The sequence below is a fragment of the Battus philenor genome, unplaced genomic scaffold, assembly GCF_028537555.1.
Source record: "Battus philenor isolate CCGP_79_NKW_IND1 unplaced genomic scaffold, ilBatPhil1.0.hap1 SCAF_24, whole genome shotgun sequence".
In the NCBI taxonomy this organism is placed as follows: Eukaryota; Metazoa; Arthropoda; class Insecta; order Lepidoptera; family Papilionidae; genus Battus; species Battus philenor.
The window spans coordinates 10,628,432-10,916,789 of NW_027181687.1; the positions used below are offsets into that span (position 1 = coordinate 10,628,432).

Here is a 288,358-nt window from a genome sequence, read left to right on the forward strand (position 1 = left end):
AATCAATTAAAATTATGTAAAAAATTATAATTTAAATAAACACCCTAGACTAAAGAGCAACAAAGAGCGGGGCGAAAGATGAATATGGGAATCAATTAAAATTATGTAAAAAATGATTATTTAAATAAACACCCTAGACTAAAGAGCAACAAAGAGCAGAGCGAAAGATGAATATGGGAATCAATTAAAATTATGTAAAAAATTATAATGATCTAGACCGATAGATGTTCAAAAATATGTGTGTAAAGTTCTATATTATACTAATAAAGTGCATACACTGCTTTTATTAAAGATGTCTGTAGAATGTACTCTACTGCATTATACCCCACTGTACTGCACTGTTCTGTATTGTAGAATATTATAATGTATTGGACAACAAGAAAAAAATTGCCATGTAGCTAGTTTATTTTAAAATCTAAATTTCGTTGTTTCTGTCGATATATTTTACAGAAAAACCGATTGATTTTTACCGCTCCGCCATTGATTTTGTATACTAGATGGTACAAGGTTGTTGATAAAGAAGGTTATATTGTTGATTAGAAATAAAAACACGGTAAATATGTAATCGTGTCATTTTAACTTAAGAAAGCGACATTACTTTTCGTTCCTCCTTATATAACATCTAGTTATCAGATTAATAATAACCATAAATACATTACAATACTATTTTTAACACTATGAACTTTGTTAAAGAAATAATTAAACTTATTTTTTGATTTTTTACTTTCAATATTAGAGAATATTCGACCATCATCACCTTTAACTTCATGAATATATAAAATATAATATCACTTATAAATAACAAGTAAAGTAAATTATAATAATTTGAAGTATTCCTAATCGGAAGATATTAAATAATTTTATAAATGTTTAATATATTCGTGATTCTATGCGGTTTTTTTTTTTAGCTGTTTACCTAAACTTAAATGTATAATATACCTAAACTTAAACTAAATAAATCTTATTATAGCATTCAACAGTTTTTAGTTGATCTAAATGTATGAAATTTGGTTTATTGACTCATTTACATTCTTAATATTATAACGTATACATTAAAAGATGCTAAATTTCATTTGAAAGAGCAACTGTTGAGTTTCTAGCCGGAGAAGAGTCTCAACAGATCAATGTTCTAAGGCGATGGTAGATTATTATTTATAATGTTACTAGTTTGACTGCTATGCGGCGCAAAACGCTGTATTAGTTTGTCCCGAAAACTGCGAAGCAGCGCTATTTCGCTGCAAGTTACAATGTGACTGTTGCTTTAGATTTGCGATTACAGCCAATGCTACACCCATAAAATAATTTATTTTTATCTCATCACTGCATGATACCATCTTAATTAAAAATTGTACGAAAATAATTATGAAAATTAATTAATATTTTTCTAAATGAGAGTTTAATTTGAAAACATGTAGCCATAATATTTTCTGAAGTTTTTGTGCATTCTAGCAAGAATTGATTAGCTCTCAGACGGTCAAAATAATCGACGATTTAAAAGCGCATATAAATGTCTACTTTAATAAAGATAGTTCGAATTGAAAAACAAAAAAATCAGTATGAAAAGCTTGTAAGAATGCAATTTTTATTTCAAAACATTCAAACTTAAATATTTTTAAGTAAAACATTCTAGGGTTCCTGCAATTACGGGTCACGCGAGGGTACATTTTTGACAGCGCCTGCTTTTGTATTTGGAACGTGATAACGACACACTCAAATTCCGTACAATTGTAGTTGAACGTGTTTAAGAGCACCTACTTGCACCCGCAAACGGTTTCGCGACGCCGTTCTTGGGATATCGTAAATTTTACTTATAATTCCATATTCAAATGTTTTTTTTCTATACATCGATGTTTACGATCGGCCATGTTTAAAATTTAAAATGATTAATTATATTATTCATGTCAATAGGGCTTTGAAACGTGGTCTCACAGAAACGAACTGTAATAGACTGTGATACTTGAATATGAATAAAAAAGTAAAGTAAACACTACAATAAATAAAGAAAATAAATAAAGTAGTACCAAAAACAGTGCAATAAACATATACAGTATAACAGTGTGTAAAACAGTGCAAGACAAATTTTGTGTCTTTTAACACACATGAACAATAAATGTAATGTTGCAAAAAAAAATTAATATGTGATATAAATAAAATTGTAAGGAAACCTAGAATGTATTGGTTGAGGAGGGATGTATGGCTAATGGATTGAAAGAGAAAGACTGGGAAAATTGTAGAACGAAAGAAACAATACGACAGATAATATGATACATGAAAGAGAAGAATGATAATAATAAAAAATTATATGAATAAATTATTAGAAATAAAAAGTCCCTGTCCCGCACGAGATAGGGGAACGAGAGGTCTCCAATAGCGGGGACCATTTAAAAAAAATAGACTGTCATATTTTGAATGTATAATAAGAATATAATATAATTAAGACTATTAAGAAAAAAAAACGTAAAATTTAAAATAAATGCATTATTTATAAGAAATTAAAAAGATAAAAATAAAGTAACACAAAAAATGTAATACATGTAAACTTAGGTGAAGGAAGATAACGAAAGTGAAGTGACGTATAAACGGAACAAGGAATAAAAAGGAATGAAAGAATATGTAAGGAATAAAAGATGAAAGAATAATTCAAAAGAAGATGTAAGAAAGACGAGGATATAAATAATTTATTTCTGTGAATAAATTATTATTTTTATAATATTGACTGTGTACCCAAGACAGGGAAAGTACGAAAGGCCCCAAATAGGAAGCAAGGCTATGTTTATAAGTTATCTATAAAATTAAACTAGGACTAAGGAGGTCTGTATATGTATTAAATTAATTTTTCAGAACTCTCCTTAAGAAAAGGCTGGCGTTACAGCTCTGTGAACATTAACTTATACCGTTTTTCATATTAACAAAAATATATTAAATATTAAAAAAAACTAAATTCTCTTTCTTCTTGCGAGGAAATACTTAAAATAAAAAAATTATAATATTTTCGTAGTCTGGTTATTTAAAACCAGTACTGCAAAATCCTCTGGTGTTCACCTAAACAAACTAAGTGCTAGATGGTGTTCTAACTGATGAAATAATCAATGAAAGGAGATTCCGAGGGAATTACCCTGCTTAGTCATTGTAAGGAGATTTTGGATAAATGCACTTAGCGCTCTTAAATCTTTCATCATCATTATTTCAGTTGTAGGCCAATATTGTTGGACATAGGTCTCTCACAGATTTCAGAATATGACCTTAACAAGGTCGTATGTCCACTTTTTTTTACGTCCCCCCCTCCCCCTTTTGGGACCTCTCGATCTTGGGAGGGTTTTTTATTCGCTTTTTTCGTCACAATTCCAGTCATAAATTCTATCTGTCTACTTTATTGTTGGATGTACTATTATGTGCTTCCCGATACGTGATATCCACTAGAGTGAAACCAATCTATTATATTTTATATTATAATATTTATAAACAACATAAACAAACAAAACATTTTATAAATAATTTAAATGTTTTGATATTATAAGATAGTATGATGTAAGTGAATAGGTACTATCAGTGTATGTGTTGAGATCCACTATCATGGACCCCCAATTTCATTTCGTTGACACTCAAATTTTTTTTCGCTGACGTAGACCCCTCGCAGGTTGTCATAGACCCCTTAGGGGTCGATATAGATCACTTTGAGAATCACTGCACTAGAGAATCTTAGGGACTCAGTTTGGAGAAAGAGGTACCATTATTATACAAAGCCTAACTTATAACTTCTGTAGCGTCTCCAAAATTTGCAACCACTTCAGTTAAACGTATTCGTTAGCGTCTAAATTGTATCGTTAGAAGATTTGGGACGAAAATCTGTCTTGTGTCAAGTTCGGGGAGGCCGTACGTGGGGCTACGTGCTCAAGGGGCAAAGTCGATGTGACGAGACTTAAACATGTTTTATCAATATGTAAACTTTATTATGGCGACGTAATCACTTCAGAATAAAATAATAACTTCTTTATATTTATGTAATAATACATGTACGCTACAAATATATAAAATCTTTTTGGTGATGATCTTTTTTTTTAATTATTGGCACTGGCACAACACACAAACTCATGTCACCTTTTTCTCTTACTCATCTTATTCATACTCAGTCGAAATAGTCAAATTCATCATTATTTAATAAAATCAGGCGTTATTTTGCGGAAGTCCATCCTAAGTAAGAAAAGGACCAATATTTAGCCACTTCCGTACATACAGCGGCAGTCTCTGTGTTTGGCACTAATCGGTGTAACATAACTCCTTAGGATGCCCCGTGGAGGGGTGAAACACGTGTTGAGTGATTTATCGGTGGCAGTTGTGTGATTCGCATTGTTTGCCGCGTGCGCATTTATCAGAAGGCTGACGGGCGGTGCACTTTGTTGCACGACTAACACTGCATGTGCGGAAGTGGCTAAATATTGGTCCTTTTCTTACTTAATATTTACCTTTTTTGTAAACAGAAATAAGATGTAAAATTTATTAATTTATTATTGTCTTTTAAAAAAAGCACAACACACTACGTAATTGAAACCGAACTCTTAAAATTAGCAAAAGTGAAAATAAAACTGTATTCAAATTGCGTTGATTTTTAGTTAGAAAGGGAATACCCGAGTTCTCATGGCATGACGCAATTAGAAACAAAACTGTTGCTGTTGTCTTTTAAAAAAAAAAAGAAAATTTAAAAAAAAATTAAAGACTCGAACCTAAAACATCACAACGTCGAAAATCTTACGACGCACAGTAAAAATTAGTACTAATTAAGCAGCGACGCAACTTCGAAAAAAACGCAAAGCAAGGTATTTGTGTAATTAATACACAAAGTGTTAATAATATCAGATTGCATCCAGGGTATCGAATCAGCGACTTACCATCGCAAGTCTCTAGAAGACTAGGACTCTAGACTCTAGATTGGGTCAAAGCACTTATTTTTGTGATATTTGGACGCAGTGCGGTATTATGGTGAAGAGAGGATGTTGCTGCCCATCCTCTGGAAACTTGTTTGTGATGTCACGCTTATACAAAGTTATATCTTTCATTCTTCGCTGCGTTCACAATACTCCCTCGCTCTGTCTCCCTGCACCCTCGGACCCACAAACACACACACATACACTTATTTAATTTATATTCATTTTAAATTACATTGTTCACAATCTTGATAACTATCTTACAGTTAATATATATTTAATTAATATCTTACTAAAAACTTATCTAACAAAATAATTTTTTTTCCACCAAAAAAAAAAAGTATTTCTGAACATATACTATGTAAGCTAGTATATTTCTAGTTCACCATTTCAAAGCTTTTACACATATAGCCAATTACTCTGTATAAGGCTTTTTTTTTCGAATTGTGTCTGCGATTTTATCCGCGTGGAATTAACAAAAAAATGCTACACATTTTTTTTTAAGATTAAGCATTTTTCTAAAGTTACTCCTTATTACATCAGTTACCTGCCAGTATAAGCGTCGTCAAAATCGGTTCATCCATTTCAAAGATCAGCCGAAACACAGACAAAATGAAAAAAAATATGTTTTATTGTATCTATTGTGTATATCAGGGGTGGACAAACTGTGGCTCGCGAGCCATATTCGACTCTTTGGACGATTATTTTTGACTTATTTCAATATTTCAATTTATATAACATATGTCAGCTCCTGGGAAATCGAAACAAATTACTGGTGTGAATAAATATTATTATTATTCCATCATAAAACTATCGAAAAAAAACGAAAAGAAACACAGATCATAATTAACTAACCGGCATCTCAAGTATTATTAGGAGTGCTGTCATATACGTGTGCCATTATATCTAACTTCAATACACATATTTTGTACTTTTGTCATATAGTTTCAGTACATATAATTTTTGTAAAAAAAAAATATTCGTTTGCGTGTTTTTAATGCGTATTAAATTGCGAAAAATATCGAATTTCGAACAATGGCTCGAACTATAAAGTAGCTTGGCAACCCCTGATATATATATTCATATGTATGTAGTAAAAAGCCGTTAATTTAATATTACGAACAGAAATTCCAATTTTATTTATTTGTATTTACATTATGCTGTAAAATTAATGTTGTACCTCTTGCCATAATAATTGCAGTAACGCTTTGTTATTTTGCATAAAAATTAAATGTTCACATTTATAATAATATAACCATAAAGAGATAGATAAGCGTTTTTTTATTTTGAATTCTACGTTTCCGACATTTCTTTAATAGTAAGAGAATATTTTCTTGTACTATCACATTGAAAATTCAGATTCACAAATTTAAAATTAAACTTTTAGAATTCAAAATTCCTTTGATTCCTATTCCTATTTTAAAACTGTTCAGAGTAAATGTGTAAAAGATGTGTGTGTGTGTGTGTGTGTGTGTATATATAAATATTAATGGAATGTCACTGGTACTATTTTACCGACCGGATTGAGAGGCCGCCGAACTAAGATCTCTTCGGTGGACGCTCCGTGGAGTGACTAAGGTCAAGGGCTCCCAGTAGGGAAACCTCGGCTTAGCCGGTTGCTATTGCCTGGCTAATATCACTACTATCACTTCAGAAAGCGTTAGCGCTGGGAGAAGTGGCATAAGAAACTCTAATAACGCTTCAATCTAGTATGATCGGAGGTTGACTTCCTTTGTAAGATTGTTTATAGGTGTAAAAACTTTATATGGGTGAATGTGTTGCTCATATACTGTCTCTGTAGACTTTGTACTTTCAGAAGTTATTAGTATGTATGGTCTGTTTCATTCCAATATAAAACAATCAATTAATGTTATATAATTCAAAGTAATTATTTTATACAAGATAATTGCGAATAGGTGTAAAAGTTATAAAAGCTTTTTGCTGAAAAATGCGCTATACATTCATGCCTTTAGAACTTTAACCGAACTTTTTACATATGTGTATATATATATATAAATAAATTTAAATGAAATTTAAAAAATATTGAAAGTTATAATGTAATCATATAGAAAATAATTCTCTATGGTATTGTAAAATTATCACGCAAGATGTCATCTAAGTCGTCGGGGATTTCCCCTGACAATTTCCCGTTGGAACGCATTCGCAGTTTAATCTAGATGCACTTCAGATATGCAGTTTCGAGCGATACAATTTGTGATAAGGGTACAGAATTGCATAACATATAAGCGAATACCGATATACACGGTTCCGGAAATATTATCCGGTTCAGATCTGAGTTTAGGTGACCGGACATATCCGATCTTTATCTTATAAACGTCATATACGATAGAAACTATTTCAATTTCACTACCAGAGGCATCAGCAAAAAGCTACTAAAACGACTTTAATAACATATATGTTAAAAGAACATGGCTATATCTTATACACCATGTCATAAATTATATTTCTTGATGATTTAATAAATCAAATTATACTTTTAATTATAATGTGTATATATGTAAAAATATATATACAATAAGGTCGTTCGAATTCAGTTTTTTAGCACCATTGATTTCAACGTTGATTCTCAGCGAAGTTTCCGCCCTGCGGTATAGTACTGAGATATTATCTTATATAATTGATACTTTGTGTATTAATTATATGGGATTTCCACTGCTCACATACATGTTTCTACAGGCTAGGTTAAACCTTGAGTAGGTAGGAGTAGGTTTATGAAGAAATTCACATTCTTTTCAATGTCATGAAGCCATCGTTTCAGCCTATAGACACAGACTACAAAGAATAGGCTTCCCCCATAGATATCAATGGATATACTACAATCGCTATCCTTGGCAGGCGGGTTTGCCATTGCACTGTGGTATCATGTTACGCAGAGAAAGCTGCTATACTTCTGGAAAATTCTTTATAAACATCTGTAATCCTTTATAATAAATGCATAGAATTACACAAGTTTTTATCCTTCGAATCGAATCGAAGTTTCTGTCCTTAACACTGAGCTACCATTGCTTTATATACCTAACATTAATAAAACAGAACATCTATCTACAAAAACTTATTATTTTTGTGATTACATTAGATTAAATCTATGTATATCTGTAACAAGTATATTAAATAAATGAAATTTATATATCTATAATTTTCATTTAACACGTGACAGTGTTAAGGAACAGTAAAAAATAAAAATATAGCAGACTTAAGTGTGAATATTCAGGAATATTACATATAAAGATGTGTAGTTTATTTGAAATCCAGTCATGTATAAAAAATTCAACGTATTGCTTATTAAGATTTATATATCCTTGCGTGTCAAGGGAGATTAGTTACCTTCCACGGAACTGCTAAGTATATGTTATGAAATATGTTTTTCAACTTGTTTTATTACTTTTATCTATTTATCCATTATATATTATGACATATTGTATTGATAGTAGTGAATTTGAAGAAGATATTTTCTAAAATTATTATTGTATATTATTGTTTCAAATGTTTTAGTACAATTTTTATTTTGCTTAAAATACATACCTATGGTAATAAGTGTTTATGTAATGATAAAACAGAATAAAAATATAATTTATTTAAATAGGCTGCTACAAGCACTTTCGAATCGGCAATCAACATAAAATGTTGGCATTGTTGTGCCTACAGGAAGATTAATATCTTTTCTACCTGCGCGGAAGGCAGTTCTGCTGAGAGCCGACGAGAAAATCAACAATTGCTCTTTACAAATATAGTTTTATAAAGAGCGCGCGACAATAATTAGCTTACTGAGAGTAACACACACAGTATAGTATTCTTATAAAAAAAATATACATTTTTCAAAAACATTTTTTTAATATAGGTTTTTAATCTTTTCAGTGGATGTTGGTTGTGGAATTTTGTTATACATTTGTATAAATTATGCCATAAACAATTTATCTAGTTTTTGAAGACGCAACAAGGAGTAAACAACTTATTTTTAAAGCTTATGATAACACAGTCATGTCTTATATTAACACTGTTTTCTATAAATTTGGATGTTTTTGTGGACAATCAAAACAATATTATAGATATACTGTGACGCAATCGTAAGAAAATAAGGTTTATTAAAAATTTCTCGGAAAGAATCACGATCTCTCATGCAATAAGTATCCCGCACTGCTCTTATACACACATATACATACATATATATACACGTATATATATATATATATATATATATATATATATATATATATATATTCAAATTATATTATTAACACTTCTTTGTACACCATATACAATAAAAAAAGAAAAAAAAATTAAGAATTCATCAGGTACAAGAGGTGGTCTTATCGCTACAAGAGATTTCTACCAGACAACCTTTGGATGGAGATAAGAGTCATGAAGAAGAAGGCAGTGTACGGTTTAGGGGGTCTATATATATGTATATATAAATAAATATATTTATCTAGATATACATTCACACATAAATTATTTTATGTTAAATATATTAATATTATATTATTTATTAACACTTTTTTATACACCATGCACAATAAATAGAGGGAAAAAAATGAACAATTCATAAGGTAGAAGAGGCGGTCTTTGGATGGAGATGAGAGACATGAAGAATAGGGGAGTTTAGGGGGTATATATATATATATATATACCCCCTAAATATATATATATATATATATATATATATATATACCCCTTAAATATATATATATATATATATATATATATATATATATATACTCTTTAAGATCGATGGCAGAGACGCGGCGTGGTTAGGCCTCTTACCAGGAGTAGTAGTAGAGAAGCCTTTACCAGCTGATATGATATGATGTAGCCTTCTTCAGTCCCTGCATTATAAAAAAAATATAAATATAAAACGTATAAAAAGTAACATATAACATACACAGCACAACAATAACAACGTAACATATAAAAAGCCTGTTAAACGGATTTCCAGTAAAAACTAAGTTATTTTACATTTACAATAAGTAGTAGGTAAACTAACATAGAATGCGTGCGTTGTTTCCCATCGTAAAGCGCAGCACGTCCGACCGGAATCTTTGTAATTGTTTGCTAGATCTCTCAGCTGAAATTCTGAACGAAACCTTAAGATTTATGGTGGAGCAACGCAGACATATGAGCTTACATAATCGTAAAGATAATTGGATTTTATTAAACCACCAACTCGTCTTATGGTGGAAGATGAAACATCTAGACTCGGTAGGTACTTTACTCTGACCCTGAAGGTACTTGGATAATAATTCTTTGGAAATAATGAAGCCAGAAACGCTTGGAATACCTCCAGGGAAACTGTACAGTGTAAGGTTGGTAGTGAGCAGTCTTTCTACTCGTCTTATAGAGAAACATAATTTGTATGCTTATATAACTTATATTTCAGCCATATGACTTCCACTAGATGTCCAGTGGAAGTCATATGGCTGATATAATGAAGGCCTATGTAGGCCTCCCCCATAAATTATTTTAGACAGTAAAATCGGTATAAGCCGGCTGGGATTACATGTACAGGTTGAATGTAAGAATTTATAACATAATTCACAGACGTTACATATGTGTATCGCTGTTTTAGCCTATGGATCCCACTGCAAGGCTTCCCTTCAAAAATATCCATGGGGGATGTACCATAATAGCGAAGTCTATTGCTGAAACGGTGACGACGAAGCTAATTCGACCCTTTAAGGCTTTTCACCTATAGCCTGTAATAATTTATTTGAAAATAAATCTAGGCACCATTTTAATACAATTATTAAAAAATAGGCTGTATTCTTCTAGTTTTCGTCTTAAAAAGTTAAATAAATCACTTATAATCAAGGTTTACGTATGTATAATATTTTTCATAATTTCAGATCTACAACTGGAGAGATTTGAAAACTGTAGTAAAATATTATTATTAAAAAAGTATATTGTTCTATTTAAAAATACAATACTCATATTAATATGGAATTAAATGTTGTTAATGCTTACTCAGGAAGCTAATTATTGTCAAGGACTCTTTATAAAACTATAATATTTTTGTAAATAATAATTGTTGAGTTATTACCGGTTTTCTGAACTGCCTTCCGAGCTAGTGGTAGCTTTTTGTAGGGTGATATTTTATGTTGATTGCCGATTCGAATAAAGAATATTTTTATATAAGACATTTCTTTTCTTAGTTAAAATCTATAATTATATCTATACTATTAAATAAATTATATTATAGAATTCAAGAGTACTTGGTTGATCAAAATGTGTGGAACCTGGTTTGATGATTTATTTACTTTTATATCGTAATTTACACAATAAGATTTTTTAAATTATTTTTAGAAAGAGAAAATGTTGAGTATTCGGCCGAGTGAAATGATAATTAAAAAACCGTATGTAAATGTTTACTCGAATAATGGTATTTTGTATATGTAAGGGATAAAATTTACCACCAATTCTATTTTAAGGAGCAGTAAAATTATTTTTTGTGAAGATGGGTTATTTTGTTTTTTAAGCTGTGAAGTATATGGAGGAGGCTTTTGTATACTAGTGGATGTGTTGTGGCTAAAATGGTGACGATAAAACCCATAATCATGTAAGAAAGTTACGTAAGAGAGTATAAATAAATAAGTACTTTCAGTAGCGTACCTGAGGAACTCTGTTTTATCTCGTTAAAATCGTCTGTGACGTGTGTTTGTATCCTGAGACCTGTTTCTCATTGCTTCGTCGCAAGGCATAAGATGTTGGCGTTAAAATAATTAAATATTACGAACCATATCACTAATTTAATCATTTAATGCATAATGCTACCACAAGACTGTGCAGATGTAACTTAGCTGTAGAGGATTGAGACTCGCGATCGCGGATTCGATTCCCGGGATGAAATCCTATATAAATACGTCGCAGAAATCATGCCTCAACACTTTTATATATAGTTTTCGACAAAATATTAAACATAAATGTACAAATTTAAATAAAAACATAGAACTTGTAATAGTATGCATGAATTAAATAAAAGTAATTTTAAATTGAGGCGTTGTAGTCGAAGGTGGCGGATTCGATTCCCGGCGATACAATCTTATATAATTCAGACTGTGCATTATTATAAAGTATATCCGCTGCTCACTGCACTAAGTTTTTGGGACGATAGACGGCAGTGTCCTCTGTGTAACACACACATATATATATGTATATATATATATATATATATATATATATATATATATATATATATATATAATACCACACAGCAATCGCCAATCAGTCTGTCAAACATATGACTTGTAATGGATGTCTACAGGCTGTAACCACGAATTGGTAGACGTGGCGTCGCTGGATGGAAGTAGTGAAAGATAAGTCGTCGTGGCGATCTTTGGCAGTGGTCCATGCGATCCAGTGGATGTCCATCGGCTAAAACTAGGAAGTATCAGAGTGAGCTCACAAACGAATACGTATATGTATGTGTAGGAGAGTTGTAGAAAAGGGGGAAGTAATGAACTTAAAATATGATGTATAAAATAAGTATAGTATGAGACTAATTCTTCAATTATGTCATAATTAGTTAGATAGCCAAAGTTTTCATATTAATTCTTGATTACGTAGCTTTGCATGAATTCCTGGCGCGACTGGATCCATCGCATTGTTGAGAAAGGTATGGTGCTACCATAAACGGGGCCTGCGTAGTCACAGGTGTTTAGGTTGAGGGCTCTAAACTCCCACTAGCTTCAGTTACTCTGCGCCGGACGATGGATCAAAGTGGTCTCGAACCATCGTGATAGCATCACGAGGGTTTTTGCGGTAGCGTGAACCACGCATACCCCGGGAAGGGCTATCTAAAATAGCACAGCGCGAAGGAGGATCGCGTGACGATCACTGACCGGTGGGGATGGTACCACGGTCACCGGGGAGGGGAGGGCGGTTAGTGGGTTGGATTCCCACCTAACCCTGTGCCCCCCAGAGGAGGCCGGGTATTTTGAACATCTAGAAAATTTCCACGCCGAAACCAAAAAAGATAAAGTGCTCGTATATCTGCTGCAGTGAATGTCTATCGACTGATATTATAGTGATGGAGTTAAAAGAAAGTATATATAAAAAAGGTAGTGTTAAAAAGGTCTTAGCTTGGACCACATACCTGTCCACATCTACAGAGCTGGCCGGGTCTGGCAGAGAGCGTATCGGATTACCTGTGGAGTCTCCGTTTGCAAATCCGTACCTCCGGTAACTCGAAGCTTAATGCATTTACTGTGCTTTCAATACTCAAGGATTTTATTGCAATCAGATATGCCGAGTACAACCGTGTTCCAATGCAGGATACACGTAATTAATTAATGTACCAACTTATTTTGCATTTTTAATTTACTTTAAGAGAAAAGTAAAAGAAAATGCAGGCATACAGAATATACTGCCAAGATGGTTTAATGCAAACATATAATGTTCCCAGATGGGGCAGAGGGCGTTCATATTGCGTCCCCATCCTGACTGGTCTTGTACCAGCGTTTTATCCCGGACCACGTCTTTTCTTGTTTCAGATATTATTATTTGTGTTCTTATTTTTTTTATTCTTCACAAATTCTCCCATTCCTTTAGTTTTTTCCACTTTTTTTAGTATACAAAATCAATACTGGAGAGATAAAAATCAATCGGTTTTTCTGTAAAATGTGTCGTCAGAAACGACATTAATTTCCGGTCCTCCTAATACTAGTGGCGATTTGAATTCGTGTTCAAAAAACTTTGTCCGAGGCTTACAGAGAGCGTCTGTCAGCTAAAAAGAAGATGATTTCTTCATGTCATAGTGCGAAAAAAATTACTAATATATAGCTACTTTCGCTATGTAGCAGTAGTCGTGCAATAAAGTTACACCGTTACACGGTGTAACCGTTGAGGGGTGAAACACGTGTTGAGTGAATTAACGGTGGTAGTTGTGTAATTCGCATTTTTTGCCGCACGCGCATTTATGCGGGCTGGCGGGCGGTGCACTTCATTGCACAACTACTGCTACATAGCGGAATTAGCTATATATTAGTCTTTTCTTACTTAGGATGGACTTCCGCAAAACGCTTGAATCTATTAGAAAAAAAAAATTACGAAATAATTATTACAAACCTATTTTCTATAGCGTCCGCTATTGGGGGTCTCTTGTACTTCTATCTTTGGGAAGGACAGGGTAGTTTTATTTCATTTAATAATTTCACATTACTTTTATTTGCGCGCTCTTCTTACATTTTTCTTATAATCTTTCGTACTTCATCTTTCTTTTCACGTTTCTTCCGCTTTTCTCTTTCATTCGATATCATTCATTCCTCACCACATTCCTCTGTTTTGCATTTCTTTATTTTATCTTAAACATTTTTTTTCTATATACATTTTATTTTTATTTTGCTTTTTTTACTACTTATTCTTATTTTTAACGTTTATTTCTAAAGTTCGAGGAATATTGGTCTCTTTTCGTCCTCCTTTATTAGCGAGGCCATTAACTCCTCGCAGATATTCGTGCCTAACCGACGGTCGTAGTCGACCTCGAGTCCCCGGAATGAGGGACAGTGGGCTACCAGGTGGACCACGGTCTGGTCCACGCCTGTACTTACTATTTAAAGCAAATAAGCTTATGCCATTAACAGACACTAAGTCTAGGCGAGTAATCTTAGGTACAGTTTTTTTCCAAAAGAAAAAAAATTGCCGGAAAAAGCTTATTATGATAATAATCCTTCGCAATTATGTCGCCAAGCATCAAAATAGTTCTACCAATATATACGTTTATTCACATTGTCGCCTTGTTTAAATATTTACTTAAATACAAACGTGAGACAACTACAAAATTTATTAAGTTTTTTTTAGCAAAAAGTCGTGTAGTGTTCAAACAATTTATTGTAATAAAAACATTACCTCGTTTTTTACCTTTTAACGTACACTATGCAGATCTCGGAGACTGAACGTAAGTAAATCTACCTTAATAGCTGCCTAATACTGTATTAGAGCAAGTAATGAAGACACGATCCAATGCTCCTTATTATCCAATTCAAATTGATGACCTGGAATCTACACTGCTTTGTAGTACTCCAATTTAGCTCTTTAAATTAGACATATTATATAGAGTTTTTGGAAATATATAAAGGCTTTAAAGGGGTTAACGTACAGCTATTTTTCTACCTTCTATATATATATATATATATATATATATATATACATATATATATATATATATATATATATCTTTATATATATTTATACATATATTTGTACACCATACACAATAAATAAAAGAAAAAATTAACAATTTATATGGTACAAGAGGCGGTCTTATCGCTAGAGGCGATCTCTACCAGACAACCTTTGGATGGAGATGAGAGACATGAAGAAGAGGGCAGTTTAGGGGAATAAGGAAAGGGATATATATATATATATATATATATATATTTATATATATAACAGACACCATTCAACTAATCAATGGTTCAGAAATAATAACGCCATAACATTAAAGAAAGAAAAACCGTTTTTTTTATTTCAAATAACTGTATATTAAAATTAATTATTGTTTATTATCTGTCACTGTAGATTTTGTACTGCAGGAAGTTCTTCTTGTCTTTAGCCGTTGCCCACATTCAGCGACTTCCTGTGATCTCAACTATGTGTTCGGTCCCCCTAGTGGGCTGCTTACCCACGCCTCGTGGAGCTTGTGGTCGCCATTACAGAAACTTTCGGCTTCAACGACCATCAGTTGTACGAATGATATGCCTCATCCACTGTCACTTTAGAAATTATAAATTGATTAATGTTACACATTTTAGATACCACTTTATTGGGTGATTTTAAAATGAGAATCTTTTATTAAGGGTGTGTATTAATAAAGATCGAATATCATAAATATGTGCTTTTATGAATGCATATTATTAAACAAATGAAGGAATACGTTTTTTTTTAAATAAGTCCTTATAAAAAGGTAGCCCGTTAGTGAAAGCTATTTAAGCTTTTGCCGTCATTTGTTTTTGAACATTTTGCTTTAATTCAGGAAATATTCTAGAAGAATCAAGAAAGTTTAGATATGTAACGTTATATCTACATTAGTATATTGGTGAAAGATAAATTGTTGTAGTTGGTATATGGTTGTGACGTTGACAATACTCCTTCTATCCTTAACACGTTCACTGCGGCTTGAGGTCGATTCAGCCTCATGGTAGACTTTGCACTGGTGCGGCGCGTAAAACTCGTGTTTTCTCTCTAGTGCGGCGGCTGTTTACACTCAACCGTATGAGGTATGACAAAAACAAATACAGCTTTCTTTATGTCTGCGAGGCATTGACTCAATATTGTAAAAAAAAAGATTGAAACATGAGGCAGAAAAGGCCTCAACCGCACTACTGGGAAGTTCAGCTTGAGGCTGATTCGACCTCAGCCGCACCAGCTGAAAGTTCTTCAAAATTGGGCCCGCAGTGAACGTGTTAACTGGTCCCGTTGTTTGAGGATACTGAGGTACATGTGCTATTAAATATTCCAACCAGAACCTTCCTGTGACACATATGTCTCTCTTGCCGCCTTGAGTTCAATCGACACGTTCATATAACTAGAGAGCTTGTTACTTTAATTTGCGATTAATTTTTAATTAGTGTTAAATTTCCATTAAAGTCCAAAGCATAGGTTCGAGGACATACTTCTTTGTTTTTATTACAGTTTATTTTGATTTTATTTTGTCTATGTCTGATAAAGTGTATATTTATAATGCTGAGATATACTTTATTGGAATGTGTTGTACAGTTTCTTCTTGCTTTTTACCCACAACTATAATAAACTGCAAAGCAGAGTGAAGCCATCAATAAAATAGATTAAATAAATAAATAGACAATAAGTTAAGGTACATAAGAGTTCTGTTAAAAGTTCCAATGTTGGATAAATAAATTATATAATTTTATATTCATTTTTTAACTGCTCACTACTATATTTGTACTTTACATTTTTTAATTGTTTTATGTAAAATTAAATTATTTTTTCTCCCCAAATCCCATTAATAGAGATTGCGATCAGTAATCACTAGACATATAAATATAAATTAAATAACTGGGTTCCTTCCAGATAAATGAATATGTGTAAATCTGTGTTAAACTTTACTAGAATATGTTGGTGTGGAATTTCTTCCTATTTCTTCTACGCTGAACTTCTAAAATAGATTAAAAAGTTATAATAAGTTTGTTTTTCAATATTGAATAAACAAATTTAATCTATATTTTTAGCTAATCTTTGGGTTTTACGGCACTTTCGACCACTTGCTCAGCACTGGACTAAGGAATGCGGGAAGTACCTTGCCGGAGCAGAAACGGACTGGCTATATTTCTCACACAACACTCAGTTGTCTTGCTCTGGATTAAATGACATATTTGATGCCTCTCATTTAGATATCCAACGTCATAGATGATGTGTCTTGAGATGTATTAAAAAATTACAAGGTGACAAATCTGGACTTCATGGTGGCGACTCCATGTTATCCTTTTTCGATAAGACTTTTCTTCGGAACTTTTTCCGTAGAACCTGAATACTGGTATTAGACGTGTAACGCCATGGAGTTGTTTTTAGCTTTTAAAATTTTAGTTACAAGAAGTTATTTCAAAATAAATATAAAGTTTATTATGAGACACTATCTCAATATTGATTCAAATGGTAAACAGATACTGAAGAGCAGTTATCGGATTTACGGGATAGGCCTTCAAGTTCGAACTGAAAATTTGGCTTTTTTATCTTCACAGAAAGAGCTCCGCTATCTGATTGGATCGCACTCGACCGCCGGCGAAGTATCGAAGGCACTGCCGCATAGATAACGAACTGCACCTACGAAATATGAAAAATTCTTGTTCAATTCGCAATTCGTAGTTGCATCGAACCATTTGTTCGCGACATTACGTTTAGAAAAGAGCTTAGTTTCACAACTTTTACGAGTGAACCTAGTCGTTGGATTTTCGTCAGGTTTTTGCATATGTTTTATTATTTATTTCAGCGCACATCATTAAATTTACAACAAGACTATAAAAAAACATTTTAGAAAATCTTAAAACTAGTGCACCGATTAATAACAGATGTGCCCAACATCTATACTTTTTATTATTGAGGATTTTCGCACTCCCCTATCTGATTTATGGAACAGAATATTAAAATTTCCTTTTAAAATAATTCTTTTCACATACTTTTTTATTTCTTTACTCTTCTTTTGTTCTATAATTCTCTAGCATTCCTCTACATACTAATTTACATTCATGCATCGCCTCACTTACTTTACCTCGTTCCACAAATGTCACAGGATCAGGTAATTATCATATTTTTTGCTTTTAGCTTTATGTTTATGCTGTACTATTTGACATTCTTATTTCTTATACTTATTTAAAACAGGTTATCATATTTTATCACAAATACGATTTAAAATTTATTGAAATTACTTTTATTTTTTTTGATTATCTCCTATTTATTTAATTTCTTACCTGACCTGTTTTATTTATCGATTTTGTTTTTCTCAATTGTTTCCTATTATATATATAACTATTGCCATGCAGCATTTGAGGACCGCCAGCCTGTGTGATGCTGTCTTTAAACATCTACACTTATGGAAGGTGCTTATATTAAAATATAAATATGAATCACAAGGTTTGGGTGTTTCTCTGAGTAACTTCACAGGATAAAACTCAAACAGAGTTTCTCGTGCATCTTTAACCCGGAGATCACCAGACCGTGGTGCATATTATCGCCGGTTGTCCCATTTTTCGAGGGCTCTGACCCCGAGGTCGACATTGAAAAAAGGAGGAGGTACATAACCAAAGACAAAAATTAAATTCTACTGTGATATTAAATAAAACCTAATGTGATATTTTATGACCGAAAGAGAATCAAAAAAGGTGATAAAGAAAAATATACTAGTATTTTTCTTTATCACCTTTTTTGATGCCAGAGGAATGTGAGATACTCCAATATCTCGCTTTGCGTCGTTTCGTTTTGCGTTTTTTTTCGAAGTTGCGTCGCTGCTCAATTATTACTAATTTTCACTGTGCGTCGTTAGATTTTCTAGGTTGCTTTGTTTTCTTTTTTTTCCTAAAATATGGCAACACTTTTGTTTCTGATTGCGCCATGCCATCAAAACTCGGGGATTTCTAACTAAAAATCAACGCAATTTGAATACAGTTTTATTTTCACTTTGTTTTGCTAATTTTAGAGTTCAGATTCAATTACGTATTGCGTTGTAATATAGTGTGTTGTGCTTTTTTTAAAAGAGAATAATATATTTATTCAAATTTTTACGTGTTGTTTCTTGTTACAAAAAAGGTAAATATTATTCCAATTTATTTATTGGCAGAGTTACATTATTTTTGTTATTTAAATGCTTATTTTGTTCAATTTTCTTTTTAAAAAGTGGTTTGCTATTGAAAATCTTAATTCACTTTGCTTAGTTTCAATTTGCGTCGTGTTTTTTTGGAACGTAACCACGCTGCAAAGTGAGGTATTGGTGTACTGTGAAGGAAAATAGAGGAATATGTTACTGTGATTGTGACGGAAAAAAGGAAAGTAAATGAAAGAAAAAGAAAATGTAAATAGAAGTGTAGAATTATAAAAATTATTAAAACCATGTCCATCCAGGATAGATAAAGAGATGGACGAGAGGTCTCTAATAACAGGGGACATTAAAAGAAATTGGAAAGAGAATAGAAGGAAGCATGAACGCCAAACATTCCTACGGCTCTGCAGAAAAGTGGCGTAGTATAAACAATAACAACACTGGACTAGGATGGAGTAAGCAAAAATGGGATAATGAGACGGTTAAGACTCCGAGGAAATATAAAGTAAGATAAGAAGCCTTTAAATGCCAAACAAATCGTAAGCAAAAGAAACTTGAAAGCTAAAATGTAAGTTAAAAATATGAATGTAAAAATTAAAATATAATTATGAAAAACTCATATTTTTTTAAAAAATGTAAATAGTTTAAACTAATTAGTCAAAAACTGTGATAACTAATAAAAAACTGTGATCTGAGAAAGTATATTTTGTGAAATATGAAAGGATGGTACGTAAGAAAATGTAAAAGAAGGAAGTAGAATTTGGAATAAAAATAATAAATATGAAAATGTAATTTACCCGAATCTAATGTCCCTCCTCCAAACGTGGCAGAGGGAATGAGAGGTCGAACCGAAATGTTTTCGAAATCGGCCTTTCGCAATCAGCGAGGTCGATCCTAACTCATCCTAACCATTATCCTAATATCAGTATCCTGAGTAGGATACTGATCCTACCTAAGTAAGAAAAGGTCCAATATTTAGCCACTTCCGCACATGCAGTGGCAGCCGTGCAACAAAGTGCACCGCCCGCCAGCCCGCTGATAAATACGTATGCGGCAAACAATACGAATTACACAACTGCCACCGTTAAATCACTCAACACGTGTTTCACCCCTCCACGGGGCATCTTCAGGAGTTATGTTACACCGATTAGTGCCAAACACAGAGTCCTAACCTATGATCCTAGCTAAGGTTGCCTAGTGGTCCACGCTGCTCTAAGTCGCTAACTAACTTTCAAAACACTACACACTAACTCGTGAAGGATTACTATCTTTGTGCGAATAGCATAGTGCAAACTGGAGTAGGCCTGTCTGTTTGTCTCCTTCCCGTAAAAGGTTTTATAGTCCCCAGGGCTAACAGCAACATCTTTCAAGTACAATACTAATCACCCATTCAAAGCTTTTACACATTTAAAAAATCACCCTGTATAATATATTAATTTCTAATAAAACTTTTCTATTAAATCTATGATAAATACGGGGGGGTTCTCTGAATACCTTCACAGGCCTAAGCTCAAGGAGGAGCCTTTGTGCTTCTGTGAACTGGGCGTGGACCAGACCTTGGTCTACCTGGTAGCCCTGCAGCTGTCCCGCATTCGGAGAACTCCGAGTCGACTCCTAATGTCGGTTAGGCGCGAAGATCTGCGAGGATACTATAGCCTCGCTAATAAACGCCGAAGAGAAGAGACCAACATTCCCTGAATTTTGAAGGGAATCTCGGCAAAAGTAATAAATAGACAATCAAAAGATGAAATGTAAAAATAAATGTAAAAGGTTAAATAGGAAATAAGGTAAAATAAAAAGAAATCTAAAATTGTGGAACGAGGTGAGGAATGAAAGGAAGAAAGGTAGAAGAAATGTCGAAAGAGAGGAAAAGTACGAAATAAAAGTTTTATATGACAAAAAAATTAAAAGAAAATATAAGCCCCCATCCCAAAAATAAAACAGGGATACGAGAGATCACTAATATCAGTGGCCATCAAAAAAAAACTGCAGTACGCCTGTCTGTCTGTCTCTTTTCCGAGGAAGCTGTAATAGCAACATCTTTCAAGTACAATACTAATCACCCTTAAAGGTTTTACACCAGTGAATCACCCTGTATAATATATAAATTTCTAATAAAATGTTACGATTAAACCTATGATATACAATATGGTAGTATAACAGTTCTTAACACGAAATTTCCTTCTTGTTTTTTACCCCTGTATATTCAATGTAGCAAATCGAGTTCCACTTAATACGGGCAATTCGTGTTATTTCATTTGTTCGTGAACTATAGCATTATTCGACGATGAAATACCTTTCATAATCGATACTCCGAAAGTTATAACTTTTTTAATCAAACATAAGTGAGGGAATACGGTTTGCTTGTAATTGAATTATATTGCGTGTAAAAGAAACTAGGTCGGATGGTTTTTAAATTTAATTTTGACTACCAATTATTAATGACAATATAAATTTTCTTTTTTAATTATGATGACCATATTTTATTATTATTGTAGATCATTACACAGACATTAATTACTTCTAAACCTTTTTTATGTTAGCTTTATATCTTATAAACTTATTTCTTATATATGTTAAACTATTTCTACTTTCTTATTTAGACCAGGGGTTCTAACGAGTGGAAATTTAAAAGATGCAATACATTCCCTATATGTATTGTTAAATGTATGTCTCTGTGTTTGGCACTAATCGGTGTAACATAACTCCTGAAGATGTCTCGTGGAGGGGTGAAACACATGTTGAGTGATTTGACGGTGGCAGTTTTGTAGTTCGCATTGTTTGTCGCATACGCATTTATCAGCGGGCTGGCGGGCGGTACACTTTGTTGCACGACTACCACTGCATGTGCGGAAGTGGCTAAATATTGGTCCTTTTCTTACTTAGGTAGGTTAGGTAACGCCTGATTCCATTAAATGTTAAATGTATCGACTCCAGTTTTTCAAATCTTATAAGCGTTGTTATAGCATTTTGTAAACTGCTTATGCTTTCATATAAATTTATGTATAATTATTTCAGATCTAACTCGTGCATTTATATATCTCAGTTATTTATTAGTTTAATAATTATATTTCTGTTGAAAATATTCTGGAGCCATGAGATACATGTTCAATTAAGTTTAATTCAGTTTAAACCATTCTCTAGATATGTAAATTAATCATTAAATGTTTCATATACTTGAATCCGTATTTAAATTATTTTATCTTAATTTTTAATATGTCACTTTTGTCACGACGAAACGAGTCTTCGTTTGGTTTTTTTTCTCTTTTTGTATTTTCATATTCCTTCTGTACTAACACCTTTCAAAAACTTCTAGAAACTGAACTGATAACATATAGCTAAGTACCACAACCCCTGTTCATAAAGGGCGGCCGCCCGCCCCTAAACCGCCAACCGTTGGGGGAACCAAGTTTGGATCCAGATCCATTCTTGCCTCTCCTACGGTCCACGCTGCCATCCTAAGCCGCATACACAACATCAACACTACACAGCTCTACTCGGGTCAGCTCTGTCTGTCCAGCTTCTGTTTTATTTTTGAGTTCTCGGACCCATCCGCTCTTCAAACCAAGCAAGTAGCTAAGCACCGTGTTTATTGTACTATATATAGTGTTGTTAGTTAGTTTCGGATCCGCGAGCCCTGAGTCAGATGAAGCTGTAAAAGCCAAAACGACTAACAGCGCCCATCAACTTTCGAATATAGCCAATTTCCTCTTTGATTTTAGAAGATCCGGTCAAGAAACTCGTTGGTTACAATCTTAATAAGTTTAAAACTTCTTTACGTTATAAATAGTCTCTTTGTTACATAAAAGTAACTATGATACTGATCCTAGTCATATTTTTCTTCTATATAATATTAAGTACACGACCAAGGAACTTCGCAAGTGTTAAAACAATTGGGTGTAACTTATAGTAAGGTTATCTAACTTATTTTTAACACTAACTGCAGATATTTCTAGATTATAGTTCTCTTTTAAGGACTTTCGTAGCGGAAATGTATTCTATTCAAATTCACTAAAATCCACAGAGATTGTTTGATCTCGTCTAGAACGAGGATGAGATTCTTGAAATATTAATGGACTGTTCTTTATTTAAAATTATATGATATTTTAATCATCCCGCTTACTTTGTTATTCTGATTTTGATACTTGATGCTTTAATTCTAAGATTTTATTGAATGGTTAGTCCATTAAATACTTGTTTAGAAGTACCACTCAGTTTAGTATAAAACCAGCAATTTGTACTTTTATTTTGTTTGTACCTATATCATATAATTTATATGTCTTTAAGCATCTTCATAAGTTTTTAATATTAGATAGACCGGTAAGTAATGTCGCTTTCTTGAGTTAAATTCACACGATGACATTTTTAACGAGTTTTTATTTCTAATTAACAATATATTCACCTTCGTTATCAACAACCTTTTGCGATCTAGTGTACAAATTTTTAATGCTAGAGTGGGAAAAGTCAATCGGTTTTTCTGTGTCGTCAAAAACAACATTACTTTCCGGTCCATCTAATATAACATTGATAATTTATATAGTTATCTTTTTCTCACTCTTTCTCTTTCTGTTGAAATCGTCGCAGATAGCCTTGCGGGTTGTTACAGTTTCGAAATGAGTTCGTGGAAAGAGTGGTTCGCGAACTATAAAAATGAAAAACCAGTTCGGCAGAGAGTTAATTATATTATTGTTTTTGTAATATGACATATGTAGTTATTGGCAAAATATAAAAAAATAATAATTGCTTTTATGACGTTTCGTTTTCTGGCCAGCGAGCCATTGATATTAGAGATGTGTATGTTCCTAATTATTGAAATCTTGTATATTTATTAATTACGCAGTCATATGGATTGATGTCAGATATTCTTTTGGGATTTATGATACGGATACACAGGTCTCCTTAAAATGTTTTTCATCACCTTTTTGTTAATGAAGATGATGTATAATTCACATAATGCCACCTTTATTGAATCTCAAAATAAATCTATAGTAATAATAAAACACATAATTCAGTAACTTACTCGTATATTTTTTGAAAATACTCGATACATTTTTTTACAGATTGGACTTAATAATAGGATTCTTAAAATTAAAAAAAAAAATGTTACATTTCGAACAATACTGACCGCTGTTACAATATAGGATTATGACAATACAGACTTTTTTAAAATTGGAATAACATTGTTTAAATCATTCGAACAAAATATCAGAACAATCGACTACGTTGAAAGACATATAATTGTTCTACAAACATGATTGGTTATAAATGTAAAGGCTGTAATTAGGTCAATATGTACCTTATTTATGGTTTCAAAAAATCGTTTTTTAAAATTCGAATTATTACATATTTATATTAATTATTGTTTATTATCTGTCCTCAAAGATTTTTATTGATACACATTTGTCTGTCACATTCCAAATAGAAAAGGAACGTAATATTTCAAAATGATCACGTTATATCGTTTAAGTCTATGATCAATCATCCTTTATATGACTACATATTAGTGAAATCACTTGAGAAGTCAGTACTAAGCCGAAAAACTTTTGTTACCAGTACATTAACAATAGCTATATATAAATATATATATACAGCTGTATGAAAAGCTACCTTATTGGCAGGTACGGCTTCTTTTCGATTTTTAGACTATGGGCCTGATTAACAGGAATAAAAGTCTCATGAATATTTTTGAAATTCATACACAGACGAGGCAAGAATTTCATTGCTGATGCTTTCTGATTACTTTGGAGCTTCAGCAAAATTACCATTATCGATGTTATATAGACTGCATTCTAGATATCGGAGTTACATCAATTACTTCTTTTAATTCCTTTCTTAGATCGGACAAGACGAAAGGATTCATGATATCCATACCATTGAAATCTTTTCAACCAGCACTAAGTGTTATAATTCTACTTTTGTAGTGCGAATAGCCAAGATATGGAACAACGTACCGGCTTCGTTATTTCAATCTAAGTATAACTTGGGTGTATTTAAGTTCAAGAGTGAATAGGTTTCTTCTAGGCAAGCAGTGTTGACATCGGCATCGCTTAACATCAGGCGATAGGTCAAATGATTTGTCTATAGTCGATAAATGAAGTTTTTTAACAATGGATCGCTTGTTATTATTAAAGTCAAAATTAAAATGATTTTTTTTATGTTTAAGTTGAGTATAATTTTATATATCATTAATATGCTTATAGACGAAATTCCTCCACCACTACTAGAGAATGACGGAGTAGAGATGTAGTCACTCAGTTTGACCTCATTGAAAACCTCAAAGTCACTCAATGAAGGATATGGTCTGTATGTGCGAGTTCGAGAAAAGGGATGGATCCGTTGACAAAGAAAGTAAACAAGTTCGAATATTAAACGGGTATAATCGAGCCCACATCCTATACAAAGGTCCTTTACCGAGGGTCCTAGAGAATAGTCACTTCATGAAAATTTAGAGATTAACTGTTAAAGTGATACTTTGAATAGATTTATTTATGGTTTTCAGCACTTCGTATCCTTCAAGGTGATAATGTGACCAAAATATATTTCTTTACTGTTAAATATGACAACCATTACATATAGTTTATTATTGTGGCGCGTTAAAATACATTTTCGAATTAAAATAGTTTTAGTTGGATCATTTGACGGCAGATAAAAAAATATGGATAACTAGCTGTCCAACGCACGTTTGGTGAACTTATTGAACTTCCTTCACCCTCTTACAGATGGGATTTCGTATAATCCGTTCTTAGATGGTATCTAGTACACAAATAAAATATTTCAATCAAATTTGAATCCTCTAAGCCTTAAGGTCCTGGAGATATTATGATGAGTCATCAGTCACAGTTATATATGTGGAAATCTTTTATATAGTATGTAGATATTGATTATGTCTAACATCGTAGTCAGTTCCAAATAAAACAAATCATTTTATGTATATTATAAATATAAGTTATATATGTGGCTTATTTTTTAAAAAACGATCATAGATGGTAAAAAAAGGTTTTATTTAAAAAGTTACTTTAAAGGAATTATGTGTTTTTTTTAATTGGACATTACATTTCAAAATTATTTAAAGAAAAAGAATATAAACGAATTTTTGTTCCAAATACATTTTATTTTTTACTTTAAATTTGACGGAAGCAATTATACTTATTACTGGCCAAACATTTATTCTTCATTTCTTTAACAGAAATAAAAAAAAAAATTGTTTATAAGATTTTAAGTATGGATTTCAAATAATACTCATACTATTTAACGTCAAAGGTTTTTATAGGTCATGTCTAAGCAAATTATGTATGTTTTCTGTTAAAATATGTTGTCAAAAAATTACGAATACATATAAAATATACATAAATAGCATAGTTATTAACACGGTATTAATTGGAAATATTAATGTTTTAACTTATTTGACGCCATTTTTTAACTGTCAAAACTACGTGCAATGTTTACATTATTTTATTTTTAATTTGCTAAAGGCAAAGACAATGGTATGGATGAAGAATATTAAAAAGTTGCTGAATACGGTTTATTTAAGATATCTTGATTATACATCGTATTTTATTCATAAATTATTTATTATATTTTTTTTATTTTTAAAATAAGCATAGATCTATTATTTTAATCATTATAACAGTATATTATTAATTATATTTAAATGCGTAATTATTACATTGCACAAAAATTAATTTTAATGCTTTGGAATAATTGATTTAATGTTTATATATACACTGGTAAATTTCACTAACAATTGACAACAAATTAACTAGGTTTCTTAAATGCAATTGATTTTTATAAAATAGTTTTTGTGTGACCGATTCTGCAATCGGTTTACTTCCAATCATTCCATGAATGGATTTAAATGTATCATACATTTATTTACATTCATTTTTCAGCGATTAATGCTTATAATGAAATGTATTTATATTATTTAGTATACATAATATTACTTTTAATATAAACTATAGTTTACTGTCTCCGAACAATCAGTATGGTGCTGTTCGTTCATATTCTCGCTTCTAATTTGATATCTAATTCAACTCCCCAATATTTGTTAGTGTTACTACTATAATCATTCTCTATACATTGAATGTGATATCTAGATTTTTTGTGCAATTTTTTTTAAAAGATTTTACATTATATGATATCTCGTTAAGCGTACATATGGTGCGTCGCATATTTCATTTAATACTACATCATTATATATGTATAATATACAAAACAATTAACTAATTTCACCAAAAAACTTTCGATTATTTTTACATGGAATGAATTTTCATATATTTATTTCATAGGTCCATGAATTAAGTGCTTTTACACGACTAGAGCTAATTATTTGTGCTCACATCGATTATTTATATATCTATTATAGACTCATACATTTACATACATACCATACACGTCTCATACATTTGATATCTTTTTAAATTGATTAGCACTTTTGAGAGCAAAATAAAAATTGGCGAAATAATGGAACATATATGTTTAATTTACAGTATAAATGTTAATTTGATTTAATATTTCATTTTTAAATTGCAAACAGGCGCGTATTTATAATGATTTTTCAATAATAATGTATGTGTGATATACCCAAGCACAACAATTCGAATAACTATTCTCTACACTTTGAACAATTCCATAGAGTTTATTATTCCATTTTATTCACGTCCATGTTACAGTTTCTCACACTGTTATATAAACACGTGAAATTTTTACCACAAGTTGCACATTTTCAAATAATCCATTGCATAGTTTTGGCACGGCACTGTTAAATTTCATTTATTTTCATTATGAGCAGTTTGTAACAGTTCGAAAAACGTCACGCAACTCTGAATTTTTTTTATCTGTGTCATATAAATATCATTTGTCATTTCCAAATATTACATCTTCAACATTAATGACATGTCTTAATGAATATATGTATTAATATTAGATATTACGTCGTTTCAATTGTCACAAGTTTTGCAACATTGTTCTTTGTATCTTTTTAATGCACACATATTCATCGCGCGTACGTTTTCGCAGAATCTCGAAGTGTCCTTACAGACTCCATCTAGAAAGAAAATTTTAATATTGTTAATAGAATTATAATATATATGACATTAAATTCTGAAATATGAGATACTTATAATTGGTTTCTTAACCCTTAGTAGTTTTTTTTTTCATAGGTTGGCTGTACGAATTTTACTGTTGTATAATATTCTTTCCAACGAAATTAAAGAAAAATCTATTTTTCCCTTCATCTAGACCAGGGCTTCTTAAACTTTTGTCATTCACGACCCCATTCATGATTGCGAGTTTCTTGTCGACCCCATACAAATATAAAAGAAAAATAAATGAACATTTTTTGATGATTTATTTATTAGGTAACAATATACATATACGAAAGAAAATATTTAGTTTTAGAATTCGTTTTGAAACATACAAAAATCTAAAATTAAAAATTGCACAAAAAATTATAAAATTGTATTTATATTAGTTTAAAACATTCAACAAATGCGCGTATTTAGACGCTGCAAGTCCACTGTATTCCGCCAAATCTCGTAATAATTATAAAATGGTATTTTTAAATATTTAACATTAAAATCTCTCGACCCCAGAATTTTGCCACGCGATCCATAGTTTGAGAAGCCCTGATCTAGACCCTCAAGCAAACACAGTAATATTAAAAAAAATCACTTTCGTAAATCAGGCTATTAAGGGTTAATAAATGAAAATTTTTAAAAATGAAAGTCATGATTAATGGAATAATAAACACGTCAGCAACCTATTGCTACATGATCATTATGGCTAAATCTACAAGAAAGGTTTATATTCAGCAGTGGTCACCTTACATCTGAAATGACTATGTCCAGATGTTATAAGCATATAAGTGAGGGTCATATATTGTCTACACGATACAATTTTCCTATATACAATTAATATTACAACAAAAATTATAATTTATAATAAATCTATTATTACGTCTGTTAAAACACTATCTAATATTGTACGAATATTAACCCACCATACACTTTTACTTACCAGAAGTCATACACACGACTGTACAATGAGAGCCTACAGATCTATGCTATAATATGTTTTTTTTTTTTTTATAATTACCATTTAGATTACAAGCAATGAGGTCACAAGTTCTGGAAACATTAGGCCGTCGCATGCCCTCGCAAGCAGCCGCAGCGCTTCGTTCTCGTTTACGCCTCGCCTTCCCAGCTGTGGGACCGGCAACTCGCCACACGCATCGCAACAGTCTGTGTTGTCTCCCAGTGCTGCCACAAGCTCCTATACACTACGAACATATTTTTAATTTAGATTTATTAAATTAGTTAAATAAGTAATCAATGACTCAATTATTCGGGTCTCTTTAGAGCAGTGATTCCCAAAGTGGTCTATATCGACCCCTAGGGGTCTATGACAACCTGCAAGGGGTCTACGTCAGCGAAAAAAAATTGGGGGTCCATGAAATGAAAATGGGGGTCCACAGACTGTACATAATTAGCCGAGGAGATTTAAGATTAACCCTTACGAAATTGACGCCAAATGTTGATAATATATTATTAAAGCATCAGGTTCATCCTTCTCACTAAAAATATTGACTTATTGCTTATGTTATTTTATTTATAGTTTATTTTATGTTTATTTAATGTTACGTATATTTTTATAACAGATACAAAATTTTAATTTGAGTAGTTTTAATTTCAATTCAATTAATAAATGTATAAATTAATATGTTTTTTTATTTTAAGTTTTTAACACTAAACTCCACTACAGTTAGAAATTTACAGGAAATCAATATCAGGTAAGTAGGGGGTCTACACAACACGGAAAAACATGGCAAGGGGTCTACGACACAAAAAAGTTTGAGGAACTCTGGTTTAGAGAAACGAGTCATAGAGGTTATACTTATATATACTTTAAGGTTCTATACCAGATAGAACCAGAAATGAGAAGGTTCGAAAGTTAGTAACAGAACCCAAAGAATGAGAAAGTTCGAGTGGCAGTGAAAAGGCCACATAACACACAGAATAGATGGTTATTAAAGCCTTAAGTTTCTGGAGTTGAGACCATAGACCGACAAATACAGAGGTCCCAACGATAAGATGAATAGATGACTTTGTGAAGGTCGTTGAAATAAAAAAAAAAGTTGAACATAAGCTTCTTACAAACGGTCCTTTCAGAAATCTTTATGGGAGACGTATGTCTAGCACTAGACTTCTCAATGAAATCGATCCTACATGTAGTAATGATACATTATTATTGTACATCCAGACAATGTTTTATAAATGTAAAACAGAAAAGAAGTACATATACAGAAGTAAAGTTAGATGTCTTATCGGATTACACAATTTTATTTCAACAAGCTTTGCGTGGATTTAAATTTAGAATTTAAAAGAGGCGTGTCTCTACTCTTGTCTTGAGGCTCCCGCGGTCATCTGACCCTCTTACCAGCCCAATACCTTCCACTTGGAGTGAACACCACGGATAGGTAAACACAGCGTAAGATGTCTCCACAAGGTGCACAAAGGAACTTGTTAGTCTGTCCTGTACCAAATACAATAGGAGGAAAGAGACGCCTGCAATATCTAGTCATCACAATAAGTCGTCTAAAGAGGCTGAAGGGAGGGCGCTTCCAAACGGTTCTATTAGAAATCTATAGGAGAGGTTTAACTCCAAAAATGGAGGGTAAGACGTGTGTCAAATAGTTCTAATTTTTACTCTGTGTTTGGCACTAATCGGTGTAACATAACTCCTGAAGATGCCCCGTGGAGGTGTGAAACACGTGTTGAGTAATTTGACGGTGGCGGTTGTGTGATTCGCATTGTTTGCCGCATACGCATTTATCAGCGGGCTGACGGGCGGTGCACTTTGTTGCACGACTACCACTGCATGTGCGGAAGTGGCTAAATATCGGTCCTTTTCTTGCTTAATTCTAATTTAGGCAGTTATGTTACTAAAAATTCTTTATTAAAAATTTAATCTTAATAATCACATTTGCTTAAATAGAAGGTCCGCCCAGTTATAACGATATTGAAATGATTTTCAAAGAAACAAAAATATCCGGCCAGGGCCGCGCGTAACAATGATGGCAGCGTAACAAAAAAAAAAAAGAAAAGAAATTCTTTCCTTCAATAATCCTTCCATTTCCTTTTCCGCGAACAACATTTCGGAGTAGTCAAACAAAGAGGCTTTTTGTTTTAAGTAAATATTTCCTCCATGACTTGACAATGTACAATACAAGCGGACGAATAAACACTACGCTTTTTTATATATTATTTTAGCGAATGTTTTGTTTAAACCGTGCTTCGCAGTTGTATTAAATGTAAACAATAGTTAAAGTGGGTTATGTATTTTAAAAAGTCGAATTATGAACAAAGAGAATTCTCTCTAAATGAAATAATTTATGTAAATTAAACCACATTACTATTGCATGGGTATTTGAACATCTTCAAGAATAATACCATGAAGTGTTCCTGGTACCTGCATTTGCGGGTCTAAATTACGCGAGTGGTAGGCGGCAAGCTAAGAGCGCGTTGCTTAACACCTTTTTTACGGTAACAAAGTTCCAGGACTCCCTAAGAAGCCTCGGTTCAGGACATCGAATTGGGAGGTCGCTGCCCTCTTAGTCCAGTAGATGTTCCATGGAGTGATACTCAAGGCTATCTGCGAGGGGACCTAGACTTGGTTAGTGGCTATCATCTGTCTTGCATTACTGCCACTTAGAAAAGCGTCAGCGCTGGATGAAGTAGCGGAAGACTCCAGCAAGGCTCTAGTAGATCGTGGCATCCCCTGTACTATGCAATCTGACATCAACTCCTAGGAGGTCGCTTGGTTTTCGAATGTGTGTGAAATATTTTGTATGATGTCTGTCTTAATATTATCGCGTCGTCCGGAGAGTGTATGTATATTATTTCATTTTAGCTAATATATAAAGCATGGATGCACAGATCGCGGCCCGCCGGTCGAATAATGGTGGCCCGCCGACAGCAAAAATAACACTCTCACACATTCGAAAAATATTGAATACTATTTTTTTTTTTTCAATTTTAATAAATTATTATCAATTCTTTATTGTCTTTAATTACCTATGCTTCTGGCGGCCGGCCCGCCATCAGTTCATAATTTGCCCGAGTGGCCCCTAGTCTTAATAAGTCTATGCAACCATAATTTAAAGTAACCAAAATGATTACTATATGTTTCGAATTGTTGCATCGGTCGGGACTTGCGAATATCTTTATACAGGTAGACATTGACATGCGCATTTGAATTGTTGATTATCTTAAACTAGTAAGCTGCCATCGGGTGGGAACTCTGTTCTGTTGAGAAGAGCATGTCAGAAACTCAACAGTTTCTCTTTTAAATGATTTTTAACTATTCCGTAATATGTACATAATGATGTAAATCATGTAAATGAGTGAACAAACCTAATGCTATAATAAAATTTGTTTAATATTATAATTTTAGATTTGAAGCTAAGAAACGGGAGGTCTAAGATATCTTGTGGAATTTTAATAGTCATTAAAATGTATCGCAAAGCAACCATTCGAATATCATATTTAAAAACATCTCTAACTTTTAAGTTATAAATAGGTCGTGCAGCTATTTCTGTAAATTAAATATAGAATTAATATCCGCGGCACTGCCTCATAAATACTGTAAGAGAGAATGTTGTGAAAATAAATAAAATATACGAGTCGAGCCGTAATAATGTCCCTTAATTATGTTACTTTTTTAATTGGAAGGACTGTCGGGCTGAGTTTACTTGTGTTGAGGGATGAAGGTTCCATTGAAGGTTCTTATCCAAATAGAGCCTTTGAGACAATCAGCTCTAACACTTAATTGTTAGTAAGAAAGCCACCCAAAGCACTAGGTTTTCTTAGAATTTTAGACTAAAATTTTAAATTTCGAATCAATTAAGGACACGAGATAACTTTGACAGTTCATTTTGTGATTACTCCTCTTAGGTTTTATGTGGAGGAAGCTTATGCCATATGGTGGTGATATGGAGACCGGTCTTTCCCGACCTGGAACCCACGCACACAAGAGAGCAATTCTATTGTTAAGAGGGGACATAATTTCATAATGTGAGATTCTTCCTAGGGCCGGTATGTCTTGAGGTAATAACAACACGAAGTCCGAAGTAGAAGTGTGTATTACATTTCTGTGGAATTCCCCTTTTCGATGCACCACTGACGATAACATAATGTTGTTACAATAATACCGATGTAAATAAAGAATTATATTTCTGTCGAATTCCCCTTTTTGATGCGCCGCTGACGATGACGTAATTTTGCTGCGATAATATCGATGTAAATAAAGAATTATATTTCTGTGAATTTCCCCTTTTCGATGCGCCGCTAACGATGACGTAATTTTGCTGCGATAATACCGATGTAAATAAGAAATTACCTTTCTGTGAAATTCCCCTTTTCGATGCGCCGATGAGCTAATGTTGCCCGTACAGGACTCTAGACGAGTTTAACCTTTTCGCTTTAATATAAAAATGATGTATGGCAAAGAATTGAAACTAACCTTACTCCAAGGACCGACTGACCAGGTCGGTTTACAAGGCGCGTCACGTTTGGTTTTCTCCGGTTGGACACTATACGAGCACGATGAATCTGCTAGCACTGTTCCATTTTCGCTTACGCATTCTACTCTACGACGAACTACAGCTGTTGAAAAGGATTTAGAAAAGGATCATATATTTATTTATTCATATTATAAAAGTAAACAGGTAACATAGATTTATATACCTTCATAATTATGTATTTAGTATGATGATTTATTAGTATGATAGATCCTTCAATGGGGGTCCCAAACTTGGACACGAAATGAGAAGGTTTGGGTTTAAGTTTGACCTTACGCGGCAAAGAAATAAACCAAGAAATATAAAGAAATGGGAGTAGCCTGTACCTTGCAGTGGGCGTTGATGGTCTGATGATGATAATGAATAATTAAATAAATTAATCTTACCAGCTCCGCTTGCTAAACACCTCGGAGCAGACCAGGCGGTGGTGTGCCAAGTGGCGCAATCAGCTGAAGAGCATTCACGTAGTACAAGCGGCGGAGTCATACCCATCTCCAAACATTTCTCCGCTTCTACAGTCTTCGTTATATTCTCTCTCTTGTGCTGTTTAAAATACGATTTAATAGTTATATTTGTCTATTCAAGCCTATGTAACTTTGCTACCGCTGATAATAATAGCAGAATCTGATCACGTGTTACGCCTTTATTTTAATTATCATAAGAGAGAGCATCATTATGTAATAGTTGGTGTTGTGTTAAATAAGTTAGTTAACCTTATTCTATCCGCAGGCTTCAATTCACGCCCGAGCATAATAACTGTTGCGGCCCGCGGACATTACTTCACGCCCGAGTGACTTGTCTTTAATATTACTCTTTTTTAATTATATATAATAAAGCCTATATTTCTTAAAAAGATTCGTAAAATTTCTATTTTTTTTGAATCTATTTTTATCAGTAGTTTGTTTCGAGGTATTCTCCCCAGAGTAAGGACTACTACTTAAGTAGGGCACTACCTCCTTGGGCGAATATATGACCTACTTCAATTATATTTAATTACCTGACATACTGCCCCTCTGACTTGGTGACCTTTTTGTCCGCAAGGAGCGCTGCAAGTCGACCATTCCGTAGTCATCCATGTGTATTCTTTGACGTCGCTAGGAACTATACTGTTTTTTTAAAAAAAGAGTGAGACCGCTTAAAACACGATAATATTATTTAATGAAATCAAGCTTTACCTCGCGGAAGTCCATCCTAACTAAGATAAGGACCAATATTTAGCCACTTCCGCACATGCAGTGGTAGTCGTGCAATAAAGTGCACTGCCCGCCAGCCCGCTGATAAATGCGCGTGCGGCAAACAATGCGAATCACATAACCGCCACCGCCAAATTATTCAACACGTGTTCACCCCTCCACGGGGCATCTTCAGGAGTTATGTTACACCGATTAGTGCCAAACACAGAGTCTCTAACAATAACATGAATAACATACTACAAAATATTGGTCCTTTTCTTACTCAATAATATTACTTGGCAAACAAACCTTATATAACACTGTGATCAATAATAAAGTTGAATTTTTTTATAAAATGTAAATTCTTTATTTATTTTTCCGAATCAATTTCATCCCCTTCAAAGTAATTCTCGTGCGATAAAGCGCACTTTTGCCAATGCTTTTTCTATTTATCGAAACAGTCGAAATAGTCTTTTTCAAATTGGCTTCAACTCGGTTTTTATCTCCTCAATGGTGTCAAAAGGCGTACACGCATTGGCTTTTTGAGTTCGCTGAATATACAGAAGTCGCATGGAGCCATATCATGCGGAAACGGTAGAAGCGAAACGATTTCAGTCGCATTTCCGAATTATTATTTTTCCAAAAAAATTGAGTGATTGCCAATCTAGAGATAGAGAGTTCACGCGTATGAGACACAAATACCTTTTTTTGGGCTAAGCTTACTGATATTTCAAATTTTGGCAAATAGACGCTTGGAAAATGTTATAGACGGCCCCTATCAACCTAGGAAAAAATATCTATCTAATGCTCAGCAGTTCCTAATGAAAATTTCACCTTCACAGATATATCTAGTGTAAATTTAGACACGGGATATACTACCACTATATTTAATGGAATCAGGCGTTATATTGCGGAAGTCCATCCTAAGTAAGAAAAGGACCAATATTTAGCCACTTCCGCACATGCAGTGGTAGTCGCGCCAATTCAGACTCTTTGTTTGGCACTAATCGGTGTAACATAATTCCTGACGATGCTCCGTGGAGGGGTAAAACACGTGTTGAGTGATTTAACGGTGGTAGTTATGTAATTCGCATTGTTTGCCGCATGTGAATTTATCAGCGGGCTGGCGGGCGGTGCATTTTGTTGCACGACTACTGTCTATATCAGTGTTTCCCAACGTCGGGCCTCGTTTTTACCCCCTATGTAACATATGTATTTAATTTTAAATACATATGTTATATAGGGGGGTGTATAAATTTTAGAAATGCATGATGGAGTACGTCACATAAAAGGTTGAAAAATGGACCATAGTAATAAAAATGGTACATACATTTTAGTTGTGGTTTCAGCCAATTCATAAACATGTTCTTTCAAAGATTCAACTTTCGGATCATCTATAGTATTCTTGTTATCCTCATCAACAATAATGATGTCGGAGTCATCATCCTCCGGGAAAACCATTTGCTTGCCGCGAAGATTCAGGACTTGAGCTTTTGTTGGTGATAAATGGTTTTGGTACATCACAATAGGATCGACCATCCTTTGTCCACGAGAGTTGCCAAGTGTCTGAAAATTCCAAAACATCTGAACATATCAATTATAATGATTCAATGTCACTTATTCAAAGAGACAATACACAGCCTGTCCCATAAATCAACGTCAAGAAGAAATCGTGTGACAGATAGATAATGAGAAAACCCAAAAACAATTTCATACAAAAAGTTAAATGATTTTTAACATTACCTTCACAATCATTATTCAATTTTTACGGTTAAATATTCTAAAAGATGGACAAAAATATATACAGCAATAACCTGGATAAAAAAAGATACTTTTTGTCAAACCATGTAATCTTAAATTCAGCCGTTTATTTTGAAAGAGGCATAAGTAACTTTAAAAAAAATCGAGTTAATGGCAACACTAAATACAATTGAATGGTACCTTTTCATTTTTTAAAGATATCTCGACTTAAAACATAGTGACTTATGCCACTTTCAAAATAAACGGCTAAGTTATCGCTACATTCAAATTTAATCGGCGATTTAAAACTGAATTGATTTTGAAATAAATTTTCAAGAGTTTGAAACAACACATTCGGTTAGCGCTTGACGTTGATTTACGGGAAACCCTTTTTGTTTAAATAAACGAAACGTTTGTAAATGAATCGTAAATAAAGAGACTACATAAAAGTTAACAATAACTACAAATTAAAAAATTAATAAATTATTATTTTATCTTCTAGGGTTAGACACTATGTCCCATTACACGTTGGTTTGACGTTGATTTATGGGAAACTTTTGTAAGTAAAAACAAAAAACATTTGTAAATGTAAAGTAAATAAAAGAGACTATAATAAAGTAACAAAAATTCAAATTTTTAATAATTTTTTTAGGTTAGACACTGTATGGCCCTTCACACGAAATTGTCTTGGCGTTGATTAATGGGACATCTTTAAAAGTACAACACATTATATAAAAGGAAAATAAATAATATTAATATAATTAAAAATATTTAGTTGAAGAATATCTAGAAGAAAAAAAATATTTCACACCGTACAATCACTGAGAGAAGTGGATTTGAGGCTACAGAGTTCACCAATTAGGACATGCCATGAACCAAACTAGTATTAGTGTGAAATCCAGGTCCCAGTAGTGGCATGCTCTGTTCGTGGAACATCTCACCTGGATTTGCATAAATACGTAATGAAGACATGGCAACAGTCTGGATGCACTGCTTGATTTTGGCGGAAGCATCCTAGAAGAGACTGCGCTCTCCTTTGTTGATAAAATCCAATGCAGCGTGTAATTAAAGTGTTACATTTATAAAAATGATATACATACACTTAATACAGTCCTATATTAAATCTATGGGGGGAGGAATAGGACCTTGTTCAGCAGACTCGATGATGACCAGAATTATATGGGATTTAATTTTCTTAATTAAATAAAATATCACTAGCTGTCTCCCGCTCACTTCGTGGCCCGCACCGCTTTTTGTAGGTCTAATTATACAATTTTTTTATATATATTTTAAATTAATATTAAATTACATAAAAATCCAAACAAACATATATCTTTAATAGATATAGTTTGAGAATATGTTTCTTTAATAAACACTCCATTAAACCGCGTCCCAGGTATTTTGTAAAATCCGTTAATAACTAATTACTAATCAAAAGGAAAATTCCTTTACTAAATATAGAAATTAAATGAAGAACTAACTTTGATATGGATCCCAACATTTGTTAAATATATAATAAACAAAGAATACTCTTGGATTAACAGTCGTATATATGACGAACGACAAGTTGAAGTAGCAGTGGAAGGAGACAGGTAACACGTGCAGAATTATGACCTCCAGGGCCCTAAGGTCACCACGACACCACGAAGCAGAAGCAAAGCTGACGTCTACCCACCAGGCCGACCCCTTACAAATCGACCGTGCTAAGGACCCTGGATTCATACCGCTTCCAATCGATTCTTTTAAACTTATACGAAGAAGGCTATGTCTAGCAGTGGTCGGCTTATGGCTGAAATACTGATGATGAAGAGACGAAGATGTATATAAGTCAACCTATTAAAATTTGGTTAATGATACATTTTTTTTTGGTTAGACACCTATTTTGAGTCGATGGACGAGGTCACATTCGATGGACCTCATAGGCAGGCTCAAGGTCACAAGCAAAGGACAGTTTAGCTGCGAGATCGAATCCGACATGAGTCTTCGTCGGTGATCTTGGTTCTTCTGCGGATCTGAAAAGAACCATGATCACCGACGTAGCTCGAAGAATTGCTCGTCTGAAGTGGCAATGGGCGGAGCACATCGCTTTTGCAACTAATAGCCGTAGGGGCATAAGGTTTTCGAGTGGCAACCATGAGTTAGTAGACGTGTGATGGGTTGGATCCCCCACTAGGTAGACCGACGACTTGGTTAAAGTTGCGGAAAGTCTTTGGATGGAGCGCAAGATTAACCATCGTGGCGATTTTGGGGAGGCCTGATGACTGGCCTGGATGACTTGCAGAGGGCGTCCATCGGCTGAAAAGAAGAAGACGAGGTGCTACCCCCCACTACGGTGACAAATGATATAGTCAAAGTTACGGAAAGTTCTTGGATGCGTGCGCACGACCAATCATCTTAGCTATGTTTGGAGGAGGCCTATGCCTTGCAGTGGGCGTCCATCGGCTAAAGAGAAGAAGACGAGGTCCTACCCCCCATAAGGGTGACGGATGACATAGTCAAGGTTACGGAAAGTCCTCGGATGCATGCGCAAGACCAGTCATCTTGGCTATATTTGGGGGAGGCCTATGACTTGCAGTGAGCGTCCATCAGCTGGAGAAAAGAAGACGAGGTGCTACCCCCCACTAGGGTGACGGATGATATAGTGAAGGTTACAGAAAGGTCTTGGATTCGTGCGAAAGATCGATCATCTTGGCTATATTTGGGGGAGGCCTATGACTTGCAATAGACATCTGTAGATATGGTAATAATGATGAAATACCTACTTAGGTGAACGCATTATTGTTAAAAAATAATTATTGAGGTATGAATATAGGTACACTGCTTGTTATAAATAATAAAACATCGAATGCGCAAAGGTAGAGATTTGTCTTGATTCTACGAATCTGTGTTGAATTGGAAATATGATGTGAACATTGAGATAAGGTTTTATGCAAATGTTTTTAAAATATTGCTACGACATACATTTGTAGAATTTTTATTTCTTAAATATTTAATGGATTCAGGCGTTACATTGCGGAAGTCCATCCTAAATAAGAAAGGACCAATATCTAGCCACCTCCGCACATGCAGTGGTTGTCGGGCATGAAAGTGCACCGCCCGCCAGCCCGCTCGTAAATGCGTATGCGACAGACAATGCCAACTACACAACCGCCACCGTAAATTCACTCAACACGTGTTTCACCCCTCCACGGGGCATCTTCAGGAGTTGTTACACAGATTAGTGCTAAACACCGAGTCTCGGTGTGTGCGGAGGTGGCTAGATATTGGTCCTTTCTTAATTTTTATTTCTTGTTAGTGAACAAAACACGTGACGTGCTTGTTAAAATATTTTTAATTGCTTAATTTCACAGAAAAGATATTCCAATATGTTGAACTTATTTCTCTAGGGAAAATGATGGCCATATTAATTACAAGGATGAATTATTTTAGCCATAAATATTTTAAAGGAGTGGATGGATATATAGCTCATTTGTCATTGAAAAGATTTTACATTTATTTCCAATCGTCCTGTATAAAGTGATCACTAAAATAAGTTGCATTAATTAATGTTTTCTATTGGAATTTTACTGGCCATTAACTATGGGAATGATAATTTATTTAAAAATAAAGGCATTCGAATTTTGAAAACAAATCTAATTTTTTTTATTAAATTGTTATTATTTTTTTTATTATTTCTGCAACTATTGATTTTTGATAGGATACACAATATGTTAACTGACAGCAAATGAGCTAGATATTCACCCCTTTAAGAATTTTACAAATATAATCAATCACCCGTAAACAGTTCGAACTGAAATGTATTGTAGGAAACATAGGAAATATTCCTTTCAAAGCCTTGTATATATAAATAAGCAATTACCCTGTATGAGATATTTATAAAAAATCGTTAACAGTTTAGAAAAGACTAGAATAATGAATCATTTTATCCTTATTCAAATCACTTCGAACTTTCAGTTGACTGCGTTTATGCATGAAGTTCCTTTAAGCCATAATGATTAGCTATCTAAAGTAATTTGACTAAGTTCTGCAGTAAAACTGGTTCAATAAACTTTATGGCACACTTTACTGCGGCAATGAAATAATATTTCGAATCGCCTTATTATCGCTAGACAATCGTAACATGGCACGGTTTCACGAAAACGAAAAATGCCACGAATTAATATTTCTATTTTGAAATTCAACCAATTACAAAAGTATTTCACTCATGAAATAACATTACGATTAGTGATCGAATATTCGAATGCGTCTTTGTTTCAAATTCAAGTGTTAAGTTAATATGGAAAGCGCTTTTTGTACCGGAAAATTCATGGATTTCAGAATGAATACATTTCGAAACTCTGATGCTAAGAACTGTATATATATTTATTTACAATGAGGTGTTGGGTAATTATGGAATCCATTTTTACATCGAAAAACTACAACTACTTTTAATTAACCTCGAACTCTGATGTATAAAATTGAAAGTATATTTAGTTAAGTTTATGTGTTGGCTATTACGGAATACACTTTTTTACTTGAAAAATTCCGAAATGGTTAAATCTAGAATTATGATGTGCATAGAATTGAATGTAAATATGTTTACGTATAAAACAATTTTTTTGCACATTGCACGACTACTGCTGCATAGCGGAAGTAGCTATATATTAGTCCCTTTCTTACTTAGGATGGACTTCTGCAAGGTAACGCCTGAATATATTAGAATCTCTGTTTCTTTCCATCTACACATTTAGCTCCAGAAATACGAGTATTGCATCATCGCATAAGTTATATTGCTCCAAAATTATATTTAATCAAGTTAACCAATAGAAACCCATTATAAGGCCTCCTCCAAAAGTCACCACCGTGATCTATCCTGCGCTGCCTGTATCTCGAGACCTTCTACGACTTTGACCATGTCGGCCTATATAGTGGAAGGCCAACTCACGCTGCGTCTACAGGCTTGTAGCATCCACTAGAGAACCTTTCGGCCTCAACCGCCATACTGCCATTTCAGACGACTATTTCTTCGAGCTTCATTGACTTCGGTTAATCTACGACCATAGTCCACTCTATTGCTCTCTGATTTAATTCATAAGAATAATACATATACGAATATTTTTTAAAATGTTTAAATAAAACGTTCTTGCATACAAGTTCTGCTTTCAACTTAAAACGCTTAAAGTATCACATCATTAAAAGTTACTCGTGGACATAAGTTTCGTCTATTCCTTCGTCTATTATCAATACTAGTTGTCGAGTTAGTATTTGCTTTAAAAAAAAATTCTCGTCTTTAGTATTGCAAGTTGAAAAATTGAGAAAAGATAAAATTTCTGTCTATAACTTTGGAAAGGTGATATAGCAATCTTAATGGTGGTTATATATATTAGTTAATAAGACGAGTAAAACGCTTTTATGGTGATGTTATAATATAACTAGCTGTACCCGCAAACGTTGTTTTGCAAAAAAAAAAATAGGGTTTTAATTAACAAAAAAAATAAGGGTTGATCGTAGAGGGGTGAAAATTTATGGTTGTATGTATTCTTGTATGCTGTATCATAAAAAATAAAAAAAAATTTTTAAGTGTGAACAACCTTTATCACTTAGGGGTATAGAAAATAGATAGTAGCCGATTATCAGACCTACTGAATACGCATATTAAATTTGGTAAAAATCAGTCAAGCCGTTTCAGAGGAGTTCAAGTTCGAACACCGTGACACGAGAATTTTATATAATATATTAGATAATATTAATTATCTAAAATTTGTAATACAGGGTGATTGGTTAAAGTGTCGGTTACGCAAAAGCCTTAAGTTGGTGCATGATATCCACAAATTAATGGTTTCAGATATTAAAGATAACGTAATGTTAATATAGAAAACCATTTTTCAATTCGAATTTTTAAATATTCAAGCGATTTCTATCTTAATTCTTTTAAAGCATTTTGTTTATATGAGCTACACATTCACCAATATTAAGTTTTTACACCTATAAACAATCTTACAGAGGAAGTCCTCCGATAATACTAGATTGAATGGTTGCTAGAGTTTCTTTTGCCACTTCTTCCAGGGGTGCCGCTTTCCGAAGTGGCAGCAGTATATATCACACTGTCCGTAGAATATAATCTTATTTAATATTCTTTATTGTACACGCTAGGATAAAAAATTTCATAGTAATATATAAAAAATTACAATGGGCGGTCTGTGCATACGAGGCAATCAATTACAATCTTAAAAGATTCCTCGAAACTGTATTACAATGGAGGTGTGTTGCCATTTTTCAAATAAATAACATGATATTTTTAGTTGAATATTTTAACCACAGATTTAAGTATAATTATTTGTATAGTAATAAATAGTTAACAGATAAAAATAGTTTATTAAACATTGGATCTTTTAAAAGAACTCTTATTGCTCTTCAACTTATTATCTATTTATTTTTATAATCTATTTTATCTTTGTCTCTACTCTGCTTCGCAAGGTATTATAGTTGTGAGAAGAAGCAGGAAGAAACTTCACAACAGCACATATTTTTATAAAGTTTAACACATATTTATACATATATACTTCATCAGATACAGCCTAAATTAAATCAAAATAATCAGACGACATCACTGCTAAGGATTCTTGTCATTTAAATATTCGTTTATTGAATAATAAGCCAATAATTTTGTTAATGGTAATCAAATAATTTATTGTGACACTTTATTTTTGATTATTATATATTTTAATGATATAAATTAAATGATAAATCATAAAATACGTATTAAATTCATACATTAAAATCATATATATCATATACAAAATGATTCTGAAATTAAATAAGTTTTAAAAATCGAAATGCGTTTGACAGTTGTACTTTTTTTTTACACGGACATAATGGCGGGAAGTCTAATTAATCTTTTTTTTAAATGTCATATTATTATTAGGTTATGATGGTCCAATAAGAATAAAAAAAAAACTTTTTTTCAAGGATTGCGATCTTTTGACTAAAGTTTATGACAGCCAATAGTAACATTTTAAATTTAAGAAAATATTTTGGCATAATTTTGTATGGTCTATGGCCGACCTTACAATTGAATTTAGAATAAAAAATGATTTATTACTGCCAATAACGAATATAAATACTCTTATACAGTTTATTTCATAATTAGAATTTATTATCCTAGAAGGTTTGCATTATAAAAAAATCTTTTTTTTTTCTTACCTCGTTTTCGTCGTAGATGTCTCTGGCTTGAGAATTGAAGCTAGGTGCTTTCGTTGAGGTTGTACCCGTGCTGCCGTACAACGCATCTCTCACTTTATCTATTTTACCTTTAAAAATACAACATTTCATTAATTCTAAAAGAGCACACAACTTATATAACAATACATTTATATTTAGTGCTAATTTGTTATTTTTTTGCTATTGAAGACATCTCGTTCCACCCCTATTTTGTTGTGAACAGGGATTTACTTTCTTTAATAAATTTTTCACTTCCTTTTTGTTATTTACACACTCTTCTTCCATTCTTGACAATCTTTATCATTCTGTTCATTATTCCATAATTCAGTCAATTTTTCTCTTCCGCTCTAATATCCTTTCGTTCATCCTCAATTACTGCAGTTTAGTTTATTTATATAATTTATATATATCACAGCTATTTTAGTTGATTTTAAATTCTATGCCTATATATCAGTTCTCTTATTTCTATTATTTTATGTATTAGTAGTTATATATTTAATTTATTTTTATTATAATTAGTTCTAATACACATCTTTGTATTGCACTGTTTATTTTATCATTTGTTATCTATTTATTACAGTTTTGGCTACTGTTCTGTAGAAGTTGAGGAAGGTTTGACTGCCTTCTTTATCTATCAAAATGGAAGCGATAGTAGCGCCCTCCATGCTTTTTTCTACCCGGCATTAGGTTTCGAAGCGAAATTTAGTGCTAATTAGGAGATCTACGGATGAACCAAAGTCACGAATATAGCTCGAAGAATTGCTTGTCTGAAATGGCAGCGGAAGGGGTATATTGCTCGTGCGTCGAACAGCTGTTGGGGCTGAAAGGTTGACCAATAGTGGTTAGTCCCATCACCAGGTAGACCGACGGTGGTCATTGTGTTCAGCTTTGAGAGAGACCTATGACATACAGTAGCACTCTATCGGCTGTCATAAATGAATGAAATGTGGCGTGCATATCGCGCGCCACTCAAACACCAAGCTCTTACCCACGTGACTGTCAACGCCACAGTAGACGCAACGAAAATCTGCATCGCGCTGTTGAGAGTCTCCGCGCTCATTATAAGGGCTAGCGGAGGTGCGGTCAACGCAGGAAGAAGCAACTGAAGATCAAGAAGCAACCGACGAACAAGAAGCGATCGACGAACAAGATACAACCGACGAACTACCGAAGCACAAGAAGCTACCGAAGAACAAGAAGCTACCGTACTACGACCACTCCTACAGAATAAATAAACTGATTGTATTTTAACCAATGTGATACAGTTATGGGAAAACGTATTACAATTAAATTGAACAAAATAATACACATAATTGGAAATACATTACTACTACTACTACTCCGCTGGCTCAGTGACCCAAAGTGGGTCTTGGCCTCCGAAGTGAGACACTTCCACTTTCCTCTATCTTGCGCCATCGTCTGCCATTGGCTGACATTCAATTCGCGCAAGTCTGCCTCAACGCGATCGATCCAGCGATACCTGGATCTACCCACTGGTCTTCGACTCTTCGGTTTTTCCAGGTACGCTACCTTCACGCTCCGATCCGATCCCATTGACTCCAAGTGACCAAGCCAGCGGATTCGTTGAGCTTTATATTCGCCAATGATATTTGGCTTTGCTACTAAAGTCTCAATTGGAAATACATTAACAAGACATTTTACTGTTAATAATTAAAGTTATTTATGGTGTAATTGACATCAGGTGTTAAATTATAATTGTGAATAAACTTACGTAAAAAATGTAATAAAAAATAGTATGTCAAAGAAAAACACGGGTCAATAATATTACCTCTCTGCCTGTTCTTATGCTGCTTCTTCTGATCGCCTGGACGCTGTTCGTGAGACTGATCATCTGCCCTTCCACCAACCATGGCCCTGTATCTGCTATCCGCCCTGTTATAACGTTAATAATATATTAATGCTATAAATAGCAATAGCAATTAATACAACGGTACACATGGTTAAAAAATATAAATTAACTAGCTGATCCCGCAAACGTTGTTTTACAAAAAAAAATGATATTTTAATTTACAAATAAAAAATAAGGGTTGATCGTAGAAGGGTGAAAATTTATGGTTGTATGTATTCTTGTATGCTGTATCATAAAAAAATAAAAACAAAAAATTTCGTTAAAAAAATAAAAAAAATTTTTTAAGTGTGAACAACCTTTATCACTTAGGGGTATAAAAAATAGATAGTAGCCGATTCTCAGACCTACTGAATACGCATATTAAATTTGGTAAAAATCAGTCAAGCGGTTTCAGAGGAGTTCAAGTTCGAACACTGTGACACGAGAATTTTATATTTTGTATTAGATATTTGTAAACATTACTAATCCAACGAGTGAAAATATTATATCAATATATAGCTTGTTTTCAGCTAATGGACGCCCATAGCAGGCATACCCACGCCGCGTCAACCGTGTGGTATATGTGGTACCACTTCAAACTAGAAACTGTTTGTACTGGATAGTAGCTATATGATCTTTCTAATAGAAAATATTTTAAAAATATAGTCGATTCCAGAAAGATTCTGTAATATACAGACCTAAGCATATGTCTATGAAAAGGTTTCATGTATGTGTTTCCGATTCGTTATATCCTAACATCTCTGTTCAAAATCTAGAAGAAAAGCCTTTGCCTAACTTCAGGCTACAGTTCATCATCATCAACAAAGCCTTCCCTATCTACTTCTAACAGTATCAGTTGGAATACGTATTCTGCGTCCTGAAAAAGGTCTTTTATCCACCTTATGGTTGAACTTCATACACCATTAGGATTTTTTAGGTCTTCTAAGATGTTTATTAATAATCTGGGCATATTAAAAACAATAAAATTTCAAAGAATATATATAATAAGTGCATAATTTACTTTAAGCGCAATGAATAAATAGTTATTAATTTGTAATATTTAATCTGTGTATATTTCAAAATGACGGTGTGAAGCACAATTATTTTTATGCGTCGTTTTTTTACTGTTATCATTTTTATTTGATTTTTGTATAATTTTTGCAATCTACGAGTTTTAATAAATCTTGTCAAATTTTTTCTTTAATTTTCTAGCTAATAATGGCGAAGATTGGAAGAGTTATCTTTTTTTTCTTCTCTAAAAAAATGCCAACAACAAAGTTGAAATACAAACAAGAATAAAAATATTATACTATATAAGTAAAAACTTAACTTTTATGGGTAGGTATGCTAAGAATAGATTTTTTTTATAACAATATTCAGATTTTCGTCTCTTCTGAAAACTTAAATTTTTGGACTTATCTTTTTATTCCAAGAATTCAATCATAAGTAACAATTACATTAATAAAAGCATCATCGAAAATTTCCTTTTTGGACATGTTCACTTTATTCGGTGGGTGCGGCGATATTTGAATGTATCTTATATCAATGTGTTGTATTTTCAGAAGTACCCAGGCCTTAGGCCTCAGGCCTGTTCGAAATATGAAATATGTTTCATTATTCTTGTAAGGTTGTATGAATACCTGTCAGAGAGTGGAGAAGAAGGATCGTCCAGAGGCTTGTGCCTCTCAATCTCTTCGCTTGACGGGAATTCCCCGGGCCGGGGCTTGACTACCAGCGTCAAGTTGGCGCTAGATCGACCCGCAACGCAAGTGTATACGCCGTGATCGCGGAGCGACAGCGATGTGATACGCAGAGCTCCCTGTATATACCAATATTTTTTTAAAATTATATGCTACATATACAGGATGATTGATTATAGGAATGAAAGATTTGAATGGATGAATTAGTTTTTTATCAGCAAAGAGCTCTTTCACCTATCTATAATCACCATGTAAAATACAATCGCTCTGAAATATGTTAAAATGCGATAGGCTAATAATGACTTCTGGCTGTACAAAATCTGGAGAGACTAATAGTAAAAATCAATAAATTTGTTCGTATTTTAAAAACGCGTATATATTACTATATAATTATTTCGTCATTTATTTTTGAAACCATTGTTTTTTTTTTTAATAAGCTGTATTACCTGAGAGAAAATCTACATTCACCTCTTTATAGACTTTTACAGTACTAGGTATGCAATTAATAAATAAAAAGCCCTTTATTTCCTGTAAGTTTCGTATAATCTATGCATGCTCAAGTTAGTTTTATACAATGCTATATATATATATATATATATATATATATCTTACTTAACTAAACTATTTGTATGTACACGTAGAGAAATATATATATTTAACTTTAACTATATGTATAATTAAAATAGCCTTTAATATAAAGACTAAATATAAGTAGTTACCTTCTTCGAAATCTTGTGTTTCTTTGATTTCGTAATAATTTGATGATCCTTCGCCCATTGGATTTTCGTTCTATTGTATCCTTTGACTGGACATTTGATCTTTACTTGTGTTCCGTAGAAAATTGTCGCAGAACCTCCAACTTTAACAGTCACCTGTGTTGAAGTGTAAACGTGATTATTTGTAAGGTATTTGGTATGATCTCACAGATTAGTAGTAGCTCAGCGGTAAGGACTGAGATTTGCGTCATAAGTCGCCGATTCGATTTCTGAAAACAATCTTATATAAGTCACACTTTGTGCTTTTATTATATAGGATTTCGCTTCTTATAAAAAGATTTCCAGAGGAAAGTCAGCAACGTCCTTTAGCTACCATACCACACTGGATTTGCCTGCCAAGTGTGGTGGTCATGGTATATCTCCTCATAGATATCTTTGATGGAAGCTTATATCTTACAGTAAGCGTCTACAGGCTGAAACTACTGAAACGATGAATGTAACTTGCGGACAAAGGTCATCGACATAACTCGAAGAACTGCTCATGTGAAGTTCCAGTGGGCGGTGAACATCGCTCATGCTGATGGCTGTTGGCCCAAAATGTACTCTAGTGGCGTGCCTTGCATGTGCATCTATGGGCTGAAACTACACGGCACCCTTATACAGGATGTGTGACCTCCACAATTCATGTATTAGTGATATTGATATATTCTCGTGCTCTCTCGTATCTTTTTAAAGATAATTTCGTTCGAAATTATTGAGTACACACAATACAATTTAAACATCATTGAAACGTGACGGCTTGCTGTTACTCGTAATTATTGCGGTGTGAAATGTAGAATGCGCTGGATCTTTGATCCCTGTTTAGTAATGTTTTTATTTGTTTTGTCATTGTTTGACTTTAAACCTTAAGAGTAAGAGTCCTTACTCTTACGAACGATTCTAGGCTTTTAGTCAGCTGAAAATATTATCATAATTTCAACCGGAAGAGAGAAGAGGAGAATATTAAAAACAATATTTTTCTTTTTCTATACAAATCACAGAGTGAGTTAAAAATATGGATGAAATAGCTGTCAAAATTTTGACGATAGTCAAAACAAAAAATTTATGGAGTATTTAAGTCCATAGACATCCACTGCAAGGTATAAGTTTCCCTTAAAGATATCTATAGAGGGATATACCATAATCGCCACGCTTGGCTGGCGGGTTGGCGATCGCAGTGTGGTATTATGGTACGCAGAGGACGCTGCTACTCATCCTCTGGAATTTAATTTTTGAGCAGAGGCAATCTTATACAATTAATGCCCAAAGTTTTAATTTTTTAATATTGTATCCCGGGAATCGAACCCTCTACCACTCTACCGTTGGGTTAGAAAACTTACTTATTTATCTATTTTATTTTATATTTATTTAATATTCTTTATTGTACACGTTAGGATACATTTAATTAGTTTCACAATAATATACAAAAAAGTACAATGGGCGGTCTTATCACACAAGGCAATCTCTTACAGACAACCATAGTATGGAAAAGGTAAAAGTACTAATAATGGGTAGTTTACGTGTACATGAAACACATTACAAACAAAGGAACATAATTATAGATAGACATACATACTTAAACATACATATATAACATCTATATTTATAATAAATAAAGTATAATACATATTATAAATATAATACAAAAATAATTATAAACATCTAGCTGATTTCGATTGCACTTGCCTCAGAAAAAAACAGAGGAAGAAAAAGAAATTAATTAACAGATAGATAATCATAGGTCTAGTAAATAGTTTTTAATCATTTTCTTGAAAATAGGTAGTGATTTAGCACGTCTTATATTCAGCGGTAAATCATTCCACAATCGAACGGCCTGCGTGGTGAAAGATTTGACCATAAACGAGGAATAATGTACTGGAGTAATCATTGAGATATTAAATCAATAAACAATGTGAATATTCTAGAAAATATTTTACTAATTATAAAAGTCAATCAGCTTCATCAGTACGATACCCTTTACGATAGTTATATTGATCATACATATTTATTTTCGATATCTATTCGTTTACAAATATGGAGTAATTTGTGTAAATTAGTTAATAAATAAAAAAAATTATTGTAATATTAGACACATACCTTTTTCTTCTTCGGATCATGTTGTATATAAGACGAATTAGCAAGTGATATTTCTGGAGAAGAAGTATCTAAGAGACAGGGTCTGCTATTGCAGGATTTGGTGGTTGCAGGCCGGGGATTGTTGCAGAGGGAGGAAGGCCTCTCCACCACATGGGACTGGGCCATGATCTGCTTACACTCCACCTGCATTAATGAGTCAAGATTATCAAGCATGGAATGGATAGTTATATTAAAAGCTTTGACATATTAAGACATTATTTATATTTTTCGCGTAGCCTAGGACATTGATGAGTAAACTGGATAATATTACAAATTAATATCCGTATAAAACTAAAAGAATTCTATTGGTATATATCCCAAGAGGTAGACAGAGGTTCTTGTTTTGGTCTTCGGAAGTAGCTGAATGTTGTCCTCCTACTGGTCTTTCAAACTTTTGGGGGAGGCCAGTGTTTAGCGTGGGGATGTCGCTGAAATCATGATAATGATACATTCCTTCAGTTGCATGAAATATATATATATATTTCATGCAACTATATATAAATATATATAAAAATAGATGCATATATATATATATATATATATATATATATATGTATTATTCTGAATATTCAAAGGTGAACAGTGTCATCGTACATAAGAAGCATTTCATCAAATTTCTCCAGTTTGTATTGAAGACACAGCCTTCAGATTATTTAAGGCAGTGATTCCCAAAGTGGTCTATACCGACCCCTAGGGGTCTATGATAACCTGCAAGGGGTCTACATCAGCGAAAAAAAAATTTGGGGGTCTATGAAATGAAGTCGGGGGTCCACGATAGTGGATCTCAACACATACACTGATAGTACCTATTTACTTACATCATACTATCTTATAATATCAAAACATTTACATTATTTATATTTTATAAAAGTACCTATGAAGTAAAAAAATTGTTTATTTAATGTTACGTATATTTTACATAACTGATACAAAATTTTATTTTGAGTAGTTTTAATTTAAATTCAATCAATAAATGTATAAATTAAGTTTTTAACACTAAACTTCACTACAGTTAGAAATTTACAGGAAATCAATATCAGGTAAGTAGGGGGTCTACCCAACAAGGAAAAATATGGCAAGGGGTCTACGACACAAAAAAGTTTGAGGAACTCTGCTTTAAGGCATCGGTGGCAGTGAAACTAGCAAGGCTATGTTGTACGACGTTAAAAGCCTATTAGATTTCAGAGTTAAATTTTTATGGAATATAGTGAAGTATTTAAAATAAATAAAAGTAAACAAAAAATAATATCTATTGAATGAAGTTAAAACATAATTGTATTACGTTTCCATATTTAATCTAAATGTTTATAGACTGTATTTATCGTAAAGTGTATTTCTCTCTTAATTTTGATGCTTTGTTTTTAATACCTTTCTTTCTTATCTTTCAGGTTATAACTTTGTATTATAAGAGTTTGTTTGGTGTTCTACTTTCAATTATTTGTTTATCAATAGCATAGTAACACTTATTTCAAATTAATTTCGGTTCGCTGGTCCTTTTGCAAATTTCTGAGGGAGATCTATACCCAGCAGTTGAAATCTTATGGTTCAAATTATAAAAATCATCACCATGGGTTATATCAGTTTCAGGTTCGATTCTTGAAGTTCACACGTACCTGTACTTGTAACAAACACTGAATTTAAATAATTTTTTTTTATTTTTAAAAGCTTGATCATCGATTACCAATAAGAAACTACGAAACCTTTTTTTTTATCAAAGTACCTCTCTTTGCTTCATTCCTCCACCGCAGGTCTTGGAACACTTGGACCACTCCCCGGTGTGCCATCTCACGGGGCAATCCAGCACGTTGCAGTACTGACGATCCGGTGGTGGTGGCTGCGGGCACATGCTGTTTGGAACCACCACTGTGTTCGTACCACCACGAGTCACCTGCACAAGGATTTTAATCACCAAAGAGTAATCATTTATATACAATACAGTATGTTTGATAAGAATTATTTTTTTTTCTATTTAAATGCGACAGGGCAGTATCCTCTGGTAGTCTAAAACTTGTACGGACACATGTCCTTGCTGTATAAAGGTTCTTATAGAAAAAAAATAAAATTACACTGAAATTTAGAAAATTTCAGAGGAGATATCGATTTAAAAACTGTGCATTTTTTAGTTCATTTCGATCACTATTTATATATCTCATGATGAACTTATTTAATTCTTCACATTAATAAGTAAAATGATCACTGTGAAATATGTTAAACTAGCTATGCCTGCGACGGCGTCCGCATGGAATTTGACAAAAAATTATTTAGTTTTTTAAATCGTTTAAGAATTTTTCTTAAGTAGCCTAAGTTACTTTTTATTACATCAGCTACATGCCAGTATAAGTCAGGTCAAAATCGGTCCAGCCGTTTCAGAGATTAGCCGGATATACAGACAGACAGACAAAAATTAAAAAAAAAATTAATTTTGATATGTTTACCGTATATGTATGCGTGAAGTAAAAAGAGGATATTTTAATATTACAAACACACACTGAAATTTTATTTATCTTTAAAGATTTGTGCTTTTTCTTTTAAAATGCAATAAACCCATAAATTATATGGTGTAAATTATATATACATTTCTGTAAGTTTGCGTATTTTAAAATAGAGTTATTCATTTTATCTATTTCTTTTTCTATTTATGTCAACAAACAACCTTATCATAGTGATGACTGTCACAGAATGCCTAATTAAATCTATCATTACGTAACAATTTTCGAAAATTAGATTTCTACATAAAAAGAAATATTTATAAATACTCGCAAGAAAACAATTGTCATATTTGCTAAATTGGGAAGAAAGAATCTTTTGATTTAAATAGTAAGGTTAAATAAAGACTTGTACTATAAACAACTACATACCTCGTGAATACACGTCACTTCTCGAGTTTGTATTCCAATGCCGCACGACTTGGTGCATTGAGAGAACTCCGTGTAGTTCCACCTGTAAATAAATTCAATGTATTACATTTTTGCACTGAAAAGTATTGGAGTCGTTTCTTTAGTGGGTTTTTAGTTATGTAATTTCGTTTAATCTTCGAAATATGTTTAGTACTGTTTCAAAAGAGCCCGTTATAATAATATTTTTAATATTTATATTGATATTTTTACACCGTCTGTTTCACAGAATGATTTATGTGGAGGAATCATTTTAAATTGATGTATTTTGTAAATAAAACTTATATAATACTGTGATCAGAAAGTAAGATAAATTTGTTAATAAAATAAAAAAAATATTTATTTTTCCAAAACAATTTTATTCTCGTCCGATGATAAAACGCACTTTTTCGAAGGCTATTTCCAGTCCTCGTAACAGTCGAAGTAGTATTTCCCCGGTAAAGCCTTCAAGACCTTTGATTCATTTTTTATTTCCCCAATCGTGACAAAACGGAGTCCCCGCATTAGATTTTTAAGTTTGATGAATAGCCATAAGCCGCACGAACGATATGAGAGTTTTCGATACTTTTTTTCCAAAAACACTGAACGATTTTGACACCAACTTGACGCATTTGAGACGTAAAACATCCTTCAAAATAGTTTTGTCTAAGCTGAATGATATTCCCACTTTTTAAAAAACTTACGCTTAGTAAATGTTATAGGCAGTGCTAACGACCTAGGAAAAATAATACCTGCTTTCCTTATACCTGAGTGTTTTAAATTACAGTAGTATATATATACCAGCTCTTAAGTAGTTTATTTTTTAATGTATCGTGCCGAAAAGAAACTTGCGGTTTTATATTTTGTTGTTATTATTATAGAACAGGTTTTTTATAATACCAAAATGAAATCTGAGGCTTTAAGCGTAGAACGAAAGTAACTGATAAAGTTCATCGGATTTATAAGTAGAAGTTGCAGTGGGCAGATTACATGGCAACAGATGCGCTGGAGCCTTAATGTCGCCTTATGGGGGCCCTTGCGTATAGTTACTTCACGGTTTAACAAAGCGATAAAAGCTCAGCAGCTTTCCAATCCGGTAAAATAGAAGTCACTCGAAAGCTCTCGAGCTTTGTTAACTTAAAAAAGTCTTAGGATAGCACGCAAAAAGGCAGGCAAAAATTTGCAATTTCCATTTGGGCAGCAATGGAAGACCGGTCAAAAGATAGAGAAAGAGGCTAGTTGGAGGGGGCCTATATCAGCCGACCGTTTTGCAGTTTCCAACAAACTTATCAAGGTCATATGTACTTTGGACTACACATAAAAAAGGTTTATAGCTCAGGGGCTATCTGTTCTGTTATATAACCTAACCACTACCACTTCTACTTGCAAAACCATTGGACTATGTCTATGGACTACGGACTATTACTTTCAATCTTGCAGGCTAGATACGAGAGTTCGGCTCAGGGTCGACATACCATAGGACTCCTTTCGGAACTCACCGACATAAACAAACTGCGAAAACTCATCAAGACATCTTTCCATCTCACACAACTACTAAGCGGGCACGGGTACTGCAAGCAGTACCTGCACCGTTTTAAAATAATCGATAATGAGACTTGCCCATGTGACGACTCCACAGTACAGACTTTTGATCACTTACTCAGACACTGCTCCCCATTCGAATCCAAAAGACGTAACCACGTCACCTTTTGTGAAAACCTTAATATACCTTCGTTCAGCTTACCGGACCTTCTCTAGTTGGCCCGACACATTGTCTTAAATCTCAAGTCATTTAACGGTCTGTAGCGCTTGGGCAGCGACTTGAAATAAAATAATGTAGCAACTAATATGTAATTGAGTATCCCAAATTGTATTGTTAAAATGTATCAATTTTAGCTATATGTACCCATAAGAGATAATTGCGTAAGAAAAATTGTAAAAAATTATAAAACGATGTCGTGCCTCGCAGCTGGGAGAAGAAAGATCCGTATCAAGTGGCGGCAACCCTCTCCCATCTGTCTGCGTTATATAAATTAGAATTAATAAAAAAAATACATTCAATCTTCTAGTAGTCGAGCTATTTTTAAATTTTTATTTCAAAAGTCACATATGTATAAAAAAACCGTGGTTATGCGGCGTGGGCACGTGTCCCACTAGGTGGGCCAATGACAATGTTTAGTTAAGTAACACTTGATATGGGCCTCGCAAGACTGGCTTCAATGCGATCTAAAAGAGGCTTGTGCATCGCATTAAACCTCTATCGTCCGATATGAATGAATGAAATATAACAAACCTGGGCGGGCAAGGATGGTCGTTGCAGGTTCGTACGCGGTTTTCAGGCTTTGTGAGAGGATCGCACATGTACGGGGACGCATTTTTTCCGTCCTCGTCTCTCACGCACTGGATTATCAGCTCCTAACGAAATGAATACACAGTTGAATAAAGAACGATCGATTGGAATATTCCAGAAGGTTATCTCTAATATTATAGTTATATTCAAGGATTTTTTAGTTAGTCAAAATGTGTAAAACTTAGTTTTTTGACTCAATTATATGGTTGATATTATAATGTATACATAACATAGAAAATCATTAAAAAGAACAACTGTTTTTGGACGAATCTTTTCAACAGATCAGCATTCCGAGCCGGTGGTAGCTTACTACATATATATATATATATATATATATATATATATATATACAGTAATATAAGTATGCAATCTTACCTGAACGCCGCTTAAACAGGATGCGCTGCAACTTGTGTATCCTTTTTCCTTCCAAGAATACGACTTTCCAGGTGATCCAGGTGCCACTCGTATGTTACTCGATGTTCCAAATACCAAAGATCTGGTAAAGGATATAAAACGATAATTGAATATTTTTATTAGACTCTGTGTTTGGCACTAATCGGCGTAACATTACTCCAGAGGATGCCCCGTGGAGGGGTGAAACACGTGTAGAGTAGATTAACAGTGGTAGTTGTGTTTCGCATTGTTTACCGCATGCGTATTTATCAGCGGGCTGGCGGGCGGTGCACTTTATTGCACGACTACTGCTACATAGCGGTAGTAGCTATATATTAGTCCTTTTCTTACTATGAATATGTGATAAGCCTTGCGAAGGATGTTTAAAAGGAGTGCAGACGATCTTGTTAAAGTCAATCGAAAATGCGGAATATGAATCTTTTACAGTCTGTTCTATTGGAAATATATAAGGGAAGCCTATGTTTAGCAAAGGAAGTCTTATTACATCTAATAGTGATTTGACGGCATTTGAAATTTATTGGTTTTATCTTAACCAAATGGTTTGCTATCGACAACAGAGAACAACAGATGACATAAACTCACCTTTTGAAAAGTTAATTAGGTTGCAAAGTTTATTTTTTATTATTATTTGGACCTATATTACACAGACATTAGCGTCCGTGCTTTTGTTTTACATTTACGTTTAATATTTCCGATTTTTTTTGCTCACGTTTTTGTATGTCAGTTTTTACTAAATTAAGTTATTCTGGTCTCTTCTTAAAGTATTTCCTAACTTAAAATTTAACTAAACAATTGCTCTAACAATGTTTAGTTAATATATCGGTTCGTGCGAACACTTCCTCATCCTTACTCCATATTGGTATCAGGTTGTGCGCCAGTGTCTGTGCGGTAATAACCGAAGAGAAAAAAATCATGAATCGCTGTTTTTTCATTATTTTAGCGTAACTTTTCGAAAATTAATTAATATTTGTAGTAATTTGAGTGAAGGTAATTATTTTGCATAAAATAAGTAGAAAAAAATAGTTTTTATTGAGTTCCCTTGCTTGTGCCGATTTGTGTATAGATAACAAATGTACGCAGTAATATCTTAAACATAATTATATGAAGTAACATTGCATAGTTGACACTTCCGTTTACGCGTCTGATAACGTTTATCTTTATTTGTCACACGTATATCTTTATATCAGACATTTCAATGGAATCATAAAATCATAAAATGTCTTTAGAAGTGAACATTAGTGAACCAGACGAATTTAACTGTGTCGAACTTCATAGTTGCATTGAGAATGTAGCTCGTATGTATGAAATAAAAGATTTTACATATCACGTTGAATTAGCATGTGGTAAATGTGAGAATTTTATCGCAAATGTGTTTAGAGTGACAATTGTTGATACTAATGACAGTGATAAAAAAACGAGTGTGATTGTTAAAACTCTTGTGAATACTACAAGACAAGAATTATTTCACGAACTTCACAAAAGAGAAGTGAAGGCTTATGTTGAAGTTATTTCGAAATATCAGACTCTACAAACTAAACTGGGCGACGATAAAGTCATTTTACCTAACTGTATCCTAACAGATGCCACAAAAGGTAAAGAAGTAATAATATTAGATGATCTTGTATCAGTTGGTTATGAATGTGACAATAAATTGAATAAACTAATAAATTTAGATCAGAAGCAAGTTTGTACAATATTAGCAGAACTTGCGAAATTTCATGCTCTATCAATAGTCTTTGAATACGATGATCCAGAAAATTTCAAGAACCTCAAAAATGAATTCAATGATCTTATTTTTCAAGAATCATTTCTTAATAAAAGCAAACTTAGAGATTATTTCAATGACTCATTGGAAAACTCGATAAATTTAATAACTGATGTAGAAACGAAGAGTAAACTGGACTGTGTAAAAGTAAAACTAATAGATATTCTAAGAATATTTACTTCTCCTAGAAAATTTAATGTACTTTGCCATGGAGATTGTTGGGTAAACAATTTGCTTTTCAAACAAAATGTAAGTATTAATTACGATCTAATTTAAAAATATAAAAGCTTATCAAATCAATTTGCAATTTATTATTATTTATTCATAACTAAATTTAGACCACGAATCGCTTCATGCAGCGTGGGTAGGTCCCTCACTAGTTGAACCAATGACGTAATTAAAGTTACAAAGGAGTAGCTGGATACGGGCAGTGCAAGACTGGCCATCGTGGCGATCTTTATAATGATGTGACGGTGAAAATGATAAACTGAACAAATTTCTGCATTCGTCATCACTTTTATTTCAGACCAAAGACGTCCACAGCTGGATATGTTTTACCCTATAGTCATAGTTTGTTGGTGACTATATTGGAAATCTTTTTGATGAATATGGTCAAGGTGGTCTGTCCACAGGTAATCTGTAGCGCTTGCCGGTTTATGGTCCTCACTTCAGAACCTTATCGGCATTATGCTGCTTATTATATGTATCATAAGTTCTACCAATAAAAAAATACATAAATATATTTAATGAACAGTATGTAGTAAATGATATCTAGTGTTATATGCGAACAAAAACATTTGTATGTCTGTGTTTAGAAATTAATTTTATACTTTCCTTTTTTCAGGAAAACAAAACTGATATCTGTTTATTGGATTTTCAAGCAATGCGTTACTGCAACCCAGCTACAGACATTGTTTACTTTTTATATCTCTCAACAGATTCAAAATTCCGATCTCTATATATGCAAACATTTTTATCGGCATACTTCGATAGTTTTAGTTCGTTCCTAAAATTAAATGATATAGACACGAGTACTGTTTACCCACAAGAAACGTTAGAAGCAGACGTGAAAGATATGTTACCTTACGGTTTTCTAATGGCACTGGTCGAATTAAGAATAGTTACAACGACTGATATTGATAAAGATACATCAAATGAAGTCGATTTGGAAATTGATAGTAATGTAGAAAATAAATACGATGATGAAATGTTGAAAGTACGTGTGAATGATGTTGTACAGGAAGCAAAAGTCAATGGAACGATAGATGCAATTTTTGATTTATTAAAAACTGTGAAATAAGTAAATAGTTTTATTGACACAGACTTTAAAATTAATCAACATGCAACAAATTTAAATTATCAATAATATTTAAAATAGTTATACATTTAATTCAAGTCATTGATGAATTATTTCATGAGAAAATCATAGATATGTTTAGCCATCGCTTTTTATTGAGATATTCCAATTTAAATAGTTAACAGATGGCCGCTGGGTTCTTGGGGTTTTGGAGATCACAAACCGTCAAACGCAGAGTACGAAGGATGTCCATCCACAAGATGAACAGACGTCATAGATAAGATCGTTGGAAGACCCTGAATATAGAACGGTTCCAACCGGAAATTTTTTGGATAACTAGGAATCGGAACCATATGGGAGAGGCACACGTGGACATCTTGTAGCTAAAATGATGATGATAGTTAACAGATTTTTTTACAGCTAATAGTTTTTTTATGATATGGCGCCTGTTTTTAGGATCTCCCTTTCTTTCTAGCATATGTGAGACAGAGACGCTACATTTTCGAGAAAATATTTTTTTCAGTTAATATTTTTTTTCTTATTTTCTTACTATTCTTCACAAATTCCTTCGTGTACTCCTTTCATTATTCACAATATCTGTCTTTCTATTGCTTTCATATCAACCACCTTTCATCACCTTCGTTCCATCATTTCTGCTCTTAGATCACAGTTTAAATTGTACGTAAATTTTGATATCACAATATTGATTCATTTTTAATTACTAGTTTTTGATAAACAAAAGTTTTAAACTAAAACAAATAGTAGTAGACTTACCTATCACCACCGCCATACGAAGGTATACTAGAGTCTCCAAAAGATGTTCCATATGCCATGGAACACGGCTCCATAACACATCTTTCCGTCTCTTCGGTTGGTTTAGGACCCATACATTTACTATCTGGCAGTTTAGCAATGGTTCTGCTGAATTCTAAAAAAATCTTGCAATGTACTTCCTTCTTTCTCCAACCTTCACCACATGTAGTGCTGCACGGACCCCAGTCATCATCCTTGATGTAACTACAAATAATAACCATGCTGTATTTACTACAATTAAAACACCTATTGACTGGAAATAAAAAAATCTATTTAAAAAAAAACAATTTCATAATTGGAATGTGTACATTAATTGGTAACGATATAAAATAATATGTAGAAAAGTTTCTATTTCAATATCATAGCACGAGACTAATCATTTCTATGGAAGATTCACACATGATTTCGTAACACATGCGGGGTGCTCGGGATGTATTTGTCGATCTATTAAAGATACCTCATCAGTTCTGGCTGGTTTATGTAGAAGTATATGCACCAGTGTGTCTGTATGTTCGTCAATTATATAGTTGAAGACGTAACCTGTTTGATGGCTTTCACAATAACTTCTACAAAACACCATCGTGAATTTAACTTTCGAAAGAAATGTTGCCATGTCTCTGTCCGTGCCAGAAATGTCCAATACTGTATCGGAAAAGTGTAACGAAGCAAAGAATATAGTTAAAAATAAACACAAGATGTGCAGACAGTGATAAATAGAGTGCAAGGAAATATACTGTGCAGTGCATAGAGTAGAAATAAGATAAGTTTGTATACTGTAAAGTTGTAGAAAGCAATGATCTATGACAGGCAAATGATATCGAAGTTTGTGGTATAGGTATATAGTGCTGATATATGTATTTAAAATGTTAAACTGTGTGATTTTTAATATATCAAAAATTCTATTTCGTGGATCATCTATTTTCTAGACATATTTGTAAATTTTATGCTCTGTATATATTTAATACTCGTTGTATAAATTCAAAAGGTGTGTTAATAAGATATCATAGACATACCTTTTGAATTATTAAAAAATTGAAATCTAATAAATCTATTATTAAATAAATATATGGATAATTGGATGTCGGAGTAGTGTTGGATGGAAGGGTAAAGACGTTATTAAATGTGTGATGTTATTCTGAATTCAAAAGTGAAACCTTTAGAACTTGCAGTATTAGGTACAATACCTTACATATAACCAGCCACACGCAAAGAATATTTTGTAATTGCTGAAAGAAACAACAACAAAATATTCTGAGCTCTTTTCAAATAAGTAAGGTTAGTATATATTAAATAGATTGACTTCACTTTAATTATTGTGGAAGGCGGTATCGAAAATCCATGCAGATAACTAATCAAAAAAACAATAAAATCTTTTATATCCTTTTAAAAATTATAGACAAAATTTATACAAAATTTTTCATTTAAAAATTTATTTGTATTTTCTTTGTGACAGTTAATATCTTCCGTAAATATAATATAAATCAATGCATTAAAACGGAAAGTTAAGATTTATTTAATACTTACGTAGCTTCGATAGGCACATCGGGCTCGCCTATTAATCTTTCGGCTTTCGCTTGGGGCGGCGGATACGGTTGGATGAGGGGTTGAGTGTGATACACGACTCCGGGGAGTAAATCTTCTATGTCATCCTAAAACATTAGATTGATTTTTTTTTCACTTATTCTTAAACAATTTTTAATTCAAAATTTCTTGTTCGATTATTTTAATATAAAACCTCATTGAATTAAATCAGTCAACTTACTAGATCGTAAATATCTGATATCATGTGTAATCTCATACTGTATCTAAATGTTAACAAAATGACTAATATATAGCTACTTCCGCTATGCAGCAGTAGTCGTGCAATAAAGTGCACCGCCCGCCAGCCCTATGTGGCTCACTCGGTGTTTGTTACTGGTCGGTCTAACATCTCCTGAGGATGCCCCGTGGAAGGGTTAAACACGTGTAGAGTAGATTAACGGTGGTAGTTGTTTAATGGAATCAGGCGTTACCTCGCGGAAGTCCATCCTAAGTAAGAAAAGGCCCAATATTTAGCCACTTTCGCACATGCAGTGGTAGTCGTGCAATAAATGCGTATGCGGCAAACAATGCGAATCACACAACCGCCACCGCCTAACCACTCAACACGTTTTTCACCCATCCACGGGGCATCTCCAGGAGTTATGTTACACCGATTAGAGCCAAACACAGAGTGGTATCCGGTGGTAGTTGTTTCACATTGTTTACCGCACGCGCATTTATCAGCGGGCTGGCGGGCGTTGCACTTTATTGCACGACTACTGCTGCATAGCGGAAGTAGCTATATATTTGTCCCTTTCTTAGTTAGGATGGACTTCCGCAAGGTAACGTCTGAATCTATTAGGTATCTAAATGTTGTCTTTATACTGTACTGATATAAGTACTAATTGTTAAAAATAATACATACGAAGTGATTATTTGTTAGAACAAAGTCCAATGGATTCTTTAAATGTCTTCGTCTTTCTGTTCGTAACAAATTATAGCTAAGACATAAATTCAATCTGATCAGTCTTAGTTAAGATGACTCCTAAGTGATCTTTTCAAAAAATATTTTTTTTTATTGTAGCACTATGTGGTTTTTATTTTCAAGATCCCTTTCTGTCCTCCGATCATTACACACAAAAATACAACGTAAGTATACAAAGCTCTATTGTTTTTAATAATCTCATTTTAAATTTATTTAGTATTGATAAATTATACTTTATTGTATTATAAATAGAACCATTATATTCATATTAATAAAAATATATTTTAACTTATCTAATTTATATATAATCTTTCATATAAAGTTTATTTTTTTATTGTTATGTAATAAAGTAAAAAAATACATAGAAACATATAACTAATTAATAGCAATAATAAATAAAGTATATAAAATATATATTAAGTAAAGGTAAAAGGAAGGTTGGTAGGAGAAAGAAGTCGTGGCTTCGTAACATTAGAGAGTGGACCGGAATCGCCAGCGCTGCTGAGCTATTACGCAGAACCAAAAATAAGGAAGAGAGCAGGAAGCTGATAGCCAACCTCCACTAGTTGGAGAGGCACTTCAAGAAGAAGAATAAAATATACAAAGGATTTTCTATACATCAACATAAACCTTTTTATTTTAATAAGAATATTTTATTCACGCCCTTTTTCCATTCCATAGATAATTAAGAAAAAATAATTTGCTTTACTACTCACATCCGACTCGTCAGCTTCTCTATATGCTGGACAGTTAATCCCAGTAGAACAGGGTCTGGAGATGTCAGGGCGTGTAGCTGGATCGCATCCACCTCCAGCCGGAGTACACTCAACACCACGAACCTGGACACCTTCGCCGCACGATACTGAACACTGTAATGTTTTATATAATTAAGTCTGATGGAAGAGACCAAGGTCAAGTAAACGATTTAGTCTAGCAGATTCGCAGGTCGAAGTGGCAGGTTACATAGCCGTTTTACTCTTGAGGTCTGCGTTATTGGCCAGCTGGTGGCATCTTTGGGGTGGAGGGAGTCAGACCTTGAGACTATCACGAAGGCGGGCCACGATTGTCACAGCGTACGAATGTTCCGACCTTTTGGCCGCGTACGCTGTCGCTCCTAAATTCAGCAACTCTGCCTGGTATACAGTGCAAAAGTTGTCTAACTAGATCTACCTACAGTAAAGCCTTGCGGCGCCTTGCGTGAAGAAGAAGGCCGTACCTACCTTTTATTGAATTCGACTGCCGTCGGTGAAAATGGCCATATCGGCAACTGCAGTGCCAATACTAAATATAGCGTATGCTGTATGTGATGGTCTTGAATAAAGACGATGGGCTGGCAAAGACAGAAATCATTGACGGAGTATAGTTCAGCATTGGACGTCACAAGACCAAAAATAAGAGACTATATTGACGGTAGAGTAATAAAAATAATTGAGGAAGGCCAGCGGATTTCCAAGTAGAAATGGAGAATGGACAGATCATATACCGTGTAGAACAGAGGTTCAGAGCCTGAAGGCTTTCGAATAGAGATCTTATTAAGGTCTCCATTTTGGATGAAACCTCTTGGGAATCTGTAGGGGAGTCCTATATTCAGCACTGGATGTTTTACTGCTGAAATTATAATGATGATGAATAGAAATTGCTATATTGAAATACAAGGTACTATCATTGTTAGGTATACTTTATTATACATAACGCTGTAGAACAAAACAGGGTTAGTACAAAAAGAAACTGGCTTATGAACTTCTTTTTCTCTTACTGCAATTAGAAAATAGTACCCTTACTACTGTGTAATTTAAAATAAAAAATCTCCCAAGTATTCCAGCAGTTTTGTGTTTTAATGTTTGATTTTGAATAGAACAATGTAAGAATAAACATAGGTCACGTATTCAATTCCGGGGACATGATTTTATATAAATTAAACTTTGTGCATTAATTATGTATGATATATATGATATGTACTGCCCATAAACAAGTTTCCAGATGATGGGTAGTAGCGTCCTCTGTGTACCATAATACCACACTGCGATCGCCAATTCGCCTGCCAATAGTGGCGATTATGGTAAATCCCCCATAGATATTTATTTGTCTATGGGCTCAAATGATGACGACGTCGTTTTTGACCGTCACTTTAAAAACGCTTTTGCAAAGTATATTAGCGAAAAAAAATGATTTTTTTTCCAAAAATAATGGTTTTAACTTTAATTATAAAATAAAAATAAAGTGTGTTATATAAAAATAGGTCATAATTATCGCCATCTAGTGAAAACGACTAGCAACAAACTGAGTGTCGTTTTGTAATTTTGTTAAAGAGAAGGCAATGATATATTAGTTTTTAATAAATAAAATGACCATATTTAAAAAGAAACAATATTTTTTTATAACATTATTTGAAATAAATATTATTTGTTATCTTTTTAATAATGTAAAGTGTATATAGCTCTCCCCCAACCACGTAGCCTGTATTCGTACCTACCAATGCTTTTAGCACCGTCGCTAGAATTTTAAAGAAAGTATTCCATGAATAGAAGTGTAAGAATTGCATTCACTACCGCGAATCGGAATAATGAAATTGCTACAAATTTAACCTACTGTGTAAATTGCTTCTCCTGTAGTACATTATTGTTTCTTGATAATAGATACTAATTAATAGAAATTATTGCGTCTCAGGCTGTACTCCAGAGAGGCTTTCATATTTAATATGTTTTACTGTAGCGTTCTACTTCTCCTACTCTACTCTACTTATCTACCCACGCCCCGTCTACTGCCATAGGCTTCACAAGCGATGTACCGTCGATAAATAAACTTCTTTATTAACAATAAATACAAACAAATTCATTTATACATCCACTAACTATTAAAACTGGTTTACAGTCAAACTAAACTTAACTAATACAAACTAACTATATATGTTACGAAGTCCTGTGTCTCAGAGAAAGTGCATATGGACACGGTACCCGGGTCTCTGCTTTCATATTGGCGTATCCTGGGCGCTGATGGGAGAGATCGCCATCTGGTTATTTCTGTCTCTCTTAAGACACGAGATACGGGCTGGGGTTCGGCCTATGCACGCTGGGTAAAACCACTTAAGGTACAGGGCGCGAGGGCGGTTCTTTGCTTATGCTTAGCGCAGTGCCGGCCAGTAACAAAGATATCAATTGCAATAATGGTATTATGGGAGTAGGTCAAGGAGCCATGTAAATGGTAATCCTGGGGGATTTCCCTTCGAGATTGAATTGAAATTGAGATTTGTAGGCGAACGGAAGCAACTGACATAGTCTACCAAATTAGCAAGTTGAAGTAGAAGTTGGTAGGTCACATAGCGCAAATAACTTATAGTCGCTATGGCATGAAGCTTCAGGAGTGGAGACCACGGATCGACACGCGCAGAAGATTTATAAGAGAAGCATTTGACCTCTATCACGCCTGATCTTAAGCGATAACGAGGCTTAAGATGGTACATGCTTACCCAGAAGAAACTCATTCACTCTTGTGTTATAAGTATATTTTATATTTTTCAGAAAACAATGATGCCAGTTGGTTGTTCCGCTCCTTGGCTGTTGACTATAAAAGTATTAGCAAAACGCTTAGTGCGGGTGGAAGGAATTACAGCCGTGTACGGATGTCTTGAATAAAGTAAATGGGAGAATTATTCGGTGTAAATCCGACGCACAAAACACACCAAAAACACCAACACATCTGTCGCGTTAATGAACCATTGCTTCCTATACCTACAGCGCAGAATCGTAGCATCTCAGCCATTACTCACACAGCGAGCAATGGACACCTATGATTGGTTATTCTCTATGACAGGTCGAATAACTGTTCAACATCTCCATTCCGCCTGTGACTGAGTGCCGAAACACACTGGATATTTCGCAAATACAAATTCATAGGTACAGTTGTTTTCCGCGAAAAATTAGAGACAGTAAGTGTTAAAAATTATTAAAATCAACAACCGAAATACGTTAAAAATTGCATTCAAAAGTTTAGCTTTTACAGAGTTAGAAAACAATGTTAAGCGCCTGCAAAACTTTGTTGGGCAAAAATGCAAGTAGATGTTTTGTTAACATAAAAACCATAGGCGCTTTCATACGTTTACTAGCAAAGAGGCATTCATTTAAACAACTTCGCTTGCTTGTTAAGTATCATGCAATCTTCTCAAATGGAATAGTATTCATGAGAAATTGCTGGTAGCATTCGCGTGACTAAGCTAGTTATAGTTATTCAAAAGCTATTTTTGTTAACAATTCTTCTTATGTCATCTGTTACTAAACTAATGATAAATATCACATATCATGATATACACACCTATATACGAGTATACTTCGTAGCAGAGGCGGCTCTAGCTTGTGTAATGCCCGTGTGCAATGAAACCTTGGCGCCCCCTCTTGGTTGGCCCCCGGCTATAACTATTAACTTTGCAACAAGAAAGTTTTTTTTCATATTTCAACAAGCTATTTTTTAATTAAATGTAGCTTACAGTGTGGTATTAGTTACCGCCTTTCTTCTTATGACGGCAAGTAACACTCATTTTTTTAATGCCTGTAGCACATCTCTGTTGTGAAACTAAGCGGCGAACCGCGATAGATTCCAAGACGATGCTCTTAGCTGCCTCGGGGAGCCGTGTGCATTGCACACCCTGCACTATGGGTTAAGCCGCCTCAGTTTCGTAGGCTTGTTTAGGAAGGTGCGCGTAGCAGAAGTTCAAATCAATCAAAGGTTTGTTGGACCTAGCGCCATGTATCGGCAGCTATGCGCGTTCCGCGTTTAACTTCACTTCTCTTACTTTTCCTATGTATCGCCATTGTTTCAAACGTCCCATTGGACTTACTTGAGTCGGGCAGTGTGTGCTCTCATTACACTTCGATTGTTAATTCTTTTTTTTTTAATAAATGTATTGTCAAAGTTCAAATAACACCAATTTTTTCAAACGATACGAGTACCTGGCTGTTCTACCAGCTACACGGTGTACTCCTTGACCATTTCTCTAAGCCAGTGATTCCTAAAGTGGTCTATATCGACCCCTAGGGGTCTATGACAACCTGAAAGGAGTCTACGTCGAAAAAAATTTGGGAGTCTATGAAATGACAATGGTGAAAAATGAAGGTCCACGATAGTGGATCTCAACACATACACTGATAGTACCTATTTACTTACATCATACTATCTTATAATATCAAAACATTAACATTATTTATAAAAGTACCTATGAATTAAAAAAAATATTATATATGTTTATTAAATTGTGTAAGTTGTAGGATGTTGGTATTCGCTTTGTGGTTTGTTACGTATATTATACATAACAGATACAAAATTTTACTTTGAGTAGTTTTAATTTTAAATTCAATTAATAAATGTATAAATTAACATGTGTTTTTACATTAAGTTTTTAACACAAAACTTCAATACAGTTAGAAATTTACAGGAAGTCAATATCAGGTAAGTAGGGAGTCTACCCAACACGGCAAAACATGGCAAGGGGTCTACGACACAAAAAAGTTTGGGGAACTCTGCTCTAAGCGATAAATGTACGCTCGTGTAATTTCATTTCGGATATAGAACATCTCTATAAACTTAGTTTTGTTTAACTAAACAATGATTAAAGATACATAAATAAACGACTACATACGTATATTGAAGCAAAGCTACCATTATTGTTTCGCTATTATAGTTCTGCAAATAAAAGTTTTACGAGCTTCGAGTAAATTTATATCATTTTTCAGTGTCGCTAGCTGCAGAGGTTACGGTACCTCCTAGTACAGGGGCATCATAAACCCGACTACCTATAGATATTGAAGTATTACCATAATATTTACCGCGTTCTTTTATTCAGGGTATATAAGGTCGTATAAAATTTTATAACCGAACTGAATATATTGTATTGTCAACATTGTTTAGTTGTGTGCGATAAAGATATTTCGGAGTGGATGAAGCAAGTAAAATAAAATAGATAGAGACACATTATTTAATAAATATTGCCACATAGATACTAAAAAACCGTAGAGTCGATTAGATCAGCGGACTTTTAACTGGAAGTGGCAGTGGACAGCTAATTTAACGCGTAGAAAAGATGTCTTTGGGATCTTATGATTCTGGAGTATAATGATAACCTTTTTTAGGTCCTTTTAAAAAGGGTGGAAGGCGACGCCCAAGGCCCAAGTCTAGTGGACGCTATATGTCTGAAATAGTAACCTACCGGACTGGACATCTCGTATCCAAGAGGGATTTTACACACCTAAAGATCATAAGCGAGTTTGTGTATATAAGCTCAAAGATCAGCGATACAAAGCTGTGGATAGAAAATAGCTGATGGAAGTAACTTGCACTTAGTGTCTTTCAACCTAGAAATTTATTTGCTGATGAGTAAGTGAAGAAGAAAGTAGGTGAATAAATTATTGAATGAATTTTGGTGATGTGAAATTAATAAGATAAAATCAAACTTACCCCTGACCAGGTGCCAGCTAGCCACGTGGGACAGTCGTGCTCGTTGCAAGGTTGAGAGGATCTGGGTGCTGGAGATATGCAGCCCGGCTCTGAACTTGAACCTGTTTCACCAACGTAAAAATTTTAATAATCACACTAATACTTAATGTCGGGGCCCTGATAATTATACTAGAGGAGTTTCTCTATAGGTGTAGTGCGAAGAAAGAAAGAAACACAGTAGACAGTAAAGAAAGGAAGAGGAGTGTGATAAGAAACTGAAAAAATATTTAAAATATTAACGTTTATGTCTTCAATATGATAAGGGTTACGGGAGTTCTCAAAAACGGGGCCAAAAAAAACGAGAGCGGTTTACAATTACACCGGACACTGTTGCAAATTGACTTTGATTTATGGGACACTTTATAAATATATTTTTGAAGCAGATATATATCCATCCAAAATACTTACAACTACTCAGAGTTCAATAAAAAGAGTATTTTATACAGTATAATAATTCTATACAAGGTGCATCACCTAAAACGTAAAACTTTGTACGTAAATACTAACATTTGACCGGTGATTTTTAAAATTCAACTAAATATAAAATTTTATCCACAAACTTGTAGCCAAGGCGGGGCTTTAAGTATTTTATCTTCCGACACTCACTTCACGGTTTTGATTTTATCATAAAATCGAGTTCAAAAGCACGAAGCCGGTGGCGCATGTAAAATATGTTAGGAAATTGAGTAGTGAAGATATTTATCAAAATTTACTGCACATATTTGTTAGCCAAATTAAGAGAAGAATAGATACTTACTAGAGTAAAAATAACAAGATTTTACTTATTTTTTTACGAACATGTTAGGAACGAGAAGGAAAACTGCTTGATTTTCCTACCTCGCAATAATACTACTAGTATGATATTATTTTATAAATTAGTATTAGTCATCATTATTCCACAGCTGAGCATAATTCTCGAAAGTGTTCATCATCCAGCGACTACTGAAAGCTTTAGTAAAGTTGTATGTCCACCTTATGAGTGGACGGACTATCCTACTTTGATCTTGGTGATCCGTGGTCTTTTCAAAAACCAAAGGCTCTGGAGTTTCCCAACTTATTATACCATGCTCCACCATATCCTTTGTAAAATTCTTATTACTCCTCCCCCCAGGTTACTCCTATTTCAAATTAATTCTAATAGAATGCTGTGAAACACTTCAAAAACTAAGATGGACCCAACTGTGAAGGGTCAAAAGTGAACAACTGCGTTGTTTAGCGAGATATAAAAACGTCTGGGATTTCCCGCGAATCTTGCAGTTTGTAGCAGGTAAGTTTACTTGACCACTCCAACACACCATGCCAACCTAGTAATTACGTATCGTAATTATTTGACATTTTGTTGTATTCGTTTCATTTGGCACCATAATCTAACTGCTTTTAAATGGTCTAGAGCGAGAGGTGAACACTCGAACTTAATCAAATTATCCTCCTGTGGGACGCGATTCCCACGTTAGGGAACACGGCTCTGGCTGTTACTGGATAAACAAATTTATGTATTTTTAGTACATAATGTAATTAATAATATCTATAAAGGTCTTTCATTTTTGAATAAGAGTGTACTCTGTAGACACAAGGGATTGAACCTGCAACCTTTCTTTTCTTTAGAACCATTACAATCTTGATGGAATATCTGAAATTATTAATGGTGAACGCTTACCTATATTCATTATATATCTCTCTATATTCTTATTGCACAGATGTTTGCTTCTTTTAACCCCATTCATTCATGACATGAACAACCAAGTGTTATAGTGCACTAAACCTTCACTGTAATGCATGAAGCTCTTCATTGTTATCTGTATATTTATTTATTGTAGATGAATTTCGGTAGCAGGTGACTGTGTAAAATGAAGAGGTGAGGGGTTTTTTTCACTTTTTATTTTTACTATTACTTATTGAGGAATCTTAAAAACTAGATACATAATAATAGCTGACTTACACAACAAGGGGTCATCATGTGTATCCGTCTTTAGCACGATTTAGAGTTTATGAACAGACGTATACATATATATACACATACACTTATATATATGTGAAAATAAATATATAAATGTGTATATATAGTGTGACGTTTTTATTTATTTATTATTGTTTTATATTGATAATATGTATTATACCATATTTATTATAAATATATAAGTTTATATACATATGTATGCATTTTTAAGTATGTATGTCTATGTATGTTTACGTTCGTTTGCTTGTAAATATGTATTTTTTGTACACATAACCTACCCATTATTAGTACTTTTACCCTTTCCATACTATGGTTGTCTGTTAGAGATTGCCTTGTGTGATAAGACCGCCTATTGTACTTTTTTGTATATTATCGTGAAACTTATTAAATGTATCCTAACGTGTCCAATAAAGAATATTAAATAAATTAAATAAATATATATTTTTTGACAGAAGATTGACCATACCTGGTTCGTAAGTGTCAGTTCTGGTCACGTTCGCTGATCTGGCACACAGAACTCTTCTGGTACGAACACCACCACCGCAGGTTACGCTGCAAGACGACCACTCACCAACATACCACCTGCGGAACACCATTTGTTAATTATAAAATTTTACTTATTAAAAATTACTTAATTAATACACGAAGTTTTAGCCCCATGAGCTGGTCCAAACCAAGTTCGATAACAGAGTACCTGAAGCTATACCGTCGAAGACTGGCACAACTAAAGTAATATAGTGCAGATGTAACCAACTGTGATTTAAAAGAATGTGGCGAATAAAGAGAGGTGATGGTTGAATAACTGTGAATTAAAGAAACTAAAAGTTAGTTAAAAAAGGATTATGAAAAATTATTTATATTATATGCCTCTGTCCCAACAAAGAGCGGCCTCCGAGAAAGGCAGCCACTATAAAAATGTAGTGCGCAGGTTCTAGTTCAATGTTTAATGGAATCAGGCGTTATTTTGCGGAAGTCCATCCTAAGTCAGAAAAAGACCAATATTTAGCCACTTCCGCACATGCAGTCGTAGTCGTGCAACAAAGTGCACCGCCCCCCAGTCCGCTGATAAATGCGAATTACACAACTACCACCGTTAAATTACTCAACACGTGTTTCATTCCTCCACGGGGCATCCTCAGGAGTTATTTTACACCGATTAGTGCCAAATTCTCTAGTTCAATGGTCCACGGGGCGAGTGAGATTCTCCCAGATCCTACTTGACTCGGTGTTTGGCACTAATTGTAACGTTGCAAGTTAACGACCCATAAATCTTAGTTAAAATTTTAACCAAAAAAATATAATCACGAGAAACGTCTCATAAATCGCAATACAGCAAAAAATTGTTCAACCCTTAGCGGGTAACGGTACGTCTCAAGTGGCGTGGGGTCGTGGGAGCATGCTATTGGTTCAACGGATCTTTGTTTTTATAACAAAAATTCCAATGCGCCCGCGCACCAGCACACAGAGTTTACACCAGTGCTCGGGGGAAGGATCCAGGCCTCGGTCGCGTTCACTAGCTAGGTGTCGTCTCACGCACCGACGCACACTCTTTGTGTCGGTTGCGTTCACCAGCTATGTGTCTTCACACGCGCCGGGGCCAATTAGAATTTACGTTATAAATTCACGCCTTAGTCCTCATTCTCTGGGCATCATTTAGTTCACGCCACAACCTTTACATCGTCTCGCACCCCAAAGGGGTGCAAAGTTTGGGGTGCAAAGTTTACACTGCGACTTTTATGCTGCTACCTTTATACTGCAAGTTTTAGACTGCAAGTTTTACACTGTTGAAATTATATCACCGTGCACCGGAACCGACACATACTGCAATCTACCGGCGCTTCCTGCTCTCGACTTGCAGCCGCCTGACCAGTCCTGGGAGATCGTGCGGCTGGCTACCACCACCATCAGGGGAGTACCGAGCTGCGATGTAAAATTAGACCAGGTCTTCTGCCCACTGCCCTTAGTTAATTAAATACATATATATTTTTCTCTGTGTGCTTTTTTGTCGCCAACTCCAGCCACTACCCATCTTAAATATAAATATATATATTTTTCTTTTACTTAAAACGGCACATAATTAGTGTAACATTACTCCTGAGGATGCACCGTAGAGGAGTGATAGACGTGTTCAGTGTTTTAACGGTGGTAGTTGTGTAATTCGCTTGTTTGCCGCATGCGCATTTATCAGCGGGCTGTCGGGCGGTGCACTTTATGCACGACTACTGCTGCATAGCGAAAGTGGCTATATATTAGTCCTTTTCTTATTTTTTGTAATGGTTTTCGTATGTGTGTGTTTATGTTGTAGAGATGGTTAGGAAATAAAATAAAATATTGAAAATAGTCAATAAATTATGTCCATCTGTTTTAATAACCACTTGACTTCAGCGCGACAACAAAATTAATTACGTGTTTAATAATTAATTGTATTCAATAAAATATACATGAAATGTTTTCGATTAACACAATAAACGATGACAAAATTTTAATTAGTTTACTAACAAATACTGCGGAGATCATAAACAGAACTCTTGAAAAGACTATAATAAAACATTAATGACTTGTTTAACTTACCAATGTTGGGAAATGATATGTCCACTGCAGGGGTGTCAAATTTCAAATATAATTTGGACAAAATAAACAATGGTTTACTTTAGGTGGACCCCAAAAAAATGTTGTGACATACTTGACACCACTTCTCTGTTGCTATCTTTCGTACTTTTATGTTCGAGTTTGACACCCCTGTTCTACAGCATTAATAAAAGATAGTATTATTTATTACTTTACTAGCTGTGCCCCGTTACTTCGTCCGCGTGAAATTTAACAAAATAAATATTAAGTTTATCTTTTTTTTGGTTTTCATTTTGATAATCTTAGCCGGATATGAATTTCACAATTTACATAAATTCTTATATCACCCACAACTGAAAACGTCACCATTCGTTCGCCGTTTTCAGTTCTAATCAGCATGAACTGTCACGGCAATGTCTGAAATTTATTGGAATGACAGTAGCGCCAACTGTCGAAAATTGGTCATACCAACTTAATTTTTGTGATCTTTGCTAAAGATTATCACATGATCAAAAGTTTACGTTCCTACAAAGTATATATAGACAAACATTCATTTTTATATGTATAGAGTAGATTGTTTATCTTATAAACAATTTTTTAATTTTCTTAAATGCATGGCTTTTTATTTATACTTTAAATATATATATTATCTTGCAGATAAGTACACTACAAAGTTGAGAAAAATATAATAATACATGTATATAATATTTTTAGACTTATTTAAAAATATTATGTTTCAGATATACAAAACTATACATATACTGTACACTATGTTATTTAAAGTGGTATGTTGCAGTTCTTCATTCGTTATACTGCTGGCCTCGACGACAGCACTACTTCTTATTTTAAATCATCGCAGAGCGTTCGAATTTCAATTTTAACGCTGATTTGAATTCGGACACCATCAGTGATTTATGATTATGTTCTTCGTCTACACTTAGTGGGTCTTCACACGTGTTTACCGTGTCCTGGTCGTCACCTGAGAACCTGTCGGCCATAACGACCATCGATTTCATTAGCGGCGTGCCCCGTCTATTGCCACTACACAAGCAATTATTTTATTTACATCTGTGACTTTCTTCTCTGGTTCTCCTAATTTATGATTCCATCTCTTACCAAAGCTCTAAACATATCTCTTTCTAATTCTGTCTGAGTAACCATAAGCATCATCGGCAATACACTGATCAAATACCTTAGTCTTCAGGCATCGTGTGATTTTGAAGTTTCGCGAACGCCGCCCAATAACAAGGGATTTGGTGAGTAATTTCCTTCTAGAAGATGGTGTTATCAATCTGAACGAGTTTCCTCAGGTATATTTAATCATTTACGACTTCGAACATAGCACCTTCGACATCTTGAGTAAGCTCGACATGAAATTTAACGTCAATTTTGTTTTGAAACTTATTTAGAAAATAAAATGATCAATTTGTCAACGTTATATTCATAAGAAAGGCCATTAAGTTTTGTCAGTACGAATTCTATCAAAGCGTGTACCGAATAGATTTATTTTCGTCATCTATCTGCGAGCAAATTTAAGCATACTAATTAACCAGCAAAAGTTTAATTGAATTTGTTTACGAATGAAATTAATTGAAAAACAGATTAATAGCATGCCGGAGTTATTAATGTATTTATTAATAATACAAGGTATTGAAGGTCGATTTTATCTGTGGGCCTGTTCACTGTATGGCATAGTCCTCCCAGAAAGATTTCTATGAGAGAATATACCATAATCACCACGTTTGGCAGGCTGTTTGGCGTTCGCTGTATGTGGTTTATAAATCACAGAGCGAGTTAAAAATACAGACGAAATGGCTGTAGAAATTTGACGACAATTAAAACAAAAAAAACGTATGTCACGTAGTCTTTGTTTTAAGCCTCTCTCAAAGATAACTATAGGGGGATTTAGGATAATCGCCACGGTTGGTGATCTCACTGTGGTATTATGGTTCCTAGATGGCGCAACTGTACATCATCTGGAAACTTGTTTGGTAGTAGCGACAATTATATGTATATAATGCATAAAGTGTGAGTTATACATGAGATTGTTTCCGAAAATCGAACTCGTAACCTATGATCGCAAGCCTTAGTCCATACCGCTGAGCTACGTCAGCATGGCCCACATTCAACGACTTCTATCTACTACGGTGTTTCCCAACGTCGGGCCCACGTTCCACAGAGGGGCAATTTAATTATTATCCAAAGAAAACTGTGATAAAAAAATAGAATATGTAAATAATATAATAAATTAAAAAAATGTACTTAGCCCCCTAAGAGTAATAAGATGATGGAAGAAAGGCGATGAAAGTAAGAAGGAATGAAAGAACAAAATGAAAGATATTGTGATGGAAATAAGAATAAAAGAAATTGAGAAGTATGACAGTGAGTGAAGAATAAAGATGAAAAATCTGAAAAACTTATTTGTAAACAAAGCCCCTGATCCCAACTAATTAGGGGTACGAGAGGCCTCCAATAGCGAGGGCCATAAAAAATAGTTTAACTATTACGAGAGGCAAATCAAAAGTGAAATCGATATGAGTTTAACCTTTCCGCTTTAATATAAAATTATGTATGTTACATAAGGTGGCGTAAGAATTTTAAAAAAGCTAAGGTGTGTGAAAAAAAAGGTTGGAAAATATTTCTCGACTACCACTCTGCTCTTAAATATGTTACATTTATTTTTTTTCTATTGAAGACGACAGGTCAATTACTTCTTACTAAAGCTTTTTGTTCACTATTGACCTATACATTCACTCCTTTATAGATTTTACATCTATAACCAGTTGCTGGAATACAGAATCTTGTGCCTATTGCGTGAGATGTTTTTAGTTAACTGTTGGATATTTGGGTTTTTAATATTGCGCTGTGAAAAGATATTAGTTTAAGAACAGTACTAGTGCTAGAAGCAGTGATCGAATATATACCAGAGTGAATGATTTTCTTTGCCGTCATCATTATAGTAGCTGATGAACGTCCAACACAAGTTTAGGCTACCTCCCAAAGATGATAGGGGTGATCGGTATTGCGCTACCCGTGCTCAATAATTACCCGCGATCTTGACTTTGAAAATGTAAATGTAAAATTTCGGAAAGTGTGGCGAATGATAAAAGATTTATCATAAATGCAATGTAAAAGATATGCCACAAGAATGAAAGATAATGTGAAGAAGGAAAGAGTAATAAAAGTAATTGTGACAGAAATAAAAGTAATGAAAAAAATATTGGAAGATCATTAAAAACCATTAAAAAATTCACACTGCGTCTAGCGATTTATAATCAAGAACCTTTCGGCAACCAAAAAGTGATTCTTCAAGCTACATTGGTAACTTTTTCTTTTACAGATTGATAAATAATCTTACTTGAATGGACATGGGTGGGTATTGCATCTGATGACAGCTGCTGTTGGCTTGCTGGAGCCGTCGCAAAGCTGTTCCGGAGCGTCTGATCCAGTGAGTCGATCTCTGCATACAGCTAGCGACATCTTGTAGCCTGAAAAGCAAACTTTTTTTAGACATGCAAAGTCTTATACACTTATTCCCCGATCTACACGGTAGATACGTTCCTGAGAAAAACGTGTAAATCGAAAATAAAATTTTTTGAAAAGTTTTCTGTAGATAAAACTTTAATTTTATGTGAAGAAATACAGACACAGTATGTGTGTAGCAAGTCAGCACATAAGCTCGGGATTCCCCGTGAAATGTGTACACAGCACATGTGTTCAATCACAGTAGCATTTAGTAGAGTGCGTTAAAAACAAAAAAAAACTTTTTAGGAAAACCGTGTAAAAGCGAAAACGTGTAAAACAAGTACCGTGTAAATCGGGGGATAGGTATATTTAACATTTATTTATTGTCTTATATAAAAAACTCACAGCTATACGTAATTATGTATAAACAACATAATAGTGTATTTAAATTAAGTGAAATTTACAAGTCTTGAAGTATAGCATTATGAAAGGTTATAAATGGAAATTAAATTTATACATGTTGCCGAAATAATGTAGTATTAATACTGATCAATAATATACATATATATGTCCCGTTGCTTACAGAAAAAATTAAAGATGTATATTAACAAAATAGTATAAAGAATACGAAATTACCGTTCTAGAACGTTCTAGAATTTTTAATTAAAGTTTTGCGGAAAATTTCACTTGATATTTTTGCTGTGGAATAACAATTGCATTAGTGTACTTAACTTAAGTTAAGTGTAAAGTTAAGATTACATTTAGATAGTATGAACCAAGTATAGTATGTAAAAATCTAAAAACGTAGTGAAAAAATTTCCTTATACACTCCCTTTTGTTTTACAGGTCAAATTAACGTCATATAAAATTTTAAAACCGACTGAAGTCTTTTATATACAATATTATTTATTCACTTATAAATAAATAAATATTTTTGCATTAGAAAGACTTCATCGTGAGTCAAAGGATGAGAGCGTTCGTGTCACCAATAATTTGATTAGATTGTCTAAACCAGAGTTCCCCAAACTTTTTTGTGTCGTAGACCCCTTGCCATGTTTTTCCGTGTTTGGTAGACCCTCTACTTACCTGATATTGATTTCCTGTAAATTTCTAACTGTAGTGAAGTTTAGTTAAACTTAAAGTAAAAACACATGTTAATTTAATAATCCTACAACTTGCATAATTTTATAAACATATACAATATTTTTTTTAATTCATAGGTAATTTTATAAATAATGTAAATGTTTTGATATTATAAAATAGTATGATGTAAGTAAATAGGTACTATCAGTATATGTGTTGAGATCCACTATCGTGGAACCCCATATTCATTTCATGGACCCCCAAATTTTTTTTTGCTGACGTAGACCCTAGCAGGTTATCATAGCTCCCTAGGGGTCGATATAGACCACTTTGGGAATCACTGGTCTAAACTCTTATAAAACACAAGATACTAAATTAAGAAATAAAGTATACATTAAAGAGAGAAAGATATATATAGACCTAATTCTGTTCTGCATGGCTTTCTAGAAATGAACACATTATGCAACATTATGACACTTGTCACCTTTATATACAGGTGATTGATTATGGTTGTAAAAACTTTGACTTTTTTATTTAGCTATTTTTTTCGCCAACGTTTTATGAACCCACTTATTCACCTCTACTTTTGGGATACAGCTTTATTATACAGGATTTAATAAGTTTTTATTTTAAATGTTTATTTTATTTTTCTCTTTTATTCTTATACAACTTAACATATTGTTTTACGCCTCATTTTTTATTCATAATATCTCTCATTCTTGTCATTCCTTTAAAGCTAAGTTTACCATCCCTCACCTTCACTCTATAGGTATCAAAGTTTGGTTTCTAAATTTTTAACCACAGTACATTTATTTTTTTATTTCACTACGGACATACTAATGTATATGTGTATTTTTATTTATTTTTATTCTCCTGTTATAACATTTATTTATCTTTTTTAATTTTTTGTTTTGTTCACTTTAACAAAGATTGTAGGAGCGACATTACATCATTGTCAGCGGCTAATCGAAAAGAGGAATTTCACAGAAATAAATACGGGCAAAATTCGAATATGCATACTTCTACTTCGGATTCCGTGTTGTACGTATTACGCACGCACGTTGTACGCACCTCAAGACGTAATGACCCTAGAAAAAATCCCACAAGGTCATCTAAACACATATTTTTTAAATTTTAATAGGAATTAGAAATGGCGATTTAATATTTAATTAAACATTATAATATTGTTAAAGTCCTGATAATTAATCAGGTTGACATTGGCCAGGTGATAAATTTTAAAATGGAAATTAATCGACTTTAAAAATTTCCTATTGCCAATTTGTATTCCTTCTCTTTGATCGACAAGGGTTTGGCTTACCCTTATCAGTCGCCGATAATTTGACATCTAATTAACGATTGCTGTTCTCCGAGTTACGACAGAGTGATGGCGGTCGGTGATCTTTCAAAGGCTTCCTTTACTTTGCAGCCTATTTCTGACGCACAGTCGAATAGATACGAGGTAATACGTGATCAAACTCTTCCATTTAAACTTTAATTGTGTTTCATTTAAACTTCTTTTTGTTTTTTTTTTTTTTAAATGATTCTAACTAATACACATTAAAATTAATTATTATTATTTGTGCCTGCAGATTTTTTACTGCAACAAGTTATTGGCATATCAAAATATAGTTCCAGAGTGATCGTATTCAGAGGACTTTGACTCGGTTCCAAATGCCGGTTGGGCACAAAAATAAGCAAGAAAAGCGTCGCCTCAATAATGGAAAACGACAATAATAAGCCAAAGTTTCTCAAATTCTGAGAAAGGATAGTGAAATATGTAATAAAAATAAATAAATAAAACAAAACAGGTCAACAGAAATTAAATGTTAATAAAATAAAAACTAAGAATTGATCTGCGATAAATTGTGAAGATAATCAAATCATAATAATGTCAAATAGCATAAATGAATATAAACTAAGCAAGAAAATATGAAAATTATGTTTTAATAGAGAAACGAGGCGAAGAAAATGAAGCAACGAACGAACGTTAATTAGTATGGAAAAGAAAGATAGATAAAATTGTATTATGAAACAAAAGGAAAGATAGATTATAGATGAAAATGATAAGAAATGTAAAATAATGAATAAAGATAAAAAACGACCCTGTACCACAAACTAGATAGGGGTGTCCAATAGTGGGGACCACATAAAAGAAATTAGTGTATTGAAATACTGCACCGATATTGTTAATAACTAATAGCTAATATTCAGGATTCAGGCGTTACTTCGCGGAAGTCCATCCTAAGTAAGAAAAGGACTAATATATAGCTACTTCCGCTATGTAGCAGTAGTCGTGCAATAAAGTGCACCGCCCGCCAGCCCGCTGATAAATGCGCACTAATAGGTTTAATATACTATACTAATAGCAATTACTAATAGGTTTATTGAAAGTGTTTATTACAATTTATTAGCAATACTACAGACGCCATGATGAAGGATAGACAGAAATGAATGAAAAAGCACAGAGTAAAAAACCAACTGTCAATTAGGGATGTGAAAAATGAATAGTGTTGTTCGTCATCTTTTTGCTGACAAATCATCAAAACGTTACCTTCTTTAAAACTGTTACACCAATAACGAATCAACAACGGTTTTTTCACGAGATTTTGTTCATAAACCAAAAGCTGATTGTATCGAACTTGAAAACTATTTTAGGTCAATTAAATGTTTTGTAAGATGTTAGCGTTTTATATGTTTAAATTAAAATCTTAACAAAATCAATATAAACACAAGAAATGTCACATAAATTGTATTGCAGTAAAAATATTTGAACACTTGGTTCGACTCGGTACATCTCAAGTGTCGTGGAAGCGTGCTACCGGTTCATCAGACCTCTGTTTTTATAACAAACATTCCAATGCGCCCGCGCACCAGCCACAGGAGCTGAGGAGGTTGAGAGGACCCTGGCCTCGATCTCGTTCATTAGCTAGGTCAGTATCACGCACCGACGCACTCGCTTTCGGCTTCTTCCTTACCTTCATCGCAAGCCATCTCGGAGTTTACTGTCAGCGAAGCAAATTTGCACATATATTCATATATGTATGTTAAAACTGTGTCATCACACAGGTGCAAGTTTTATAATTAAAACAACCTTCGGTCATTGAGGTTGTACCTATTCGTACCTCGCAACGGCATGAACACACCCTGTCTAATACCGGCGCTTCCTGCTTCGACGTGTTGCCGTCTGTCCAGTCCTGGGAAATCTTACTGCTGCTTACCATTACTATCAGGAGAGTACCGAACTGCGGTGTAAAATCAGACCAGGCCTTCTATCTATTACCCATTATGAAGAAATATATTTTTCTTTAGCCACTACCCTTTTCATTTTTAAACATGTTTTTCTAACGGTACAGTTAATAGTTTACTAAATTATTGATGTACAGGTAATATAAAATCTCATCACACATGTCCAAAGTACGCTTTCAGCATCACAAATGTTGCGGTTACTTTATATTTTCGGCCGTAAGCTGTGATGCCCGCCTCCTCATATAACCCAGCCATTTGCGAGATTGCCCTCGTCGAATATACAATTCCGTACTAACATTGTGTTATAAATGCTTATGAACCTTAATACAACTGCATAAAGTTTACAATTTCATGCATTTATAAACAGTTGACTGTACCTCGGTGACCTCGGTGAAGTTAATTATAGTAACTTGTCTAACTGGAAGAATTTTATAAATACAAAAGTCGGTTAGATTTTGTAACTCAAATTCTGGTAAAAGACACTTCTCGCTACTAGGCAATTACAGAGATATGGTAACGAAAAGACTTTACCAATAATTTACTTTAGTTTTCACCTTTTCCTTTCATCTCCTGGACGATCTATCACATTATTTTGTAGACATTTCATCATCAATTTAATCGTAAGACGTCCACTATTGGACGCAGCCCTCCCCCTTAGATTTACAATAGGACCAGCTAGAAGCTGCGTGCTGGAAGGTCATAACAAAGTTACTTGTCCACTTTGTAGTGGCCACCTATTTTAGATGCTACATAGATAAGACCATTGCCATTACATTTGGCCGATTCTCGAGGTTATTTCTGTTATTTTCTTTCGTCTACAGATTTCCTTATTCCTGGCTTCAAGACCTGGACTAGAACTTAAATAATGCGCTCTTTGACAATAGGCAAATACCCAGTATTATGAACATCTCCTAGGTCTTTGTATTTAATATTTAATGGAATCAGGCGTTACCTTGCGGAACTCCACCCTAAGTAAGAAAAGGACCAATGTTTATTTTGCCTGCATGTGCTTAAGTGGCTAAATATTGATCTTTTTCTTACTTTGTATTTAAGAAACCGGCAAAAACTCTTTTATTTCCGTAATTCTTTAAAACAAATATGAAGATGTAATATAGGGATGGCTAAACTATTGTTCGCGAGTCGTATGCGGCTCTTTGAAAGATTTTTTTGGCTCCGATTTATTGACGACTTATTTCAATATTTAAATTTATATTACCTATGTCAGCTACTGGGAAATCGAAACAAATTGCTGGTGTTAGTAATAATTATTATTATTCCATCATAAAATTAGCGAAATACAAACATCGATCATAATTAACTAACCGGCATCTTAAGTATTATTAGGAGTGCTGTCATATACGTGTGCCATTATATCTAACTTCAATACACACATTTTGTACTTTTGTCAAATAATTTCAATAAATATCAATTTTTGTAAAAAAAATATTCGTTTGTGCGTTTTAAAATTTTAAATTTCGAACAATGGATCGAACTATCAAGGAGCTTGGTCACCCCTGCTATAGTAGTTTATGAAAAATACTTCTTTAACACATATAGCATTTTCTAGAAAAATCTAGAAGTATTCTAGTTAGCACCACCAATATCTATTTTAGGCTTTCCATCGTTTTATTTGTGAACATTTTTTACTACATTTCATAGAACTTCAAATAAGATTATCAACTTTTATAATGATATGTTTCGTACGCAATGACACGCTATTTCAATATTTATTAATAAAGTAATTAAACGGTTTTATTTAGTTCGACCCGTACGGAATTTGTTTATTTGGGTCAAAATTAGAAATTGAAAATTAAGCATTTTGGCACAAATTTGGTACACACATTTAATTTAGATGACAATACAATATAATAAAATCAATAACATTATAAATCTAAGATGGCCGCCGATACAAAATGGCGGATTACATATTTTTCCTTAACCCCCTCAATATGGGTATTAAATGAAAGGGCTATACTAGTAAAACACGATGATTATGTCAAAATTTAAAATTCAAGATGGACGCCGTTCCTATATGGCGGACTAGTTACATATTTTTCCACAACCACCACAATATGGGTATCAAAAAACCGTTTAACTTAAAAGTTTTTTAAATGTATTTATTAATAGAGTAATTCTATATATTCCAAAAATATTTCCCGTGACTATTATTGAAAGTTTCTTTCGATTATTATTATTCCTTTTCTTAATTAGTACACCAAAAGCGAAGCAATGAATATAGTTTTTTTGTTGGTATAAATAATAAAAACAATGAGTAGTCCAACCTCAATCTGAACTGGACTTGATTTAGATTAAATTTCTCCTCGCACTGGTGTCCTCGTTGCTAGCGGTCGTGATTGTTTGATATTAACAAATGTTTATCCTTATAACGCTGCACCAGCTGTTACTACCTTTGGCATTTTATAGCGCAGCATGAAGATTGGTGTCCTGACTAACTGATCTATAAGCTCTTGGACGTTTGCCCTTGACTATTTAAATTACTATCATCTGTTCAAGGTTTTAGCTGCCTTTCCAAGCTCTATTTTATTTTCTCTGTATTTATTTGCTTATTTTTTCTTCTACTTTATTGCATTAAAAGTGGAGCGCCTCTCAGTAGGAGATACCTCATCCTTCACCATCTATCAAACACATATATCTATATTCGCTTGTGTGTAATATATACACACACACAAACTCACACATATGTATATTGCGAATATAATAACAAATGCTTTTAAAAGTTTATATCTGTCGATTGACATAAATATATATATATATATATATATATATATATATATATATATATATACTACTTTTAAATTAAATTTTATTGACGATTGACAGTTTGGAGTTTTTTGACTGTATGATCGAAAAATTCAAGTACTACATCATCATTGAAAACATAGGACGCCCACAGCTGGGCATAGGCTTCATTGGTTGAAAGGGACCTGAATCCAGCGTTATTAAACGATGTGAATAAAGTTGTCTGTCCACTTTGTGGGAAGATGTCTTGCGCTGGGATTGCCAGTATGTGGTCTCCACTTTAGAAGCTAAAGACCCTAATGGTGATTTATTCGGAACTATGTACGAAGATATACATAAAAGTTACTGTATAATTCACGAAGCCTTCTATGGGCTTATGTTAGATAAAGCTATAGAAGTTTTAATTCCAATAGTATTTTATTCATCAGGAAAAATAGAAGAGTTACAAAATAAATCCAGATAAAAAAATAATACCAATGGAGGACTGAAATATTTATCAGAAAGGGAGATCGAATCTTAACGCCGATGGTCCAGCCGTGATCAGTTGATTGGTTCAATAAATTACGCAACGAACACTCACAATAACAATGCGTCCGAAAAATGGAAGGTATTAGCAAAATGAAAGCTCGGGATATAATGAACTCATTTCACTGAAACAGATGTTGAGAATTACACCGTACCGAAGTTATTATAACTACACGGAAATAAAACTTGATTGTAGCAATAAATTAGGTGTAATGTATTTCTTTTTTTTATATCGTTGCGAAAAATGGTTTTGCATGTAAAGAAATTATACTTAAAATTAATGTAAAAGTTTAGGTGATAACATTTGTTCTAATGTGATGACATGAGGTTGTAAATGTAATGATTGGGCGTGGTTACCTTTTTTAAGGTCGTCGAAAGAGTCTAGAGATAGGTCCCACACACCACCACTCTACTCTACTCACCACACCACAACATCCTTTCTTAGGTGGCGGACGCTTGCGGACCTAACCGCGATCAGCGTGGGCAAACCAAGGTTGGATCCGGATCCATCTTTGTCTTGCCTGTGGTCCACGCTGCCGTCCCAAGCCGCACACATAACATCAACACTACACAGCTCTACTCGGGTAGAGCGCTTTACTACGTACGAACAACTTCGTGTAACTAGAATGGGTCTGTCCTGCTTTTGTTTTATTTTTAAGTTCACGAACCCTTCCGCTCCGTGAACTCTCCGATGAAGCTGTAACAGCCCCCGGGCTAACAGCATCAACTTCAACAAGACTAAGAAGAAAGGTCGTTTCTAATAGGTCCTATAGAAAATCTGGTGTAGTCCATCTATGGTAATTTATCAAAAAAATATTTAGTTTATTTTTTTTGGTGTGAGAACTTTTCTAAGAGGAATGTCGCATAAGTTACTTCTTATTATATTAGCTACCCGCTAGTATTAGTCCCGTGAAAATCGATCCAGATATTAGCCCGAACATATAGACAGACAAAAATCAAAAATATATATATATATAATGATAATGAATCAAATTAAAAATAATTTCTAGTTTCTTTTTAAAAGGGGTTTTAAGGACTATTTTCGCATTTGTTGGTGTAGAAAATAACAACGAATGTATTGAAACAAATATTCAAGTCGGGGAAAAAAATATTACATAAAACCTTCACGAACGCCCGCTCCTTGCGTTCAAGATACTGGTTATTGAACTTTGTGTAATATAAATCATTTTTTCTTTTTTTTTTTCCTTTTCACTCGGCGACGTCACGATAATGAGCGATTAGTTCTGCGGAGGCAAGTCTATTTGAATATATAAATATGTATAAACCTTTAAGTTTATTTAAGCGAGGTTTTATGAAAAATTATGCTTCATAAGTAGGACACTTTAGATGAATTTTCAGAGTTTTTTTTTTGTTTCAAAATGAATACTGTTTGAGCTGAAAACGAAACTTGGAAGAAATGGGACATCGAGCAAGTACATCGGGTTGGCTGGTAAGAAAAACATTGACTTATAGAAAAAAAAATCTGAAATGAATTCTAAAATTCACTGCTTTTTAGACCTCAGTATAAGTGATGTATAAAACCCATAAACAAATTACATACTTTTTTAATAACAAAATATCCATAAACTTATTTAACTATGTTACATTATTTCTTTTAACAAAAAACTTCAATATTCTTCGAGCTACGCCCACCTTTATCGGTTTTACTTGGTTATTCTTCTCATTATTTATTCGATTTTGCAAAAAGGCTCCATTGTTCTCTGGATGACCTTGAGGTATTGAATAGCCCATCGTAAACACCCGTCAAACCGTTATTTAATTTAGTTCTAAATTTAAAATTAAAAATATGTTATTCTTATTATTCTTTTCAGCCGATGGACGTCTAGTATAAAGCATAGCCTAGCCTCCCCCAAAGATTGCAGCGATTTCCCCCGTCGTAAGTCCCACTAGTGGGGGGCTTAACCACCTTTCGATTTCAAGATGACTTGTTACACCAGCGATGTCCCTCGTCTTTGCCACTATAAACTAACAATTCTTAGAGATACGCCGGTGGTCTTGGTTCTATTGTGGATCTCATTTCTGGTTCGACCTCGCAGAGAAACTTCGACCATAGCCATCTCCATTACTATCTTGGTGTTCTTAAAATATATTATTAAATATATCTTATTATAGCAATCAAGAATTTTTAAGTTCATCGAAATATGTATAACTTAATTTGTTGACTCAGCAAGTTTTATATTGTATGTATTATATATGCTTAATACGTTGTTAAATTTTGTTTAAAAAGAGCAACTGTTAAGTTTTACTCTTATCAGCAGATCATCATCAAATAATTTATGATTCAAAATGCGTATGCTTTCTCGACTTAAAATATATTGAATTGTAATTAGATTTCATAAAAGGTTATATTGTTTAGCGGTTATCAAAAGTCGTGTTGGTTAATATAGTCCTGCAATAGATGGGCTATGTCATTACACTACATGAAAATGAAAATGTTCCAGCCACCCCAGTTCGGTGTTCCGTCGCCCGCGAGCTATTCATTGTATATTCAGTTTGATCGCGGCCACAAATAACCCTACAGACACTCGGGTCCGCTCGTTCGTGCCGTTTGGATGTTTTAATTGTTTATAAGGCGCCGGAGAGGCTGTGATAAACAACGGCGCGTCAAGTCGTCTGTTACAGGGTCGAAGTACAACGGTTGGTGCTTTATTATTTTTTGAAAGCAATACATTTCTTACAATGACTAATTGTTCATTTAATTTCGTCCTTAATGTATTATTTGAACGAGTTTATGGATGACGTAAATTAATTGTTTTGTATTTTTTTACTTGATGTAATTTTAATTATTATCGAAATTATTTCTGGTGGAAGATGTCCACTATTGGACCAAATATATTCATTAGAGCTGACTATCTTAACAAGGACTATCTACCCTTGTGGGCAAATGTTGCGTATCGACTCCGCTTAATGTAGACAACGGATTGTGGCGACCATCTGTTTAGAACTATATGTATACTGCCTTTCAACTTGCTTCAATCAGCTACGTTTTAAATTAGTTTTTTTCATCTACGGATCTCCACATTACAGATGTTTATAATGATTTTCTATAATCTATAAAGTCGGTCATTCAATATTGCAATAATTATTACAATCTGTGACTCAAAAAATCCACTTGTACACGTTCTGTCCAAATGTATTTGAAATCATTTTTTAATTTGCATATAAGCGCCTTATTCACGGACTTCCTCTATTTTAAACAATGCAATAAAACATAATCATAGTTTTGCATTATAATAAATTAATTTAACTTTATATAATCACGCAGGTTTTAAACGTGTTTTACAATAAAATCCAATGTTATAAATAAGTAATTTGTTGTAATATCGGATTGTAACTTTCAATACTTAAGTTGATTAACTATTTTTTTTAAGGTTCTATTGGATACTGTCTTCTGTTTAATGAAACCCGGATAATGTTATACTTAGGTTACATAGATTCAAAATAAAATCGAACAGCCCCATATTTCGAATAGTGTATTTTCCATATTAAGTGGGGGAAATAATCCGACAGTTTACATGTATATCATCATCGTCATGATTTTATCTGTAAGACTCCCACTGCTGGGCATAGGCCTCCCATAAAGACTTCTAAAAGGGCTAGTTATAAGTTGCATATATCCAGATATTTACACTGAGATTACAGATCGACAAGGGTAGCATACCATCCATGGACAGATGATCTTGTTAAAGTCCAAGGTGATAGGTAGATGATGATGAAAATAATTTTGATCATTTTCTGACAAGTTACATAATACAGAGACAGTCATGATAATCTTATTACCGTTTAGATGTATAATATAATAAATAAAAATATGAAACATCTGTTCGTAGACAAAATTCGCCGAATTTTGTTCTCAGATATAGTGTAAGCATTTGGGAATACACGAAGCCCGTGAAAATGTATAAGTAATTTCTTAAATATGACAATATGATAGATTAATAATATAATTAAACATAAATGAGGTATTATTTTTATGGTTTCTTTTGGTTTTCATATATATATTTTATTTACCATATTTTCACAAAAATCGCGATATATTATCAGCATTCATATGGAACGTAATTTGAGATATTATAGCAATAGCGTATCTACGAAAGATGTTTAAGATGTTTAACGTGAGAATTATATTTTTAATTATTAATCTAGTAAATATATTTTATTCTACTTTACTTTATTGGAGATAAACAGAAATAAAATACATTGCAAACATAGAAATATAAAATTAGTTACAATTGTTACATTTAATGAATTAAAGTCAAACAATAATAAAATAAAACAAAAATATTACTAAACAAGGATCAATAATCTAGCGCGTTCTGCAGAATAGACAGTAATAATTACGAGTCACAAGCCGTCATATTCCAATGAGGCTTAAATTGTATTGTGTATACCCAATAATTTCGAATTAAATTGTCTTTTAAAAGATACACGAGAGCACGAGAATAAATCGATATCCCTAATAAATGAATTGTTGAGGTATTTGCAGTGTTTAATATGATACAATTGGAACTGTGATGTCTCAATATGTCTCAAAACTGTTTTGTGGTCATTTGTGGTCTTCGGCTATGTCTTATATTTACATTTTGATCTATTGTAAAAATGGCGTCCATTTTATCCGTATTTCTGTAACTAGAGTGAGGTAAATCTTTATCATAAAAATTCCCGAACTAAAAACAATGGAACAAACATTCCGATTCTTTTTCTGACGCTGTACTAGGTCTATAAAAATCATAATTTTATTTCAAATAAATAATAAAATGCATTAAATTCACTCGATGTAATATAAATGAAAACAAATGAAATATGGAACGAAAAGAAATTTTATTAACTTATATTCGTATATTTTTAAATGTCATCTTTCTAATTTGAAAACCAGCCAGATGCAAATACACCAAAGAGATTTTATAACAAGTTTAAATTTACAATACGCTTAATAACTTTTGTTTCTTGACCTAATAATAAGCGCAGATGATTTTTATATATATTGTGTAATAAAAAAAGACATTTAGACATTCCGATACGGATATCATCGTGTAAGGCGTAAGGTTTTCACGTTGATTTATAACGCCGAGTGGTAGGCTCGGAGATAAATCGGAGGGTCACATTTAATTAACAAATACTAACGACGCCTACAATGTTATTAGCTTTGCGATTCACACCTTTGGCTTAGTGGTTAAGAATTCACACACGTATATACCACGTTCGATTCCTGGCACCTTCTTTTTAAATGTACAATCGACATACACATCTACCTTGAAACAATATAGACATTGTACTGCCTCTTTATTTATTTCCTATTTACTATATTAAATGAGTAAACTCTATCTCTTATGATAATTGTATATGGATCCTAATTTTAATGCTATAATTATGCGTGCTATTAGTTTAATAAATAGCATTTAGCGTGATGTAGTTATTTTAGTTTTTTTCGCTTGTTTATATCTAATTAATTTACTTCTAATTAATTTTTCCTTTATATATTAGCTTTATATCTTATATTCTATTATCTTATCTATTTTCATTATACAATTTCTGCTTTCTTTCTTACATTATTCAAATTTAATCAGTGGCTGCTGGGAAACCTATATATATTTGTATATATTTGTATATATATGTGTGTATATATATATATATATATATATATATATATATATATATATATATATATATATACATGAACGTCTATGGGCTGAAAGAAGATAACGCGCCACGTACTGGAAAGATCTAACATGATACTCGGTAATAAAGTAGTATGGCTTTTGACAAAGCCCGTGTTTAGTAAATTTCTTGAATTTACTATGATATAAATTTACCGCGTTGCTTGGTAGATTCACATACATTGAACTACAAATTAGTGAGACACTTTATGTATCCTAATAGCTGGTACAGCAATCTTATTTTTATTCTTTAAATTATATTGAGATAAATATTTATCTCGAATTTTTATAGAAAATATTACAAAGAACGAAATATTATGGAAAAAGAGTATATATTTAAATAACTTAAACTTTTAAATTTATATTTCATGTTGTAAGACATTGTGCTCATTCACTGCTACAGTTAGTGCTACGCAAATCGCTACGGATAGTGCTACGAACAAGCCATTTCAATATTTCTTTGGAGATAATAATTGGACAAAGGTTACTATCTTATTATGTTAAAATTATTATAAAAATGTATAAAGAGATACATAAAGTTAACACAAAACATCTTCTTGAGTAGCGTTTTAAACTTTAAAAACTATTTTCAATTGTCACAAAAGTTTGTATTGCTCGTTTCGGCCAAAAATAATACAATAATATACAAAGTGTTATTTACATCTTAAAGGTAGCTCTAGAATTGTCTTATCAGCTATATAGCATCGCTTAAAAGCTATTCATATGTCCGTATACATGTGATATAGTCATTGGTAGCTTTTAGCTACTAACAGTGTCAATATATAAGGTGAGATAGCAATCTAGTTCTGATCTATATCGATTAATTATAGCAATAGGATATCCACTGCGGGGTATTGGAGTTCCTAACGATCTTAATAAGATAGCCTGTCTTGTAGGTAACGCCCTACGTTGCGCTTGCCGTACTGTGATCTGCACGGTAATTTGAGGTTTTCATAGCTGCCACTTGAACTTCAATTATGTGTCTTTGGATTTACTTTCTTCACTTACCTCCCCCACATGTTGCCGAGCAAAGAGAACCAGGTGTTGCGAGCCAGTGGTACCGAGGTCTGGAACAAGAAGACCCATCGCCTCCGCAAACTCCACATTCGTCCACACGCCGGGTCGAGCCGACGCGAAGATCACAACCTACACGCTGTGGACAAGATTAATATTTATTAATTTTCTTATATCACTCAAGATCATGTTTTCTAATGTAGCTCGGATTTATAAACGTAATATTTTTCGTTGTATTGCCTTTACAATGCTAATACAGGCCTTACTAAAGAGTGAGACTTATTGGACGTGAAAAAATTCTTTCCTCAAATATTATGTATAAACTTGTAATAAAATCTCTTTAGTTGTATTTGTATCTGGCCGGTTTTGTAGACATTAAAAAGTTAACGTTTTTTCTTAAAAAAAGATCAAAAGTTATTAAGTGAAATTTGTTATGAGCTATTAGTTTTTCTTTATGTTAAAATGAATGAATCTAATGAGAAAATTCGATATAATTTTTTACATTTTCTCTTGGAAAGGGATTTACAACAAAATACTGTTTTATTTTGTAAGGCAGTAAAAGTAAGTTTTTAAGTTTTTCATAACGGAAAATTTTTTTCGTGATCTATTATAAATAAAAATTATATCTAACAGATGGTTATCATATATTGAGTTTTTGATTCTTTTATCAAAATATTACCTATCTAAAAGAAATCGCATATTGACGAAATGGTTGAATAATTTCGTTTTTCATATAGGACTTCAATCTTTTTTATTTATTTATTATTAAATATTATATACCTTTATATAATATTCACATGGGATCACTTGCTATGGCTATTTATGTCAGCCTAATTCAATATGAACTAAAATTAGATCGCTCTCCCCTATAGTATCAGTTTTCAAACTACAACCTGATTAGTCGATTACTCGATTTTTCGAATCGAACATATAAGAGAAGGAAAATATGCCACGCTTTTCAGTTTTGAAAAGAGCGTTGTCTTTCTCACACATTGCTCTGACAGCTTGTACATGGTGTATTTAAAATCAATTGTATTTACAAACTATAGTATTAACAACGTACTATAAGATTAAAATAAAACCTATTTTTTACGCAAAACCCTGAGGAAAGGTATAAAAAAAGATAAGTCAACGACAATATTCAGATTTCATTGTTAACTTTATTGAATCCACGTGAGCGCACGAAATGATCCGGCATTGTGAAATATGAAAAGTTTATTGCCTTTTTTTATGTTATACGCTTTATTCGTAGCGTACGATTTGATATTTCTTCTACTTATCGATTCAGTTGATTTGTTTTAGTATCACTTTCGGAATAAAGCCTCATGTACAGATTTCTAATAAGACTGATTAGAATCGGTTTACATCTAGAGTCTTCCAATAACCTTATTTTGTGGTTGGATATCTTACACAGTTTGCCGGTCTTGTGGTCTCCATTCCATGACCTTAAAATCCAAGTAGCTATCTATCTATTCTGCGCACTAAGTGGCCTGTCTACTGCTACTTCAACTCGCTAATCTGCGGGGCTGTAGTTGTTACTTTTGTTCGTCTTCTCACCTTCTAATTTTCTCCATTCTTCTCATCTCTGTCATTCGATGAGTGAATATGAGCTTGCAAATGAGAGACGACGTTTCACTACACTAAGTCATTTGTAACATACATTGATCGCTAACTTTCGTTTTAAGAACTGAAGGGTAACAGACGAGACGATGTATAGATCCATATAATAAAGTAATAATAACAAATAATTTTACCACAGGTTACACATTTTGTTATCAAAATAACATCGCATACTGTTAGTGGTACAGTAGACAATAGATAAAAACAAAATCAAAGTAAGCGGTTTAGGTAAAAGAAACAAAAAGTTAAATGCAATGAAAGAGGAAAGTCAAATAACGATGATAATGGTATAAATAAATAAATACAAAGTAAAAATAAAAACTGTAGTAATATCGCTTCCAAAAAACCGCCATATTTAAAAACTCCCGCGGACGTCGTCACAACGCTCATATCCGTTCACTCGTCTCGCTCACTCGCACGGCGTGAACTATACGCGCTCTTGCTTGCACCCTTGGCACGCAGCCAACGCGCAGAACGCGGGCGCCGCCGTTGGTAGTTCTCTGAGAGTTTGTTCGGAACTAGGATTCGATTCGTAACCGTTCGTAGGCGAATTATTCATTTCCGTCCACAAATTATTGTAATTGTATTTATTAAACTTTTTCCAAACCACAAAACTGTAAATAAAGTGATGATATAAATATATGCTGTGATATAAGAATAAAATGTAATCAGAAATGTAGGTGAAGGAAGTAAAGCAAAACAAGAGAAGATCAGAACGTGCAGAATGAAAAATTTGGTGAAGGATGTGATGAAAGAGTGTTGAGTAAATGAACTGGGTTATAAAAATGTTTGAATAAACTATTTACACCCAAAATGTAAAATGCCTGTCTCGTAAATGGCACGGGAACATAAAAATTAACATGTTTACTATTTAGTTTTAATGGCACCAGCTATTGGAGACCCTTTCATACCTATCTTGGAAGGGACAGACTTCGTTTTTCAAATTACAATTTTTTTCAGTTATTTCTTTTGTATATTTCTTCGTTGTGTGTACTTGGTTTGTTTAATATTTTAGTCGCTACATATATCTATTTATATATTCCTGGTTATCTTTAAATTTTCTTTGTCGTTTCTCTGTGTTGGTAATAAACCATGGCGTGTTTGAAAAGATTTTTGCGATACCATTTCGCAGGCTTTGATTAATGTTAAGGTTGAAGTCGCTGGCTATTACCTACAGCTTTTTTTTGCCTCCGTTGTTGGGAACCTTTCGTTCACCCTTACCTTGGAAGGTTCAGGCAAGGGTTTATTTCTTTTGTTTTATTCTCCTGTTCCATAGATCACATTTCTTACGCTCTTTTCGTCTGTCTTGAGTTCTTTAGGGTGTATATAATAAAAATAAAAGCATTAATATATACTAGTCATTTCAGAGAATAATACACTTGGATATATAGAAAAATTATATGACATTAAGAAAAACAATTATCAAAATTTGTTAATAACAAGCCTCCACAATTATGTTATATGACAAGACTAGGCAAACATTTATAATGGAAGCCTAAAAAAGTGTAAAAGAAACTGCCCAAAAAAAAATCAATCTTCGCCGCCCGGTGCGCCGCCCACCGAATTACGCACTAAACAGAACAATTCTTTGAAAATTACTTCAAAGAATTGTTCTGTTTAGTGTCGCCTTACCGCGCCCGCTCTAATGTTGAATATGTCAAGAGCCTAGTGATAGGGAAGGTTTTTTATGTAATCCATATTACACGGAAATTAGCGTCTGCGCCTTTGTTTTTTTAATTATATTTAATATTTTAGAAAGTTTAATTTTTTATCTAATGGATTCAGGCGTTACTTTGCGGAAGTCCATCATAAGTTAGAAAAGTACTAATATATAGCTACTTCCGCTATGTAGCGGTAGTCGTGCAATAAAGTGCACCGCCCGCCAGCCCGCTGGTAAATGCGCGTGCGGCAAACAATGCGAATTACACAACTACCACCCTTAAATCATTCAACACGTGTTTCACCTCATACACGGGGCATCCTCGGGAGTAAAGTTACACCGATTAGTGCCAAACAAACAGTTTTATTTTTTGCTCACATTTTTGTGCCTCATAGTGTTTACCACTAGTAAGTTATTGTAATTATGATGTTTTCTTTTAATCATTGGTGTAGTTTCTCACAACGACTTATATACATTTGATAGTTGTAAAGAGTTAATTATATATTAGTTGCAGCTTAAAAATTGGATTAGTCCGCAATCATTTACGCAACTAATTCTGGAGTATCAATGGAGCCTTTTGCAATATTCAGTAGAAAAGTAATCCCCGCTACGATATACATCCCACATCGGGTCAGGGTGGTCGCGTCCGCACGCGTGAGGGCGGCGAGAAGGAGAACCGCATTTTCCCCCCACCGCCGAGTAGTCCATGCTTCGCATACTAAATCACACGCAGATTAATTAAATACGTATATGGGTGAAGCCTATCTTTGTGCGAATGTTTTCTGTAAACTGGTGCAACGAAGTGGTTTTTAAAATTTCGCGGACCACTCTGTTTCTGTGAACGCATTTCGACGAAGGCATAACCCGCAAGCAAGAAAGAGAGATGGAATGGAAAAGTTATATTATTAATACGACGAATGTGTTACGATAGAATCGATGTATATAGTATTTATATATATGCACATTCTCTCTCTCTCACACACACACATACACATAAACACAAATACATGTATATCTATATATATATTTGAAAAATGAATAAAGAATTTACATATATATATATGTATATATATATACTGTGCAAAATGTAAATTCTTTCATTCTTCCAAACCAATTTCATCCCCTTAAAGTACTCCTCGTCCCAAAAAAACGCACTTTTTTCAACGCTCATGTCGGAAATTTCTTATTTTTGTTATAGCCTTTAAGGCTTTCTTCGACTCAGTTTTTACCTTCTCAATCATGTCCAAACGTCGTATCCTGCATCTACTTTTCTGCAATTAACTTTTTTAAAATTGCTAAATAGGCACAAGTCGCACGGAGCTAAAACAGGCAAATGCGATGGTTGCGAAACGATATCAGAACAATTTTTGAGGTTTTTGGCAAAATTTAATCATTTTTTAAACAGTGTAACTGACGCTTGGCAAATGTTGTAGATAGTCCTACTAAACTAAGCGAAAAACACCTGCCTTTTTATTCCCCGGGAGTTTTAAATAACAAATTGATCTAAAAAAGTAATATATTACCTATTACAATACTAAATTATGTATTTTATAGATTAATTTCTTAAAGTGTTTCAGAGTAAAACCTTAGGGAGATTTGGGTACATCTTACTTGATGTCTGTAAACAAACTTTGTGATATCTATTTCAAGTCTCTTACTTGAACGAACTTTGTCACTTTTATCTTATCAGCAGTTTGAGCTTCTATTCGGATCCAGGGGATTTTATTTGAAAGCTCCACGTCGTGTCCGGCTGAGAAGTTTGTTGAGACACTTTACTTTCGTCTCCAAATGATACGAACTTAAATTTCTGAGACATTGTAATGTATACATTCGAATTTTATATCCATTTGCCAAGTGGCCCGTTTCTTTGAAGTTTATGAATCTCTAACATAATGATTGATAAGGGTACATTCTATGAAAATAAACTTGTGTAACTTGTAATGTAACTTAAAAAATGTAAGTATTATGCGCTAAATCATTGTCAGTATTTAAAAAGATAGTGTAAGAGCACTTCCTTGCCCTCTAAAATAGGATATTGCGTAGCATTTGATATTTATGCAATAACTTTTCCACGTAAATATATATATATATATATATATATATATATGTATATATATATATATACATATATATATTTATATATATATATATATATACATATACATATATATATTTATATATATATATATATATATATATATATATATATATATATATATATATATGTATATATATATATACATATATATTTATATACATGTATTTGTGTATTAAATGTTTTTTATGTATTATTATAAGTATATTTGTATTTATGTGTGTGTATGTATAGTAATGTAAGTATTTATATGTAAGTACAACCTAATCTGCCCTCTCCTACATATTTCTCATCTTCTATCAAAAGGTTGTCTGGTAGAGATCGCCTCGATCGATAAGACTGCCTCTTGTACCTCTACATAAATTATTTCTTTCTTTTAGTAATTATCTATGGTATACAATAAAGTGTTAATAACAATAATGTATATAAAATAGGTTAGGGATTTTTATTTTTTTCATTTTAAATATGTGAAAATATATGGTAACCTTTTAAAAAATCACAAAGACAGCGGCTAATGACAAAAGATAATTAAGACAGTCCAGAGACTTAGTAGGGTATTGCTTTTATAATGCCCTTCGGAAAACGTCACAAATGTAGTTATAACATGTTAAATAATTATAATTAGTCCATTTGTAATTATTAATTAAAGCGACTAATTAACGGTAGTGAACAATTGTTGCATGTTAAACGACTCATTATTTGTGTGCATAGAAATGGATAAAACAAGTTAATTAGGCCTCGAAGTGCCTACATGTTTGATATACAAATAAAAAAATAATTCTCTGTTATTTATTTATTTATGTGCACCACAAGAAAATATTAGTTCTTAATTTAAATTTCATTCTCTTGGAAAATATGGTGTAAAAGTAATAACACATGTTACAATAGACTTCGTCATGATAAAAAACATGTTTGGGCTAATACTCCTTTATATAATACTAGCTGATCCCGCAAACGTTGTTTTGCAAAAAAAAAAAAAATAATTTTCAATTTAAAAATAAGGGTTGATCGTAGAGGGGTGAAAATTTAGGGTTGTATGTATTTTTGTATGTTGTATCGTAAAAAAAAAAACACAATAAATTTCGTCAAAAAAATAAAAAAAATTTTTTAAAGGTGAACAACCCTTATCACTTAGGGGTATGAAAAATAGATAGTAGCCGATTCTCAGACCTACTAAATACACATATAAAATTTGGTAAAAATCGGTCAAGCCGTTTCAGAGGAGTTCAAGTTCAAACACCGTGACACGAGAATTTTATATATTAGATTAATATTATATAAATAGTGACATGTGGTAAATAAAAGAAATAAAAATATATTCGTAACGCCTGGGGTATTCGTGTCGTTTTAGTCGCTTCATCCTATATAGAAGCTTTCAGTAAGTATCGATATCCATGAGGGGATATATCATAATCGCCACGCTTGATGGGTTGGCGATTGCTGTGTGGTATTATGGTACGCAGAGGATGCTGCTGTCCATCCTCTGGAAGTCCATCTCTTTTGTGAGCAGTAGTGATCCCATATAACTAGTATAGAAAGTGGGAATTACATGTGATTGTGATTCGCGGAATCGATCCCGCGACCTAAAATCGCAAATCTCCTGTCCCTTTCAACCAGGCTACCATTGCTTTAGTGAAGATTTCCCCAAACTTATTGTGTCGTAGACCCCTTGCCATGTTTTTCCGTTTTGGGTAGACCTCCTACTTACCTGATATTGATTTCCCGTAAATTTCTAACTGTAGTGAAGTTTAGTGTTAAAAACTTAATGTAAAAACACATGTTAATTTATACATTTATTAGTTAAATTTAAATTAAAACTACTCAAAATAAAATTTTGTTTCTGTTATGTAAAATATACGTAACATTAAATGTTTTATATATTATAAGATAGTATGATGTAAGTAGGTACTATCAGTGTATGTGTTGAGATCCACCATCGTGGACCCCCATTTTCATTTCGTGGACCCCCAATTTTGTTTTTCGCTGACGTAGACCCCTTGCAGGTTGTCATAGACCCCTAGGGGTCAATATAGACCACTTTGGGAATCACTGATCTAGTGTAAGTTTACGTATAAATAATAAAGTTCCACAATTTATCACATATCTTACTATTCTTAGTTTTAAACCTAAAAAATAAATTAATTAAAAATAATACTGTAGCATTGAAAAGTTTTTGTAGATCGAAATGTGTGAAACTTAGTTTCTTGACATATTTACACGGTTGATATTATAATATAATCTAATCTAAAATTGTTAAATTTCATTTAAAAGAAACACTGTTGACTTTCTGGCCGGCTCTTCTTAACAGATCAGCGTCCAGAGCCGATGGTAACTTACTGCTAACAATGTTAAAATAATTGACGTTAGAAAAGTGTTTAACAAAGATATTTTATTTTATAAAATAAAACATCAAATACATAGAGAAAAGATTGATGGATGCCTTTGATGTTTTTAATTATGGAAGGAAAAATAATTTCCAAAAGTAAATCATCGCGTTTTTTCTTTTCTTTAATTGAAATATAAGCATAGACTCCCTTTTAAAACTATCGACGTGTATTACATGAAAATGTAGTTCAAGAGCCTAAGTTATTCAGAGGTTTAATCGATGGAGCTCTCACCGCAAGACGTTAAGCTCACGCTTAATATAACTTGGGGTTGCTTAACGCATGCCCCTGTAATCAACAACACACGCTAATGTCTTACACTCTAAGTTCTTGTTAAGTTGAAATTTAATGTACCGATACGTTACATACTTTACAATTAACGTGTGGAGTGTAAGTTGAGTGCACGTTGCGGAATGCGAAGTGCGGAGCGCAATGCGGAAGACAAAGTGTGGAACAATGATGAGTGCGTTTTGCGGAATGCCGAGCATAGTTTGCGCTGTCAGAGTATATAATATTAACCCTTAAATGCATGAATCTTTTTATTACTTCCGAATAAATTAAATTGGATAGGAATATTTTATAAAGATTGTGGGAAAAATAAAGGAGAATCATAATAATATAAATAATATTTTATTTCAAAAAATATTGTTGATGCATATCTACATTAAACACACCAAGTAATTTGCAAAATACACAATTATTACTAAAATTGTAACATGAAAACATTACACTTACCTTTTATCTTTTTTAATAACAATTTTTCGTTGTATCTTCCGACACTTTTTTGCAAAAAAAACTGATTGTAATAGTCGCGGGAATCAGTATAATAAATGTTTGGCGCCAAACATATGAAATACGATTTTTTTTAAAAACTTCCTGTCAATATTAAGTTTTTGCGTTCATAAATCAACGTGTAAATATCAAATTTATTTAAAAAGTAAAATAAATACAACTCAGGAAAAACATAATGAGCCATAGGCTATTAAAGCGTGCGATTTAGATCTACATCACCATGCATTTGAGGGTTAAACAAGAACCTAATATAAGCTGTGTTTTATTTCTTCAGAGTAATTAGACTGATATATTGTATAAATCAGGGCGGACAGGTTGACAAACAATGTAATTAAGGGGCATCGAAAGACACTGGAACTGTGCTATTGAAATGTTTGTGATTGATGTACGTCCAACAGTGGGAAGCTGTAACAATATAATTTAATTAACGTCGAGTAAAATTTTAGAACGCGTCGAAACATAATAAAATCAATAAGAGCATCGGATATCTTACATTAAAAGTTTTGAGATAGAATTATTATTCTTAGGGTTCGCGACTGTGATTATGCAAATTGCTCACCTCGAACTTTCCACTTAGACAATATATGAAATTATGCAGAATAGCGGAACGAGTCGTAGTGGTGATTCTGAAGTTTTATCACTTTTAGAGTGTCCGCGCGGGACCCGATGCCGGGAAGTTAGGCGCTCGGTACCGAGAGATACGTGACGGCGTTAAAGAATTTTACATCGTAGAATTGTTTATTTTATTTATTTATTTATTTAAAAATTCTTATACAATTTCGTATAACGGCGACCTTTATGCCGAAGATATTCTCTGCCAGTTAACCGTTTGGGCGGCGCAGAGATAAATCGATAAAGGTAGGTAACCTAGGTAAAATAATAAAACGCAAATAATAAAATAAATAAGTAAAATCAAGTTGAAAGGAAGAGAATTATATAAAAACACCTTACATATACTAATGACTACAACTTACTATAGTTATATTTATATATCTGTATATACTATTTATATAAATATAATAAATAATAATATCCAGCTATCACAATGATTCCGTCAGCTTGTCAAGCAACAGCTGTTGAATTGAATTCTTGTTCGCATTGAATGCGCAACGATTCCTGATCATCCTAATATCGAGGGGGGACGCGTTACAGAGAAGAATAGCTTTTATTGAAAAGGATGAGTGAAGTAAAAAAAGGACCAATATATAGCTACTTCCGCTATGTAGCAGTAGTCGTGCAATAAAGTGCACCACCCGCCAGCCCGCTGATAAATGCGCATGCGGCAAACAATGCGTACATACAATACACTTTCAAAGTATAATGGCGGATATTAAAAAACGGAAAGCAAAGTATGATAAAGTTTTATATTAATAAAAAGTAATTGGAGTAATAAAAAGGTCTGATTTAAACATACTAACAAAGCATACTATCATTCACATAATGTATATGTATACAAAAAGATATATGTATATATAGTGTTTAAATGTAAGTGTCGCTCATGGTGGGTGTTATAATAAGGCACAGGGTAACCCAGAGAGTAATAAAAAGGTTTATGCTTGGAGTTTCGTTGCGAGATCGAAAAAAAAAAATTTGAAGGTCCGCAGAAAAACAAAAGTAACAGATGAAGGTCCAAGAATTGTTTGTCTGTAGTGGCAATGACGAAGTGCATTGCTTGTGCAAATGATGGAGGTTGGGATCGAAAGGTTCTCGAGTGGTCATCATAAGCTATGTAATAAAAGGACCAATATTTTGCCACTTTCGCACATGCAGTGGTAGTCGTGCAACAAATGCACCGCCCGCCAACCCGCTGATAAATGCGTATGCGGCAAACAATGCATATCACACAACCGCCACCGCCAAATTACTCAACACGTGTTTCAGCCCTCCACGGGGCATCTTCAAGAGTTATGTTACACCGATTAGTGCCAAGCACAGAGTGAATCATAAACTATGGTATACGCCGCGTGGGTAGACAGCCCACTAAGTGGACCGTCGACTTTGGGGAAGACTTATGCCGTTCAGTAGACATCTATCGACTCAAAAGAAGAAAAAGAAAATGCTATCCCAATTTTTATTATTACCTCTGTAAATACGGCATCAGATCTAGCCGAATAATCTTAATTTAATTTAAATGTAAGATAAGATTTTTTTTTTCAATATAATTCTAGATTCATATATAATTTAAGCAGTATTAAATTTGATAAATCAAACCATAATTGTAAAATTTTTTAAAAGTCCCTTTCGAGTGATTGTAAGGGAATTTTAAGTGGCTTAATAAAAAAATATCTAAAGATCGTATTCGCAGAAAAATAAAAATAGTGTAAAAAATAGTTTAAATATAAAATAATACGTTACTAAAAATAATTATGTAGAAATGTAATATATATTGTTACAAAACACGAGTTACAGAACCCTCTGAACAATAAACACTGAACTCTAGAATCAAGAACACGCGTGACCTTGAAGTTATTTACAGATATGTGTACGGTTCTCGGAAATTCTAACCGAGTACTATCTCGAACTTACTAGAACCTTATCCGTAGTATAAATAAGTGTACTACCCATATCGAGAGTTCAGAGTTGTTTTTCAAGTTATAAAATTAAGATCTACGATTAAGATACAAAGTGACTATTTGGTAAGTTATTTGGACAGTGATTTCTTGAGCGATTTGGAAGCGTAGTTTGTACTAAGCGAAAGTATACTTTGTGTTAAAGTAGGATGACCATATGATTTGTGAATAAAGGGCTCCTTGTGAACAAGTGGTGTTTCATTTCGAGTCAGAACCCACAGTACGTAACAATATTGTAACATAATTCAATTGACGTGATGGCTCCGTCAGCTTGGTAAGCAACAGGATTCGAAACTCTTTTGTTTTGATAATTCGAATATCGAAAGTGGCATTTTAAAAATAGAATTTTATTACAATAATATAAATCATTTGAAAAACAAAGTAGTTGATGAAAAAACTCTTTAAACACGAAACATTTTATAACAAAGGCGCAGATATCAGTAAGTCAGAAACAGTGAACCTCATTATACAGTGGCGTGTATCATTGGCACACATCATCGATAATTCAACAGCTTCCGTTAATTCCGGTTGGCGGGCGGCGGGTACAGGCTGGAATTTCCGATTATCATATTTAAGTAGGAAAAGCCACGTTCTATTATTCCGGTGTTGCCAGTCTTAATTAATATTAATGTTTTATTAAGCAGGTCCCCTGGTAGCGCTAATGTTTACGATTTTATTAATTAATTAATCATTTTGATAATTATTACACGACATAATATATTGATAATTATTAGACTCTGTGTTTGGCAATAATCGGTGTAACATAACTCCTGAAGATGTCCTGTGGAGGGGTGAAATACGTTTTGAGTGATTTGGCGGTAGCAGTTGTGTGATTTGCATTGTTTGCCGCATACGCATTTATCAGCGGGCTGGCGGGTGGTGCACTTTGTTGCACGACTACCACTGCATGTGCGGGAGTGGCTAAATATTGGTCCTTTTCTTACTTAGGATAGACTTTCGCGAGGTAACGCCTGATTCCATTAAATAATTATGACACGAGCCCGTAGACGCGGCGAGGCTATGTCCCCCACTAGGTAGAAGGTTAAAGGTAAGCTATGGTAAAAGTTAAGGCAAAGGTGCGGGCGGACGACCGTTCATAGTGGCGATGTTTGAAGGCTGTGCTTTACAGTGGGCGTTTGTCGGTTGAAAAAGAGAAGAAAAATGATAGATCCTACTTTGTTAATACCATCAACTACACTTCATTTAATAGGTAATAGAAATATTATGTACATTATCTGGAAAACATCTATACTCGATTTTTTAATCATATGACTCCTGTTTTTGAGGGTCTTTCATTACACCTACTTTCTATGAAACAGACTTTATAAATTAGTTTTATTTTATTATTATTCTACATTCTCTTTTGTCTTTAACTTTATATTTTATTCATACTTTTTATGCTTCAAATGATCTATCATTATCTGTACAAACATTGAAAAAAAATTTGTACTTTTGGTTACAGTTCAATAGATCGTTATAAGCAGATGGTAAAAAAGTATTGACTCATGTTGTTTGAGATAATGTTAGTACATACGTATAATTTATACAGAGTTATTGATTATATATTAAAAAGCCTTAAAGTGATCAATGTATAGCTTATTATCATCGAAGCCTTTAAAGTTACAGCTGTTTTCAATCACCGTATATAAGGTAATCACTGTAAAAAATGTTACATTAATTTATTTTATTTTATTGGAGTGCGATATGAGAGAATCTCCTTTAAATACAAAGTTTGCATATAGTGAACAATAATTTAATTTAATATGTTATAATTCAACCGATGGTTGTTAAAGCCAAAAGGTTCTAGAGTGGCGAATAAGAGGTTGTTGACGCGGCATTTGTGGCCTACAAACCCCCTACTAGCTGGTCCAACAAAATAGTCATAATTCACTGACAACATCAACTATAATAGCGGAAAAATAAAAGTAAGTAAAGTATAATAAAATTCAACAGCAATAAGAGAGGGAGTTTCGGATTCGATTCGAGGAGCATTGCAGAAAAACCAAGTTCAACGACCAAAGTTTAAGAATTGCTAGTTTGTAGTGGTGATGATGAGGCATATTGCTGGTGGAACCAATGGACGCTGGTGGCCGGATCGAAAGGTTCTTGATCAAGGATTCAATTCCCCCGAAAATTCTCTCAAAGATGGTCTATGCCTTACAGTGGGCTTCTATCAGTTGAGAATATAGATAGATCGATATAATAATCCGAGTTTTGTTAATAATATTTATTAATATATTTTATTACTTTAACAATCTTTAATATGTATTAGTTGATTGCAAATGAGCCATACGTTCACGTTTTTAAAGGTTTTACACCTTTAATGTATGTCTTTATACATTTTTTATCAGTTAACTAATAAAATCACCTGAAAAGGTTCTGAATGTTCCAAAAAGGCCTTCTGTATAGGTATATTGTGTGACAAATCACCTTTAAAAAATGAATTAAAAAATCCGTTCACTTTCAATCATAAAAATTGGCTCACAATTATAATCTATAGATTGTACGAGAGAGTGCCACGCTTTTTATTTGCAAACAAAAAAAAAATAGGAATTGAAACCTTGTGACACAATGCTGGGATCCGACCTGACATCATCAGGAAATGGGGACGCGAAATAATAAGGCCCGTGTGTGGTCCAAGTCACAAGATTTATTTATATTTCTGCACATTACCCGAATCAACTTCATACTATATAAAGTTTAATGTTAAAAGGCTTACGGCCTGCCACAGCCGAAAACATATTAAAATTATACAGAATAGTTATTTTATTTATTCTTTCAAAATTTTATTAATAAAAATCGATTACTTAAAAAATTCTGCCAAGAAGTTGCATAAACGACCTTTTTAAAGTTGCCGGGTAAATTCACTCCCTTAAAAATTTTACTTTATACTAATCACCCTGTATAGCTGGAGCCAGATTTACGGAAAACGTTCAATGCTTTATTGAAAATTTAAGGGTGGAGGACTATTTCCGGCAGAAGACATCCTGTGCTTAAAATGATGATATATGTAGTATAATGTATAGACTATTAAAAATATATTTGTTTGCTTTAATCTGTTCTTGCCACTATATCTACCAATACCACAATACGATCGACAACCCGCCTGCCTAGCGTGGCGATTGTGGTATATCCCACAATAAATATCTTTGAGCGATGCCTAGGTCGTGCAGTGAGCGACTATTAGCTGAAAATAGAAGAAGATCATTATGTAGCCATATTTCTCGCAGTGATAACTATAGTTTAAAATGCTTGACAGTGATTGTGATAGTGGAACAAAACCAAGAGATTAAGTTACTTATTCTCTTACGAACACTTAGCGCCATCTGTCGGCCTGTATATATATACGCTAAGGCTACCGTAAATAAATAAATCACTATAAGAGAAAATATTACTTTTTTTGTCGGTATTCAGTATAAGAAAATTACTTTTATCATTTATTTTTGTAATGTGTAATAAACGAGTTTAAGAATGAATAAATACATTTAAAAAACTTTTAAGTTAAACGGTTTTTTGATACCCATATTGTGGTGGTTGTAGAAAAATATGTACCTAGTCCGCCATATTGGAACGGCGTCCATCTTGAATTTTAAATTTTGACATAATAATCGTGTTTTACTAGTGTAGCCCTTTCATTTGATACCCATATTGAGGGGATTAAGGAAAAATATGTAATCCGCCATTTTGTATCGGCGGCCATCTTAGATTTATAATGTTATTGATGTTATTATATCGTATTGTTATCTTAATTAAATGTGTGTACCAAATTTCAGATCAATCTGACAGCGGGAAGGTGCTTAGATTTCAATTTCTAATTTTGACCCAAATAAACAAATTCCGTACGGGTCGAACTAAATAAAACCGTTTAAAAATAAACTAATAGATCTCTTGTGACTTGGACCATAAATTACAATGCTCGTACCGGGTACGCCTTTGTCTAGGTACGATGTTTGCTCCCGTTTCTAAAATTAAAACTATGCGGCCCAGAATGTTAAGCCTTGTAATATTTCGTTTGCCACTCGAACAAAATGGAGTGGTCTCGTTCTATATTAAAAATGTTACGAACGTATTAACAAATGTATGTAAAATGTGCTTTTGTTAATTGGCAAATGTATTACTTTTGTATTATATATTAATAATGTACAGTAATACCCCGCTTTACGCGACCCCGTTATACGCGGTTTCACTATAACGCGAATTGCGAATTTCGCGCTCAAATGCCTCGAATTACGCGAAAGAGTCCGTATAAATATAATGTAGTCATCAACTTCTCTATGCTGTCTTGACCATCTATCAAACAATTAAAAACAGTGTTGGGTGTTATGAACGTATTTTACAAGAACGTAAACAAAACGTTACCCAAAAGATATTAGATGTATTTTTCCATAAAAAATAAGAGTATGTGTTGCATAAAGTGTTCCTAGAATTAAAGTGATTGATTAAAATAATTTGTAATTTTTGTTATAATTTTTGACTATGTTTAATCATAAACCTCGTTATACGCGAATTTCAGTTTACGCGATTTTTTTTGGAACTTATCCCTCGCGTCATGCGGGGTATTACTGTATATGTAAACATAATAATTCTAGAATGGTGCAAATACTTAAACTAGAATCAATACTACGACTACGCTATTTTTCCCGTAGGAAAAACTCCTCTTATATCTAACAGATTCAGGCCTTACCTCGCGGAAGTCCATTCTAACGATACGACGATACGATACGATATCTGGTGAAGTTATTGCTGCTAACCGGTTATGGTTTTTACAGCTTCATCTAAATGGAACCCGTAGAACAGGGGTCTACGGGCCGAAATTTTATGGGCTGCGGAACGTACCACAGTAGCGGCGATGACGACCAAACGTGAGGGACTATAACCGTATAGGTGTATAGTGTAGTGTATGAATGTGTTTGTTATGTAACGCGAAGCGAGGACTACACGGCGGTCGGGAGTGACACGGGCCTCTCCGGACCGCCCTCGCTTTAAACGAATAAGGCGGACGCGGCCGCCGTATTATGAGTAAGTGAGTAGTGCATGTAAGTGCATCGAAATCGACGAGAATCGATGTGAGAGTTACGTCATAATGTGAGAGAGGGGAAGCAAAGTTTATTTAAACTCTGCTTTAAGAGCGGCGAGTAGGGCCGAGTGTTCTGCGATACACATAAAGCGCTCCGAGGGACCGGAGGCTTTACGTAGTTTCGCAGCGAGAATGGAGACCTCGTCAAAATCTATATTGGCGAGGTATTGTGCCAAGGATTTGAGGTCCTCGGCTGGTGAAGGGGACCCGGTGGCGGGTTTGGCGGGTTTCGGTTGCTCACGGGCAACCGGCGGAGCGGTAGGGAATGAGGCGGGCTTGCTTCTCGGGTAGAGAGGCTTCGCCCAAGCTGAAGTGGCCGGCGGGGGTGGCGGGGGAGTAAGTTTCGAAGTGGGCTTCGAAACTATTGCCGCGGGGGCTGAGGTGGGGGGTCGGACTGCGTTTTTTGAGGGGCGCGGGGGGCGGCGGCCTGTGCGGCGTTTTTTAGGCGCCTTAAGACAGCCCTTATAGTTGGCTGGGTGGCCTTCGGATTTGCAGAGCACGCACGCGGGCGGCGTCTCTGTAACAGCGGGACGAGGGCAATCTGTTGTCCCGTGGTCCCCTAGGCACTTGACGCACCGGGGGCGGGAGAAACAGTTGCGGGCGGAGTGCCCGTAGAGTTGACATCTGTGGCATTGCCCGACGATGCCTCTACGGTGGGGTGCCTCGAATGAGACACCTGACAGGGAGCAGATATCTTTGAGGGCAAAGATACGCTTCCCTTCGGCGGAGAGTTCTAAGGTAGCCATGATGAGTGGCATGGGGAGTTTGGTGCGAAGCGACGACATGCGCTTCGCATCAATTATTGGGAGACCCGCCTGTTTGAGGTCGTCGATGACATCGGCAACATCAATTTCAAGCGGGAGGCCGCGGATAACGACACGAAGTCGTTTTTCTTCGGGGAGGGCATACGTGTGGAAGGAGATGCTTTCCTCACGTAAATATCTAGTGAAACGACGGAAGTCGTCTACAGTTAGGGTGTTGACCATAATACCTTGAGTGGTATTTTTGGCCTTTGATTTGCCCATGTCATTGGCGAGGAGCCATGAGTGGACTGATTTCCACGCTTGCTTATCGTGGAGAAAGACGGGCGGCGGGGGTTTATTTCCGCTAGGTTGAGGGACTTGAGCGGACCTTTGATCGGTCGGGTTTGAGGAGGTAGCCGTCGGAGATGGTTTGCGGACGGCTTTTTTCGGAGGGGAGGCAGTTTTAGAACTGTCCTGGTGCGTAGGTGAAAGAGTAGCTCGCAGTGAGCGCTTCCTCTTTCCTGTGACGAGTGTGAACTCGTCAAACCGGGACGCAGATTTCGACTCGTCAATCTCCATCTCCGAGTCTGAGTCGAGAAACTCGGACCCGGAGGTGTAGTCCGACGAGTCGTCTTCCGCGTCCGGCTTTTTTACAGGAAGGGGCTGCTTCTCGTAACGAACTGGGGTGTCCGGTGACTGCGGAGAGTCACTCGTGAAGCGAGATGGGTGATCCTTCGCGCCGGCCTTGGATTTGGCGGCCTTTTAAGACTTAGGGGGAGATTTTAGATCGAATGGAGGACCCGTGTAGTGACGCCATGATTGCGCCATTGTAAAGGTGTATAAGGAACACGCGGCACCTCCCTGCCTTACGACAGAGAGGGAGGGCGGGGGTTATCGTACGCGCGGAACGATATAGAGCGTGGGAACGCGAAATCTAATTGAAGTGACCTCTGAGGTCACACTGGGTTCCCCTGTGCCGGACAGCGGTGTCCGGCGAGAGGTAGACCCGCGTCACTGAGCGTCACAACGCGTCAGTGAATCGAACTACGCTCGGCGAAGACAGAACCCTAAACGGTCGTACGGACGCGGCGTCACCCGGCGTCCGTAGTAACGCGCCTAACGGTCCTAGCCTTATCTACCTAATTACCCTAAGCGATCCGCGCGGGGGTGCCGTTGGAGGGGGGGGGGGAGTGCCAAGTCGACGCGGATCGCGACCCCACCCCGTTGACGGAGACGACGCGCGACGTGTATCGATGCGCGGGGCGCGGGGAGCGGGCAAGCCGACGGATGTTGACCGAACGCGTAGTTCGGTTTGCGGCTTGCTTCTTGACTGGCACGACGGAGGAGCCGTCCGGACCGAAGGGACAGGAGCAACGCAATCCGCGACCGTTCGCAGACTGGACGTGCGATCACTGCCGGCTTCTCGGGGACGACTTCAGACGTTCTTTACAGTTCGAAACAGTAATCTGTGACAGCTGCTAAGGGAGGCGGGGAAGTCCGAAGACACGTCCGACACTCCAAATGCTGTACACAGGTCTTTCTTGCACTGAAAAGTGCAAGAAGCGGACACTACGTCGGCAACTACGGGATGCGGGGAAGTCCGAAGACACGTCCGACACTCCAAACGCCGAGCGTAGCGAATCCGTGCACAGGAGCGCGGATTTAGCGGGCTGCTACAGCCGAGAGGTCGGCGGATAAGTCACGAGGACAGATCCGCACTTCCAAACGGCGTGCGCCGATATATCTTGCACTGGGGTGCAAGATAGCGAACCTAATTGCAAGTCAGCTCTAAGGGAGGCGGGAAAGTCGTGAGACACGTCCGAACACTCCAAGCGCTGAGCTCGCAATGTCCATTCTAACTAAGAAAGGGACAAATATATAGCTACTTTCGCTCTGCAGAAGTAGTCGTGCAATAAAGTGCACCGCCCGCCCGCCCGCTGATAAATGCGCGTGCGGTAAACAATGCGTAACACAACTACCACCGTTAATCTACTCTACACGTGTTTCACCCCTCCACGGGGCAATGCTCAAGAGATGTTAGACCGACCAGTGCCAAACACCGAGTGACATCTTATCAATGTTACAAGGATCATAGATTTATGGGACCAAGTTGAATTTATAACGACATTCTAGACTGTACTTATCGGTTTGTGATCTCAGAAATGTAAGTCCCAAGCGGCCATTTTTGTGCGAATTGTGGCCTGCCAACTGCCAGTTTAACTTGCCAACTTAATGGGATATTTTGGTTATTGTCATTACTGTACGAATCTTTTCATCCCTAGTTCTATCTCGGACCAAAATTACACGCATAGTCGTCTACATGGCTCGTTGGGCGATTGAGGAATTGGTAAGACTTGAAATTCGAAATTTAAATTGATTTTCAAAATTGGTCGTCCTTAAAAATTTCCTCGAAGTTATATGGCTAATACCTAAATCCGGTCCTGATTTTTCTCACTTTTACTATATACTTTTATATCAAGTCATGGTAAAGAGGTATGAATTGATACATTCTACGTGAGTTTGTCTAGCTGCAAGCTGTTCCAAGCAGACATATTGGAGATATGATGATAGTAATACGTGAGTTCACATACTATATAAATTCCTTTTTACTAAAATTCAATGACTTTTAAAATATCATGGCGACCGGAAATTAAAGTCGTTTTTGTCGACATATTTTACAGAAAAGCCCGATTGATTTATACCGCTCACCGGCGTGAATTTATTTACTAAATGGCAAAAGGTTGTTGATAACAAAAGTGAATATATTGTTGATTTGTAATTGTGGTCGTGTGAATTTAACTTAAAAAGCGACACTACTTTCCGGTCCACCTAATATACTAAATTATAATTTTTTAACGAATCTTTTATCTACGTCAATTCAGTTTTAATAATTAATTATGTTTTCGTGTAGTAATATATATTTTTAATTTAATCCCATACCATATGCCACGCACCTTTTTGTCGCTACGGAACAAAGCGTAAAAAATGGCCAAGTATAAAGATAAATTAAAAAAAGAACTCACGCATACCAGACCGGCGAAAATGAGAATTTTCCGTCGCCGTGTTTTTTTTTTCGCCTGTGCTCGTTATTCAGATATAGACAAAACCCATTTTTTACGCCGCCACAAAAGCAGCTTACTTCCCGCTTTACATTTAAAAGTGCTTGTTAATAATGGATCTGCATATCGTGAATTGTTGTCGAAAACAAATGGTAGGGGATATAAATGTTCGATAAATGTTACGATCTTTTTCAGATAAGTCTCTCTTGTATCTTGTCACAAACACTGTATGTTCATATTATAAAGATGATGTTATTTGTTTGTATAAATACGTAATTTTTATATAATGGATTCAGGCACCACTTTGCGGAAGTCTATCCTAAGTAAGAAAAGGACTAATATATAGCTACTTCCGCTATGTAGCAGTAGTTGCATTTAGTGCACCGTCCGCCAGCCCGCAAATCACTGATTAGCGTGTGGGACTAGGTGTTAGGCACTAATTGGTGTAACATTACTCCTGAGGATGCCCCGTGAAGGGTTGAAACACGTGTTGAGTGATTTAACGGTAGTAGTTGTGTAATTCGTATTGTTTGCCGCATGCGCATTTATCAGCGGATTGGCGGGCGGTGCACTTTATTGCACGACTACTGCTATATAGCGGAAGTAGCTATATATTAGTCCATTTCTTACACGTAATTTTTAATAAATATCAAATATATTAAATATCCTAATGCAATGCAATGAATCATAGACAGGATTATGTTCAGGATGTGACGAAGTCGAATGAGGAATAAAGAGATTCATAGATGATAGAAAGAGACCGCAATATCACCAGGAAAATGGCAAGTTGAAGTGACGGTGAGCAGGTCATGTGGCGTGTGGAACAGATATTGCTTTAGACTCGATCGGTAAGCATAGACAGAACGTCAATCCACGAGGTGATGATGTCCTCCTTAACGAATGATCTCCTTAATCCTATTTAGTGAGAATCTGTTTAACATTTGCTTGAAACAGTCTTGCAGTAGGTATAACAACAGTTTATAAGCCACAACAACATAGATCAAGTTGGGATTTATTTAATTCAAAAAATTTCTACGGATTCCATTGGAGAAGATAGTAAGGAAAAAGTAAGAGTGAAACAATGAGAGGTGTAAAACAGTAAAGTCAGATTATCGGAAGACGTTGCAGGCCGCTTCCAACCGGTTCCATTACAAATCTGTAGAGGATAATCTATATCCAGCGGTGGAAGTCTAACGACCTAAATGATGATGGTGATGATTTTTATGCGGTTTAATCACTCATGATAACTCATACATTACACATACACACACACATGTGATATGTATAATCAGGTTTTTCATTTTTCTCTGCCATAAATTTCTTCTTGTTATTCGTAATTTTTTAAAGGTACATTTTTAATTCTTATTTACGGATAATGACACTAACTGTTTAGTCCAGATTTATACCTAGCAAAGAACAGTGAAAAAAATATATAGAATTTATGTAAGTAAATAAATATTATTAGTAAATTCTATTATCGTCTTATTATAATAAAGTGTAAGTGTAAGCCGTTGGGTTAAATTTCTCAGCAAATCCTTAAACAAATGTTAGACAGGTTAATTAATTAATATTAAGAACAATCTAGAAAGGAAAACCTTTATCAGTTAGATAAGGAGTTACGGCGAAACGCCTTTCAGTGCCCGACTCGTGCTCTCGAGAAATAATATTTGAAGTACACTTGGAATCCTTGAGAGCCATTTCATTAATGATTTCACGAAATATAATTATATTACGTAAATTCATGTCTTTTTTTTCTGATATTTTATGGCTTATATCACGTAACTACGATTATTAAACTTATGTATGTATAAAAAAAATTGTTTAATACCTCCCGAATTATCGTAGCAAGAAATTTAGTAATAATTATTACTTCAGCATAGAATGTTCTTGGCTTAACATGGAACTCTCTTATAAACAGTGAGAAGAGTTTAAAAACCGGCTCTATTCAGCGTTTTCCTACAACCTTAAGGTTATGTGTCCACGTTGTGAATAGGGGCTGCGGCTACATCTGCCATTTCGGAATACATGGTCATTATATACAGTAACTAAGCCTTCAGTGGCCATATATTCGGTGCGATATGTGGCCAGCCTGCTATCACTCTGACCTCATCCATGTGGTGTTGTCGCTGTCTTTGATACGCCTACGGATTTTCTCATTAATGTTTTTATTCTATCTATATAAATAATATATGTTTTATTGTTTTAAATTTACTTTGATAGACTTAACCTTTTCCACGTAAATATGATTATACACATAAATGTATAAATGCATATTAATATATGCATATATGTATGAACACTCTAAACTGCTTCCTCCTTCATGTTTCTCATCTCCATCCAAAGGTTGTCTGGTAGAGATCGCCTCGAGCGATAAGACCGCCTCTCGTAAACAAATAAATTGTTTCATTTTTTCCTATTATCTATGGTGTACAATGTAGTGTAAATAAATAAATACAAGGTGTTACTCTTTTTAACATATATAAAAGTTTTTTTTTAATTTATAGGCGAAGAATTTGACTTCTGTCTCGCTTGATGTTAAATGATGAGGTCTGCGATGGTACATGCTTGCCTAGAAGAAACCTATTCATACTGGTCTCGAAGACTTCTTTCCAGCTGATGGACGCCCACTGAAAGATCTCCACAAAGATCGCCTCGGTCAACGGGCCTGTGTAACCCCCAGGGATTTTCCGAGACTTTAGCTATGTCGTCGGTACATCTAGCTTGTGGTCATACCTCGAGAACCGTTCGCCCCAGCGGCGTCGATTGCACGAGCGATCTATTGGAGACTCCTAAGTTATAATTGTCTGGAAACAATGACGCCGATAGTTTTTCTCCTTGGCTGTTTACACTATAATAGTATACACCTATCCCCCGATTTACACGGTACTTGTTTTACAAGTTTTTGGTTTTACACGGTTTTCCAAATAAGTTTTTTTTTTTTTTTAATTAACCGATGTCATTACTATCTCCCATAATGTAAATATTTATGCTTCAAACATCGAATCGGCACAAATAACTTCGAGCGATGAAAGTGAATTCGAACCTTCGATTCCGAAATAAGGAATGAGAGTAATTTATTTTTTGTTCTTATCTTTAATGTATTGTAATTAAATAAAAAAACAGTGTTTCCGTAATATATTACATATTTTAACTTGTCAATGCATTTTTTTAATTTCTGTGTACACCTAAAAATATTGAAAAAAAATCACAACTGCAAAATAATGCATTTTCTGCAAATTTTTTGATTTACACGGTTTTGACTTGAAAATTTTTAATTTTCGATTTACACGTTTTTCTCAGGAACGTGTCTACCGTGTAAATCGGGGGATAGGTGTATTAGCAAAACGCTTAGGGCGGGTGGAGATAATTTCAACTATACAATTCTGTAGTAAATCCCCTATATAAGTGTGACTAATTAACTTGCTGTATATACGAATAATCGCTTTCGTTCAGACTACCTTGGAATATAATATTATACATCTTATTAAATTTATTCTTCCACCAGTCACCGAGTTATCCATATTGAAACATATAGATACTATAGTTTCGTTTGGCTAGAAAAGGATCCATACTTTTGACAATATAAAGTGCAATCAATAGATATACCGAATGGTTTAACGCTGAAGAATGGAAATATACCCAAGAGATTGTATCCATGGAGAAATTTATCAAGAAAAAATTTTAGTGACGGTATGGTAAAGGCGTTTCATTTATCCCATATAAATGTCATCCCTCGACATAATATGGTAGGAAAAAGGTGTTCTTTTATTTAGGGTTGCCGCTTATTTATATGCAATAAATATTTTATTCTGTTCTTATAAAAAATTATATATTTATGACATTTTTTATATATTTTCCTTACGTTTCCTCTACCATATGTGGTGCAGGTACCTGTCAAATTCTGGTAAGTCATATTTATAGTTAAAATTTTTTAATTCTAATTTTACTTTTATTCTTCACAAATTCTTTCGTGCTTTTTTCGTTCTTCACAACTTCTATTTCATCTTACATACGATCATTTATTTCTGGCCCCCTTTTCAGGTGAACTCTCGTTTACCCCGTTTCTTAGAATAACAGGGACTTTTAGTTATTTCAGTACATCGAGCCCACTGCTGGGCATAGGCCACGCTTGGCAGTTAGGCTGGTGATATCAGTGTGGTATTATAAGATGCAGAGAATGCTGCTGCCCATTCTCTGGAAACTTGTTTTTGGGCAGAGACAATCCTGTATAATTAATGCACAAATTGTGTATTTTACAAGATTGTATCGCGGGACGGTTTGAATCAAACCCGCAACCTGCGATTGCAAGTCTCAATCTTCTACCGCTGGGCTATCAGTCCACCTAGTGAGAGGCATACCCACGCTGCGCCTACCGACCACGAGACGGTCGCCCCTTTGGAAACCATATCAGATTATTACATTATAAATATCATCATTTTAGTCGTTGATGTCAGTAGCAGAACATAGGTTTAAACAGATTTCCAACAAGACGTTCTACTGTGCTAGATGATCCGTGATCTCCTCTACTACCTTCTGCAAATTCATTTTGCCAATCTTCTGGACTGTGACTGTCACTTACATATGTTTACGTATCTTCTCAATTCCGACGTGCTCTCGTAGAGATATTCCGAGCATAGACTTTCCCATTTCTTTGAGTGACTGTGGACTTATCAATGGGGTCTGGAGTATCTTACGTCATCACCACGTGATGGTATTTATCATAGAAACTGTGAACCAATAAATGGGGCCCGAAGTGTATCATATTTCATCACAACTGACACACATTGATCGTAGAATTTAAGATGCCGATGACGCTTTTCTCTAACTGTTCCCTAGCTGATATATTACATAGGCTGATTTAACGAACAGTTTTCTATAAATGTCTACTTGTCGTTAAATTTGTTTCATAAACTCAAGAAGTATTTGCAATGTTTATCCTCTGAAATTTTATTAAACTAAAAGTGGGTTAAAACTACACACCAGCATTACGTACGTATATAACTTGGCATAAAGTTGAACCATAGAAAAATATGAAACGAAAGAAAATAATCTAAAAATTTGTGTCCGCTGTATTTGAAAAGTTTGAAAAGGTCGTTGGGAGAAAGTAATTTTTATTTATGCGCTGTGAATATCTTTTTTTTTTCTCATCTAGCCGCACCATTGTTGGATGTCATTATGAAAATGATTCTAGTATTCCATTTATTTTATAGTGAATCGCTACAGAAAGAATCTCGATTCGACATAAAACCATCGCGGCGCTCTACAAATGTTTTTTATGCCGTATTATTGGATTGCCATTTACCGAATTCAAAACGTATATTAGAAGTAAATTAAAAAGTACAATAAATGAATATTTAAATGACAAGAAACCTTGGCAGTGATGTCACTTGAGTATTTTGATTGATCATTGATGCCATATTTGATAAAGTTTATATGCATATATTCTAAACTTTATTAAAAGATGTGTTGTTGTGGAACTTCTTCCTGCTTCTTCTCCAGAGACTAGAGAGCAGAGAGAGTAGAGTCAAAAATAATATAGATTAAAAAGATAAATAATAAGTTGATAATGATCAATAAGACTTGTATTAAAAGTTCCATTGTTAAATAAATTAATTTTATCTTTATCTTTACCTTATAATAACTGTCAACACAATGTTTTTAATTTATAGCAATTATGTCGATATACTGATATATATATATATATATATATACTGTAATTAATGTGTCATTTTTTAAGTTTTTGTTGTTATTAGGTGTTCTAACATTTTATATGTAAGACAAAATTTAAAATAAAGTGAGAGTTTGGTGTATTATATATATTTTTTGGTTTGTTTTTTTGTGTTTAATGTTTTTAAATATTAGTGACTTTTCTATATTCTACTTCAGTAGTGTCGGAGAGAAGAGTTTTTATTTATTATTTATTTTCATACATAACTCATTGACATAGTTTATATCAGCTATATAGGTGGCATTGTGCATACTGATTTTTATTTTTATTATCGTTTTGAAATATAAGATTTCTTTTTTATAAATTTATTTTTAATTATAACCTATGTAAACATTTAAATAAAATTCGTAACGAATTAAATTGAATTTGATTTAATATCAAATTGAAATTTTATTTCACGTTTTGTATGATTTAGATAAAGATATTTCAGTCAACTCTCGTGTGTTTGTGTTGGAAGCCAAATTGAACTTGGCGTCGAAAATTTACATACACCCTCCGTTCTCAACTCTGTGTTTGCGATGGCGGAAAATTTGATTATGATTCGTGACTAAGAAGCTTTCATAAAGTGCGACGGTGTTTATGTAGTGTAATTATTTTAGTTGCGTTTTGTGTTTTAAATTTAAGCAAATTCGCTTCAAAAATATAATCCTTAACTAATCCTCCTGTTTGTACATAAATAAGGTGTTAAAATATAATTAAAACACGTTTATTAATTATAAATTGAATGTTAGTAATGTTATAAGCAAATTAATTGATATCCTTGCTTTTAACTCCAAAATCCTTTATATTTCGTGTTTATATTTAAGAACTAATAATATATTTTATATTTAGAATTTACTCGGAACTTTGTATTTGAAAATAATATGGGTTGATTACATAACAACTAGGTATATGTTCACATGTTGCTGTTATGGAATTAATTAAGAAAAGACACAGAGACTCTGTGTTTGGCACTAATCGGTGTAACATAACTCCTGAAGATGCTCCGTGGAGGGGTGAAACACGTGTTGAGTGATTTGGTGGTGGCGGTTGTGTGATTCGCATTGTTTGCCACATACGCATTTATCAGCGGGTTGGCGGGCGGTGCACTTTGTTGCGCGACTACCACTGCATGTGCGGAGGTGGCTGAATGTTGGTCTTTTTCTTACTTAGGATGGACTTCTGCGAGGTAACGCCTGATAATATTGGTCCTATATATATATATAGACATGTGTGTGTATAAATACATATTTAAAAATACAATAAATATTGCTTTGATTGCAAAACAAAAAAAAAACAGAGAAATAAAAACAAATGAATTAGGGGTTAAATAATTTACGGCCCGTTACTACACGCGCTTTTATGTATGATAATTATTTATTGTCATACATAAAAGCATGTACAGATGTATGGAATGTAGTTATTATTCTTTTTTAAATAAAATCGTCTTGAAACTTTACTTTCGATTTAAATAAAGAAATCATTTTCGCGTTTAATATTTACAAAATAGCGGCGAGTGTAACAAATTTCACTGATAATATTATTTCTGCTTTCATCGGCGTCTTGAAAATCATAAGCTCATTTAGTAAGTGCTTCCTAAATTAACAATTTCAGAAGAAATACAGGGAAACATGCTGCGTAAACAAGTGCCCTAGAATATAATTAATTGACGTCAAGAGCAGTGGGCTCTTGAAGGGAAAAACCATTTTATAACAAACAAAGGATCACTCGGCGTAGGAGGCCGCCATCTTTTGAATCAAAACACGAGGTTCGGTTTTGCAAAATCAGGCTCCAGATGCTCAGATGAATGGAGTGAATACCAGACTGACAGATCTCAAAAAGTATACAGGGTGATTGGTTCTAGATGTAAAACTTTTAAAAGGATGAATGTGCAGTTCTCGAAAGGTAGAAACGGCGTAGTATCAATACCAATCATGGCGGCGACATTTGAGGGAAGCCCATGCCATGCTGTCGGCGTCCATCGGCTAAAAGAAAGAAAGACAGGGTGTCTTCCAAAATCAATGGTTTCAGAATTAATAAAAAAAAACAATTGATAAAAAATCGAGACCAAGTCGTAATAAAATAAATGAATATTTATTATCTATTCCTGTAGAGTTTTTACTAGCTGAAGTCTGTCGCATAAAAATGCACTATAAAATATTTTACATTTATTAAATATGTTCTTAAAAAGAAAAAAAAAGAAAATAAATGTAACATATTTTAGAGAAGTAACTTTATACAGGTTGCTCGGAGATATATGTAAAAAATAATACTTCATTCTAACTTAAACTATGCTTAACTCTTTGAACTTTTTATATCTGTAACCAATCACCCTGTATATTTATACATATAAGGCCAAGGTTAAAATTTTGAAAGATCGAATATAAATTTAAGTCGTTTGTTTTGAATGAAATAAATTTACTTAACTTTTAATGTTATCAACGTATATAGCGAAGATCATTTGAAGAACAATATATAAATAGAAAAGATTTAATATGGAATATCATACGAAATACGTCTGTCAGTGTTCACCCTAATCAACTACCATATATGACGCACTGTCAAGTTCTGATTCATATAAGTAATCAATTAACGCCCACACTCCGTTGATGTGCACATATCACGTAAGCTAAATGTGAGAATGATTTATTAGCTTTTCTGTTTATAGTGACTTTGATTATTTATATTAATATTAATTATTAACTTCATTCTATTATTTTTTTATTTTGTTCATATAAATTGCATGGCAATATATTTTATATATAATATTCTCATTCTGTCTACATTCCTTCACAATCTCCTTTTTCCATTCTCTTTCATATCTTCTTTCACATATCTTCCTTCCCTCGTTCACACTTCTAAATCAAAGATTATTACAGTATCACAAATTATATGAGAAATATATAACTTTTATTTACATTTCATTTCTTATAATTTTCTTTTAAGTAAAACTTCTTTCATATCTAGTCTTAATAACCTTATTCATGTACCTGTTTCTGCTTGTAGGTATAACTATGCGTGGATCTTATCGTACCCTTTTTAGAAATGAAGAGATCTGCTGAAGAACGAAGGTCACTGAGGTAGCTCTAAGAATTCGTTGTCAGAAGTGACAGTGGGCAGGGCACTTCGAAACTAACGACCGCTGGGACCGAAGATTCGTGAATAGCGATCACGAGATGGCAGACGCGGCGTAGGTAAGTTCTAGATGAATCGACGACGATAAGTTACTAGATATGGGCGATCCAAGGTCGATGGGGAGATCCATAGCAGTGGATGTATATCAACTTACACGGTGATGATTATTTATTTATCTTTTTAATTAATTCAATGATCGAGTTTCACTAGTAATTGTTCCAAAAATATGATAATCAGAAAGCAACAATACTTTAAGGCCCTTTGTTCAAGGCAACTTTTTGTAACGCTGCAATCGCTACTGCTACTTGGTTTCGGTTGAAGTTAATGCTGTTAGCCCGGTGACTTTCACAGCTTCAACGGAACTGAGTTCACGGAGCGAAGGGATCCGTGAACTTAAAAATAAAAACAGAAGATGGACAGACGCATTCCAGTTGTAAACACGCAGTAGAGCGCTCTACCTGAGTAGAGCTGTGTAGTGTTGATATGGGTATGCGGCTTGTGACGGCAGCGTGGACTACAGTCGAGCCAAGGATGGATTCGGATACAACCTCGATTTGCCCATGCTGTTCGCGGTTAGGGAGCGGGCGGCTACCCCCTAAGATCGTGTGTTGTGGTGTGGTGAACAGTATTTTGTTATATTGTGAATGACACGATGTCCCGTGCGGAGTGTGCTAGATGAAGTGGTCGCTGGTAGTGTGCGGTTAGCGCTTGCAGTGTTGTGAGTGTCTGCAGCGGGTGTGGTGTGGTGCGTGTTCGGTGGGAACCCTGTGATGGACGTGAGGAGTACGTCTTTGGGACTTCTCTTGACTTTTGTAGTTAGTAGGTTAGTATTTTAAACGTTTTCACGTGATGTCCAAAAAGTAATATCTCATTATTTCATGTGTGAATCTAACATAGATACTGGTTCGTTGCTCACGCTTCGGCTGCTTACGCAAAAGCACCACAAAAGATAACGTGACACTATACTGTTGACACAACAGAGTCCGTTTTGCAATCGAAGCGATCACAAGTATTTTTGTGTAGTTACTGTCAATCATGTTTGCATCGCGACAGAAGGGCGACAGTCAAGGGAGACAGAAGGGCGACAGTCAAGGGAGACATCAAAAATGAATCGAGATTATGTGGGCAAGGGTTCTCAGCTAGCTAAAGATGCAGAATGTCGCTACAAACATTTTCTTTTGGCATTTATTAAAAAAAAAATAATAACACTAATCCGATTATTAAAAAGGAAAATGTGTTTTAAAAATCATTACTAGAGATATGGAATATGCCTAAACTAGAACAATATTCTCCTTATTCGCTTGATTGCCTTTCAATAAATGTATATCATATAAAGCACCGCCATCTATTGACCAATTCAAGTAACTTATGAAACATACAAATTATAACACTAGGTAGTATCTGCTTTTAAGTTCACAGACCCTTCTGCTTCGTGAACTCAGTTCTGATGAAGCTGTAAAAGCCTTCGAGCTAACAACATCTACTTCGACCGAGAGTAAGCAAAATAAGCAATAGTATTTAAAATAAGAATCACAAGTAAATAAATTAAAAATAAAATCAATAGAAAGTTTTTCACAATTACTTACCAAGTAAATTCAAGTCCAAAGTAAAGGTAATGATTTATAGTGATGCTAGAACCTAATTAGATAAGTTACCGTCAATATCTCAAAATAAATCAGAAAATTATTTTTAAGTGAAGCATTCGAAAAGATTTGTGACGAATTCTATTTAAAAATTTTAGAATATTATATTTTAGACATTTTAAATTTAACAGTAAATAAAAGTCTCCAACGTAGATCTCTGGAAACGCTGCGGTGTGATGCCGATCGACTAGCAGATCAAACGCCGCAAGTGGAACTGGATAGACCACACGCTCCGAAGGGACCCTGATCACATACCGAGGCAAGCCCTAGAATGGAAACCTCAAGGAAAGCGAAGACCTGGCCGCCCAAAGCAAACCTAGCGGCGAACGATCACTGCAAAAGTGAAGGCAGTTGGAATGACGTGGAGCGAAGTAAAGCGCGAGGCTCAAGACCGCTCGGGATGGCGACGTACTGTGGACGCCCTTTGTCTCATCTTGGGGACATAGGAATAAATGATGAACAGTTTTGTTAATAAATAAGTAAAAAACGTAAAGTATGTTTTTAATGAAATTTATATATGTAGTTAACACCTTCATGGTAATGCTGGAAATATTTTATAAGCATAATATAGAAATTATCATTTCTAAGGTATCAGTCGAGATTGAGCAATGTTTTTCAGTTACTTTTTATCAAAGAAGAATTAAAGAATTCGTTTTCAGTTTTAATGAAAAAAACCATAATTGCTTTTAAAAATTTACATCTCAAAGCGATCCTTTACGAAATTAAATTTTCTTTGAAACGAGGGTGGAGTGGTGAGAAATATGCTTACAATAGACGATTGCTTGAGAAATTCTTGTATAGCCAACGTTTCCACAAATATTCCGATGTGATGTTAACTCAATAAAACATTCAAGGGGTCTCAAATTTGGAAGTTATGCGGAGAGAACCTTCACTTCTACCTAGGTCCATTCCATTATTAGAGAGGTGTTGTTTTTTTTCTATTAACTATAGGCAAAGCCTTTGTCTCGTCTGATTTTTAGCAACGACGAGGTCAACGATGCTACATGCTTGGCTAGAACCTCTTTTGACTTCAAGACTCCCTAGTTATGGTTAGCTGAAAACAACGACGCTGATACGCTGGCTGGGCTCCATATCTTCAACACTTTAGCCTGGGTTCACTGTACAGGTCTAAGATATTCCTTGTCTGTCGTAGGAAGCAACTAAAATGGCACCGAGTTCGCGGGCGTACTTTGGAGCCTTCATCGTCCACCCAATTCTAACCCGAGAAGGGCGACAACGTGAAGTGATCACGTGTAGCTGGGGTACAGCGAGGATGCTGGGGGAGGCATAGTTTCCTTCAGGGTTGTATACTGGCACAGTGAGGAGCAGTTCTGTAGGGGTAGGATCCGGCGGCACCTTCAAAGGTACCGAAGATAACCATTGAGGGGTTTTTAGTGGGTAAAAACCCAACATAATCCTTTATTTCCCCCAAAGAACATGTTATCACCACCCTGAAGATTTCTTCCGATATCAAAAAAAAAAGAAGTTCCACACCTTTACTGTTCGCACTATAAAAGTATTTTCAAAATGCGATGTGGAGTTTGAAAGGATTTCAACCGTATGTGGATTGCGAATTCGCGCGACATGCTGTCTGATGCAAGAAAGAAGATAGGGAAATTATTATAACTTCGACGCACTCTCTCTATTTTTTAACATTACTCCTAAGGTTGCTCTGTGGAGGGGTGAAACACATGTAGAGTGATTTAACGGTGGTAGTTGTGTAAATCGGAAGTAGCTATATATTAGTCCTTTTATTACTTAGGATGGACTTCCGAAAGGTAACGCCTGATTTCATTAAATAATTTTTTTTCTTCATATTTGACTTTACGTTATTAAAATAAGGTTTTTAACGTACCGTTGATATAAACAAATATAAAATTATTTGCTGATTTCACAGCTGTATCAAATTTAAACAAGACACAAATAAAGTAAGTTTCATCAAAAATCGATTATAAATAACTAATAAATATTTCAGGTATCAAAACGTGTTAGTCATCGTAGAATGGTCGACTCAAACGTCGTCCTCATGTTTTACGTATGTAATTTCCGGGAATTTGTCGTACGCAATATCTGTATACATACACTGTAAATACCTCCTCAACTTTAAAGGTTGACTTCCGCTACAGTTGATTTATAAATGTACATATGAACACAAAAACCCATCACGCACACATATAAGCCGAGGTCATTAAAGAAAGTAGAAAATTCTTTTTTTTTTTGGTGTATTTCCTTACCGAGTAGCGTCGCATTTATCAAACGCTGTCACAAAGTAGGCCATGTCGCTATGATTATCTTATAAAAATACCGTCTCGTTAAAAATGACGTGTAGATAACTGGAGAACTCCGCTCCGCAGTTCCTTTGTAACGAGATGCTATTGTTTTCTATAAACATTCGTATTGTAAATTGGGAAGAATACGTTACGAATACAATAACCCGAATTGTATATATTTTGGGGGTGTATATGTATATATATATATATATAACTTAGTTTTTCAGCCATACGTCCTCTGTCTGGCATAGGCCATTCCCAAAAGTATCTATGGGAGAATAATAGATATTCACCACGTTTGGTAGACTAGTTAGTGATCGTAGTGTGGTATTATGGTACTCAGAAGACGTAGTTTCCCAGCGATGTACTTTAAGCCGAGAAATTTTTATACATAAATAACAGGTGGCGCAAAAGTAATGTCATGGTGTGAATGTATCACACTTCGCTGTAGTATCATTCAGTCTGGTCATATTTCGGCATTCTAAGGTGTAATGGACATTATTCTCTAGTAAATATTTTATAATTCGTAGCTTCTTCTCTATAGAGTCATAAAAATTAGACTTGAAATTTATATCATGTTTTGTTTGTTTTTTTTTTTTTTTTTTTAATAGCTTTCGTTTTAGAGATATACGCCATTCCGTCTCTTTAGCGTAGCGATTATGGTGTATCACCTATAGAGGTCTCTGGGTATATACCTTGCACTGGGCGTCTAATAGCTGAAGCGACGAACTTGTATGCAGCAAAAGAAGGAAAGAGCAAGAAGTATGTATATAATCAATATTTAATACACCCATTGTCCGCTAGATGGCGCTACAACATAAGGAGACATTTTTCACAACGCGGTATTAATAATGTCACTAAAATTATAGATATATGGTAGATGATGATTCCTCTAAAATATCCCTTCCGTTCCGTAAACTCAGTACCGATGAAGCTGTAACAGCCTTAGGGCTAACAGCATTAACATCTTCAGAAACAATAGAACTCTAAAATATTTTATTTCATTTTTTTTAAATTGATCACCGAACCGCCAACCCCGAATCTAAAGAAGCTGTAAAAGCAAGAACAGCTAACTGCTAGCACAAAGTGAATATAGCCAGTCAAAAATAAATCCTCTGCGGAACCGATTTTTGAATTTCATTATATAAATACAGTTTTTTACGAAATACACGAGACGGAAAAATTAAAAAATTGTACAGGTCTGTTAATCCTTTAGGGACCATTAGAGACTTGGTTAGGAAGTTGGCTAGGTGTCTGGTTAGTTTAGGTGAACCGAATGCATTGCTTGCATGCATGCATGCATGCACCTCGAGCACCGTACACTGCCTTTTTTATATCTTTAGAGTTTTTGTTTATATTGTTAAATACTGTGGGTTCTGATTTGGAATGAAACACCACTGGTTCACAAGGAGTCCTTTATTCACAAATCAGATGGTCGCCCTACTTCACAAAGCTTACTTTTGCTTAGTCCAAACTTAGCTTCCAAATCGCTCAAGAAATCATTGACCAAATAACTTACCAAATAGTCACTTTTATATTACTGATTGTAAATCTTAATCTTATAACTCAAAAAACAATAGTGACAACCGACATGGGGAGTACACTTGTTTATACTACGGATAAGGTTCTAGTAAGTTCGAGATGGTGCTCGGTTAGAATTTTCGAGAACCGTACACAAAAATTAATAAAAAAACTTCAAGGTCAAGCGTTTTATAAATAACGGCGCTCCTTGATCCTAGGGTTTCGTGTTTATTATTGTGTACTGTAACTCGGCTTTGTAACAGTATATAAAGCGTTAAAAGTATTCCATATTAACATGAATTTAATTTAAAAAATATGCGCAGAGCGTAAAAATAAACATTATTTTCATTAAAACGGATTCACGTGCGGCGAACGGATTAAATTTCGTTTAAACTCACCTAGATTAGTTACTGAACACCCGTATGGCTTAGTTGTACTGGAAATAATAAATTTACAGCCAGTATTTACTAACTCCGAATAAATAGAATGTGGAATAAAAAAAAATAAACGCGAAAACAAAAAACAAACACTCTCATTTGAAGTACTCCCGTTAACGCAGCGGCAATTTGTCGATGGGATTGAACCGTCCCATGTTTGGAGTCTATTCAACAAATTGTTTTGTTTTTTCTTTTTTTTTTATCGAACATCGAAATGTTACTATTTGAAAATCGAACACCACTATAACATTATTATTAACAAACATGCTATATTGCTATACGATCGTCTTAGGTTTGAAAACAAAAGAAAGTAATCGCCACAACCCAACTGCTTGGCAAGTTGAAGTAGCAGTCAACAGGCTACACATCGCACAGAAAACATAGCCTTATGATTTTGAAGTGACCACGGACCTGTGAGACCGTCGTAAAACTCCCACTCACAAAGCGAACAGACAACCATGCTAAGGCCGTTGAAAAATACTGGACATAGGCCTTATTGGAAATCTAAGTTGAAGACCATGTTCAACTGTGATCATCATCTGAAATTATGATGATGATATAAGTGAAAGTATCAAAATAGTTATGATTGTATATTACAGTGATGCGATCTTAACTTTTTGATAGTTAAGCAAGTCATGCAAGAACTTACAAAAACTGCGGGACATATAATCACACTTAGTTATTTTTTTTATTTGTTAGTTGATATTTTTTATTGTAAACGCTAAATATATATATATATAAGTCCATAATAGTAAAGAAAAAATACAAAGCGCGGTCTTATCACACAAGGCAATTTCTAAAGATAAATATGCCAAGGATTAGTATCATATTGATTATAATATAACAAATAGAAGATTTATAACAGGTTAAAGTGTAACTATGGCTTCTTCACAGGTTCTTCTCCATAGAATTCACGTTCTTATCTGATAGTAATCTATGTATAATACATATTTAAATGAATGTTAAATCAGTCGTGAATTTTTGAATGTTTTTTTTTTAACAAAGCCTATAGGAAAAATTAAATACATTATATTTGTAATTATATATGCAGATGTTCGATTAAAGCTTCGCTTGTCAAAAAAGTTAAAATTATAATAGTTTTACATATGTATGCGAAATATAAAGTCGAACTTCGAAGGCTCGTACTTACTGTCGTAAGTCAAAAGCAAAGTAAGCCTTCGAAGTACACAAAGGCAACAGTCTATGATTTCTCAGATATATTCCGGGAGAGCATCGCAGCGGTTGGTTCCAGACAACCATAGTATGATAACAGTGAAGGGGTAAATACTGTTAGTTAACGTGTACATACAGACAAAACATACATACATAAACATATGTATATGTGTACAACATACATAATAATTTATACGGTATAAATATGGTGTAATACCTAATTGACTTGGATCGCACTTGCCTTAGAGATAATAAAGAAATAGAGAAAAAAAATTAATTAAAGGTCAAATAATCATCGGTAAAGCAAATATCTCATTTAGACATATATTAACCGATTTTAAAACGTTCACTTCCATAGAGCTACAGACTGAAACTTGGAGCGCAAAATCGCTGCATAGCAGTTTTAGATATAAAAGAACGCGTCGCTCTTGCGTTGGGATAATTCAAAATGTTATATTACGTATTTGTCTCTGAAAAGAAATGTTTACTTTCTATATAATAGTGAACCAAGCAATTTTTAAAAGTTTCGATTTATAAAATGTAGTTAATTTATAACACTTGAAGGTACTAACCTGACATCGTCCGTCAATGCACATATCCAGGCTGCCCGGTCGACACCTGGTCCCGTCGGAGACCCTCGCTGCTAAAACCGCAACCACCACACGATCGTCGTCGTCCAAGGAAACCGTCTGAACGAAAAAAAATATAAGTAAGAAAAGGACCAATATTTAGCCACTTCCGCACATGCAGTGGTAGTCGTGCAATAAATTGCACTGCCCGCCAGCTCGCTGATAAATGCGTATGCGGCAAACAATGCGAATTACACAACTGCCACCGTCAAGTACTCAACACGTGTTTCACCCCACCACGGGGCATCTTCAGGAGTTATGTTACACCGATTAGTACCAAACACAGAGTCAAAAAAATATAATTTTATATTTACTTACCGTCCATTTTGTGTCGTAAATAGACTTTACTTGTATACATATTCCATATTCAGAAGAGCCCAATTCAATAAAAACTAGATTCAAATTGAAATCGTTCATAATTACTTTCCTCAAGAAGCAACAAAACATTTTTTATCTCTGTCACAAATGTATTTAAACGGTAGTAGATTAATTCATTTGTTTTTTTTTCATATTTACAGCCGATAGCCGCATGGCATATAGCTATTTCAACAATCGTCACGATGAACGGTGATGCGCTACCTGAATCAGCAACTTCACGCGACTTTTACTGTATCATCAGTTCACATAGTGGAAGCGTACACCGGCTCATGGTGGCCACAAAACCACAAAAAAATTATCGCATTGTTACTTAAATACAGCATTATATTATACTAAGTTATGCTAAGTTGGTAGCAGTGGTAACCGATCGGTAGAGGAATTAGACTTGCGATCGTAAGTCGCAGGTTTCATTCCCGGGATACAACGTTATGTAATTCACACTTTGTGCAATAATTATACAGGATTGACACTTTACAAATAAATTTCCAGAATATGGACAGCAGCGTCTTCTGCATGCTTCTGCTATGATATCACAAGATCGCCAACTCGCTTGCCAAGCGTGGCGACATGTCTCCCATAGATAGCCTGTGCGTTGCAGTGGGCTTCTATGGGTTTAAATGACGACGAAATATTGAATTAAATAAATATTATAATAGCATTCAAGAGTTTTTAATTTATAGACACAAGTTGCAACAATAAGTTTCCATAGGATAGGAAGTATCGTCCTCTGCTTACTTTAATAACTTATTGCAATCGCCAACCCGCCTGCCAAGCGTGAGGATTATCATATATACTCCAGAGATATCTTTGGGGGAGCTCTATGTCTTGCAGTGGGCATCTATGAACTGAAACTACTACGGATGACGAAGTTATGCTAAGTACTTTTGTACTTCAAAGAAATTAAATGATTAAAAATAAAGTACTTTCTAAAATAGGTTAGCCTGGATAAAATGTTTGACATAAAACATTGGCTTTTGTTTAAATTACAAAAGAGTGAAAGGATGAGAAAAAAAAAGAAATTTTGTACAATGTTCGTATACAGGAAATTCGAACATTGTGCCAAGGATATGAATATTTAATGGAATCAGGCGTTACCTAGCGGAAGTCCATGCTAAGTAAGAAAAGGACCAATATTTAGCCACTTACGCACATGCAGTGGTAGTCGTGCAACAAAGTGCACCGCCCGCCAGATTTAGATTAGTGCCAAACACAGAGTGTAACATAACTCTTGAAGATGCCCCGTGGAGGGGTGAAACACGTGTTGAGTGATTTGGCAGTGGCGGTTGTGTGATTCGCATTGTTTGCCGCATACGCATTAGTCAGCGGGCTGGCGGGCGGTGCACTTTGTTGCACGACTACCACTGCATGTGCGGAAGTGGATAAATATTGGCCCTTTTCTTACCAAGGATATGAAGATTCGATAAGAAAAAATACGTATAAAGCAGTTTATTTTACTGCAACGAACGAAGTAACATTTGAATAAACGAACTTAAGATTATGGGTAAATTGTGAAAAGCTTATTTCGATTAAAATCTTTTTCCGTATCGCCATTACTGCAGAATCAGAAAATAGATAAAAACAAACTAATTATATAGTCACAGAACGCGGAGCTAAAACTGGAAAACAGCCTGAAAGCACTCCCTATTCATTAGTTGTATTTTTGCTATAAAATAAACTTTAAATTTAGTTCTCGAGAAAAAGTTTTTCTAAGTGGCTTCTCCACTTCTTTTTTTTATTTCAATTCGCTCTCCGAGTGGAACCACTCAATAGAACGTCAGTTAAATGTCCTAATTAATTGCTTTCAGTTTTTCACTTACAACTCCACGAACGGCACTGTTTATTGGAGTGAATTGAAGAGTACAAAAGCAACTGTGGCGGTTGAGTCAAAAGAAAATCATTTTACATTTTCACGCAATCTATACTTCTGTCTTGGCATTGATTTGCAGTTGCATCAATATTATATTTTAAATGAAGTCATATAACTAAAATAGCTTGATTTACATTAATATTTTTGCAGTGAAACAGAAAACTGATCCAGTTGTACTGTGATTAATAAGGTGAAATTGTCATTTAAAACTATATAGGGTTAGGTAGGGTAGATAGGTTTATCTACAACCTTTTCAAAAAGATTTATTATATCCGAATAACACGTGTTTTTATCAAATATTTAAATTTTGTCAAAAAAAGCGTAATAAAATTAACTGAGTTCGTTCTGCAACAAACCTATAGATCTGTTTTGGCTCCGTGCTCCTTCTGGCTATATAGCAAGCTTAAAAGACCAATGTGGGGGGGTAATTTGGACAAGATTGATGATATAAAAACCGAATCTAAGATGCTCTTGAAGGCTATACCGGTATAAAGGTATCCTGACTATTTTAAGGATCGAAAAAATCGTTGGAAAAGGACCAATATATAGGTACTTCCGCCAATGCAGTAAGTGCCAAACACAGAGTCATCTAGGCACTAATCGGTGTAACATTACTCCTGAAGATGCCCCGTGGAGGGGTGGAACACGTGTTGAGTGATTTAACGGTGGTAGTTGTGTCATTCGCATTGTTTGCCGCATGCGCATTATCAGCGGGCTGGCGGGCGGTGCACTTTGTTACACGACTACTACTGCATTGGCGGAAGTAGCTATATATTGGTCCTTTTCTAACTAAGGATGGACTTTCGCAAAATAACGCCTGAATCCATTAGAGAAAATCGTTGGTAAAAGTGAGTTTCGGACGGTGGATACTTTGAAGTGGATGTAATTTATTTTTAATAGAAAAATTACATTTTATCTACAAGTTCACCTTACTTTTTGATCATACTAATATATAATTATTGCTTACATAGCATATCCATTCTAAGCGTTTCTTCTACATAAATCCCTCTATGGGACAGACATCATTATTGTCATAAGGATTGAAATTATTTTTATTACGGACTCTGAAAATATCCATTACCAAAAAACCAAAAAGATGCGACTCCGTTACATTCCAATGCAAAGAATGTGATACATTGAATTTATTTACAGGTGGAACTACAGGGAGCTCTCTCAATGACCCAAGTCGTGCGGCATTGGAATGCAAACTCGTGAAGTGATGTTTATTTACAAGGTATGTAGTTGTTTGTAGTACAAGTCTTTATTTGTCCAATCTTGCTATTTAAATCCATTAGTTATTTCGTTCTTTCCAGAATACCAAAGGAAAGCCTTAATTTGGAAAATATGACAATTGTTTTCTTCAGAGTATTTATAGATATTGTAGAAACTTTGTTTACAAATGTTACGCAGTGAAAGATTTAATGAGGCATTTTGTATCTGACAGCATTATGAGATATGGGGTTGTTAGTTGATTTAAATAGAAAAAGTGTATAGATATTTTAAAATATGTGCACTTTTATATTATGTGCTATTTTTTATCTGACGGGGATTACTTTGAAGGGGCCGAAATAGATTTGGAATAATAAATAAACAATTTACATTTTATAGATAAATTCACTTTTCTTTTTTATCACAGTATAATATGAAACCTCAACAATCAATTTTAGCCGTGGGCAATATAGCTATGCAAAGTCATAGAACGACCACTTCCTAACCTATTCCGCCTTTCTTGATTTTATATAGGACGGATTTTATCCAGCCAGCTCTAGAAACTTCCAGTGACTTTAACAAGATCTTTCATTCATTTTGTAGGTTAACATCCTATGCTACGCTTGCTTGATATATTCCATCATCATCTCAGCTACAGAACGTTCACTGTTGGACATAGGTTTCCTCTACAGTTTTCCAATAAGACCAGAATTGGTCATATTCAGCGTCTTTCGATGACCTTACCAAGGTAGACGACCTTGTACACTATGTGACTGGAAGTCCTTCAATCCAGAAACATTTTCTACGAGCTATGAAAATGTTTTGCAAAAAAGGGCCATTTGAGCTATTTACTAAATCTCCTTGAGGAAGCGGCTTAACTATGTAAATATTCTTACAGTGGCCTCTCAATTTATTTAAGATAAGATTTTGTACGTTTACAATAATTATAACAAATTCATGAAAATGGGAAATGTCTATAGTATATTTACAAGGTCCAATTAAAATTACTATCGACTGAAAAATGTCTCAATTTCATATGTATTACATCAAAATCAAAATTTTTCATTAAATTCCGCAAGAGTTTATTGGACTACCATTTACAAAATTCAAAACACATATTAAAAGTAAATTTACGAAAAGGCTTATTATTCAATACGTATACGACACAACGATTATTTAAATTTTAAAAATGCTTGGCATAGACGATTGATTATTCTGATTTTGATTTAGGCTATATCTTATGTTAAACTATTAAAATATGTGTTGTTGTAGAGTTTCTTTTTGCTTCTTCTCCACAACTATAACACCTTGCGAAGCAGAGTATAGTCGGAAATAAAATATATGAAAAAAAAAAAAACACTTGACGAATCACTAAGAGTTCTATCAAAAGTTCTAACGTTGAATTAATGAATTTTATCTTTATCTATGATGTAAAAATTGTGTTTATTCGTATGTACATGAAAATCATGACGACTTTTATGTCATTCGGCTTCATAGAAGTAAACGATTTGTTACTAACTTTGTACACTTTCACAGTAATCAATCTTGTAATATATTTAATATGATATTCACTACAAGGCATATTTCTCCACCACAGACATGTATGGACATGTATTACAATCTCCACGATTGGCATGCGGGTTGGCGATCGCAGTGTGGTATTATTGAATACAGAGGACGCAGGTGCTCATCTTCTGGAGACATATTTTTCAGCATTGGAAAACATATATAATTAATGCACAAAGTGTGAATTATATAAGATTTTATCTCGGGATTTGAACTCGCGATCTATGGTCGCAAGTCTTAGTCCTCAACAGCTAGGCTACTACTGTATACTATACTATTATATGTATAATATAGTATGATGATATGTTGATAATGTTTGGTACTTACTGTTTTCATTTCTATGTACTCAAGTGAAAAACAACATTGCTGTAATGAGAAGAAATCGGTCTGCCTGTCTTAGGAACACGTGGCATCGTTCTGTTTAAGCAACTTATAAAAAAAACCTAGGGTCTTATTTTAGAAAGTGAGATGTAATAACCAACCGGTTCAGGCCTCTGTCCAGAGTGTTGCGGTGTGCCGCGGCAGGTCAACGCGCATGGTTCAGCATCATCTCTATGAGCTCGCCAGTGGAAAAGTTCCCCTCCATACGGAGTGCCGTCATGGGCGCCACACTGCTGTTCCCTCCACACATCTTCCTCCAGGAGTGAGACGTTGGCACGACACGGCTGCAAAAGTTACAAAGGTTATTATAAATAAAATCAGTTTATTCTCTTATTGCACTATTAAAATAGACAGATATATAGAGTCGAAAAAGGCAGTTATACCAGCATTTGCATAATTTTTTTTATTTTTTAATCATTATTTATCATTATTTTTGGTTTGATGACGATAATCATCGCTTAGCAAGGTCATGAAGTAAATTTATGTACAGTATGTAAGAAAAGGACCAATATTTAGCCACTTACGCACATGCAGTGGTAGTCGTGCAATAAAGTGCACCGCCCGTCAGCCCGCTGATAAATGCGTATGCGGCAAACAATGCAAATCACACAACTGCCACCGCCAAATTACTCAACACGTGTTTCACCCCTCCACGGGGTATCTTCAGGGGTTATGTTACACCGATTAGTGCCAAACACAGAGTAGTAGAAACTAATCGGTGTTTGTGCGGAAGAGGCTAAATATTGGTCTTTTTCTTACTTAGGATGGACTTCCACGAGGTAACGCCTGATTCCATTAAATAATTATATATAGTATGTTTAAATATTTAATTTTTTTTTATGATTATAAAGAATGATGACTTTACCATATTAATAAAATAATTTTTATATATTCTAATATATTAACTAAATTATTTTGGATTTAATTATAACTTCTATGTAATCGGGTAGCTTGTTTAATATTCTTAAAGCAATGTTTTTTATTGTACGTCATTCGTGTAGTGTATTATAGTGTGGTAAGTTGAACAATGGTTTTATAATTAACCATATTTTTTTTTACTCTGCTATACTATTGAATGTCCGATTGGAGAATTCCATCTTCAAATTAAATTTCTTGCAAAAATTTTATTACTGAACATTAATCATAGTATCAGTAGAATATAAAAATTATGCGGATTTTATTTTTTAGTAATAATGTTGTCTAAATGTGAACCATAACTTTGGTGACACTTAGAATGTGGTTTCAGTATTTCGTGCCACTCCCTTCAGAAGTAAACGTGGGCTAGCACTAACTTCGTGAACAGTATTATCTTTAACGAAACTTCACCCTTTAAAAACCTTTACAAAAAAGACACGAGGCTTTGATCCGGTGACCTGAATGGCCAGGGTAAGTCACCAAAACAGCTTATTATTTTTCATGGAATAAAACATAAATTATAAAAAAGTTTGTGCTACTGCATTTGAACAGCTGTTACATACGTAAACAGAATTAAATTAAGATTTTATTTAGGCGCAATTAAGTGTAAACTAGGGTAAGCAGGAAAACGAACTTCCGTGGCAAAGTTTTTGAGGCTCCGTGTCTGCATCTGCGACAAGCCAATAGAGTTGAATCCTTTGTAAATAGTGCAGAGCGTTTGGAAGTCGAGTGTGCTACGGCTGAGATTGTTTCAAAATTACTTGGCCGGTTTGCAGCCAATTTCGTTTGGCACGCGACCCGGCATTGCATACGCGTCAAATCTGGACCGGAGTTTTGGCTGGTGTCCTCCTTGAGTTATTGATTATATGCATTACAGTAATACCCCGCTTTACGCGAGGGATACGTTCCAAAAAAATCGCGTTAACTGAAATTCGCGTATAACGAGGTTCATGATTAAACATAGTCAAAAATTATTACTAAAAAATACAAATCATTTTAATTAATCACTTTAATTCTAGGAACACTTTATGCAATACATACTTTTATTTTTTATGGAAAAATTACATCTATTGTCTTTTGGGTAACGTTTTGTTTACGTTCTTGTAAAATACGTTTATAACACCCAACACTGTTTTTAATTGTTTGACAGATGGTAAAAAAACCATAGAGAAGTTGATGACTACATTATATTTATACGCACACTTTCGCGTAATTCGAGGCATTTGAGCGAGATTTGCGATTCGCGTTATAGTGAAACCGCGTATAACGGGGTCGCGTAAAGCGGGGAATTACTGTATTTAAAAAAGGAACATTCTCTAATTGAATTCAGAATCTTTAGCTTGTATTTTTATGACAACGATCACATGGCATTTTTTAAAAATATAACAGTGGATTGGCAAGATGAGGTGGCATAAGGCAGGTATTATTATAAATCTATAAGGAATACTTATGTCCAGTTGTGGGCGTCTACCGTCTGAAAAGAAGACGTAGAAGAAAAAGTTCAATAAAATTCAACAATCGATTTCAGATCTACCGCCGGAGAGATTGAAAATCAATATTAAAAATATATTATTGAAAAAAGTATATTACTCTGTTCAAGAATACTATGATGTTATTTAATGGAATCAGGCGTTACCTTGCGGAAGTTCATCCTAAGTAAGAAAAGGACCAATATTTAGCTACTTCCGCAGATGCAGTGGTAGTCGTGCAACAAAGTGCACCGCCCGCTGATAAATGCGTATGCGGCAAACAACGCGAATCACACAACCGCCACCGCCAAATTACTCAACACGTGTTTCACCCCTCCACGGGGCACCGATTAGTGCCAAACACAGAGTCGTGTTTGGCACTAATCGGTGTAACATAACTCCTGTAGATGCGGAAGTGGCTAAATATTGGTCTTTTTCTTACTATGATGTTAGTATGTGGAATTATATGTCGTTTAAAGACTATTTTTGTAAAGAGCAATTGTTGAGTTTCCTACCGGTTCTTCTATAATTGCCTTCCGAGCTGGTGATAGCTTCCTGTAGAGATAATAATGCCGATATTTTACGTTGATTATCGATTTGAAAGTACTTGTAACAGCCTATACGAAGGCTTTGTATATCATGTTTAATAATCATTAAATAATTCAAGTATGTTTTTGTTATTTTTGATTTCTACATAAATTCAAAAGCATGACTTTGACGTGTTAGTATGTTAAAAGATTGATTATCTTAAATTTTATAAAATTTAAAAAAATAACAGTTTGAAATTTGAATTTAAAATGACATGTATTATAGAATAAATTATACTAATAGCATTGTTGTAATGTTATAACATTAGAGGGAATTTAATATAAGAGAGATTAGTCGTAGAATATGTCTTGGCATGTTAATTACTTAAGTTGTATCCTCGTATATAGTGGCGGTGTAATTAGGCGGTATTGTATCTCCGATTGTACTAAGATATTCATTAAATTATTAACTATTTTAATCGCAGATATATCGGTTTACAAGTAAAACATCTAGTTATAGTATATTAATGTAAGATATATATCTACATATCTAATTAAAAGGTGTATGTATCATAAAAGTCTGGTAAAACTCCGAGTTGTAGATAGTTTTGTGAGTTGATGGTTAAAAAAAAGGTAATTGAGAACGCGTTAAATATAAACGGGACCTTATTTAAAAATACATTGCGACGGAGACTTTTTATAAAAGTCATCAAAGAAACAAAACACGGACCCAATCAGATTTAAAAGCGTCGTCAGTCAATAAGGCGGAGGCAAATAACATTTCTTATTGTCATTCGCGTTGCGATCGGATCCCCCCTTAGCTACCCCCATTTCCACCCCTCCCTGCTTCACTCATCCATTTTCACCCACACAATTTACTTGACTTAGAATAATGCTTACACAACGTCCTTCAAATTGAGTACAGGCAATGCTATAGGCCATTTTAATTAAGCTTAGTATATTATTTACACAAACAATGCCCATGAAAAAATCTAAATTGCCTTGTCTCGCAGCCTATGTAATATTTCGGTAATTAAGACAAGAATTGTAATAGTTAAGATATATAGTTATAAGAAAAGAATTGTGTAATAAAAGGGAAAGGTAGAAAACCGTAGAGTGAAAGGTAATAAATGAGAGATCATATGCGAAACAACTGGAGAGAGCGAAATAAAAATATCATGTTAAGAAATTCGTAAAAAGAAATAAAAGTCAATTAATGAAATAAAAGTGAATTTTTTATAAGACTGTAATTTGAGAAATATCTACATTTAGATGGTAAGTCTCAGTGCTAAACGCCGGGCTTCCACTGCATGGCAAAAACATGCTGCAGAGTAGGAATGTTTTTTTTTTTTAATTAGGTCTTTATTATTATATAAACTCCTTAGCTTAAAATTAATTTTATTTTAGTTTGAAACGAACCTACTAAGATGAACTAATAATCATTTGTTTGATGATTTTTTTAAACTTTTTTTTCAAAACATATTTGTGGCAAAAATACTATATATAATGGTAGAAAAAATCTTATATATTGACCTATAAATAATTAAAACATTTTATGAAAGGATATAGAGAACCCTTTTTTTTTCTTTATCTAAAATTCCTTTGAATTTTTATCTTCTTTTGCATATCTCATTCTTGATTCGATCTAGTTAGTATACGTTGTTAATATACGAAATAAAAGCAGTGTAATACCGTGACCTCATAAATGCAACGTAACATTGGACGAAATTTACTTCTAGAGTAATTTATATAATTAATTAGGCATTGGCAGCTGAAGACAGGGCGAATGTACCGACTATTACGCCGAACTATAAAGTGAATCCCGGTGTAGCAAGTTTTCAGTTGGCAAAGTTGTTTCTAAGTTGGCCTCATTTACACCGTAGTGTAATCTTGTTGAAAATAATTTTATTTCGAACTTCAACATCTATATCAAAAACAGGTTATTATAGTGCTTATAAGCTTAAGGTTGGTCAAGTGGTCGCTACTTAGTGACTGCTTTGATCGAATATTCGAGAAACCTCCGAGCCGTCTTTATTTGTTGACATCTAGAGACCTCCCTCTCCTCTCCGAATCATACCTCTCCCCGCGCCCTACCCACTATTCCCTAGCGCTACGTAGCATGATATATCTTATTCGATTATTCTAAAATATTTTTGGAATTTTGTAAAATAAAGAATCGTCCATAACTTAGATAAAATCAAAAACGTGTTGGTGATAGCCTGCTCACTATCATTTCAACAGAATATATGGTTACTGGCGCCTTAGTGTTCAGGAGTGAAGACGAATGAGGTAGCGAAGCCTTGGATGTCCACCCACAAGAACAGACAATCTTGTTAAGATCGAAAGATGCTGGATTTAAGCCGCTTTCAATCGATCCTATGAGATGATGAGATAATGATGATGAAATTCCTTCTTTATTCATATGTCTACGTCGAGATGTAGAAAGCAGATATATAATTATATATAAAGCCTTTATTATAAGTCTCAAATAATTGTAAAATAAACTATTCAATATAAACGATGATTGGTGTCTATATAAAAAAGAAAATCTTTTAATTTATGCTTATGTTAATTTTTGTATAAAATTTGTAATTAGTTTTAATAAAATTGGTAGCTTAAAGAAGTTATTATTGGCGTATAAAAGTGATTGTGTGTATAAATTAAAAAATAATGTGATACGGTGTGATAGGCGTCCAATATCTCGCCATCAAAGATGACTCCTCGACGTCTGCCGACTATTAATCACGCGGTAGAGTCGACGGCGACGGTGTGAGAGCAAAGTTTGTGTGCAGAAGTTGACTGCTGTCAGGAAATTTATTACAGCTGTAACGACGTTTACATGGAACGGGGTAACGCGCAATAATACCGCTTTACTGTCTACGGATGTACCCATTCGCTATCTACTAATTAATTGCAACACACTATGTTTATGATAAAGATCTTTATTTTAATTTACATTTACAAAAATACGATAAGGCTTTTATACGTGTTTTTTTTAATGGCCCCGCTTTTGGAGGCCTTTGGTCCCTTATCTTTTAATGATTCACTTTCTTTTCTTTTTTATTTCCATGCTCTTCTGTCATACTTCACATCTTTCTTCTACTTACATTCTACAATTCATATCTTTCTTTTACTTACTTTCTACCGTTCATTCATCGCCTATCTTTACTATCACAGCTTTTTGTTATCACATTATTTTTACTTTATCTTATATTTTATTTTACGTTTTATAATTTGGTTATTTTAAATGTTATCACAGTTTACATCGTTTTTTTTATTTCATATGTGGTTCAAAAGTTTTATTATCCCTTAAGAGTCACACAAATGTGGGTAAATAGTGTGTCAAAAACGTTTAATGGAGGTAAGTAGTAGCAACCTTGTAACACTACAGTAGATTAAAATCAAAGCCGCTCCAGAGGCAATGATGCTGCAAATGAGCAGGCTTGGAGAGGCTTCAGAGCGTTCATTTATGGTCCCAGAGCCCCCAATCCTACTACCAATGAGTAAAGCAGATGGCTAGTATCGGAGCATAATAGAAATAATACTGAGTCATGATAGTGCAGACAAGCAAAATAGGCAATGCTTACTATAAGCTGCAAGTTCTCCAAAACCCTGATGGCTGTCGCAATCTTCACTGCGTATTGTGGCAGGGATCTAAAGCCTTCATGATCTTTTTGTGCAGACCGTGCCTGGAAGAGTACGAGACTGCTTTCTATGTACTACTTCGGATTACGGGTGTAGCACTCTACAAGACTACCTATCTCGGTTCATCTAGGTGCCTCAGATTGCCTCAGAGTTGGAATGGCTGAGTGATCTAGCCCCGACGCAAAATGAGCGCAGTGTCGATTGGTTGCAGAAACCAACCCACTGACACAAGACAAGAAGATGTGGTTCAAAAATTTTAACTAAACTGCACATACCTTTTTTAAAATTATCACCGTATATATTTGGTGATGGAATGCGTCTAAATAAAAACTTCTGTTATTAAAAATTATACAGAGATAGATAGTGAATATAAATTAATTGAAATAACTATTAATTCAAATATTGAAAACGTTTTTTTTTTTGTTATTATCATTACATTATTTATTACCACGTAAACTATTGTTTTTCGGGTGTACTCCTTATCGGTAAATTTTATTAAATATATAATAATAATCAATCAACCGTCTATACGTTTACTACTGTATTTATTTTAAATTCAACACTTTGTATCTAATGTGTGACAAATCTTCCAAAAAGGGTGAAGGTTCTTAAAAGTGAGGGATATATGCAAGGACGAGTATTCACCTCTCAAGAGGTTAAGTATTAATGAATGACTTCTGCATTAAGTTCGTCTTTATAACTTGCATGACTGCGTCTTTTCCGAAAGATGCCCACTGTTGGACATAAGTCTCCGCCAACGATCGCCTCGAATACCGATCTTACTTTGCCCGCATACAGCGGTATACATAGAAGGATGCCTACTCATGCCGCGTATATAGACTCCTTATCGTAAGTAGAGAATCTATCTGTCCAATCGGCCGTGTGTTAAACGAGCAGTGTGTGGTTTATACTGCCACTTCAGACGAGTAATTATTCGAGCTGCGTCATCGATCTTAGCTCTTGTGCAAATTTTGTGGCAAAACAGAGGGCATAGCTCTCTCCATTTCTCTCCAACTGACTTTGGGCTTTCTTTCCAATAATATAAGGTTAACTAGCAGAATGATTCGGTATATACTGCCACTTCACACAAGTAGTTATTCGAGCTGCGTCATTGATCTTAGCTCTTGTGCAGATTTTGTGGCAAAACAGGGGCATAGCTCTCTCTATTTCTCCCCAACTGACTTTGGGCTTTCTTTCCACTAATATAAGGTTAACTAGCAGCAGAATGATTCGGTATATACTGCCACTTCAGACGAGTAATTATTCGAGCTGCGTCATGGACCTTAGCTCTTGTGCAGATTTTGTGGCAAAACAGGGGTCGTAGCTCTATCAATTTCTCTCCGTCTGACTATGGGCTTTCTTTCCACTAATATAAGGTTAACTAGCAGAATGATTCGGTATATACTGCCACTTCAGACGAGTAATTATTCGAGCTGTGTCATTGATCTTAGCTCTTGTGTAGATTTTGTGGCAAAACAGAGGGCAAAGCTCTCTCCATTTCTCTCCAACTGACTTTGGGCTTTCTTTCCAATAATATAAGGTTAACTAGCAGAATGATTCGGTATATACTGCCACTTCAGACGAGTAATTATTCGAGCTGCGTCATTGATCTTAGCTCTTGTGCAGATTTTGTGGCAAAATTGGGGCATAGCGCCATTGCTCTCTGACTTACTTTGGGCTTTCTTTCCACTAATATAAGGTTAACTAGCAGCAGAATGATTCGGTATATACTGCCACTTCAGACGAGTAATTATTCGAGCTGCGTCATGGACCTTAGCTCTTGTGCAGATTTTGTGGCAAAACAGGGGTCGTAGCTCTATCAATTTCTCTCCGTCTGACTATGGGCTTTCTTTCCACTAATATAAGGTTAACTAGCAGAATGATTCGGTATATACTGCTACTTCAGACGAGTAATTATTCGAGCTGCGTCATTGACCTTAGCTCTTGTGTAGATTTTGTGGCAAAACAGAGGGCAAAGCTCTCTCCATTTCTCTCCGACTGACTTTGGGCTTTCTTTCCAATAATATTAGGTTAACTAGCAGAATGATTCGGTATATACTGCCATTTCAGACGAGTAATTATTTAAGCTGCGTCATGGGTCTTAGCTCTTGTGCAGATTTTGTGGCAAAATTGGGATCATAGCTCTATTGCTTTCTGACTGACTTTGGGCTTTCTTTCCACTAATATAAGGTTAACTAGCAGAATGATTCGGTATTAAATTTAATTTTAATAAATAGTGTATCAAAAGTAAATAAATAAATAAATATGAAAACTATTTCAACGAAATATTAACTTTCACGGCTCCACTCTGTCATTTTAGTCAATTTATTCGCTCAAGTGATCTGACGGTGAGTAAATTTGAAGAGCGGAAAATTAATATTTACCCAATTCTGTACTGCGAAATGCTTCGCTACTAGGAATTCTGTTACATTAAAACCTTTCGTGGGACATATTTAAAATTCACATTAATTACACTTTGAGAGAGGTAATACAGAATCGAGTCCATAGAAACACCGGCTCGGATCTACCCAATTTTTAGAGCAATGTTAATTGTAGTTTTTCCTATACATGTATTAGAAAATAAACCTTTAAATGATTCAACAAAAATTTCCTTCTGCGCTTTCCTTCTTATAAATCTAACTAGTTTCATTCTTCTATTCTTTTTCGGTATCCTCATTTTATATAAACTTATCTACTGAATTAGAAAGATAATAAACGGTTATATATTTATAAAGAATGTTCTAGGCCTATTGATAAATATTCGTACTTCTCTCTATTTGCGGATCATTTGATATATATTAGGGGAACCGGAACATAATGTCGCTTTCTTAAGTTAAATTCTCACGACTACATTTTTAACAAGTTTTTGTATCTAATCGATGATATAACTTTCTTTATCAACAACCTTTTGCCATGTAGTACACAATCTCAATGTCGGAGCGGTAAAAATAAATCGTATTTTCTGTAAAATATGTCGACAGAAACAACATTACTTTTCGGTCCCCCTTAAATATATTCATGTATAATTTATGTATGTATTTTATATTCGTATTGTAGTTGTTTTTATTAACCATTAGATTTATGAGTATAGTATTTCTCTTCTATATATAGCATAAAGCAGGGGTGTCCAATCTGTGGCTCGCTAGACACATACGACTCTGAAGGAATTTAATATCTCCCTTCTGAAGGAATATTATCGTGTGTTTGAATTTCTTTTAATTGTTTTCTTTTAACTTCTATTTCTTTTCAGCTGATGGACATCTGAATGAAATGAATGTTGTCGGTCCATCTTATAGTAGGTTTACCAAAAGGGTGCACATTATGTGTACATAATAAAATTTTAAAAGCATTTACAAGCAACTAAGAAAGATATCGAAAGAATAAAATCTAAATTATATTCTCTTTAAGATACATTACTATCTATGTAACACTTTTTTCATATATGTATTACTTTGCTATACGTACGTGTTTATATGTATATATATTTAATTTCTCGTTCGTTGTTGAGTGGAAAGTTATATAAGACTGACAATGATAAACTTAGAATGTTGGTTGAACGGTTTTCAATAACATAAGTCAAGCAAGCGACGAAGTTGGCAAGACAACTTGAACGCGAGTGTATGCATTTTAGATATTACTTATTTTGTTTGTATTCTATTGTTTATATGTATGCTATGTTACAATATATTATGATATATGGTAAATACATAGAACTGTTTTATCATACTTTCTCTAGAAAACTACTAGATGGCGCTAGTTGAACTTTATAGACATGGTACTGATTTACCGACGTTTTTTTCTAAAACGACTCTGAATGTGGGTACGTGCTCTAAAAATAAATAAATATGTCTCATAAAATATATGTTTCTGTCTTCTTGGACCTGGAAAAGCAACTTTTCTTCGTATGCAATATATGATAATGTAATTTTTTTATATAGCCCACTGTTTGGCGTGGGACAGGGATGTTACAGTTTTAGGAAATGTTTTTCAAATATATTTTTTACTGACTTTAAGTATCTTTCATGCTTTTTCTTTCATCCATCATAAAATATTTCACTCCATAAGCATTATTGTCATTCAAACATCGCCTTACATCTTTCTTATCCATTCTCAAAGTATCACAGATGATTTATCATATTACTGTTTTTTATTTGTGTGTTTTGACTTTTGTATCTTACATTTTATTACATTCTACCACTAGTTTATTTTTTTTTAGTATTTTTTCTTATTATTCATCTTTAGTACTTTTATCTATTTAAATATTTTAAATTCATTAGATCTTACCCGCCCGTTATTAATTTCAATAGTTATGATCTAATTTGTATGCTTCTTATTACCATATTTTATGTCTATTGATTTCCACATATGTACTGACTCATCATGATATCTCTAGAATTATAATATTTAACGACTCAAAATTTAGTATTAATATTGCTTTTACTTAGGTAAGATCAGCTAAGAACTGATTTTATAAAATTACTACCACAGGAGGTGGAGGAAGTGTCCATAATGAAATGTATATTTTAAAACTATTGCTCTTATTGGTGTAAAGCAGAGTTCCCCAAACTTTTTTGTGTCGTAGACCCCTTGCTATTTTTTCCGTGTTGGGTAGACCCCCTACTTACCTGATATTAATTTTCTGTAAATTTCTAAATGTAGTAAAGTTTAGTGTTAAAAACTTAAATTAAAAACACATGTTAATTTATATATTTATATATCATAAATAAAATAACATAAAATATATACTTCATAGGTACTTTTATAAATAATGTAAATGTTTTGATATTATAAGATAGTACGATGTAAGTAAAATGTATTGAGATCCACTGTCGTGGACCCTCGTTTTCATTTCATGGACCCCCAAATTTTTTTTCGCTGACGTAGACCCCTTGCAGGCTGTCATAGACCCCCAGGGGTCGATGTAGACCACTTTGGGGATCACTGGTGTAAAGCATGGCCTGAATATATTCATGATAAATAGTTAACAAGGTAGTTAAAAAAATTAAAAATTCTCTTTGTATTTTACGTGACAAGCGGACAGTGGTAGCCAGTTATTTAAAACGTACAATGGAACAATGTCGCATAATAATAGAGCAAGACACCACTTAATTCGTTTACAAAGTTAATTTCAAGTAGTCACGGTCGTTGGATAACGATTACAGGCAACTGGAAACTTTAAAACTTTGCAAGTTGTAAAGTAAGTTGCGAGTTGCTACTAAATGAAATGACGAACTAAAACAGCTACGAAGTCAGCCACGCGATTGTCAATAATAAGTTTTAGTCTTGTTTTCACACTTGACTCTATTAGAATTTATAGTTTGTCGTGAAAATACATGAATATCTCAAAAAGTTTTAAATATTTTTTTTTACATGCGAAATGAAAGGAGGAATGTACTAAACAATTTAGTAGCAATCAAGTGCTGTTAAAGAAATTACTAAACAAGTTGCTAGATCTGCATTATATAGAGAGAAGTTGCCTTATATAATCCAATGACGTAGATCGTTTTGTCACTAATAAAACCGTCGTCACTATCAACATCATTTCTGTTGTAGAACATTCACCGCTGCACATATAGCCTTCATTTAAAGTCTCAACTTACAACGTGGACGGACGTACTACACTGCGACTTTGTAATTAAGTATAATTCATTTTATTACATTAGCTCGGATGTTATCACAGAGTCTGCGTGTAAGTTCAATTACCAACGATAATGGAATAAATATATAGATACAAATTTTAAATTAAAACTGTAAAAAAATTAAATAAATATATGCTGTGATATAAAAACCAAAAATTTATGAGGAATGTAAATGAGGAAAGTAAGGCAATAAGTGAATGGATGTGAGGAAAGAGTGTAAGAATTTGTGAGGAAATAAATGAGTAAATTTAAAAAAAAAAATCGGAAAAATTATTTACATCTGAAGTCTAACGTCTCTTTTTCACACATGGCACATGCTTACAAAAATCTATAAATTTAATACACCCCAAAGAAAGATTTTTATATATTCATCGCTATTTTTTTAATTTATTGATATCCCTAGATTTACTTCATAAAGCTTTTCTCCAAGATAGCCTTTAGGTTTAGTTGTTCCAAATTTAAAAATTACCATTAGGAGCATTGAATCAACTGGAAATCGCGTTAACCATAGAGATTTAATTATGCAAAACCACTGCCTAAGTTAACCCAATCCATTAACTTGGCAGTGAGTGTAATTTATTTAATAAACTGCAAGGCAAAGACCGTCAGAGTTCGGAATTCGCTCAAGCTATTATTGTACACTTGGTTGCAAATAAACGTAACTATTAGATTTACAAAATAATGTCTTTATTTATTTATTAATGCTTGGTTTTAGATGACGAGAAGCAACATATATATTTGGGTAAATCTCTTTTTAAATATAGCTTATTCTTAAAAACATAAATAATTTAGTATAATTCGATACTAACAAATACTGTCGTTCCTACTCATGGAAATTAAAATAGTACAATATATATCGCTGTTATTATTATTATGTGGTTTTTAAATAATTGCAATCTACGAGTTCCAATACACCTTGTATATTTTATTCATAATTTTCTAGCTAACAATGGCGGAGATAGGCAAAGTTTACTTTTTTTTCTGAATAAACAAGGTAAAGTACAAATAAGAATTAAAAGGTCATATGATATATGTAAAAAACTTACACCTATTTGGCTTGCTTAGAATACATACAATAAGCTTATATTTTTGAGATATATCAAATATTTATCCGCATCTTCTGAAAAGTTGCAATTTCAAACTTATCATGTTATTCAGCTGGGGCGGCGATATGTGGTAGCGATAGATAGTAAAGAAAGCGGTTTAATGCATACTTTTATTTCATTGTTCATAAAATACGTTACAGTCGTTTTACGGTTGACTTTCAATTCCGTCTGTGACACTGACAGTTGAAACTTCAAAATCATGACACATGACATTATCATATAACCTATGATGATTAAAACTAAATGTAAGCTTCATTCCACCTTCTATATGTAAAAATATATGCATATACATACATATATTTATATATATACACACACACACACACACACACACACACACATATATATATATATATAAGTGTATATATATATATGTACATATAGTACTAGCCGAACGTAGACTCCCCTTAGAAGAAGTGTCTTGTATTCAGTGTTTTCTGACGATGTTAGGTGAACATCTGTGGTCACTACACTACACAACACTAAAGTCTAGACCAGGTGTGAGCAACCTTTTTAACCAACTGACCATTATTTAAAATTTTTGGCTGGCCGCACACTAAGTAACATTTAATTATAGTTTACAAATACTTACATAAGTATAAAAACAAACAAGAAAAGAAGAGAAGACATCATTTACTTGAAATTTTTAACGAGTAATTTGGTAACTTGCGCAGTTTTCTGAATGTTAATCACTTATTATTGATCAGTAGTCATTTATGATTAATCGTTTTGGTAGAGTATACTACTATTTATATATAATTAATTACATTACAATATACTGATGGAAGAAATTCGATAAAGTAAATTCAAGTTTTGACCTTCTTGGTAGACCGCGATCTGCTCTTCCCAGGTCTACAATTTAAGGTTCTAGTGGCCATGTGTTCTGTGCTTCATGCGGCTAACTCGTTGCCAATCCAACTTGCGAATCCACTGGGCTGTCGATATTATTTATTCGTCTAAAGATCACCTCATTCCTGATGGTTTTGTAAAGAAATCTCGAGAATAATCATTAAAGCCAATACAAATTAAATTTCTTTCATTTTCATTCTTTTTATATGAATACTAGCATCATATATTAAAACCTAATGGTTTTCTTATTTTTTAAGATTCGTGTAAAATATAATCTTAATATAATATTTATTAATTATTTAGAATATTACTATATCACTGTCTTCAAGTGTACAGAATGTAAACCAATTATCCAAAGTCACTTGCGACGGCGACAGTCTGTGCATCCTATATAGCTTCGGGGTAAAATTGTCCTTCGTATGTTTGTTGGCAGTGTTGTCTATGTCAGATTGGCAATGGTAATATTATACATTCTTTGTTTATAAGAAAATAAATTGTTTATATTTAAAAATGACATAACAGTGAACTTGTGCAGGCTAGTGTTAAATATTCCTAGTTTTTTTTTATTAATTCTAATTTGTATCGCTAGTGTTTTATTTTTACAATTAATTTTTCGCTTAAACTAAACGCAGACAGTTGGGAGAGGGTTGCCGCTATTTGATACGGATCTTTCTTCTCCCAGCTGCGAGGCACGACAGCGTTTTATAATTTTTTTACAATTTTTCTTACACAATTTTCTCTTATGGGTAAATACAGCTAAAATTTATACATATTAACAATACAATTTGGAACGCTTAGTAGTTATGTCAGATGGAAAGATGTCTTATGAGTTTTCGCAGTTTGTGAGTTGTCGTATGTCGGTGAGTTTCGAAAGGATGTCGATGCCTATAGTATGTCGACCCTGAGCCGAGCTCTCGTTTCTAGAAATGTTCCTAGTGTAAGTATATTCTGCTTATGCGGCAAAATAGTTTCCGTGTAAAATCGTGAGGATTTTTCAACGAACACACACGAATTCGACTCAAATTTCTTTGATATCACTGTTTCTCACGTAGAAAATAGATAACAAAGAAGCTCTATTTTTCTAAACTTTTCGGGTGTTGCTTTGAAAGTTATGAGATAGAAATTAAATATATTTCATAATTAAAATGAATACTTTTTAAGTCTAAATTACTGTTTACTAATTTTACTATTGTTGTTTATTTTGAATTATTTTTTTAAATGTGTATACGAATTTGTATATGTATACAGAATTAATGTTAGTGGTACCAACTGTATTTATTGTTAATAGTTTTTTTACACAACACGCACACAGGCAGACACACACACGCACGCCCACTCACACACATACACGCACACACGCAGTCGCAAAGAAATAAATCTCTGTATTGTACTTAATTTTAACTTTAAACCTGTACATACACAATGAAATACATTCAATTATTTCTTTCCAAGAAGTTTTTGTTTAACGAACTTTTAAGTAAGACTTTACTTTTAAGTTATACTTCATAAAGCCAAATGCACATACAAAGCCAAATGCACAATTTCATTCGTTTATTTAAAATTGGTCATCATTATCATTCCAGATTCAGGGCGCCCACTGATGGACTTAGGCCACTTTATACTTTTTCAATAATACCAGCTAGAAACAGCCTATATATAGCACCTTTCAACGACATTAAAAAGGTTGTCAAAATTGTGAGTGAACATACGCACTGTTACACACGCTGTGTGGCCTATTGTCAACCAATGCAACAGGCTATGTTAACCCTTTCAGGACCATAAGGTAACGGTACCTTATTTAATCAATTTAGTTAAATGTAATGAGTTAATAGGCATCCTAAAAACATAATTCATACTCAAAATTCAAAAAAGTTTTACATTTTTTTTGGAAATTTATGGGACAAATATGTCCGTATGGTCGCTAAGGGTTACTTTCTACTTAAACATCTAAATTTTGGTTTACTTGTTGGTAAGTCTGTTTTGTTGTAAATAATGTACATTTTTTACTTAGTGTACTTTTTTTACTTATTTATGAATAATATAAATATAATGGGGCAAGTTATTTGTGATACTCGGCAAAACAATTCCTGTTGTTAGATGATTGGTTGATGATTAGATGGATTGTTTTTTTGAGACGTTGAAGGGTCAGGTGATTCTTGCCGTTGAAGAGTCGTTGTTTCTTCAACCTCGACATCAAATACCCCTTGGTCATCATCCTGTACTAGAAGTCTTTGGTCTTCGTCATCAAGCACTAAGTCATCTTCCTCATCGCTATTGTCACCCACAAAAATTTGAAGAATTTTATTTTTTCGAAGTTCAAAAACTCCACGTCCCTTACGAAGCATATTCTGAGAAAAATATGAATAAGAAAATGATAGCATTTTGGTATATCACCAGGCCAAAAGTTAAGAAATCCCGTAAAAAGGATCCCTTTACGCCGACAGGGACATCCGTGTCCCATAATCTTTATAACGATTTATGACAGAATACAACATAAATACATTACTACTGAATATTTAGAATAACAATTTACTTACCAGGTAATGATAATTTGACACTGTAAAAACTTGAGAAGCGCTTTTATAATATCAATTATTTATTCCAAACAGCAGATCATTCGCGCCAAAAGAACTCTAACGTTCTGATGACGATAAACAATAAACGGTGTTAGTTATCCTATATTGCCAGTAAAAAATAATAAAAAAGTACTTTCCGAAATTTTAAAACAAAAAAATAATTTACAATGGTTACGTAAATATTTAAATAATCCATGATTTTTGCTTGGGACACCGGCGTCCCCGTGGTCGTGAAAGGGTTAATTTTATTCATCCACGGATTTCGTAATTGATTCGTTATATTACTTACCTGCATATTACATATCTTGTAGCGAACCGGCTCGCCGCGGCAGCCGGATGGTGAGGAACATGTTCGCAATTGACGGGATACACCCCCGTCACACGTGCGAGAGCAGAGCGACCACTCGCTCCATTGCGACCAACCGCCACGTTCCTGTGAAGTAAATACACTTTAATAATAATAGGAATCGTTGCGAAGGTTCGAAAGCTATTGCTGTGTGTGTATATATATATATGCTGCATATATAGAAATTTATTCTTAGAAATAGATTCTTTAAACTCTACATATAAATGATTTAATAATGTATATCTCTTGAAATGATATAATTATAAACTTCTCTAGAAAAGCATATGCATATGTTTGTGGCAGACATACTGGAGAATCCTACAACTAAATGAAATGTCTGGAATACAAGCGACATTTCTCGAATATTCCGCCGTAGTTACTATAAACACCGCTATGCGTTTTATCATTTATACTATGTATAGTGTTTCATATAACCTATACGTAACATGAAATTATTTTTGGTGATACTGTTTACATCCAAGTTGTTCCCAATACACAAATGTCAATAAAAAAAGAAAAGTGTTGACAGCAGTTTTATTCTCGCTGTATATATATATAAATATATATATATATATATATATACGTGGAAAAGTTATTGCATAAATTTCTCACAATATCTCACACTATATTTTTAAATACTGACAGCGATTTAGCGCATAATACTTACATTTTTTAAGTTACAGAGAGGTTAAGTTAAGAGGGTTTGGGTGTACCTATATACAAAAACTTACATTACTATACACACATACATACATATACATAGATATTTTCTTTACAAAAATCGATATATAAACGTACGATAATCATTTATAGTTGTGAATACGTAGCCTGAAATACGAGAGCGTGAATAATTCTAGCGAATTTAGACCCGAAACCGATAAGGGCGCTATCGAATCGACATTAAATTCAAACAATTACATATTCCGGTCACTCGTATGCAAAATTCGTACGTGCCCGAAATCTCTTCCATGCAACGCTTCTTTGTGACGGAGTTTCTGAACCTAAATATAATGCTTATTGCACAAACCCATGTCTATATTTTGCGTATACGTGACTGTGAAGTGAGAATGGACCATGTACCGTGTATCCCCTTTGTGCAATTTACCACTCCCGGTGTGATAATGATTTTGTTATCTCTTTGATTTGTTGGCAAACAAGTTTGAAACATTGTTATTTATATGTTAAAATATTTCTATAACACTTTCATGTACGTATTTGATCACCAACTCGCTTTAACCGTTAAATGCATAATGATGTAAAACTGCAACATACCACTTAAACGTAAAATGAGAGAGTAAATGCATAGTGTTGTATATATGCAACATAAGGTTTTTTTTTTTTAAAGTAAGTTTAAAAAATATTAAATACATTTTTTGTCCTGCATTTTAGTGTACTTATCTGCAAGATAAATATATATTTTTTAAAAGTATAAAAAAAGTCATGCATTTAAGGGTTAAAAGCAATGATGAAGCGAAGATGAAGCAAACTGATTCAGTAGGTGCCTAATCACTCTGACCCTCAAGAGAAGGAAGCTGATCGTTCCATACTCTTGCTGTGTGGATCAGAAATGTTAAGTCGAAATGTTTAGCACGTCAGGAAACTTCACAGTATGAGGGTGAAAATCTTAAAAAAGAAGAGTATGTACATCTTCTTCATTTTCTTTTTAGCCAATGAAAACCTCCTACAAGGCTACAGCCTGTCCCAAAAGATCGTCACAGTGGTCGTCTTGCGCTGCGGGCATCTAGCGATTTCTCGTCTTAACCATGTCGTCGTTACCTATATACATCATTTGCTCTCAACTAATGTTGGGTAAACTCATAGAAAGATATTGCGTTTACAAAATTCATATTATTACATATTAAAATTAATTATTATTTACTACCTATCTATGCAGATTTTGTACTACCAGAAGTTATGTCTGATGTATTATTATAGAAAAAAAAAATAATCTAACATATTTCGGGGTGATTAGTTTATATATAAAGGTATATATTAAATGTTTTACAAATATAACCTTTTAAAATGCCTTCTAGAATATTGTGGAATATTTTTAATACAAATTGTCTCTAGTAATGGATATTCTTTTATTAGAGGGACCGGAAATTAATGTCGTTTCTGTCGACATATTTTACAGAAAACCTGATGGATTTTTACCGTCCCGGCATTATAAATTTGTATACTAGATGGCAAAAGGTTGTTGATAACGAAGGAGAGTATATTGTTGGTTAGAAGTAAAAACTTGTTAAAGATGTAGTCGTGTAAGTTTAACTTAAAAAAGCGACAATATTTTCAAGTGACACAGCGACATTTTTTGTATACATTATAATACCAATCATATTAGTGAGTGAACAAGCCACGTTACAAACATTACGATAAACTAAAATTTTTTATGTTGTAATAAGGTTTATTTCGTAATACACTTTTAATTTTAGATTTAAAACTTAGAAACTGTAGTATATGATATCATGTGATACTTTCTTGTACATTCACATACGTTAACAAATTTATTTTTACGTTCTCAAATAGAATTGTTATCTATTTTAAGACGTATTTTTTGTCTAGCGTGTTCAATAACGAATATTAAATAAATAAAAAAATAAATAAATTTGCGTGATGATTCCTTGAATTTTTGGTTATAAATGTATTTGGGCATTTTTTTAATATGTGATATAAGAACACTTGGTTATTCATTAAAAACAAACCAAAGCGATTTCGGTTCACTCCGGCCTTACATTAAACTTTTATTCGTCCAAAGCGTTTTCGGATTCAAGATAACGACTGCCTCGTCTAACTTTCGTAACGAATCGCGTAATAAGGATGCGAAGTATTTAAAAAACAAAACTTTAACGTTTTATATTCCGCTTTCAACTTCGAGACGTTCGAGGAACTTGAATGCCTGCTTTTTTTTAACTGAATCCAACTAATGAACCGAAGTAACATGTTAACAATGTTTCAAGTCCTTATGTAAATGGAAAAAGGAAATACGTGATTCGTAAGTTGAAGACATGAGATTATAACATTACAAAGTAACAAGGGATTTTCAAAATTCTTCTTTTTAGTCTGTGTTGCTTCTGGGCGAAGTTTAGACGTACTATTTGTTGATTGGACGAAACATTATAGTCTTATTGCTGTCAAAACTTTAAATAACTATGAACGTTCCTTATTAAAGATTTATTTAGTTCGACCCGTACGGAATTTGTTTATTTGGATCAAAATTAGAAATTGAAATTTAAGCACCTTCCCGTTGTCAGATTAATCTGAAATTTTGTTCAAATATTTAATTTAGATGACAATACAATGTAATAAAATTAATAACATTATAAATCTAAGATGGCCGCCGATACAAAATGGCGGATTACATATTTTTCCTTAACCCCCTCAATATGAGTATCAAATGAAAGGGCTACACTAGTAAAACACGATGATTATGTCAAAATTTAAAATTCAAGATGGACGCCGTTCCAATATGGCGGACTAGGTACATATTTTTCCACAACCACCACAATATGGGTAAAAATTTTTAAACGGTTTTATTTTTTAAATATATACTTATTGTAAACGTACAAAATATTATCATAAATATATTGTAATGCCACAGTTCTTACTGTGACATATATAATAGTATGTGATATATATAATAATAACTTTCTTACGTTGACATCTATAAACCACTTTCTTGGATGACTCTCTTCTGCAAAGCAATATGTTTTTTTTTTCCGCCCCTCTATTCATCTATTATTGACATCAAGTTAAGTCTTCCATCTGTTCGGATGATATACCCGAGACTTAACCCTTAATAGCCTGATTTACGAAAGTGATTTTTTTTAATAACATATTACTGTGTTTGCTTGAGGGTCTAGATAAAGGGAAAAATAGTTTTTTTTTTTTAATTTCGTTGGAAAGAATATTATACAACAGTAAAATATGTACAGCCAACCTATAAAAAAACTAATAGTAATGTGAACATTAGGTTTAAAAGATTGGTATCAAAATTGATACTCCAGGCAATTAAGGGTTAAGAATAACAGACGAAAGAAACTCAGATGGTTTACTAATATTATTATATAATATGAAATGACGTATTATAAAAAAGATTCAGCAACCTTTGCCTGTACTACGGGCATAGATCATAACGAAAGAATGAATTTCATTGAAATATATAATCGTCAATTTAAAAGGCCAATCAAGGAAAGCAAGCAATGGACGCCTGCCAATTCTGGCACTTCATTAACAATTCAAACATTAATTCGATTTTGTAAAAGCAATTTCTGTACAAGAGTTTATTGAGAAGCGTTTCAATTTTGTAAAATTACGTTTTCGTTGCTTTGTAAACGATAGCCGGGCTTAGCGACGGTGCAGACGGCTCACTTTTCAGCGCAAGAATATTTTACTTCTTCTTCTTGAAGTACCTCTCCAACTAGTGGAGGTTGGCTATCAGCTTCCTGCTTTCTTCCTTATTTTTAGTTCTGCGTAATAGCTCAGCAGCGCTGGCAATTCCGGTCCACTCTCTAATGTTACGAAGCCACGACTTCTTTCTCCTACCAACCTTCCTTTTACCAGCGACCTTTCCCATCATGATAAGTTGAAGGAGATTGTATCGTTGGTGTCGAAGAACGTGTCCCAAGTAAGCCAACCCCAAGTAAGTAAGTAAATATTTTACTTATTTACGGATATTTATTTCATATATCGAACAGAATTTAAGTTAAGTTTTAAGTTTTCAATGGTTCTCAACAAAACTTTAATTATATAAACTTAACTGTAAACACTGTGAGATCCAATCATAAATTCAAAGAAGAATCAAGATATCATTTACAAAATTTAAAACGAATATTGAAAATAAATTAACCAAAAAGGCATATTATTAAATAAACGAATATATAAACGACTAGAATCCTAGGCGGTGATGTCGCCTGATTATTTTGATTTTATATGCTATACCTGTTAAAGTAATGATTGAATCTGATGATAAATGTGATATTGTGGAGATTCTTCTAGCTTCACAGGTATAACACCTTGCAAAGCAGAGTATAGTCAAAAAATAAATATAGTAAAAATAATAATAATAAGTTGACGATCAATAAGAGTTCTGTAAAAAGTTCCAATTTTGAAAAATGATTTTATTATTTATCTTTATAATGTTATATCACTGTATGTCCTATAAATACTTTTTGATTTATATAACCAATAAATGAATTATATGAATCATCGATCCAATTAAATATGTCAGAAAATACGGATTGCGGGCCGCTTCCTACAGGTCGCTTCCTATTTTTGAAAATCAAAGCCTTATGTTTAACCGTGAATATCCCACAGCATTAATAGTGAACTATGTGATGCAACTCTAGTATATTTGTAACTAAAAATAACATTCATTATAGATACGAAAGAAGATACAGTTAAAACAAAGTTGATCTATTGTGTTGGAGACAGCTTCAATAAACCGCAAAGAGCGAACTAATCTAAAAACCTTTTACTGAAAAATAAACTCTAAATATTCAAAGCCTTCAGTACATTACAACGTCAATGAACAAGGCCGTAACAAAAACGAGGCGTGAGAGAACAACTGTGTTCGAATTTACAATCAAAACGTTGAAAGATATCGCAGCGTTGACTCTGGTACAAGTTACAGGCGGATGGCAGGAATAATACGCTATGTATAAGTAATATAGCGTATTATTTCCGCCATAACTATCATCAAAATCACTTTGTTTTCATCATCCCCATAATACATTCAGTGATGGACATAAGTTTCCATCGTAGATTTCCAATAAGTGATCTTTCTTAACTCCAGTCGAATATAAAAATCTCGTCAGGTAAAATATTAGGGAAGATAGCATCGATAATGGGTGATGAAGGAGATAGAACGACCTTCCTCTGGTATTGCAGGGAGGTTATGAAAGTGGCAATTGATAAAAATATAACTTAAAAATAAGATATTAGTTCAGGTAAGCTAAACGAAGGAATCTACATCAAAAATGAAAATAAAAAAATAGGTAAATCACTAAAAGTTAGAAAGTAATTAAAATTGTAATATAACATAAGAATAAATAAAATTAAATGTGATATCAACTGTGATAAAAGAAACAAAGTAAATTATTAAAAATGGTTAAAGCATTAAATAAATTATGAAAAAATAGATACGGAACCCAATACCTGTAATATTTAAGAAGTGAGGTGAACAATGTAAGGTGATAAAAAGGACGAAACTAAAAATGGACGAATATGTAAGACCATCTGAAGTATGTTAGATGACCGAATTAATGATTTTAAAAAGACCGAAAGAGGTGTAAAGAAATAAAAAAGATGTAATGTAGGAGAACAAGAGACACCCAATAACGGGAGCCATTTAAAAATAAAAAAATAAAAATCTCACTGTGTTCATAAGAGGAATAGCGATTTTATTTTCAATCTCACACTAATGAATTTTTGATATAATGTCAAATAAAAACTAAAAATCATATCCAAGGCAATATTATATCTAGACGCTGAATCGGCGTCTTGTTAGACATCTTCACTGTAACCTTTCTAAGTTCTCAATGTCAGTTCAATAATTCGTTAAAATATTTTTACTTGAAACGTTCTTATATTAAAATAATCTCAGTAAATATCCCCTCCATACACCCTGGGTGGGGGCCCCTCTCAACCAGTTCTATTAGAAATATCTCAGGCGAACTTACGTCCAGTTGTGGACATATTACGGCATTTATGAAAATGATGAAATACCATCTTAATAGCCGTCTTCCATACTTTAGAAATACTCCAGGAAATCCTATTAAGATCCCATAATAATCCAGGCAATAAAAAACAAATTATTACTTCTCTTTCTTCGTAAAGAATATCCGGAAATATTCGGGATTTCCTGAAAAACGCACAGACAAAAGTTATAGAGATTTTTCTTGCTTTAGAGAGATCTGTATTTGGTTCACTTTCTCAGAGCACTCATCAGAAGACGCTCCAGAATCTCCAACAATCACCCTGATTTTAACGCTTTCGTCCATGAGGTTGTCGGAAGGTCCTTGACGCGCTATATTGGAGGAAGACCAGCAGTGAATGATGTAATAATGAATGTTAAACGCTTCCGCTTGTAACTTAAATCGAGATCAGTTTGTAGCGACAATAGCACATGCAAATTTCCGCCCCCCGTGGGTCATAAACTTCAATTTGTCAACCGTATCCTCCGATACACTTTTTTTAGCGCTACGGGCTTTGTAACCGAACGTCATAAAGTTCAAAGTGAAATATATTTGTATTGCGTAAATAAAGGTTTATTTATTTATTTATTTAAATTAGTCTCGCCAACATTAAACATAATAAATAATAATTTAAGTTAGTATGTATATAAGTTTGTAAGTATGTACATAAGTTACAAGATTGAGTAGTGATATATAAAAATCTTGGCTATCGTATACCGACATGGCCTTTGCGATAATTATGCTTGCCTTTAACTAAACGTTAATTACCGATAAGGAAAACAAGTTCGTCGTTTTTAACAATATTAAAATCAACTATAAAAATACGACTACAGATTAAGTAGAAAAAAGATAATTTAAAGTACTGAACAGAATTTTATATAACAGGTTGTCAAATATCTCCCTTCCGCTTTTTTGCTCTTTATTCAATGCTTTATAAAAAGTGTTATAGTGATCGGATTTAGTTCAAATATGCGCCGTTTTGTTCGATAATCTGTTTCCATCTAGACGGCAACTTCATAATACCTGCCTCGTAGAAGCCCCCTCCTTATTTGCGAAGAACTCGGACAGCCACTTTTCACAAACCTCTTTTGAGTTCAACTTTACACCACCAAGGGCGTTCGCCATGGACAGGAACAGGTGGTAATCACTTGGCGCTATGTCCGGGCTATATGGTGGATGTGATAAAACCTCCCATCCGAGCTCCCGTAGCTTCTGACGAGTCATCAACGAAGTGTGTGGTCTGGCGTTGTCCTGGTGGAACACTACACCCTTCCTGTTGGCCAATTCTGGACGCTTCTGGTCGATCGCCTGCTTCAAGCGGTCCAGTTGTTCGCAGTAGATGGTAGAATGATCCATTTTTCGTCGCCAGTCACCATCCGCTTCAAGAATGGGTCGAGTTCGTTCCGTTTCAGCAGCATGTCGCAGGTGTTGAATCGGTCCAGAAGGTTTCTTTGCGTCAAATCATGCGGCACCCAAACATCAAGCTTTTTTTTGTATCCAGCCTTCTGCAGATGGTTTAAAACGGTTTGGTGACTAACTCCCATCTCCTGGGCGATGTCACGAGATGCCACATGCCGGTCTAACTCGATGTAGTCCATGATTTGATCGGTATTTGTCGTCACAGGTCTTCCGCCGGCTGGCTTATCCATGGTGTCGTTTTCGCCGGCTCTGAATCGTCGAAACCATTCCTCCGCGGTTCGAAGTGATAAGAGTACCATCCCCCAAAATACCATTAATCTCACGGAACGTTTCTCTAGCGGATTTGCCTTTAACGAAGGAAAACTTTAAAATAGCGCGAATTTCGGCGTTAGTGAACTCCATGTTTACACGTCTATAACTGTCGAACGCAATATCCAAACTAATCATGCATAGAGTCCTTTTTTAGGTTATGTCAAAACCTTTCAAATTATGTATAGTATTGCCAGATATGAGCTCTGTAGCGCTTTGTACATAGCCGCGAAATTCAAAAGACAAAAAGGCGGAAGGGAGATATTTGACAACCTATTATAAATAACAGGTAATGAAAAAATATAAATATATTAATAAGTCACGTAAAAAAACCAAAAGTCAGGCCAAAAGGTATTCGCTGTATGCGGTCTGCGTAGAACCTGTCATTATGGTGATATTTGGGAGAAGCCTGTCTTGTATTGGGCGTCTATCAGCGGAAATAAATAATAAGATACTGTAAACTATCTCCTATGGTGTACACGTCAAATACCCGCTACTTTTCTTACCATAGCCATACTATAATTTTTACCGTAAGTAATAATAGCACCGAGCAATAACACCGCAAATTTTACTTTCTTATGACATAACAAAAAATATTAAACATATGTAAAGAAATCTATTTTGTATTGTATCGCACTTATATGTCGGTAAAACAGTGTCTGTTTAACTTTGACACATAATAGATGGCGCTGTTAATAATTATGTTATGATGGCGTCGATTCCGGTCGCCGGTCGGTATAACAGTTGGTATTTGTGCACATTAAACTTTTAAAAAGAATCGACAATTAAAATAAGAACTTTAAATTAACTTTAAATGTTCTTTCAGTTTTTAGAAGAAAGCATTATTATAGTATAGAATATCAGATTATATACGCCCACTGCAAGGCAAAGGACTTCTCTAGAATCTGCTACGTTGAATGCTCGCGAACTTGACTATTGTATTAGACAACAGTCAATTGTACTAACAAGTAAACTTCTTTCTAGTCTCTAAATAATCTAATTTATCGTCAAGTGAAAATTTTTGTTTCGCTTCTTTGCTTTATGAAATAAAAAATCAAACATTCAAAGTTAATGTTCCGTTATTTATGTTACAAGTGAACACGTCTACTCGCAAACGATGCTTCAATTTTTTTCCTTTCACAGGTGAGCTCAACGCGAAACCATTTTCTCGAAAGAAAAACGCCGTGACGATTTTCTTCGCTTATGTAAGTGTTGTCGACATATTGCCGTCCTGTTCCTTTATCCGTTGAAAGAAATTGGGCAAGAAAAACCTTTGTTGTTACGTTTTATCGGCAGCTTTTGAAGTTGAATTTGTTTTACAGGCCAACGTTGTGTGAAGATCGACGTTGTGAGGCGGCAATTCTGTTTATTGGTTTATTATTGGCTTTTTTTGTTTGAGCCTCAACGCGAAAAGGTTTAGATAATGTACTATTCATACTCTCTATCAAATAGGTCTAAGAAATTGTGATGTATGTAATATTGAAAGGTCTATAAACTATTTAGATTTCATTAAAGAAATAAAATAATGAGAAAACTTAAAGAGCGATCTATTCTTCTTAATTTTATCAATAGGATCGACCTAGGCCTATTCCGTGGATTTCGAATAGGACAAAATCGAAGCGGCTTACATCTAGTGTATTGTGACAATCTTAATCAAGTCCTTTTGGATGGACATTCTAAGCGAATCAATATTAATTGTTATGCTTTAACCATCTTTTGTCCGCGGGCTTTAATTAACGCCTGAGCATGAGAACAGTTTCAGTCCACGAACGTAAAATCACGCCCGAGTATAGATTTTTAAATATAATAATGAAGGCTATATTATTTACTGGATTTCGACTGCAAGTACTTATTTCACTGCCACTTCAGTAATATACATGTAAATAAACTTTATCTTGATTTTTTTATATAGAATGCTAAGGAATATTTTTCGCCAGATAGTATTAAAATTATTTATAATTAATTAATATGCAAACTTTGCATTGACAGAAGTTAGAATATTTAATAGAATCAGGCGTTACCTCGCGGAAGTCCATCCTAAGTAAGAAAAGGACAAATATTTAGCCTCTTCCGCACATGCAGTGGTAGTCGTGCAATAAAGTGCACCGCCCGCCAGCCCGCTGATAAATGCGTATGCGGCAAACAATGCGAATCACACAACTGCCACCGCCAAATTACTCAACACGTGTTTCACCCCTCCACGGGGCATCTTCAGGAGTTATGTTTCACCGATTAGTGCCAAACACTCTGTGTTGTGTGAGAAGTTAGAAGTTAGTTAGGTCCATCACAACTCAATAGGGAAAATTAATTAATATTATATTTTTAGCCATTTTAGGCTCGGCACAAAATAAAGAATAAATAAGCAAAATGGGTTAAATGATGTCATTGAATTATTACGTTTTCATTTAAATAATTGCTTCTCGTAAATTTTTTAATGAATATTCCATTAAGTGTGATATGTTGACAGTCATATCACAACGCAATATTTATTTATGATCAATTAAAAACAATCAGGTCATGATTGGACGACCGCTAAATATTCGCAACTGATTTACAATCATTTTAATAAACGAATAACTGATATTTATTGTCGCGATTGAAACTCATTTTATTAAAGTCAACAAATCAAGTTGATAGCTTGGGCGTTTTCATTATCAGTTTAAACATCAATACATGATGATGCTGTAATTAACATGGTACATGTGTATTTTAAACAATGTTTGATGCGATTGAATACACTACATTGAAATCTTTCTTTTAATATTTACATTTTTAGCGTAGGCGGCTGTTTTGGATCACCAATTTAATGTTGCGTGTTAAAAGAAACATGTTTCGATTGAGAGTGATTTTATTTAGAAATGTGACTTATATTTATATGTGTGGAAAAAAATTAAATCACACAAGTGAATACAGAATTTCAAAAATATTTTTAAAAAGTTCAGCGACTTCCTTAGCTATAACGTTCACGTTTTTAAATTACTTTTCTATTGCTCATAAGAAAAAAAAAATTACATAGCTAAATAGAGTAGAACGAAAGGCATTTAATTTTAATTTACTAGAAATAGATACTTAAAAATAAATACATTTAAAAAACTTTTAAGTTAAACAGTTTTTTGATACCCATATTGTGGTGGTTGTGGAAAAATATGTTCCTAGTCCGTCATATTGGAACGGCGTCCATCTTGAATTTTAAATTTTGACATAATCATCGTGTTTTACTAATGTAGCCCTTTCATTTGATACCCATATTGAGGGGCTTAAGGAAAAATATGTAATCCGCCATTTTGTATCAGCGGCCATCTTAGATTTATAATGTTATTGATTTTATTATATTGTATTGTAATCTAAATTAAATGTGTGTACCAAATTTCAAATCAATCTGACAACGGGAAGGTGTTAAAATTTCAATTTCTAATTTTGATCCAAATAAATTCCGTACGGGTCGAACTAAATAAAACCGTTTAAAAACCGTTTAATAAAACATTTCAATGAATAACATTTTGTAATATTATTAATAATAATACAAAATTTTATTGCGAAAAACAGATAATGATTTAATATAAATTATATGAATTAATATTCTGTCTTAATATATTCCGCTTAATTATATTAGTTTCAATTTAAATTGTAAAGTTTTCAAAAAGATTTTCGTAAAGTCGAGCATTAGAAATAAAAAATAGAATAGCTGAAAAAAAAATTTCTTTCAAGTTACTATTTGGCTGTCATCATTCCATCTTAGCTGAAATCTGAAGGCGTATGGCCTGTACTTAACTAAGCTCAAAGATTACTTCAGAAGGCTCTGTTCAGTCTGTAACACTTGTTTTTTTAATTGTATTTTGGGGACACTATTCTCTTAACCCTTTCAGGACCATAAGGTTACGGTACCTTATTAAATCAATTTAGCTAGATGTAATGAATTAATAGGCATTCTAAAAACATAATTTATACTAAAAATTCAAAAACTTTTCCATTTTTTTTTGGAAATTTATGGGACAAATATGTCCTTATGGTCGGTCGTTTTAGTTTACTTGTTGGTCAGTCTGTTTTGTTGTAAATAATGTACATTATTAATATACACACTTAGTGTACTTTTTTTTACTTATTTATGAATAATATAAATATAATAGAGCAAGTTATTTGTGGCACTTGGCGAAACAATTCCTGTTGTTAGTGTAGCAAAGGTTCACTTTACACAAAACACAAGTATTATTTGTGCAGTTTTCTTTTTTGTACTTGGCACCTCTTTCTGACATTCGACTTTTCTATTAGGTGGTATATTCATGGTAATTGTCGTTTCACTGCTTTGCGTACTACACTACTTCTTGCAGTTGGAAGGCCTCTTTGCCTATAGGTAAAACCATTTATCAAACTCCGAGCAACAACTTGTCTGAATTGCAAGGTCGACAACAGAGATCCTTCAATTTTTTTTTGTTTATGAAGTGTGTTGTCACTGGATTTTCAGCCGATAGACGCCTACTGCTAGGTACAGGCCTACCATAAATATATCTATAAGGGTTTTACTATAACCATTACTCTTGGTAGGCTAGTTGGCGATCATAATTGTATTATGGTATGCAAAGGACGCTACTGGCCATGCTCCCGAAGACTTGTTTGAGCGCAGTAGCAATCAAAAATAATTAAAACACAAAGTGTCAATTAAGTAAGTTTACATCCCGGAATCGAATCCGTAACCTACGATCCCAAGTCTTGGTGCTCTATCGCTAGGCAACGACTGCACGACATACGTGCTTAGTATTATCACGAAGGCAGGAAACGACAATATAGCTGTCACTCACAAAATGTTTAGAAAAGGTTCAACAAGTTGGTATGACTAAAATCCATTAGAACGAGTATCAAAATTATAGTTTTGTAACTGAGGTTTTATACTGTAGCTGGCTTGCAAGAAAACTGACAATAGCATTAATTTAAACTTTAAAATATCAAAAAGATTACATACTAGAATGCGGTTGATGATTATAAAAGTTGGTACTTGGGAGCATTCTAGGTCAGTCTATATCCTGAAGACAAATGAAGAACAGGAAGACTCATAATAGTAAAAACAGCAGGTAATGAGCTACTGTGGTGCTGCAGAATCGCTACCAGTTTCCTTGCCCGAACTCTAGAACATTAAAAGGATTGTTTTTGGAGAGTCTGCGTTTCCATATCCTCAACCCACGTTCCTGACAAAATTTTGAATCACGGTCGCTCGAAAAGCACCAACTACGACTCCATTGTTTGTTTCTTTTTCTTCTTCCTTCCCTTTTCCCTTTTTTTGGTGACGGGTCTCCTTATCAATTTGCGCCAGGCCACTCTATCCTGGGTTGTCTCTGCATCAAATTGAAGGGTTTCCGGTTCCTTTCTGATATTAGACCACCACGTAGCTTTTGGACGCCCTCTCTCTCTTGGGAATTCTGGGAGGCTTTAGGCAGTTTTTACCACGTAGTCATCTGGCTTTCGTTCAATATGGCCATACCATTGCAATCTATTTTCCTGTAATTTGCTAGAGATCGGAGCTACCTTAAACGAATCTCTGATATATTCGCTCCACCCGACCATCTAAGCATCTTCATCTCATTTACATGAAGTGTTTGCTCGTGTCTCTGGCTTACAGTCCAGCATTCCGAGCCGTAGAGCATAGCTGGTCTGACAACTGCTTTGTAGACTTTACCCTTGGTCTTGATGGGCATACGGTTATCGCATAGAACGCCTTACACTTTCCTCCACTTCATCCATCAGCGGTTGAGTCTGCATCAGTACTTAAGGTCGACCCTAGGTACCTGAACTTGTTTATAATAAATAAATTAAATAACATACCTTGCCGTGATGCGTGGTGTTGTCGTGACGTATCTCAGGGAGGTTCGGTGACTGGGTAGATATATCGTGGCCGTGCCTATGGGCGCAGCGTCCTGGAATCTGAAATAAATAATCAACAGTTAATTATTTTAATTTTAAATCAAAATCGTCTTTTTTGGAATATGCTGTTATAAGCACTTTCGAATCTTCAATTAGCGTAAAATGTCGACATTATTAGCCCTACAGGAAGCTAGCACTGGCTCTGAAGGCAGTTCTGCTGCGAGCCAGTGGAAAACTTAACAGTTACTCTTTACAAATATAGTTTTATAAAACGCGACAATAATTAGCTCCCTGATTGAGTGTCAACAATATTTAATACAACACTAATATCAATAAAGTGACGTTACTTGTATGGAATATACGAAACTTTTTAAAAAATATTTTAAATATCAGTTTTAAATGTATCACAGAAAATTTCGTTTTAAAATATTGTTGATCATAATTTTCTCATATTTACAATCGATTCTTAAATAAATTTCTATACTCTGATCTTAGATTATGTAGAATTTAAAAGAATCCTAGTCAATATTAGAGAGGAATTGCGAACATATGTCACAAATTTATTTTCCAGTGGTAAGCAATTTGTGGAAACCGTAAATGGTTAAAATCAAAAGAGCTGAGGTCACTTACATAACGTCTCAAGATAAAGGCAGAGTTTTTCGTGCAGCCGAAGGCTTGTGGGGTATTCAGACTCTCGTCTGGTAACCATGCGCCAGTAGATACGGCGGATAGGCTTACAACTAAGTTATTTAGTTTCTAACTTGTACATTGGAGTGTTCAATGTTGTATGTTGTGTCGTGAGCTTTTTAATTACTCATCTGAATTTAAAATAATCACCGAGGAGTAATAGAACGGGTCTTCGTGCTTATATAGTTTTCAGAGTGGCTAAAAACAGTAGTAATAAGTTGTAGGCTGCTTTCAATCGAACATATCAATGGAGGAAGGCTATGTCTAGTAGTGAAAGTACTACGAATTAAATGATGATGATGTGGTGATCACAAGCTGGTAAAAGCGGATTGGTTAGATCCCTTATTAAGTGGACTGATGATATAGTCAAGGTTTCAGGAAGTCACTGAATGCGAGAAGCGTAAGACATCATCTTCGAGATCTTTGGCAGCGTGGTTAGGTAACAATTTTATCTTTTAAAAAACAATTTCGTTTGAAATTATTGAGTACATACAATGCAATTTAAACCATAATATAAATATAGAAACAAACATAATATAAATATATAAACCATAATCTTTGATCCTTGTTTAGTAATGTTTTTATTCTTATTGCTTTTTTCATTGTTTGACTATAAATCATCATATGTTCTCAGTGAGATAGTTATAAGGTAACAACTGTAACTAATTTTATATTTCAAAGCCTCTAAGTTTGTACTTTTTTTCTGCCTTTTGTTACAGTCTATCTTCAATAAAGTAAATAAATAAACCATTGCTCTGTTTTAGGTTATGTATAACATGTTACATCGTTTATATAAACAAGCTTCTATACCCGTGAACCGATTTTTCGTTTCACGACGTCAAAATTAATAAAATAATTCCGTGAAAGTACCGAAGGAAGTAAAAAAAAACATTGTCAACAACATTAAGCCTCGGTAATAAACTCACGTAATAACCCTGTCAGACGCAGCACGCCGCTAGGGTTGCTTTTGAAATTTCACAATATTTTAAAATACACGATCAATTGTAATATTTCATCTTTCATGTTAATAGAATTCTTTGGTCATATTTTGACTTTGAAACACATCGACGTTTTGTTAACATAAGTAAACCTGATACGGGATCATACTGACAGAAATTAACAACATTGGTTCAACTATAACATAACTCAAACTAAGTAAAATTAAGTGAGAAATTCTATCTTACTATAGGCTGTTTAGTAATTAGTATAAAAGTTTTAAAAGGGTTAATATGTACTTAATAGTAAAGCCAGAAAAAGAATTTTCGAAATTCGAATCACTGCATATTAAAATCAATTATTATATTTCCTGATATTAAAGGGAGGTCTATATCTTGCAGTGGGCGAAATTATTGTCATAATCTACCCTTAATGGACATGTTATACAGGTGATTGGTTATAAGTTTTAAATAGCTGTATGTATAGCTCTTTACTATATATATATATACTATACGATACAATAATCTATGGTTTCAGAAATAATATATACCGTAATAATATAGTAAAGATAGGAGTTTTTGAATTTCCAATCAGAACGTAATGAAATAAATTTTTGTTTACCATCTGACTGTATTCTAAAATAAATAATAAAATTACACAGGATGTTGGTAAATAGATGTAAAATTTTCTAAGATTTTTAGCTGCCAAATAAGCATATTTTCTCAAGTTCAAAACTTTTAAATATATTACCAATCAGTGTGACAGAGAGCCTAAAGTGAGTTTCAGTTGGATTTAATTTGGATTTCGTCTTACTGTTGTGTGATTAAGACAATTGTAGAGGAATAACTTAGATGGACTTTTTTTCGGGTGTATACTTATTTAAATTTGGAATATTTGCGTAAGTATAAAAGAAAAAAGCAAATTTCAGTAACTTCACTAATAGCTCCTCTTTGCAAAGTATTTTATAGCAGAATGACAACCAGTGGCATATTTTAAAGAAATCATTATCCTGTAAATTTGTGCGGAACCAATTTCGTAACCAATAGCGCCACATTTTTTCCTTATTTCAGTACCGGGAAGTTTCTTTCCAATTTCAAATGTCATGGAAAATTAAATTTCGAAGAATAATTTTCAATGTTTATACTTTCTTTCTTTTTAAATCGTTTTTTTTTATGAAATAACCATTTTACTCGTTACTGCCTGAGATTATTTTTTTTTAAAAATGGAACACGAACATGAGAGTTAGTATAATACAGTTGATTGGTTATTCGTAGACGAAGGCAGCTAACTGATCCAGTCCAGCGGATTATCAAGTTGAAATGTCACTAAGCAGACCACAGCACGAAGATCAGATGACCACACGGTGCTTATTCTTCTAGATTGGAGTGAGCCGGCAAGAGTACGACGTTCAACCTCATGGTAGACAAAAAACTTTGTCAAGGTTGAGGGAAGACTTTGAATGCAGGCCATTACCATACCAATCCCATTGGAAATCTATAAAGGAAGCCTAGGTCCAACGGTGGACATCCAGATAAATGAATGAGCATACAGCAAAAATGATAACAGATTATTCGCCTGCATTATTTTACTTAAGAATTTATATAGGGTGTTAGGTTATTGGTATAAAATCTTTGAAGTAGTGAAAACTCAATTTGATACTATTAGAGGGACCGGAAAGTAATGTCGCTTTCTTAAATTAAATTCACACGACTACATTTTTAACAAGTTTTTATATCTAATTAATAATATATTTACCTTCGTTATCAACAACCTTTTGTCGTCTAGTATACAAATTTTCAATGCCGAAGGGGTAAAAATCAATCGGTTTTTCTGTAAAATATGTCGACAGATACAACATTATTTTCCGGTGAAACTAATGTAATAAATAAAATAAAAATGCCTTTTATTTCTAGACAGAAGGTAAACATTACATAGTACAAAAAATGCAATACCTAAAAAAAATATGAAAAGATAAAAAATTATAAAATTATAAAGTGACTGCAATCTTTGGATTTTTAATTTTCTGCTGGAACTCTTCTGCAGGTGAAATACTCTTCTAAGGATGCTCAATCTTCTCTAGATTTGGATTTTTTAAACCAATCTGCACCGGTGACTTTAATTACTTCTTCCCATATTGCGCCGGGTCTTCCTCTCTTTCTTTTACCAATTGGGCGTTTTCACGCTGTAATTTTTTGGTCCATCTCTGATCCTGCATACGTGCTACGTGACTGGCTTATTCCCATTTAAGAGTTAAAGATTGTACTAGCCCATGTTTCGCGATTGTGGTTTCTCTAATTTTTGTATTCTTTTTTTTGATGTTCATCATGCTACGCTCTATTCCTCATAGGTGAGCGTAATAATAGCTCAAAACGAAGTGAACTAAAACATTTTATAAAGATATAAAAAATACGTTTATTACGTAATAAACAAAGTCTGAAATAAATAAAGGAAGATTTCCCCTCAGCATAATCCGGCAAAGTTTCCGCTTGCCAGGCATAATGCAGTTAAAAAATTTCACCGACCCTCGGTACCAGGCAAGCATAACTAACGTGTACACAGCGGGGCCTTTATCTAATGTAGCGCAAGATATTCAGTGGGCCGGGTAATGTGGCCACTGCGATCCAACCGCGACCGACGGTCCAAGTGATAGCAGATAACCGATTGTTTCAAGAACAATCCATTTGAACGATTGGATACATTGTTCACTAGTTGTTTTACCTCTAATGAAACACGCGCGCTATAGCTTACAAATGAATTGAAAATAAATTTTGATATATGCAGATAAAATTCCGGATTCCATGTTTCAATTACCTTAATGACTCGATTCTCAACTGTAGTTGTGATGTAGAAATATTCCTGTGAATATCATACTTTTTTTATTTATATAGCTTTACCATTTTACGATACATTGACTCATTTCCAATAAAACTATAATAGAACTAAATTTAAATTATATTTTTAATACTTCTCTAAGTTCAAACCTGAAAATATCTTTTATTTTTTCAAATCAAAAGATAAAAAAATAAATAGCTGTTATAGTGCTACCAAAATCGCTATACCGCGCCTGAAGAATGCGCAGCGAGGTGGGGGGCTGAGAAAATTAGCGCATGCGCAATAATACAAGCGTACTCAATGTCTGATATTTCCCCCCGTCTCTCCGCGTCCATACCTAAGGCGCGGTATAGAGATATCGGTAGTACTATTGCAATGAATCATTTTCTTACTTTGACCATTGCAAAGAAAGCTAGATCTCCACACTACAGTTGTTGATAATCTGCGGAGAAAGAGACGGAGGTAAGATCAGAGTTGTACAACCTTCGTCCGAGGAGGTTACATCATGTCTTCCTGCAATTATCACAGTATAGCCTTACGACGAACGTATGGAAGGGGTTCGGAGCGAATTTCAGGTATATTATACAGGATGATTGGTTATAAATGCTAAAACTTTAACCGTTTCACTGCTACGCGACGTAAAAGCACTGTGTGGTTTAGTTCCTAAAACTGCGACGCAGCGTTTTTGCGCTGCAAGTTTAGATGTGCCTTGGTTGCTTCGTAAGAGTGAACGAAGTTTACGAAGAGAGAAGAATTAAGAAGTTTTAGTTAGCCTTACCAATACACTCATAATATATTTTAAATTATTTTAATCATATCAATGCTTAAACCTTCGCAAGGGATAATCGTACGAAAAGAATTGTTAAAATTGATAGATGTTTGAATAAATAAAAGTGTTTTATTTGACAACATCGAGTCAATATATATTATCTGTAGTTTTCGTAAGTTTTTGCAAGAATAACTTAGTTTAATATATGATACACTTTATCCTAGATCAAATCTTTCAAAAATAATAACTAAACGTAAGTAAGAAAAAACGTTTCCAAAATTCGAATATAATACTAAAATTTATCATTTTTAATTTATGCTGTCTAGTCTTGTAGACTGACAGAAGTTTTGACGCATTATAATGCCAAAAAAATTTACGTAAGGTATTTCAGAGTGATGACTTTAAAAAGAGTGATTGAAAATAAGTTTTAAAGCTTTATGACTCTTTTAATTGACTTTGATATAAAAAATATACATATAACCTATCGCATTGTATATAGAAAACATAAAAAATACGAATAATTTTTTCAAAGTATTTAAAGTTATTAGTTCTAAGTTAAATGCACCTAATTAACCTTTGGACCACCGCACGTTCTTACCGAATTAAGTTTAAGTAACCCTGTAACGATATTATACTTAGTCGATGAGCTCAAATAAAATATTTTACCAAAATAAAGATGAATAATTTTTCATTTAATTTCCAACCACATTAGTAATTGCAAGTCATATTCTTCATCTAATTTCCACCCACATATGTAATGCAACTTTTCGCTAATTTATATATGTACTTAGTCTTGCCATAAATATTGTTATAAAGAAAAGCACGATTTTTTTTTTATACGTAACATTTATTCCTTTCATAGTGAGTTAGTTTAATACATCAATATATAACTATTAAAAATATACAATGTTTATTCGAAGTGGTCTCCATTGGCTGCAATACAGTCTTTTAAACGTTGAGGCCAGTTATCAATAGCAGCACGAACTCTTTCTAGAGGAAAATTCTTCACTGCCAACCGAATGGATCGTTTTAGGGACTCCAAATTATCATGGCGTTTAGAGCAAGCCTTACTCTCTAAAACTGACCATAAATTATAATCCAATGGATTTAGGTCAGGACTTGACGACGGCCAGTTTTCAGTGCTGATAAAGTCCGGAACGTTAGTTTTCAACCAAGATTGGGTGGATCGAGCTCTATGACCCGGTGCCGAGTCTTGTTGAAAGCACCATTCTTTGTTATTGAACATGGTGTTAGTTAAAGGCTTAACTACCGTCTCAAGAATGGTATTTTGATAAACTTGTGCCGACGTTTTAATACCTTTTTCACAAAAATATGGCTCAGTCACCCCTTCATAGCTAACACCCCACCAAACCATCACTGAAGTGGGATAATGCCCACGTTGTACTCTGTTTACTAATTGCGAAGCTTCTTTAGAGCTTCCAGCATAAATACGGTCATTTTGTTTATTAAAATACTGCTCAATTGTAAAAATTTTCTCATCCGTAAACAAAATTTTTTTGTGACCTCCCTTTGCGTACCGCTTAAGTAGTTGTTTGGATTTTACCACCCTATTCTTCTTTAAATTATCAGTTAAGAAGTGACCAGTACGTCTCTTATAGGCTGCAAGTCCTAAGTCATCTTTTAATATACGCGACATGGTTCTAGGAGCTATCTTCATCTCCCGAGATAAAATCTTTTGCTTACGGACAGGATTTCTTCGAATTCTTTCCCTAACTGCTTTAATCACCTTTTTCACACGAACGGTACGTGGACGGCCAGATCTTTTTCTGTCACAAACAGAGGAGGTATCATTGTACCTATCAATAGCCCGGTAAACAAACATTTGACTAATACCAAGCGGGTGGAGGGTTTTAAAAATTGCACTTTTCTCCATACCTACTTTATGTAAGGCAATCACAGCGATTCGGTTCTCTTTATCACCCCACTCCATTTTAATATAACAAAATATTTAACAATATAATGGCGCGAAAATAAGAAAACACATCAAGCAATCATATAAAAATGACAGATTCCAAATTCAAACGTAATATTTTCTTTTTTTGAATAGTAACAGTATTTATGGCCAGACTAAGTATATATATATATATATATATATATATATATTTATTATCATTGTCAGAAATTACTCTCATTCTCTTCACATTCAAATTCACTTTCATCACTCTAAGTTATTTGTGCCGTTTTGATGTTTGAAGTAGAAATTTTTACATTATGAGAGATGGTAATAAAATCGGTTATTAAAACAAAAAAAAAACTTATTTTGAGAACCGTGTAAAAGCGAAAACGTGTAAAACAAGTACCGCGTAAATTGGGGGATAGGTGTATTTATATATATATATATATATTGAGTATTTTCATTAGCGAATGCAAAAGAAAATTACAAATTCAGCTCGAATTACTTAAAATATTTGACTTCGTGGGATTTTCTTAAATTCGGAAAATTCGTGAATTGCCATAAAGTCATCGTCATCACTGATGATGTGCCACTGCCATTACTCAAATATCATACCATCAACCAACCAATCAAAAATCATACTATACATATTCATAAATATATATGATTTAAAATAAGTATAGGGATATATTTTTTGTAAACCTTTAAATTTCTAATTTAAGGTTAAGAACCATTTACTAGACCTATAATTATCTATCTCTTAGTTCAATTCTTTTTCTTGTTGCTTCTTTCTGGGGCAAGTGCGATCGAACCAATACTGATAGAAGTTAGATGTTTTTATTTATTATATTGCATTATATTTATAATATGTATTAAACCTTTTTTATTATAAGTATATATGTTATATACGTATGTATGTATGTTTAAGTATGTATGTCTATGTATATTTATGTTCATTTGTTTGTGAATATGTATTTTTTTTGTACACGTGAATTACCCTTTATAAGTACTATTATCTTTTCCTTACTAAAGTTGTCTGTAAGAGATTGCCTTGTGTGATAAGACCACCCATTGTACTTTTCTGTATATTATTGTATCTGTATATTATGTATCTTATCATGTACAATAAAGAATATTAAATCTATAAATTTAATAATAATAAATTTAATAATAATTCTTACATACAATAAACATAACAGCAAAAATAAAATCAATAGTCTATTTATATAACTAAGTTTAAAATAATCTGTAATAACGTCATATCTTTTTATATGGACCAATTAAAAGAGGATATATTTATAACACAACAAGCGTGTTCATAGATTTAAATATAGCGAACGGTAAAATCAATATTCCGTTGCTATAAATACGATCTTCGGTTACCTTAGCAACAATTATTTTGTCAATAGAAACACATTTGTGTAAAATTTAAGCGAGAGAAGAAATAAAAATGGTTATATTGCTGGTCAAAAGAGGTGATCAGAATCAGTTTCTTTACGAAACTAAAGTGGAGAACGCAGTGGATGATGTGGTGAAAGATATCACCGCGATATTCAACGGAAGGCTTAAAGTTACAAGGATCTGTTATGAAATGGATGAGTTACAAAAGCATGGAACCTTTCTGCCACATGAGATGCAAGGACTCACTGAAGATCAGGTATGTATATTTTCCATTTACTGGTTTTATAGTCGATATGTACAATCATTTTTTTTTAATTTTTTTAGCATGCCTAAAGTATAACATACTCATAATGTTTATATAAATTATGCTATAATTATGCTAGTAAAGGCTTTAAAAGGTATGCTTGTAGCTTATTTCATATCAATTGATATACAGTATTCACAAATCAATGCTCTCAGATAAAAAACATAACAACTTTAATAAAAAAAAATAGTATTATAATATTTATTCTTTACTGTATATCCCTGCAAAGTTTGTACTACCATAAATTATTGACCCATAGTGGTCCAATAGAATAAATATATATATTTACAGTATTTCAGAGTAATCATTTTATACAGGGTAAATGTAAGGTATGAAAGCTCTGTTTTTTTTTCAGATAAATGACCTACACATTCACTCGTTTAAAGCTCTTACATCCATAACTAATGATCCTGTTTATAATATTGTAAAATTTTAAATATACATGCCTATTGCATGCGTACATTTAAAATTATAAAAAATATTTATTAATTTCTTTTAAAATTGATATAAATTATAGTTTTAATACTATAATAAATAATAGTTAAATATGTTGGAGAAATACGGGCCTTATAGGAAGGTACAAGGTGACCCAGAGATCAATTGAGAGGGCTATGTTCGGAGATCAGCGGAAGAACCAAGATTATCAAGCTCTCAGTATTGCGCGTTTAAAGTGGCTGTAGGCACATCGCTAGTGCAGCCGATGGCTGTTGAGGACGATAGGTTCTCAAGTGGCGAACATGATCCGGTAGACATGTAGGCCATAGGCCTACTCCCAACTATGTTGTAGGTCCACTTAGTGGGCAGCCTACCAATGCCACGTCTATCGACTCATGGTCGGAAGACGTGGCGTGGGTAGGCGGACGTCGGGTGTCCTTGATTCTTCTGCCGATCTCACAGAAACCTCACGGACAGCTCTCTTGATTGCTCTCTTAGTTACGTCTTATTCATTTAAAAATATTTTTAAAATTATCACCGACAACCTAAATAAATCTGCTTATAAGTTAAAAATAGTAAAAAGGATTCGTGTTAAGTTCTCATTTTATTCAAGTAAAATCACATATAATCCTTCGCGTAAGACGGGAAACCAATTACAGGATATGCTTTCAGATAAAAGAGCTAAAACTTGAAGATCCTTGGGCGAAGCGTTGCGCGCCTCAGGATTACGTCTTACAAAAGGACGAAATGGGACGACGTTGCGGGTATGCGCCGCCGCCTCATTTGCAGGACGTCTTGAAAAGAGCCATGGAAACCGCCAAGGATATGATAAGCAAGAAGCGTGTATGGAATTTTTTTTAATATTATACGCACCATTTTAATTTAAAATCTTTAATGAAAGTGTACCTTAATAAGTTCTTTTTAGATATTTAACATGTTATAATCATTATATATATACATGTTACTTTATCAAGCAGTTGTAGTCCAGCGGTAGAGGATTGAGGTTTACGATCGTAGGTCGCAAGTTCTAATACGATACGCTCTTAAATATAAATTACACTTTGTGGATTAATTATATAGGAAGTAACCAGTAGGTAAGCGTGTAAATATTGAGGTAGGAAAAAAAATAATAATACATATAAAATGCTATGATATATATTCACAATAAAAACTTCTTTTTGTAATAACTATTTAGTAACGTTGGTGGATATTTTATTATCTACAATACTATAAAAAGCGTAGTGGTAGCGGCAAAGCTCTGAAATTTGCGATTGTAGGTCGCGGATTCGAATCCTCAGGAGACCATTTTAATTAATTTAAACTTTGTGCATTAATTAAATAGAATTTCCGTTGCCCATAAAAAGGTTTTCAGAGGATGGGCAGCAGTGTCCTCTGTATATCATAATATCACACAGCGATCACCTGTCCGCGAAGTGCGGCGATTATGGTATATCCCCCCCTAGATTTTAGGTACCTAGATTTTCCACCCCTAGATTTTGGGACACGCCAATGTTTTGCAATGGGCGTCTATGGGCGAGGTGGACTTGAAATTTTTTTTTACCTGCATTAACTATATTTTACTCAACATCTTTCTTCAATCCAAAAATTTTTCCTTTTCATCCAGAGGTTGTAATAAATCGTGCAATTCGATAAGACCATCAAATATAGTTCTGTGGTTTTTTATATTCATAAGATGTTGTTTAGATGTCTTGTAAAGTATCTTATTTATTTATTTAATTTAATTTAATACTTTCTACTAGACATGTCAGAAAAGAATACACAGATGCGATAATAACTAACAAAATATGTATAATGGGTGGTGTTATCACTTAAGTTATTGTTGTATAGGTGGATCTTCGTCAATGTCTGACTCAAAAAGACGTGGCCAGAGCCCTTGATGAACTTCGGGGCGCTACGAAGATCGTCTTCCCGGCTGGTTTACCACCACACGACCCTGTGCGAATGGAGCTGGACAATGTGGAGGATTTGACAGGAACGCAGGCTTCTAAGGAGGTCATTGACCCATCAAGAGCATGTCTATGGGCTTGTGGAAAGAAGTTCATTAATGGGAACAAGCTTAGTGATCATTTAGGTATATATTTTATATTAATTGTTTTCAAAAAATTCTCTCTGGTACCAGCTACGAGTTTTGATTTTCAAATAGAGTGAATATTCCAAATCAGTATCGTCAAAACAAATCTAAAATATGTGTAGGGATGCTGTTTTGGTGGCCTAGCGATAGAGAACAGGTTTACGATCCCAAGTCGCGGGTTCGAATCTCAGGCTGCAATTTTATTCACACATTGTGCATTAATTACATAGGAGTACAATTGCACACAAATATATTTCCAGAGGATGTTCTGCAGAATCCTCTACGCACCATAATACCACACTGATCGCCAACCCACACGTCAAGTGTGGCGATTATGGTATATCCCACCACAGGTATAGATATATTTGGGGTAGGGCTGAAAAGAAGAATGTAATGACATTTACATATTGCAAATGAGCCTCGAACCTTCTATTAAAATATATCAGTATGTTGAGTCTCTAATTCTGTGTAGTTGTTTATTCTAAAATAAACAGGTTTGGACAGGAAAAGGTTGGAAAGAAAGAAGTCTAGACTTAAAAGTGTACTAAATCCTTTAAGTAAAAACTTTTTACTTACTATTAGTTTAGTGTAGAACTATTTGTTGTAAATTTTCTACAGTCAATCAAATAAATTAATTTAATTTACAGGTAAAAACGACAAAAGTAAAGTCACAGTTAAACTGTGTTCCAACTCCGAAGGAGCTCCAGGTAGAGAGCCAGTTATGACCGAAGAAGAGAGGAAGCAGTTAATGCTGCATGCGTACAGGAAACAAGAAGAGTGGAAGAAGTTGGAAAAGGACGACGATGATAGTTACTTGGACTCCAAATGGGCTGATGGGAAAAACTTGAAACGTCAATTCCACGGATTGGATAACATCGCTTGGAGGCCTGGAATGAAGAAATAGTTTTGTTTAAATTTTAGCGATTATATTTATTTTGAGTCGATTAGAGTTTTACTTTTATATCAAACCCTATATTTCAGTTATGAAAATAATTTGAAGAAGTAGATTGTATAACGAACTATACTAAAATACAGAGTTTTTCAGAGATTGCAGTTTATATTGACCTGACAATAGACAGGCAGCGTTGCTTAATAGTAATGGTAGACCAATGGTAGAGAACTGAGATTTGTGATCGCAGATCGCGGTTCGATTCTCAGGATATTTCTTTTTCTTCTTTTAAGCCGATAGACGGCCTCTACAAGGTATAGACCTCCTTCAAAGATGCCTGGTCCTGCGCTGCCGGCTTCTAGCGACTTCCCGTAACATTAACAATGTCGAGTAATAAAAGGACCAATATTTAGCCACTTCCGCACATGCAGTGGTAGTCGTGCAACAAAGTGCACCGCCCGCCAGTCCGCTGATAAATGCGTATACGGCAAACAATGCGGATTACACAACTGCAACCGTTAAATCACTCAACACGTGTTTCACCCCTCCACGGGGCATCTTCAGGAGTTATTTTATACCGATTAGTGCCAAACGCAGAGTGCTAACGCCGCAAGGTAACGGCAGATTCCATTAAATATTTAAGATCAGCATGCCTAGCTGAACAGGCGCGTTTGTACATCAAATCAACCAAATTACATCGGGTGGCAGCTCAAAACGTTTGCTTTAACCAACAATGCAAGTGGCTAAATATTGGTCCTTTTCTTACTTAGGATGGACTTCTGCAGGTAACGCCTGATTCCATTAAATATTAACGATGTCGACCAGCTCGTGGTCGCTACTCCAGAACCTCTCGGCCTGAACAGCCATTGATTACACGAGCGACGTGACACACCTACTGCCACTACGGACGAGTAATTCTTTGAGCCTTATTTCTGACACTAACTCGCAGCAAAAAGAGAACATCATCACCCTTTCCATTGCTCTCTTGATGACCTTCAGCTTTCCTATGATGTCCGTCATAAGCGACCACGTCTCGGATCCATATATCATCACCATATAGAAAAAAACTGAGTTTCATTCTAAAGTTTCGGGGTCGATTCTCAGTAAACGAAATTTTAAATTATATTATCCTTCCTGCACAAAAACGGTAACATAAAGTATTATGAATATTGTTCATATATATATTTGATTTAAAGTTAGAATTATACGTATGTGAGTTACGTGAAACAGACGGTATTAAAAATATATTTGTATTTTAATTCAGCCAATAATTTACTGTACATATCTTCGATAAAAGATCCGAGACCCGATTTCGAAGTGATTCTATTGACTATTTATACACTTTTACTATATATTCATAGATATAGTACCTAAATTTTATATTGCAGGATTAAAAAATTTTACTTTTGTACTTATGCTTTCTCCGCGTTAAATGAGATGAAATATATGAAAAATATGAAATATACGCCAATAATTTGTTCACCTTCAGGCATTTTTTTTAATTCGCTCCCAGTTTTTGGTGACCGCTCGTTCCCCTGCCATGTGTGGGACAGTGATATCACATATTCGGATAAATATTTTTGTCTCATCCTCCCTCAAGTCTTCATAAATTCTTTCGTATTTTCCTATCATCCTTAACAATATCTATCTTTCTATCGCTTATATATCAGCTGCCTTTCATCGCTTTTCTTTCCTCATCTTCGGTCTTAAATCACAGTTTGAATCACAGCTTAATTTTGATACCATAATATTGACTCATTTTTATTTGACTTATTTACATTTATTTTAAAAATACTATTTTTAACCAGCACTATTGTTGGCATGCTTTCTTACAATATTTACTACTTTACTTAATTTACTAGCATCAGGATCTTGCTCGACCTATCTTGTTGCTCGTCCACTATTCTTGAGTCTTGTTTTTATTTATTGCATACTGCACTATCTTAAAGCAAAAAACCAAAGAACTGTGAGCGCAGTTGTCGCCCATTAGGAAGGCGATGTTATTTTACCCCCAGACTATTTTAATATTAATTAAATATTTCATTTAATATTAAAAAAACTAAGTTACGCTGAGATTATTTCTCCTGTTCTTCTTGGTTCTAAGGCATGTACCATTTGAACAGGTGGTAGATTCAACGTGATGTCAAAAAAAATATATATAAAACATAAATTTGAAATTTATAAACATGTTTTACTCTTTCACGAGAAAGGATGCTGAAATCTTCGACGTATGAATTTCATTTTTTGTTAGCGTCTCAGAAAATGATGGATAATACTGGATAAAAGAACACATGAAAGAAATCGTGAGAATGATGCATGGCTTCTGTGATTTAATATATTTACGATACACACGGTCATTTTATTTTAATATAAAACATGAATTTTTATTTAATGGATTCAGGCGTTACCTTGCGGAAGTCCATCCTAAGCAAGAAAATTAAAAAAATCTCATTAACAACATATAATTCCACATACTAACATCATAGTAAGAAGAAGACCAATATTTAGCCACTTCCGCATCTACGGGAGTTATGTTGTGCCGTTTTAAAAAAAAAGAAATATATTTAAATTAAATTAAATAGGTAGTAGTAGATGGCGACAAAAAAAAGACACACAAAGAAAAATATGTATGTGTTTAATTATCTAAGGGTAGTGGGCAGAAGGCCTGGTCTAATTTTACACCGCAGCTCGGTACTCCCCTGATGGTGGTGGTGGTCAGCCGCACGATCTCCCAGGACTGATCAGGCGGCTGCAAGTCGAGAGCAGGGAGCGCCGGTAGGTAGCAGGATGTGATGGTTCCGGTGAAAGTTGATATGAATTTCAACAGTGTAAAACTCGAAGCGTAAAACTTGCAATGTAAAACTCGAAGCGTAAAACTTGCAGTATAAGACTCGCAGTGTAAACCTTGCAGTATAAACCTTGCAGTATAAACCTTGCAGTATAAACCTTGCAGTCTTAAACTCGCACCTGTGAATAAATGTCACAGTTATGATATACATATATAATTATATGTACATTTTGCTCCGCTGACAGTAAGTCCGGAGATGGCTTGCGATGAAGGAAGGGCAGAAACCGAAAGCAGTTGATGTGATTGTTTACTGTCAGAACGGAGTTACAAAATGTAAAGCATGTAAAATAAAAATAGAAGAGATAAATAAATAAACAATTGGAAAGTAATAATGAATACATAATGATGGAACTATGGACACAGACAAAATGTTGAGCTCTAACTTATAGATAAATGCTACTTAATAATGTCTTTATAATATTTGTTCAACACTTACCCCTTGGGGTGCGAGACGATGTAAAGGTTGTGGCGTGAACTAAATGATGCCCGGAGAATGAATAGGACCAAGGCGTGAATTTATAACGTAAATTCTAATTGGCCCCGGCGCGTATGAAGACACATAGCTGGTGAACGCAACCGACACAAAGAGTGTGCGTCGGTGCGTGAGACGACACCTAGCTAGTGAACGCGACCGAGGCCTGGATCCTTCTCCCGAGCACTGGTGTAAACTCTGTGTGCTGGTGCGCGGGCGCATTGGAATTTTTGTTATAAAAACAAAGATCCGTTAAACCAATAGCATGCTCCCACGACCCCACGCCACTTGAGACGTACCGTTACCCGCTAAGGGTTGAACAATTTTTTGCTGTATTGCGATTTATGAGACGTTTCTCGTGATAATATTTTTTTGGTTAAAATTTTAACTAAGATTTATGGGACGTTAACTTACAACGTTACAATGTTACACCGATTAGTGCCAAACACGACTCTGTTTTTGGCACTAATCGGTGCCCCGTGGAGGGGTGAAACACGTGTTGAGTAATTTGGCGGTGGCGGTTGTGTGATTCGCATTGTTTGCCGCATACGCATTTATTAGCGGGCTGGCGGGCGATGCACTTTGTTGCACGACTACTACTGCATGTGCGGAAGTGGCTAAATATTGGCCCTTTTCTTGCTCATGATTTTTTACATTTAAATTCATTCAAATCAACACTACAAGCTTTAACATGTGTTACGTTTACGTAAATTCTTGTCAGATGTTAAAACCTAGCGGTAAAGCATTCGGACTCGCAATCGTATGTCGTGATTTACGGGTCTTTGGATACAATCTTATATAATTCTCACTTTGTCCATTAATTAAATAGGATTGATACTCCTCACAGACAAGTTTTCAGAGGATGAGCAGCATAGTTTTCTGCGTACCATAATACCAAACTGTTATCTCCAACCCGCCTGCCAATAGTGACGAATGTGGTATATCCCTTTTGGGGGAGGCCTAAGCTTTACTGTGGGCATCTATGGTGAGTACATGTAGAGCCTATTTACAATAAATTATTTATTTGTAATGATAATATATCAAGAAAAAGGGATTTTAAACTTTGACTTGCTGCAAAATGAAATTAATTATCGTTCGCAATCTGTTAAATTTTGTACTACAAAAATTATTATACAGTAGATTTTAATTAAAAAATTGATTAATCTTACATATTTCAGAGTGATTGCCGGCTGATTGCGAATAGGTACTTAGTACCTATTCGCAATCAAGCTTTTTGCTGACAAATGCGCTATAAACTTATCCTCCTTAAAAAGTTTATATATCAATTATCAATACTTATATTTACAATTAATCAAAAGTTAAAGAAATATGACATAGTTTTAAATAGCTACCTATTACGCTATTGTTATATTGCATTAATTATGTCTAAGAAATATTCTATTATACAAAAGCTTATATTAAAAGCTTCTATACCACGTCTTTAATAGTTGAACTAAGCATATTGTAAGTTATTAATCCTATTCAATACATTAGCAGTATATTTATGTACAACATATTTTAGAAATAAAATTTGTATCAACCTGTCTTCTGAGAACAGTTATTTTTACATACAGCTTCAATTATTACATGCCCTATACATAAAATATTAAAAAACAAAAATTAAATATGTATTATAATATAACATTTTAAAAATCTTTTTTATTTACATGCCGATTTGGGAAGTAAATGTAAGATAGCGCGATAAAAGATAAGTCTAAATAACTTAGTAAGTTCAGATAATGCAGGGCCTTTACTGTAACTTAAAATTAAAAAAGATTTCTCGTAAAGCCAATTTTAAACTGTTTCGTAGGCATCTACGACGCTACGTAGACGTCTACGAAACGCTACAACAACTGCTAGTTTATTAGTCTACAACAATCGTAGCACGAATTATTTATTTTGTGATCATCCGCCGTAGCCGTGTGTCAGTAAGAACGTGAGCCTTAGTCATTGATCATGCAACGGTAATAACGATGTATTCCGACGTGTGGCCTTGGGCGGAATTAATGCTTTCTTGGAATTTCTGTTGCCGGAGAAAAGCGTAGGCGTTTAAAATTAGAATATTTTTTCCGAAGGTAGCATATTTTTCTCGTTTTTCAGCAAACAGCGATAATTAAGTAAGCATTTTCTTTTATAAAACAAATCATTAATCGAGTAGACCTTGATCTGAAGGCTTTTGATATATTACTACCATCCTATCTTGCGAAAATTTTAATTTATTATATCATGTAAATACAATAAAAACAATCGTCCTTTTAGCCCATAGACGCATACTGCATATATGCTTTTATATTAAGTACATCGGACCAGTGCTTCGCATCCTTTTCTCGTCTACGGCACACTAAAATCTTTCTTAGAATTTCGTGACACACCGAAAGCTAAATTCGAGAGACTAGTAAACGCGACGTATCACTGTGTCTCAAATACAAAATATGTATATTCAAAAGTTGTTAAATTTCAATTTATTATTTTTTACTGCGGCACAATTGTATCCGACCTACGGCAAACCGGTTGCAGAGCACTGCTTTAATTTTTTTTCTTTCTCTGATTCTTTATTCTTTTTGAGGCACGTGCGATCTAAGTCAGTTTGATGATTTTATTTATGATTACATTTATATTTATGCATTATACCATAAGTTCGTATGTATGCGTATTCATGTATGTATATTTTATCTATACATATTTATATATACGTTAACTACTTGTTATTTATACTTCTACTGTTTCCACATATGGTTGTATATTATGGTTGTCTTAAAGAAATTGCTTCATGGGATACGACCGCCCATTTTACTTTTTCTTTACTATTATGTATTTATGTATTTATTTTTTGCGTGTAAAATTATGAATAATTATTAACTAACCTAGTAACTTTATCGTTTCTTGACTTCCTTTTGTTTACAACAATGTCTATCTTTCCATCGCATACCATATATATCATCGGCCTTGCAACGGGCTTCCTTTCCTCATCTTTGCTCTCAGATCACAGTTTGAATCACAATTAAATTACAATATTGATTCATTCGATCCGACCAATGGCATACCCGTTGTGCAGCACGGAGACAACAAAATTATAAAAACAATACAATTTTTAAAATTGGATGTAGTTATTTAGAATTGGATGGGCTACATACGTTCAAATTGTCATATCGGAAGCACAGCGCTGTCGCAGAGTTTTGTTTAACGGTTACGTGGCGGTTGTGTAGTTGGCATTGTCTGTCGCATGCGCATTTACGAGCGGGCTGGCGGGCGGTGCACTTTCATGCACGACAACCACTGCATGTGCGGAGGTGGCTAGATATTGGTCCTTTCTTATTTAGGATGGACTTCCGCAATGTAACGCCTGAATCCATTAAATATTTAAGATCAGCATGCCTAGCTGAACAGGCGAGGTTATACATCAAATTACCTAAGTTACATCGGGTGGCAGCTCAAAACGTTTGGTTTAACCAACAGTGTAAGCGGTTAAATGTAATTCCGGGTTATATTAATATCCGTTCCAACACGGTCAGCCATGCGGCTGATATGGCTATACGTTAGGCTTAGAAGGTCTTGTTAGAAGCGGAATCTCGCCGGTGGTTTAAGATTAGAGATAATCTGAAATTACATTTGAAGACTCGGTGTTTGGCACTAATCTGTGTAGCAACTCCTGAAGATGCCCCGTGGAGGGGTGAAACACGTGTTGAGTGAATTTACGGTGGCGGTTGTGTAGTTGGCATTGTCTGTCGCATGCGCATTTACGAGCGGGCTGGCGGGCGGTGCACTTTCATGCACGACAACCACTGCATGTGCGGAGGTGGCTAGATATTGGTCCTTTCTTATTTAGGATGGACTTCCGCAATGTAACGCCTGAATCCATTAAATATTTTGTTTAACGCTCAAAATGCGCTGAGTCAGTGGTTTATCTTACAGTGTTGTTAATTTTAAAATTCCAATATCAACTAGATCATTTATTTTATACATTACTCCGTTATATACCTATCATTGTAATAAGACTCGTATCATTTTAAAAAATACCATAATATTAGTATAAGACACTATAAGCATAGCTTCTTCTTATGCGTATACGTATAGATTTTTAGATAATTTTATCTGGGCACATCACATAAAAAAATTGCTTATTTCATGTAAAATTGTGAATTATGCGTAGATGAAATGTGCCAAGAATAGAAGTAAGAGAGAATCACTGCCGAGAAAATTAAAATTTACTCGGTAAGATTTTGGCATCGCGCAATCTATTTCGTCGGAAACAATGTCGGAAGTGGGTGACGTTTTTGCGAATTGTCTTGTCTACTTAATGATTTTTATGTTGTTTTGCCGAATATTTATGGTGGTTGTAATAAAGTTGACATGTCCTAACATGAGAAAATGTATAGTACATTTGCAGTCAAATAATAAATGCTACACACGTAAAAATATAACAGAAGTATCTACAATAATTTAATGATAATATAGAATAAAATGTTAGAGTTATTCAAATGAATTATTGTAGACATGAGAACTTTGTACTATCAGAGCTCATTGGCCAGAATTATAATAGCGTTTCAAAGTGATCACTTTATACGGAGTGATTAAACATTGGTGTAAAAGATTTAAAACTTTTTTCTTAATTTTAAGCTGCATTTTCGCCGCTTTAGGTGGGTTAGGTTAGGTTTTATTTAAAATCTTCTCTTCTTTATTTGAATAGGCTGTTACAAGTTCGAATCGTCGATCAACTCAAAATGTAGGCATTGTTATACCTACAGGAAGCTACCACCGGCTCGGAAGGCAGTATTGCAGAGAGCCGGCGAGAAACTAAACAGTTGCAGTAAGAGATATGGCTTCTTAAATAATACTTGACAATAATTATTTTCCTGAGTAATATTCAACATTTAACTCCACGCATTCATTCCTATAGATATTCAACTTTTTATGTATAGACATATTTATGTATGTATGTTGTTTGATATATTTTTTGTACCAAATATAGTTGTTGAACATTTAGTCGTATGAAGGAATGTTGCTCAGGTGACACCAGAGAAACAAAAAAAGGATAAGTAGTACTAATTTGAAATACAAAGCCATAAGATGCACCAATTGCTACAGTTCTCATTACGTAGTCGTATTTATCTGCAAGAGCTCAGTGGAACATAATTTCGACAATCACTGCAGGAATCTTTGCGAATTTTGCCAGTTTATACAAATATACACATTGCGGCAATGCGCCAAACTCCATCTTGAATTCTACTTTATATTTAGTTTATAATCACATAATGGTTAACGTAAATTCAACTTTCGCTAAGCGATCGCGTCGTTTCCAAGTTTTAATAACTTCGGAGGGTACAGGGTACGTACGGGGTACAATGTACAACGAAAAGTCGTACGTTGTATAATAATTTAGAAAAAAAAAACATATTTTATACCCGATAATAAATATAATTTTGATTTTCCTGTTTTTCTGATTTAAACACATTTTTTTCCGGTTTAAGTATGATATTGTTCTCAAATCGTCTTGTTTAGCGCGTTGTGAACTTTCTCATTTTCTTTAATTCTTTCTCTTCAAGAGTCGTTACTTCTTATCATTCCTTGGATTCACTATTTAGATTTTGGGTTTTGACTGATTTCAATTAAGTCCATCCAAGTTAAACTTAGTTAACTACTGGTCAGATTAAAGTGAGAATGCATTTAACAGCTCACATCTAAGTTATCCATCATTAAACTAAGTTAACTTAACTGAGTAACGGCCTTTATCATTATTATCATCATCACATCATCCGATGGATGCCCACTGAAGGCATATACCTTGCACTAAGATCACCGCAACCTTAATCGAAACCTTTACCATAAGTAAAACCGGTAACGGAAGAGTGAGTCATGTGTGACATCGACATCTACGTAGCAAAACCTTTTCAAGATCTTTCATAGCCAACACCATATCTATAGCCGCCATAACTTAAATCGACCCTCCTGTGCGTTTTAGAATGCTGAACTCCTAGGATCACCGAAGAAGTTTGTAGAATTACTCGTCTGAAATGACAGAGACCTTTGAGGCCAAAAGGTTCTCAAGTGGTGACCACGTGCAGGTAGACGCGGCGTGGGCAGGACCTTCACTAGGTAGACTGACGACATAGTCAAAGTTGCGAGAAGTCGCAGGTAACGGGCAGGAAAACCTTGCAGTGGGCGTCCAACGGCTGAAAAAGAGAACTCCCAGCGTATGACGGACCTTGCCGAGGTTTTTTATAGGGGTCCCTTGAGTAACTCTTTATGACGTATACCCAAGAGGTCCAGAGACTACCAGACAGTGCCTAAGGGTGCTCTTAATTATAAATGTAATAGTGCGAATTTATCGATGTCTGGAATGGTGACATACCGGAAAACGCAAATTAAGGCGTTCATTCACATGCTGTAAAGCCTTTCTTGTTAAGGTAGAGCCATATGTTTAGCTTTGGACACGGCTGAAAAAATAATGATGTTGATATCCCAAACTATCTTCTTCACTATTAAAAAATAATACGCGTTCTATAGAGTCTGATGGGTATAGAAATAGATTCTTTACGTTCGATATGTTCACAGTTCGAGTGTTCAATTATAAACAGGAATTTAATTAATTAACATCTTTAATTAAAATGGAAAAATTGATTAGATTAACGAAGGCTTTGAAAATAACATAGAGATGCATGGAGCAGCTGATATTTCAAATGCGGGAATGCGTTACGACGCAAAATGTAACGTGATTTACGAGTGTAATATTAAAAACTGGATAACGACTCCGCGCAATGGCTTTCCTTTTGAATGCGGACGTAAGAGTTGTTTCATGTTTTATTTACGTGCATTTCATTTTAAATGCGCTTATGCATTTTGCTCGGTTGCGAAATGATGATGTAATTTGCGGTGCGCTAGTGAAAATATTATTTATGTTAATACGACCGGGGGGCGTCCGGGGGGGTGAACGGGGAGTGTTTGGAGGTTGACACGGTGAAGGGGGTTTATAATAGCTCTTTGCTTACGTAACAGGTACGTTTGTCGTGACACGTGTGGTATTTAAAGAAAAAAAAATATCTATACAAATAAACAAAATTCGGGTGTCTGTGTGTAATATTATATTAACCGCTTTTTACTATATGCATTTGTGGCATATAAACGAAAATCATTTTTTATTTTATCTGCCTATCTGTGTGTTATCCAATTTTGACAGGATTTATACTAGCTTGTAGCTTATGTAATAAGGAGTAACTTATTTGGTGTCCGATCTTGCGATGTCCACATTCAGCGACGCCCTGCAACCTTAATTATGTCGTTGGTCTACCTTATGGGGGTGGGGGGGTGTACCCACGCTGTGTCAGTAAGTAAGGAGCAATTTTGGCTACATTTGTTTTAGATAAATTTTTAAAACAAAAAATATTAAATTGCTCGCGGACGAAGTCGCGGGCAAAGCTAGTATTAATATAAAACTGACGATTAATTCATAAATGTGTCACCTGTTACGTGACTAGTCGAGAGAGCAAATTTTAGGCTTTACAAATTTGTGCTTCTAAATTCAAAATATCGTGGCTAAATTTTTTATAGCTAATAAAAAGGCAAACATGAACAACGGCTTATAGACTTATTTCTTAACTTATTTCTCAACAAAAACCTTTCAAACTATTACATCTATTTACAATCACGCTGTATAATGTTATCACTCTAAAATATGTTACATTATTTTTTTTAAATTAAACAGGCCAATAACTTCTGGTTACACAAAACAGGAACATATAATAAAGGTTATTTAATTATAATATGTAGTTATTAGAATTATAAAAATGACTTTTCTTTTATAATTAAATTATTATTTTTGCAGCCATTTATTTGTGGATAGGGTATGTATACTCTATCCACAAATAAATGGCTTCAGTTTCTTCAGTTCGTTAATTTACAGCAATATAATTACGAGCAGTGGTTGCCCAGCGGTACAAAACTAAAACTTGTGGTCGTAGCTCGCGGATTTGATTCCCGGGATACAACTATCAAATTCATTATTTGTATAAGAATGCAACTGCTCAAAAACAAGTTTCCAAAGATAGGCAGAAGCATACTCTGCGTACATATTTACCTTTTTATTTAATATTCTTTATTGTACACGTTAAGATACATTTAATAAGTTTTACAATAATACCCAAAAAAGTACAATGGGCGGTCTTATCACATAAGGCAATCTCTTACAGACAACCATAGTATGGAAAAGGTAAAAGTACTAATAAAGGGTAGTTTACGTGTACAAAAAAATACATATTTACAAACAAATGAACATTAACATACAGAGACATATATACTTAAACATAATCTCCTCAATATCTCCCATAGATACCTTTGGCTGAGGCCTTTTTTTTTCAGTAGAGGTCCATGTTCTGAAACTACGAAGACCACGACGATCTATATATTTATCTCTTTAATTCTTTTACACATACAGTGAATCATCCTGTATATGTTGCATATGAAAGCGGTTTTCAGTTAGAACTTCTAGGTTAAATGTTTTTTTTTTACTAAATGCCTTGAAAAATAATTTTTAATCATTAATTTTTATTAAAATTACATAAAACATTGACCCATTATTACTTCAATTATATATTTCACCGTAATTTATTTTTGATAACATATAGGCGGTAGATATATCTTTAACTAAACCTGTATCTCAAGTTTTTATATATTTCAAATTAAATCACATCACTCCCGTTCCTCATATATTATCTGAATGCGTATATCACTTTTATAACTGTCTCTTATTGGTGTCACGGAATATTTTATTTAGGTGAGCATTGAATAATAAGGTGGGGTTTAGGCCATAAATTTATATGACGCAATAATTATTAACGAAAGTGCGTGTACGTGATTTCGAAACGAAATAAAAATATGAATTATTGATATTTATTTTTATAGCTGCAATTATTTTGATATAACATATGTCTTTTTAAGAAATGCCTTTGAATTTTATATAAAGTATATATAGAGTGAATTGTTATATATGTAAAACCATGGATAGGCGAGCAATGTGAAGATAAACCATCCACGGAATATACAAACTTCGTTAAAGTTTTCGATATCGGTTCTATTAGAAATCGATAATAAAAGCCTATAAACTTATTTCAAGTGGTGTTAGATTTGCACACTTTAATGCTTATTAAGGCAAGGGGCATATAATGGAGGCCCCTTCCTGAAATATCGCCACGATGCCTATCCTACGCTGCCTTAAATATGTCGTTAGTTCACGTGGTAAATAGCAAGTCCCCGTTGCATCTATAGGTCCGTGTTCGCCACTTGAGAAGATCGTACAGCCATCAGCTGCACGATCAATGTGCCACTTCACACGTGCAGTTCGATCTACTTTAATGACCTTCTTTCTTCTGAAGACTTCCTCATTTCTGCAGCTTGACTTCTTAATCCATTATGATAAATAATATAACTGATTTCATGTTGCCATGTCAGCGAGAGGGAGATATAGCCTTCCACAGAAATGTGCCTTGGTTTATTGCGCCGTATATAATAGAAATCAAATTTATTGAAAACTTATAAATAAAAGTAAAAAATGTGTACATATACTTATTTGAATTTTATATATTAAAATTAAACACGTTTATTTTAATTCTTCAAAACTAAAAAAAAATCATTAATATTAATTTAAAAAAACATTTTGGAACACTATACAAGGGGATTGGATTATATATATAAGAGCTATAAAGGAGTGAATATGAAACTCAAATGCTGGCAATTATTGTACGATACATTATCATAAAATCAATGGTTAAATAAAAAATAATTTAATGATAATATAATAAGAAAAAACTTTTTTCACAAATCTTCCATATTTCATATTTATTACCTGTGCCTGTTCTTTATACTACAAGAAATTATTGGCCTGACGCATTACAAAATAATTTATTTCAATAATGTAACATATTTTATAATGATTGGAAATAGGTGTAAAAAATTAAAACTTATCGCTAAATAATGAGTTATATATTCATCTCTTTATTAAATAAAAGTTCAAATATGTTTTATGAAATAGGCATTTACATACACTTTAATCCTCATTTGGTTTAAGATTATAAATAGCATATTACCATCGTCTCGGAATGATCACCTACTAGGAAAGTTTGCTAGAAACATACAAGTTGCTAATTATAAATACAATATAGCTATGTTTGATATACATTGTAATATTAAACATGTAAATGACTCAACAGACTAATTTAAACAATATTTTGATCAGTTAAAATCTCTTGATTGATGTAATAAGATTTATTTAATAATTTACTTTTAGTTTTAGATTTAATTCTAAGATATTTTTTGAATCTTTATTATATATTCTTTTAAGTTTTTATACATATAACCAATCACCCTGTGTAATATATAGTAGTGTTAACGCATTATTTTTCACTATAAGTACAGTCAAGCACGGAAAAAATATAGATGTAAGTAATAGAAAAATTAATTTATATATTTACAAACAGGGCACGATCTCGACGGGAGTCAATACGAGCCGCTGACTGTACATTTTCGCCCTTCGCCTCAAGCCCATATAGGCCACTGTATTCCATTATTCCCGGACTATCGGGTCAGGGCGGGGTGGAAAAATAATTCAATCGTATCATTTACGACGTCAGCTTCTCTAAATAAAGTATATTGCTATCCCAATATTTATGTTATCACATTTCATTGAGTTATTTTTTTATATAATTATATCCTTATTCTCACCGACAATTCGTGAAAAGTGTTATAAAAATGTTTACAATGTTCTATTTATAAAACACAGTTTAATTAATTTTATTTATATAAGGACTTAGACTGTCGTATGTAAGATTCCCGGGGTACAATCTTATATAACTCACACTTTGTGCTTTAGTTATATAGGATTGTCACTGCTCAGAAACAAAATTTACAGAAGATGAGTAGCATTTTCCTCTGCGTACCATAATGCAAGTGGCAATTATGGTATATACCTCAAAGATATCTTTGGGAGAGGCCTTTGGGAGAGCCGATTCATTTTTATTTGACCTTATTAATTTATACTTTTCTGTACACCATAGACAAAAAAAGAAGGAATATAGAAACAATTGACATAGAGGTACAAGAGGCGGTCTTATCGCTGGAGGCTTTCTCTGCCAGACAACATTTGAAAGGAGATGAGAAACATGAAGGAGAGGGCGATGATTTCCGTCCACTGCAAGATATAGGCCTTCCCTGAAAACCTTCGCGATGATCTGACTTACGCTGCCTGCATCCAGCTACTCTACTCGAACTATATCAGCTGGCTGGCGGGTAGTGCACTTTGTTGCACGACTACCACTGCTTGTGCGGAAGTGGCTAAATATTGGTCCTTTTCTTACTTAGAATGGACTTCCTCAAAATAACGCCAGATTACATTAAATATTTAAATTAAAAATGAAACTTAATTACTAATAATAAACTATGATATAGATAATAAAGAAACAAAATTACATTGATATTAAATTAAGACAAATAAATGTAAAAAGCAAAAATACACAAACGAAAAAAAATTTAAATGTAGGATCCTGTGGAGAAGGCGATGGCAAAAAAAGGAATGCAAGATATTGCGAAGAGAAAAAAAAGAAATAAATGGAAGATATAAAGAAGGATGAGAGAGGAGCATGATATATTAATTGTATAAATAGTCCCTGCTTTAACACGGGAGAGAACTAATAAAAAAAGAGTCTGAGAATGAGATACCACGTTACTAACATTATTATCATAAATTCAGAGTCCACTTGTTTATTTAAAATAATGGTAGTGAAATGTGCAATTAATTCTAATAGATATCGTCACATTATGAAAACTTACAATGCGAAACTACTGTTGTGTAAGGTAACTTTTATTTTTACAGTTATTCAGATGACGGTGTTGCATGCGAAATACAGATAAGCTATTACAATGGCCTATTCACCTGTCTATCAGGTAGACTGAATATACTGTTTCAAATGGACGACCAGAGCTTTGTGATGCCACAGTGTAGGTAATGACAGATGTGCAATATTTAAATTTAATTTTCTAAAATTTAACAGCAATTCTGTTGAGACAATTAGACATATGAACAAGTGGAATACATTTTTCGAGGAAAATATTTATAAATTATAGGTTTGTTTTTACTGAAATGTTAAATTTATATCTATTGAAAAAATCGATATCGAGCCAGCGGAATTATTACTTGAAAGCGAAGCGCAAGACATCTAGTCACATGGAGGACAGACCTTGTAAGGGTGGTCGAAATCTGAATGCGGGTCGAAGCAACCCTAACGGTCAGTTGCATAAGCGATGTGCCGCCGTACTGCCATTTTAGACAAATATTTCTTCGAGCTACGTCAGTGATCTTGATTTTTCTGCGCATATCCGTAATTCTAATTCGATCTTGCAACAAAACTCTGGTTTAATTTTGGTGCTATTTTGACATAGTATATTCTTGAAAAGTAAACAAAGAAAATTGATCTATGCTAAACATAAATAAAAATAATAAAAATTAATTAAATAAAAAGTATTAATGTATTTATTGAAGATGTCTCCAATTTAAATATACCAGGTACGGAAGTACTTTACTTTTATCAATGCAAAAGATAGAAAAAAAGGATGAAGGTTTTAAATAAACTATGTGCTATAGGCTAGATTGTTCATAAGGTGAGTGAATTTAATATTTAACACTGCCTTTAACTTGATGGACGGTTGCATCAATATATAACGTTGTTGTACGCGATTGTATTAAAGCAAACAGGGCTATGTACAAAGTAATAGAACGAATAAAATTTTGTACTTCTAAGACAAAATAAATAAATTTAAAAAACTTTTAAGTGAAACGGTATTTTGAAACCCATATTGTGGTGGTTGCGGAAAAATATGTACCTAATCCGCCATATTGGAACGGCGTCCATCTTGAATTTTAAATTTTGACATAATCATCGTGTTTTACTAGTGTAGCCCTTTCATTTGATACCCATATTGAGGGGGTTAAAGAAAAATTCGTAATCCGCCATTTTGTATCGGCGGCCATCTTAGATTTATAATTTTATTGATTTTATTATATTGTATTGTCATCTAAATTAAATGTGTGTACCAAATTTCAGATCAATCTGACAACGGAAAGGTGCTTAAATTTCAATTTCTAATTTTGATCCAAATAAATTCCGTACGGGTCGAACTAAATAAAACCGTTTAAATAGGTTAGTAACAATTTTTAGAAGCTTTTTAGAATTTTATTCTTTTAGGGATGGATGGTATATATACATTTAATATACTAACACATATATATTTACTACACTAACACATGATGCTACATCTTGTGTTAGTATAGTAAATACGGCAACCGTCGCATAGATTTTGACGTACAACTTTATGTCAATATGAGGAAGTAGTCACACGAAACGTAATGTTAAGAACTCTAATATAATATTATTGCACTACCATTAACAAAATTCAAAACGTATATTAAAAATAAATTGACAGTGATGTCGTCTGATAATTTTGATTTCATTTAGGATATATCTGGTAAAGTGTACAAATATAAATCTGTATTAAACTATATTAAAAGGTGTGTTGTTGTGGAGTTTCTTCATGTTTCTTTTCCACAATTATAACACCTTGTATTGCAGAGTCGAAAATTAAATAGATTAAGAAAATTAAATAGATAATTAGTTGACTATCGATAAGAGTTTTGTGTTTATCTTACGTCCAAAAGTTGAAGATTCCTACGGATAAAATTATAAAGTTAATAATAATACGTAAAAAATACATTGATATAACGTAAAATAATTTATAGTATAAAAGTTTTTAACAAATACACCAATACCTCACTTTGCGTCGTAGTTACGTTCCAAACAAACAGACGCAAATTGAAACGCCACAAAGTGATTTAAGATTTTTTATAGCAAATCATGTAAAGATCGAAGATAGGATCCAGGGTCACGAAAATTCTACTTTTTAAAAAGAAAACTGAACAAAGTTAACATTAAAAAAAATAATTCTGCCAATAAATAAAATGGAATAATATTTACTTTTTTTGTAATCAGAAACAACACGTAAAAATTTATATAAATTTATTATTCTCTTTTAAAAAAAGCACAACACAATAAGTAATTGAAACAGAACTCTAAAATTAGCAAAACTCTAAAATTAACAAAAAAGCAATGCAAAACAAAATGAAATTAACACTGTATTAAAATTGGGTTGATTTTTAGTCAAAAAGGGAGTCCCCGAGTTTTGATGATATGACGCAATTAAAAACGAAAGTGCTGCCATCTTACAGAAAAAAAAGAAATTTTCAAAAAAAAAATTAAAGACACGAACCCAAAACAACGCAACCTCGAAAATCTAACGACGCACAGTGAAAATTAGTATTAATTAAGCAGCGACGTAACTTCGAAAAACACGCAAAACGAAACTACGCAAAGCGAGGTACTGGTGTATATATATATTTATTCAAGTTTTAGCTCCGAAAACCCATTCAGGGGGTCGATTAAGCTATAAAAGTCAAAAAGGTCAACCGCCCCGAGCATCAACAAACATAAATTAGTTGCTCTTTATTATTTAATTAATAACACAACCAAGTTTAACGAGTTGTTATAATTTCACGAAAAGCCTTGCAAGTGAAAAGTCAAGTTATTGTTGCTACGGTTACGTTAACTTTTAGCGGAGTTTCCGCTGAAGCCTTTTGTGAGACACAAAAGGGAATTTAATTAAAAAAATTGTATTCTTGTTATAAAATGTTATAAATGTACAACATGATTGGTTATAGATGTATAAAATTTAAAAGGATGAATTTATAGATCACTAGCTGATCCTGCAAAAGTTTCTAATTAAAAAATTAAAGATAAGGATTGATCGTAGAGGGGTGAAAATTTAGGGTTGTATGTATTCTTGTATGCTGTATCATAAAAAAATAAAAACAAAAAATTTCGTTAAAAAAATAAAAAAAAATTTTTAAGTGTGAACAACCTTTATCACTTAGGGGTATAGAAAATAGATAGTAGCCGATTCTCAGACCTACTGAATACGCATATTAAATTTGGTAAAAATCAGTCAAGCCGTTTCAGACGAGTTCAAGTTCGAACACGGTGACACGAGAATTTTATATTATATTAGAAGATTTATTTTTTGTCAATTAATATAAAGTACAAGTTATCCGAAAATCAAAGTTTTGCTAGAGTAATAAATATCGTAATTATAATAGAGTAAAAATAGTGTTTTCAAAATTAATGCATAGGAGCATTTATTGCATTGCTAATTAAGCACCATGATCACCAACTCGAAGAATTGCTCATCTGAAATGGCAATAGGTCCGCCTATCACATCGCTCATATAGCCAGTTGACGCGACGTGGATAGGCCTGCACTACACCGAGATAGTTGAGGCTACAGTAACTCTAGATACCTCGCTGTTACTTTCTCGTCCTCTGAGTGCCTAACGCATAACGGAAACCCGAATCCTTTAATTTTATATAGTTCACGGACCCCTACGTTCCGTGAACTCGTTTTCGATGAAGCTGTAAAAGCCGCAAGGATAACAGCAAAAACATCTCAGAGATAATAGACAAATCGCTGGACACGGGCGGCGTAGAACCGGTCATCTTCGCTATCTTTGAAGAAGGATTATTCCTTGCAGTGGGCATCCAGCAGTTAAAAAGAAGAAGAAGGAAGCTGAATGTAGTTTACTAACTATTCCTGCAGATATTAAATTGCCAGGAGTTATATGCCAAGCCGCGTTCTAATTAAAATTAAAATCAGATTTGTTACAGTTACCATATACAAGGTGATTAAAGGTAAAAGCTTCACGGTATTCCGCTGAAGAATAAGTAATACATTGACTTCTTTAAAGGTTTTACATCCATTTCCTATCATCCTATACTCGAATGAAAATATATTCACTGACACAGTATTTGGGGTATAGAAAATAAATAATCGTTGTTTATTTTTAATACAATTACATTTTAACTATACAGTTTTGTAAAATTCGATTCGCCAGTAATTTTTGACGATATAAAGTCTATATTTATTTACTTTATTGGAGATAGACAGTAACAAAAGGCAATAAGAAAGTACAAACTTAGAAGCTTAGAAATATAAAATTAGTTACAATTGTTACCTTATAACTATCTCACTAAGAACATATAATTATTTATAGTCAAACTATGAAAAAACAAATTAAAACATTACTAAACAGGGATCAAAGGCTATGGTTTATATATTTATATTATGTTTGTTTATATATTTATATTATATTTATATTATGGTTTAAATTGTATTGTGTGTACTCAATAATTTTTAACGAAATTGTGTAAAAAGATACAAGAGAGCGCGAGAATATATCAATATCACTAACATATGAATTGTGGAGGTCACACATTCTGTATAAGGGTGCACGTTTACCGATATTTGTCCTAGCCGTTGATAAAAAAGAGTGATCTAGAACGCGTTCTCGCTGCAGGAATTTGAAAGTTTACCTCGCACAACAGTTCCGAATAGTTAACATTGCCACCACAAATATTTTTAAGTGTAGTAGCGTCCATTAGACAACGTCGATCCTTCAATGATAACATTCGGTATCTGTTTAAAAACTTTTTATAGGAATCCCGGTGGCAATACATTCGGTAGTTCAGAAGTAGTTGTAGTGGGCTTGAATAGAATATTAAAGTGTTTATATAAAATCGAAGCTGTTACAGCTGTTTTATTATAACAGCTTACCGCTTGACGTGCTAAATAGCTTGGCGAGCTTGTCGTAATCTCTCGAAGCGCTGCATGCTTCTGTGTTACGCCGTGTGCTTTGATTTTGTTAAATTGACAGCTGGTCGCTGCAAGGAAATGACTTAATTTATTGATTTATTTTCTACATAAAAAATTAATAACGAAATCGTTTTTTTAGTTATTTTATTACTGGTCGATTGGTCAAAGGCGAAATTTGGCCTTGGCATACCTGCGATAGAGAATTGAAACTCACAATCATAGGTCGCGGGTTCAATTCCTAGTATACAATCTTATATAGTTTATACTTTATGAATTAATTAAATGAGATTGCAACTGTCCACAAGTTTTCAAAGAATCTCCCCATACATATCTTAGTGGAATGCCTGAACCTTGCTATGGCGTCTATTGGCTTAAAATCACGCAATTAAATAATAAATAGCATAATGATGATAAAGTAAGAAAAAAATTGTTCAAAATTTAAATAAATTATTGTTTACTACCTTTCATTATAGATCTTAAGCTGCTAGAAGTATTTGACCTGTTCATATGTTAACATCATATATATTTAGATTTTACAACCTTATTTGTCGATAAATTGATTTTTTTCTTTTTAACTAACTTAACTTTTAAAGTCCTCTTATACAAACCTAGACCCAAATATAATTTAGATCTAAAACACACGTTAGTAATTATGTTTAAAATCGCAACCCTAAAGCAATTACAATTCTGTTGACGTGAAATTGTTGTTATAAAAGGAAAGTTTACAGTTGCACCGATTAAACGCTCTGACAGTGTGATTAGAGGGCTTCGATATAACGAACCATAACAGGTGAACTGAATTCCGTATAGTGTGTCCATATTGACAACCTCATTTGCCTGGACATTCATTATACAGGATGATTCACACAAAGTGTGAATTGTATAAAAATCAAACTCAAAACAACGGTCGCAAATTTTACTCCTCTATCGCTTGGTTACTTTTGTAGCATATGCACTGCACTATAAACTATATGTAAGTATATATATAGAAATATTTACATGTAAATATATGACATAAATAGTTAGTGACATTAGTACGGAAGTGGCCCGAGAGCAGCACTTATTCGAGCTCGCGAATGCTTTTAAAATTCACTTCGTAGTTATGTATACCCTATTATCACTGCATTATTAAAGTACTTACCAAAGTGCATCCCGCGAAATTACACTGTATGTGCGAACATGAAATTTTCGAGTACATTACGTCGCATGCTTTGCACATTTAGGTAGCTTCGCTATATAAACATTCGTTGGTTTATACATTTTATAATTGTCACGATTACATAGTAGTTGTTACATCGTTGACGAGATAATAGGTTAGGAGTATGATTCGCGGCCAGCCCATCTTATGGTTTTAGCTATAATATATTAATTATAATAATCTTGTAATAAGAGATAGATTGAAAAAAGAGATTGCTATATATTACACTTGTGACTATGTACTCGTATATATAAAAACTGTGTAAGATTTTAAATATACACATAGTCACAAGTATACGTTGAGCTGTGGTTACTCAGATGTAGAGCACTGATACTTATAATCATAGGTCACAGCTTCAATTCCTAGGATACAATATTAAATAATTCACACTTTGTTTATTAATAGTACAGGATTGCCATCTCGAGACTCTGTGTTTGGCACTAATCGGTGTAACATAACTCCTGAAGATGCCCCGTGGAGAGGTGAAACTCGTGTTGAGTAGTTTGGCGGTGGTGGTTGATGATTCACATTGTTTGCCGCATACGCATTTATCAGCGGGCTGGCGGGCGGTGCACTTTGTTGCACGTCTACCACTGCATGTGCGGAAGTGGTTAAATATTGGTCCTTTTCTTACTTGCCATCGTTTACTAACAAATTTCCAGAGGATTGCCAGTGTCCTCTGCGTAACATAATACCACACTGCGATCGTCAATCCACTTGCCAAGCGTGGCGATTATGGTACATCCCTCAATAGATATTTTTGTGGGAGACATATGCCCTACAGTGGGCGTCTACGGGCTGAAACCACGTGAAATTATTCATGAAGAAATAATAAAGAATTTTATTATTGAAATCTTTTCTCAAATTAAAAATTCCGTGAAGATGTACAATTTGTAAGGCCTGCAGCATATACGAAATAATACAATAGAAAAAAAATTGTTATAGAAGTTAGTTGAGATTAGTTTACCGAATACGTATTCTATTTTCATCAACAAAAACGTATCATGAAAATATTTTCAGAATCAAAATATTTTCCAATGCAAAAAACACTTGCAGCTTCATTGGAATTCTCTATTTTCGCTGTGAAGCTCGCCGGAGTATTGTTCTGTTTTTAAATTCCGTCAAAAACTATTGGCTGCGAATTTGAATGATCAAGTTCGTGTAACCAAATATTCATTTTAAATAACGAACTAAGTTCTTTACTTCTGTTGTTAATAGATATCCAGTTTTCTTTGTGATCTTCTGTGAAAGATTTTAGTTTCAAAAATGTTTTTTTCAAATTTAGAAGGAAATAATTTTCTTCAGAATTTCGTTTTTGTATGTATCGTCTTCAATTAATTAAACGCTTTATAAAATTCTCAAAAACAAAACTGGAATTGGGCGGGTCATATTGCACGCTTGGACAAGGTAAAATTGACACCAAGGGTAAACTACCTGACAAGAACCAACAAATGAAAACTAAGAGGTAAACTAAAAAAAAAATTGAATGATGTAATAGAAAGAAAAGCTAGTGAAAATTGTATTACCAAAGCAAAACACAGACAGATGTGGAGCAAAATGTAGGAGGCCTTTACCCGTAGAGAGTTCCATAATGATTTATAAAAATAAATTTTTATTTTGATTCTTATTAATTTATTTATTATTTAAAATTTATTAACATTGAAATTATTTAATATGATTGAAATTTACATTTAATGATTATTAATTATTATTAGTAATATATTTTTATGCAAGCACATATTATGTAATAATTAATCATGTGATAAATATATTTATATATATATATATATATATATATATATATATATATATATATATATATATATATATATAACCTCTCTGGTGTACGCCCTTCTATTCCTAAAGTATCCTTTTCTGTACCGTTCTTTGTTCTCTTATATCCTGTCCTGTCTTTGAGCTTTCTATCCTGCTATATCCTGTTTTACATATTGTTAATATAGTCTAAACAAGACACACAAGAGCAGATCTAAATGATAATAATAAAACTTCATCAATTTTATAGGTCATGATTTAATGTAGTGCTTGGTTGGTGTCGGTTGAAGTTGATGCTGTTAGCCCAGGGGCTTTTACAGCTTCATCGGAACTTAGTTCACGGAGCAGAAGGGTTTTAACTTCAAAATAAAACAGAAGCTTGACAGACGCAGTCCAGTTGTACGATGACGTTCGCACGTAGTAAACCGCTCTACCCGAGTAGAGCTGTGTAGTGTTTATGTTGTGTATGCGGCTCGGAACGGCAACGTGGAACATAGGCGACCCAAGGATGGATCCGGATCCAACTTCGGTTCGCCCACGCTGTTCGTGGTTAGGGAGCGGGCGGCCACCCCCTAATAACGGGTGTTGTTGTGGTGTTACTAAAATATCGTCGACGTAATTTTTGCTTCATTCTATTCTTATATTAAATGTATATTTATGTGCCTTACTATTATATATGATTTTAAATATATTTAAATTATATACTACATTTCCTTATGACAAATTAGGATATTCACAGAAGAAACAAAGCGGCTACTGTAGTTCAAAGAACTAATTGTCTGTAGTGGCATTAGACACTTCGCTGGTGTTACCAGCATCTGTGGGAACCGAAAGGTTATCGTGTGGTAACCACGTAATCAAGTCCGCGGAAGCTTTTTTTTTTTTAAATATTGTCGTGTAAATATACTTTCATCTTTCTTTTAAAATAATATCAACGTAAGTACTACTAAGCCATATCGGTTTAACCAGAGCTGAAGATGGACTTTTTGGTGAAGAAACAAAACCTCATAAGAATAACCATTTAGGAGGTTTTAGTAGACAGAATTGTTTATTACCTCTATCAACCTACCAAAAAGGCAGGATATCTTATGAAGATATGCATGTCAATTTAAACAAGTCAATATGATTAACAATAATGCATTTATTATTTATGTATAAAATATTTCACCAGTAAGTAATACAATAATTTGTAAGCGTAAGTTAAATATGATCAAGTATAATTTTTTTTTAATTAAAAAATCGATCAATATATTTCCATAAGTGTGACATAAATTCGCGGCTCAATTTCAACCGCGCATTGCACTAGTCGAGGCGTAAAATTGCTGCATATTCATTTCGCATATAATCCAGCTATGGATGAGCAAATTTGAATCCCAGCCGTGGGAATATGACAGGTATTCCCCCTCAGATATTGCTCGTGACGTGGTCGACATACGAGAACTAGTCTAAACAAATCAGATACAAAATATTCTCTTTAAAGATTTTTCACCTGTAACCCATCATCCTAATATTACGCACTGTGGGTTTTGAAATGAAACACTACATGTTCCCAAGGAGTCCTTTATTAACAAATCAGATGGTCACCCTACTCTGCTTTACAAATCACTCAAGAAATCACTATCCAAATAACTTGCCAAATAGTCACTTTGTATCACTGATCGTAGATCTTAATCTTATAACTCGAATAACAAAACCGAACTGTCGACATGGTGAGTATACCTATTTACACTACGGATAAGGTTCTAGTAAGTTAGAGATAGTACTCGGTTAGAATTTCCAAGAATGGTACACAAAAATTTTAGATAACTTCAAGGTAACGCGTGTTCTTGATCCTATGGTTCAGTGTTTATTGTTTAGAGGGTTCTGTAACTCGTGCTTTGTAATATTATGTTAATATAAAACATTTCTACGTATTATTATCACAATATTTTTGAAATTGTAACATTTAGGAACTTAAAATTTTAATATGAATATTTCGTTCCCCGAAAACAGGTCACACTTAATAAATAAGGACAGGTAGATTAAGTTTCTAGGAAATTTCACCAGAAAGGGTGTGTTTAATGAAAATCTGTTAGAGCTGAAGTTAGAATTTTTTTTATAAAAATAAAATATATCTGATATTAAAAATTACCAAGGATTTATTTTAATATTTCGGTCACGGTACAGATAGCAAATATACTATATGGTGGAGACCCATGTATAGCTATGTTCTAAACGTAAAACAGAGAAGTCGAAAAAAAAATACTTTAACAATAAAGGTTTCACACATTAACATTATATTTTAACTATGAATTAAATATCCGATCACGTACGTTAATAATAGCGCCGGCACAATTGCGGGCCCTCGCTTGTATTGTGAGGACAAAGTTAGAAACAATAGCTGGTGGCTGGGAACGGCAGTTCAGTTTTATACACAAATAAAGTTTACTGCACCTTATGCTTGTGCAGTTTTACTGCGACAGTAGACGTCTGGCAGTAAGGTTTCTATTTAAGTCCTTCTGAATAATTAAAACCTAATATTTCTAGGTCATATACGACATATCCAGCGGTACCATCATGCCCTTATGAGAGACAGAGTGTCGTCACATCTTTTTAAGGTATTGCTGAATAATTATTAATGTAGTGATAATTAAAAATGAACCTTACATCAAGTAAGACTAATAAAAATAAAGAAAATATAAAAGCTTAAAAGTTTTGAAATAAAAATCAAAATTGAAACTGTACAATGCTATATCAAAAGGTTGTGGCGAAAAAAGAGAGTCGAAGTGTGAATGGGATGTAAATAAATCGTAAGAAAAATAAAGAAAATGTAAAGAATAGAAGAGGATTAATAAAGATTTAGAAGAACGGAATAGGAAATTGATAATAGATAAAAAACTAGAAAAAAATATATAAATATCTTTGTCCTCAAAATGATGGAGGTACGTGAAGCCTCAAAGTCCAAGTGACTTCCTGAACCTTAATTAGGTCGTCGATACATCTAGAGGTGGCCCTGTCTAATTATTTTACAAAAAAAAAACATTTTAGCTGCGTATATTTCTTGATTTTTTTCTAATTTTTTTCTTTCCATGAGAACAAAATTTCTTCAAATTAGTCGAGTTGCTCTTGAGTTTTACACTCAACATATTATGGAGTAATTGATAAAGATTCAATGATCTTCATAGCACCTGTGTTTTCACGTTTGAGTTTCGTCAATCTAATTTTAACGATATATCTAACTTAGCTTGATTTTTCAGGTAAATATTTACAAGCTTCCTTTCCATTTCATTTTGAGCTACATTTGTAAAATATTATTAATTTAAAAATAAATTCATAATCGAAAATATATCGCACGTTGAATATTAACTAGCAGACACATTCAAAAATAATTTGCATTAAAATCTTTTTGCGTATTCTACGCTAAAGTATAAAACGCGATGCCATGTGTGGACATCAAAGGTTTTTATTTGTGCGTAATTTATTCAATGGAATATAAAAACATCAATGTGTGTTGATTTAATAAATATGTATTTATTTAAAATAAAATGCTAAATATGCAAAAATGTAAAATAAAACAATTATTAATGTTAATTTTCTCTGTAACGCGGTACCTTTACGCATAAGGACGATGAAAAATCCTCTTAAAGTTACACGTCGTTTTAAAACTATTTTATATAACATGAGTTCTATCGACTCAATATTCCCAGTCTAGCGCACTAAGCGTTTCCTAACCAACGCACCAAGCCCACCAAGCTAGTCTTCATCCATCCTCTGCACCAGACGGTTGCCTCTTTTGTTTACTGAAAGCCTTTTTCTAACATTAATTTCTCATTATTACTAATCAACTACCTTTTTAAGAAGATTTCCCATTAGAAACTAATAACAGAACGTAAATATTAAACTAGAGAAATTACAAAACTTTGTTTTCATCATGAACTTAACCGTGGGATGTCCACAGCTGGGCATAGGCCTTCCCATAGATCTCTAACAAGATCGATTGCAAGCAGCCTACATTTTATGACTCCAACACGATCATCTGTCTATTTTTAGAGTGAAAGCCTTTCTCCTGCACTCCTGAACCTCAAGGTCCCAGCAGCCCTCTGTTACAAACTATTTGATGCCCTACTTCTTTTGATTAAGCTAATAAAATTTGTAAACAGAATTGCTTAGTTTCTATGCGAGGAATATCATCATCGTATAGCATAGCAATAGCTAGTATAAGAAAGTACTCAGGGACCACCTTAAAATACAATATTAAAAAAAAAAATTGTGACTGTACACCTTATTACAATAGGATATAATAATACAAAACTTAAAGTCGCATAATAGTGATAAATAGAAAAAAATATATCATAATTATAAAAAATGTGAATAATAAAAATTTTACTTGAGAATTGTGGCGACGAATAGAGTGCGATATATGAACAGAAGAATAGAGAATGCGAGGATATTAGAATGTTAATGTTGAAGAAATATTTCGTGAGCAAAGTCCCTGTCATAGATAAAGAAACGAGGGATCCCAAAACCGCCTTTGGTTTATCAAAAAATAAGATATAATATAGGGGACACAATACATATATTAGAACATGTAAAAAAGTCTACATCAGAGAACACAACCCGAATCGATTATGTCGACAGTAATATGAGATTCGAAAGGATTCAACCGCTACGGCAATATTTGTCGCTGCTATAAAAAGAAGGCACCTAAAAACATTACAATGAAACGGAGCAATCTATTTCAGCGTTGCTACTTGTATACATTTATAAGGATAAAATATTTTTAGATTTTATTGTTATTTTACATCAGTGTACCCCAGCGGTAGAAGAAGAGTGTGGCTTAACATCATAGGTCGTGGCTTCGATTCCCGGTATGCGATCATATAATTCACATTTTGTGCATTAATTACATAGGGTTGTCACTGTTCACAAAGACCAAACTGAGATCAAGCCCCGATCCAAACGTGACCTTTATGATATAACTACCCAGCGATATCTTCCTTTGGGCGTCTATAGGCTTAAAGGAATGATCATTATTACTCTGTGTTTGGCACTAATCTGTGTAACATAACTCCTGAAGATGCCCCGTGGAGGTGTGAAACACGTGTTGAGTGATTTGACAGTGGCAGTTGTGTAATTTGCATTGTTTGCCGCATGCGCATTTGTCAGAGGGCTGGCGGGCGGTGCACTTTGTTACACGACTAATGGTAGCCGCATGTGCGGAAGTGGCTAAATATTGGTCCTTTTCTTACTTAGAATGGACTTCCGTAAGGTAACGCCTGGTTCCATTTAATAGGAATGATTATTTTAATCAAAAAAATTAGTCATTATTTTTACACTGTGTTCGTTGATTATACAGTCATCTGATATTATCTTCCTTACATACTAATGGTTTGTATTTTTAATTAGGTAGCCATGTATTTAGTTTCATGTATATCTCCTTTTTCACTTCCTCGAACTGGTTCCGTCATATATAGTTATAGTGAGTAGCATTCGTTAGTATATTTATACAGGGTGTTTTTATCTTAATGATTATTTTCCTTCTCAATACGATTTTTTTATTATAAGAGTTTAACTAGTTTCACCTGTATTTATTAATTTATCTGTACACTGCCTAACGGCTTATTGGCAGAGAATGTCTTCGGCATTATGTTCGCCGTTATACATAAAATGTGTAAAAAGTATTATAAATAAATAATCAACTATAGTATAAATTAATAAATAGTGATACTATAGTGTATATATTTTATACACATACTAGCTGTACCTCGCAGCACCGTCTGTGTGAAATTTATCCAAAAAAATTTAGTCGTTTTCCCTTGAAGTATATAATTCGGATATGAATTTTACAATTTACATAAATTCTTATGTCACCCACAACTCGAAACGTCTTATATACCGCTATATATTTATATATATATATATATATATATACTAATAATGCGAAGACGTGGCCGAAAACTAACCTGGCAGCAGACGATCACTGCAGAAGTGAAGGCAGTTGGAATGATAATATATATACATATGTGTGTATATATATATTAACAATCAACCACTATATAAATGATTTTAAAATTATAATAAAACCTTTGGTTCGTGCCTTACTTGTAATCCATTAGCACAAGACGTTCTTTATTCAATAACTCATGATATCTGAAATATTTTTCTATATATAACAAACCAAGTGAGATATAAATTCGGCGTCGAAAATGCCGAGTGCGGGAGTTAAAGAATTTTTAATTAGCTTGGAATTTTCGCCTCTCCATACAAAATATTCGTTTCAGCGAATAAAAAAAAGGGGGTCGACAGAACGAGCGCCAAACAAACGAGAATAAAAATGTCTGAATGCTTTCTTTCGAGTTCTTTTGTGAACGCTTTTCGTAGTGTTGTATTCTAAATAAATCGAAAATTTTGTTTTTATTCGGCAAGTCAATATGCGTGTTGGATTTTAGTATATTTTTCATTTAATTTTGTCATCTCTGACCTAATTATACGAAAAATAAACAAAATAGACCTCTAACGTCATTTGTTTTTCGTACTTTTCTAACCTATTTTTGGGTTAGGGACTTTTATTTTCTCTTTTTTTAATCATTTTTCACTTAATTTTAGTTAAGTTATTTCATTCTTTTTCTCACTTTCTACGTTTCATCAGCCTTGCCGTTTCACTTCAGTTTTACTCTTTTTCGATGCATTTCATCCATCGCCTAGTTTTTTCAATCTAAATTTTTTAATTTTATTTTACAGAGTTTTATTTATATACTTATTATTATAGCTTATGTTCATTTTACTTGTCGTCAATGCAACGCATCTAAAATATGTGTAGTAGTTCAAGTCGATACATGTAACGGAATTCATAGAAATCATATCGTTTCTTTAATAGGATGATTAAACTCTTTCTACGCCTATTTCCAATAATTTTTAGTAAAGTGTCCACTCTGAAATATATATTTTTCTATTACAATACGACATATCAATAACTTCTAACAGTTCAGTCTGTAGAGATAGATAGTAAACAATAAATGATTTTATATCTAATAATTATTTATACTTCTGCTCTTTCCAATATAAGGTTGTCTGTTAGAGATTGCCTCGTGTGATAAGACCGTCCTATGTAATTTTTTGTTTATTATTATGAATTTATTTAAATTCATCCTAGCGTGTACAGTAAAGAATATGAAATAGCTTTTTTCGCATTCCGTTATTTACTAGTTATTTTAAATTTTTGATAGCCTTTCAACCGGTGTCATTGTTTTCACGCAGTTATAATTTAGGAGTCTTCAAGATAAGTGTGAATAAAAAAATTACTGAAACACAGATAAATTCGTATATATCTGTCACAGATATACATATGTATGTAAATGTGACACATTCTCATTTAACACAAATTTTAATGTAGTCTACTGTATTTCACAGAACAACAAGACGTAAGGATTCACGATATTCATACGTTGAAATTCCTTCCATCTAAACTAAGCGTTTTGTTTATACTTTTATAGTGCGAGTAGCGAAGGAATGGAACAACCTTCTGGTGTCATTGTTTCCAGCCAAATTCTTTCAACCTCTTCAAGACGATAGTGAATAGGTATCTTCTAGGCAAACATATAGCATCGTAGACCACGTTCTCTTAACATCAGGCATAAGATAATTTTTTGACATTTATCTGATCCTTCCAAAGTAATATCCTAATCCATTCGATCTGCCTTCGACCAAAAGTCGATCATAGTGCGTTAATAGCATCTTTCAGTTTCTATATAGTAAGTATAAATAAAGAAAGACTAAAGTTTTATTTACTATTAATGAGTGTATTATTTATTATTAATTATTATACAATGACAAGAAGGAGGTGCGTTTGTTTGACAGCGTGTTTACGCTCCCTCGTGTCTTGTGCGACGCAATACCACACTTACCGGCGACTTAAAACGATTATCTCCCAACTCTTATATCTATTCATCTAAAATGTCTTCAGAGAAAAGATTCACAGCTTCCTCCGACAACCAAGTAAATATCTAAGTAAGAAAAGGACCAATATGTAGCCACTTCCGCACATGCAGTGGTAGTCGTGCTATAAAGTGCACCGCCCGTCAGCCCGCTGATAAATGCGTATGCGGCAAACAATGCGAATCACACTACCGCCACCGCCAAATTACTCAACACGTGTTTCACCCCTCCACGGGGCATCTTCAGGAGTTATATTACACCGATTAGTGACTCTGTGTTTGGCACTACTACTGCATGTGCGGAAGTGTCTAAATATTGGTCCTTTTGTTACTTAGGATGGACTTCCGCGAGGTAACGCCTGATTCCATTAAATAACCAAGTAAATATTTATTAGTCAATGTAATATACGGCGTCACATCTGATGTAGTTTTTTTATTTATTAGCCAGTGTTTTTCGCAAGTCGTAAATACGAAGAAGCTATAAAACGCATAGAAGCTAACAGCTTCCATCATATATAGCAAGCACGAGATATAGCTTCATATAAGGTTATAGCATAAACAATATTTTAAACACAAATTGTGTAGAGAAACTGCAACGGTTTCATAACTAGTGCCAAACTAAATTTCACAACTCCGGTCGCTAGAGTTTGAAATGAGTAAAATTTTTAAATTATTTATATTTGTATATATATTTATTTAAACATGCTTTTAATATGTTATACTGCGACATTATTATATTAATAAAAAATACGATACATAGGCTGATTAGAAAAAGGTCTTGGGAAGAATTGTATAATTAAGATCTGTGTAACAGCATATAGCAGTGAACGTGTAATAGCTAAAATAATGATTAAAGTTTTAGGAGTGAATGTATAGCCCATATAGGAAATCATCCTGTATAAGGTAATGTTAGATAATTTTTTTTTATTGGAAAGCAACAGACCAATAAATTCTGACAACATAAAATCTGCATTGACAGATAGTAAACATTAATAAATTTTTATATGCAATAATTAAAACTTATAAAACACTTTTTATAACTATATTATCATTATGTTTATTTAGCATTGATATCAATAGCATATCATCCTATATATATGTGCGATACGTTTTACAATGACACATTATAGTCATTTTCGCATTGTGGTCTTTATGCAAAGAGTCGTGATCCTCTAGATACGGAAATATCGTTATCTTCGTTCCTGTTCCTTTATGCAGTGGTATTTCATCGCTAAAAAACTGACAGACGGATTGAAAGGGAGACGAACTTGAGGAACTGTTAATGACTACATAATTCAAGGATGAACGTCCAAGAGATTGTAAACGTCAGATGGTCACATCTAATTGACGCAACCTTCAAACTTCAGACTGCGTTCTACGATGTCAAAGATGCCGAAGAATGAACAACTGCTTGTCGTCGTTTTAACCCACAGACGCCTATTGTATGACATAGGTCTTCATGAAAGTTATCTATAGGTATATATACTATAATAGCCACACTTTGCACACTCAAGATAAGAATTTCGTTGTCGTTTCAGTCTAAAGACGCCGGAGGTATAGGCTTCCCCAAATAATATATATAAGGATATATATCATTATCGCTAGATTTGGCAGGAGGGTTGGCGATTGCAATGTGATATTGTACGCAGATGTCGCTACTGTTCTTTCTCTGGAAACTTGTTTGTGAGCAGAGGTATTCCTTTTTCAAAAAGTTTCAAACCCGTGACCTACGATCGCAAATCTCAAGTATATACTATTGCTGAAATAATGATAATGATTGTAATTAACTAATTATATGTATTTACTTTTATGTAGGTTGTTATGTAACTTAGTTTTAATATCACAAACGTTTTAGTTCATATTTATTTGTATACTCTACGAATAATTCTCACGTATTTCAAAAACGTCAGCGTATAATATCGTCATAGTTTATGAAAATTTATGCCCAACGTTTTGTTGCCGGGCTACCTAATCAGAATTAATGTAGGTTGCACATTCAGGATTTGGTTGCGTCGGCCAAAACATTTGCCGGGGACTCAAGTCCGATGCAGCGTTGCTTGTGTCTGACAGATATTTACATTGGTAATAAATTGGACTCGTATACTGCCTCTTGAATTGACCAGATGAGTTCATTTATCAGATTGATTTCGAAGTTTAAAGTCGCAGGACACGCTGTATTTTCGAGGATGACAGATTTGGACAATATAACTAATATAAATGAATTAATGTATGATCAGAATAAAAAAAATGTTATGAAGTGAAAGATATTTTGGGAGAAGGAAGAAGAAATACAAATAAATACAAAACTGAATAAAAATATTGAACCAGAAACTGTTATGTCCCTGCCCCGCACAAAGTAGAACTCTAAAAACGAGGGCTATGAATAAAAATTCCGTCCACTTTTGGACACATGTCTCCCCTATAGATATCCATTGGAACCAATTGGAAGAAACCTACATTCATCGTCTTCTGATGTCCTTAAAGAGATCATGTAACGACCCTGGATGAAGAAAAACGCTGTAATATTCTGTGGTTTCCATTTTGCTTCAATTATTTTATTCTTCGCGATATAAAAATAAAAACTAAGGTTTCGAAAAGCAATGTATTTCGAAAAAGGAACGTTTTAAAAAAAATAACCATGCCCAGCTTGTTGTTTTTCTTAAACGATATAAAATCAAAGAGCAGACAAACAAGTTAAATTACTCGTTCAAATCCTTTGGCGGGTGCTCGACTAAATGGATTCCACGCAATAAATCAACATTTGCTCAATATTTGTGCCGTCGCGCGCCGCGTGCCGGGACCCGAAAAGCGCCCGACTCCAGTTCGGAAAATCAAGACTTTATTTCGATTGAATTTTTCCGCTTTTATTTGAATGTTAATAACTCACCGATCCGCTTCAGATGTCGATTTATCGTTTTTAATTAAGTACGAAACGTAAACGAAATTATTTGTTTTTAAATCACACCTTTTTTAAAACAATTATACTATACTACTAGTCTTACAAAAGAGAAACAAGAAGACGAAATAAAAAACATCAAAATCATCGTCATAATCATGTTTTGAATATTGTGGTGATGTTGCCTACGACTGAATAAAGATCTCTCCCAATTTTTTCCGAAAGGACTGGATGAATTCGGCCTGCATCTTTTCTTGACAAGATCCATCGGTCTACTATGTGGGTGGACGTATTACGCTGCCGCTCCGTGGTCTTCAATCCAGGATCTGCCGGGTAAACATAACCTAGAACAAGTGCCGACGTGCCGTATCTCCACATATATATATATATAAATATATTTGGGGGAAATATGGTTATCTGACTACATTAGGATAGAAAGATGTTCGAGGACATTGACAGAGGATATCAAGGTGACTGTCAGATTTACGATGTACGACGAATGTACGAGTGTTTTTGTTTAATTAAAGTTCTTTGTTTATATCAAATGTTCTCACTGCTTCGTCCCAAAACTAAGGAGGCACGTCCGGGATTTGAATCCGGGACCTCTCGCACCCCGAACGAAAATCATATCCCCGGTTACATAATCAAATGTATATTTTACGAAACTCCCCGCCATATGTGGGGCAGGGTATTAAATATTCAGATAAATATATATTTTTTCAGTTCAAATTTTAATTTCGCATTTTTAGAAAATATTTGAAAAATGTTTACTGCACCAATGTTTATTTGTTCTTTAATTCAGGATCCGGAAACCTTTTTTCATCTGCGCCACACTTAAATCTTTTATAGAATTTCGCGGCACACCGAAATCTAAATTCTAGAGACGAGTAAACGTGACGAACTACTGTATCTCAAATATAAAATATGTTTAATTAAAAATTGTAAAATTTCAATTTATTCATTTTTACCACGGCTTACTTGTATCCAACCTACGGCACACCGGTTGCGGAGCATTGTTCTAGCCCAGTGATTCCCAAAGTGGTCTATATCGACCCCTAGAGGTCTATGACAACCTGCAAGGGGTCTACGTCAGCGAAAAAAAATTTGGGGGTCCATGAAATGAAACTGGGGGTCCACGATAGTGGATCTCAACACATACACTGATAGTACCTACTTACTTAAATCATACTATCTTATAATATCAAAACATTTACATTATTTGTAAAAGTATCTATGAAGTAAAAAAATATTGTATATGTTTATAAAATTGTGTAAGTTGTAGGATTATTAAATTAACATGTGTTTTTACTTTAAATTTTTAACACTAAACTTCACTACAGTTAGAAATTTACATCTTAATTTTATAATCAATATTAGGTAAGTAGGGGGTCTACCCAACATGGAAAACATGGCAAGGGGTCTACGACACAAAAAAGTTTGGGGAACTCTGTTCTAGCCTATAATGCCTTCAACACTGCCAACTCCAATGAACAAAACAGTATAATAAAAAAATGTTGAATTTAATCACATACATGGTGATTGTTTTTAGATGTGAAAGCTTTAATGGATTGAATCTATATCTCATTTGTCAACAAAAAGGTTTAAAGTATTCACACCTGTTTTAAACACCCTGTAAAAATATTCGCTTTGAAACTCTATTAGGATACCTCGAGGAAATAACTTAACAGATAGTAAATAATAATAAATTTTAATATGCAGCAATTTAAATTTCGAAAACGATTTTTCTTATTGAATTAGTCCACAAATATATACATATATATATATATATATATATATATATATATATATATATATATATATATATATATAACCTATTAGAAATCATTCTTTATATCACTTTATATAAAATAGTAGTAAATGAAATATTTTTATATTTAAATTATATTTTATTTTAAAGAGCTCTCAAACGGAAACATGTATTTGGTACAATAACAAACTTCACTTATATAAATGTTTGCAACGCTACTAACGACATTTCACAAACTTTGTTTTGAGCTTATGAATAATGTTTCAGGTAAATAAGGGTGTTTAGTGAATTTTCTATAACATATAAGCTTCTGCAGTGCAGCACTTCACAAGGTTCTAGTGTCTAGGATCCTAGCAGAAGTACAAAAGTCCGTATCTACAAAACCGTAATACGACCAATATTGATGTATAGCTGTGAAGCTTGGACGCTAACTTTAAAAGAAGAACAAAAACTGCTAGTGACGGAACGCAAAATCATGCGGAAGATATTGGGACCACCGAGAAATCAAGACGGATCTTGGAGGCTCCGAAAGAATGCCGAAATTGAGACTTTAGTAGCACAACCAAATATCATTGGCGAATATAAAGCTCAACGAATCCGATGGTTTGATTACTGGGAGCGAATGGGATCGGATCGGAGCGTGAAGGTAGTGTACCTGGAAAAACCGAGGGGTCGAAGACCAGTGGGTAGACCCAGGTATAGCGATGATGATATATCGATCGCGTTGAGGCAGACTTGCGCGAATTGAATGTCAACCAATGGCAGACGATAGCGCAAGATAGAGGAAAGTGGAAGTCTTTCGCTTCGGAGGCCAAGACCCACTTTGGGTCACTGAGCCAGCGGAGTAAATAGTAATATAAGCTTCTGTTTAGAGGAATTTTTTATTAAAGTGTCGTCTTCTCAGCCAACTTCAAGACATAGATCACACCCAGAGATATCTATGGGGATTATACAATTATCGCCAAGCTTAGCAGGCGGGTTGTGATTCATTGATGTGGTGAAATCGGCAACCACCGTACAGATACTGGCGCAGAACCTGATGATGACAATATGGAGTGAGGATGAGGAAGTGGTTACACGAAACATAATTTAAAAACTGTACGTTGTTATTGCGTCACAAAGTAATAATAATTGGTTTATTTTAATTTAGTTTTAAATATAGTTTAAGATTTAAATAAAGTAATAGTTTAAAAGACTTAATAAACAATGACATGAAAAACGTGTGCAAAAAAAAATGTTAAAAATTAGCCCATACAGCTTTGAAGTATAAATAGTTTAACTTACATACTTTAATATATATGTACAAAAGTAAATGCAATTCTTTATAAATAAATAACAAATAACTTGTAGTATCCATGTTACATTTGTTTAGTTTATTAAAAAAAAATCACAATCATAAACTACGTGTTTCGTTTGACAGCTCAGTTTCAAAACATTTTTTATCTCAACTGTCAAACGTGGACGCAAAAACCTTACAGTTATATATGTATAAAAGTGTTGTTTTTATCTATAATTTAGCTATATACAGGAAAATTATATGTGTAAAAGCTATCTATCTAAGCATATCTCTTTGCGGTAAATTAATATATGGTGCTTTATCAAAAAATCAATGGTTTCACAGATAATAAATTACGTAAAAATAATAAGTTAAGTAATAAGTTAAAAAAAACTTTTTTTAAATTCCTGTCACTACATATATAAATTATTGTTTATTACCTATCTCTGCAGATTTAGTACTGCTAGAATTTATTGGTTTATCGCATTGCAATAAAAATAATTTTATCTAACATATAGCAGTCAGTTTATAAATAATTAGAAATAGATGGAATTGTTTTAAAGATTTTTGTAAAATGAGTTATACATTCACCCGTTGAAAGGTTTTCATATATAACAAATTACTTTGTATATAGATCTAAACGATAGCTAAAATCTACAGTTTTATACAAATCAAGCTGTCAATTTTATACCTGGCCACTAAAGGCACATTACTTTTTGTTTTAAATCCTTCTTGCGCGTCGAAATTCGAATGTCGATTTGAATTTGAATGCCGTCAGTAATGTGGTTGCTGCCATCGTGTTAGGGTTCATATTGTAAATAGTGATTAGTCTCATTATACATATATGCACCGCCATCTCATCTCGCTCTTGAAATCCTCGCTAGTCCTGTATTATCTTATAACTAATCACTTTGTATATTCATCTTATCTCTAGTATTTAGAGTCCTAGTATTTTAGATACTAAAGAGTTCACGTTTGCTTATTTTCAGCCGACGGACGATCACTGCAAGGCTTGGGCCACCCCAGACCAGTTCTGCGCTAACTTGGCTTGACTCTCCGCGACCTTAACAATGTCATCTCTACCTAGTGTAGGGCATGCCCACGCCGCGTCTACTGGCTAGTGATCACCACTCGAGAATCTTACGACTCCAACTGTCATCTGAACGATTATTCAAGCTACGGTGATCGTGGTTCTTCTACTTATCTCATTATTTCTGTTTCGATCTCGCAGCGAAAATCCCAGCATATCTTTCTCCATTGATATCTGGATGACCTTGAGCCTTTTTTGAAGCCCTGGGTGAATGACCACGTCTCATTTCCGTATGTCGTGATGACATGACGGCAACAAACATAGGTTAAAGCTATAAAATAATATATGAAATTATTGCAACATTAGAAATTAACTGCATAAATAAAACGATTGAAATATTTAAAGAGACAAAACCATGGGTTTATAGTTAGTAAATTTAATTCAGACAGACAGACAATCTATCATATCTAGTAGAATCGAGTGAATTAGAGGTACTCACAGCCGCCGCCAGGAGCGCTGTGAAGATGATAAATTCCCGCGCCGCCATCTTGTCAGGGATTCCGAGTGCCAGTCCTCGCTGTCATACTACCGTGCCTTTTACGTCATTTTTCACCTGAAACAATGCGGAATATGTCATTTAATATAAAACGTTTTAATGTAACCGTCTCTGTTACAAACTCTGTTTTTAAATTCGAAATTATGGCGTATTAATAAATATTATAATTATTGATATTAGAAATGTAAATTTTGCGCTATATAGATAGTTAGAAAATAAGAATTAAGAATAAATAAACTGTTAAAAATATTGTTAAAATTAATAAACGTAAAACGTGAAAGATACTGCGAAAAACGAAAGATAAGTATAGAAATTGATAAAAATTACAGTGTAAATAAAATTGCAGTCAACCCCTGCTAGATGTTGAACAAGGGGCTTTAAAAACGGATCCAAAAAACAATCTATGTTTGGTTTAGATATCCTATATAATATATTTAAGATAAAATGGACATTTATCTGTCGATTTAGTAGATATGTATGTCTAAACGAATACATATCTAATGTTTAAGTAAATGTATAAAGTGATATATGATAGGTGTGATATAATTATGACAAAATCTGATACTGCCGACAATCGAATTCGTAATATAGAGTCATTATAGCCTCTGTTATCATTGATTGACTCGGTAGCTCCGATATATAAATTTGGTATAACTTAATTAAAACCGAAACAGAGATTCTTTTATATACCAATCATGCGTACCGATTATACATCCGTACTCAATTAATAACGAATATTTTTCCATCGTATCCAATTTAAATTTAAAATATATTTCGCGGAAATTTTCGCAACGAACGCAACCTGCCAAGCTTGTGACAAATAAAAACCCCTTGAGGGAGTTTTGTCGGAATTGGAAACAGTATACAGTACTTGTTTCCCATGATAATATTGACTGAAGTTTTTCGATAATAAAATATAATAATACATTATTCTATTTTAAATTAAATGAGCTATGAAAACTTTAAACATGGGCGAGCGGAAAGTAATGTCGTTTTTGTCGACATATTACAGAAAAAATCGATTGATTTTTACCGCTCCGGCATTGAAAATTTGTATACTAGATAACAAAAGGTTGCTGATAACGAAGGTGAATTTATTGTTGATTGGAAATACAAACTTCTTTCAAATGTGATCATGTGAATTTAACTTAAAGAAGCGACTTTACTTTCCAGTCCCCCTAATACACGACAAGGCTTATTAGACAGAAATATAAAATAGTTACAAATACAGAAACCGTGTATTGAGGCGAGTACAGTGTTTTAACGACCTTGTATTAGGATACTCTGTTCTTCTTTAAACAAATACATTTACAAAACGTGTTAGTAAAACACAGGTTTTAAATATTTTGTTAATAACATAATATTTTGTCTGTACTAATTTATATATGTCTGTCATAAATACATAAATATATATATATATATATATATATATATATATATGCGTGTGTGTGTGTGTGTGTGTGCGCGTGCGTGCGTGCGTGCGTGTGTGTGTATGTGTGTGTGATTTTCTCGTTTAATACAAAGTTTTATATATAGGAAACGGACCAATATTTAGCCACCTCCGCACATGCAGTGAAGAATTTCCGCATTGTTTGCCGCATACGCATTTATCACCGGGCTGGCGGGCGGTGCACTTTGTTGCACGACTACCACTGCATGTGCGGAGGTGGCTAAATATTGGTCTTTTCTTACTTAGGATGGACTTCCGCAAGGTTACATCTGATTCCATTAAGAAAAGTATTATATAGTCTTTCTTCCGGACAACAACACATCTGTACACGGTAGAAATTCTTTCCACCCGCACTAAGCGTTTTGCTAATACTCTTATAGTGCGAACAAACGAGAAGTGAAACGACCTACCCACGTCATTGTTTTCCGGTTCATTATAACTTAAGAGTCATTAAGACTTGAGTTAATAGGTTTCTAGGCAAGCATGTAGCATAGTAGACCTCGTCGTTGCTTAAATATCAGGCGAAACAGAGGTCAAATGTTTCTCCTATAAAGATTAGTTTATTTTTGAAACATAATAGTTATCGATGGTTTCAAAGTTCGGATCTTCAGTAGTCTCTTTGTTTGGCACTAATCGGTGTAACATAACTCTTGAAGATGACCCATGGAGGGGTGAAACACGTGTTGAGTAATTTGGCGGTGGCGGTTGTGTGATTCGCATTGTTTGCCGCATACGCATACATCAGCGCACTGGCGGGCGGTGCACTTTGTTGCACGACTACCACTGCATGTGCGAAAGTGGCTAAATAATATCCTTTTCTTACTTAGGATGGACTTCCGCGAGGTAACGCCTGATTCCATTAAATATTCGGATGTTCAAGTAACAGTCCAAGCTGGGGTCACTCTCAAAGCGTTCCGGTGACCATTCACACACAACAGTATCAATAAGTCTTTACTTTATGTTTTAATAATAATATAAACGTTTTTGCTTATAAATTTTATTGATAAAATGTTTATTAATATTCCTTGGACCTGCAACCTCAAAAAGATCCTATGCCGACTAAAAACCGAAGGTTGTAAATATATAATTCATTTTCTGCCAACCAATTTATAGTACTATGTATCCAAAACTTAATGATTCAACTCAATGTTCGTAATGATAATATAGTATATGTGTATGTGTATGAACGAAGCATAGACAAATAAGAGAGACAAGCTTGGATGCTCTACACTTGTAATTAATAACGTAATAAAAGTTGTGTTATTCCAGGAAGTGTTTAATTAACATTACATGGCGCAGACCGTAGGATGGATGTGCATTCCGATGGTTCCTTATTATTTCTAGTTTTAGCAGAAAGGATGTTTCTATATACCTTTGATCTATGCCGCTTAAATGTAAAACCAAAAAAATTAGTTTTAAATTTATTTGAGGAAGGGAAAGAAAAAGTACAGAAGAATTTTCTACAATTTATTTATTTATTTAATATTCTTTACTGTACATGTTAAGAAACATTTAATTAGTTTTACAAAATTATACAATGGTCGGTTTTATCACACATGGCAATTTCTTACAGACAACCAAAGTACGGAAAAGGTAAAAGTACTAATAATGGGTAGTTTACGTGTACATAAAATACATATTTACAAACAAACGAATATAAAAATACATAAACATACATAGACATACATACTTATAATAAATAAGGTTAAATACATATTATAAATATAATACAATAATAAACATAAACATCTAATTGACTTCGATCAGTATCGGTTTTATTGTAATAGGACTTGTTGGATTACTGTTTTTTTTATTTTACATTTTCTAATTAATTATTATTTACAATTTGGCTCTCCCAAATTTTGTACTACCAAAAATTATTAGCTTGTCGTATTCCAATAGAGTTTCAGAGTGAATATCTATTATGAGGTTATTAAACGGTTTTTTTTTAGTTCGACCCGTACGAAATTTGTTTGGGTCAAAATTAGAAATTAAAATTTAAGCACCTTCCCGTTGTCAGATTGATCTGAAATTTGGTACACACATTTAATTTAGATGACAATACAATATAATAAAATCAATAACATTATAAATCTAAGATGGCCGCCGATACAAAATGGCGGATTACATATTTTTCCTTAACCCCCTCAATATGGGTATCAAATGAAAGGGCTACACTAGTAAAACACGATGATTATGTCAAAATTTAAAATTCAAGATGGACGCCGTTCCAATATGGCGGACTAGGTACATATTTTTCCACAACCACCAAAATTGGGGTATCAAAAAACCGTTTAACATAAAAATTTTTTAAATTTACCTGACCTGTCATTCCCCATATCATGGTTAAAATAGATACTTACTTCATATTGTATTAATAGTTTTTGACCTTTTTTATATAGTTATAATGGAATAGGCGTTTGTCTTCCATCTCACCTGATGGGAAGTATGTCACAATACCTCTCGCTCTAACTTTTAGTTACATATAATCCTTGCGTCACCTCTCATCTCGCCACAAATCTTAAACTATAACATTTTATTTACAATACATAACTATTATTTAATGGAATCAGGCGTTGCCTTGCGGAAGTCCATCCTAAGCAAGAAAAGGACCAATATTTAGCCACCTCCGCACATGCAGTGGTAGTCGCGCAACAAAGTGCACCGCCCACCAGCCCGCTGATAAATGCGTATGCGGCAAACAATGCGAAAATTCTTCACTGCATGTGCGGAGGTGGCTAAATATTGGTCCCTTTCTTAAACATAAAACTGTCTTAAATGAGAAAATGACACACACACATATATATATGTGTGTGTATATATATATATATATATATAACATTTAGCCAAATTATAAAAATAATTCCAGTATCCGCGTGTCTTATTATTTCCATCCGTTCCAACACATCCATCCGCAATCCTTTGCTACAGGTATGCAGCACGTCATAGGAATGACCGTGCGATAAACAATGCCCCGAAATGTGCGGAAGTGGCTAAATATTGGTCCTTTGCTTAAATACATAACTACTTTCGTATCGTAAAGGTTTACGTTGAAAAATTTTGACTAGAATTTTTATCTCACTTTTTTTAGAGTCCTTTGGAATCTGTGCCTTAAACTACCTTATTGGTTTTACTTTTGAAACAAATGAAGAGCAATTGGAAAAATGGAATGTGAAACATTGTTCACATTCGAAATTCGTTCAAAGTGAGATTTTCTTTCACGCTTCGAGCACCTGAATACTGAATATCTTAGAATTGACAATGATTGTTCGGTTTTATTAGAGAAAGCTTGTACACCTCGCGGAGTAATCCTCTTGGGCAAGTTTTCGCGATCTCGTCTAGAGTTGCCCGAAACTTTCCAGATAGTTTTCGAATAAAGGTTGACGGGAATGAGAATGGCCCTTTCAACGAACGAATATTCGAATCTTCGAGAACTACGTAAGCGTCAGGGATTTGCGATATTTTTTTTTCCTATCATCGACTTATTCCGTTAACTTTTTTAATGTATTGATATTACTGTAGCTTTCTGATAAAGAAATATATATATATAAAAGACATATAACACTACGTTTATGCAGCCTGTCTATTGTACATGCTAAACCAAAACAATCATTAATAATAAACATCGATCAAAACTAAGTGATACGCGATTATTAAGGTGCATATATATACATATTCATGCACATATAGTTGTGCTTGTATTGAAAAAACGTTGCCAGATTTCTCAGTTTCAAACATTTTCGTTTTTTCGTTATTATCTTGTTTATTTTTATTTTGCATTTAATTTGTTTATTTATTAGTAATAATGTTTATAAAAAAATAAAGTTTTTAAATTAATAATATATGTTACATTATTTATAGTGCGACGTGCAAGAAAATTTTTACAATTTAACTTGAATCAAAAGGTTGCTCACCCCTGCTAAAACGCATACATAAATGATAAATTAAAATATATCTACAGGTATGTGTTCTATAGATCAATGATTCAGCGACTTTTCAATCAGGAATATGCATTCCGCCACTGGTTTATCAGTGTGTTTGTTATATAAAATAAAAATAAAACCTGACGTTGGATTTTTTTTATTTACATGTATTTTGGAACATGGATACGGATGATTTTTGCTTCAATTTATATTCAAATTAAAAAAAAACACAAAATTCTTTGTTTAAGTAAGCATTTAAATGCGCTTTCGAATCGTCAATTATTTTAACATTACAATTAGTAAGCCACCACCCGTTCAGAACGCTGATCTGTTAAGATCTTGCCAAAAACTTAACGGCTGCTCTTTCAAATTTAAGTTGAGATTTTTTTCATGTTTGAAATCATTCATGTAAAGGAGTCGATAAACCACGTTCAACACAATTCATACAACCAAAAACGATTTAATTATATTATAAGATTTATTTAATAATACACTTTTAATTTTAGATGGAAGTTCTAAAATATTACGTGCTCACTCTGTGTAACATAACTCCTGAAGATGCTTCGTGGAGGGGTGAAACACGTGTTGAGTGAATTAACGGTGGCAGTTGTGTAATTCGCATTGTTTGCCGCATACGCATTTATCAGCGGGCTGGCGGGCGGTCACTTTGTTGCACGACTACCACTACATGTGCGGAAGTGGCTTAATATTGGTCCTTTTCTTACTTTTATACATACATCCAGATATGTTAAGAGTTTATTAACTTTTGTACTTAACTTCTGTTACTATTTTAAACAAATATTATAACGCATAATTAATATGTCATTAAAAATTATTATTTAGTAACCAAAATTAATTTCATGTTTTAAATTATAAACAGCGTGTACAGGTCTTTTCTGTAAAGTAATATAGAATAAATATCAAGAGGGAGGATATATGTGTATACTCAGATGCATGAAGGAAGGTTACACTGTTTATAATAAATATGTTGCATTTAGCTATTGCCCATCTTCGGACAGTAACTATGCACATATAGAATAACGAGTAACAAAAACACAGTAATAATATTAACATGAGTGTGAAAGAGTGTTTTATGTGTGTGTTTATATTGTTACAAAACACGAATTACAGAACCTTCTAAACAGTAAACACGGAACCCCGGGATCAAGAAGAGCCGTGAGCACGCGTGACTTTTAAGTTATATATTTTTGTGTACGGTCCTCGGAAATTCTAACCGAGTAGTATCTCGAACTTACTAGAACCTTATCCGTAGTATAAATACGTGTACTCTCCATGTCGACAGTTCAGTGTTGTTTTTTGAGTTATAAGATTAAGATCTACTATCAGTGATACAAAGTGACTATTCGGTAAGTTATTTGTACAGTGATTTCTTAAGCGACTTGAAAGCGAAGTTTGAACAAAGCGAAAGTATACTTTGTTTTAAACTAGAGTTACTATCTGATTTATGAATAAAGGACTCCTTGTAAACCAGTGGTGTTTCATTCCGATTTAGAACCCACAGTACGTAACAATATGCATAGATTTACCTGAAATAGAAAAACATGAAAACTAGGTACATTTAATACTAGAACAAGCTTTATGTGTATCAGCTTCATTAGCTATTCAACAAGAAGGAATATTGTGTACAAGTACGTTATAGAAGGCTGTTGAGTGACACTTTGTGCATGTCACCACCGAGATTTCAATGGCGTTTAAGCGATATTTTGTGCACTACACCACCGTAACGTCAATGGCCGTTGAGAAATACTTTTTCTATGGCCCCCGTTACTGGGGGCCACTCATTTCCCTATCTTATTGTTGTTGGGACAGGGATGTATTTTACAACATTTTTTTTATTTTTACTTTCATCCTTCGGATTTTCTATTATTTTTACAGCATTTATTTACATTACATTCACGCATTCCCTATTTTTTTGCTATTTTTATTTTTATACATAAAAATACGAATCTAAGATATTTTCTATCGACTATATAGGTGTATGCTTCAAAATAAACAATAATGCGTTGTTCTGAAAGTAGAGAAATGAAAATGTAAGAGATATCATCATGTAAAAGATATCATCATCATTTTTGCTACATGACGTCCATTGGTGGACTTACAGCCTTCCTATAGACTCCCAGAGGGTCGGTTGGAAGTGAACTGTATAAATGATATTTAAAAAAAATGATAATATGTAATCACTTGCGTTCTACGTAACGTGGCATGTAGGGGCGTGGAGGTAGCGTGAGGTGACAGCCGGTAAGCCTCCATTAACCTTCGTCGTCTAGATTTCGAACCAAACGAATAAGACTGTTATTATTAAAATTTATAAAAAAGAAAAAAAAACAGTCATTCAATATACACGAGAAACCATCAATCAAAACTACAACAATATATACACGTATAATGTGATTTGGACAGTAAATATTATAATAAACAAAATCATAAAGTTAGAGGAATTGACCAGAAATATGTTTTGATGACGTTACTCGTTGAATTCTATATAAAGTGCAATCGCAGCGGTCGTCCAGTCTAGACAAGAGGCGCCGCATTTGTCTTATCGCTATACAGTCATGCTCTTACTTCGTATTATTTGTAAACTATAGGTCCGGTTGCAATTAAAACTTCGTTATTCGTTTCTGTTTTAGTACGCCAGCGGTTGGATTGAAAGTTACGACACCGTAATGGTAATCAATATTAGTGTATGATTGTTTATGAACGGTAAAGATAGTACATGAGTTGGACGGTTGCACCGAGATAAACCACTTCAAGATCATGATTTATGTATATTATTTAATGGAATCAGGCGTTACCTTGCGGAAGTCCATCCTAAGTAAGCAAATGACCAATATTTCGCCACTTCCGCACATGCAGTGGTAGTCGTACAACAAAGTAGACCGCCCGCCAGCCCGCTGATGAATGCGCATGCGGTAAACAATGCGAATTACACAACTGCCACCGTCAAATCACTCAACACGTGTTTCACCCCCACGGAGCATCTTAAGGAGTTATGTTACACCGATTAGTGCCAAACACAGAATGACTACCACTGCATGTGCAAAAGTGGCTAAATATTGGTCCTTTTCTTACTAAGGATGGACTTCCGCAAAATAACGGCTGATTCCATTAAACTATCAATATCTATATTAATTCACATTGTTGTCTTCATTATATATTAATGCCAATTAATATATATATATATATTTCTTATTCTTATTATTCATATATACATAATAAAAATAAACTGAACTTACTTTGCCTATCATTTTCATGTACATCATTATACGATGACAAGCTTTCATATATATGACAACGTAAAACAACCAATATTTGTGACACTCGTGACAACAGCCTCTTGAAAGCGCCCCCAATAAAGATTACGTTGTAAACACGGTTACGCACTATAATATATTTAAGGACGCACTTAACTATAATCTGAATACATAAAAATTACATTACTGTAGATTAAACGATATGTTATCTGTTCTTGTGCGTCTTGTTTAGACTGTATTAACAATATGTGAAACAGGATATAGCAGGATAAAAAGCTCAAAGACAGGACAGGATATAAAAGAAGATAGAACGGTACAGAAAAAGATACTTTAGGAGTGAAAGGACGTACATCAGGAAGGTTACACATATATATATATATATATATATGTGTGTGTGTGTATGTGTGTGACAACAATGAGAGAAAGTTAAATATATAATTGTGAATATCTTACACATATATAGAATGATTGGTTATTTATGTAATGTATCTGTTTAATGCTGAATAGCGTATAAAACTTAAGAATTATCATAATTATAATCTAATATATAAAATTCTCGTGTCACGGTGTTCGAACTTGAACTCCTCTGAAACGGCTTGACCGATTTTTACCAAATTTTATATGCGTATTAAGTAGGTCTGAGAATCGGCTACTATCTATTTTTCATACCCCTAAGTGATAAGGGTTGTTCACCCTTAAATTTTTTTTTATTTTTTTGACGAAATTTTTTGTTTTTATTTTTTATGATACAACATAAAAAATACATACAACCCTAAATTTTCACCCCTCTACGATCAACCCTTATTTTTAAATTGAAAATTAAAAATATTTTTTTTGCAAAACAATGTTTGCGGGATCAGCTAGTATGGTTATAAAATTCGTTTCAAAAATTCGGTTTATTACATTTAAAAATTAATTGTTGTTTACTACCTGTCCTTGCAGATTTAGTACTACCAGAAGTTATCGGTCTATTGCATTTCAATATAAATATATTATTATATTTCAAAGTACTTTATACAGGATGATTTGCTAAAATGTGGACTATACATTCACCTTTTTAAAACTTTAGATCATTGCAATCAGCCTATATATTGTAAGTAAAAATTAACTTGTTTATTTGTTATAATAATATTGCACTGTGATATATTAAAAAGCATATATATACGCGTATGTATGTATATATAAATAAAATATTTAATTTTCATTTCAAACTCTAGCGACCGGAGTTTCGCACTAGTTATGAAACCGTTGCAGTTTCTCTGCACAATTTGTGTTTAAAATATTATTTGTCTGTATGTACTTTATAAAATTGAAAACTATACATTAGATTATGTTATGATCTTTAGCAAAGTTGTTGTGCATGAACCCGCGAAGGTTTCTAAGTTGTTTTTTATTAATAAATCTACTTAAAATTACTTAAAATGTCTTTCCTTCAAAATTACTTTTAACTAGTGGGGTAGCAACGCGCGTAAGGTACTGCTTGTATAATAAAATTAATTATTGTTCACCATCATGTCCTTGCAGACTTTGTATTGCCAGAAGCTATTGGTCTGTCATAATCTAATATAAACAAGCACTCACTTAAAGCAAGGTTATTTGGAAAAAGAACTAATAGGTGGGATAAGGAAATAAAATAAATCTGTATAGAACTGTGGTATAGTAGAATATGAAGATAATAAAAAGAGATAAAAAACGTAAAATTTATAATAAATGCATAACGTTTAAGGAAGTAAAATAACAGAAGCTTTAAAATTCGGTGGGGGAAGGCGACGAAAGTGAGGTAAGTTATGAATTTAAGAAATAATAAAAAAGTATGAAAGAATATGTGATGAATAAAATAAAAAAAAATAACTGACATTACGATGGAAGAAAGATGTAGATGTAAATAATAGAATTCTGTGAATAAATTATTTTTGTCATAACATCCCTGTGTACCTAAGAAAGGGAAAGCAGGAGAGGTCCTCGAAAAGGGGGGCCATAAAAAAGGCGATTTTGAAATAGGAATACAGACTCTAAAGTTTTAGAAAAATGAGCTATATTTTCGTTCCTTTATAGATTTTATACTTATAACTAAATACCATATATATATATATATATATATATATATATATATATATATATATATATACATATATATATATATATATATATATTTAACAGAACCTACCACCTTACCACCTACCAGTTAGGTGGTGACTTACCAAAAGTTAAGATCCATGCTAAAACTCATATATATACATAGTATACACATAACGAGTAAAGAATATTACATATATTATTATGTAATATTCTTTACTCGTTAATATTATTCCACTTGTTTCAGTAAATATTAAATATTTATGATGCAAAATGAATATGGATATTTAAAAATGTTCTCGTAAAATGTTTTATTGTTCATGTAAAAAGGCTGTATCAAGGTTAATCCGAGATTGTAGCCGGAGATTTATACGTACCCTGGAAAACCTTTTGAATAATTCCGTGTATCTATTTGTAAGGAATTTTTCCGTTGGCATTAACTGTCCATACTATAGTTTAAGGGTACGTTAAGGGTAAGATTGATTATCATATCGTTTATATAGATAGTGTAAACAATTTTGAAGAACAGAGATTGTTTTTTTTTTTTGATTTTGCATTAGGTCAAAGTCTAACTTAATCCTGGCTTTTTAAAAATGCGAGAGAAATAATTTGAAAGTAAAAAATGGAGCAAAACAAAAAAACATATTTAAATTCGAAATATAAAGTCCCTATCCCACACATGGCAATGAGAACAAATAAATTAAAAAAAAATCTAACCCTGGTTTTATACCTCTGATCGAGCCTGCATTTCTGAATAGCAAAATTTTAATACGTCTTACAATATCATAATGCAAGGATATAATGATTTATTAACTTTATTTTCCACTTTGAACCGATTATAGAGATTTCATTTATACAACCTCATGATTTGGGAAATTTAAGAAGAGTCACGTTAGAGAAACTAGAAACAAAATTAAGGGGAATTCCCTTTCATCATACCCTTGGATTTAAAATAAAATTTTAGGGTTCCAAACCCGTACTAGTTAAATAAATATTTGGATTTTATTTTGTGATCGCTTTCACAAAAGTCTTTGATACGGTAGTAAGTAACATAAATGATGTATTGCGATATTAGATAGAAATAAACAAAAACATGTAAAGGCTGTATTTTAGGGGTAAAAATTCGTAAAACTTATTCGTTCTATGCTGCGCTTGTCAGTACGTGATCCACATTCTAAAACCTTAAGGATATAAAGAAGAACATGGTCAACATAAAATAAAAAATATTTAGTAAGAAAAGGACCAATATGCGCATGCGGCAAACAATGTGAATTACACAACCACCACCGCCAAACTACACAATACGTGTTTCACCCTTCCACGGAGCATCCCCAGGAAGAATGCTACACCCGTTTAGTGCCAATCACAGAGTCACTCTGTGTTTGGCACTTATCAGCGTATTCGTATTTACCAGCGGGCTTGCAGGCGGTGTACTTTATTTCACGACTACTGCTGCATTGGCGGAAGTAGCTATATATTGGTCCTTTTCTTACTTAGGATGGACTTTTGCAAAATAACGCCTGAATTCATTAGAAAAATATTTAGATCTACGACAATTCGTCACACCGTCGTTTTCTTTGATTTGTCTAAATGTTGGTTAAGACTTAAGCACTAATCTCGGGAAATCGTAATGACTTTTCTCGTAATTGTAAGTACTTTCTACTTATTTATAAATATATATATATACATATATATAGGTGTGTGATAATCCGAGGCTTTTTAATTAGCTTTGAGTAGTGAAGACACGTTTACAATATATGAAGCTGTTACAGGTTTTTAAATATAAAAACAAATGAGTGGATGCCCTGTGCTTCGCTTTCGTGTCTTTGTTCTCCAAGGCGTAAGGTCCATGTGTTCAGCGTTTGAGGCCGTCCCATGGGCACCTTCACTTACCAATCCGTTGGGCTATTTTAATTTCTTCTTTTCGATCTCGTAGAAAAATCTAGAACACAGTTCTATCTATGACTTGTTCAATACATTGATCCAATGAGAACAAATAAATATCAATTCTGATATTCAGTTTATTTTCCACTTTGAACCAATTGTAGTCACTTTTGTGTGTCAAGTGAAAAAATGGCTTAAAAATCAATTTGATAGAAAATCGTGTCAGATTACGCTCATCTTTAACTTTTATTTTAACTTTAAATAAAGCTACAAATGTTCCAAATGCGTTCTGGTTAGAAAAGCACTACCTAACTTTTTCATTATTAGGCGTTGTAATTAATTGTTCATCATTTTCACCTGATCACATCACTTATCATCAATCAAATGTTCTCTCATTTTCATCACAACTTTTTTCGTTTTATATTATATAAGATTTTTAAGTGATAATGAAACTTGAAAATTATTTGCTTTACTACTGTATAAGTATATTTGTAAGAGTGATAACGAAAAATCCCAGATCAGGTTACGTTTGGAACTCTTGTTGTTTTAAGTTGAAGGATCCTCTTGGTTATTCTTGCATTCTTTTCATGAAGATAAATGATTTTATGTGGACAGCAATTTTAATAGATGAATAAAAAATAAGTAATAAGTGGTCTTTCTTCTATATGATCTAGTATCGATTTGGCCGACACTGACTGTTGAAATTTCAAAACAAATATGTGAAACATAATCGAAATGAATGTGAACAAAAACAGCAATGGATAGATACAATAATAAAATGTCGTCATTAACTATCATACAACTGCAATGAAGGGTCCGTTAAAGAAAAAAAAGATTTCGCACGGGACAAAGCGGAGCACAAAAACGAGCCGAAATAAAACTAATTGAATTCGATACAGAACTCTTTAAAAATAACGAAGGAAGCAATGAAGTAGAAATAAAAAAAAAGGAACAAAAGCGAACGGGACGGGGTGAAACTTTAGCATTTAACAATGAAGGTAATAATCGTTCTGATAACGATGTTCCTGAGATAACGAGATCAGAGCCTTCGATTGTTTTTGTCGTAGCTTTGAATTTGTACAGGCGAAAAATTCCAACTCAAACTACTTTCAGATAACATCTTGCGTAATTGTAATGGCCTATTTCCATGCCGATATTACATCGTATACTTTTCTATCACTTAAAATTTAATTAATATAGTTTCTAGTACAACCTTATATTTGTTTTATGAAAATTGTAATAAATATTTGGCACCCACTGTAACCGCATCTCTCGACAATTAGGTGAAATGATCATTTTAAAATTAAGAAAAAACACGTATGTGTTTTCATGATGATTATTGTAACTGTCCAATGTAAACACGGCTTTCTAATTTTATCTACACCATTACCATTTTTCGATATCGCGAATATGATAGTACCAATATCACATCACGTTCATGTTGAGAGTGGTGCGGATTTAATCAAAGTAGTATACACGCCCCATTTGGTTTCTCAATTTTGCCGATGATAACTGTCGTCCGGGTATCTAAAGAATACGAAGATCCTAAGTAATCCAGTAATCTTTAATTGGAAACGATTATTAACAACGAATTTTATACAAAATAGTAAAATCTCTCTGTGTTTGGCACTAATCAGTGTAACATAACTCTTGAAGATGCCCCGTGGAGGGGTGAAATACGTGTTGCGTAATTTAACGGTGGTAGTTATGTAATTCGCATTGTTTGCCGCATGCGCGTTTATCAGCGGGCTGGCGGGCGGTGTACTTTGTTGCATGACTACGACTGCATGTGCGGAAGTGGCTAAATATGGGTCCTTTTCTTACAAACATTTTGACTTTCCGACAAAGAACTTCTCATTAGCCAAGATGTTACAAAAACAAGGACGCTTACTATACGTGACTCAGGGGATCAAAAGCGAGGTGGTCATTTGTGTTCGAAGAACAACAGACACCCTCGGGCTGTATAGCAGTGTTCATCACGCAGCGGTAGCAATATCACGTTACACACGTGCGTGTATTGCACGGACGAGACTCAAGATGCGATCGCAAAGTTTATCGGTGTGGTAAAAACGGCAATCACCGTAAAAATAGTGGCTTACAACCTGATAATAGCAATTTAAAGTAAAGACAAGGAAGTGGTCGCACGAACCGTAACGTTCAAAACTAGACATTGACAGGGCGTCGTTAAAATAGATTTCAGATTTAGTGAACACTGTGACATGCAGAAATGCAAGCGAAAAAGAAATCAGATATATTATATGTAAAAAAATAAAAGCACGGATGGTAATGTCTGTGGAACTTTTAAAATAAAACATCAACATCAGTAAGAAAAGGACCAATATTTAGCCACTTTCGCACATGCAGTGGTAATCGTGCAATAAAATGCACCGCCTGCCGGCCCGCTTATAAATGCGTGGCGAACAACGCGAATCACACAACCGCCATTAAATATTTAACATCAACATCATTTGAGAAGACGTCTACTACTGCAGAAAAACCCTAAGGATATTAATTTAAGTTTTATTTAAAATAATAAATTTAAGTTGAATAAATCATAGTAACAGTTGGAGTTATAAAAGGTTTCAGTTAGAAACGCCATTAGTATGCATAACAATGGAAAGTGCGCGGATATAAGGTAAAACCCTTTGCTCACGAAGAAGGTATGTGTTCTAATTAAAGCAATGAATTTAATACCGGGAACGTGCAATTATGCGAGAGAGTTTTCACGTTGGCTTTGCAGCAAATTTTAATTGCATTTTTATCTAATGATACCATTTAAATGTTAATCATGTACTTTAGAAAATGTAGTGTTACGATAATTTGAATTTTTTTAACATTTTTAATGCAATTTTTATATTAATTAGATGATATAAAAGACATAAAAACGGGGTAGTGAAGGAATTAAAATTTAGAACAATTTTTGCTGAGAGTAACAATTTTAACGAACGAAATATATCGACGAAGTCCAGCGTAATTGCAAGTTTAGTCGCAATGACCAGGTTACTCTCCTCTTCCGTTCTATACAACCTCTTTTAATCTTCCTCTTTCATTTTCTTTTCATTTATTGACATTTATTTCACGCCTCGCTTGTATTCCTTAGTCCCTTTTGGTATATTTTTTTATCATCGGCTAAGACAAATATCGGAAAACGTGCACCCTTATACAGGATGTGTGACCTCCACAATTCATATATTAGTGATATTGATATATTCTCGTGCTCTATCGAACCTTTTAAGACAATTTCGTTCGAAATTATTGAGAACACACAAAACAATTTAAACCTCATTGGAACGTGACGGCTTGCTGGGACTCTTAATTATTGCGGTGTGGTATGCAGTATTGTTTAGTAATGTTTTTATTTATTTTGTCAATGTTTGACTTTAAATCATTAAATGTTCTTAGTGAGATAGTTATAAGGGAACAATTGTAACTAATTTTATATTTTTTTATTTCTAAGTTTGTACTTTCTTACTGCCTTTTGTTACTGTTTATCTCCAATAAAGTAAATAAATTAATTAATTACAATTTCAATTTTTATTTTCATTTTAGACATTTTTACAGATTTCTTATATTATTTCTATATTTTATTTATTATAATTAACAATTTGTTATTTTGTTATTATTTTAAATTTATTTTCATTGTATTTTTACGTATCACCTCTTTTATAATATTTCAGCAATGCCTCAAAAAGATGTGATAACACTCTTTATCTTCCATTAGTGAGGCGATAGTACCACTCTCCACTTTAAAAGGTTTTTTAACGACTCCTCTTTTCTAGGACTATTCGTTCACTCATTGCCATGCGTGGAGCAAGAACGTTACAATTGGGGTAATTTTTTTATTCATTTATTCCTTTCATCCTTCACAATCTCTTTTATTACAATTTTCTTCCTTTTTCTATCTCTATTTTTCTTCACATTCAAATCGTCTCCCGTCCATCGCCTTGCTTACCTCATCTGTATTCCTAGATCATAGTTTGTTATATTATCACAGTTTTGACTCAACTATCAGAAAGACTCCTATTCACAACATAGTAACTACTAATACTCATATAGGCCAACTAGCATAGTTTCCACTAGACAACTTATCACTTCGTTGGTTATCGAACGATTGACCGTGCTTCCGACTCAATAATCAAAACGCTGTTTCAACCCCACCACTCTCAATCCTTTTATCGGAAGTTGTCACAAAGAGTAACGGGTAGTAGTGTTGCTATTTAAGAAAAATAAAACTACCTTTTTTAAATTTATTACACAACAATTTCTAGTTTTATTTTCTTATTTACTAAATCTATTTTGTTTTTTTCATAACTATCTTGGGATCTTGATCGACCTTTTTTGATTTACTATCGAGTCTCATTCTTTCTTATGGTATATCTTACTAAAATACTAATTCTAGAAATAAAAGTCGTCTTTATCGTCGCCTTTGAGGAAGGCGATGCTGCCTTCTTCCATCCTCTCTCCTAACTAGAACTCATATATTGCTCTTGTTGAACCATGGTTTCATTTCTAGAACCCTATTCCCCAGTGGCTATTATGTGCGCCACGTGGCCAGCTCACTGCTCTCTTTAACATGCCAATGTTTATATAACGCAAAATATTATTGGCCACTACGACTAAAGCACTTTTAAAATTTAAATTATTATTGCGTTCGAATTCAAATTAGAATTCCGATTTGAATTTGCTCGTTTGTAATATAGTCGCTTTCATCGTTGTTTCGTCGAAATTGTAAATGTTATACATATATAAATATAATATATTTGTAAAATAATTAACTTGTGTATTTCTATCATTAACCAAACACGCAGATGCGATAACGCAAAAGCAATATCAATATATGTGAGCCGATGTATAACAGATGTCGCCCCGTGTGGCCCGACGCCAAAACAATTCAATAGGTCTATTACTCCTTCTCGGCGTTGACCCACTGCGTGTCAAATATTTATTGTATTTGCCTTATAAGGGTCAGTGAGAAAATTGTCAAAATGATCCACTTTCCGTGTGTTTTATGTCGTGAGTATATATGGTCGTACAAACATGCCCTTTTTTTGAACAGCGGCAGTTCGATTCCCAGGATACAATATTATATTATTCGCACTTTGTCCAATAATTTTTTTATTGACCTATTCAATAACAGCGTTCTCTGCGTACCATAATACCACACTGCGATTGCCAATCCACCTGCCAGTCGTTGCGATTATGGTATATCATTCCATAGATATCTTTTGGGCAGGCCTATGTCTTCCAACGTTAAACGCCTTCTCTGATTTAACAAGGTTGTCTGTCTACCTTATGATTGGACGCCCAACGCTGCGCTCGCTGGTAGGATAAGGCTCCAGCGGTCATCTGTTTTACTCGCCATGTGGCAGACCCACTGCTAATACAGCTTTGTAGGAGTGGTCGTAGTACTGTAGCTTCTTGTTCTTCTGTAGCTTCTTATTCTTCGGTAGCCTCTTGTCCTTCGGTAGCTTCTTGTTCTTCGGTAGCTTCTTGTTAATGTTGACCGCACCTCCGCTAGCACTTATAATGAGCACGGAGACTCTCAACAGCGCGATGCAAACTTTTGTTGCGTCTACTGTGGCGCCATCTGTCATTTATCAGTTTCATTGTCGCCGGATCGACGGTCACGTGGGTAAGAGCTCGTTGCTAGGCAACGCGTGTTTGAGTGGCGCGCGATGTGCACGCTACAGCTTTATACTTCTCAGGTCTATATCTGATACTTTAATTCTTCTATTACTCTCCTCATTTCTAATACGATTTCTGAGAAACCAATAATTATATCTAGATTACAATGTAGGCAAGTATACAGTAAAACCTTTTTTTCTATTTTGTGCTGATAGCAGTGATAATTGCAATTTCAGCTGATTCGAGAGGACAAGGCGATGAGAGTGTTAAATATTTAATGGAATCAGGCGTTACCTTGCGGAAGTCCATCCTTAGTAAGAAAAGGACCAATATTTAGCCACTTCCGCACATGCACAGGTAGTCGCGCAACAAAGTGCACCGCCCGCCAGCCAGCTGATACATACGCATGCGGCAAACAATGCGAATTACACAAACACCACCGTTAAATCACTCAACACGTGTTTCACCCCTCCACGGGGCATCTTCAGGAGTTATGTTACACCAATTAGTGCCACTATTGATTCTGTTTGGTTTCAGTACTTAGGAGACATCTCTTAGTCAATATTCCGTGGAGTTATTTAGCGCCAGGGCTCCCGAAAGGGGATCTCGAATTGTGCTGCTACTTGATACCAGTTTAGAATTCCGATTCAAAATAGCCCTAGGGCGCCAAATATTGACCGGTAGTCTAGCGCCCCCTCTGATGTGTATCAAAAAAGTGATCATCCGCAAATAGCATTATTGAAGTTGTATGAGGTCGGGCGGTTTTCAAATGGCTGCAAATGGTTTTTTTTATAAAGCTTGTCTTAATTTTCGGAGATTCAAGCAAGAACGTCGAACATGGCCCGACGTTTGAAATTACCAGGATGCAAAATAAAGTTGAGATCTACTACTATGTGTGTGATATGCTACTAGCCATTTTGGTTTTGTGCAGCTTCATCTAAATCATACTTACAGAAAGAGAGGTCCGTGAGTTAAAAACTTCACTCTGGTTGGTCGCATTCTTATTACAATGGTCGCACGAGGGACTATACCCATGTAGGTGTATAGTACTGAAGTGTTGTGAAGTTTTGTGGAGCCAGGACTACTCGGCGATTTGAATCGACGCGGGTTGACCCGGCCGACGTAGATGAGAAACGAAAGTTCTAAACATCTAATGCTTATCCGACAGCGACATCTATTGACGTAAACACACTACAGTATCGGGAGATAATTATTGTTTATCGACCTTTGGAAAGAGAGTTACCTAATTTCGGCTTTGTAGAGCGTTATCTCTGTTGCACGAAATACAACGACTGACAAAAAGTACACATAGGTAGTGTGAGACAGAGATGGTGCTCTACAAAGCCGAAATTAGCCGATTGTCTCTTTCCAAAGGTCGATGTGCAATATCTATCGCCGGGTACTGTACAAAATTCGAATATTTTTAAATTTTTCGTCAACTTTTATTTTAGGATATTAGATATTATAAAGTTATTGAATATTCCGCGACCATAACGAAATGAGGTCATACTTTCAATTGCATTATTATTTTTAATGCGGTTGCCAAAAAGTTGCCAAGCGACGGAAAACCTACAGCCACCCCGCACGCTCGCCTAGTTTATGAGGCGATCGTGACTTGGCACCCGCTAACAAGAATATTTGGCCGGACTTATGGTCATGAGAGGCAGCGGAGGGACGCTGCCAAATTACCAATAAGGTTGTTGGCGTTGATCATAGCTGCTGCCCCAATTATCGTCTCTATTGATGAAGTATTACATCGCTCGCTCTAATTGAACAATGTTATAAATTACAAAAATATACCGTTAGTTACTTTTCCACTTAAAGACAGCAACTTCCATGAACAGATCATTTACAAGAGAGAATAAATAAATTCATTCATTCATTTCCTTTAATCATATTATTGTCTATGTCATAAGAAAAATGCTTGAAGTTTCTAACAATTCCCACAATCCACAATAATCTCAAACGGGAATGAAAGAGATAAAACAACGATTAAAGATATTTGTAGTGTGATTACAAAAATAGCAAAAAGCATTTTACATCTCAAGGATGATTGCGGATGTCGGGTAGATGGATTTTGTTTTACAAAATCTGATGTAACATCGCAAGTGTTCGCTGTAGGAGAATCTCTTGCCTTCTCATTAATCTTATATGACGTCATCATTACTGCTTCTTCTATTACACCGATGGACGACCACTGTAAAGGGTAAAGCCTCCACCAAAAATCGCACGATGACCAGAGATGCGTCATGCTATGTTGTCGATCAATCTAGTGGGGCACCTACCAACGCCACGTCTTCCTATGGCAATTACAATGTACCAAATTAAAATCTATCAACAAATATAGTGATAAATAAATTTTAAAAATCTAAAATTATTCACATACAGGGATAACAAAGTGTTATTTACAGTGACCACACTTCAACGAAGAATACCAGGAGAGCTCAATTTCTTACAAATCAGAATGATATTAAGCTTATCTATTAATGGTATCCTATAACTTACGGCCGCAAGGGTTTTAAATACGCTCTTGTCTGAAAAGAACCTATAACAAACTTAAACGGGTTTTTTGTAATAAGTCAGGTAATGGCAACCGGCCAAGCCAGGGTCTGGGCCTCACATGTGCCCTTGTGTTGGAATGATAAGCGAGTATTATTTCCGAGTGAACGTTCGATACCAGGTCGCCGCGTGGGAGCCCTTGAACTTACTTACATTATGGAGCGATCATATAAGCAATCTAAGAACTCGACAGCCTTCAGTAAAAAAGAGGCTCTCCCAGGAGTTATCAATCTTCGCTACTTTAAAATAGATGTTTAGATAGGCACCTCTTTTTCTCTGCCACCGCAAATACGTGGAATTTGAAAATGCTATTTGGGCAGCAGAGTCCGGTAAATAAAATAGTTTTTGTGGTCCTTCATTTTCATTCGTTCAAGTTTTATTATTCTTGTAAACTCCTTCATACATTCATAGTATTATATAACATTGATTTTTTTTTTGCAGATGAGTGTATTGTATTGCGGTATACATTTGCTCATAAAAAACTTACGCATTTATGATGCCTTGTGAAATATTATTATTTGTACACCTAACCTTTAGTCATTGTTATTTTAGTTATGTTTATCAATATTTTCATGCACAAACACTGCACGACTTTTTTTTCACATAAAAATTAAATTTAAAATCGCTCGCCTTTCCGCTACCGCTTATTAATGTAGTTATGATGTTTGCTAAGGTAAATTGCACACTCCGGCTGATTTGCCATCAATCATAGAGACGCGGCTCATTAGTTATTTTACGATGTTCCGACTCATTGTTATCGTAAGCTGATTAGGGAAATGAAATAATGTAAATTTAGATAAAATTTGAACCTTATGCTCTAAGCAATATGTTACATTATCGTTCGACAATAACTGTTTGTAGGGGGTAACAAATATTATCTAGGGAATATTTACGGTGTTTGTACAAATGTTTAGAATGACTTTATAGGACATTTGTTCGAAAATAATTGCCTGTTTCACTGTTGTGTTTAATTACGTATTCCGTTTGGATTTTAAAAAGTATTGATGGTATATTTGTCGAAATATCTACGACTGTCGATAAATAAACTTAGAGGGAAAACTATGTTAATATACATAAATTCAGACCAGTGCCACAACAACATATGTCACTCGAACGAAAATATATAGTACATTATAAATAAATAAAAAATATTGAATTCTACAAAGTATTCTATCTATAGTGGAGACCACTGATTGTTTTTACTCTCAACAACCTTTTTTTTATGACTGCCGCTATTGGGGACCTCTGGTACCCCTGGGAAGGACAGGGTCGTCTTCTTTATTGATTTTTTCACGCTCTTTTCTTATTATCCATCTCTTCTTTCATTCGTCACATAATCTATCTTTTTACTTCTTTCATTCTACAATTTTCTCAGCCTTTCTCTTTCGTTCAATTTGCCATACATCCATCCTCAACCACTATATTCGAAGTCACATTATTTACAATTTTCTTTAAATATCAGCTTAATACAGCTTACCTCAACAACGTTGGGTACAGATGACCTTATTAAAGTTGTCTTAAGACGCTGATTCCAAATCCATCTGGTTCTATTGAGTATCTACAGGAAAGTGTATGGGCCGTATGGCATCCACTTCTGGCAGAGGATTTCATACTGTAAACTTAATCAAAATTGCTTTCATCACTTGATGATACTACCTCGCACTTAAACAAGATGACTCATCAATTATTACGATATATATATATACACTAATACCTCGCTTTGCGTCGTTTCGTTTTGCGTTTTATTCGAAGTTGCGTAGCTGTTTAATTAGTACCAATTTTCACTGTGCGTTGTTAGATTTTCGAGGTTGCGTTGTTTTGATGGCAACACTTTTGTTTCTAATTGCACCATGTCATCAAAATTCGGGGATTCCCTTTCTAACTAAAAATCAACGCAATTTTAATAGTTTTATTTTCAGTTTGTTTTGCTAATTTTAGAGTTCATTTTCAATTACGTAGTGTGTTGTAATGTAGTGTGTTGTGCTTTTTTTAAAAGAGAATAATAAATTTATATAAATTTTACGTGTTGTTACTGGTTACAAAAAGGTAAATATTATTACAATTTATTTATTGGTGTAATTATATTATTTTTGTTTTTTAAATGTTTACTTTGTTGAATTTTCTTTTTAATAAATAGTATTTTCTTTACCCTGGAACCTATCTTCGATCTTTACATGGTTTGCTATAGAAAATCTTAAATTTCTATTTGCGTCGTGTTTTTTTGGAACGTAACCACGACGCAAAGTGAGATATTGGTGTATATGTCTAGGTAACCAGACATACAAGACCTGACCTTATTTAATAACTAAATAAACTTATTGCTACCTAAGTGGTATTTGCAGATTCCCTGGGTTCGAGACTGCAGCGTGCAGAGAGCGCCTAACCTCTTTTCAGGTAGCGAAGATGAAGGCTCCCAGAGAAACCTTAAGTCGGGCTGCAACTACTTTTTCTCCGTATTAGCAATCCTTCTTTCTATTTGTTTTAATGGATAATTTCTTTAATTATAATCCAAAACTATTAAAATTTTGAATTAACAGCTAAGAAAATACATTATTATTTATTTAATAAATGCTTAAATGTGTTTTCGTTTCCCATATAAACCCTCTACAAGGCATAGGCCTTCCCAAAAGAAATCCATGTGGTGATATATCTTAATCGCTGCGCTTGCCAGGCGGACTGGCGATCGCGGTATGGAATACAGAGAGCGCTGCTGTCGATCATATGGAAACTTGTATGTGAGCAGCGGCAATTGTATATAATAAATGCACAAAGTGTAAATTATATATGATTGTTTACCGGGAATACAACCTATGACCTACGAATGCAAGTCACAATCCTCTATAAGAAAAGGACCAATATTAAGCTACTTCCGCATATGTAGTAGTAGTCGTGCAACAAAGTGCACTGCCCGCTAGCCCGCTGATAAATGCGTATGCGGCAAACAATGCGAATTACACAACTGCCACCGTTAATTCACTCAACAAGTGTTTCACCCCTCCACGGGGCATCTTCTAGAGTTATGTTACAGCGATTAGTGCCAAACACAGAGTCTCAGACGACTCGGGCGGTGCACTTTGTTGCACGACTACCACTGCATGTGCGGAAGTGGCTAAATATTGGTCCTTTTCTTACTTAGGATGGATTTCCACAAGATAAGGCCTTATTCCATTAAATATTAAACAATCCTCTATATAAGAGGTGGCCAAGCCATTTTTAGAAAATGGCAATTGAATACTCATTTAGAACACGCAAACGAATGTTTTTTTTTTACAAAAATCATATTTGTTAAAATTATTTAAACAAAAGTACAAAATATGTGTATTGAAGTTAGATATAATGGCACAACATTACAGCACTCCTAATAATATTTAAGATGCCGGTTAGTTTAATTATGATCGGTGTTTGTATTTCGCTAATTTTATGGTGGAATAATAATAATTATTCACGCCATTAATTTGTTTCGATTTCCCAGGAGCTGACATAGGGTATATAAATTTAAATATTGAAATATTTCGACAATCAATCGGAGCCAAAAATAATCGTACAAAGGAGCCGCATGTTGCATGCGAGCCGCAGTTTGGCAACCCCTGCTCTATACTATATATATAAAACTTACGTAATATACTATCTGTATTATTTGAATCGACGTTTTACTAGACTTTCATTTGTTTAAATAATGTCATATATAACAAGAACGTATGAAATGTAAGAACAATAGATACGTCTTCACGACTTGACCTCAGGAGCGTGGGTAGATTTTCATAAGAAATAGTCAGTAATATGCAAAATTATGCAAAAGATTAGCAAATGTTATATGGGTACGAGAGTTAAAATGAAAATATTTTAATGTTAGAAAAAGAAATAGACATTCTATTACTATAAACTCAACACAGGAGAAGGAATAAAACAGTATAGATAAGTAGGTACAAAATAAACTGCACAAATAACTAGTGAATTAATAATAGGAAAAATAAATTAAAAATAGAATAAGAACAAAGTAGTATTGTAAAAAAAAAGAAAACCGTGATATTAAAAGAAACAGGATAAGTTATAAAATAAAGAATAAAAGAAATGTACCTAGAGTAATAAGATGATGGAAGGAAGGCGATGAAAGCAAGAAGGAATGAAAGAACAAAATGAAAGATATTGTGAAGAAAAAAGGTAAGAATAAAAGAAATTGAGAAGAATGAAAGTGAGTGAAGACTAAAGATAAAAATTTGAAAAACTTATTTGTAAGCAAAGACCCTGATCCCAACAAATTAGGGGTACGAGAAGCCTCCAATAGCGGAGGCCATAAAAAAAGTCAACACCAGAAGACAATTGAATGTCTGTTTCTATTCCTTACATTAAAATTTTAATAGTATGCTTATTCTACTAGTTTTCTAATGATAGAACGCCAATATTAAGACAAGCATTCTCATAGAAAGTCTATTTAAAGGAATAACTAGCAGTTGGTGCAAAAGTAATGTCATAATTTGAACTGGCAGCCATTTTGTTCTAAATTTAAAAAAGAGTTATGTTTTCTTTACTAAATATATTTTAAAGTGTAAGATTGCTGATATTTATTGTAAAAAATTATATTGCTGAAGTATCCACCTCCCGAGTTGGTTTATAAATGCGCTTAATTTGAATGTTTCTCGCAAGTCATTTTCATTCCATGGAGCTATCATATGACTTAAATTTATATACTTCTTAATTCTTTCATTTTGAATCATCAACTGATAATATATAAAATTTCCGTGTCACAATGTTAGTTACCGTACTCCTCCGAAACGGCTTGACCGATTTTTGCTTTACCGGCTTGCGTATTCAGTAGGTCTGAGAATCGGCTACTATCTATTTTTGATACCCCTAAGTGATAAGGGTTCTTCACCCTTAAATTATTTTTTCATTTTATTGACATATTTTTGTTTTTTATTTTTTTATGATACAGCATACAAAAATACATACAACCCTAAGTACCCTTTTCACCCCTCTACGATCAACTCTTATTTTTTATTTGTAAATTAAAAACGTTTTTTTTTTGCTTAACAACGTTTTCGGGATCAGCTAGTACAATATAAAATCCATTTATGTTTAATGTATATACAATCGTTATATGTATAATTTTTATTACATAAATAACATACAAAATGAGAAAATTATATCTCAAACCATACTGCTTTGATTGGAATGTAATGAAGAGAAAACATTTCGCCTAGTATATAATAATTTGTACAAAAATAAATCGAATTAAATTTCAATATTTCATAATAAATATTAAGATTCTAATTTTAAATAATTATTTCTATTTACGGCATCAATGACTTGCAATACACACACGTTTCGCGTGTTCGTTTGTTCGTTATTATTTCAAAATAGCACGCTATTAGCATGCTTATAGCACCGCTAAATCGTAACAAACATGCCACGCTATTATGATTCATAGAATATTCCGGGCTATATCTCATTGCGTGTAATTTTGGCACGGACTTTAACCACGTCAGCGATGTATGGCTCGATCTAAATCGTATTTATGAATAGGTTTTATTCAATGTTATTATTTAAGTGAAGCTACAAAGATAAGCCTGCTACATTCCACACAAAGCATGAATGATCAGCTAGTGTATATATATATATATATATATATATATATATATATATATATATATATATATATATATATATATACACTAGCTGATCCCGCAAACGTTGTTTTGCAAAAAAAATATTTTTAATTTTCAATTAAAAAATAAGGGTTGATCGTAGAGGGTGAAAATTTAGGGTTGTATGTATTTTTGTATGTTGTATCATAAAAAAATAAAAACCAAAAATTTCGTCAAAAAAATAAAACAAAAATTTTTAGGGTGAACAACCCTTATCACTTAGGGGTATGAAAAATAGATACATAGTAGCCGATTCTCAAACCTACTAAATACGCATATAAAATTTGGTAAAAATCGGTCAAGCCGTTTCAGAGGAGTTCAAGTTCGAACACCGTGACACGAGAATTTTATATAATAGATATATATGTACATATATTATTTGTCGTCAAAAATCTTTATATCCTTTTATAATAACAATATTTTTATATTACGCAATAATTACAGTAATTTAAGTTATGAAAACGTATAAAATAAAGTAGACACACACATGAAAAAAATTTCTTAATTGTTCCGAACGTACTGGCATCATTTGTGTATGTTTGTGTGTCTTCGTGTTACGTTATGTTCTACACCTATTCCTAATCATCTTGTATAAAGTGACGACTTTTAAATATATTACAATAGCTGATCCCGCAAACGTTGTTTTGCAAAAAAAATTAAAGTTTTTAATTAACAAATAAAAAATAAGGGTTAATCGTAGAGGGGTGAAAATTTAGGGTTGTATGTATTTTGGTATGCTGTATCATAATAAAATAAAAACCAAAAAAATTTGTTTAAAAAATAAAAATAAAAATTAGGGGTGGACCACCCTTATCATTTAGGAGTATGGAAAATAGATAGTATTCGATTCTCATACCTACTGAATACGCATATAAAATTTGGTAAAAATCGGTCGAGCCGTTTCAGAGGAGTTCAAGTTCGAACACCGTGACACGAGAATTTTATATATTAGATTATTTTCTTTTCTATTGGAATACGACATGCGAATAACTTCTGACAGTACAAAATCTGCAAAGACAAATAGTAAAATATAATTTATTTTAATACTTAATATTCGATTTTTGAAAACGATTTTTTTACTATATTATCATTAAGTTATTTATTATTTCTGATACCATTGATTTTTTATGGTGTACCATACATTAATTGATAACAAATGACTAACTCCTTTAAAGCCTTTATGTATATAACTAATCAGGTATATATCTTATAGATAAAATAGATGAAGTCGTCTTGAAATAGACAAAAATAGTGTTCAAATAAATAAAGATATTTTTACGTAAGAACCTTGTCTATGCAATTTTATTCTATAAATATAACATATATATTTCTTCGGAATACTCCCGCAGATAAAAGATTTCAATTCACAGTTGTTTTGTATTAAATCGAATATAAACCATTGTTAGCAAGATCTTTCACTAAACGCGCTCCGAGCCCAACGAAGCGGTCGATTCGCACACAAACGCATTGTCTGAAAACCGAGGCCGGAAACAGGAAGTTGCGAACCGCGACGGCCTCCTTCCGGTACCGTTCTTACCGCCATTGTGTATTGGCGGTAAAACGTAGGGTAAACAGCTCTGTGGATTTTAAGAGAAATATTAATCGATCATTCATAGCTTCATATTGTTTACTAAAGTAGGCAATACTATGCTTAAATTATCAAAAGTAAATAATTTTTAATTAATGATTTTGTTTAAAATAAAAGCAGCCAAAATTACTCCTTATATTAGCTATTTACCAGAATAAGTCCCGTCAAAATCGGTACAGCCATTTCAGAGAGTAGCCAGAACAAACAGACAGACAAATGTTTAAAAAAAATTGTAATTATGGTATATATTCCGTAATTATATTTGCTCTAAAAAGCGGTTATTTTAATATTACATACACCCAGACTCAATGATAGACTATTTTATTTATATGAAAGGTGTTCTTTATAGTTTAGATTTAAAACTAAGAAACAGAATGTCTAGTATACGAGTATATCGCGGAACTTTAATATATATTTTTACACCTTTACACATAAAAAAAAAAACAATTAGTGATAAAACGATTTTTTTTTTCTTGTTCATTTCGAATGTTTGCAGCGGGTCCGTTTTGTTATAAGTTTCATTGTAAAATAAAAAAGAGGCTTCAACAGTAGCTAAATTAAACATATATACTATGATAATATAGCTTTCAGTTCAAAATCAATATTTTATTATTGACAAGTCATCGATTGAGAATAACTCCATCTATGATTATATTCTTACACTACCACAAAATTTATCGATCGTTAATAAACATAGATTATATAAAATTAAATAGCCTTTTCATTTAGCTATTTAGCAGGTTTAGCTTTTGGCACTTGGTCGCTTCTGGAATAATAATACTGTAAATGATGAACTACTACATTGGGATCCGTTTCTATACAAGAGGGTAGTGCTTTAAATCTTCGTGCTTTTTCCATTTTGCGTCAATGGTAACTTAACATATACATTTACATGAGGACCAATCGTTATTTAAAAAAAATCAAATATGCTATTTATAATAAACAATTACTAACAAAATATAGCTTCTAAAAATACCTTCGTGCTACATCTTCGTCAATAACGGCTCATTAAAAATAACTTGTAACAATGTAAACTCTCACAAACTGAACAAATCGATACAATATTCATAAAAGCGATCGCTTATTTATCTAAAGAGAAATTGTATGGAGGCGAGAGAAACGATATCTACCGTAGAATCTACCAATTAAATCGAAAGGAGTAACAAGATGTCCATAGAGCTACAATTGTTTTAGACACGAATTCTGAAATAAAAGACTACAGTTTTTATTTTGGTATTTATTAAAGCAATCTGTTTCTTATGAAATAAAAATAATGTCCTGCATTTTTTTACACTAACAATTATATACAATTGCAAAAGGATAGAGATATAAAATGGAATATGATTGTTATATGGTAGACATCAAGCATTGGACATGGATGAAATTATGATCATAATAATAAAAAATTCTAATCACCATTTCAGCGTCCATAATTACTACACTTGGCAGGCAGGTTATCGATTGCAGCTATCATGTTCTCATATTTTTGTACCTTAATAATGTTTGTACACTCTAAAATTTTTAATTACTTATTGTTAAGCAAATTAAAAATAATGCAATGAAAGTGATTGTTTACCAGAACAAAATCCAATGGGTTGTTTAAGTGTAAATATTCCTCCAACCTTTAGTAAAGTCTGTACGTACGTAACACCATTAAAGCTAAGTCATAGTTCAGTATCAATACAATCTGGGTTAAGATTTTACTCCTAAGTCTTCTTTTTTGTATTATATATTAGATTTATTGTGACACTGTGCAATTTTCATTTTCAAGACCCCTTTCTGACCTCCGAACATTACACAGTGTGGTAATATGGTACACAAAAGATGCTGCTGCCAATCCTATAGGAACTTATTTGTGAGCAATGGCAATCCTACGTAATAAATACACAAAATGTGTACTACATAGGATTGTATCAGGGTATCGAACCCGCAATCTACAATCGCAAGATCAAAAATCTCGATCCTCTACCGCTGAGCTACAACTATTTTAAATGTTATATCAAAATTGAAATGCCAATGTAAAATATATTTGTTGCTCTTACTTAGATAATTGATAGTTTTAGACGATTATAAATACCAAAAACATACCGTCTTACTAGGTAAGTACCATTTCAGGCTGTCCTGCATATGGAGGACTAAATAAGTATCTGGAGATAGAGATAAAGAGTAAAATAGAGTTCGGTAATATTGCCTCTAATGGGCGACAGCGAATGTCGCAAACAAATAGGGATAAGTAAAATAAGATAGGGTAAGAAACAAAAAGATCTAGTTAATACGTAAGTTAAAATTAACATAGTAACATTAAAGAATTCACCAAAAACATTCCAGAGCAAAAGATGTGGAAACGATAAAAGTATATGATAAATAAAGAGATATGTAAATAAACCAAAAAAACTAAAAAAAATGTAACTGTGATACTAGAGAAATAGTTGAGAAAAGAGAAAGAGATGATTAATAATAGGATGATAAAGGAGGATAAAAGTACATAAGAGTTTGTGATGAAAGACAGACAGAAAGAGCCAAAGAAAACGTGATAGATGGAAGAAAATGAAATAAAAGGTAAGATTTTAAAAATTATTGTAATGAAATATAAACTTCCTTTCAAAACAGGGATGAACGAGTCGTCACCCAAAACGGAGGTCAATAAAAAACGTACTACTAAAAATAGATTACGGGCCAAATTCAACAGGGGCCTATGACACACTTAAGGTCGCAGGTAGTCTCTGTATAAGGGGGACGAAAGACCGGAGATGAAGGCGAACTTCGGAGGCCTATGCTCTACAGTGAGCATTTATAGGCTGACACAAGGGTGATGATGTAATAGAAATATCACAAAAATGCCTATTGATGGAATTTTCCTGATATAAATCAGTAAATTGCAACAAATTGTTTTGAATATTAAACATGATTATCTTCTTTTTCCAATCTTTTCCCCGTATTAAGAGATGATACAGCGCAGGACGCTTAGCTAGACATTCCATGGTATAACAATGCCCAAGGAACTGTAGCAAACCTACATGTTATATAAATAGCATATTCTGTTCCTAGCCTTGTAACTTTGTCAATACAAGCAATTTGTGATAGCGTTCCGTATGGAACAATCTTTCAATTTACTTCCCACAACAGAAACACAATATTTAGGATAGTATCTCACAATTCCTGAAGTTCTTTTCTACTAAATATTCTACATTTATTTATCAGTATCCTTTTAAAAATATGCTTTATATTAATAATGGATAGAAAGACCCATCCAACAATAGTACGTGCAACAATAGACTTTGATGGAATTAAAATACAATCTATTTTGCAAATAGCTCGGGCTATTGTCGACAGGTACAACTACGAACAAAACGCTTTTCGAAGTGCAAGTGCCTGTTATCGACTTCGTAATAACATTTTATTAGACTTACCTCCGCGAAAGTACTTTGTTAACAGATTTTCATTGCTATACTTGAAAATTGTACGGGATAATGAGAAATGAATCGTGAGTGGTTTATTCATTTTATATTTATTAATTAATTTATAACTTAAAACAAGTAACTGAGTTGAATAGTAGTAAAATAACATAGTTCTCTAGTCTCGCCATGCTCTGTAATCAATCAAATCAGACTGGTCACTGTAAAGTTACTTTTCTAATTAAGACAATAAACGGACAAATGTTTATTACAATAACTGTTGAAAATGAAGTAATGGATTTGCGATTTAATAGTAATGAATAGTGATAAATTATATAGGACTAAGAAGTAAATTAAGATAGGCAAACAAAATGTAAAGAATAGGACAAAAATAAAATAAATCAAAATTGTCATGTAGCACTCTCTATTTAGTAGGCGATGGAAACGAGGCGATATACAGAAGGAGATAAAGAACGAAAATAAACGGAAGAGTTTGTGGTAAATAAAATAGGAAAGAATGTGATGATATTAAGACGTAAAAAAGATGAAAATGAAAAAAAAAAATTAATTTTTTTTTTGTCACAAATGTCCTAGTGAACCATAACAGGGTGTGAATGTGAGGTCCCCGAAAACGGGGGGAAATTTAAAAAAAAAACGTGAATGGACTTTAAAACCTTACGATGTTACAATGTTGAGTTCAATGGACGATATACATAAAAGCTTTAATATGGTGAAGTTATAACTTAGTTACTATTAAGTAAGGTATGGTATATATTACCCATAAATTATTGGTTTCGGAAAGCACCAAGCAACAAGCAGCGTAAATAATAATCGTTTTCAAAATTCGGATCACTATATAATAAAATTAATTAAATATAAGTTACTATATCCTTGCGAACTTTGAACTTTTTTCAGCCACAAGTTATTGGCTTATCGTATTTTGATAGAAAAATTATATAAGATATTTCAGAGAAATCAGGGCGATTGGCAGTAGGTAAAGTAGTTTTTTGATAAAAAATAAGTTATATATTAAACCTCTGTAATGCTTTTACACCTATAATATATCATATTGTATATAGAGACTTACGATGGCATACAAAATATTTTACAAAATTATTTTTAATGTCCGCTCTATCGATTATTAACTCTATGGTATGCATACATCAATTGTACACACAACTCTAGCGGTTAATTAAAATAGATGACCCATTTACATACTTATTGAGATTTAAAGCGGTCCTTTGTTAAAAACGAGTTGTTAAAACGCCTCGTGCATTTTAAGGCTTGTATATAATTTTGGAATGTTCCAGAATACTTTAGTAAAATTTATTATATAGGGGATAGTTGGGTCAATGATCTGCTTTTCACTAGATAGTTTCTATTAAGATGGTGGAAAGACAAATTAAACAACCCAAGAGTAGGGATCAGCTTAGTCGAGGCTATTCATTAGGTCCTAGAGAACTGGACGAACAGGCGTTTGCACCATCCGGAAGACTAGATAATCTTCCGGATGATGCAGGTGCTTTCAGGGCATGGATGCCTTGGTAAGTACCTGTGTCGCATAGACAAGGAACCGTCAACCATATGCCTACTTCCATATCATGCACAGGTTTGAGGAGTGTACAGCTTATCGTTACCAGGCTTCGTTAATGCGATGACGAAGATGAAAAAGTTATGTTATAGAAGGAAGCTGCACAGAGAGGGAGATAGAGGAGGTCTGAGATCCCCATCCGCAGTTGGAGACCTTGACGGCGGAGGGTGTTATACCGCGCCTTTCTCCAACTCCTTTAACATGGCCATGGCGACGAATTCAGGGTGATCCATCGCAAGTATGGAGTTGAGGCACCAGGCTTCACGTAGTTATAACAAAAGTTGTAGAAGACTGTGGTGTTTTAACTCATAGGAGTCTGGTGTCCCGTGCAGAATTTCCCCAGGAGAAAAAAAAGGTCAATGATCTTCTTTTGCCGAAATTACTACAGGTATTTCATACAGAAAATTATTTAATATATTTAAATATTTCCTTATATATATATATATATATATATATATATATATATTATATAGTTCATGTCAGGTTAGACTGTATTCTATGTAATTACATGATATTAAAGTGAATATTTTCGGTAAAACGAAAATCTGAAATAAATACGAAAAAAAAAATCACACAAACAACATGAAACAAAATAGAAAACTTTTCTTTCCAGTGGCAGACAATTTATTTGTATATCAACTCACTTGACGCACCATTTGATAAGGCATCTCTTTTTTTGTGATCCGCAACCTTCGCCTCATATCCACGACAATAAGAATTTCTCTTGTAATTCGAGTTTCTCTTGCGGGCGGCGTCAAACTGACAAAGTTCGGGCAATTATTCTCAATGTTTATGAGGGTGTTGTTCCTTAGACTTCATGTCCTGAGACGTCGGATCGCTCGCTCGTCTTGATATATGACTTTGTTTTTGTCTTGTTTTTTTTCCCTTTAAACGTTCTAATTTCATGACAATTCTAATATTATTTTTTCATCACTAATATAAGCATTAATACTAATAGTTATTTAAGAACATATTCATCATTTTCAGCAGATATATACCTACTTGTAAAATATAGGCTTCACTTGAAAGATCGCGATGATATATCTTGCGCTACCCATATCATAGTTCTACCTAGTGGAATTCCTACCCTCGCATCGTCTACTGACTCGTGGTTAACACTAGAGTACCTTTCAGACCCCAACAGCCTTAATTCAGATTACTTGGTAATAAAATTAATTATATTATACTACTTTAAGTTACTAGTATGGCATATGTACTAGAAAAATATATTGATATATCATATTTCATAATGATCAATTTGTACAGGTTGATTGGAAATAGATGTTGGAGCATTAAAACGTTATTCTGATAAAACAACTCTACAATAACCTTTTAAATCACCCTGTAGAACTTGAACATATACACCTATAAGAATTTGATTCTACGATCTTCATTCAAAAGTAAGGGCTTAACAAATCTGTTTTAGTATAACATGTGTTGCCTTAAGCTAATTTTAGATGAATATCTAAAGTAAGACATGCGGTGTCGGTTACAAAATTGGCAGGTTCTGTTGGTCAGATGAAATATTCCGAGAATGGACGCCGAAAGATATTTTCAGAGGCATCTTCAATATTCACGACGTCGACAATAGCAGTTTGCAATGGAATTTATTTAGACGTTGAGTCATTTGTCTTGTTCGTATAATATATTTTTAACTTGGCATGAATTTATAGGCATATTGAAAGTTTTGTTTATAATAATTATTAGGATCTATTTATTTATTTGACATAGAGGTTATATGTAGCTCGAAGAATTGTTCCTCTAAAGTGGCAAAGATTGATAGTCAATTTTGGCTTTGCTCCATTGGCTGAAAAGAAGAAAAATTAAGTCATGTCAACCTATCTTCTATATTATTTATCCTTTTCTCCTAGGCTGCCTTCAACTCTATTGTGAAAAGCCTTTTTTTACACATACTTTATCTCATATACTAACTTAATATATCTATACAGTACAAATAATTTATTCTATAAATATTTTTATTTCCACTATGTGTACGTACCATTTATTATATATAGTTTTCATATATAAGTAAATGATACAGTGTATATGGGGCAAAATTATAATGTCAGAGAAATCTAATATATAAAATTCTCGTGTCACGGTGTTCGAACTTGAACTCCTCCGAAACGGCTTGACCGATTTTTACCAAATTTTACATGCGTATTCAGTATGTCTGAGAATCGGCTACTATCTATTTTCCATACCCCTAAATGATAAGGGTGGTCCGCCCCTAAATTTTATTTTTAATTTTCTAAACAATTTTTTTGTTTTTTATTTTATTATGATACAGCATACAAAAATACATACAAACCTAAATTTTCACCCCTCTACGATCAACCCTTATCTTACATTTGTTAATTAAAAACTTTAATTTTTTTTGCAAAACAACGTTTGCGGGATCTGCTAGTAAGAATATAATACTTTGTCGGCCATACCATCCTTAACTGTTGGATTATAGTAAGTAGCAAAACAGATGCCGAGTCAACTTTGAAAAATGTTTTTTTAGAGACTATTGGCAAAGTATTTGACTTCTATCTCACCTGATGTTGAGTGATAACGAGGTCTATGATGCTACATGCTTGCTCATTTACGATTGAATTTAAGAATCCCAAGTTATAGTTATCTGGAAACATCCTTTAAGTGTACGGATCCTTCCGCTCCGTGAACTCAGTTCCGATGATATGTAAAAGCACCCGGGTCAACAGTATCAACTTCAATCGAAACCAAGCAGTGGAAACATCGGTGATAGGTTGTTCCACATTAGTTGTTCGCATTACAGCTCATATCCCTTGCCTCCGTGTACTTTTTAAATAAAATTTTAATGAAAAACAGAGCAGAAACCACAACAAACCTTTCAACGAATTGAAAACAATATTTACGAATAGAAAAATTAAAACAACGAAAAGTAAAACGAGGCCGCGGTCGAACAAAGCCGGGACTTTGTTATTTCAAAATTGCTCAAAGTAATTTACGCGGTTTACGAGTTTTGAATAATTGGATAATAATCTAATTTGATAGACTCGACGATCGGTTAACCATTCGTTATATTTACCTCTGTGTTTGTCGGCAAAACGAAATGTATTGTTTCATTTAACTCGACTAAACTGAAGTTACTGTGGATAGGCTTTGAATAAAATTGTCGTAATTCACTTTGGTTTATGTACAATAAATACTAGATTCGTAACAGCAAAAAACATGGACTCAGAATATTTAATGGAATCAGGCGTTACCTTTCGGAAGTCCATCCTAAGTAAGAAAAGGACCAATATTTAGCCACTTCCGCACATGCAGTGGTAGTCGTGCAACAAAGTGCACCGCCCGCCAACCCGCTGATGAATGCGTATGCGGCAAACAATGCGTATTACACAACTGCCATCGTCAAATCACTCAACATGTGTTTCACCCCTCTACGGGGCATCTTCAGGAGTTATGTTACACCGATTAGTGCGATTGACTGTGTGTTTGGCCGCATGCGCATTGGTCAGCGGGTTGGCGGGCGGTGCACTTTGTTGCACGACTACCACTGCATGTGCGGAAGTGGCTAAATATTGGTCCTTTTCTTACTTATGGACTCAGAAATCAGGTTATACGTAGATGAATGAAAACAACTGATATAGACAAGCCGGTCAGTTGAAGTGACAGTGGACAAGCTACATAGAACGTAGAATAAATAGCCGCAGGAATCGTAAGGCAAGTTAGAAAATTTGGACGAAGATCGCTTCCAAGCAGTCCTGTAGGACATCTACATGATAGGTCCTTGTCCAATGGTGGACATCCTGTGATTGTAATGATGATGATTTCTTACAGGATTACCCATCTCACATTTAGTAATTTCTGTCCCTTTCTATTGTTGTTACAGTTTCGTCGAAATGAGTTCACGGATACAGACAGTTTCGCGAAATAAAATGTACTTAATTTAAGTTTATTACTACACTATTAATTTTATAATTGTTGGGTTTTGTGATTTTAATACTACATGTAAACTCATGCTTACCATTCAAAATAATCTGTGACTAGCAGAGAAAACATTAATCAATTTAAATTAATTGTGTGAATTAAGCAGGAGGCTTACAATTATCGTACACATTTAAGGCTCTCGTTTCAGCACTTAGACGTCCACTGTACGGTATATGCCTCTCCCAAAGATATCTATGGTGGGATATTCTATAATTACCACGCTTGGCATGTAGCCTGGCGGTCACAGTGTGGTATTATTATACGCAGAGGACGCTGCTGCCTATCCTCTGGAACCTTATTTGAGATCAATGCACAAAGTTTAAATTAAATGAGATTGAATCCCAGCAATCGAACTTCTAACTTTAAGCTAGTACTGCAAAACAATTGAGGTAATTACAGATAATTGCTCCACCAATTACGGTTATTTAATTTAGTTAAAAAATATTTCTTGAACATACCAACACATTCTTCAAGTGAATAACTTATTTTAATTTTGAGGAAGCATAACTCACGTCGGTTTTAACAACAAGAACCTTAGTCGTGAATTTTCTTTAATTTTATTACTTAAACAACTTAATTTTTGTATTGTTAAAGATAATTGCGCTATAACGCGCTGTCCGTTCCGTGGGAAGGTAGCAAATTTACGGGTTTCAGGTGCGGGTTGTAAATTTAAAAAAAAATTAATGGTCTTCGCATTACCTCTTGTAATTAACTTGTCAGTGAAATTTATGGTTCGTGTTCCAATATGAAGGGTATTGGTTTAGAGTTCAAACTACTTCGGTTCTTATGGCACGAGGAGGAACTATACAATACCCGGCGATAAATATTGCACATCGACCTATGGAAAAAGACAATCAGCTAATTTCGGCTTCGTAGAGCGTTATCTCTGTCGCAGGAAATACAAACAGAGTGTGGGACAGAGATAGTGCTCTACGAAGCCGTAATTAGCCGAATGTCTCTTTCCAAAGGTCGATGTGCAATATTTATCGCCGGGTACTGTACTGTTAATAAAGAGGAAAAGAATTTACTAGGGAAAATACATTTTCTCGTACAAAACACAGGCGTATTAGGATCAAACAAGAAAAAAATATTCACTGAAAAGTTTCTATAATAAAAAGTTATTTTTTAAAATCTGTTTTAGTAACCAATCGTCTTTTTTTTGGCCCCCACTATCGAGGACCTCACGTTCCACTCCTATTTATTTGGGAACAAAGATTTTTTTTTGATTATTATTTTTTCTCTCTACAAAATTTACTTTCTCTTCTTCCATTCCTCACAATATCTATCTTGCTTCTCTTTCATTCCACAATTTTATCTATCTCTTCCATTCTATTCGATTCATCCGTTTTCAATCACTGCAGTTAGGTCTATTTATTTACAATATCACAGGTTTTATATTTATTTTCTTGTTATACACATATCACAGTAATTTTTACTTTACACATACTTTACAGTTACGGTATTGTTATTTCTTATATTTTGACCTGTTTCTTATTATAATTAAGTTCAGTTACAATTTTTAATTTAGATATTTTACATTTTATTTCTATTTATTTTGTTTTTTGACACCGTCCTGCAGAAATTGAGATTCCCCTTCATACTTCCTCTTTCATGATGAAGGCGATAGTCGCCTCCTCTAACTTTTTCCCAGCTGGAACTCGATGACGAAGTAACTAATCGTTGCTTACTAAAACAACGAAAAATATTTCGTATGATTATTTCTTTTACTTTTTGTATTACTGAACTTCTGACAGACAATTAGGGAACTGCCCTAATTATTTAATAATAATAATAAATGTCGACATTTGATAAAATTTATTATTTATTTATATGTAAAGTTACATAACAATTGACGACGCATTCTGACAAAGAGACACGTGTTAGTTTCGTAAGACCACCCAACACGACATTACTAAGAAAATTAATAAAGCCTCATGGGTGGCATTCTCACGTTCAAAAAATATATCACATTGATATATTTTTTCATTAACAGATCTTTGTTTTTATAATCACGTCTATATTTTTCCAAAATGATAAACACCCTATCTATTCCATAATTTGTTGTTTATACTGACCCGAAATTTCCGGCTGGTCTTGTCTCCACCTCACTCGGCAGTTGCTGCTAAGATGGTAGAAGGAACGATTGAACAGCCCAAGACCAGGGATCAGCACAGTCGAGGCTATTCAAGTCCTTTAAGACCGGATGAACAGGCGGTACGATGCTCTAACATTTCGGATGGTGCAGGTGCTTTCAGGGCATGTATGCTTTAGCTAGTACCTGGGTCGCATAGGCAGGAAACCGTCAACTATATGCCACCATTGTAGCAGCGAAGAGGATACAGCTCTGCACATGCTTGAGGAGTGTACAGCTTGGAAATAGCTGCGCCGAGAACTCACCGATACTGCGGAGAATGGCCTCTCATTTTCAGGCTTTGTTAAGGTGGTGGTACGGAATGAGCAGTCATGGAGCGCAAAGGGAAGTTGCGGATGAGGAAAAAAAATGGTTTGCGTCTACCGTCTTCAACAGCAGTACTCTTTACGGTGATTGCCCCGTATTCACACCACCTGACTTACCCAGCAAGTGATGGATTTGTAAGGCCCACTCACTTTCCGTAAATCACTAAGAACGCACTAACGAATCAATCCTCGCTCGCAACAGGTATGCTGGCTTCCATATTATCCAGATATAGTACCAGATTTGTTGGCACAATTACTTCTAGATTCCATCACGGGATCTAGCCTAAACTACACCCGGCTACGGTTGATATTATCTAGCATATACTTCTTGCTGAGTAGGCAAGTACCCGAGCTGTGATAACTTGTCCATTAACTGGGAGACACCAACCATGCTGTCAATTCAAGTCCTCGTACATGTTTGACGTCTGGATTAAACCACGTAGCAACTACGAATCCGACACCACTGATCCGTACCTATCGCTCACACAGTAGGCGAGCTACTTGTTTTCGTAACACTCTAGTCCAAACAACCAGACCTGTAGTTACATGTATCCAGCATCCGCGACCTGAACAAGGTCTTCTGTCCACCTTGGTGGATATCTTACGTTGCTCTTGCCGGTCTGTAATCTTCGCTCTAACCTCAACTCCCCAGCAGCCGTTTATCTTATGCGCTACATCACTGATTCTTCATCTTGTCAATTCACTTATCTATGTCTATCACCTCCATTCATTCTTAGATCACCTCATGCTGGATTCGTTCGCACAGAGAAATTCCAAGACTACCCATCTCCAATCAGTTCTGTTGAAAATCCATGGAGGATGTCTAGATCCAGCTGTGGACATCAATGTTTTGGTTTACTACATAGTGATTTGTAATACAAAAATTCTACAAAGTGTCAATTCATCTGCCGTCATATTTTGACAAATAAAATTATTTATAACTTAATTTCACTGTATACAATAGACCAGAGGTGGCCAAGCTTCTTGATAGTTCGAGTCATTGTTCGAAAATTGAAATTTTTACGCCGCAATTTAATACGCATTTAAAACACGAAAACAAACACTTTTTTATAATTACCAATTTTTTTATTTAAATTATATGACAAAAGTACAAAATATGTATATTGAAGTTAAATATAATGGCACACATATATGACAGCACTCCTAATAATACTTAAAATGCCAGTTAGTTAATTATGATCTGTGTTTGTATTTCGCTAATTTTATGGTGGAATTATAATTATTATACACACCAGTAATTTGTTTCGATTTCCCAGCAGCTGACATAGGTAATATAAATTTAAATATTGAAACAATTCGACAAACAATCGGAGCAAAAAATAATCGTTCAAAGAGCCGCATGTGGCTCGCGATCCGCAGTTTGACCACCCCTGGTATATACAGTACATGCACAGTGACGCATATACATCCGTGATTGCTATTGTTTGCGTATAGAAGATATAATGTACAATGATATTAAAACAATGACAAACATGTGATCTCATAAATGACGTCTTCATACATTGTAACTGTTTACAAATGTAAATATTTACAGGCTATATTGAATGGCATAAAATCCAGATATCGCCTAGCTTTGAGATAGATAGATAAAATAAGGTCAACATATGTAATCACATTAAATAATCTCGCGGTTGTACGCGAGCTTATTCTGGTCAAGTGTTTAAGATGATGGATAGGGTGCTTTAGATCTGACAAAAGCTTTTGAGACAATAAGCCACCATTATTGACTAAGGTAATATGCGAAGGCTTTTCCGTAGTCAAAAGGTATCAAAAAATACCATATGGTTTTAGACTGTAGGAGTCCTGAACTATTTTGGTGCTTTCAGCGCGAAAGGCCACGAAACAAAAAAAAAACATCATAAATATTTCAGTCGTGTACTGTTGATAGATCTTTTCTATAAATTAACAATAAGATCAGCTGGAATTGGCCTATCCAGCGTTACCTGTTGACTTTACCAACTTTTTTATAGCCTCCTTTATCAAGAGCATCTTGTACCTCTCCGATCATATATGAATAGGTACTAATATAACTTTGCTTGTCTATTCATCCTAGATGTCCTTGGTCTTCAGTCCAAAACGTCAAGTCCTAAGTGGCCATTTGTTGTCCGTGTTAGATGGGTTATCCACTGCCACTTCAAATCGCCAAACCCAGCAGGAGTTAGAGAATAAATGAGAGAACGTCGCTTATTTAATGTAACAAAAGGACAGTCGCCAGATAATCCAGGAACATTGAAAAAGTTAATAGGTACAGTAATAAAAGATAAACTTAACAATCTTTGGATGGTAACAGATAAAAGGCTGTGATACAAAATAAGTAATAAAAAATTGTGATACATAAATAAGATAAATGAAAATAACAAATTTGTTAAATGTATTTTAATACAAGATACACAAAATAGGAAATCCAGATGGAAATGGCGAAAGAAAAAACGGTGATGCATGAATGATCCTGAGAGATCTTTTCACCATGAACAAAAGATACTGCGAAGGAAAAAAGAGAAACGAGTGAGAAATGTTGAGACGGGCAAAAGAAAAGTGAGGAGATCATAAGAAAAGAAAGTGAATGAAGTTTATTAAAAAACTGTCTGTCTGAACCTAAAATAAGTGTTGTACTGGAAGTCCCCAATAGCAGGTGACTATATAAAAATCCGCTGGGTGACTTTGATTCTACGGATCTCTCTCGTTCTTGATATGACGTCGCAGTAAATTCCAAGAATAGACTTCTACATGTGTTGCGAAACAACTGTGAGTTTTACCAATGAGTCTCAGAGCGAGAGACCACGCTACTACCTTTTTAAACCAATGGTAAAATTTAGTACAAATTTGTAGACTGTAAATACACACATGCAAACATTATCTGCGACACACATACGCACAACAGTTCAACAACACCACAAAATTATTTCGTTCAGGAAAACAAGTTCATCTAAACCCTTTCACATATCCAATTATAGTTTTACATTAATCATTAATTCAGAACGTATTATCAACACGAATTGCTCCAAATTGAAAGGATCCCGCCGTGCGATGTCGAACAGGACATAAATAATTTCGACACGTGATATTATTTGCTTTCATCGCGTCGCACTAATTTCTGTTTCGTATTATTCAACAACCTACTGCGTAATTATCAACTGTTACATTGAGATTTTCTAACGTAGCGTGTACGTTCGGAAATGAATTGATTTAATGTACGTTTCAAATATTCATTAGTACACGTTGATTTGAGATAACATGCCCATAGGTAGAGATTTAATGAGAATGCTGAATCGCCTTCAATTATAATTAACATTAAATTTATCATTAATTATATTTCATTATAATTATTTTATTTATTATAATCGTTAATAGAAATCTATGGGCTTATGTCCAACAGACGTCTCACTGCCGAAATTATGACCGTAAGACAAACCCCATATAGACTATAGTTTAAAATGTATAAATAAAACTGGAGTGTCTATTTAAAAAAAAAAAATTTCCGCTTTTTACTACAGACAGACACACACACGCACACACACACACACACACACACACACACATATATATATATATATATATATATTTATATATATATATATATATATATATATATATATATATATGTTAGATGAATGTATGTATGCTGGTTTGAAGCGGCAGGGTCGATAACAGAATTGCGACATAAAGGCGCTGGAGGAGTTGGTCCAAATAAAAAAAAAAAATCTAGTTTTTTACAGGCTTTACTCAGATATGAGCGCGCTTAGAATCCTCGTAAGTTGAAGGATAACATTATAGATAAGCTCAATATGATTCTGGTTTCTTCTCTTTTAGCATTTTTCTCGTATTGAACATAAGTGGTCACTGTAAATGACACTTTCCTATCCTTGTAAGTAAATATTCATAATTATTTTGTTTCGACTGTTACTCGACGATGATACCATTAAGACATTAGGCGCCTGAATGTGAACCTCGGCTTGGTCGGTTGCTATTTTCTGGCTAATATTCCTTCTACCAGCTTAGAAAGCATTGGGAGTCAATATGGCGTAAGAAACTAGTATAACTCTAGTATGATCGCGGTTTAACTTGATCCAAGTCCAAGGGTTTCGAAAAATCATTTCCCAAATTAAACGTAAAAGAAAAATAGGAAAAAAATAGGTTAAATAGTAAAATGAACAACGTTTCCATTTAATAAATAGTTATCGGATGTAATATAAGAGTTGAACATTATAAATGACCCTTGATGGATTTGATGGCATGAAATAAAGGAACAGAATTGGTCGTTCTCGAGCCGGATTTCGTGAGACTTTCGAAAAACAATACTTGAAAGAAAATGAGCGGAGCACAAAAGTACAAATCGTTGTATAAGCGCTTGCTCGTTCGGAATCAGGTCGAAAATGTTGAGATCGCGTGACTCCGATACATTTGCCGCGGTATTGTTCACGCGCACGGAATATCACACTCGAGAACGGACGGTGTTTTCCAACTGGATGCACGGTTGTGCTTTTTCTGTAAACTTAAACAGATTCCTTTAATACTTTTTATATATCTTTTAACACAGTGAAACTGTGTATCTATCGTGTTGATGTAATTATGTCATAAATATAAATATATATCGACTCATAAACCCACACACTCACACGCGCACAAAGAGCTTATAGTATATTCAATTATTAATATTTTAGAGGAACCGGAAAGTATTGTCGTTTCTGCGTATGTCGATATTTGATTGTCATTTGGTAGCTCACTACGTACATGGAAGACGTATACTAGATGAGAAAAGGTGGTTGATAACGAAGGTGAATATATATTTGATTAGAAATAAAAACTTGATAAATGTAGTCGTGTAAATTTAACTTAAGGAAGCGACATTACTTTCCGGTCCTCCAAAAATTACCTGTATGGGGTCACTTACCGTGACCACTTCTGTACACCATAAAAAGAATACCAGAAGAAACCAATTTGATAGTCTCCGTGTTGGAAAATCATGAACCTTTTTTACTTACGCATCAAAAAATAGAACCAACAATATTGTGTATCAAAAAGCATTAAACACTGTATATTTTAAATCACCTTTTTTCATTCACTTTTATTTTAATGCTAAGATAGAAAAACGTCTATTGGATCTGCTAATCGAAGAAGAAAATTAAAATATTGATTGCAATTAAGATATATTGCATTATCATTTCATCTGTAAGACGCCCACAGGTGGACATGGGCCTCTTACATTAATTGTAAATAGAAACGGAATTGACCTTCATCCAGAATTTTCCGACGGGGTAATATGGTCGTTTTTCCAAATTATGGATGATCGTCTAACGGTGCGTTTGCCGGCCTCCACTCCGAAGTCTTAAGGCAGTAGTGTCAGACGTTATGGTATCGGTGCCTAGAAAGTCACACACCATCTCTTCCTGGTTGTTGTAAGATTCGACGAAGGAAAGACTAGATAGTAGCATCTTTTTAAGCTTTAAGAAATTGAAAACTGGGTACCTCCACATTGAAAAGGGAGAAGCGAATAGATACATACGTCAAATTATAATACAGATATAGACCATGTTTCCAGTCTCTGGTAGTTCAGCTATTCCTGGCGAAGGTAGGAACTATGATAGCAGCGTAGTAACTGGTGCTAATGTCTCCGACCGACATCCTGACTTCCCACCCTGACCACTTTAATACATCACTTGTTTGATATGCTAAAAGTCATTTAAATATTTCTAAAAGTATAGATCTTTTCCATAAATTAATACCACCGGTTGGAAGCTACCTGGATTCATTTTCTTCCAAAATTTTGTGGTCAGATACTACGCTGCGCTTGATTTAAGTTCCAAGCGACTATCTGTTCTACTATGTGTCCTTATATGTGTTTCGTTCGTCTACAGATCTTGGGAAATTTGTGGGGGTGGCCTATCTCCAATAGCTAACGATTGGTTAAAATGATAATGACGATGAAAAGATACAACAAGTTGAGCTTAGATTCTAACGGTAATGCCTTGTAGAAAATACGTTCTTTTAAAATACGCTTTTTTTACTGAGATAAAAAAATGCTGTCATTATCATTTTAGTTTTACGACGTATGTACTACTGTTCTTGGTTGCCACCATAGTTTTTGAAAAATGACCGCTTGAAAGCGGCCTTTATCCAACCTCTTTCATCTTAACAATGTTGTCTGTAGTTGGATGATGTCAGTTCTTGTAGGTCCGTGGTCTTCACTCTCTGATCTGGTCTGCGTGATATATGTGCCTAGTATCACTTCGACTTACCAATCTGCGAAGTCTGGCCTATCGAGCACTGCATACAGTGAAGCTGGACATGATTCTTGTCCAAATGTCCACGGGTCACGAGGTATTCGCCGAGTACTTACATTGGTTCAAACTCAGTGTGTACTTGTGACCCAGCCGTGAACCAGACTTTGGTGCAAGCAATAACAAGCTGTCTCGTATTCGCTAGAAAGATACTTTTGCCAAATGGAACTGTCTCTACCAGTTCGGGTGAGATGTGACATGGTCACCTTTCTGATGTGAGACAGAACACCGTCATACCTTCCTTAGATATTGTTAGAATTTAAAAGGGAGTGATTAATAAAAATAAAAGTTAATGATAAGTTTCGTAAAATGAAACCCTAAGAAATTTAATAAAAAAAATAAGCATAGGTACAAATTGTAACCAACTGTTATCAAACAATGCAGCGAAGAAAGAGAGGCGACGTGTGTAAGTAATATTAATGAAAGAAAGAGAATTAAAGAAATTATAAAGTTTTAAGGAGGATAAATAGATAAACGAATTATGACAAATTATTTGTAAATACTTCCTAGTCCCAACAATAACATAGAAAGAACAAGAGGTCCAAAATAGATAGGGCCATGTAATAAAAATTTGCTAAGATATATAGGTTACTTTCGTTCATATAAGGTTTTCAATAGGAGTATTGAATTATTATCAATTAGTTTTTATAAAATTAACACCTGAATCAACAATGAACAGTGTTCTATTACCATTGTAAGAGCATGTCGCTTTGTGAACACAGGAAGTCGAACGCCACGTATGAAAATAAAAGGGATACCGTACCATCGTATTGTTGTCATCGAAGTCATAAATCTCAGCCGTTGCAAGTTTTCGTGTCGATCGGCCTTGGCTTTTGCATGCCATCACTGAATATTATTTTAGAAATGAGGCCAATGCAAAAGTTTCAGCGTATAGAACAAGTTTATACTTCCGTGATGGTTATTTGAAATACGATATGTCATATTGTAATGTTCTTTTGGATAAGGTGAATAAAAGGGTTGTTTTTGTATTTACCAGTCGAATACAGTGATTATAACTTAGAAGTTTTCAAGACAAGAGCGAATAGGTTTCTTTTAAGCAAACATGTATGACCATGTTAGACCTCGTAATCGCTTAACATCAGGCGAGACAGAGTTACTTATTTCCCTTGTAGAGCATATGAAAGTGCAGGAGAGCCTTTATCAGAATCCATATCAGGTAGGCGTGGTCATGGGAGGTTATGAAAATTTGAAAATCAAACTAATCTTGCATATGATTAAAATTATTGCTGTATTTACTTTATAATCACTTTCTTTACACAATCAGATAATAATAAAGTAGAAAATCAGAATGATTGATGTGATATTGAGCGATTCGTCGCTGACGCGGTGCGCAAGCGTCTTTCAATCTAAGATGGCCGCCCCGCTGCCATAGACACGACGCTCCGCTAGTGACTGACAAGTCACTCTTGACTTTGACTTTGACAGCGCGACTCAACTGCGCCGTCATATATAAAAAATGGTTTATACGAGTAAAATAAATAGATCATTTCTTATCAATTAGTGTATGATACACTACTAGTCCCCAAAAATAAAGGATTTCACAAATATTTAATACAGTAATTGTAATATAGCAAGGAAAATCGTTCACAAAATTTTAAATACTACATATTATAACGTATTATTATTTATTATCTGTTCCTGACTTTGGTCATTTTGTATGGATAATTGGTAATAGATGTAAAAAATCTAAATGTGTTTGTTAACATGTCAACTATATATTACAACAAGCTTTTACATCTATAATCAATCATCCTTTAGTACAATATATTGGTTCAACATCTCAATCGCCCACTGCTGAACACGTATCTCCTCCAAGGAGTCTACATCCAGTGTCTTCAGAGGACCCTAACAAGGTTGCCTGTCCTCCTTTTCGATGGACGTTCTAGGGTGTAACACGCTTTAAGTTTAGTTACGTAGAGGGATTAAAAATCATAATCCACATAGAAAGTCATATATTGCAGATATATGGAAAAAATGTACATTAACATTTAGCAGGATTTTTTAAAGCTTTTTTATGATGAGAGCTCTGTTCAATTGGCCTTTAATGATCATAGCGACTCATTGATGCCTTTGACTAATTAGTCGGTTTCCGCTAATTAAAGATATCGTTAATTAATAACTGTTGATACGAAAATATGCGTCGCTCGCGTACAATGAAATGCGAATCTTTCTGAATTGATTTTTATGAGAGTTGACCTTTAACTTGAAATAAATCGCATGATTAGTAATAAATTTGTTTTGCTACTACTTCTATATCTGCTGTATGATGATCTATACAAAATGAGAAGAATGATTAAAAATTTCCTTACGTATTTTAACAACAATTTTATACCTTAACCATCATTAAACATCAAATATAGGTCGAGTTATATCAGAAAACATGCGGCAAAAAACAATAACCAAGGAGTCAAGGATCATAAAAACTAGTATACAATTAAGAAGCAATTTAACTGCGGTATGAACTAATCTTTTATTCCTACACCGACAAGCGTGATATCCCACTGCGTAAAGGTGTAAACCAACCAACGACATATTACCCCCCGCTGAGAATATGCGCGATGAGATCGAGATCTTTTTGCTTTTAATATTAATTATAATTACATGTCTGCTACGCAGACATTATTCAACTGTTATTTCAAGCAAGATACACTTCGAATATCGGTAGATATGTTTTCTACATATCATTGCTCCTGATCTATCGCATTCCGTCAATTAATGAACGATACACTCTTTATTAAAAACAATGATTTTAATATTTAATGGAATAAGGCGTTCCCTTGCGGAAGTCCATCCTAAATACGAAAAGGACCAATATTTAGCCACTTCCGCACATACAGTGGTAATCGTGCAACAAAGTGCACCGCCCGCCAGCCCGCTGATAAATGCGTATGCGGCAAACAATGCGAATTACACAACTGCCACCGTTAATTTTTTTTTTAATAACATGGCAAAGATAGAGCATATCATAGCTAGCTGTCTAGTATTTGAAGGAATTCAGTCTGATTACAAGGTCGTGATGTAAGGTTCAAAGAAAGCGGAATCGCCTTCCTTATGAGCGACGACATATCGCCCCCATATTCCAAGACTTCTCCGGACTAAGAAGTAAATGAAAGAGTTGAACAAGATCCCAAGCTAGTCATGAATAAAGCAATATAGGTTTAGTAAATTAGCAAAGATAATCAAATATATACAGTTGTATAAATAAACGTAAAAATAAAGATTTCTTAAAAGAAGTACAATGTAAATAAAATGTAATAATTGATTTAATACTGTTATAATGTAGTAAATTGTAGAAAAAAATTAGAAACAAAGATTAGGAAATGAAGGTGATGGAGGAGGAATTTGAATATGAATTATAACATAAGAGATTGTCAAAGAAGTAAGAATAAATTGAAATAAAATAACAAAATTTAAAAATTGTTCATGTTTTAAGAGTTGAAATTTAAATTATATTCATTTCCATTTGATAATTTCTGTTTATATTTCTTTCAATTTTTCAATTTTATGTTTTTTCAATATCATTAATAACTCAATATATTACAATGTCTTCTCTTTACTCGGTTTTGTTCCGCTTAGTTACATCAGCGCAAAAAAGTGTGACTGCTCTCTTGTTCATCCAAAAGGGAAGCGATGATGCTGCAAGCCCCTCTAAGCGCTCCATACTCAGCCATTAGGACAGCAGACGTGCACCACGGTCAGATCCAGCGCTGGGTCACAGATGTAATGGGGGAGGGGAGTAAGAGGCAATATTACGTCATCATCAACTGCGTATCGAATAAGGGGAATCCCACAGAAATAAATTGTTTTATTTACGTCGACATACACACACTTCTACTTCGTTGCAATGGGAGGGGGGGGGGAAGGGGCAACATTACGACATCTTCAGCGGCGTATCGAAAAAGGGGAATCCCACAAAAATAAATTGTTTTATTTACGTCGACATACACACACTTCTACTTCGTTGCAATGGGGGGGGGGGGGAAGGGGCAACATTACGACTTCTTCAGCGGCGTTTCGAAAAAGGGGAATCCCACAGAAATAAAATGTTTCATTTACGTCGATATAAACACACTTCTATTTCGGACTTCGTGTTGTTACTACCTCAAAACCTAATGACCCTAAAAAGAATCCTACAAGGTTAATTGTAAATAGGTATAAATTCTTAAAGGTTTTGTTGAAAAATGAACTATATATTCATTGCTCTATAGCATTTACACCTATAGCCTTTATATGTACGACTACAAATTCCGTTGGTAAGAATAGTGTCATGTATGAACATATATTACTAATTGCTTGTATGTAGTGCGCCACTTTATTCTACTGTTCGATGTATGTCGATTTCGAGTAGCCAGTTTCGGATTTGTTCCAATTATAGACAAGTATTAAATTGATACTTGATAGTTCTATTTTAATTAGATGTATTACATTCTAAAAGTTTATTATTGAGTTCATTTCGATATATTTTAATTACTGTAAAACTTATTGCCTTTTGAGATATACATGCTTACTTAATTTTCATTTCATTTTAAAATTAGAATTGTTTTTTTTTTTAATTTGAAATGTAATTGACTCATAATAAAGTTGTCTGTAAGCCGGAAACTAAGTATTTATTGGAATCAGGTGTTTGGCACTTATCGGTGTAACATAACTCCTGAAGATGTCTCGTGGAGGGGTGAAACACGTGTTGAGTAATTTGGCGGTGGTGGTTGTGTGATTTGCATTGTTTGCCGCAAACGCATTTATCAGCGTGCTGGTGGGCGGTGCACTTTGTTGCACGACTACCACTGCATGCGCGGAAGTGTCCTAACATTGGTCCTTTTCTTACTTCGAAAACTAAGTATCTTGTCTCCAGTTTTCGTTTTTCGGACACGTTTTTAGCCTACTGTCTTTATCCTTTAGTTTCAGGTCTTTGGTCTCCTGTTTCTAGTCTGTTTTCAATACTTGCTGCTACAATTTTTAGTCTCCGGTCTCAAGACTCTTGTATACGGTTTCCATGTCATTAATGCCCGATAGCAAGTCTTCGAACGACACATAAAAACGATTTGCTCCAATTTCACGTCATTGTTCTTTAAAGCCTTGATACTTGACCTCTTAAGGCATCAAGCCTTTATCAATAGACGCCCTGAATAAAGATCTTTTGAAAAATGTTAAACTTTTTTTAAAAAAAAAATGCGATTGAAGCTCTTTTTATAATAATTAAATAAAGATAAAATTAACTTATTCATCATTAGAAACCTTTAAGAGAAATACTGTTGAAACTCGACTATTTTTTTGCCCTGTATATTATCTATTCTTATTTATATTAATTTTATGTAACTGGATTTAAGCAGATTTAATTCATGTCCCAGTATGCTAGATGGCGTTGGTAATCGATTGAGTGCAATGGCGGTAATGAAATATTCTGTCTTGTATTATCTGTTCTGTCATATAAACATTTTTAACCATATTATTATTGTAGATATATACATACATATATATTTATATATATGTAAACATATAAATAAATATATTTATAGTTCTCGTTTCACAGTAATAGTTTCCATACTCCCCTGAAAGGGCTTCAGTGATTTTTATGTAATATTATTTCTATATTTGGTATGTCTGAGAATCGGTCGTAAACTATATATGAAACCACTAATTGGTAAAAGTAACCAAATCTAAAAACATCTTTCCTATTTTGTTGACATTATTTCCATTTTTATCGGATTTGTCATTTGAAATACATACTATCTGTTATTTTTGTAATATATATGTATATAAATATATATATATATAATACATACATACGTACATTCTGACTATTGAATTGTAAAAATCTTTTAAAACACTGATTCTTATCTGAGTCATTATCTGATGTCTCCAAGTACTAAGTAGATTATGCTTCCAATTTGATAGCGCGTATTGAATTGCGGCACGTTTGCAGTTTCTGGCCGCCAGCGATTCTCAAACTGTTACGTTCCCTTTAATTAAATGCTCCTTTTATTTAATTGGAGACTGCATAATGAATAAAATTCAATTCTCTTTTTATTCTACTTAATTACATTGTCTTTTAAATTGATTTATATAATGTTAATTGTTATTACAATAACTTAATTTTCATTCATTATTATAAAAAAACGAAAGGATAAACCTATTTCGTAGAAACTGTATCCATGCATTTGTATTATGTAATGTACACTCTTTTGTATCTCTTGTGAACTTGTGTGTAGCATATATATATATATATATATATATATATATATATATATATATATATATATATATCGCAGGCTTTAACGTTCTGAAGTGAACACCAAGTCGACGTCCATCCACAAGGTTGTATGTTTCATATTAAGGTTGACAAAAAAGCCTAATTAGGAGGCTCTTGTCCTGACAGAGATATCCTGCGGCTGTGTTAACGGTGATGATACATATTTACTTGTTTTAAGGTATTTTAATATTGAAATTAGTGAAGAATATTATTATACAGGCTGATTCGTTTAAGTGTAAAAATTTGAAAAGGGTGAATGTACAGCTCCTTTACTTACTTACTCCGCTGGCTCAGTGACCTAAAGTGAGTCTTGGCCTCCGAAGCGAGAGACTTCCACTTTCCTCTATCTTGCGCCATCGTCTGCCATTGGTTGACATTCAATTCGCGCTAGTCTGCCTCAACGCGATCGATCCAGCGATACCTGGGCCTACCCACTGGTTCGACCCCTCGGTTTTTTCAGGTACGCTACCTTCACGCTCCGATCCGATCCCATTCGCTCCTAGTGACCAAGCTAGAGGATTCGTTGAGCTTTGCTGGCAATTAATGTATGTTACACTCTGTCCAAAAATAGATCATTTTATAGTATAGTATAGTAACATAAAGTGTTTTCTAAATTCAAATTAACTGCATATTAATAGTATTAATTGTTTATCTGTCCCTGCAGACTTTGTACCAGCGGACGACACTGGCCAGTTAGATATCAATATAAAAAAATGTAACATATTTGATACTGATCACCTAATACATAGTGATTCGTAAAATAGGTGATAAACTGCTTTTTGTTTAGTTTACATTTATCGCTATAAAGCTTTGTAACCAAAACAACCATTAAGTGTTATAAAAAATTAAAAACAATACATTCAAAAATATCGTGCACATTGTAACTGTGCAATTAAAATTGAATTTGCTTTATGCATGCGATAAATGAATACGTTTCCAACAACTACATGTTGTTTGAAGAAGTTTGAGGTTAAATTAAAATCAAATTTTCCTTAAAGTGGAAATTTAATGCTTTTTAAACGAATCGATGTAAAGTCCGACGTCACGACTTTTATACAAGTATTTTCAGATCACTTACATCAAACTTTTCCCTTTCGCGAAGCGTCTTACCGCTTTCAAACTGGAAAGTGGATAGAGTTTTAAATCTCAAAGCTCAAGAGTTTGGACGATATCTGAGATACGAACAAGAAAAATTCAGCGCTGCAAGCGCTTTAAAGTGGTAAAACCTGTGAAATTTCGTAGATCAAATTTGGAAGCGGCCGCCTACCTTGGGCAGCAGTTTTGAAACTTAATATTGTAGCAGTAGCATCTAGAAGAGTTTTATTCATCGAATATAGGAACGTAATGAAAATGAAGTACCTTATTTTAAAAGTTAAACATTTTACTGATACAAAAAAAGTTTCGTCAACTCTCTTTTATTGCTTCATCCCATTAACTTTCATCCTTACCAGTCGTCAGTCATGGTCTTTACTTCAGAACATTTTATTGGACGTCTGAAGTTATATCTTTCTCTAAGCTACTTATTAAAGATGAAAGCGGCAATGGGGAGGAATTGCAACTTCAGATGAGCAATTATTCGAGCTACATCTGTAGTTTTGGTTTTTCTTCGCATCTCATGTTTTCAGGTTCGATCTTGCAGCGAAACATGTAGCCCTCTCCATTCCAGGTCCGTCGTAAGTGACCACGCCTCGGATCCGTATATCATCACCGACAACACATATTGGTCAAAGACTCTGTGTTTGGCACTAATCGGTGTAACATAACTCCAGAAGATACCCCGTGGAGGGATGAAACACGTGTTGAGTGATTTGACGGTGGCGGTTGTGTGATTCGCGTTGTTTACCGCATGCGCATTTATCAGCGGACTGGCAGGCGGTGTATTTTATTGCACGACTACCACTGCATGTGCGGAAGTGGCTAAATATTGGTGTTTTTCTTGTTTGGTCAAAGACCTTCAGAAGAGTTTTATTTAATTGAAATTGAAATCACAGTGAAATTTTCTGAGATGGTATCTATCCCTAAGAGTTCAGTATATTTTGGTAGTATTCTTTTATATATCTATAATAATGTTTAGTGTAAATTTATTAAAAAAAGAATGCTAGACTCAAGGAAAAATAAGCCGTACACTCCTAGTTTTCTTCTCCACAAATTAAATAAATCACTTATGTCTCATAGTATACACATGTACAATAAAATTCCACGACCAGTTTCAAATCTGCCAATGGAGAGTTTAAAAACCAATATTAAAAAAAAAACTGTTATTGAAATACTGATGTTAATGCATATAAAGTAAAAATAATGTGATAACCAAATGCTGTGATAGTAAGGAACGAGGTGAAGGAAGTAAGGCGATGAATGAACGGTAGAAAGTAAGTAAAAGAAAGATAGAAATTGTAGAAAGTAAGTAGATGTAAGATAGATCATGTGAAGTATGACAGAAGAGCATGGAATTGAAAAAGAAAATAAAGTGAATCATTAAAAAATAAAAACGTCTCTGTCCCATAAATAAAATAGGAGAACGAGAGGCCCTTTAAAAAAATGTAAATGCGTGGAATTAAATGTTGTTGATGCTTACACAGGAATCTAATAATTGTGAAACATATTTTTTAAACTATGTTTGTAAAGAGCAACTGTTGAGTTTCTAGCCGGCACTCAGCAGAACTGCCTTTTGAGTCGGTGGTAGATTTTTGTACGGACAACAATTCCGACATGTTATGTTAATAGACGATTTGAAAGTGCTAGTAACAGCTTATTCGAAAAAGAATGCTTTTATTGCCAAGTTATAAAACAAATGAGCTTTTCTCACTTTTCATTAAACTTAAAAAGTCAAACATCGTAAGATATATTTCTAAACACATATAATTTTGATAAAAGTGTAACATATATTTATTATTAAACCTATTTTAGTGCGTGTAAATCGCTTTTATATCAAATAAACAAAGATCTATATAAATAGCTTGCACCAGTTTATCGGGCTTCGGTAAATTGTTCCAACTAAAACGGCTCCGAACAAAATTTACGCCCAAACCTCTTTCAAAGTTATTGTGTAAAGGCATTCTATTCTTTTGTCCGCGTCTCTTATTATTGTAAGAACTTTATCGGCCCAAGAACACTGCCCCGCGACACCCCGCCTATTTTCGAACTATTGTCTTTTGAAAGTAATGCATAAAATATAACCCTATTCGTGGTTAGACGGGGAAAATGGGTAAACCCACATAAGTTGTATAAATATATTCACTGTATCGTTTACGAGATTATTTTGTCGGAACGGATATTGCTCACTTTTCATAAAAGATTTGTTCTTTTCTCATAAATTGTGTAGTTTTATTTTTTTAATAACAAATTAAAAATACATAAATTAACATAACACTATAGTATTTTTTAATTTGTTTTGAAATCTTTATCATAATTGTCGTCATTTTAACCCATAGCTGATCACTACAAGTATATAAGGTGATACAACATAATCGGCCAACCTGGCACCACGCTTGGCAGATGGGTTGGCGATTTCAGTGTGGTATTCTGGTACGCAAAGGACACTGCTGCCCATCCTCTGGGAACTTGTTAAGATGTCAGTGTTGAGATAAAAGTACGGATTATCAGAAGCTCGGTCTTCTGAAGGCTTTGTTGTTTTTACCCTCGTCTCCCCACTGGATATGCTACCATCAACAAATTAACTTCCTAAGATACTTAAGTACTAATATACTTTAAGTAAAGTAGGAAGACCGGAGATTTGATGTCTGACATTTCGTCAGAGATACGAAGCGATAACAAAGCGATAGCTCGCATATTACAGTGTTCGCAGACCTACAGTTTAGTGTTCGTGGAGTTACAGTTTAGTATTCGCGGAGTAACGAAATTATGAGTGAAAAGCGAATATTCATCCATTACTATGTTTAAGTTCGTAGTCGTGAAATAACATATTTTTAACACAAATGCAATTAGAATTTTAATTCCACCTCCACCTTGATACTTTATAATATGAATAAACGAAAATAATAAAGGATTATTCTAGAATCTTTTTAAAATTTCCTATCAAACATTCAAGTTTGGTGGAATAGTAATAAATTGTTACAAGTCTAGCGACCGAACCGCTGAATAAATTTCACTTATTACTTTTATAACTGCAGTAATTCAACGCCGAAACTACAATGAGCTGGCATATTAATGTTCGATGCAATTTATAGGTTCGCTCGGTCACTGAGTAGAAAAAAACACCGATTCTCACTTATAATAAAGGTTTTAAGGTAATTTTAATAGGTTTTCTGTGCATACTGGTGATAAAGATAAAGTAGGTATGCCATATCTTTTACTTCTTCTCTTGTCAGGATGATCGTGGTCATGTTCCGCTCGGTTCTGGTGTCCCCGCTGATCTCTCTATACGTTTTCATGTAGTTTGATGTTTGGCAGAGTGAGACCATTTATTTACTTAATTATTAGAGACATTTAATGGATTTAGGTGTTCCTTTACGGAAGTCCATGCCAAGTAAGAATAGGACTAATATATAGCTACTTCCACTATATATAAGTCGTGCAATAAAATGCACCACCTCTGAATTATGATACAATGGAACTAAAAATAATAATAAAGAGTATAACAATGAAATAATTTCGTAATTGAGAATAAATCTTGGAAATAATTTTGTTGAAACAAGTTGAAATGCAAGTGTGGCTGCAGTTTTAAGGTTCTAGAGTGAAGACCACTCACGCAAGCGCAGGGAAGGTCGTATACTTACAAGGTAGATTGTCTTGACGCCAGAAAATGCTGAAAGTAAGCTGCTTGATTTCGATTTTATTGAATAATGATGATGATGCATGATATGACGATGTTCCATATGGAACATCAGCTTGGTTTACTTCATAAAACTCTGTTTCATTTCAGTAAAGTAAGTGATAATTTTATTCCTAATGTATTTAGTACTTTTCGTAGTAACTTTTTCGTATGAGTTTAATCACTATATATGTATATATATATATATATATATATATATATATATATATATAAATATATATATATATATATATATATCTCAGGAGAGGTCTATGTCCTTCGAGTATTTGTACAGGTTCAATTCCCAGGATACAGTCTTAAATATTACACATTTTGTGCATTGATTACATGGAATTACCACTATTGACAAGACCGGATATCGTGGCGATGTTTAAAGGAAGGCATATGCTTTGTAACGGACTTCTTCCGATATGTAATTTAATTAATTAAATGTAATTAAAAGTTTGAGAACCATAATGAAATAGCTTCATTGACGTAGTCATAACAAATAAGCGACACAGCGAAACAGCTTGCAGTGTTCGATGGCCGACAGACAAAATAAGTAACGCGAAGTATTTTGCGCGGGAAATAAAATGGCGTTTATTTCTTATCTGTGCACGGTTTTGTTATGTGTTTTCTGTGTACATTCTTTACAAACTTTTAAAGGTATGTTAATATTAATTTATCTTCCAGACCGTCTTAGTACTGTTAAAATGTCTTGACTTTTGTTGTCCAATACAAAAAATACAACATGTTTCAGAGTCACAGCTACATTGATTTTTAACTTTCACAGTGTTCACTCTCATTAATAATTTAATCTGTTAATCATAAAATAATTTTACTTACAACAATGATGATCATCTCAGCTGTAAGATGTCCACAGTTGGACTTTAGTTTTTCCTAGTTTTTTTAATAGGTTCAGTAGTAAGTTGCTTCTAGCATTTTACAATAACCTTTACAAGGTCATTTGTGTATACGTGGATGCCCAACGCTGGGCTTGTCTGTTTGTGGTGTTCACTCCAGAACCTAGAAGTCATTAGTACTGCGCGTTATGTGGCCTGTTAACTTCTACTTCAACTTTAGGATATTCCAGTAACTTTTGTTTTAGGATTTCCCCATTCCTCTGAAACTTTATTAAGAATATATTTATATGTTCAGTGCACATGTCTTTTTAATTATTTTTGTTTAATAAATTAACGAACCTCGCTTATGATTGGAGGTTATTATGCAGATAATAATTTATAATACGGCTAGAGAAATATAGTAAATATAGTAAGATATATATGTGCAGACAAAAACAAAAACACTAAAAATATAGTCTATGATAAAACAAATGTTATTGTAGATATTATGGAAAATCAGTCGCTCACTGTATGGCATAGGTCTTATTTTATTTCCTAAAATATTTCTCAGTTGTAAAAATGTTGTTCGTAAACATAATTTTTCTGTGACGACCCTTTGCGTATCGCATTAGTACTTGTTTTGATTTTACCACACTATTTTTTTTTGAATCACCAGTTAAGAAATGACCAGTGCGTCTCTTATAGGCTGCATGTCTTTTTTTAAAATGCGCGACATGGTTTTTAGGTACTGTCTTTATGTCCCGAGACAAAATATTTTGCTTTTGGTGATGACATGATTTGTTCGAATTATTTCTCTTACTGCTATGATCGTATTTTTGTACAACTATGTGGATGGATGTACTTTTGTTGTACGTATCAATAGCTCGGCACACAAACATTTGACTAATACCAAGCGTATGGTAATTTTAAACATTGTATTTGGCACCATACGTACTTCATGTAATCACAGCGCTTCGATTCTCTTTATCACCCCATTCTTGTTATCATAAAATATTTTACAGTACATTGACGCAAAAATAACAAAACAAAATGAAAAATCTTTTAAAAATGACATGTTCCTATATTTATGGCCAGACTATATATATAAGACTGTATTCTGGGAATCGAAAAGGCTACCACTTCTCGTAGTGTCTGAAATCAGTAGAAGTAATTAATAAGAAAACATACAGCGAACAAAACATGTACTAATTTTATAAAACAATGGTCCGAAAGAAAGTACAATAAAAGTCTTATTGTATTCTGGGAGTGGCTTCTAATTTAACACTTATTTAAGACTTGTGTAAAAACATGATACCATGAATATACGATGCTTTATTCTAGATCTGACTTATTCTTATTTTCGAGGAAATTAAAACTTGTAGTACTGTCAAAATTATTTTTACTTATAAAATATCCAATTAGTTTCTTAAATTAGAAATATGGCGATATATAGACGAAAGAACTCAGCGGATTAGAAAGTTATAGTGGTAGTGACCAAACCACATATCGCACAGAACAAAAAGCCGCTGGTGCCTTACGGTTCTAAATTGGAAACTGTACCTGAAGGTACAGAGTAGGGCGCCCACAGGTAAACAGTTAACCTTGTTATGGTCATCGAAAGCATTGGATTCAGGCCCATTTTAAACAGTCTCATTGAAAAGCTACAGAGGAGGACTATGTCCTGAAATCCTATGCCTGAAAACGTAATGATGATGAATAGTTGTCTGAAAGAAAAAGCCATTTAATTTTTTTAACATTATTGCCTATTTAATTTCATTTATTTTTATTAGGTGTATAATGTAAAACGAAGTAAATAAATAGATACATATTAGAAACAATGGAATACTCATAAGTTACATATCTATAAAAAATCATTAATAATATATCATATTATACTAAATTACAAAATATCTTCATTACATCTGCAGGATGTTCACAGCTGGATATATCACTCTATAGATATCAAAATAGGACCGATAAGAATGTACCTGCATCTAGCGCAGTGTTTACTAACGTAGAGCCCACACCCCACTGGGGGGCAATTGTTAAAGGTTCGAACAAGTTTCACCCTTTCGTTTTAATATTATATAGTTAGACGTAGGAATTTTAAAAAGGCTATGGTCCCCACCCAAGCTTTTTGCCTCATGACATACCGTTAGAAAATATTGATCTAGTGTCTTCAATTCAGATCAAAATTATAACTATTTAAAATATCAGTGTCTTACCAGACAAATTATCCTTTTGCCTATATATAGAGTGGGCCAAAAAAATTTTGCAAATAGCAACACTTGATTTCTCCAAAGTTTACGTAGTCGATTATAGGAGTGCCAACGGCGAGACGGAGCACATCTCGACGATGTAATTTTTAAAAAATAATTTTTAATAAATGATAATTACGGTAAATAAATCATAAACAAAATAGCATTTGTACTTTTATTTCTACACATGTTTCAAAAGTGCAAAAATTTATGGCCCACCCTATATTTGCCATAATTTTTATCATACGTTTTATAAACATAGTAATTATTTTTTATATAAACTTCGCCTCCTAATGTCACAAATAAGTAAAAGTCTGCGAAGTTGATTTTAGAATGAGAACTTTCGCCAATAAACGTTTTTACTTATTTAAATCTAGTTTCTATAGTTACTTGTATAAAACTTCAACGTACATGCGATGCCGTGTGAAACGGCTCTAATTGAACAGCTAATGACGGTTATATATACTAATAAAAAGAAGTTTTTAAATAGCATATACTTTTTCATGTCGTACTTCCATTATGATGTTCTATTTTTAAATCGCAGAGCTAACACTAATACACAGACAAACTAACACACACTCCAAAAACAAGTATCTCATTTTGTTTATATTGTATTAATACGTTTTTTACAATATTCATTTTAGAATCTATTAATATTATATAATTTGTTAGTACTGTTTTTACAATTACACATAAGTGACATGCTTTTCTTACTGTATTTTATTATGGAAAATATAATGGAGGGAAATGTTTATTTTACAGAAAATAGCAGTGTGAGCTATTTATAATTTTAGAGGTAGATATTCCCTTAAAGAGGTAACGACGCAATATATTTTTGTTCAACATATAAATGCCTAAATTTAGTATTCAAAATGTTAACAAAAGCCTTCATGGGTTTAACAATACACATACATAATAAAGTTCGACGAGATATTATCTTAGTTTTAAATGTAAAATTAAAAGTATACAATTGAATAAATGTTATCATAGCATTCAATTTTTAGTTGATAGAAACGAGTGAAAATTGGTTTATTGACTCATTTACATAATTTATATAACAAAGTACAGTTGAGAAATTGTTAAATTTTACCAACTCTTGATTTTCTAGCAAGTTTTCCTCAACATATCAGCTTTCCTAGCCAGTGATAGTTTACTAGTTGTAATGTTAAAATAAACGACGATTCATTAGCGTAAGTAAATAAGTAGTTGTATAAACATGTATCATGATAGTTCATTAATCAGGATATTTATTTATTTTAATTTATTATTATTTGTACACATAAAAACACTCGTCACGCTTGTACACCTTTTAATACGTTCATTTTTATTTTATAGCATTGATCTTCCATAATTTTTTTTATTTTAACTACGTTTTGGTTTTTAAATATTCTCGTAATTTTTAATTAAATAATTTCATTTCTTATTAGGGGTAGGCGTTTTTCAGTTCAACATAGTTACAATAACTACTTATAGTATCAATGTTTATATGTAATCGCAAATGTTAGATATATAAAATGTGATGATAGAAAATCATCATCCTAGAACATGGCCGGCCTTATTATTCTCGTGGGAACTTCCGTCATGGGATACCCCTCCGATGCAGAGGCTGCGAAAGGGCTATGCCGAACTCCTACTGTCTTAAACCGCACGGTCTTCTTGAACGCCTTTTGTTAAAACTATGGGATCGCTTTCGCATATTAGAATCCGAATCCGTCGCTGAGGTCATGTTAAGGCGTAGTTTAACATCCTCCGACGTCCAAGTCTCTGACTGCGAAAGGGGACCTCAGATGTACTCTCTCTCTCTCTCTCTCTCTCTCTCTCTCTCTCCGCAGCCTCTTTTTGTCGGCTGTCACTCGTTAATAATACCTGTATAGCATTCACACAAGGGCGCCCGATAGAGTCAAACCTAGGCCTCTCCGGTTGTAATTGCCTGGGTAATATCACTTCTGCCACTTCGGAAAGCGGTACCACTGGATGAAGTGGTTAAAGTAACTCCAGCAACGCTTATATCAACTATGATCAAGGGTTAAATTCTGCTATTTAAACGGTTTTATTTAGTTTGACCCGTACTGAATTTATTTGTTTATTTATTTAGGTCGAAATTAGAAATTGAAATTTAAGCACCTTCCCGTTGTCAGATTGATCTGAAATTTGGTACACACATTTAATTAAGATGACAATACAATATAATAAAATCAATACCATTATCAATCTAAGATGGCCGCCGATACTAAATGGCGGATTACATATTTTTCCTTAACCCCCTCAATATGGGTATCAAACGAAAGGGCTACACTAGTAAAACACGATGATTATGTCAAAATTTAAAATTCAAGATGGATGCCGTTCCAATATGGGTATCAAAAAACCGTTTATCTTAAAAGTTTTTTAAATGTATTTTTTATATACTGTCTGATTACTGTTTATTGTTTATGTAACAAATTATATTTTCGTGGATGAAGTAAATGTAAGCAATTCTTAACCTACATTGTTGCTTATAAAAATTTCAATGCGTAAGGGTATCAAATTGTATATTACGTAGTTGAATGAAAACTGATAGGGTATTAGGTTAGAAATGTTTAGTAAATATGAAATTGTTTGAACAGTTGTCAATCCGTTTTATATTAAAACCACGTGTTTTGTAAGAAGTTATTTCATACATGCTTTACTTTTTTTATATTTATACGGAGTGATTGATTATAGATAGAAATCTTTAAAGATTGTATACCTATTTCCAAGTGGAGTGTATTAAATGATCACTTTGAAATATTGTTAATTAATTATCCCTTCATAAGTATATTTTAATGTTTACATAAATGTGTATGGGTGTGTGTGTGCGTGTGCGTGTGCGTGTGCGTGTCCGTGTGCGTGTGCGTGTGCGTGTGCGTGTGCGTGTGCATGTGCGTGTTCGTGTGCGTGTGTGTGTGTATACTCTTTTATGACCATTATTTATTTCAACGACCTTTATTACATTATTTCTTCACTATCCAAAAAGTTATCTGTTAAGAAATGTCTTCGTCATTTATGTAATTGTTATAGGTACATTTAAATATTCTGAAATTATGCGTCTCCCACACATAGAACCAAATTTCAGATTTTTGGTTAACTCTAATTTGTATCGCTAGTGTTTTTTACAATGTTTTTTTTTCGCTTTTGCCAACACTGGCAGTGAGGAGAAGGTTGCCGCTATTTGATACAGATCCTTCTTCTCCAAGCTGCGACAGCGTTTTATAATTATTAACAATTATTCTTATGTGTAAATATAGCTAAAATTTATACATATAAACAATACAATTTGGAAGTTTTACTCAATTATACATAAGTTGGTACATTATTTTATTTCAAGTCGCTGCCCAAGCGCTACAGAACGTTAAATGCCTTGAGGTTTAGGACAATATGCCGGGCTAACTTATCAATAGATTCTGCTGTAGATTTTTTCTTGAGAAGGTCCGGTAAGTTGAACGGAGGTATATTAAGATTTTCAAATATGGTCACGTGGTTACGTCTTTTTGATTCAAATTGGGAACAGCATTTCGCGAAATTTTCTATCCATATATGTTTGCTTTTGTTTACAATAAAATTCTTAAATATTGTCAGCGATATTGAAAATTAACTGTACGTGAAGCCAAATTTTAAATTGTCAAGTGATTATTACCTTTATACATAATGAGACTAAAAACAATTTTAAAGCAATAAAATAATAAGTAGGTTTGTTTCCTTATTTTTCATTCATAATTATTTATTGTCTCTTCTAGAGCTTAAATTCAATACTAAGTGTTAGTGTGTATCTTTTTTTGTAGTGCAATCTACTCCGTAATTTTCACTGCTACAGCCTCTGGTGCTGCCTTGCCTAGTGGGGAAAGCAACACTACTCACGTTGGCACACTTACATTATTAATAATAAATAAAAAAATTGCCCCAATGTTTACATATGTTTACAGTTATCTGTATTTACAATGTAAACTATCAATACAGATTGGTAATGTTTACAAATATTATAACAGACGAAATTACACCGTCCTTTACGAACATAGAACCTTGTTTATGCATCTAGTCTATTGTTTCTAGTATGATCTCACCGATGCGTGTATGTTGTTATACATAACATTTTAAATATCGAATCAAACTACATTCCTAACATCAAAACATCATTATCGTCATCGTCATTTTAGTTGTAGGATGCTTTTTACTAAAAGCTTTTTCTTTATATTTACAACTAGCTGATCCCGCAAACGTTGTTTTGCAAAAAAAAAATGATATTTTAATTTACAAATAAAAAATAAGGGTTGATCGTAGAGGGGTGAAAATTTATGGTTGTATGTATTCTTGTATGCTGTATCATAAAAAAATAAAAACAAAAAATTTCGTTAAAAAAATAAATTTTTTTTAAGTGTGAACAACCTTTATCACTTAGGGGTATAGAAAATAGATAGTAGCCGATTCTCAGACCTACTGAATACGCATTATAAATTTGGTAAAAATCAGTCAAACCGTTTCAGAGGAGTTCAAGTTCGAACACCGTGACACGAGAATTTTATATATTAGATAATACCAGTTGGAAAAAGCCTGCATTCAGCATTGAGTAGATGTCTAACACTACGTTTGTATCGTGGTTCCCCCTCTAGAACATTAAGACTCAAACTCACTGCCACTTTTACTTACAAAACCGCTGGAACATTCTGGTTGTTTTGGCTAGTAAAGGGATTTCATCATATCTAATTCGATCTAGAGAGATCACGAGATATTTATCTGCTTTCGGCAAAAATCAAAGGTGCAATAAGGGAATATACCATAATGATACGAGGGCACGCAGAGGACGCTACTGTCCATTCTCTGGAAACATATTTTTAGCAGCGGCAATCCTTTATAATTAACGCATAAAGTGAAATTTATATAAGACTGTATATCTGGAATCGAATTCGTTCAACCTACGTTCGCCAATATCAGTCATTTACCACTAGCACACCACTGCAGTCATTTAATTTATGGTACATTATATCCAAAAAAATCAATTTTCAAAATTCAGATTTTTGGATTTTGGATATACATGTAGACACACATGTATATATATACATACACACACACATACGCATATATATATATATACATATATATGAATATATATGCGTATGTGTATACTTTCCCTGCACACATTGGATATACTGCCAGAATTGGATCTTCGGATTTTAATCATAAAAATAAAGTAGTATATCATATTTTAGAGTGATCACTTTTTGGAATTGAATCCGCTACATACAATCCCAAGTCACAGTACTCTACCACTGGGCTACCACAGCTAAATGTTTGTTAAAAATCGTTTTAACACAGACTTATTCATCACGCCTTCATAAATTTGATCCGCATTAGATTTTTACTGTCGCATTAATATTTGTGCCAACATGAGTCGGGTCTTTTTAAACTTTTTAATTTTGAAAGAGCGCCAAATCTAGTAGCCGTACATATAAATTAAGATGCCTTACACAGTCACTTCGCGTATTCCTTGCCAAAAACTGTAAATAAAGCGGAGGGTAAAAAGGAGCGTTGTGATTATATGCACTTTGGCAACAAATCTGCAAGGTGGTTTGAAATTAGAGACAATATAAGTCATTGAAAATTATTTTTAAATTTTGGTGTACACCATCTTTCCTCTGCTTTATATTTTTGGAGGGAGCTATTTCGTAAAAAGGTATGAAAATGTGTTATAGGAAAAAGAAAATTAGATAATTGAGTTTGAGAGAAAAATGACCGTACCACGACGAACTAACATAGTTAACATAGTATATGAGTGTATGTGATTAGAAAAGGAAATGTAAATAGAGAAGGATATCGCATTAGCTATGAACATATCTACAGTGTTATGTATAAAATCTAAGGTCGAAGTTATATGTGCGAACTATTTTAATATTACTTCAATATATAGTCCTCTAAGTAAGGGCCTTGATAAACAAATACATAACATATATTTTCATTGTTAGAATATATTCGAACATTAATAATAAAAAATTAGCTTAACATTTCAATTTTATCGTAGAATAACACTCTAAGGTTTGTTTTATTTTCTTTCAGCACTCTACTGTCAAGATCCTGACACAGGAATGCTGCATCCAGTCAACACTACATGGGCGGCGCGATCATTTTGTGGAAATTTTACTTGTAAACTTAGAAAGAAAAATAAGACGAGCTCCGACTTAATAACACCTATACGAAAGATCAATATCACAAACATAAACATCAACTTTATAAAAAGCGAGGAAGATATGTCACCCAGTGCTAGTGAGAATATAAATATTGGTAGAAAAATCAAACCTGGATCAGCGCATTTAGTGGACAGAGAAAAATTTGTTTCAAGAAATAAAATTGACGATGATAAACGTATTGAGAGTCCTAAACCTGAAAAAGAAGGCGATCGTTATTTAACAGAAAGCGAAATTAAAACTATAACAGATATGCTTCACTCTGTAAAGAAAAGCGACTTAGAAGCTATAGTCGATATTTATAATTTAGCGCAAGACATTTATAAAGAGATGGAGAAAGGTCCAAGCGAGTCTTTATTTCAGGAATCAATGACTCCAATCCACATTCACAACAACATTGAAAACAAACAGAACACGATAAACAGAGATAAGCAAAGGGTATCCTACTGGTACGAACCATTGAATTTCCATAACGGAAAAGTTAAACCAGAAGTAGATATAACTGGTGCAGCTACCACCATACCAACAACAACCATCCAACCACTTCCCATAGATGACAATCCAAATACATATTTCAAAGGATCTCTAACTGATAAAGATTTTAGAAAACTACCTTACTATTATCCAATGTCGAATTTTCAAAGGATATCTTCATATACGCATACGACAAAACCAAAAAACGTAATAGATACTGCAGCTAGTGAACAAAAGCCTTGTAAAAAACCTGTTACAACTACAAATAACTACATGATACCGTCTTGGATAAATAAATCGCTGAAGAAATCGTATTTACCAGTGACACCGCAGAACGTTTTCGAACCCTCGCTACTTTTACCTTTTCCATTTGCCTACGTCAACAATAACAACTTCAGCGAATATCCGCCAACGTTTTACTACGACGGATATGGTGGATATCCGTGGGCTCAACTCAACATATACAACAGGAACCGTAACTATCAACAATCGTATTTAGGTACGGCTTACATCGCCCGATTACCCACCGAGTCGCTGTATATTAAACCAAATGTAAATGAAGAATTTGAAATGCGACCAAACACTATTACGAAAGACGACATCATAGATATCATAACAAGTTTAAAAGATAAAGAAATGAAGAAAATACCTGAATGGCAAACAAATCCATTACCAGAGAAAGTGATCGAAGAAGTAAGAGCTAATGCGGAAAAATCAAAAATTATAAAACCATTGAGAAAGAAAGTGAAAATAGAGAGAGTTGGTAAACTAATAAAACTAGATGAGAATTTAAGATCTAAACGAAGTGTCGATATGTATGACTCCACTGAAGCAAAAGAGTCCTTCGCATTATCCGAAGAATATGAAACTTATATTACTAAAACAACGTAAGTAACAATTTTAATTTTTCAATTAATATATATTTACATAACTTTGTATATAATCTTGAGTAAGGCTAAGCCTGACGCAAAATTATGGAAACTAACCAGCAAAGATACTACTATTGGGGGTCCCTCGTTCCACTAGCTTATTTTTGAGTTAGGGAACTCTGATTTCTTTTTAATAATTTTTTACTCATTATTTTTACTTTAGCGCCCTTCTTCTATGCATCATAAGATCTGTCGTTGCTTTCCTAACTTTTCACATTTCGTTTGTCTTACCCTTTCATTCCATTACCATCTTTTCTGATGCCTTTCACCCGTCACCTCGTTCCTTAATTTTTACAATTTTGATTTTTTATTTTATTTTACAGTAGTTTTTACATACATATTTTTATTGCGTACATGCACGCGTGGAGGGGTGAAACACGTGTTGAGTGATTTAACGGTGGTAGTTGTGTAATTCTCATTGTTTGTCGCATGCGCATTTATCAGCGGGCTGGTGGGCGGTGCACTTTGTTGCACGACTACCACTGTATGTGCGGAAGTGGCTTAATTTTGGTCCTATTCCTACTTAGGACTTCCGCAAAATAACGCCTGATTCTATTAAATATTTATGTTATTTTATGTTTGTATATTAAATCGGACTAAAAAGCGCAACATATATCTAACAAGGTACATAGGTGGCCATTTTCAACTATTGTTATTGTATATTTACGGGGAGGGTTGATAGTATACAACATACGGCCTAAATGACGATAATGATAATACAATTGAACGCAGGTTACTTTACAAAAGTACGTAGTGTTTACTAAACAGGCGAGTATATATATCAAAGTGTTCTCTTTTTAAAACATATGTTTTTTATTTTAATTACGTGTGGATCGTTGGAAGTAAATAAAGACAAAGTTATTTATGTAATGCTAACCTATTCTATTGTATTTATTTATTAATTTTGATTACTCAGGATTATTTACTTTAAATTATGTTAGATTATTTTCCTCAATATAAAGGCAAAGGGTTTCCAAACATGCCTTATTCTGAGAAAAACCATCAACTGGGTTCTCTTCAAAGCAAACACCAAACTTGATTATCAATTAGAAAATCGTTTATACTGTATTAGGAATTTTTTCAAGTATTTTTTTAACAAAATTTTTATATTTATCACATAACATATAGAATGAAATAAAAAATTAATGTGACGTAACATCTGCTTATCTCAAATAAAACTGACATAACTGATCAAAATTTAGCCACCTCCGTACATGTTATGTTACACCGATTAGTGCCAAACACAGAGTGACATTCGAGTCATAAACGAACGTAACTCCTGAAGATGCCTCGCGGAGGGGCGAAACACGTGTTGAGTCATTTAACGATGGCGGTTGTGTAATTCGCATTGTTTGCCGCATACGCATTTATCAGCGGACTGGCGGGCGGTGCACTTTGTTGCATTACTATCATTGCATGTGCGGAAGTAACTAAATATTGGTCCTTTTCTTACTTAGGATGGACTTCCGCACGGTAACGCCTGATTCCATTAAATGACCAAAATTTAAAAAGAAGAATCATCCTATATAAAGTGATCACTCTAAAATACGACAAACTAATTTATTTTTACTATAAGAATGCAACAATTCAATGACATCAGTACAAAGTGTGCAAGGACTATCTGTCAATCATAATTTATTTTCATGTACGAATTTTGATTTTTTTTTTATATTTATGGATATAATGCACCATATATTGACTGCAGTGGTGGTCCAGCGGTAAAGGTTCAGACTTACAACCGTAGATCGCAGGTTCGAGTCCCGAGATACAGTCTTATATATAATTCACACTTTATGCATTAATTATATGGTATTACCACTGCTCACAAATAAGTTTCCAGAGGATAGGCAGCAGTGTCCTCTGCGTACTGTAATAGATATATATATATAACCAAACTGCGATTGCCAACTCCACTGATAAGCGTGGCGATTATGTTATATCCCCCATAGATATCTTTGGGGGAGGTTTATATCTTGCAGAAGACGTATATGAATTAAAACGAGGATTCTTTTCTTTTTGAAGCTTTCACACCTATATCCAATCACCCAATAAATATATAAATAGTATTAAATTTTGAAATAACCTTTAAATGATCGCATCTCAAAAATTATATCTAGCCATCTAAAGAAGGATCGAAATAATTAAAAAAAAAACAATCATATATACGAGGCTAGCTAAGTAGAGATTCTCTTTTTTATAAATCAACCACAGCCGCGACACCTTTCGTACAAAAAGTTGACAAATTAGTTAAAAAGAATCCGACTTCGGAATACAACCCTTTGTTAACGACAGATGTTACCCTTGTATCTTTAATCACTAAAATATAAGAATGTCTTGACGAAAAAACACTTAAAATCGTTATCAAAGATCTTTTTGTGTACATATGTACATTCAAACGTGTTTTGTGCGGTCTTTGTGCGGTTTTTTGTGCGATATTTTGTTGTTCGGTGTAGAAAAAATTCAATAAAATTTTAAGTACGCGTGGTGTTATAAATCTGACAGATATGCGACTGTTTTGTTAAAGGGACAGATGTCGGCATCAATGGTATTAAGGAAGGCAGCTATGCGTTTCGCGAACAGTACCTTTTTTTCTTTTGGATTCCTACTTGAGATGCCTTCTACTGGCTAAAACCTCGCGGTTTTCTTCGAAGCCTTTTGATAAAACAACGGGAATGCCTTCGCATACTACCGTTGTTTCAACGGTGGCGACCTGGTGCTTAAAGTTTCAGTCTCCCACACATAATTAATACGCGAGTTTTTGTTCGCGCGCCATCGCAGTGCCAGGATATAATTGTAATATTAATTCGTAATAATAGAAATTATACAGAATATTATTATTATCATCAAAATTGTCGTTGTATTGATCAAAATAAAATATAGAATGCTTTCAACATTGTTCCAACTTCGTTATTAAATTCTAAGTTAAGTCAAATATAACAGTTAGCAAAACATTTCGGTGCTGTGAATTTCAGTTTTCAAATGTTAGGACTCTGAAAATTTACAGGCGTGAAAGTTTTTAATTAGCAATATTCCGATGACAGTTTTTAGTTTATTTTTTTTAAATGGGTCTGTACTTTTAATTATAAATGTGGCCTTCATCAAGGAACCTTTTTTTGTAATAAAAAGTTTTACTTGCATCAACTATAGCCTTTTATAGACATACTAGCTGACCCGGCGAACTTCGTACCGCCTAATAGTCAATGAATGTCGTATTACCATTTAGCTTAACTAATTTAGGCTTTGATGAATGTAATACAACGATACAAAATAATATTAATATAGATAGAAATATAATAGTATTTTATTATTATGAATGATGATGAATACATACAGAATGAGAATAAAAATTAAAAAATAATAATAATTAACACGTTCACTGCGGGCCCAATTTTGAAGAACTTTCAGCTAGTGCGGCTGAGGTCGAATCAGCCTCAAGCTGAACTTCCTAGTAGTGCGGTTGAGGCCTTTTCTGCCTCATGTTTCAATCATTTTTTTTTTCAATATTGAGTCAATGCTTCGCAGACATAAAGATAGCTATATTTGTCTTTGTCATACCTCATACGGTTGAGTGTAAACAGCCGCCGCACTAGAGAGAAAACACGAGTTTTACGCGCCGCACCAGCGCAAAGTCTACCATGAGGCTGAATCGGCCTCAAGCCGCAGTGAACGTGTTAAAGACTTCAAACACATGTCAGAATAAAATGATTGAAAACTATGTTGTGCAGATTGGGATACATTCGGATTAATAATTAAATAAATTTCTGAACGCACACATGAATAGCTGTTACAGTATTTGACAGGATTGGACAACAAATGTTTGACATGTAATAAACAAATGAGCATTTATTAAATAATTAAGTATTGATTACAAGTATCGAGTTTTCATTGTTTTTAGGACATATTCTGCTATTTGGGGCTGAGACAAATCCAACGAATCAATAACCATGAAAATTACTCCAGCAGATCTCGAGTTATAAGTGTTGTAACAAACCCATCTTTGTTTTATATATATATTTTTTTTTCTTTATGACCCCCGCTATTGGGGGCCTCGCGTACCCCTATTTATGGTGGGATAGGGACTTTATTAGCATTTAATTTATTAACTTAATTATTTTATTTTCATTCTCTTGTCTTTCACTCTCCACATTATCTTTCATTCGGTTCTTTTATACCACAATTCTGCTTTCTTTCCCTTTTGCTCTGTTTTACCACTCTTTCATCCTCTTTTCATTTTACATTTTCTTAATTTCTAGTTTTGTTGTATCACATTTTTATCTTTATCTTTATCACAGTTTAATATTATTTATTTTTACATTATTTATATATGTTTTTGTTTGTTGATGCCTAACTTTTATTTTTTTTTCTATTGCATATTGTATAATTCTTTTGCAATAACTGAGGAATTCTTTCATGGTTTCTTTTCCCCCTATCAGGGAGGGTATTGTCTCCTCCCTGATTTCAACGCCAGACCGGCACTCGAAGCCGTGCCGGAGTCCCCCGAATGCGGGACACCAGGCCACAAGGTGGATCACGGTCTGGTCCACGCTCGGTTCACAGAAGCACGAGGGGTCCTTCTTGAGCTTGAACCTATGGAGGTACTCAGAGAACCCCCCGTGCCCCGTGAAGAGCTGGGCCGAGACCGCGTCCACCTCGATACTGCTGTTTTATATATATATAGATGTCTCTCCATAACATATATATGAGAGGGTATATCATAATCGCTACACTGTGAAGGCTGGTTGGCGATAGCATTGTGATAATATGATACGCAAAGGACCCTACTCCCGTACTTTAGTAATTTATTTTTGAGGCTTAGCAATCCTATATAATTAACGCACAAAGTGTGAATTGACTGACATTGTATCCCTTGATTAAACCTGCGATCCTGTGATCGCCCGTCTCAGCTGCTTTTCGTCATCAAAATATATTTTAAAAATTTTCCTAACATGTTATATATACATGGTATTAAACTAGTGCTTATACACCTATTTCCTATCACCCTTTATAAAGTCACTCTGATATTATCATGGTATTATCACCTGATAGACGAGAGTTTAAAGTAAAGATTTATCCAGATCGCTGTATGAAATATATAACATTATATTTTTTCTATTACAATGCAACAGGTCTTTAACTTCTAACAATTTAAAGCCCGCAGAGATAGATCGTCGTAGTGGACAATAATTTATTTTTATATATATTAATGCGAATTTTAAAATACCTTTTTCTTAATATATAATCATTACATTAGTTATTATTTCTAAAACCATTGTTTTATGGCAAACGAGCTAAACATTCACCTCTCTATTTTGCATCTAAAATAAATCAATCTCTAGGTAAGATATTTCAATAACTATATATATGAAAACCTGGCACAAATAAATATTTTCAAGTTTAAAGAAAAATAGGAAGAACTATATTGATGGAAAACAGAGAATATTCTTTATTGTGATACCGATGTTGCTTCTTCTACGCAGTTCTGCTGAAGTGTGATAAAGAACAATGATACCATTTCATTACGCCATCACGTCATTGTGATGATATAATTGTGTTAATAGAATATAGCATATCTTACGAGAGTAAAGGGTAATGAAATTCAAATAAAAGAATTTTACTTCTTTTAGCATTTTATTTGTTCCTCTCTATGTTTATTAGGATTAGAAGAAGAGAGAATAAGTCAGTTGGTAGTTGTACATGTTCTAAAAAATTTACTAAATGTTAAAAATTATACTTCGTACTTTTAATTTTCATCCTTTATTTATAATTAATGTGGAACTATTG

The 288,358-nt window shown here is 33.8% G+C and overlaps 4 protein-coding genes across 4 annotated transcripts; 3 read left to right on the plus strand and 1 right to left on the minus strand.

Annotated features, from left to right (window-relative positions):
- Positions 1-28,036: 28,036 nt before the first annotated feature.
- Positions 28,037-215,135, minus strand: LOC137924533 (protein madd-4-like). The gene is made up of 29 exons (XM_068767922.1): positions 215,061-215,135; positions 164,353-164,451; positions 150,062-150,205; positions 133,148-133,330; positions 127,589-127,705; positions 91,125-91,269; positions 76,718-76,847; positions 71,258-71,373; positions 68,796-68,896; positions 63,068-63,220; positions 61,370-61,494; positions 61,030-61,071; positions 59,807-60,049; positions 55,932-56,052; positions 55,500-55,621; positions 53,192-53,273; positions 52,054-52,221; positions 50,295-50,477; positions 48,162-48,314; positions 47,383-47,561; positions 45,683-45,786; positions 43,876-43,982; positions 37,635-37,727; positions 36,284-36,537; positions 34,779-34,887; positions 34,168-34,324; positions 33,724-33,866; positions 29,299-29,482; positions 28,037-28,249 (listed from the first exon to the last, which is right to left on the minus strand). The coding sequence occupies exons 1-29, from the start codon at positions 215,106-215,108 to the stop codon at positions 28,143-28,145; spliced, it is 3,912 nt and encodes a 1,303-aa protein (XP_068624023.1). The 5' UTR covers positions 215,109-215,135; the 3' UTR covers positions 28,037-28,142.
- Positions 57,187-59,035, plus strand: LOC137924462 (uncharacterized). The gene is made up of 2 exons (XM_068767848.1): positions 57,187-57,957; positions 58,580-59,035. Exons 1-2 carry the CDS (start codon positions 57,187-57,189, stop codon positions 59,033-59,035), a joined length of 1,227 nt encoding a protein of 408 aa, XP_068623949.1.
- LOC137924728 (cilia- and flagella-associated protein 298-A) lies at positions 172,981-176,666 on the plus strand. The gene is made up of 4 exons (XM_068768147.1): positions 172,981-173,187; positions 174,343-174,513; positions 175,519-175,762; positions 176,410-176,666. Exons 1-4 carry the CDS (start codon positions 172,981-172,983, stop codon positions 176,664-176,666), a joined length of 879 nt encoding a protein of 292 aa, XP_068624248.1.
- Positions 215,136-272,473: 57,338 nt separating the features above from the next.
- LOC137924534 (uncharacterized) lies at positions 272,474-282,539 on the plus strand. The gene is made up of 2 exons (XM_068767923.1): positions 272,474-272,546; positions 281,047-282,539. The coding sequence occupies exons 1-2, from the start codon at positions 272,474-272,476 to the stop codon at positions 282,537-282,539; spliced, it is 1,566 nt and encodes a 521-aa protein (XP_068624024.1).
- Positions 282,540-288,358: the final 5,819 nt, after the last annotated feature.

What these genes read in the sequence shown, in the direction of transcription:
- LOC137924462 (XM_068767848.1), top strand. Translation starts at nt 57,187, where the DNA reads ATGTCTTTAGAAGTGAACATTAGTGAACCAGACGAATTTAACTGTGTC. An exon ending in TTTGCCATGGAGATTGTTGG is followed by an intron (nt 57,958 to 58,579) that starts GTAAACAATTTG and finishes TCCTTTTTTCAG; the next exon opens with GAAAACAAAACTGATATCTG.
- LOC137924728 (XM_068768147.1), top strand. Translation starts at nt 172,981, where the DNA reads ATGGTTATATTGCTGGTCAAAAGAGGTGATCAGAATCAGTTTCTTTAC. An exon ending in AAGGACTCACTGAAGATCAG is followed by an intron (nt 173,188 to 174,342) that starts GTATGTATATTT and finishes ATATGCTTTCAG; the next exon opens with ATAAAAGAGCTAAAACTTGA. An exon ending in CAAGCTTAGTGATCATTTAG is followed by an intron (nt 175,763 to 176,409) that starts GTATATATTTTA and finishes TTTAATTTACAG; the next exon opens with GTAAAAACGACAAAAGTAAA.
- LOC137924533 (XM_068767922.1), bottom strand. Translation starts at nt 215,108, where the DNA reads ATGGCGGCGCGGGAATTTATCATCTTCACAGCGCTCCTGGCGGCGGCT. An exon ending in CTGGACAGAGGCCTGAACCG is followed by an intron (nt 127,706 to 133,147) that starts GTTGGTTATTAC and finishes TTTTTCGTTCAG; the next exon opens with ACGGTTTCCTTGGACGACGA. An exon ending in GAGGAATGAAGCAAAGAGAG is followed by an intron (nt 50,478 to 52,053) that starts GTACTTTGATAA and finishes TCATTAATGCAG; the next exon opens with GTGGAGTGTAAGCAGATCAT.
- LOC137924534 (XM_068767923.1), top strand. Translation starts at nt 272,474, where the DNA reads ATGGCGTTTATTTCTTATCTGTGCACGGTTTTGTTATGTGTTTTCTGT. An exon ending in TTCTTTACAAACTTTTAAAG is followed by an intron (nt 272,547 to 281,046) that starts GTATGTTAATAT and finishes ATTTTCTTTCAG; the next exon opens with CACTCTACTGTCAAGATCCT.